This window comes from Hippoglossus hippoglossus, chromosome 13 (genome assembly GCF_009819705.1).
Source record: "Hippoglossus hippoglossus isolate fHipHip1 chromosome 13, fHipHip1.pri, whole genome shotgun sequence".
In the NCBI taxonomy this organism is placed as follows: Eukaryota; Metazoa; Chordata; class Actinopteri; order Pleuronectiformes; family Pleuronectidae; genus Hippoglossus; species Hippoglossus hippoglossus.
This window is the reverse complement of record NC_047163.1, coordinates 17,852,698-18,141,055: the sequence shown is the minus strand read 5'-3', so window position 1 is coordinate 18,141,055 and position 288,358 is coordinate 17,852,698. Positions and strand designations below refer to the sequence as shown.

Here is a 288,358-nt window from a genome sequence, read left to right as displayed (position 1 = left end):
GTTTTTTCCACTGTTCTATCTTATGAAGTGTGTGTGCACGCGTGTGTCTGTGATTTCAAGTGTGTGTGGTCCAGCCAGAAAAGGCAGTCATGTATACAGATAGTTTGGCTGGTCTTTAGAAGCGAGGGGATTTGGCTGGAGAACAGAGACCCCTCTGTATCGTGCTGTGCCCGCCTGTCTGTCTCTCTTTGTTTCCATGTCCTTTCCTCTATCACAGACCCTCTTTTTGCTGATGGGAAGGAAAAAAAAACTCCCTCCTTTTGTTGACTGATCTCTTCATCTCAAAAAACATATGCTTTCTCTGAACTACTCCAACCTCTGCTGTCCATTGTGTGTCATAGATAGTTCAAGTTTATGCATATCAAGCACATAAATACAAAAGGTACCTCGCTTTATAGCTTGTGCTAGTGTTGAAAAATTTAAATTCTACATCAAAGTATCTCTAGGTTTTTCAAACACGTTTGACATTCATCAAGAAAAGAAAACGCTGTCTTAAAAACAGCAGTGAGAAGTCGGCTGTTCTTCAGTCACGTTGAAGCGCACATGTATACATAGCTTTTAGCATATGTGTGTATGTATATATGCATGTTTCAGGGCACTGAAGTGCTTCATTAGGAGACACCTCAGATCTATATCATCTTCTCCATCGTTTTTTTTCTACTTTCATCTATCTTCACCTCTATATTTAGACTTCACTGGTAAGTTGGAATGCAAAAACCCAGTGGTGTTTGCATGCAGCTGTGAAGTAGAATTGACTGCCATACATAATGTTACATTCATTGTCCCATAATGATGATCTTGCATAAGGGACATTATCACAATTTCCGCAGACATGAAGCAACATAATCATTCTACTGACTTTAAATCACATTGCTGCTTCTGTAGTTCAACATTTAACCTCTTTTATTACCTCTGTATCAGCTTTATTATAGTAGCTGGGTTATTCACTTGTTGAATCTATGATTCACCACCTATTTGCTGCCTTTGGTGAGGAGTAGATAGAATTATTAGAGCTTAACTTGTTTAAGAAAAAGATTTCTGCTGCTGCTGGATAGTACAGGGATCATGAAACAGAGACCTTGTGAGGGACCACGCTGGAAGGCATGAGGAGTCATAGATGGAATAAAACAATTAGGGCTTTATTTGCCCAAAACAATCAAATAAATCATTTATAAGGAATCAAGCGATAAGGTTTGGGCACATAAAAAGGAACAGAAGTGAACTCAGGCTATGAAAACAAAAGTGAGCTGACTGGTAAAACAGAACAGAAGAGCAGAACAACTTAATACAAACTAACTTAAATGGGAACTCTGATATTTTTCAATCTGGGCCCTAAATCAATAAATGTTAAAATGTTTGGAATCAGTCCAGCAGATCTGCTCTGCTGACAGCCGCGACACAGCGACGGTAGCTGCAATGTAATTTTATGGAGCACATTTCGACTAAAAGTTTTTTTCACCAATAAAAGGATCAAATTGTTATTGCCAATACAAGCGATCTACCGGACAGTTCATTTAAAGAGGCACATTTACAAAAATTGGGCCTGGAATTTCTCCTTAATGTACGTAAATGTGTGCACTGTGCTGTATTTCCACAAACCAAATAAACCAAATGAGTGTGTTGAATGAGAGGAATGATAGCTCTTCATTTATGTGTGTGTGCAATGTGGGTGTAAAACATGCTAAAACTCGAAAATGAAAACGTGTCAGTGAACGGGGGTTAACAACTGTAATTGCTGCTGTGTGGCAGAACATGGGGACTGTAAAAATAAATCGGAAAGCTAAAGCAAGACTAAACGTATGGCACACTTGGGTGATAATTCTACATTTATTAACAAATTTAATCGAATTGATGCAATATAACACCTTCCACTTCCATCTTTAAGATCAGCTGTGAACGTACATCGTGTTTTTCCATTTTTCAGGACGCTCGGTACTCTACACCATTTAAACAGTGCATACTATGACACTTAAATTATGCAGGAGCCCAACTCTTGCATAATGTGCGTTCAGCCCCCACAGCCAATAACATCTGAAGTGCTGATATGAAGAGGAAATTATATTGACGTGAAATGAACAAATTACAAAGTCAGTGCAACTTCATGAAACAACGGGCAGGTTTGAAAAAGACCCGTTTCCCCCCCCCCCCCCCAGCGTGCGAAACACCTCATTCTTCAATCATCGTTAATTAGACTCCTCCGAAAATAAATACATTCAAGCTGTATAATGATCATTCCATAACCGTATCGCCTACTCCTAATTTACATCAAATAGCGGAGTCACTTAGTGCTTAGTTTGTTATAAATAAATGCAAATCATTCCTCATTTGTAAGTTGGGCTTCCTACTGTACTTCATTCACCTATTTATATTCACAAATGTGAAGGGACCTGGTTTTTGTGCTCAGGTTTTTTTTCACTTGTGTTGTTGCAAATTTAAAAGCTGCTATTTCTGAGAAAATCAATTATTTTATGTAAATTTGCACTGGGCATTTTTTTTCCAACTACACAAATGATCTCGAGGGGAATACAGACAAACAATAAAGCAAACCATTACTTCTTTCTTCTGCTGTCTAATCAAAATTGCCATTAAGTGTGATGTGACAAACATAATTTTGCCTTTGCATTATGTTATTGGCAGAACAAAATATTTCATGGTTGGCTGTGGATCCCTTTTTTTTTTAATGTCTTATTTTCACCATTTGTGTTCTCCAGTGAAGCAAGAAACAATTTTCAGCTGCTTCAATATAAATTCTATAAGTCACCTGACCTACAAGCGACCCCTATAGCTTGAGATTTGTCGACATGTCAGGTTCTCATGCTTTGAATCCTTGCAGCAAAACAATTCTGCAGATTAGAATGGATTCCTAATCTCGTGATAGCGGAATCCAGCTAATTATACTCACTCTCTCTTTTTCTGTCTGCTGATTTTGTCCCACTGTAGCCTCCTTTTCTCTCTCTTTTCCTCTCGGTTGCGGACGACATTACGTTTTTCTGATTGTTGTTAATGAGTTGTCCTGTTTCTGTTTGTCCTCTTTGCTTTTTGTCTCGATTTGTCCTTTACCGTCCCTGCTGCATTTATCGACTTTTCCCAATCTAATATCAGTGGAGGGTTGACATTTGTCTTCCCTTGTGGACGTCTGTTCTGCTGATTCTTCAACACATTATATTTGGTGGGTTCTCCATGAATGTCTCAAAGAGCAAAAGCCGTAAAACATCTACTATTGCAGCATCTGGAACATCATGCTGAGACCTCTTATCTCCTTAAGCGTTAGCTTTTCAGTAATTGAGCTGGTGAAATCTTAAAAAAATGTATAATGGATTTTAAATCAATGTCATGGCTGCCAGGCTCATTACACATATGGTGTGTTCACATTATTCTGATGTTTCCAAAATGTCAGAGCCTTTTCCATCTCCATATTGCGCGAGGAGTAGCTGCAAGGCTGACAAATAGGCAGCTGCTCAGGGAAAAGGTTGGCTTCAATCACGACCAGACGTCCGATAAAGCAGACAATTCTGAAAACCTGGTTACTGTAATCCTTGGTCACATGCAGCTGGTTCTCCTCTGTCATATTTATGAACTAAGACTAACATATATGTACATATATGATGCTGCAGCCTGAAGTGTTGTTCCTCTCATTGGTTAGAGAATTTACATTAAGTGAAAGGGACAGGACTTATAGTGAGTGACCCCGTGGTTTATGGCCTACTCTTCAGCAGTGGCGTGCCCTCAAGATGAGCAAAGCAGCACTGCTTGACCTGTTTAAGCTGAAAATAGACTTTAGTTAGATCATATGCACGTGAGTCTACAGTCTACATACATGTTGTTCCCCATGAAGTCACTGTGGCCTTTGACCACTGAAATCTGATCAATTTATCTTTAAGTGACAAGCGGTAAAAATTCCAAGAAATTCCCAAAAGGCTGACTTAACACTGCCTTGATCTTTGACCACCCAATTCTCAGTTAATCCTTGAGTCTATGTAAACATTCGTGCCAAATTCTTTAGATTTAATGCTCACAAGAATGGGATGGACGGTTGGACAAGCTGAAAACAAATAGCTCTGGCCACTAGATGTTACCGGCAGAGGCATGAAAACAGAGGGTGTTAAAGACAAAATACACTCAATCAATGAGATTAAGGATCTGATGTAACCTATTTGCATTCATTTTGAAATCTATTGGCAGCAGGCTTTGGTCTTAGGAAGCGAGCTTGACAACCAGCTGATGGTACTCATCGTTTTTGTCATTATTGTAGATGTGACCGTGTCCCATTGAAAAAGTCTGTGTTTCGTCAGGGAAAAAAAACCAGATAAAACCTGTGATCTCTGATCGGCGAGTAGCTATAGCAATAGACCAGTGCTGCCCTTGACTCAGCTGCCACAGTTCTGAGATCAGTTACGATATTGCTCACATTATTAAACACATGTGCAGATGCACGAGGAAACCTGCACATTAGAACATAACTTCAACAGTCTTTTCTTCCTAAATGTTAAGAGGTAGCAGGTAAACAAGCAAATTACACTGATTTATCCCCGTCAGGAATAAACTACTTAATACACAGGTAGTGCAGCTCCTTTAAGGGACAGATCAGTGCGTGAGTTGTGTGCGTAGCGACTGGGTGAGGGAAAGAGAGAGAAAGAGGGGGTGTGTGACGCTGAGGCTGTTGACTGGAGCAGAGCAGCTCTGCTTGACTATGTGTAAATGTCTAAAGGCGAGTGTTCACATCTTTGGTGTGAACACTCGCCTTTACATACCTCACAATCGGAAGAGGACAAAAAGCAACGTATGATTACAACAACCTCCCAGAAATCTCCTTTTTTTCTTTTGGTGCTTCAGGTTAATATGAAACTTGATGATGCATCTGTTTTATTTATGATGGGACTGAACCAAACAGCCTAATTTGTTATATATGTATTATACTGTGGTGACACACACAAAAAGTTACTTCTAATTTTTTTAACCTTAAATTAAGCAACATGACACTGAATTAACAAACTGATTCAGATCTGCCTCGATCAATGCACACAATATGTAAGAAAAGCAGGTAACCATGGCGACAATAGACCAAGACATGCGGGCACACCTTATTATTACCATATTCCATTCCACACTCTATATTATTATATATGCACCAAAGGCATGTGTTACGTAGAAGCACATGTGCAGTTCTGTGTGCGTGGGTGTGTGCAGACAGGCTTTTACAACAAGGAGTTATTTCAGTGTTGTTAGTGGTCCTATGAGTACATGTGAATGTGTGTAAATACGTGTGTGTGTGTGTGTGCATGAGAGAGGGGCAATCTGTGAACCTGCAGACCAAGACATGATGGAAAGGCGGGCGAGCTCACAGCTAATACTGTCCTGAGGCTGCAATCACACGGCTTACTGTACACAAGGTCAGCTACTACACACACACACCATCCACTGAAGTGGCAATAGCAGAACATGGAAGCTCCATATGTTACTGCGCAGTATAGATTCAGGGTGACAGGGTGGCCGGAACACAACGTCTGGATTATGGCCATATATATATATATATATATATACTGTATGAGTGTTCTTGGCTGTTCGGGCACTTGATGGGGAGCGACATCCAGCTACTAACCCTTCACTCTGACTGTGGGGCAAAATTGAATTTGACACAACACAAAAAGCTGTAGAGTGAGACTGTGTGGTGTGTTCTGCTCTTGCTGCTGTGACTTTAATATGTTGTCAGAGCTGTATGAGGTGATATAGATGTTATAGTGATCCACATGAATATGTTTTCCAATCTCTAGGTACTGTAGAACAGCACATTTCTGAAAAACTACACAATGATCGATCAACATCTTAATGCTGAATTCATAACGCTATCTAATTTGTTACAATTTCTGAAATAATGGTCACTCTGCTTACATAAAGACAGCCATGAACAGAATCATCACAGGCTAGTTAACCTATGGTCACGTATCTGTGTAGAGGCTTAGAATTAGTTTTAATATTTACAGCCAGAAGCGGCGCTATTGGGCACTGGGTAGCCGCCCAGCAAGAAGATTCCAGGTTCAAATCCCAACTTGGCCGAGGTCTTTCAGTGAGGAGTTAGCATGTTCTCCCCGTGTCTATGTTGTTTTCTTCTGGGTACTCTGGGTTCCTCCCACAGTCCAAAGACATGCATATTGGAGTAAGGCTAAATTCAGCATGTGTGAGTGTGAGTGTGAGTGTGAGTGTGAGTGTGAGCGCCCCTGCGATATACTGGCGATCTGTCTAGGGTGTTCCCTGCCTTTTGCCCAGTGTCAGTGGGATTGGCTCCAGGTCCCCAGCAACCCTCAAAGGATAAACGATTTAAATAATGAATGGATAGATAGATGGATTTATAGCCTGATGTACTGGAAGGTTTTTGTCTTGTTTAAATTGCTAAATGAGACATCAGTCTGAGCTCCTTGGTTCAGTCATGGGGAAATTTGAAAGAAATGTACCTTGACTCCCCGAACTGTATTATTAGTTTGTCTTTTCTGTAAAACATGACAGTTTTGTTTGCTGCTTCATCTTGGTCAACACTGAGGAGTTGGTTCAGATTTCACAGGGACTCCCCAGAACCACTGCTTGCATATTACTAATTATGCAGGTTTCTCTGTGTGTGTGTGTGTGTGTGTGTGTGTGTGTGTGTAGTGAATCAAAATAAAAACCACAGTTGAAATAGTCTAATCTGTATATGACATTATAAGCTAAAAATTAGGTTGAATAGATTTGAGACAGAAAAAAGTAGAGAAATAGAGAGTGAGAAAGTTTTTTGTGTATCTACTTTTAATAAGTGCAGTGGGAGATATTCACTCAAGCTCACCTCATTGTTCAGATCTCTGTAGTGCCCAAGTCTGCGCCTCCTCTCTCTCCTCTGCCACGTCTCCACTTTTCTTCTACATAATTGTCATGAATCTGCCATTCTGTTTTTTGTTTCTTCTCCTCTCTCGACCGGCTCATCCTACAGACTGTAGAGGAAGCACTTCCGTGATAAATCTTTCAGCTCTAAATGTCTCCTAGTAGCCCTTTGGAGGCAGACAGGCATGCATGCAAGGACACACTTATGTCACTTATACAGAAATTTACATATACAGGGAACAGTAAATTTGACTACATGCACAGCAAGCTTGTATTTTCACGAAAATTGCTGGTTTAGTGACATAATAAAATACTGTGAAAATGAACGGACAAAGCATTAAAAATTATTCACAAATATGGCTGAACATTAATGGAGCGAAGCTTGCGAGCTAGTCCAGGCAGCCAACTCGAGCTGCGCTGCTCCAATCATGTGACATACCTCACTCTCCACAATCATCTATAATACACACACACCCTACTAGGCGGTTTATTTAAGCAGAGAAACATTTCCCATCACTCCCTTTGCTTGACCTGCTGCTGTGTCAGTATTGCTGCCATGATTCAGCCCCTCCACCACCACCTGTAGGCTCCGGCGGGGGGTTATAAGTATCTGCTCATCACTCCCAGCATATCTATGTAATATCTGGGGGATGATCAAGTCGGAGCCTAGACGCCAAACACTAACGTGTTCTACTGTTGCAATGAACTACTGTAAAAGTACTGTAAAAGCAAACTGTAGGAGAGACATTTTCATTTAGTTAATTTTGCCTTTGGTAAAGTTGCCTATTGTAATGTCATTTCTAGGAATATTTTCCAATGTAAACTCTGTACAACCTGAGATAAACATTTATGTCAATATTCATAATAAACAATTAAAGTGCCTGAATTTCTTTAAATATGAAATTCTGACTTTATAGAAATGTTGCTAAATAAACAGATAAAACAAACTGATCCCAAATTTTTCTAAATACAGGAAAATAAATAAAATATTTTTAACACCCCAGAACTTATATGAACAATAGAACTATAACAATTGTTTGGCTTTGAGATATTCCGTTTACTCTGCTCCTCTCCTGCCGCTCTCTCGAACCATGTTTTTTCCTAAGCAAAGGAAACATGTTTACATCATCACAAGCATAGAACATTATGAGCTAGAGTTTAATTTAGATTTGAACACAATCAAGAAAAGAACAATCTTCTGATAAAGGAAATCCCCTGGCCACCACCCCTTGTTACGACATTTTGCAACCAACATAACAGAATGACATCATCACAATCGTACAATGTGATGAGGCAGAAGACAGATGCCTTGGCTTCCCGGTACAAAAAGACTGAATGTTCTTGCTGTAACAATTCTTATTTCAGATCGATTTTGAACAGGATCATCTCAACAACAAACTCCGGGGGAACAGTTAGCCAGCAGGATGTCACTTTTCAGAAGGTTAAATGGAGCAAAACGTTTTCTTATCTGTAGAAGAGACGATCTCACAATGACGACCTACAGCTACTTCCTAGTCACCACGTTTGTCACTAGCAGATGTGAGAGAAATCTGATGAAAATGAGTTCGGAGTGGAAAATGGAAATAATTGTGAAGGAAAGGAGAATGAAAACAGGATATAATAAGCAGACAGTGTTGTGGCTCAAGATACAACTGACAGACAGTGAGGTCAGTAATAAGGGGAAATTGTCGGCCTTACACAAACACATTTGACTGGGCCCAATGGCGTGCAAGTTAATGTGTTTATCATCCAATCAGCAGCAAGTCACTTTGTCTACTATCATGAGAAGGGTTGACAGCAAAAAAATATATATAATCTGTAGGCTTGATAAAAAGCAATTGTCACTTATGTGAGTAGGATGATATCTTAATATTTAGCTGCATCACCAGATATGGTATCATATAACTTCCACTGCAACAACCCTAAGAAGTAATTAATTACATATCAAATTAAATAACTATAGTTATTGACTTTTGAAGTTCACAAGAATATCCAAATTCATCCTGAAGAAAGGAACCTGTGTACATGAGAATGTGAATACTTGGGTTTGTTAGGGATACACTAGTTTTGTCATCCACATTAAAGACTGCATTAACACTGCATTTCTGACAGATCTGTTATTACACACATTATTTGACCAAACAAGATCATAAGTTACTTTTTACATTAGCTCACAACATGGCATTTATCTGGAACTCCTTCCATTTTAGTCAAACTAAATGTTTATTTAGCCAATGCACTTTTTCACGTTGTGGTCATTTCTTAATTTAAGTCATTCAGGATATCTAGATCTACAATCAAAAAGAATATATATATATTGTCGTGGGAAGACAGCCATGTGCACTGCCACATCACAGAATCTCCGGTCACATCTCCTCTCACGCTGCCCTGTTACCCGTCAACATAATGTGAAACAGTTAAACTGACTGAAAAGAATGAATGAAAAGATAGTATCCTCTTTTATAGCTTGTTTTTCCTTTCTGTTCCTTCTTGTGTCTCTAGGTGTTAGTGAAAAGTGTGAAATATTTGCCTGTATTATGCTTCATACTGATATATTTGATATAGGCTGGTACATAATGCATGTCAATAAGTTACCTGAATATTTTGGAAGCTTGAGAATTACAGGGTAGGTACCCCATGGAGGCTAATACAACAATTTATCAACTCAAGGCTGCAGTATTCCACAGCGTGCCATGTTTTTTTTACTTTGCCTTGAAACTGTTGGGGGCCACATAGAAACAAAGCTGCCAAAAACCTTCTCTCTGTATCCTTTTCCCAGGTGTTTGCACTAGCAGTCATTAGTAATGAGAACAGTTTTGAGGCAAAATAACATCAGCAAAGCTGCCTGCGCCGAGAGACATTGATTAATGGAGCACAAAGCATAAACAGCAGCACTGAAGGTGACCTATTTGGAACAAATAATGGAGACTGAATAACAGAGACATGTCCCTCATTCTAGAAATGCCATGCACATTTAGAATGATCAATGATGACATGAAATGCTGAGGTAACTTTATATTAAGCTGATTAAATACGTCATAAACTACAAACCATAGTTTTTTTTTTGTTTCATGGCCTTTTAAAATCCTTTAGATAAAGGCATATGTATGCTCTACTGCTTTTAAGGATTTACACTTATTCATCTTAATCTCAAAATCCTGTATCAGAATGACATTTTTATGGATTAAAAATGTATAAAAGTTATACCACAACCCAAATTCGTTGGCACCTTTGTCAGTATTAAACTCTTAAACCCTTCCTCTTCAAAAGTAGCTGCAGAAAGGTTACATTGAGAGTACTCGAGAAAACTGGATGGAAAAAGGCAACAAAAGTGTAGAAGATTAGATCAGATGGTTATGTTGCTATAAGTGGACACGCAGAAGTAACTTCTCATATTACCCCACTGATAGGGTGATGCTATCAGTCTTGAGTAGCATTAAGAGATGTGTGATGTTGTTCAAAAAAACTTTTAAAAGGTGCTTCGCAAAACAAAGAATTAAAAGTGTTTATCTGCGTCAATATAGAGGGCTACAACTGTTAGCGTGCCTGGCTATCTCTGTCATTGCTTTGATCTTATAACTAAACATTTTTCAGCTGCCACATTCAAATGTATATAAATAAAGTTAGCTTGATTAGCTGGGTCATTGAGCTAACTCATGGAGCTCACGTTATATTAACAAGCTGCTGGCTAGTCCGAAGCCGATAAAACGAGCCCGCAACTTTCATTTCAGTCTGCAAAATTGGCTTCTTTTTTGTATATTCTTTTCAATTATTACATCAAAAATGTACGTTTTCAAGAATTTAAAAAAACTTTACACCATTGTTGTTGTACATTTTGCTTGAAGAGAAAGCTCGACAGGAATAGAGTTGGTCGGGGAAATTGTTGAAGCAAGCACATCCTACATAACCGACTAATGGCGTGACAGAGCACACATCACACTAAAGGACAACCCTATTACACGGCCAACTTTTTCCAATGTATGACTAATCTTCACTGTGCACACCTAAAGTCTCATTATTTCAAGTTATTGTTTGTCGAATCTCAATTCAACAAACAATAATTAGGATTTCAAATTTAAAACTTGGGGATAGTCTGGCTTTCGTGTTCTGTGTGTCGTGTATATGTCACGGAAATGCCTGGCAGAAATAGTAGGAGCAGTCTGTGTGAGCACATTGTCCACATCACTGTAAGTGTATGTTCGTGTTAGTCATAGCAACGTATAGAATAATTACCATCACCCCTGTTCAGTCCTTGCAAGTGCATCAAGGTGTGGCTGTGTATGTGTGTGTGCACATTGCCTTTTGTGTTAGAAATCCAATGTCTATTCTCATATACGGGGTCATGAATGTGCAATTGGGATGACTAATTTGCCAGCTGGCTTCTCTCGTCCCCGAGCCAATTCACCAATGATGATTGACATTTAACACCAACGTGACTGCATGATTGGTCACTTCACAGCTTGGTGATTGGGTATGACGTCAACCATGATACACCATCTAATGCTGGAGTACGACTTGAAGATATAGTTTTGTATTTGAATAAGGTCACTATGTCATTCATGCAATTAAAGACTCATAAATCCTTTACCATGTGTATGTTGCTCCATGACCGATTACTCTTTGCCGTCTTTCACACAGTGTGTGACAGTATCGAAAGGAAGTGCTTGTATCTGTTTTTTTGTGGACAAGAATGTAAACAAACATTGAAAACAAATCTAGCTAATCTAAATGCTAACTTGTTAATAGGTCTGTGTGACGGTCTATTCAAGGGTTTTGTCATCTGAATGGAATTACAATTAATGATATGCTAGCTCAATGGTAATGTCCCTACTATTTAAGTTGCTGAAGTACCTTTGCTTTTTCTTGCTTGAATTTGTGATGTTGTTGTTGCTCATTTCTCTTTTGCTTCACCATGTTTGTATTTGTGTGCGACTTCATCTCTTCTGGCAGGGCGCTGCCAGCTGGGCTCCTATTGGCCAACGTCACAGAGAAGACGAGACCCATCATGGAAGGTTAAAAGATCGTACTGGTATTCTGTTAGGATTTTCTGACTCATCATAGATGTGGTCATCCATTATTACACACCACAAAATGATCAATTGGTGCGTCTGAAAATGTACACATTCAACACCCCATGTCTTCCAGGTTGAGTGATAATCGGGTTGATGTCGGCATAATGGATAACTTTAAACACTAAAAGATGTATTTAGTTGAATTTAGAGAGTGGAAAATGTGTCTCTGTATCATCACAGGCAATCTGGCAACGATCCAATCAATATACTGTATGATCAAATTGATCAAGCATAATACCAAACATTCAGAAAAAGTTCAGTTATTGGGTTTCAATGGCTGTATTTTTTCACACTCTTCATTTTTTTCCAATCTCATTTTCTGCTTACGGCATCATTGCCCCACTTTATTGCCTCATAAGGTTACCCATTTATCATTTCTTCTCAAAATAAAGGCAGGAAACTCATTCAATCAGCATCATGTCGGCAGACACTGTGGCTGTGCAGTCATAACTTCTTGTTTGTTGGAGCTCGCTGCAGATCAATTCTAACTTTTCAATCTGTCAACATAGTTTCATTAATTTAGGTCAAGACGCTTCAGGGAAGGAAGTGAAAAAAAAACATGTACATGTTGCATCACAGATAAACACCTAATTTTGATCCATCCATTAACTATACCACTATTCCTTTGAGGGTCGGAGGGACATGTCTTTGGACTGTGGGAGGAAGTCTGAGTACCTGGTAAAAACTCACAGACACAGGGAGAACATGCAGAACAAAATGACCCCGGCTGAACTGGGATTTGAACCTTTTTGCTCTGGGGAGACAGTGCTAACCGCCGCGTATTGATAAATTCAAAATGATTATTGTCAAATATATGTAATCTCATTGATCTTTAGAGTCTTCTGAATGTTTTTCACTCTCGAGCCACCATATATAGTCAACTGAGCAGTCAGATCAATATCATATGGTTTGAGACTACAAGTAACCTCCACATGTGACGGATGTTAAGTGACAAGCACGGCATTTATGATGTGTTTCATAATGCTGTGAGGCACGCTAGGCTACTGCCATTTATATCTGTGTGTTTACCATACGCTGTATTTTTACTGCATAAAAGTTAAATTTAATTATAAAGGCCCAGTGAGAGGTTGACTCACCTTAACTTTAATTGAAATGCCACAGTAGGCAGCAAAGAGAGAGAGAGAACTGGGGAGAGTTGTGGTAGGCCCTCCGCCTTCATCAAGGTAATGTTACTGTCACACTCCAGGTGTTGATTAGTAGAACTGTGTCATGTCAACTTCTCATAACCCCCAGTCTTGGCTGTCACCTCATGCTGTCACAGTATAGGATGGGATGGGGCTTATTAATGCAGCGTGAATTACTCCATAAAAGCCACAACTCTCAGCAACTATCTACTCAACCCTTCTCCCAATTTCCTTATGCTGCATTACTGTCACTGTATTTAATAGTGTCTAACATGTAACATGTCCATATATGGTAATTAGAGTGAAATTATTCTTCTGAAAGCTCCAATATCAGTCATTATTTGAGCTTTGCAACATTTATTATCCAGCTCTTACAAAACATATAATTGTATTCTATTGGTTTTTTCAAGAATGTCTACTTGGAATGAATAATTACTCTTACGGTAATTCAGGTATTATTACTGTGTTATATCACCCGGCTCTGAACTGAAAGACACTGGCTAATGATTGAAGTTTCTTCCAGCCTTCCTGACCTAGTGCTCTTTATATATGTCATGTGAAGTATTCTGCATCGAGTAGCTCACCATAACTTGAGAAGAATCTGCAGATTACGCATTTGAGTGCAAAAAACTCAAGTGTCGAGGTTGGAGTGCCTAATGAAAACTCATCTGTGTCAGCCATCCACCACCCTCATCTGCAGCAGGATCTTTTCTTAGAGCTTGCACAATGGATAATAAGATCTAGTCCTGGTCATGTCAATGGTTATATTTAGTAATGTCCGTACTAAGTCACATGATGATCTTGGGTAAAACCACCACTTGTCATTTCTACACTTTGGTTTTCCTTTTGATCACGACGAACATGATATAATCGTTACGAGACTTGAAGGTGCAGGTAGGTGGATTTTTCTGCTTTTGGATATAGCCAAGTAAGCTGTTTCCAGTTTTTGTGCTAAGCTAACTGGCTGCTGAATCTAGTTGGTAGAGTAGAGTGCCATTGATGCTGAACTATTCCTCAGGTTAGAAAAAAGTGAACAGACAGTAAATGCAAACCATGATCTTACTTTACCAAAAGCATTTTATTGCCTGAACAAATCATGCGGGAATCAAGATGTCATGTTCCTCTAATACGAACATCCTATAAAATCATTCACCCAAACCATCTTACTTCATATGCAGGACATAAACGTAGCAATTTGCTCAATGGGGGGGAAAAGGACCACCACTGAGTATATTCCAGGAAAAAATACATTTACCCCAATTATTACTATAATTATATTATTAACAATATGCGATGAGAGAATACTAACAGAAGTCAACGGTGCAATTTTAGCTCAGTGCACTAATTTACTGTACTGCTGTAACTGGACAGTGTATTAGGATTCATTCAACCACTCTTGTTTAACATAACACTGACAATTGACATCATAACAGGCTACTTTTCATCCCACAGGGTATTAACATTCTAATGATCAATTTAACAGTTAATTAAAAACACCCCATCCAGTGGGCTAAAAACGCCAATGCTCTTGGAGCTAATCACTAATCAGTACCACTTATTAACCCAATTAGCCTGACCTGCTGCTACTAGCAACTGATGCTTAAACTAACATCTGGCCACGACCCTCCACACACCAGTGGCATTATTATGACGGATTGCGATGCTAGAAGTTATGTCGCTCAGATTTACACTGACATTTGACTCGTAGCATCAGAATCCGTCCCTTTGGCTTGTTGTAGTGGGTGGTCAAGGTATATTAAACACCTGTAGAGCAATATCTGAGCACAATCAGGCCCATCTGAGGGGCTTCTCAATAGCTGCTCTCCCCCTAGCCCATAGAGAATCTAAATCTGGTAATGTTCATTCCTCCCTTTCCATCTAACATCTCCCCTCTGTGTCTGTCCCTCTACCATCTGTGCTTGCAGACCTAAATCTATTTACATCCACCAGTTCTTTTCCAGCCCTTCCCTCTGTCCCCGTCCCTCATCCAATCTGTCCAGGGCTCAGAATTTGTTTACGTCCCTGTCCGTTTGCTTCTACTTGGATGGGACTACATCTAATGTTTTTCTTTTACTAGAATTTATACCTATCACATCTGCTGCTGAAAGAATGAGAAAGACCTTAGAATGGTCATAGCTGGTTTATATCTTGGAGGACATGGTCACTTTCACCCTCACTTTGTCACTAGCGCAGACACTATATTCAAATACACATGCACATGCAGACACAGCAACATCAGATTGCTTATGGACACATGGCTGAATCTTCCTGACAGGCCTGTCTCCGAGGGAAATAGAAGAGAGGGTGGGAGCAGAGACGGGAGCGAGAGAGAAGGGGGGGGGGGGGGCAGACATGATAGAGTGAGCGATGGTGGAAAGGAGAGAGGCGGTCGGAATGACAAGGAGAGGCCGAGGGAAAGAGAGGAAGAGAGACAGTGACACATGACGGAAAGAGAGTTGCGGTTGGCAGACAGCAGCTGGAGGGAATGATCAACTCAGCTGACACATCAGTTCATATCACCATGGAGAGGCAGGGCGGACGGAGGGAGGGTGGGACGGAGAGCAAAATATAAGGACATAAGAAACGGATAGAGCTGGAGTGAGCGTGAGTGGGACATAAAGAGACGGCAAGATGGGGAGAGAAGAAAGGAGACAGGGGAAGACGAATGGCTGAGAGGAAAGGTGGGGACTAAAAGGGTGTCTTGACTGAGGCAGAGGAAGAAAGGGAGCTTGCCCTGAGAGGTGTGGATGGGTGAGAAGAAGAGGGTTGTGTAAGAATAAGAGAGCATGCGTCACGGGGCATAAAATAGCTAAATAGAATTTAAAAGACCATATCCGCTCTCCTCATCTTCTGCCTTGTCTTCCTTATTCCACACTCATTGTATATCCTTTCATTTAGGTCTGTACTCATTTCCTGCCCCTTACCTGAAACATTACAAATGAAGATCTGTGACTATTGTAGAGCTGCAAGGCAAGTTTATTTGTATTTCAAGTTGTTAGCGTTTTAAAGACGGCATTCTACATCAAATGTTTCTTGATGCAATAAGAGAGAAGAGAAAAAAGAAGAAAAATATTGTGTTCAAGTGCAATATCAAATCACAAAAAGTTTTACTGAAGTCCAAAAAGTGAAGGGGAGGAAATGTATTAAACATTAAAAAGGTTTTTTTTTTTTAAATTAACTAAAATCTGAATGCATTTAGGTTTATGAAAAGGCAAATAGCCTTTATTTAAGAAGTTGATACACATTTATTATAACTTACTTAATATCTTAAGTACTTCTAAATTCAAACAGTATTCTTTGTAATTGTCATTTTAAGTCTGGACCCAAATGCAGACAAGAACGAAAGCAGCTAAATGCAGAAGAATGAAAATAAACAGGCTTACAGGCTGATGAACAGGCAGATGTAACTGGCAGGAGGTAGCAGGCACAGAGGAAAACATGCAAGGGAACCAAACAGATGGACTGATGAGGATTGAGGGGAACACAGAGACCAAACATACAGGGAATACAATGGTGCAGGTCAAACTAATGTGGGTGTGGCAGTAAAACACAGGGGGGAAACACGAGAGCACGAAGTTCTGCTGAATGCCTTCAAACATGCACTGAACCCAAGACATTCTCCTGAAATGATCCAGAGGGGCTGTATGTGAGAATGCAAATGTCTGAGTCAGTTGCTCCCAACTTGCTCTGGAACGTTTCCTGCCAGCCCCCAGTAAAATGTCAGAGTGAGTCCATGTGAGAATACAGCAGGTCGATTCACAGCAAGCAAGTGGGTGTGTTGATGAGGTTCCTTACACGCAACGGGCTAGAAACTGGAGGACTACAAATATCTCAGGCTGACGAAGACGAGCCATACACGTAGAAAACGCTGACAAAGATATCAACTCGGAAAGACGAGATTCAAGATCTTGAATCCAATCTCGGTTCTAGAACTTTTGTTGATAAGGGCCGATGCAGCTGACGATGTGCCGTAAACCAAAACACATTATTTCTGCAGCGGAATGTACACATCCTGTCCTGCCTCCTGCATGGGCCATCTCTCACCTGAAGGTTCCGCACATGTTCCTGTTTTTGTGAACCTGCTGGGTTCCTCATATGTGAAATGCAAAGTATGGACCCAATTTTCAGGGACATTTTATACAGGTTAAGTATCTTCAAAGTAAAACTCAAGAGACTGTCCAGGACATTGGGTAAATAATGATTTTGTTTGTCAAATGCTCACAATAAACTGTAGCAGTGGCATTACTATTGTTCCTATTGGTTCTGTATATCACTCATTTTGATATACAATTCACTGTCGGTTTTAGGGGAAAAAAAGTTGTTGATGGAAGCATGTAGGTTGAAGTTGGTTTTCAGTTTAGTGCATGTCTGCGTTGTGATTGCTCGCAGGCCCTATAGTGTGGACTTGAAAAGTTTGTCGGAGCGTCTTCATCCTGTGGCTGTACGAAATCTGCAAGCTTCCACAGTAAAGAAGATAAATGTTACATTCCTCGTCCCGAGTGATCCATCCTCCTGCAAGTTAATATCCTTGTATCTGTTGCTGGCAGAAAATAACAACATGCAGTGAAATGCATACCCTTAGAAGTCATTAAAATGCAAAACTATAGATTAGATATTATACTGCAACCATACAGCACAAATGGGTAGCCACTTGAGTGCATGTATGTACGGGTCAATGCAAAGTATTCACAGTGGACAATGTCCTGCAGACGTGTGGAGCTCAGAGGACAGAGTTCACCACCCTGAGGGCCTGAGAGGAAAAGTAGCTGTGTGGTTTTTGTAGTTTTGACCATTATTTTTCTGACAGTTATGGACAGCAAGGGTTACTGCTGGTGTTACCAGATCTCAGAAACTGGCTTGAGCTGTGAAATTCAGTGAAATGATTCTTTAATAACCCCCAGTTTTCAATTACTTTGGAAACTCATGACTAAGCATCTTAAAATATGTCGAAGCTGATTGGCGGAATGTTAAAACAGCAGGCGAATGGTTTAAAGGGCATCACTACAGCAATGTCGATTGATAGACAGCGTTCTATGTACAGTAAATGAATTATATGGCCTCATGCTGAACCAGCCTGAGCAACCTGAGCGACTTAACACAATTTCCTCAGGTGTAGTCAATATTTTACTGTCAGAAAACACACACACACACACACACACTTTCGCCATATATAAATTTGCATGTTGCACTTCAAATTGCCTTGAGAGGAGATAACACATTCAGTTAATGTGTTGTTGTGGTTAATGTGTTGCTGTGAATGATTGCCCGCTGCACTAAACATTCACATGAGCCAAACAGAACTTCAGTTTGTGTGGCCACCTCCACAGTCACTGACAACACTGAGGCACTCCAGCAGCTCACTGTCAGATGACAGCTATCCATATGCCACAACCTCGATCGGATATTATTGCAGCGTTTTAAGATGAATGAGAGCCTCATAATTGGTGAGAGCTATTTTTACGAGAGAGACGTAAATTATGTAGAATTATTTAGTTTGGCATTAAAACTGAAACAATTTGCTTGCTTTCACTGTTGAACCTGACTAGACTGGGCCAAATTGGGATTTCCAAACGCAGCATTAAAAACGAAAATCATGGCATTGATTGATCCAACATTTTGCTTTATTTCATTCATCCAATCAGAATGCCTGGATTTCTGGACCCATTCATAAACTGGCCCCTTTCCTCATTCTCGTGTGTGGCTCATCTCTCAGGCTTCCCAGCTCCTGCACCGAATGAGTACAGCCTTCCCACTGGGACCTGCTCCTGCACCACTGCAGCGTTCAGCCTGGATCAGCTTCCACCGCCATGTGGATTTTTAAATCTGCACCTGAACTTCTCTCAGAGACATAATTTAGAATTGGTGTGTGATGAAATGCCTCCATGTCTGATTGGTGAAACACTCTCTCCGGGACACAACTATGATCGATTGTTGGATAATTTGAGGACGGAACTAACCCATCTGACTTTCCAGGAGTAAGCTCTCACCTCTCAGCTTTACGACCTGTTTAGATCAGCAAATCTCACCAGTAAACTTTAATGAAACTGTATTTCCAGTTATAGTTCATCTTTGCAAGGACCTGGAGAGACTTAAGTGCAGCATAATTACCAGCCCTTGCATTTTCTCGTAATCTTAATAGCAATTTGGTTCCTATTACAATGCAGGATGAACACAGGCTGGAAATGTATTTACCATAAGATGCCCTATGCCTTAATTTATTTAGAAATGCGACCAAGTTGTGTCCAGACAAGTCACAGATGGACACTTAGAAGGAAGTACTACTGCATATGAATAATTTTTTTTAGGCGAGAGACTGCCACTTTTGACAAAATGTGCTGTGCTTCTATACTGTATGCTGGGGAGCTGATGTGTATCCAAAAGGGAGGAAGTCAAGTTGTGCGGTGCAAAACAACAGTCCAAAACAAAAAAGACCCGTATTCGGCAGACAAGGCCCATTTGGCTCAGTGGCTTGTGCCTGTTAGATTGTAGCACGAGATGTTTGCTACATTCTACGCTGTTGGTGTCGTCGTCAGTGTCATGTAAAGTGTCTTTTCCAATCAGGGTTGATGTGTCATGACCGCACAACCTAAGAAAACATCTGGTCGATATGATGAGGCAGGCTGAGGGCATGAGAGTGTAATTGCATTTTTATGAGGCCCCTCAGTGTGAGAATGTGTGAGGAAAAGGATATTGTGTGTGCGTGTGTGTGTGTTTGTTAGTTTACGCGTGTGTGCGCCGCTCGTCTTCATTCTACTTTGTTCCAGTTGAGTTGTTACATAACTTTGTACTGCGACGGCGCTGTGAGCAAAAACTAGCACGCTTGCCCACACATGCACATGCATTGTCTCGCTCTCTCTTTTTGACCCTCTTTTTCCTTCCGTGTCCTCACTCTCACAAACACACAAACCACTTTACAAGTTGACACAGCATCGGTGCTTGTAAACATCCATGTTAATGGAAAAAGTAGCTACCTGGAGCGATGTTCACTACTATGAGTGTGTTTCACTTGCCTTGCTTGATTCACCTTGAGCCCTGAGAGCATTGTCTTATCTGTGTCAGGGCGCTGAGACCAGAGGTTGACTAACAAAGTCTGCTCAACAGCAAAACTATTACATAAATAAACAGAAGGTACAACTTCCTTTGCTGGTGTGATTTTGAATTTAAGAGGATTAGCTGCTAAATGAAAACAGAATGTCCAATGCAACTGTAAATTCACATAGTGGAATGTGTGTCTGGTTTTGTGATTGTCACGCTAACATGCAGAGGAAAATGAAAGGTAAAAGAAAAATTGTGTCTACCTCCTTTTTGCCAAACTAAACATGACCATCAGAGTGACTCCATCTAGTCTGCTATAGGTAGCAGTGTGGTATGAATGTCACATTCAGTGTTATGTGTAATAACAATGTTATGTTGAAGTAATCAAAAGTATTTCAAATAAATTAATGGAAAAGGGAAAAAAAATAGCTATCCTCCCTCAGGCACTCCAGGTACGAGGGAAGACGTGCTGTTGTTTGACCAACCTCACTCCTGGCAGTGTGGTTAGCAGAAAGACGTTTAATAGAAAATAAGTATTCCATGAATGGATCTATATTAGTGAGGGATGGGATGGAGCATGCAAGGCATTAATTGGCTATTTGCAGTCCATACGGTTGGGATACCTGAGCTGGGTGAGATTGAACCTCCTGCCTGACACACAGCACAATTATCTTTCCAGAAAACTAGAAAAACAGCCTCACTGAGCTTATTTTGTCCCCTTTACATGCTAAACAACAGCAGCGCTGGTGTTGATGATAAAGAGATTATGTGGCTCCCTCACAACAATAGCCACCTTTTGTTTTGTTAAAATGGAATATGCTTTCTATGTAATCAACCAGCAACAGGTACTGTTTGATTTGCTTTAGTGGTTACCACTGCAGCATTAATAGTTTCAATACGTTTGTAGTCAGAGTCAGACCCGTAATTAAACGGAAGTGACAGGATTTTCTACCACATGCTATGAGCTATTCAGTGTGTCAAGCCATTGACAGACATGAACTCCTGAAAATGTCTGACAAATTGAGAGAAGGGGGTGGCACCCTGGGCCTGCAGGAGGCAGGACATAATGTATGAACTCCACTGTGGAAATCATGTGTTTTTGTTACACATCAACAACAGCGTAAGTCCTTATCGCCTTGAGCTCTTGAATCTCATTTTCCCCCAAGTTGGCATCTTTGATGGCGGCTACTATGTTTATGACAGCTTTCTCATCTTGAGATATTTGTATTGTTTTCGTTTCGTTTTGTGTTTTATTTTAAATTTTTGCAACCGTTACATCTAAGAAATCTTCCGGACAGTTTCCTGACTTGCATTCTCACACAGAGCCCCTTTCGGAAACTTTCAGTTCAGTGCATGTCTGAAAGCAGAGCTATAGTAAGGAGGCACATCTGAGATTGCAGAGCTGCACTTGCTGTCTATAGGTGGTTTGGGTGTTCTGGTGGCAGGGTGTTGTGCTTTTGACGTCATGAGGAAGTGCCAGACTCAGTTGGGTTGGGGGAGAGCACACTGGCTGGATGCCGACTACCTTGTGCCTTGAGGTGCTGCTGCTTCACAGGGAGTGAGTGGCTGGGCTGAGGCTGCATTGAACAGTGTGTGGCAAAGGCTGTTTGGGTGTTAGAAGCTGATCGTGTGTTGTTTACACTGTGAAGATGCAGGGATTAGTTAAGGCTGACCTGGTGTCATGTATGTGTTGATAGCATGTGGATGTGCACGTATAGCATATGTGCAGCTGTATTTGTGTTACTGAATACCTTTTTAAGGGAAAGTGGATCATAAATGTATGACCGGTTTTATTAATGAGACCAGTGTAAAAAGCATATGCATTTTAAAGCAACTTCCTATAAAAGATGTTGTGTTAAATCCAAAATGGGCAGAGAGGGAGAATTATTTCATCACTTTCTGTTACAAATACAAATAAAAGAAAAACCAATGAGAAATAAATTGTGTGTGTTTGTGTTTGCGAAGGGAAAGAAGCTGCCACCGAATTACACAATTGAACTGGAAGAGCCACATGTTGATGGCTAGAGTTTTACTCTCTGTCAGCAGGATGGTAAATTGGACCAGAGTGTGAGCCAGTGGGCTCCAGGTGTTTTTTCCTAAAAAATAAATAAATAATCAGCTGGCAGAATGAAGGAGAGAATGATTCAGCAGATATGTAATCAAGGTTTAGCCCTGTGCACATCAAATTTATTTTCTGTTCTGATCACTAAATCAGAACAGAAACAGAGAACTTAAACTCCAGACAGCAGAGATCCAGACACAAGCGTCATAAGAACTGAAAGCTGCTAATCATATTAGTATTAATGATGATGGTTATGCATGTACATCCAAACTATTGGGGGTTTATTTTACATAAAACTTTGGACATTAACAAACATCTAAAACATATAACACACACAAAGGAAAATAAAACCCTGAAGGATATTGGAGATACATCTGTGCTTTGGCAAATTGCTGTGCCTGACAAGTGGTGGATTTCCACCAATCACAAATAACAAGTTTGGGATGGTTCAGCAGTTTTTGTTTTCTTGTTCTCTTGAAACCACAGTCAGACTCAATATATGGAAACAAAGTCAGAGGCACGCATTTGGAAAAACAAGGAGATTGAATGAACAGTATGAAAATGTGCTACAATAAATAGTGTGAGTCAGGGAAGCTAACTGATAACACAAATATAATATATAATATATAGTTTAACAACATAATAGAACTATTTGTAACTATCAAACCAGGTGACAAGGATGAAGGGGTCCCGATCGGAGAGCACAGGACTTGTGGCTGGGGAGCTGGCTGAGTGTGGCGGAGACTTTCCTAAAACAAACTGAGAACCAGCTGAGTTGGTGAATACCATAAGGTAAGACAACGTTCCTGCAGTGGTGATCAATCTGGTCCTTGAATGCTCAAGCAGGTGAGTGGGACGATTGGAGAAGGAGGAGAGGAACCAGAGGACACATCCAGCAGCACACAGTAGCTCTGCCTCTTTTCTGTGGCCACATTTTTCGGATTGCAGCATTTGAAGAATTATTGCGTCTCAGTGACTAGGCTGTCAAATGTTGGCAAACGAGGCTCCTTCAAATGCATCCTTCATCTTAGAGCAACAAAGGATCAAACAAGGATCCTTCTTGGGCCAACCTGTCCCAGGATTCATCATGTTCCAGAGACAAAGCTAATCTGCAAGTGCAGCCACTGAAAGTAGCTACCAATGCAATGCTAAGAACGGGACAAGCTGCTGTAAAAATAGGAAATCCTCTGTGAACCTGAGTGTCTATTGTGGTTATCCACAGGCTGCCCCTGGATCGGGACACAGCTACTGTCCTTGATGGAGTACCGATCAGGGACATGGCAAACACACACACACATAAATCATCCAAAGAACAAGGAGGTAGGTGTCCAGACAGCAGTTTTGTGTGTAACTTATAACAGTTGGTATTGCTCCTTGTCTTTTTCTATTTGCTGCATTTCTTTTTCCCAATTTAAGACATCCTCAGATCCAACCAAAAAGGGAAAAGTCCCTCAGCAACTTTCAATGACATCAGATAGTGATTTAATGACCACGTCTGAAAAGAGCCCCTGTGAGTGAGCACAACAGAAGCAGACAATTTGAAAGGGTGAGGCCATTAGTTAATTTAATGAAATGATTGCATCAGACTGAGTTCGTTTGACAACAAAAAAACTAACTAACGATGGAATAACAAGGGAAACCATGACAGTACATCCTAAATGTAGAGACAACCTGATTGCTGCAGGATTTTAATGTATAATGGAGAAGAGACAGAGGAAACAGTGTGAGGGGGATTAAAATGATTCATATGTAAGTGGCCTGGCCTCGGGATGCAACAGGGCTGGAACAGGTTTTTAAAAATTAAGTAAATTTTGTTTCATCGAAAAACAGATGATCCCTTTAACTAACATGCGGCCTGGCCACCCTGAGCATAATAACACTGCTCTCAACCAACTCCACTACACTGTGATGACCTGTAACTTTCTATTAAAATCTCCATATTTCAAAGCCATATTGAATTGAATCTATTATTAATTCATGGGAGAATTAAATGGCATTACTTTATTGGTCAAGGCCTGGTCTGAGCGGAATATTAAGTTGAGATTAAACACTGATGTGAAGTGGATTTTTTCGCTGAGAAGAAGATTCATATTGGAAGAAAAGAGCGCAGACTAGTCTGTGAAACATAACATTCATCGTACAGCGGCTCATTAGACGAAAGGACTGCAAATACCGTTTGATTTAACTTCTTGTGAAGGTCAGCACCGCAAATTACCACAAAAACAAGAAAAACATGTTCTGTGATTAAAGACATCAGCGTGTCTTTGGTGCAGCTGAAATTAGAGGCAGGTGCTTCAGCTGTGTGTGACCAGCGCTTCGATTCCAGAATGTATTTAATGTGAAATGTTTTCAAACACGCAGATGAAGACGTGGAAGGACAGGAGGTCGTATCTGAATGGAACACATTTCTGTCAGAGCTCTCTCAAAGCATATGGGACAATTTATCTTAACAAAGGCTCTGCATTTTTATTCAACAGACCAGGCTCTGCTGTTGAGTGCGATTTACCTTGAATCTAAGCAGCAGCAAGAGATTCAATGCAAAGCAGAACAAATCCCCCAACAGCACACAAGGCGACATGACGGACCTGTGGCTTTAAGCCCTGGATGCACAAATCAAGTGCTATAAAGCCTTGAACAACACTACAGCTATTTTCAGACTTGAACACAAAATGTCCGCACAACGACGTCCAGACTTTAACATAAAAAATGCAGCAGGAGATTCTGTGGTAAATATTCACGGCAACTGACGGAGACCTTCTGAGAGAATAAGCCATAAATATACAATTACAAGTCTTTGTCAGAAGATGTAAACAAAACATTTTTTTACTGTAGTTTTGTTGACCACAGGTGCTGATGCAAACCAGGTACAATCCTGCACCGCTGGGCATGTGAAGCAGAGGTTGAAAACATTATTAGTGGGAGGAATACTAAATAAGCACACAGAGTCGAGATGACCGTCAGTAATGGGGATCACATAGATTCCACTGATCCCCTTTCAAAGCAGCAACAGGTGAAACACAGAGAGGCTGAAAACCAAAAAAGTTCATCTCCATGAAGCAACTACAGCCTCACAATGTTGGAAAATGCATACGCTCGACTTAAAAGGCATCTCGTGTCCTGTATATTGTGTTGAAATGTGGACGTAGCTGGTTAAACTGTATGCAAAGATGGATGACACATTTCCACTTCCTCCCACTCTCCAGAAATAAAGATAAAATATCCCAGATATGAACCCCGAAATCTTGCAAATTTGGAGCCAGAGTCTGTGCAGGAGAGATCAGGGGAAGGAGCCGAGGTATCGCAGTCGCACCGAAGCGCACGCTCGACCCATCGAGAGCCAATCGTGATTTTTCACCCCCGTTTTTATAGCACCAAATAACTCATTAAAACAAAGCTTACCAGAAAATAAGCACTTCAAAAATTAACACACACATAAATCAGTGTGATAGGAACTACATTAAAAAAAAATCTCCTATTGAGAGTTTTAATTTTGGTCCATGTCCCATCCCACCATGTTTTTAGCCTTAATGTCCTGTGATCCTCCTCCAGAGCTGCGTTCATGTTTGCACGCACACACAAGCTCTCGCCCCAATGGTACGTGGTAGCAATGCTAATTCCAGCAGCATCGCGACTTCCGGCAGCTTCCTAAATTGCAAAGGGAAATCATAACTAACCATTACATGTCAAAAATGTAACATAGACATTAACCATGGTCTGGACTTTCTGATGTGAAAACCTCCTAAGAAGCCATAGACTAGATATCTGTCGATCGTGATGGTATCAGGGAAATATCTCTTGACCTGATCCAACGCTGCATTATGGCAACAACTCAACCTCAGCGCAGGTTTTTAAGTGTAAGTAAGGAGTGTGGGGCTGTAGAGGGAGGAGTAAACTCCGCTGGGATCTGGTGGTAATAGGGGCTTCATGCAGTGATAATCTACAAATAATTCAATAGACTGAGAAGCTGAGTTACCTTTGGTCCTCAGGTAACATGATTTTCTCAGTTGTGGTCAACGTTGTTAGGTCCTTGTTATTCTGCGTTGAGTAATGCTGACCCTTGGGGCTTTGCGGCACACGGGGGAGTTAGCGGCAAATTACCAACCACAGAATAAAAGGGAACTTAAGTTGTTTACTCCAATTGAGAGCCATCTGTGTGGCTGCAGGGGAGGGATTGTGATCTGATGTGGCTGTGTGAAGCGGCTGAAGGACAGGGACGAGCTCCAATGGAAACAGATGAGACTTCCTTAAATAACACCAAAATTATCCTTGAGCGTCACGCTCAGCCAACAGAGCTCTAAATAGACTATTACATTCTACAAATTGTAATGTCCTGAGATAATATGAGCGTTATTATTTTGTCTGTTTTATGCGCCTAGATGAAGTAGATAAATTTACATCATGCTGCAATTTGAATCCACATCCACGGTCATCACGGCCAACTGCGGTTCATTTCTGACCTTTCTGTTAAAAATGCCCTTTTTTCAAACGGAAATCAAAGCATTTTGTTCTCTCTCATGACGCCTGTTTTTATCCTGCAGCTGAAGACAGTTTGATCTGCTGTATATGGCACCACTTAGCCTAGGAGACAAGAGAAGACCCTTGAGACAGAGTTGAGTCATCTATACCCTTTCCCTCGATTACACATTAACCCTGGACCTTCTCTTACCCTCTCTACCTCAGGCGCCACGTCTCTGCCCCAGGTGGGTTAAAGTTCATACACTCTGAAATTTCCTGTTTTCCACTGCAGCTTGTCCCCTTATTATGATTCATGTTTAATAATGAATATCTATGTATGTTTCAATGCCATGCCCATGTTATTTTATGTCTACTGCTGCCGCCACGATGAATAAAATGCTCAAGTGTAGCAGTTTTGCTTCGTTTCTGGACAGTGCAATTTTTTTCCCTTAATAGTAAAAGGGAAGATGTTTGTCTCATTCATTCATTCAATGAGTCATCTTAGTATTTATGTTAAAAGCCAATTTTCTTCTTTTCCAAGGCTCAGGTCGGGGCTGGAAGTTCAGGTGCGGATCTTTCATAAAGTCAAACATGGTGTGTTCACATACTCTCATGGTCTTTGAGGGAGCTCTGATAAAAAGAGGGATATTTGGAAGACAAATAATTTTAAAGGACTAAGTCAAGTCAGATTTATGTATATAGTAAATCCATATCATAATTCCAGAAATCCATCTGCCTGCATAGCTCGAGAATATTCCATCCTATCAGCTTCACACTTGCCATGTATATTGTCCCATAAAAGGCCCAAAGAAGTGCAGAGTCAAAATGTTAATAAATCTTGAATAGACAGGCGACCAGCGCTCTGTCACAGCCGCGGCTGGGACTCATCAACGCAATTGATGTCATCGATCATGCTGACCGCACGTTCACTGATTCTCCAGCTCGGGATTCTACGTGCTGAGTCGAGCTTCACCAAACTTTGAATGGTGAACAGGTCCTTGTGCAGCAGTGGTGGCGCAGCTCCAGGGTTCTGTGGACTGGAGAGGCAGGTCACGTTTACATTTTCAAGCAATAAAGCATCACCTCAGGCCAAGAAAACAGCCCAGTCCAAACAGGACTGTTTAGAACAGCCACTGCACAGCAACAGAAGTTGAGCCAAAGTTCTTTAGAATCATGGCAAAGGAAAAACAACACATATATGAATAAAAAGTTGTGCAATGATAGAATCAAAACATTGCAAGAGACGATGCAGTAAAAGTCACATGAGCTAAAATAAAACTAAATTTGACGAAATAATGACAGCTATAACATCATCATAAAACAGAATTAGGCTGAATTAACAGTGAGATTAAAAAGGCAGGACTGTAATTTAGATTGAAAACGATCAATAGTATAGTATAGACTGGAGACTATAGGGTGCAGAAAAAGACCCTGAGGTCAGGAGGTCAGTGATCAACCAATCAATGTGACCGGATTATATTGATACTGAAAGTTATTGACGTGTCTGTGAATTTGTCAGTCGAATCATTATTTATAGAATTTAGGATACATGACCAACATGTCCCAAACTTAAAAAATGACCAACACAGAATTTCAGACAAGGCGAGTGGAGTCATGCACACATATGCCTGATGCAGCATCAACACCATTATGAGAAAGAAAACAATATGCATGATGTGCGTCTTGAGGGAAAAGCCTTAAAGAAAATAAATGCCTTTCTAACTCCTTCTCTTTGCTCTTAATGCATTTGTTCCAAAGGCCATTAATCATTGTTAGAAAATATGAAAAAGGTTACAGAAACACGACGGAGCTGCTTTACTGACCGTGAATCACAATAGTAAACTGGAGCCTGATACGAGCAATACAAAATTGCAGTGTAGCATGTCTGACAGAAGGAGTAAAGTGAATTTGTGTATTTTGGTATAAACCACCCCTCAAATTAAATATTTGTGTAATGAGGCTTCAAATGATTATCTCCCTTCACTATCCGTGTTTAGCTACACATCCATAATTAATTGCGTTATTATTTTGCTCCCATAATGTGTTGTCACCCAGACAAAGAATTGATGTTGTAAAATGAACCTAATTTCTTTGACAATGGCAATGTAATTTGATTATTGCATGAATAATCTTGTTTGTTAGCGTCAGATCAGAGTCTCAGTCATGCTGACTCACTGACTGGTTTGATAATTATCAGGCCGGCCAACTGATTCATGAATTGACTGTGGCTGTTTGTCTGTAAAGCTCAGTCATTTACATCGCTGCAAAACAATATGTTTGATTTAATGACTGAACGTGTATGATTAATAAACTAACTTCCTGGCTTTCATACCAGAGGCTGACTGATGCAGTTGCCGTCTGACTAAATCAGTCATTTATTACACAAAGAGGAATCTTTCATTTTGTTTGTTCTCACTCCTCTCCTGTGTCCTTGTGTTGCGGTGACCCATCCTCATTTATATTAACTTGTACAATTACCTCTCAGTTGCTAGGAGACATGTGGTAGACATTTTATGCTGGGTTGTTGTGGTCTTCAAGGTCTCAAGTGGGCAGACAGATCTCACCACCGGGGGTAAGTGTATGTGTGTGTGATTATTGTTCTGTGTGCAGTGGCGGTCCTGACTGCATTATGCCAGACAAAGGCAGAATTCAACATGAGCTTATTACTCTCAGAACACATCTTGACAGCTTCCTTTTCCATTTTCTTTTCTTTTAACAGCACAACCAGAACCAAGAACAGACGCCTATCTCTTTCAGGTCCCTTATTACTTACTACACTTTGTAAGTTTATTCACACATGTACCATGGGCCCAGCTGTGGCCCAGGAGATAGAGAGGGTCATCCACTAACCTAATTGTCCTCGAGCCTTTATTCTGAAATGTCCTTGAGCGAGATACTGAACCCCAAATTGCCCCTGAAGGCTGTGCTGACGATGTATGATGGGAAAATAGCAGTGTGTGAATGTGTGTGTGTGAATGGGTGAATTCCCTTGCACTATAAAGTGCTTTGAGTGCTCAACAAAACTGGAAGTAGAAAAACACCAGAAAAGAGATGCACGGTCCATATTAACTTAAATAATCACAACAAGCATCCATATACACAAACATAGATCCATATATAACTATAGCCTACTGATAATTGTAAACACAAAGAGTTATTTTGTCAGTAAATTATGACATTTTTAAACATTTAAGGAATTTTGGCATCGTTGATCATACAATGCGCAAAATAATCATACTAATACGATAATCATTATACTTCTGGCCACGCTGGCCCCACAACTACCATCCAATTTTCCCATTTTCCTTCCATCGTATTGCAGGTCACTTCGAACCAGACAACTGTCCTGCACATCTCTTACACAATCTCCACGTCAGCCTTACATGTTGTGATTCAATATAAAGACAGCAAAAATACTGCTGTACTCAGGGGCACACCATCGCTAAAGCACTACGCATTTCACGAACATTTGAGGAGCTGAATGTGTGCATGCCTTTATGAAGTCTTCAGATTGAAAATGAATGGTAGAAATGTGTCCTGAAAGCTCGAGAGTTCAGACGCTTTGTGCTTCGTTATATTTGTTACTTTGCAATTGTGCTTCTTCTCTGATCTCTAAACCCAAACTACTCCTGTTTTCTTCCTCAGTTATTCTATTTCTTCATGAGGAAACATCGAGCATCGCTGCACACGTGCATGGCATTCTGCTTAACTAACCGTCGTATCATTAAACTCGAGATACCCCGGTGCCTTGTTTGTGAACAATACAACAAAGATAACATAATAATGTGAGCTGTCATTTTCCAGCCAGTGACAGCTGAATCCTCCCCCACTGTGAGAAATCAGGCCTCACCCCCTGATACTTCTCAATTCAGTGCACACATTTAGCTTTGTATTACCCCTGTGTGTTTCATTTCTTCTGCAAATTTCCTCTACTATTCCGCCCTGTCTTACCCTCACCTACCCTCACCCTCATCTCTATCCTACCCTGAAAATACAGTTTTCACCTCTTCGCCTCTCCTCCCTCCTCTGGTGTATCCTTGTCATTGTATTGAGTGCTTGTTAATTAAGGTAGTTATGAGCTGTAATGTATTTTGTGGATAAAAACATGCTCATTGTACGTGCTTGAGAAATAGTTATGAGTTATGAGTGGTGTCAGCAGATATTAATACAAAAAAAAATGTTGTTGACACTTGAGTGGTCCACTCCTGTTTGCCATATCTGGGCCAGAAGTAAGCTGAATTTGTTTGGGGATATTTGGGCCACATTTGCTATTTTAACAGTGGACCACTCTAGGCTCCCATTCATTTTGTTTGGGCCACAAGTAGGCCAGAAGTGCCGCATCATTACCTGGAGTGACCGTTATATGTCTGCTATCTGTTTTACTTCTTTTTTGTTGCGTTCCAGTTTATTATTTTGGTGGGAATTCCTCCTTGACGTCACGTTAATGCTTGCGAGTGGATGCTGCAGGTTGTTAGAAGTATAGCCCAACATCTCATGAAATACAGAATTTCTAACTTGGGATTGTTCATCGTTTGATCTGCGTTGAAGGGGGGGGGGGAGCGATCCCGAATCAAGAGACTACGCTCTGCAGTTGTTATCATTAATCTGCTGCCCGACCCAGTGTCAGTACATCATTACTGCCATCCACTGCCAACGCGGCTCAGCTGATCAAGGCAGAGACTCCAAATGAAAACACATTCAAATATTATATCTGTAAATTTCAATATTCTAGTTCAACCTTCAGCATTAGATGCCCTGAGGGGATTTCCTCCCACTACTTGTAACCTTTCCTAAATTTTTAATTGTTAATAGTAAAGCTGCACTGTCACTTTTCAGAATCAGTTCCACATATTTTACACTTGATTTCCACCATGATAACAAATAAGTGGTTGTGTTCACTGTTGCGGCTGTCCATTGATGTAGCGCAGCAGTTACGTGTGTTGAAAAGCAGCAACAGAACAAAGCAAAGAGAAAATCAAAGGACAAACCTGTCACAGGTCTGCTTAAAAATCTGTTTTCATCTCTCCAAGTATTTTAGAAAAACAAAAGAATGCATGAATATACAGAACGTGACAGTAGGAAAAAGTGTTTGACTGAAATGCCAGGATTCAAAAGCAGTTTGAAAGAAAAAACCCTTGAATGGGTCTGAATGGAAAAGGTGCAGTGTTCAAATCAAATTACAAAGACAAGGGATAAAGATAAAAGCAAAAAAAGAAGAGGAATAGTATAGTTGAAAGGCAAACCATGATCAATAATCTCACAAATAACATCAGGACTTTAGACAGGTTTTCTCTACACAGATATTTGTCTGTCTGATTCCTGTTCTCTCTCTGCCTCTGTATTTCTTAATCTATTTCCATTTCTCTCTCATTTTGTTGTCTCCATCTTTTCTTCCCTCTCTTTATTGTCTCTCTGTGTTTCTTTCCGTCTGTCCCCCCTGTGGAGACACATCCTCTCTACTTGATTGAAGGCAATCAAGTAGAGAGGGTGAGGGGGGTCAACACACGCAAAACTATGTCTCTCAATGACTCTGACATACACCACGTCTGCTGATTGTGTTTGTGTGCGTGTCTGCCTGAAGATTTCCACATGCTGTTTCGTGAAGGTTTTCTGAGGCGAGTTTGCTACTTCTCAGTGTACTTAATATTCAAGTGTTGTTTTCCGAACACCCGGAGAACCACATAGAGACTGTATAAAGATGGACGAACTTTCTCCCACAATCCAGTGATGAATCCAAAATATACTGGATACGGATGCTGTCTGAACAGTAGTGACTGAGCAATGCAGCGGCGATAGTGAGGTCCAGTAGATGCATGTGCTCGGGTCAGTTGACGTTTCACCTCGTCTTTATAGCATAAAGCAACTAATTGAAAGCATCTTACTGGAAGAATGAACACTTGAAAATACATACGTTTATAAGAACGACCAAAAAGGACAGAAACAATTTATTTGATGTGTACTTTGACTTTTTATTTTGGTCTATGACCCATCCACTGACATGTAGGAGGTAGGATTTATAACCTATACTGCAGCCTGCCAGCGGGTGGCAATCAAGACGCTTAGGCTCCACCTTTGGAGGTTAGTCATTTTGCCCACCTTAATATACAGTCTATGGTGGAACAACGAGGTTACGGAAAAACTACCTTGGTTCTTCTCCTACGCTCTGTATATTTTAAACCCTTATTTGGCGACATTACGTTTTGTTGGGCTTCACTTTTTCCAGCCGTGTCGTCCATCTTTTCATACCGTCTGTGGCACACCAAGTTGCCCCATTCAGCTATCCCAACAGGCCTGTCCAACATTTGGAATAGTATAGGGAATTTAGGAATTTATTCTTGCCGAACTACCTTTGTCTAAATTAATCCCATCAGTCAAATTAATCTGTTTAGAATTGAAATAATTCTTTGAATAATTGTTGAGGTGTTCTGTTCTTATCTTTGTCCTGGATCTGTCTGTTGGTCAGTTTAGCATCAATGGTCCCATGATTCCACTTAACACATTAGAGTGGAACCTAAAGTCTTTAAGTGAAAGGATTAGCAAATGACACTACCTCCTGACATAAGAAAAAGACACACGGCTTCACCACTCTGTATCAACGGCTCCGTTAATCTGAGTAATTACATTATTGGGGTGGTTGCCATGGTAGCAGGAGGGACTAACTATTCATCATCGTCAAAACAATTACTAAAGAGTATGGTTGAACGGCCCATTTTGTTCATGCATGCAGACAAAACTGAAGTGAGTATTAAATTAATGTTCATTTAATATGACAGCCTTGCTGACTGTGTGTATAGTGTACTATACTTTAGCTATTTGGTTCCGTTAATATGTTGGGCCATCTTTGCAGACTTTCCCTTAATTTGATCAGTCATGTGCAGTAAAGGGACATGGAATTTGATATGAGCATAGTCAGAGACATCATGAAGAGAAATATATATCAAATGAGAGACAGTTTATGAATCTGTCTCCACGGATTGCAAAACCGTGCGCACAGTTCACAGTTTACACATCCGCGGGCACAGATTAATAATCCGAGGGCATAGTTAACTTTTTTTTCTCCCACCTGACCCTAGGGGGCTCCGTACTCTTTTATCAGTCGTCTACTTAATGCCAGTCTCTACTGTGATGTAGTCTGGAAAAAAGAGAAATGACACATGTACAGTCATGAAGAGGGACGTGGAAGGTGGTGGGCAGGAAGAAGGGAGCGAGAGAGAAGGAGGGAGTTGTGGTCTCATTATAAAGTAATCACCAAGAGGAAAGGTCAGGTGGCTGTTACAACAGCTATAAAAGACTTGAGAGGCTGAGGAAAACAGAGAGAGAGAGAGAGATCAACTATAAGAAACTGACGGGGAAGGAGACAGAGAGAGATGGACAGTGAGGCTCGCAGAGAGATGTAGGTGAGATTAACTTTCTAATATAGTCATTAAATACAGAAGGTGACTGTCAGGGAGGAAGAAGAGCAGTGGGAATTAAACAGCCTCGATGCTGTGCCATTATGTCGTGCTCCTTTGGGGGGGCTAATCAGGTAGAGCACCCCCTTTTGGCATCTAATAATTAATGTTTTGAAATTCCAGCACCCCGTGGGGATGATGAATTTCTCAGTGACCCATCAAGAGAACTCTTATAAATGTCCCACATGTGTAAAGTAACAAAAACACATGTAACTGGTGCCATTTTTGGCTGGACACTGTTGCAACAGTGTGCCGCATCAGCATGCATCAGTCTGCTTCTTTTAATCTGAGGGATGTGCTGTGCATGTTCGGAGCACTGTGCAATTACTGTGTGCACTCTTCAGTGTAGTTGCCTTAATTAAATCTTCCTACATGGCGGCAAAATGTTAAAGCAAAATCCCATTATTATAAAGGAATGCACAATGCAGATTCAGTGGGGGCGGAAAACGCTGCAAAGAAACACGTTGTTCGCTTCAGAGCCAAAGAACAAGAGCTGATAATCAGTTTGATGAAAATTAGGACCATATAACGAGCCACAAAGGCAATGATGTTGCATCTAATCAAAGCCGGGCAGCAGCCCGGAAGCCGATTGCCCGCATCAGCGCAGAAGTAAAGCCTGCAATCATTTCATCGCACTGAATTCACTGCGAGTGATTGGAAATGTATTGTGATTTAGCTCACAAGACATTTTGTATGAGACCATCCTTAACAGAGAGACAGAACTCATTGGTTACTGGTTTTGTCAAATGCATAAAGCAATGCTGACACACCACCTCATCATGCAAGTACTAATTAACTTCCCTCCCCATATAGCGAAGAGGTCGTATATACTAAATAGAATGAACATATTTTTTTCCATCCTGCCCCATCATGAAAACAGACTTGATGGAAGGATGGGACATAGGCCAAGAAAGAACCAATTAAATTTCAAAGGGGGAGGCACCTGATTCCTTTATGACCATGAACTTATTTAAACCTCAACTCTGTCATTTTCTAGTCTTGCAAGGTATCAAGCAGCGCATTTCATGATATGGAAAGGAATTGTCTAATGTTGTTGAATATTCTCGTTGCGATTAATAGAAAAACAAACTCAATTTGTAGTTATACTTTGTCAATATTCATTTTGGAAATAAATTATTTGGTGGAAAAATTTAAAAATCTAGACCCTGCTGACAAACCAACCAACAGTGGTTATAGAACCTTTAAAATAATGTACAACCACATGGATGCACATGATTGATGCACTCCAGGACTCCACCTCTGGTTGTATCGGCGGGTACAGACAACTCAACCTGTTAAAGGCCCCATATTTTACACCTTTCTGGGATTTAATTTGAGGTATTAGTGCCCCTAAGATGATATATCAGTGGTTAAAAGTTGAAAAAACTGCTGCAATGTGTATTTCCATGTCTTCTCCTCTGCGTCTCTCTGGAGCTGCAGACAGAACAGGCTTGGCAGCCTCTTGACCCCATCCTCTGATTGGCTGGCTGCACTTTGAGTGACACGCGACCAGGCCTATCAATGGTCTCATTCTGGCGCATTCAATCTGGTAAACACAGCTGAAAGTCACGTTATGTTTGGATACCCCTATAGAAGACCAGCCACATATTTACAGTCGGTTACAACAGGATGTTTCTGAACGGTAAGTTACACCGTCCCCATGTTTGTTCAAGTTTTAGCAGGACAGTCGGCCAATGTAGGAGTAACGTCCCGAGTTACAGTACGGAGTTTCACAACAGAGTTTCAATACGGAGTAACGTCTGCGTCACTACGTACTGAGCACAACGACACAGCACGTCAGAAGAAATAAAGCGTAACCGCTGGTCTCGAACACTAACATTCTTAGGAGGAATGTGCACGGACACATTTTCTTCCTTGCATCCCGCCACGCTGCAGTGTTTCTTCAGTGTTGTTTGTTGTGGTTAGCCTGTGGTAGCTAACAAGCTGCTAGCTCAGCAACATGTCTGCTTGGTGTCGCGTTCGGTGTGGAGGGGTGGGGAGCGGGGGAGGTGGGTTCGGAGGCTGGGTGGGACTGAGAGACGAGTGCGATCCCGAATGACTCATACGGGGGAGGAAGTATTAAACGAGATGTTTCAATAACATATTTCTTAGAATGGACGAAAAATGGAGTGAAAAAGTCCGCGGAGTGACTGTTTTCATACTTTGAGGGTCCCTACTGACCCCCTCAAGTAATTACGGATAGTAAAAGCCCAGAAAATGTATTTGACACAATATAGGCCCTTTAACAATGGTGTAACTGCACCTTATCTCATATTTCCTAAACATCACAAAATATGACAAAAAAGTTTGAATGGCTAGCTGTTAATATTCCTGCAAACAAATGTATTTGTCACGTATAACTCGTGTTTATTTTGTTGCACTGGTGAGCCACAAAGCAGCAGTTTAGCCCAACTTCCAGGTTTTAATGGCCCATTTTCAAGGGCATACGGGATGAATATATGATGATATGATGCTATAGAAAGGAATTTGGGGTTAGATATCACATTAATAATGAAAATACAGATGGAAACACTTGGGTTAACTAAACCTGAGAGGATAACTAGTGGAAAATAGATAAAACAAATTACACCACAGCCTCACTACAAATAACCGCTGTGAGAGTGCCCTCATTGCAAAGGTTTTATGTGGGTATTTCTAAATTATATATCACAGGGAAACACAACCACATAGAAAATATGGTTATTATTTCTGTCACTTTGCCTGTAGAGCTCTCATCTCATGTGTTGGGACTCAAAAGAACTGCAAGGCTCCTGCACCTAGCATGATCTGCTGCTCATGTACTATTTGTTGTGTTGGCACATTTGGGGTTTGACGCCATTTAGAGCAAGACTCTCTGCAGTAGTGATTGTAGTGCGGACCTGCAGTATCAAAGTCCCGCTTATACAAATGCAATTGACCAATCATGAGTCTGTTTTACAGCATCAAATAGAACATTTAAACCAAACTTACCAGAAAAATGAACACTTAGACATAATCAAGTATGATAAGAACTACCTAAAATGACAATAACCATTTTAGGAAAAATATTTGATGTGTGCTTTGACTTTTTACTTTGAACTGCAAACACAGAAGAAGCGAGATTCATGACTAAACTGCAACCAGCCACTAGGGGGCGATCCAGATGATTTGGCTCTGTTTTGTTTGTTGATAATCTGGTTGTTTTGTCATCCATGAATATGATTTGTGGGTCTATGTAGTTACCCCCATAATGCATCCCCAGTGTTTTTAACCATACTGTATATATCGCACTGCAATGTTTGAAATAATTACTCTGTCATGATCTACTATAATTATCTAATTCCCCCATTAATTAAAGAGCTGGAGCAGAACAGGCACTTGTTTAATTATAAAGCCGGACAAGTGTTAATAATGCTAAACCTGAATACATAAATAATCCATAAATTGTCTGCAAGAGGTATTTTCTAAGCCTGAGGGGTAGCCCGCAACGGATACTTCACTGAATATACCTGCCTATGAACCATGCAATTTAGTTTAATTAAAATCATCTGTGACCAGAAAGTGAAAAAACTAAACAAAAACACAATTTAACACTCAGAACTACTCAGAACAGACAAAAACAAAATTCATATTATTGAAGTCACAAATGGGAGCTGACCTATACCAGGGAAGCCATTATGACTCATTTCATTTAGAAGAGACCCAGACTTCACAGTATTAAAAACACATACATGAAATACATGAAATGAAACTATACCTGTTATTGACTACAAAATACTACGGTATATGCAGCACACACACACACATGTTTGTACTTCTATCTTAGTGAGGACACTCATTGGGATAATACATCCCCTAAGGCCCCTTACCCTAACCTAAACCATCCAAACTAAATGCCTAACCTTAACCTAATTCTAACCCTAAATCTAAAACTAAGTCTTAACCTTCAAACAACCCATTAAACAAAATGAAGACTGGTCAAAATGTCCTCACCTTCCAAAAATGTCCTCACTCTGTAGGGCCTATGCTTTAATGGTCCTCAAAAAGATAAAGGAACACACACACACACACACACACACACACACACAGTCTTAATGTCATTACATTATATTCAATTTTATTAATGTCTTCATATCTCACATTTTCTTCATCATCTCAACAAAACAAAAGCCTTCTTCTCTTCCCGTCTTTGTTTTCCTCTTTTGTCTCTCCCCTTCTGTTTCTCCTTCCTTTTGGTCTGTCCGTCTCCTCTCCACTCTGTTTCCCTCTCACCGTCTATTTATCTGTCACTCTCACCCCGCTCCTCTCTCATTCCGTCTGCGGCCCCCTCTCAGGGTAATGAGATATAAATGTTTCAGGACTGTGATCGCCCACGGCACTAGACCTGTCTGTCTCTTACACAAAAACACAAACAAGTACACACAGCACTGCAGAGAAACATGCCGACTGAAAACACAAACATGGATGCTAATGTACACGTGTGATGTATTTCAGCTGTAGTGATCCTTCTAAATCTAGTGTAACTAATTAGCAATTAAAGGAGTGTAAGCTGTAGGCAAAATGGCTGGCAATTGTGTATTTGTGTGGGCTGCTGCGGACTCAAAATAAGAATGAAGAAATACGACTCTGTCCGTGTGTGTGTGTGCGTGTGTGGGTGCAGGGCAAGATTGAGGTAACATAGGGGTTGCTTTAAAAAAACAAGCTAAGGTTAGCAGTATCAGCTGCCCCCCCCCCCCCCCCCCCCCCCACACACACACACACACAGATTCCCTCTCGCATTAGACAATAGCAAATGGTGAGAGTTAATATGAACAAGAAAAAAGCTAAGGAAACCCTACATCAGATTCATGATGTGTTTTTCCACGTCTGTGTTCTTATATTGATGAATGCCATTTGTTCTATGGACTCATTACATGGACTTTGCCTCTTTTACTAACCGTACTTTGGATTTGTTGTTTCCTGTACCTGTGTTTTCCTTGTGTTTGGATTGGTGTTCTCCCTGAGTTTTCAGTTTCCTGTTTTATTTTGTAGTTTTTTGCTCCTTGTGTGTTTCCTACTTCCTCTCTTTGTCCCGTTTCCCGCCCTTGTGTTTGTCTGCACCTGTTCCTCATGTGTTTCACCTGTATCCACCTGTTGTTTGTGGATTTTCCCTGAATTAAATGACACTTTTTTGTTCTGCATTTTTTGGTCCTCCTGCTTCTTAAATACCTGACAATGAAAATGCCATGTAGCTATATCAATATGGATCTGCCTCATACACACAGGATTCATGGCCCCTATCAGTCACTACAGTATTACAGCATTGGTTTTGTGTCTTTCTATATTTGAATATGTCGCTTGATTCCGACTTTGAGTCGACAATGGGAGTTAACATATCATCATGATTAATTTAGTGTGAAAGTCCTTTTGGTGATGAGGAGCCCTGGGCCAGCAAGGTTCACTCTGACAGCTGAGAGGAACAAAAATCAACCGTGGTAGCCAGTAGAGTTCATACACCTGCCAACGCCCAACAGTCCCATTATAAAACCACATTTAATTTCAATAGATCCACGTTTTTATTTGGATCCGCATCAAATTGCACACATTTATAAATATCAGTTCTCATCCTTGATTTTTTTTTTCATCCAGATCCACAAAGTACTCTCTGAGACATCAATGACAATGTGGAAAAATGCTTCTTACTCATGTATTCACCATCAGAGGAGACTGGACCTTGGAGATTCTACCTCACACATCACTTGTCACATTGTGAGAATGAGAGACATAATTGACTGAGTAATTCCTGATAGAAAACAAGTTGAAGCATTGAAGATTTTTTAAGAGAACATTATCAACTAGAATTACCACACTGCAGTTGTATGCCTCCACCCAACCAGTGCAATTTCTGTGTATATACTTCTACATACTTTCTTTGCAGATTCATATAAAGGTCACTGTGACCTTTGACCTTCGACCACTGAAACATGACGCTCTGTCATGCAGTTTGTGGGAGACTGAAGCTGCTTGATTCTCCTAAGAACCTGATGAGCAGAACAAATAAGAAACGTTGATACTACAACGTAAAGACTTTGGCTACAGTGAAGATTATTTGATAATCTACCGTGTGTGTCTCCCTGCAGCACATTCTCTCTTTCTGTTGGCATCATATTTGCTGATGCTGCTAATTTAGTTGTTTTCACATTATGTTTCTAGATATTGTTCTACACCTGTATTTAGTAATTTCTTGGAGAGAGAAGCCTCTTACAATTTCATTGTACCTGAGTATGGTGACAATTAACAATTTAATTGAATCCTTGAAACGAGAATCGAATGGGTTCCAAGATAATTAACATGCTGCTCAGCACCAAAGCGGTTGGACTGGAATAGAATTTGATGCAGAAGAGTAAAACTAGGTTGAGTATTCAGAAACAGGTTGTGTACTTGTTTATCAAAGGCAGCATATCAGAAATTCATAAAAATATACAGTATTGCATATTGTAGATCAGTGGATTATCAGTGTTTGTGATTAATATTTTTCACAGGAGTTAATGATTTAACCAAAGTTATTAGAATATGCTGATATATCAAAGAAGGTTTCTATTTGATTCTGCCCCCGGCTCCGTCGTGGTTTACACTCGGAACATGCCTTCAGTTGAGTATTCAGGGTTGCAATCCTACTGGGCGCAGCGTGTTTAACAATGTGTTCACGATTAATTCATTCAGATAGAATATGAATCATGTTAAGCACAAATTATAAACAGCTTGACTTCAGGGGAGGGGACGAGCGGTTAGTGCTAGAAATTGAACAAAGGCATGCAGCATGAAATCAAACGCATTTAAATAGTTGACATGCAAACGCCACATCCCTGGTTGTGTTTGCCTCCTCTCTTCTTCCCCATTGACTCTTTCCCCCTGATCTTCTCTTATAGAAACTGATTAAAACTGAAAGTTAAGTCCGTCCTTACTTAATTTGCCATTGTGTGGAGTACAATAGTAAGCAAGTGTAATCTGATAACATTTAATTGGTGTAATCAAATAATTACCTCCTGGATTAAAATGGTAAGCAGACAAACAATTACTTACAAACCAGTTAAGCCCAGGCTTTTTTGCCTTTCCGGTTTCATCACCCTGCTCCTCTCCTTTTCCATCCATCACTCTCTTTACCCTCTCTCGCCACAATCTGCACAACGTGTTCAAACCCTCCCCTCTTGGAGTTTTCTGTCTCTCCTGCTTCAGCTGAAGGCCACAGCGGCAGAATAGGGACAAAGACACGTCTCTGCAGTGTGGCTGATCCCTGAACACATCCATTTAGATTTTATGTAACTGCATTTTTTTGCAAGCGCTCCTTTCACACGAGCCATTTACCTCTTTCATGTCACTTTTCATCTACTTGGTCTTAACGATGTTCAGCGTGTTTACGGGATCCCGTTAGCGAGGTTTTCCACTGCGTCACACTCTCATTAAGAGGCTCTGCTCTGCCTTGTTGCCTGGAAAACTCCTGGCGAGGATGCTGCCTAGCTGTTCCGACATTGGAGTCGGCTGTTTTGACTTGGCTTCGTTCACTGTCCGATGCTCCGTTCTCCGAGAAATGAGGCAACGTGCTGCAGCCGGGGCGGGCAAATTGTCTCTGATACGATGATGCGTTTTATCTCAGCCATGGCTTTGCATAATGTGTGACATCCACTTAGCATTGGGCTGCCCTGTTGTTTATGTGCAACGTCCTGTAATAATGTGTGATGAAGAGGAGCATGAAGAAAGTTCAGCTCCTTGTTTTGGCCCATGCCCACCCAAAAGTGCATTTACATGTGGGCTTTGTAATATGTTCTGACTTGTTTGTTACCCCAAGGCTTTGTTATGCAGTTTCCATATTAGGCTATTCTACTATGCTACATTCTTCTTGTGTGATAGACACTGTTATTATTGCTTATGTGACATTACATCCGAGACTTTTCATGTGTTTTTCACACGTGAAGTTTGAGCCGTAGTCCTTCATTTATTCATAATGCTACTCATTCGTATTCAGCTCATTGTGTCTAATACTGTATGTGATTGCATGTACTCCCCTAAACGACATGAAATTCTGTTACTTTTCAGTAGCGTGCTGTTCTGTATGCAGAACGCTCAGTTAATGTTTGTCTAATCTCCTTTGAACTTCTCGTGTCAGCCCTGTTCATTTTCATGTTTTGTTCGTTCTTGGCACCATTCGTCGTGACTCATATGACATTTATCTTTGGCCCATACTTTCTAATGAGAGAGGTTTTGTTAGTGTTTGGTATGTTCTGCATGCATAATATTTCTCCCGTCATTTGCCTCAGTTCTTTTATAATGAGTGACAGTCCATTAGCAGCCGTCCATGTTGCTCCTAATGGGCAGTGGTGTGTTGCGAGACGAGGCATCAAATGCTGTTTATTATTTACCGTGGAGGCTAATGTGTAAGGTGACAATGGCTACCACAATAATCTGGACTGCAGCACTGAAAGACTGTTAGAGAATGTACACACATCTTCATAATCCCTTTAATGGACTTTGTGGGCTGAGTGTCTCTCTCTCTTTCTCTCACACACACACACACACACACACACACACACACACACACACACACACACCCACACACAGTGGCAAGCGGATACTCTGCACAAAACCCTTTTGAATTTACTTTCTCTTTCTAGTCTAGGGTCCTTGCCTTGAGGCATAAAATCATCTACCATCCCCATTCAACCTATTTGTTAGAGCTTCCACAAAATGAGTTTTAAGGAGTAGGACCACACATCCACAATATGTGAAGGTGCAGGAAACAGAGAAGGTAGATGTTGAAGAGAACACTAGGTATGCAGGTCTAATTTAATTACATTTTTATCCGATGCATTATCCACATAAGTTAATACATGTTCATGCAAGGGTGTAAATGATGAGAATTGCATCGGTCATGTCACCTTCGGAGGTGGTCAGGCTCGCTTGCTAATTGCTTCTCAGGGTGTAAATGCAGACAATACAGAGAGAGTACATTCTTAAAGAAAGTACATTCTTAAAGAAAATACATTCCACGTGTTAACATGTTAAAGGTCAGATACATTTCCTCTAAAGCAAGCTAGAAGGAAAAGCTACAAATAACGGTGTGAACTGTGAGCTATCTCTCTCACAAAAGTTATTTAGCAAAGAATGATATGTTCATGGCATTGCTTCCCTAGACTGGGGGCACGCCAGTCTTTTTAAAACATCAAAACTGTGGGAATATACATTTCTATTGTTTCAGTTACTTATTTTAACTACAGATGCATCAATCCATATTTTCCACCTATATTTCGATTACATTACCTGAATTTGGGAATGTGCCGATATTGGAAGTGATACCAGAGATCTTTTTTCCCCTCACTTATACTGTGTTGCTGATACTGTGTGTTAAAAGCTCCTTAACACATTCATTAATATGAATTCATTCCGAAACCGTTTGAGCTGTAGGTTAAGTAGGCTTCACAAACGGGTGTGTAGGAGTGCAAATTGCCGATCAGTCTTACTGTTTGATATCCAATTATTTATTTACATCAGTATCTCCACCAGACAAGGATAATGGATCGACCCCAACTTTAGTTCTGAATGTGACTGCTGCCATTTGAATAGTTTTTATATAATGATTTTGTTCACACACTTTATGCACTGTGATTTTTGGATTAAATGTAATATTCAGTTTGGCGAGTAACTGGATCGATGAACTTAAAGTAGAACAGTACAATAAATCAATAACATAATTTTAATCAACTGGTTTGAATATGTGGGAAGAGTTTCCAATGATGAGTGAATGTATTTAATAGAAGAAGAATTATATAACAAGAAAAGAGAGAAAAGAAAAACCCTGATGCTTTAACGAGAAACATGGCAGATTTCAGGATGAATAGAATACTTAAAATCAAAATAATTATTTTATGCTTGTGCTTCATAGCTTTACAAAGATCCCCTTATTTAATGAGTGGTTTAAAAAGCTGCTGAAATTTGAAAGACTGACACCTCTTCTTTAATTCTTGAACGCCATTTCATTCCTTTATAATTTGCTCGATATTTTTTTTCCCTATTTAAACATCATCAGAAAAACTGACAGTGTGTTCCTTTGACCTGACGCAGACTGTGCTTCACTATGTGAGTTACAGAAACAAAGGATATACTTGATAGAAAGAGCAGACACATATTTAAACACCCACTCATCTATCTGGAATGAATTTAACTTGCTGAGTATTTCAAATACTGCAACTTGTAATGAGAGAAATATTGATTTGGACTATGTTACATTCAAGTTAATTTAAGGCAAAAGCCTGAGAGCAGACCAGTTTTGAAAGTTCTGTACGTGTGTGTTGGTTTTATTTAAAATGTAAATAGGTGAAACAAAAGACTAACTACTATAAAATAATATCTAAGTGTTGTATTGGCTGTATTTCCTGCTTGACAGTATCACATTCACCCAAAACCAGGGTTCAGCATCTTGCCCCAAGGACATTTCAGAACAGAATGGAGGAGGCGGGGATCAAACCACAGACCTTCAGCTTAGTGGACAACCCTCTCTACCTCCAGTGCCACAGCCATGCCAAAATCAAGATAATTGGTACGTTCAATCCACCCAATACATTTGCCCTCCTCTGAAATTAGGTGAGTTCAATTCATTTGGAACTATTCAAACCATTATTTAATTTTCCATTTCAGTGTGCACAAATAACCACATTGTGTTGTATTGATGTTTTCATCTACATGGTCATAAATCAACTCTTACTTGTTCTAAAAGCGACAATAATGAAGAAGAGAAAATACTGCAATATTGATGTCTAGGGCAGCACCTGTATCAGGCCATTCTTCATATCTTTATGTGTGGATGACAGAAAAGAGCTGTTTCTATAATTAAATCTTAGGTATGAGTTAATCTTTCTCACCGGAGCAGAACTTGATTAGGTAGCTGTGAATTCCCTCAGGACTGTTCAGGTGAGTGAAGATATGAGATGCAGGAAAGAATTGAGAAAATCTCTAAATCCAGATTTGCTCGGTTGCCAGACGTTTATAAAATTAGATTTATTGCCGTTGCAAAGCGGCTTCTTGGTATTTACACTGTGGTGTTTATATTTTCTGTTTTTGATGCTCATAGTTGTGTATGTGATCTGCGATGTGCAGACACACAATATGTTCCTCTGGTTCAAATAAATACAAATAATATTAGAGCCTGAGTTTATGAGATAAATTGTCAAAGACAGTTTTCCAGTCAGATAGATGACTGATAGATTTAATTCTAGTAGCAGTAGGGCACATTTACATGAGACACATCTTAGAAACTCCTGTGATGTAAATATTGAAAACTGTTTATTCTATTGGCACATTTATTAGTATATACTGTAGTATGCAAACATATATATGTTTCCTGGCTTGCCAAATTGGCCAATCCCTTCTTGGGATTACAAGACATGTATAATTTACCAAAACATACATCTTCTACCATTTAATTTATAAAATATGGAAAACCAAAAGAAAGAAGAGACATACACAAAAAAATAAAAATATAAATAAATTCCAAATGAACTTACACTTACAGATCTATTACATATATATAAATGAACTTGATAAAGAGCCTTTATCTCGTTTCCTAGGTTCTCCAGATAGATAATTTATACATTTCATGTGTAAACAACTAACAATCTTTGCACATGATCCATATTTACAAAATCCATATTTTACAAAACTGAGCATTAAGCACTTAAAAATAAAAAACTGAAAAAGACACACGATTTCTTCCTTTAAATTATTGTATCATCCAGTTTCACCACTTCTCAGTTGTGAAATCAGTTGTGTTGTAGTTCATACATCATCAGCCCAGTATTTATTCCACTCAGAAATCTCTAAACCTTGTATTTGAAATTGTATTATTTGTTCTAATGAAATGTAATGTTATTTAAAACAAATACCTGCTCAAACTTGATCTTCAGTGGGCTGTCTCCAAAGGATTTTCTCTCTGTATACGAGAAAAGTTAAGTGTCTCCAAGATACTAAAGGGCCCTGAAGTCTTAGTTAGTTCACACTCTTGTGCGGGACCTGTTGTTTCACAGGCTCTGGTACAACCCGACATGACACAAATCAAAACAACACCTGAGGCAGGTAGCCATACAAACACCTCACTCTAAATTCACTGCCCAGAAGCTATTAGCAGAACCTGTTTTCAATCTGTGATTCCCACAGACACCTCTTCCTTAGGACCATACAGGTGTTGTATCATAAAACATCACACATGTCTGATTTAATTATGACAGCAGAGCTCAGACTGAGTTACATCAGGGCGGCTGGGATTTGAGCTGTAAAGGCCATTGAGGGTCGTTCTTGCACCTCTCTTGAAAATTACTTTCGATCAGGCATCTTATTTTCTCAGCTGGTTCTGGTGTGCACACATGAATGCAAAGGGATGCAAGTACCTTTCTTCCTCATGGTATTAGTATGGTCAAGTTTAACACCAGTACATGTATGTTGCCCCGTTTGGGGCATGTTCTGCAGATAGACCAAGAAAGTGCAGGTGCTGTCAGCAAGTCTGAAACACAGAGTCATGTGCTGTACAGGCATCACCATTACAACATAAAGTTCGCTGTTAAATTTTGATGATAAGATATGATGAAACTTTAAGCCATATCTTTATTTGTATATTTGACATTTTTACTGCATATTTTTTTGGTAACTTAAAGGTAAGTAAAATATTGAATTCGATGAGAAGTATAATAGCGGAATACTACTTAAATCACAGCGACACACATGAATTTGAAAAACACCTGTGGCCAAGATGTTCACTTTTAGTTTACATGTCATTGTAGTAGCTTTCAAAGTAACTAGACAACCTCTATTCAATTGGCTGGTGTGCATAGCAACAGGCATCACAGATACCCTGACGAAGTTGGTGGCTGTCAGCACATTGGAACAATTACAAACGGACTATCTGCGATATATTGTTTTAAATCTCCCTCAACCTCCCTGTTCTGTTCTGCTTTGTCCTGTTTAGATTTTTGCTCTTTTACTGACTTGTCCAGTCACTCAGTGCATTTTGAAGGTCAGAGGGTTTTTACATAAAAGAGCAGAATAACATTGTTACATTCCCCTGAGGAATATAAATGTTTTTTCTGATGCTGTTGTGTTTGTGCTGCTCCAGATCCTCAGCTCCGCCTCTGCGGTGGGTGGAGCTTCTGTACACCTGGAGCCCGAATCAAGCTGGAGAGTATAAAAGTGAGGAGCTTCTCTTCAGTCCCCCTCTGCCTCCTGTTCTGCTCGCTGCTAGCTCTGCTGTTGTCGGCTGCCTTGCTAAATCCACTGCCTGTGTGGATGTACTTGTTGAGCTGTTTGCCCGCTCGTAAAAGTTAACTTTTTGTTATTCCTTAACTGCTATTGTTAGTTTTGGGATTCTTTATTAGACATTTGGCCAGGAAGCTGTAGGGGAGAGTAGCCATTTTGTTTCAACACAGTTTTCTCCTGTTTAAGTGCTGCCAGGGAGGTTCAGTTTTTGTACCTTTCTTTTTGTTAGACAGAAGTATGTTTAGTTCTAGTTAGGGATGAGTTTTGTTTGTTAGTTTGGTTAGGCTCTCTCTGAAGTTGTTTTGCTTCTGTTGCTGGCAATAAACAACCTTAAAATGAACTACTTGACTCCTTTGTCCCTATTCTGCCACTGTGAAACGATGCTAGCTAATATATTCATGATGCCATAGCATCATATTTCCATTCTGCAAGTTTTAGACCACAGGGTAAAGTCCGTTTAATGTTGTGTGTGTTCTCACATACGTCTCCTCGTTTACGGTTGCAGTTCATGTCGCAGAGCAGTTTTTGTTCTGTGCACAGCCTCTGTCTGAGTAACAAACTGCTGCTCCGCCTATCTGCCACTTTCTGAACTGAGTAGAGACCAAGAGAGCTGAGTTCTCACTCGCAGAGCAGTGCTGGCGAAAATAACAACGGTTTGTCAAGAAAGCCACTAGATTTATCACTATTTTCAAATCAAATCGATAATAGAAATTGTTGGTTCCTATTCGGTTAAAAAAAGAGCAACCGCCAATGGGGAAACTCCCGATAGTGCCAAAAATGACTTCATCATAAATGTCACTCACTGACTCACTCACATACATTCGGGGATGTATGGTCTATCCATAAATCCGTCCTTGCCACGTTTTGTCAGTGAGCCAGCGATGGATGGTATTCAACTCAGCTGCGTGTAAACAGTCATTCTCAGCCCTCACTCCTTCCTCCTCCTTCTAGCATCTGTCTTCCCTTCTTTCTCACACACACTTTCTACTTTGGTTGCATGATAGGAGTGTGTTACTCAGCGCCTGCTGGGACTTTCTCAGCCAATGAGTGTGGGTTGGCTGACAGGGAAGTTGAAGGTTGTGATATTGATAATTCTGCCTCTGGAACAGATGGCTCAATTGTGCTTTACTCAATGTGAAGACATTGGTAAAAAGAAGGATACTAATGATGGGTCCACTCGACAATCCAGCCAAGGCTACCTTTGAGAGTGAAAGATGTCAAGAATAATAATGTTCCAGGTGATACTTGAAACATTCAGTCTTTTTTATGAGAAAATAATACTGGCAAAAAAAAAGAGACATATTTTATGGTGTATGTGGTGGGTTACTTCTTTGTTGTTACAACAAATAATAAAACATTTTAATAGCCTTCCTTGACTTTCAGTTCAGTATATTATTTTCCTCAACATTTCATTACCGTGTTTGATTTAATCAAAACATTGCTAACCCCTATTTCCATCACCTTAATAAAAAACTTAATTACCTGATTGTGCAGCAATCCCAGAATCCTTTGTGGCAGCCTATGAGACTTGCTGGGCAATTACGTCCCTCTGTTGTAATTTGCTGGGTGTTTGGATTGGTTGACCTTCATGGTTTGTTTTGCTTCATTACAGAACTGAGTTTTGACTGGGTTTAACACCAGGATTTATGGGGGACTTTTAGGACTTTTGGCTTCGGCCCATGTTACCTCACCAAGAGACATGAAAGTCTGTAGAGGTACAATAAAGCTGGAAGGTCACTTGCAGGTTAAAAGCAGTTAAACGACACTGATCTCTCTCCGTGGAGCCACACACAGTCACCCATTCAGCCATCACGCTGTTTGAACAGATCAGACTGAATATTAGTCTACAGCATTATCATTTTATTATATTGATCTTATTAAGATATTGATGCTTGTATTGATCCCCAGAATTTTATGTACATTTTATTTTATGTGACTGTTTCCATCCAGCACCTCTGCAGAGGCAGCTGGGAAAACCACTGCCAACAGGGCTACAGCTGGAAGTTAACTGCTAGGTCCAGCATCAAAACCTTGGGAGGGCTGGTGGAGGTGGAAGCACTGAAATTATACTGGCACTCAGTATAACGTATACTTCCACTGAGGCAACCGTCTTCATCAAGATCCATGAATTATTCTGGGACATCAAGGAAAATGTTGAAAAACATCTGACCTCAAAATTATACAGGAATTGATCTGGATCCAAGTTTTTCCCTGACCCATACCACAGCCTTTTGTTAAGTTGTGTAGTAAGCCGTTTCTTAGGTTTTGTGTAATCCTCCTTACTAATAAACGTACCAATAAACAAATTAAAAAACAAATTATAACCCCCCCCCCTTTGTGGAGGTTATTACAGGATAAGAATCCGTGCCTGTACTTCCACTGAACAAGACATTTTGGGCAGTGTGAGGAGAAGCACTTCCAGTTGTTAGCGGGTTGATTGGTGGCAGCTCAGGGACCATCAGGAGCTATAACCTACAGACTGTTTCCCAGTGCTTTAATGGACCACTAATGACCCTACAGGGAGACGTGGGAGGGGGTGAGGGCATGGGTCAGATGGGACAACTGATAGTGGTGGACTCTGTTAAGGAAATTAGCCTTTGTGACAGAGATGTTCACAGGTAAAGGGCTAGAGGTAGCACAGGAGGTAGCACAGGCCCCTCGCAGAATCTGATTGGCCCCCTCTATTGGACTTTCAGCATGCAGCAGTGTGTCGTTAATCATAGTTAGTTTATATCATCACTTTGCCTTGTCTCCTACTTCTCAAATTCTTATTAAAAACATCTAAAGTCTGTGAACACACACAGAAACATCCCTCTAGCCCATCAGTCACCACTCTGCCAGGCATGATCCCAGCATGTAATAGGCGAGAGGAACAAATACTTTGATTGGATGATTACCACCAAATGAGAACCTGATTGGTTTATTAGCATGCTGATCCGGACTGAAGAGCCTCTCCTACTGGGGGAACGGGGCTCCAGATGAGAATTTCAGCCCGGCTTCATTAAGATTTCATGACTGAATAAATATGTGGTAAATCTTTTCATCTTGGTTTAATGACTCAGTGATTAATCTTAGATTACTAAGATATTTCCATTAAAGCACCATTCTGTAGCAAACAAGAGGAATAAATGAGGGAACACTTTGAACTGTGAGTATTAATGACCTTGACAAAATTGATACAAAACTGATCAGACCATCAGTATATTGTGGATTCGAACGCCTTTGTGTTTTAGAAGTAATTAAAGGTTCAGTGTGTAAGATTTAGGTGAAAGGGATCTATTGACAGAAATTTAATATAAAATAATCCTAGTGATGTTTTCACGAGTGTGTTTCATCTAAATTATACAAATTTTTGTTTTCTTTACCCTAGAATGGGCCTCTCTACGGAGGCTGCCATGTTTTTTTTTTACAGTAGTTCAAACTGGACAAACTAAACACCCTTTGAGTTTTTTGAAAACTGAAGGTTACCACAGGTTCTCTTTTGTGTTTGGAAGGGGAGGATGAGGTGAGGGGTATTCAGCTGCAACATGCAACTTCACCACTAGATGTCACTAAATTATACACACTGCAATTTTAAATTATAGTTTGTGATTGCAAAAGAAACTGAACCCAACCTTTCTTTTTTCAATTGTGAGACTACAAAATAGTCTGCAGCATGTGTGACACGCTGTGAATTGTCATTGATCCTCATCAGATTGTCTTCAGCCACTAGCATGATACTGTGAGACTGCAGACACAGCCGTGCTACGTCAATGGCGGGACAGGAACAGTGATGGAGGTGCATCGGATACCCTCCAGCGATAAAGCACTGATGTGTTAGTCTTAGGGCCAACTCCACCTGCTTCTATGTTAACACTTGTTTTTACGCTAATGCTAAATTCAGGTGAGGTGACTTTAAAAGTCAGAAAACTGTGTAGTTCACACGACACATCTTCCTGTTTTGTGATCAGGAGTCTTGCATTTGCTGTGAGCTCATAATACACTGTCAACAGGGCATCACACACTAACCAGTCTTCACAAGAAGAGACCCCCGACTGTTTCACAAACTATGTTTGATCACTGAAACACATGCGAGAAGAGACAGGGTGAGTCTGACTGATCTCCCTGCTCTTCTGTGTCATCATGCTCACAGAATGACACGTCAGGCTGGAGCAGCTGAAATGGTTCAGTGGATGTAACATCAAAGCTGTGTAGAAATATCAAATTATAGTTATTATTCTCAGCTTTGCCACTAACAAGTTAATAACTTTTTTTGTAACTCTGGAAGAGCAACTAATACACTTATTTGTTTTACTTTATGTGGTTCATACTCAAACTTAGCCTGTGACTAAATTTATTTCTATACTTAACATAGAAAAGTCAGGGGGGGGCACCTCACCACGACATGTACCTTCACCACATCCTGCATTCTGATTGGTTGGAGTTGTTACAGATTCATCAAGATATTGAGCCTGCCAGAAATCTAATCTGTGTCTGCAACGTGTCGTTGAGCCCGTCAAATCTAAATTCGAGTCCAAACGTAGCGGTTGGCGACTGCAGATTGAACAGCGATTTGGCTCCAACGCAGGGCTTTTGTCTGCCACTTCCAAACCTTATCTGGGACCAGAAAATTGGGCTGCAAATCGTGGGATGTGAACGAGGCTCAGGGAGAAGAGACAGCTCCTCCACTCTTCCTGCTGGGTGAAGAGCAAACACTAGACAACAGGTGAGAGAAAGTCCCAAACGTGGTGCAGTGTACTGTAATCTAATAAAAACTTTATAAACACCCTGAATAATTACCATGAGGCTGAGCAAACATCTCTCCGCTAGTGTCAACAGTCATTTCACATAATATGCTTCTCAAAGTATTGGTTTCAGGGCGGTCGTACTGGACCACATTACATTAGATTAGACAGCTGTTCATGTCATTGTGTATAACCCCTGTAGAAAAATGTTGAGCTCCTTAATTAATCAATAATGGCTGTTTAAATTACAGTAATCAGAATGTGAGGGGAACATGTTTGAATTAATTAGGGACTTCACCACAGAGGGTGCCTTTCTATCCTCCCCGATACTACAGTGTCAGGTATGCCACTGCTGTCTGTAAGAGGGGCTGTGACCGCAGTCTGGATAATGACAGTGTAATGTCATCTGCAGGGCGGCCTCCACTCCAATCTCTCCTGTAAGATCTAACAGCTCCCATGTTACTGGCATAATTATCTCTGCCTGCATCACTGGGCATCATCTTGGCTTCTAGTTCTTTACTGCGCCAAGTTGTGGTTGGGCTTATCTCTGCAGATATTCTTCTTTTAAAGCAGACAGTGCAGCGACCATTTTAAAATTGCCTTTTTGTAACGGGCAATCTGTTTGGCCTGTGGTAACGCTGGTTGCAGCTTTCTTTAACTGTAGAAGTGACCTGTGGTGATTGAGCTGTGGCAAGTAAAAAACAGCTTCGGGACTCAATCCACACAACCCTTTGTTCCCTTGTTTTTTTCTAAAGTTCAATGAAGCTTGACTCAGAACTGGAGAATCAGTTGTCATGAAAAAGTTGTTGTCATGGCCGTCACTGCTGCAGAACGCTGGTCGCCTGCTTATTCAATTTGTATTAATATTGAACTTATCACATGTCCAAATTGCATGGTTCTCATGATATGCGAGCCACAGATAGACAGTTGCTGGAATTGTTAGATTGATGGTAAAACAGGACAGTGTACAATCCTGTACATTTATATATTTCAGATTATTTACTCTTAAAGGTTCAGTGTGTAGAATTTAGTGACATCTAGTGGTGAAATTCCATACTACAGCTGAATACCCCTCAATTCACCCTCCTCTTCAAACATAAAAGAGAACCTGTTGTAGCCTTCAGTTTCCATAAAAAGTCAAAAGGTGTTTAGTTTTTCCAGTTTGGACTAAAGTAAAAAACATGGCGGCCTCCATAGAGAGGACCTGCTCCGGATGTAAATATAAAGTATTTAAATATAAAGGGCCCATTCTAGGGTAAAGAAAACAACAATTTCTACAATTTAGAAGATCACACACTAGTGAAAACATCACTAGGGTTATTTTATATTTAATTTCTGCCAATAGATCCCTTTCACCTAAAACTGACACACTGAACCTTTTAATATGTCAAAAACTACACTACTTCCTGTCTTGAGACAATGCTTTTATTTTTGAAAGGAGAAGCACATTTTAAACATGACAACCTCATCCACAGGCCATTTAGTTCGGACAGCCTCAGTCTTGCTCATTTCCATTCACAGAGTGTGTATTTCTGAGCAACCCAATGTCCTACTTTTTCTTTCTACATAAGGAAGCCTGGGACTCAACTCTACTGAATTCTCTATTGAGACTATATTAAATAAATGGGACCTGTGGTGCTTCTCACCTCTGTAGACTGATCAGCACAGAGTCTCTCAGAGATTCAAAGCCACATTTCTCCACAGCCCAAAGCATAGCTATCTATTTGAAACACTACCCTACATCCCTGTGACAGCTAGCCTTACACATAAGAAGCCATAATCCATCATTAGTAATTGAGGCTTTTCATTTTAAATGGGTTCCTTATCTCAGCAAGTTCTGTGGAGAGTGTCACTTGAGTGAAAGTACCTGGGAGGGTTGCAAAGCTGGAGTTCATAGTTATGTGTTTGAAATCACAGGCTGGCACATGCTGTTTTCCTATTCTTATAATCTGTTATACAATGGGTATTATAATTACAAGGACTTTCATTATGGTTATTGCAGTTTTCAATCATTTCTGCGTGATTACATTTTTGGGCATTTCTACTTAATTTAGATCACATTGCACTGTCTGCTGGTGTTTATAACTTGTGTGTTAAGCAAGATTATAGGGCGACTCAACAGGTACGACGGGTCCTCCACTTGACAAACTGTTGGTGGTTCGATCCCCTGTTCCTCCATTCCATTGAACTCCAAAATGTAAGTAATGTGTGATAGATGCACGTAGATGCACTGCATGATGTGTATGGGTGAATGTCAAAACTGTACTGTGCTTAGAGTGGTCATCAAGACTATAGAAAAGTAACATCTATACTCAACCATGAGCACTAACATGCTCACGATTGCCTAAAGGTTCAGTGTGTTTCATCTAAATTGTACAAATAGTTTTTTTAACCCTAGAATGGGCCCTTTATATTTAAATACTTTATATTTATATATGGAGCAGGTCCTCTCTACGGAGGTCGCCCTGTTTTTTTTACTTTAGTCCAAACTGGAAAAACTAAAGACCTTTAGAGTTTTATCACAACTGAAGGCTGCCACAGGTTCTCTTTCTTGTTTGGAAGGGGACTGTGAGGTGAGGGGTATTCAGCTGCAACACAACACTTCACCACTAGATGTCACTAGATTCTACACACTGAACCTTTAAACAATGTAGCTAGACAGGAACATGATGACTGCAGGGGTCTGAAACTAGCACTAGGTGTAAGACAGGCCCTGTAATGTTCACCATGTTGACTTTTTCAGTTTTGCCTGTTAGCGATGAAATTGTTGTCAACACTGAACACAACGTACAGTTGAGGCAGATGGGAATCTATTTTGTTGTGTCTATTTGATCATATAAAGATTTTAAATACATAAAATCCAGGGGGAAATATTCTAACCCGATGATGGTGCTAGATTAAAAGTTATGGGATCGCCTGTTGTAGTGGCATTGGTTAGGTTGCTGTGTCAGTAGCCTGTGGTTGTGAGAAGGGATTTGTTGAAACAGAAACCTCTCCCAGGGGAACTGAGAGTAGATTAAAATGTGCCAGGCCCCATGCTACGTTCCTGAAAACACACAGAGCCCAGGTGTGCCTCATGGCACTAATGGTGCTGTATAAAGCAGAAACTCTATTACTTTCATGAACCTCATTTCTCCAAAAGCATGAAAACATTTCCATGCCAGCTACTTACAGAGTAGCGGCCATAAGACTAATCAAGAAGAGGATTGGAAACGGCAGTATCCTTCTACCCATTCACATTCTGTTTGGCTTTAACTACACATATAGTCGTGGCTTATGTGCAGCAGGCAGACGAAGATGGAGATGGATGAGTCTTACAGGAAGATAGATGACTCTCACTGCTGTGGGATCAGATTGTTCCTGAGATGTTGATGAGGAAAATATCTATCAGATGGAGGAAGATTGATTAGCTGTGTCTAATGAGAACAAACATGTTGAACAACTTATCTTTTAATTAGCCGACTATTGTTTTCTTTCTCTCTTCCTTCCTCTAATTTCCTGTCATCTCTGCCTCTGTCATGTTAATTTCATATTGGAAGCCCTTCATGCAATTTAAGAACATAGTCTTCATGGATTTTATAAAAAAAAAAAGGCTGACAGATGTGTTCTCCTGTGACTCGAGGAATGAATAGTCTGTGCATAAACATGTTTACGTGTTACTTTATATAATGCATCAGGGTGGTCACATCCAGTCACAATCATATCTCTATGAATCTATACAAGCATAATATGTGAGCCCAATTCTAGGTTTCAACAGGAATACCACTGTGTTTATTAATAGCACTTGCCAATGTAGATGCAAATAAGTAATATTTTTACATTCTTCAACCTCCAGCGAGTCTCTGTGGGAGACTGAGAGTGAGTGTTGGACCGCCCACATTGCACCCAGGCTGCCAACAGCGGTGCATAAAGGTGCAACGATTTGAAGATTTGTCATATTTGAGTACTCTGACTACTGAACACTAGTCCTGATATTGATCATTTGATATTTACACTTGTTTTTCCTGGCTAAAATAAGGCGGGACACGTCATTATTATTGAAGAACTTGCTTTTGAAAAAGGAAGGTGTTGCTACAGTATGGTAGTGGTGTTAGAACATTTAAGAGATACTTTTTTTTTATGTACACCAAATTATATGACTGTTGTTTGATTAAACATATTAATGTTGGTTTGTCACATTTGTTATCAAATTCATTTTAAAAATCTACATTTATGGGTTGAACATGGCTCATAACACAACACTGTGATTCAAACTGTCTTGGACATTTTAGGGCCAATAATAGCGTCAAAATGTAGAAGCAACCTTTTGGGACATTTGTACGCCATGACATTTATGTATATTTCATCAAATGTGGGCAGGCAACCGCCACCTGATTATACATGAGTGCATTTCTGGAAAGCTGTGCTAATTTTTAAAACTATGTTGAAGCTCAACTCCTAAAATACCATTCAGAGATATCCCAGGTCCTCTCCCGCCCCTCGGCTCAGGCTATCTCTCTCACACACACACACACACTGTTTGAATAGTTAGCTGAGGTAACCACCTGTGCCAGCGCTTCAAATGACTCAGGACCACTGAGACGGTTTAGTCCCGGCTGTCTCAGCACCGGCCACCTGTGCCAGTGGTTTAAACAGGTGTACGACCGCCTCGGAAAGCAAAGCCCTCTATTTTCTACAATTTGTCTGTCGCTGAAAGTGAGTCGTGCTACAGGAGTCCAAGACAACCTAGATAACTTAGCTTTGGCAAAGCGGAACAGAAGAAACACTATCATATTATATGCAATATATCGTAATATATATGTTCAATAGGGACTATGTTCTCTCCAACCTTTTCTATAGCCCCTTGTTATCCGGAGGAGACAGACAACTGCAACACATGTATCTGCAAATGTGTATTTTCATTCATATTTTTATACTTACTATATTATATATTTTATTCTTACTATATCTTTAACTTATCTTAACTTATCTTATCTACTTTGAAGAGCCAGTTTAGTGGCCAATGAAAATGTTCCACCACAAGAAAGCCAAAGCTGCTAGCTAAAACTGCAGCCTGCTTCTTATCAGTTCACAAATCAGGTCATGAACGCAGCCTCACCGTGCAGCTTCGGTTGCATGACGAGGTTGGTCGGTGATGCGTTCAGCTGCATTTGTGATGTGTAGGGACTGATGATGCAGAGTCGAGTCTGGGCTTCTGCTGCTGCTCTTAGTGAGAATGTCATCTTGGGAGAACGATGACTATGGGAGACATTTGAACACTTACCACATTTTTAACCACAAAGGTGACATGGGCCAATTTTCTGTGTCTGATGAGTCAGAGTCAATGTTACAAATGTTACTGTGTCCTTGTGTGGGCCAATCAATTTAAATCCGTTTTCATTTTTATTCTATCATGTCTTAATGTGCATCAACCTCCGAAAAAAATTACCCATTTCGTTACCTTGTGTTGTTGATTCTTGACCTTTCATGCTACAAGCCCATTTTTTGATTGAAAGATTATTTTGTCCAGTGTGCAGCTCAAACTCAGTGACCTTGGACTGGTAAAGAGGTAGTTTTCTGAGGACAAGCAGATTTTGTTTTGTCATTTCCATGGCTCTCAGTGACATCGCTTGCAGTGAAACCAGAAGAGTGCACTCGGGGGGGAGAGTCAAAACAAATTTGGTTGCACATTTCATTTTTCAGTCTCGAGTACTAAACACGGTTTGGCATCGAGACACTTGGATCATGTTTTGATGCAGAGTTTGATTTCCTGGTCATCCTTTTGGAAGTGAATCTGTTCATTGCCAGTACTTCTTTCAAGGTCGGCTACATTCTACATACCTTTGAGATTTGTCGACCTGGTATGTGTCCGCCCGACCACTGACATCTGCAGATGGAGCCCTACTCTTTATTCCAAGGTCGCAGTTTGTGATAAATGGAGATCGTGCGTTTGCTATTAGAGCCCCTACACTTTGGAGCTCTCTGCCCACTGAACACCTCTCTAGCTTCCTTTGAATCTCGTCCTAAAACCTCTCTTTCTGAAAGCTTTCGGCAATGTTGGCTTGGCATCTATTTATACTGTTCTGCTTTATCTCCTATGTGGCCAACATCTTTTCAGTCAACTGCCTTGTCTGGTTTCACTTTTTGGGTTTTACTTCTTCTTGTTAAGCACTTTGTAACATTGTTAAGAAAAGTTCTATGTAAATGAAGTTAATATCATAACTCATAGCTGCTTTGTTGAATATAGTATTAGTTTGTCACTGCTTGAGAAGCAGCTATTAATGCAATCAGTTTTGACTTACTTAAGTAGTCTGCTGCTTATTAAGATACAATGGGCTGTTCCACTTTGGCAGCTTCCTCTTTCGATTCAGTGTAATTCATGCAGTACTTATCTTTGTGTGCCAACTCTCTGTTATTGATTTTTATATTCCTTTAAGCTCTGGCTTTGTCATACAGTCATTCCTAATGAAAAAGACATATTCCTGCTCGGAGAATATCATTTACACTAATATGTCTCTTTTAATACACTCCTATTACCAGTGATTGACAGTTTACCAGGGACTATTACTCTCTGGCTAATGCATCTTTTTAGTGATTAATAACTTCTACCAAGACTACTGTCTCCTGCTGCGACTGTTATCTACTGCCACTCTACTTGTTTTTCCTCTAGCAGGTGCTTGTGCAGTGAGTCAAACATTTTTCTTCAGACCTCCTGGGGGGGCGCCCCCAGCCTCAACAGAGGGGTGGGAGCCCTTGTGCTTCATAAAGACACCGGAGCCCAGGCAGCAGCAGCAGCATGTCAGCAGATATCTTCCAGCAGAACCTGGAGCACAGGGTTAGGAGGACGGGCCAGAGTCCTGCAGAGTTTTGGCCTTCGTTAAACTTTAGAGTTTGTTTAAGTTTTCATAGTTCTAGGTCATACTATTACACTGTTGCTGAATAGACACCTACTCAGCAAACCCTATCATCTCCTCTCCATCCCTCTCCTTGTCTTCCTCTCTCCTCTGGCTGTGTGTGCTCTCATTACTCGTGTGGTCTCGTGGGGTTGGCCTGGTTAGAGCTGCTGCACCTACAACATAATCCCCCTCCTCCTGTTTGACTGACCCCTTATTTTCCCACCCGTATACCTGCTGCTGCACCATGACGAGCCACATAAAGCATAATAATTTAGTTATTTAGACTATGTTGGTTTATGGTTAAGATGCTTTGACCGATTCTGCCCAATGGAAAATAAAGTTATTTCATGGATAATGGAGAAAAAAGTATTTTTTTCAAACTGCTTGGTCTGTTTTGTTTCAGACAGACAGGACCAGGTTCCAGTGAAAGATAATTCATCAACTGTTGTTCTCGGCAGCCCCTCTCTGACATGCACAGCTGAGTGGAGAAGATTTTTACTGTTTTACTTTTGCCAAACAGTTTTGTTTTCATCCCTCTCCATTTGTTTGTTTGTCAGCAGGAATAAGCAAAACATATTGAGTGGGTTTCTATAAAAGTTGGTAGAATGATAAGACACTTTTGGTCCAGATCAGGACAATAACTTTTTAGTTTTTATCACTTTATATAAACATTCTGAGATTCCTCATTGTTTTGTTGACTAAGCTGTGAGGCTTGATTGAATTTAAGGGAAATTGTTGGGCCTTTGCAGAAGTGTGTGCTCTACTGAGTGCCATTTTAGTTTTTAATCTGCATTCTTGAAAACATTAAGGTGCATGGTGACTCCTTTACACCAAAATTAGTGGGTGTGCTAGTTTTCTTAGCATACGTAAACATGCTAAAAGGACAAATGACTCCTTTCTTATTGCCAGCAGAGGAGTTTGCCTTTCTGTTTATTTCCCCCCCGTGAGTCATGTTTGACGTCACAAACGAGCCTGAAACTGAGAAAATCTCTCATCTCACTGTCATTTACCACAATATGAAGAAGAAAAATTACAGTTGCACATTATTGCAAGATGTAAAAAAACAGTAAGTAGACAAACGTTCATAGCTATTTACACACAGACGCCCGGAAGTTCAATGCACATCTTAACATCAGGCAGAAGAAGTAAAATACCAGCGTCTATTGGCTGCCAACATAAAGAAAAAGAAGGAGAAGTTAGCACATTCACCAGGGTGTCATGTTTCCAACACTCCTGATTGAAGCCGAAGCCGTTAGAAACTCCAGTCATTTAACCCGGGAGTATATACAAAATGTATCTTCAGACAAAAGCCAGATATTAGTGGGTGTCATTGGTTTGTTTGGCCGGTGGAAATGGGGTTTTAAACAAAAGAACAAATTTGATACAAGGCAGAAGAGAATTCATAGGTTTCTAAATTTTAAATTCAATAAATATGAAACATGACGGCCATGTAATGAAGCCCACCAGGTCATATCATTGTGGCATCACAGAGCAGTGTTATAGAAGTGAGGCAGGCCAATGGGAAGCAGTAGTGCACAAACATTGCAAGTCTAGCTCACAGCTCCACTGCTAACTTACTTTCTGCTTCAGTCGCCGCTCTCACCATCAGACACCCACTCTCTCTCACCCACTCGCCACACACACAACCTACTCAGTGAAGTATCCCTTCAAGCAGCCACACTGCTTGAGAAACAATATGCTTTCTCACACATCTCAAACTTACTGCAGATCCTTTGCAAGAGAGGATCTCACGCTGTTCTCAGATCAGATCAGTGAGGAGGGATATCGCTTCCACTTCGCTAATGCCTAATTGATGTCACTGCCTGGCTTGCTCGCCCCGGAAGGCACGCCGCGGGTACAACAATATTATCCCTTTTTGGTGTGAACCTATCCCTCGCTTGTGGCTGCCTCACAACGAGTCAAATTCGTAACTTTATTTCATTCATCATCAGGACGGTCTGTAAACAGTCCAAAACGGGAAAAGACGCGGAGGAAATTCAAATTCATGGTGGAACTCAGATGTGGGGGGGGCACTGTCAGCAAAATCCCGAAGAATAAATCATGCCACTGCTGTTGTTGACTGATTTTGTTGGAGGATACCTGAGTGCATTCTTCTTCTATTCTGTGTTTATTTGGACTTCATATCACACGCTGAGTCTCTCGTTAGCATGAAAAATGAGCTGCGTAAAAAGCCAGTGCGTGATTAGTCATTTTGTTTTTGAGGCTGGGACAGAGCAGTCTGTGTACAGCACAGCTATTTGCCATGATGATTAATATTACTGTTTGGCTGTTGCGTACATTTGTTGTTTGTTTTGTTTTTTTTGGTCATTTGAGTCTCTATCTATCCATCTATCCATCTATCTATCTATCTATCTATCTATCCGTCTGTCTATTATCCATCAGACCGTCCATCTGTCTATTATCTATCCATCCATCTATCTATCTATCTGTCTGTCTGTCCATCTATCTATCTGTAATACTTAATACAGGAAGTACAAACCACCTCTGTAGGTGGTCAGGGGCCCATTGTGACCCAGTTGAACACAAATGTAAATAAGATTTTGTTGTCAATCCACGTGCAACCACTACTGATTCTTCCAAACCTGAAACTGCTGGACAGCAAGCAGCCATTATCCAGTAACCACACAGAGGTAGAGGAGGCAGGCAGGAAGTAGAGTGGGTCACCCACTAACCAGAAGGTCAGTGGTTCAATCACCTGATTCCTCCTTCCTCCTTCCTTAAAGGTGAATTGTCTTCTCCCAAGACGCTGAACCCTGGATTGGCCCTGCCAGCTGTGCTGACAGTGTTAGAATGGAGTGTGACAGAAGAAGCACTGTGTATAGATGGGTTCTGTGAATACGTGTGTGAATCTGTGAATATAACTTTAACTGTAAATAGCTTTGATAGGACTATAATAGAGCTATATAAATACAGTCCATTTACCAACTGACCAGTCGTCAGGTATTAAAAAACAAGAAGGTTGCATCTTCTTGTATTCTTCCATCTTTTTTGTTGTTATTTTGGTTCTGCACAAACGAGAGGAGGATAAGGTGCTTAACAATTCAGTTTAAATGCCACAATACAGCGATACAACCGAAAATCCTCTGTAGAGACAGTATGAATGGGAACATGTTTTAGTAGCAGGTGTATGAAGCCTTGGGCGGAACCCTCTCCTTCACATAAGAAACCACATGCAACCCTGAGTCCTGAAGCTTTCAGAGCACAAGGACAAACTGCTGTTCATTAATTGTACTATTTGCATGAATCTGAATATTTCCACATGCAAATATTACCACATACTGTGAACGCGCAGGGTTCTTGATTTCCTTTCAACATTTCTCCCTCAGCATTTTGTGTGGACGTGTCTGCATGATGTGTTGATGCACAGTGGGAAATCTTGTGCCCTCAGGTCTTTCATTTATAAATACACGTTGATAAATTCACCAAACACTGAAGTGTGCCTGAGGGTGAAAATAATACAACACACACACAAGAGTCAGCAATGAATTTGATTGAGAGACACACATTCAAATTAAAGTTGTCAAAAGAATTTTTTACCAAGACAGTAAATAAAAATGATTAACAATATACATGATAACATTGTAACAGAGCAGAATGACTAAATATTGAATATGCATAGCTTTGGGATCTTTATTAACTATTATCTCAGACAAATTGTTTAATTTGTTTGACTTTTTTTATTCTGCAGTGAGTGTGTCAAAATAAGAAAAAGTGGAATCCCCAAAATAAAAGCAAAGCCTGCAGCACACAGTGTTATGCATAATATCACTTTTTGTGACATTTCTGAACAATCAATATAAGGGATTTTATGCCTTTGCCTAAATGTGGTCTGGAAATGAAGCTTGTGTTTGCAGGGTAGAATCGCCTCTAGCTTGCATTACATAGACATGATAAACTGTGTGGTCGGTCTGTACAGATGTTTTTCTGTCACTAACTGTCTGTTGAGATATAAAAATACCTTTATGGTTTAAAAAGCTGGTTAGACATGTTTCAAAGTGTGTATTTATTCACAGCTATGCTACGTGCTGTTTTCATCTCCTTTTGTTAACACACTGGTACAGTGATCTAAGTCTGAATGCATCTGTAATATTAATGTGTTTTACAAATCCTGATCATGGAGAGGATACAAATAAATCATATAGAATAAAATACATGTGCATCTATCTATCTATCTATCTATCTATCTATCTGATCTGTCATAGGTATAAAGTTTCTATGATCACTATCCAAAACCCTGTGATTCTGCAGTTCTTCTTAAATCTACAGGGATTTATCTCTGTACTTTTCTGACCCAGGGCTTTCATGGCTTAAATGATTCCAAGAACAACCTGCACGATCTATGTCCAGAGGAATTCTGACAGACAGCGATACATGCATAACAACTTTATGGACAATTGTGCAAGCTTGGGAAAGGGAGGGACCTAGCGAGTGCTACAGCTGTAAGATAAGTGCATTTTGTTTTTGTTGCATTAGGAAACCACCACAGTCCAAATAATTACTGGGAAACATCCCCTCCCCAAGGTCCATTAAAGGTATCGTTCATCCAAAAATGAAATTTCCCTCATCATCTACTCACCCCTGTGCCGATGGAGGGGTGGGGGAAGTGTTTGAGTCCACAAAACACTTCTGGAGTCTCAGGGGTAAACTTTGTCAGAGCAGAATCCAATACAATTGAAGTCAATGGTGAGTCCTTCTTCAGACGTAATAAAACAACAGAAAAAGCATAACATGCCTCCATATTGCTCGTGTGGTGTCATCCAAGTGTCCACCAGCCACGGCCTTCATATTCGACTCTAAACGAGGTCATTTACACCGTGTTTTAAGCCTAAATGTCGGCTGATATCTTCCTACGAGGTGCATTCAGGGGCCGTCGGAAATGCCCTATCCGCTAGCTTAGCCACTTCTGGTGGAATTTTAGACTTAAAACACGATGTAAATGACCTTGTTTCGAGTTGAATATGAATGTCGGGGCTTGCAGAAACTTGGATGACACCACACGAGCAGTATGGAGGCATGCTATGCTTTTTCCGTTGTTTTATTACGTCTGAAGATAGGTCACTAATCAGCTACAATGTTTACCCCTGAAACTCCAAAAGTGTTATATGGACTCAAACGCTTCACCCAACCCCCCATCGGCATTGGGGATAGGAGATAATGCTAATGATGATAGGTATAAATAATGAACTATCCCTTTAAGTAGCTTTCAGACGTTTAAACTCTGCAGTAGTTGTTCAAACTTTCCATGATTAAAAGTCTGTCTCGGACCATTTTATCCATGCTGATTTGAAAGCTGAGGTTTAAAGCTCATGGATGTTTGCAACAGCAGGTGACTGAACCATCTAACTGTTCAGTAGCTGTCCTGGTGCTTTCAACAATATCCCATCATTTAGCCTTTACCATTCTCCTGGTGCACATATATGTGGTTTTTCAGCCCCCATTTTACTCAATTAACACTAAAGGAATTTGATTGGTAATTCATGAATAATAATAGGTTTATACTGTAACACAAGTGTTTTCAAAGACCAAATTTACAGTATGTACAATGTAAAAAAAATGGAAACGTTTCCTCAATGTTCATCTGCCGCTTTCTGTTTTTTTATATTCTAACCAGGCCTTTGAACTCCCTTTATCTCCACAGTTTTGGGGGATTATTTAACTCGGGATGAAAAAGGAACTCATTTTTGTCCTTTCTCCCCTCCCTTTTGGCTCTCCCACTCCTCCTCTCCTCACAAGCCTCCTCTAATCCCATCGTCTCTCTCTCTCGCTCCTCTCTATTTCCCCCTTTTCCCTTTCTTCTCTTCTACAGAACGGCCCCATCTCACCCTCTATGTCCTCCTCACCTCACCTCCCCCTTATCCCCTTTTCTCCTTGACTCCCCTCCCCAGTATCCTCCTTCCTCATCTCATCCTCTCTGCTTCCCTCTCTCATTTCTGCTTTGATCCCTCTAACAGTCCCCTATTTCCTCCCCAGCCTTCACTCATCTCCCCAACCCATCCTTCACTTCCTCTTGCTAAGATTTTCTCTCTTGCCTCTTCTTCTTCCCTCCATCTCCTCCGCTTCCTCCTCTCTCAACCTTTTACTTCTCAACTCCTCTCATCTGACTCAGTCTGCTGTCCCAAAGCGACGGATCTCCAAACAGAGGAGTGGAGAAAGAAATCTCGACAAAGCCTTGAGATCGACCCCGCCAGTCCCCTCCGTCTGCTCATCTATTCATTTGTTTGTGTTCCTCCCTCCCTCCGACTCTGGTGTGTGTCTAACTGCCCCCCCCCTCCCCGGCCTGCTCGCCAGCACATATACGCACACGCCATGCACACACACACATGCATGCACACGCAGGCTCTGATTGCGACCCGACGGAGCGTTAAATTACCGCCTCGCCAACACTGCTGTGAGGGAATCGCTGTGTGCTCTGCTCGCTGTCTCTCCTCCTCCCTCCTCTTCCTCTTCTCCATCTTCACTGACCTTCCTCTCCAATCAAAGGGCTGATCTCCTCGCACCTGTTGTTTTCTACTTCACTATCAGATTCTATCACTTCACTATCAGCACTTCACTTTTCTCCTCCTGTTCTTATCATTGCATGTCTCGCCTCCTCCGTGTTCTCCACTCACCTGTTGTCACTTGGACCAACCAAAGTATTATCTTTTTTTCCCTCTGGTCTCCTTTGGTCATTTTTGTTTGTTTCCCTTTTCTGTTCTCCTTTACGGACTTCCTCCTGTGTTGATTTTTTACCACATGTTCTGTCGCTGGTTCCTTTCTCCCTTTATTTCCCTGATCCTGCTATCGCTATGTCACCGTCCTCCTCTCCATCTCCTTTCCGTCACTTCTCCCTCCCAGCCCTCATTACCATGTGTGCGTCTGTGTCAGGTTCCATCCTGTCAAGTGAAAGGTCAGCAGCAGGGATTTCCCAGGGCATCACAGCTAGCAGCTTTAGCACTCTACATCACCAGCCTTATGCTGCATATTAATAATAGCTCCAGAAGCTGTACCCCTTAATGCCACCAGGCTGCATATTAAACAGCTAACACCTAGCCTCGAGCTCAACTCACAGAAGACTTGCACAGTGTACGTTATTTAAAAAGCTGGCGGCTTTAGTGCTTATTGTCATCAGCTAATGGCCATAGGATAGCTTAACAGCAACAGCCTTTTGCTGCATATTTAAAAGGCCAGCAGCTGTGGCAAGGGGGGTTAAGCACTGAGCTACCAACGTTTTGCTTCGAAGGCAGGGCTCGGGAAGGTCACACAGCATTTGGCTTAGCAGCCGCTACGCAGTGATTTACCAGCTATGAGATCTAATGTCTCATCCATATGTTCAATATACAGTATTTGCAATTTTCCATGAAACAGGTTATATCCCTGCACTATACATGTCAGTAAAATCAATAATAAGCATCTAAAAGTGAAGTTTGGTCTGCGGAGGCTGATTTGCTCAGACTGATAAGTTTGGAAGAATTTGTCAGAATCATAGTTGACTAACAGCGTCTCTCAGACTGCAGACAGACAGCTTCACCTTCTCTGGAACGGTGTCCTGTGGTTGTGTGAAACAACACAGACCGGAGACTGAGGACAAAACAGTTGAAATATTGTCCTTTAAATGTTATTTTGTTGAACAGGTGCTTTGATAAAGTGCTTTATGGCCTTTTACTTTTATTGCGTCTTTATTATGCACTAAAATTCACTATTTATACACCAGCATAAGTGTGTTTTAATGGCAGCTATTTGCATAATGAAGCAAAAAGCAAAGAGACACATAAAATATATATATATATATATATATATATGAGAAAAAAAGAGGGAATTTGCAATTGGAAATAATGATATGAAATATTGTACGGAAATAAGTCAATGCGTTAAAAATTAAACGAGGAAGAAAATAGGTGAAATTAAACAAAGGTAGATAAATACAGAAGCAAATTAAAACAGACATAACAAGTTGCATGTTCATGAATTAATTTACGACTATTTATTTTAGATGTAATTTTTCATACATTTAATGTAAAGCTCATTTATTTATTGAGATCTTTATTTATTCCTTAAATTTTCATTTGTTTCAGTCCACCATATTTTTTAATGTCTGGAAATAAATGTTTATTCATATAGTTTATGTTTATTCAAGAAAGAAATATTAACCTTTACTGAATCACTATTCCCCCAGGACATTTGTGTCATTAAAAACAAACAAACAAGGCAGATGTCTTGCCATCACCACTTAGGCAAATTAAACTGTTTGTTTGGACTGGTTAGACTGTGTTTATCTTTGTCTGCTTCTGTTTCACACTCTGGAGATTCCTCTTTGACTTCACTACAAAAGTACATGTATATATATAATATATCATAAGTAAACCATTGCAGACATTTCACCGTCAATTTTTGTTCACAGAAGATATATTCACAAAGAGAACATGGGGTTTTCAGACAGTTCACATGTGAAATTTGAAACAGGGTTTTATAAGGGACAGTAAATCTTAGGTAAAATAAATCAGTAATTTGTGTGTGTGTGTGTTATTTTACTTTTACCTTTCCATGTCATATGTTCCTCTGCTGGTCTGTTCTTTCTCTTCCTGGAATTAAACTGCAGACATAAAGTGAAAAGGGGAAAAAAAGGATCATAATAAAGAGAGAACTGGAACAGAGACCACCTCAGAAGTTAAATGTCCTTCAAGGTGAGAGAACCACAGTGGTTTGAGTTGAAGAGGTGGTGTTCAGTAAATGTCAGCGTGCACTAGTGGCAGTAAGTGAGAGAACCAAACTTGCAAATTGGAGTTTGCAGGCTCATGCTCCCTGCACTGATTGGAGACATTCAGGTGTAACAGTGATGGAGAAATTCTCTCCCCTGCTATGAGCAACATGGTAGAAGTAACTTTGACAAATCCTTGAATTCTGAGTGACCATTGCAAAGAAAACTTGCTGGAAACGAACCAGACCACATGTGCAGAGAGAAGTCAGGAGAAAGGGAAAATGGCTTTTCAATTGAAATGTTACAAAAGAATGGTCCTATGGTCTATTAGATTATATAAAAGACCCATTAGGACCAACAACGCAAATATAAAACTGAATACCATCATGACTTCAATGTTCTCTTGCACAGAAGCAGACCAATTTAAGTTTATTTAATTTGATTAAGGCTATTTTTGTATTCGGCCAAAACCTTGCATAACCCAACCTTGATGATGGATCTCTAAAGATTCATCAGTTTCCTAAGAGAGCAGAGGCGTTAAGAGCGAGACAGACAAGTTCTGGTCACCAAAGGAACATCCATTACCTCTGGGATTAGACGTTGATGTGTCCCTGAATGTCCCCTGTCCTGTCAGTGAACATTTCACTTAGTGGTCCATTTGCAGAGAGCCTCGCACATAGGCCAGGCACGGCAGAGATGCATTACTGGACATATCAGAGGAGGATTACTCCATGCACAGCACAGGCTAAATCTTAAGAAATGATGCATAAGTATTTGTAATTTGTAACAGCAGCTTTATTACAAGCTTGTAATGGAGGAGTGGCGCGGATACAGCTGGCAGCAAATTGATTCAAAGTAAGATTCCACCAAAGCAGTAACTTTTATATTGCTGTCCTTTTTATGATATTGTCATATAAATGCAAATTATTTCTCCCACTTGACTAAATTTGTAACATCTGGCTGACTTGTTTCAGTTTGGAAGGTGAAGCTTTTTTTCGCCTGAAGGCATTTTGATTCAGTAAAATTCACAGAATGAGGTCTTAAGGTGTCTCATACTTCAAGATTTATTGAGAGCTACTCCACATTTTGACGTATTACTGCGCTTATTCCCATATCTTAATATATTTTATATATGTGAGGTCAGGGAGAGTTGCAAACATCCCTCATTGAAATTAGGAGGCTGTTGTGGTTTGAGAGCGTGTCGCATATTCCTCTGCTAAAAGCGGTTGTCAGCCTCGACTAACTCTGTGCCCGTCATCACACTATTCATACGTTGTTGTGTCTGGGGCTGCACATTTGCATGTTTTACCCCAGCGACACGCCCTAATGTATTAAAAGATGATGGGCTGTGTGGATACGTCGCTATTGCTAAGAGAGAAGAGAAAATAAGGCTATCCCTATAAGATAACCACAGGAACACATTAGCATCACTCAATGACACTCCAATGCCCATTAGCAATTCAAAAAGAGATACATAAGCATGAGGGCTGTTGTGTAAACCTTCATTATTTTACTCTCTCATATTAGGGATAAGGAATACACACAGTAATGTCCTGGAAAGAGCCTGCATGCTGAAAAACTGCCTGTTCCAACATTTAGAATATATTGGAAATCAGGCTCTTGGCATGTTCACCTCATTCAGCCTGGGCTTTAAATAAACAAAGACGGTGGCAGCTTTAAACAAAGGGGGGGGAGTGTGTGAAGGAGAATGAAAACCCTTTATTAGGTTAGTTATGTAATGGCTGTGCTGTCCCCTGAAGAAACTATGTGTGCCCCATTAATTTGAACAAATCAACCCAGTGGCACAAGGTGCAACACTCTGTCTGCTGTGTGACTGCTATCGCAAAATTACCCTTTAAATATACTGTTCACTGTTTTGGGAGATTTTTGGCCGAATTAAATAAGAATTATCCCCCTATAGCTCCTTATTGAAAGCTACATAGGTTACTGCCAACAAGTCAAACTAAATAGTTCTTTATGCATGCTGTTGTTTTTTAATTAAGGAAACATTTTTCAATAGCTGTAAATCAAAGCATATATTCATATCTTCAGGGCTAAAGTTAAATGTGATACCCAGTGACATCAGGCAGGAATTTTAGCTCTAGGGAGTGTATGTTTACACCATAGATAAAGATGGACGACACGACAGTTCACCAAAAGTGAAGCCAAAACATCCCAATCGCCACTTAGTGGCTGGCTACAGGAAAGGTCATAAACCCCGGCTGGGGTCAAGATGGCAGTATTTTGGATTCATTTCTGGATATTGGGAGGAAGTAGACATGCACCATCCCTCTTTACAGTCTATGGTTTACACATTGATCTAGATTAAAGTGATATTTAACAGAAGAAGAGCATATGTATATATATCTCTAAGCTTTCCCTTTAATATGTTTGATTGTTTTGCCAGTAGCTGTACTGCAGTGACTGTGTGTCATAGCTGATTATTATATCTTCTGTTTGTCATCAGCTTATTAATTACCTCTTTAATTTTGTTGTTCCAACAAGGCAAACACTATTGTACTACAGGAGTCCACACTCAAACGCAAACACACAAACACACTAGAAGCCCATGTACATGCAGCAGTACAAATTTAGAGACGCCTATTATAGGTGCACGTGTCATGCACACTCACACTGCAGAAGAAACACACACACCTCCGAAGAATTCTCCTGCTTTGTATTGTTAATCATTTGATCTGGAGATGAGCGCGGCTCGTGTAAGAATCATTAATTATTTACTTATAATCATTTACTTATAATCACTTGATTAACCCATTTAATTATGATGTGTTTGTGCTCAAGTGCGGTTGTTAGTTTAAGACTGTGTGGGCAGTGTGGAGGTGTGTGTGAGAGGATTGGATGTCTGAACATACCAAAACAGTAAATACCTGCATGCACCAATGTGTGTGTGTGTCTGTATGTGTGTATCTGCTCCACTAGTGTGTCCTTGAAGCTGTGGCTCAGGAGCTGAGGAGCTGCTATTCACTAGTTACCAGGCAGACAATAAAAGCATCTATTTATTGAGTGGAGAAAAAAAAAATCTGATTTATTTTTCTTCACCAAAAAACCTGACAAATAGAGAGACCCATCTGTGTTTTAAAATGAAATATGAGCTCACATAATTGATTTCAGATGGTCTCCGTGTGCTCATGTATTTTAGGTCGAGTGTGTGTCTGTGTGTGTACGTGTGTTCCTGTCCCAAGTTTCACCTTGCCACCTCTTCCCAGTGGAAAGCTGTTCCAGGTGGGGAGAGGCCAGCTGTGTCTGTTATGGATGGTTGGCGATGCATGGGGTATTTATGTAATGTGGATCAGGTCAGAGGGGATGCTCGGTGTGTGAGGCTGCTCTGACGCCTTGTTGGTGCCCTGGGAAGGTCAAATCTTGGGCCAGAGAAATTTGTTGAATCCGATTTTGGCTGTATTCAACAGAAATGTTCAAGGAATTCTTTCTACAATATCGGCTTTTGAGCATTGCTGTATTGAACTTCTAGATTTGTGAACAGAGTTCATCTGGGGCATAAGGCTGACAGCAACATTCACATAATACAGTAAAAAAGCCAAGAGCCAGAGGCTGACAGGTGAACTTTCACCATCTCATTCACACTCCCTGGGTCCTCGCGGACTTTTTCACTAAACAGTCAGGAGTAGTTGATGTAGTGGAATTATTAGATTGTAATTCTTCTCTCCCGGCTCTCGCACATGTAGATGAACCTTTAAAATTAGTTTTCCTTTGTCCAAATCAGAGAATGGTTTTGTTTTTATTTCTCAAGGCATGCTTCCTAAATATATATCACATTAAGAGATGTCCACTCCCGATGCTGATTCTGATACCAGTCCATTTAAAATAAATAACGTATATTACGTATTCAGCATTTGAAGTGATGATTGTTTTGTGGCCTTGCTCAGGTTAAACCCTTTGAAAAATAAATACATACGAGAATTAGTTTCATAGATATTCTTTTATTATGTAGTTTGAGAGAGATAACCGAAAAAAAAAGTCACTGACAACAATTTTCTGCGATATCGGAGTCATTTCTGATTCTGGTATCATATCCGAACATCTTGACTTTCTAGAACCTCATGCTAATGCTTGGTTCATGTTTTATTGATGTCTGATGTCTCTGTCTCTCTCATTTAAATATATTTAGGTACCAGTGGCTAAGATGGGATATGAGGCCACAAGATGGACGTAAGTATAACGACATGAGCAAGCACTACAGGGATATTGTACCTTGCTAACTGACACGCAGGGAAGTGGAAGCATCTGGCCACTGTCTCCCAATAGGTAACAAAGGACCTGCTCCATCCTGGCATCCAGGACTCTTCTTTGATATTTGTATAATTATGGAGATTTGATTTTATATTTTCTTTGTTTGTCTGGTGATAGTTAATTCTGCCAGTCTTATCTGTTAAAACAGACCTTTTTGTGATCTTAGTTAAATGAAATGAATTACTTAATATCTCCCATGTGTTTCCCTAATTTGTCCCAGTGATAATAAATATAATTATGATTATCTGCTTGCAAAATAACTGATATGTAAATGCTCAGTTTAAAGGTGAATGGTTTCATAAATTGGTACTGGAATTACTGTTATGATTCTTCCTAGGAACACATAAAGTTTCATTTTCACTTGATTTGATATTAGTGCCAGTGCATGCCCACATGTGCTCTATTCATTCAGCAGAGACAGAGTCATTAATAATGGTTTGGCTTTACTGAAGCTGAAGGACAGAGAAGCATGGGTGGAAAATGTGCCACTTGCACGGATCAAATCAGACTTTCTTTCACTGACTTTATGGGACTCGAAGAAATGCAACATCTGTCAAGGATAAAGGTTGAAACTGTTCAGCTCTGCCCTGTTACCATAGTCACGTCTCAGTTTGAATGTGACAGAGTGGTTTTGCACGCCATTCCTTTTTTTATACCTGTTTCACATATTAGATGCTTCATGCAGGCAGTTCACTGTGTGCTAAATAAATTAAGTAAATTAATAAGAGACTAACACACTGATGCAATGTCTACTCTGATAGATTGATGATATTTTGACAGTACATTTGGTGTATGTACATTTGGATGTCTCCCAGAATGCAATGGAGCAGCAGGGAAGGACAACGAGACAGAAGGACGGCTGGGTCTTTGTAAGAGGGAGCCAGTGTGTGTGTGTTTGTGTGTAGGGACCTGAGACTGAGAGCTAAGTGCCTGTTGACTTCATATGTGGGATGGCTCTCAAATATCTCACTTATTGAAAGTGTAGAACAGAATCTCACAGCTGCCTCCAAATAATTATATACGAGCATTTGAATGAATACACCCACAGGTGCTCCTGCAAAACAAAGTTGTAGCTCAGACTAGTACAGTACAGTACAACAACCTACATGCAAGCGAGGCCAATTTCTTGCAATTCATAGAATCCCAGTAAGTAAAGCTGCTTTTTGATTTACACTGAACTCCGAACATTTTTCTTTTTTTAAGTATATTTCATACAGCCCTTTTTTACAAGTACAGAGAGAGTTTCAGTGGTGAAAGGGAGGGCAGAGAGAACGGTGGATACCATGCAGCAAAGGGACGCCGGTACAAACATTTAAAAATGCTTTTCAGGCTTGGTCACACTGACTGGGTTATTTATTTGATCATTTACACTGAAAAAGCTTGTAATTAGGGAAGACGTCAGTTGGGGCGTGCTCGGCTAATTTTCTCTCAGACTCAGTCTTGTTGAGACCAGTAAATCAAACCATTAGCTGAGAGATGATGGACGTCAGATGATAGCTCTCTCTGAGACTGTTTCCATGAGCTATGGTTTTCACATTTAACACAATCACTTGACCCATTGTTAATTGTGAATTATTGCAGTTTTAACAGAGTTTTCTTATTTGTTTGCCTAAATGTTGTACTATCTCTCACATATTATCTTTTTCTGTCTTTCGTCACTCAGTTGCCGTGTTGTTCGGAAATGTATCAGGAAGAAACCTGCACAGGTCTCCATAAATATCCTGTCAGAAAGGTTCGAATAGCTTTTTGGAAAGCCCATAAAAACAGACCCAGGGGCAGGAGTCAACAGACCCTCATATGGTGGGGACTGCACCGCTGCTCCCCTGCTTGGGGAAGAACATTAATAATACAAGATGCCTGTTGTTTGAAGTGCACTTTTTTCTGTGGCGACACAGCCATCTGTTCCTCTCTTCTCAGAAGTGATGAATTTTCAGAATAAGACAAAAGTAGCTCTTATTACATGGGATTTTGTTTGTTTTTCTCTATGAGATGAGACGACAAGGATTACTCTCACTCTATGCATGTCTCTTCACAGATAGCTGTAATGTAAAGAGGGGGCGAAACCCCTCAGGATCATCGCTGCAGTCTGTCATCAAGCTCATGCGACAGACACGAGACACGAGAGCATCAGTGGATCAGGAGACGGTGTGGGAGCAGTAGGAACCTGAGGAGGGGAACTCGATTTGAGCTAAAATGTACAAATAAACCAAATCAGTTGTATAGACATGGAGAGAGAATAAAAATTTTAAAAAAAGCTTTCCAAAACACACAGTTACTGTTTTATCCAGCAAAGAAAACTGGATGGAGATTGGAGCGGATCCTCTGAGAAGTCAACCGTTTGATAACTTTCTCAATCAGATTTTTATATTGAAATGTTTTCACAAAATGTTCTTCTTTCTTTCTCACTTTTGTTGTTCTCCCCTCTCATATTTATTTTGGTCACTCTCTTATTTGGACCTCATCCTTATTCATCCCCTCACAAAGACAGACAGGGCAGTGTAGCAGATGCAGTTGAAGTTCTGCACCAGCGAAGCATAACAGTGTAGTTAGCCTGCTTGGCATGAAACAGAAGACCTCAGCACGAAACAGAGCAGAGCACGGCGGGGCTGAGGGCTCAGTGCAGCAGCAGGGGCATCTCACATACTTGTCACATTGAGAGTTCAAGTCCTGAGCCATAGCTGGACAATGTTAGCACGCTCTCTGTCTCTCTCTCTCACACACACACACACACACACACACACACACAAACACATACACATACACACACACACTCTTCAAGAGAACGACAAAGTTTTTGGCCACACTAGTGATATGGGACTGATGTCAGCTGGTTGGTCAGTACTACACCTTCTTCCAGATTTAAATACCTTTACAGGTATTAGATGGATTGCCAGACAATTTTGCGCAGACATTCTTGGTGCAAAGAGACATTAGTCTCATAAAGCCAGGCCATGTCTGCACAGTGCTGTATCAGTGGTTGAAGGTTTTGCTGTACCCATAATCACAATGATATAGGGCAACACTAAGCCCAAGTTGCTGTGACTGGGCCTAGCAAAACAGTGTCAGAGGAAACATGTTTTTTATCAAATACATGGACATGGGAAGGCACTGTCGTTAAATGGCAAAAGCAAAAGATGTTTGTCAACCGTATGTGTGCATCATCAAAATGTAACATTTTCAGGTTGAGAATTTGGAGTCTGTATCAAAGAGGCTTTTGAAAATCATAACAGGAAGTGTAAGGGTTGGGGAAAGCCGCCTGAAATGGGAACTCAATCATAGACTTATACCCACAGTCTACATTTGGTGAATCATAGTATATCAACACTGAACTGATGGTTTGGCACACATGTTTGGACCAGTTTCCAGATGATGAGCCGTACTGATCTGACCTGCAAGTCACTAAAATGTCCCAAAAACTATTGGATGGATTAGCAGTTAGCCAACGTTAGCATGTTCACATGCTAAACTAAGTTGGCGAACAGGGTAAACAACAAAACTGTTCTACAGCAGCATGTTGGCCAGCGTTTAGCTCGATGCAAACCTTAACTACAGCCTTGCAGGGCAGGAGTGCAGTTCCAGACTTGTCGTCTGTTTTCACTGTTAATTGGCCTTAAAAATAATTTAAATATATGATCCTAATTCAGACTTTTTCTGCTAATCTTGCTCAGGGTTGTTGGGAGACAAGCGACTATGTTAACATGCACTGGACAAAAGGCAATGGTACATTCTGAACAGTCTGGATGTCCATCACAATCCCACCTACATGCAAGTGAGAGACTGCACCTTTATTCATTTTTCTGTGTTGTGCTGATGCGCTTCAGTGATTTGATTTGCTGTGTGACATTTCTAACTAAAGCAGAATGGGCCAAGGACATGTGCTACAGAACTACACCAGTTTTTTTTGTCTTTGCTGTTTAAACTGAAATCAAGCGGACCAACAGCCTATGCGACGCCTAGCTGCGTTTCACTGTGCTATGGTCTGTCATGCTGTGCTGTACAGTACCACGTCATGCTGAGATGAAATGGATTTTTCCATGTGGTGCAGCGCCATACCTTTGCCGCGCTGTGCCGTCCCATTCCGCTCTCCTTCAGAGGACAGAGGGCGGTGGCACTGCTGCAGTGCTCAGCACCACACGCTTCAGCGATTGTAAAATAAAAGTCTTTAATGAGCCGTTTGGAGCCACGCCACAACCATCTGAGAGTCCTGAGAACTGTTTAACACTGATCCTGACTCAGTGAACCGTCTATATGTATTACAGTGTATATATTGTCGGTGGCAAAGCTTTGAGAACGTTGTATAACTACATTTCTCGTGGAAGATATGACAACGATGTCATATTTTTTGCAACTGTGTGTCAAAAGCAATAATTAGTGTTTATAACCCAGATCCGCCTCTCCACAACGATTCAATGGGAAACAGGTGGCTGCAGGTGCAAACATCATTATTATACTAATGATGTTTGACTGCTTGTTTGTTTTCCATCTTTTCTTTGCAGGCTGGATAAGTAGCTGTATATATATGTAGTGCAATGAACAGCAGCTTTCAGTGAGAGCTGCTGGCTTGATCTCCTTTCCTGGAAAATACGAGTACGGCCAAATTATTCCTGGACAACGTAAGGTATGTTAGAGGGATGTACTTTGTGAAATTCTAATATACTAAATTATTACTGTCTCCGAGCCCACGTCCTTAATACAGTTATCATTATAAACTATCTATATATATCTTATTTTTGTGGATCTCTCTAAATGATATAGTCCGGACATGTTTCAGTGACTGAAAGGATTTTCTTTGCCTTTTTTGTGCCCCTAATGGATTTGAGGTAGACAGCAGAGTGCTGGTGCGCTTTCACTGAATCATCACTTTCTAATTTGGGAAACAACACATCTGCTACTAATTAACAAGACTGATTGAATCTGTGCTTTTACAGGCACACACACACACACGCACACGCACACACGCACACACACACACACACGCACACAGTCATGCGCAGACAGATGCACAAACACATCCCCCCTCACACATGATAATTTCATAAAGCAAATAGACACTTGTTTGAAACACACACATCATCCATCGGTGTCTGTGCTCCTCAGGTACAGTGTTCCTCAAAATGTGGACAATATTACGAAGCAGCAGAAGCAGCAGTTATGAGTGCGACTGGGAATCACATCAATTCATCCATTATCTATTCCTTGATACTTTGAAATGTCACGGGCGATTTGGAGCCAGCTGACAAGAGGTGGGGCGCATCCCGCCCATCACATGACCCGCCCATCACATGACCCGCCCATCACAAGTCCCCCAGCGATCACACAGACATGTAAGAACCTGCAAACTCCAGGCCCAAAAACAAAGGATTCAAACCAAGAACCTTTCTTTCTGTGAAGTGAAGTGCTTTTCTTTTGGAGGAAAAGTGAAAAAGAAAAAAATGCTTGTTCATTTATATATATTTGTGCTCATCATAATAGCAATACGGCTCATTTGAAACACCTCAAAGTCTTGTAAAGCCAAATGGGGATTGCAGGGACGTCAAGATCTGTGTGGTATAACAGAACAGAATTAAATCATCATATTAATTGCCAATTACAGCCGACCTTCAGTCTTCAGGCCTCAGTATTTTACTACGTCTCATCTAGAAAATCTTCAATCAATAATATCCTTCCATGTGTTTTGCCACTGTGTTAAGACTATGGATTGTGTTCTTGGCCCTCTCAGTTCCTTAAACTCACTATTCACTTCATTAGCGGTGTTTAATGAGAACAAACTTTCTATGTCGAGCAAAGGGACTCAGTGTTGCTGCTGTCTTTCTCTTTGTCTGGTGGTTGTAGATGTTCACTCTGATGCACACATACACACAGTTTGTTTTCCAGCTGAGTACATAATCTGGTTAAACACACAAACAAACAAACACACAAACAAACACACAAACACACGCACGCACGCACGCACGCACGCACGCACGCACGCACACACACACACACACACACACACACACACACACACACACACACACACACAGACACACACACACACACACACACACACACACACACAATGGAACGTACTTGGAAAGAGTGCTTTTACAGCTCTTTACCTGATGCACTCTCACATTATAAATGTATGCCTATTACCTTCACACACACACTCACATACATAACATGGAGACTGTAACCTGCACTGGATTTAGAGCCCAGTGACCTGTGCTGAACATCCTTCAGTGTTCAGAATACAGAATGAAAAGAAATACACCTCTCTCTCTCTCTCTCTCTCTCTCTCTCCACCCATCACTCAGTCATACTCTCTCTCTATTGACTTTTCCTCTCCCCCTTATCGTCTTCCCATCACTCTTTCCCAGGCTGAGCCCCAAGAGACAGAGAAAGACATTCACTGACTCTTTATCTCCTTCCTCCATCTCTCCTGTCCTTCATTTACTGATCTCCTTAAGACATAAGATATAACACTTTATCATCCGATGTGTACATAAAAAAATGCCATCTATCTATCTATCTATCTATCTATCTATCTATCTATCTATCTATCTATCTATTTCCCCTACCTAGTGCTCCAGTGTTATGCTGACATACCCTACCTCCCCTCGCACTTAGAAATGTTGGACTTTTTTTTTCTCCAATGTTTCTAAATACGTGTCTCATAAACTCTAGAGCAAACAAACACAAAGTAAACTCCAGCCCTGTTCAGATCCTTATAACTTCTGATTAGAGTTGGTTGAGCGCAGGTCAGTGGGGGAGTGAGGAGGGAGGACATGCGATACAAGGAAATAAGGACCTATAATGTGTGTCTGCCCCAATCCTGAAGCAGCGACGGGCCACTGCTGCAAAATAAATGTAGCTGAAATGCTGCCCACTGGACATAGCACGCTTTTAAAAGACATTTTAACGACAATTATAAGTGACAAATGATTTTGCTGTTGAGGCTTTCAGGGGCTCTCAAGCGGCGATGAGTGGATGCAGCTGCAGTCAAGGGTGAACCGATAGAGGGTTGAGGATGTAGGGTTGACCATTCTGACATTTTATAGTCGATAATAGTGAGGAAGTCCATAATCCATAAAGAGACTGAAGTGGCTAAACCCAGGTTGTTGAGTTTGTCTACCAGTTTATGGAGGATTATAGTATTTAAAGCAGGGCTAAAGTCAACTTACATCATCCCTACATATGTTATTGGGTGCTCCAGGGCTGGATAAAGAGCTGCTCATCCTGCATCCTCTGCAGATCTCTTCAGTCAATCTCTGTGTCCACCTCACTCCACATCACCTCTCCCTCCTCCTGTATCCCAAATTTAGCATTGCTTAAGAACAACATATGTATCATCATTTCTTTCCACATCATACATATACATCACCCTCTCTCGACCTGTCTCTGTCTCTGTACCTTTAGCAGTAATGGATAACAATGTTGTGTTAGTGTCAGGGTCTCTACCTCTCTCTCCGTCGCTGCACTCCCCGTTCACCTCCATCTCTGCATCAGTGTGGTGATGGAGGGCAATGATTTGGGGGACTCTCTCTTTTTCGCTTTCAGTCCATGCTGCTCTATCTGGCCCTGTCCTCTATTTCTCTCTCGCTCTCCTTCCCTCTACTAATAGACGGCCATGGTGGGGTGGATATGTCAGGAGAGGCATTCGTGTCGGCTCCATTAAACTGTAACCTTGCTACGCTGAAGGACAATGCTATAAAATCTCCGTCGTACTTTGCCTCATTCTGATTCTCTCCTGGAAATAAACAGACCCTTAGAGTTTGTTTTACCTTGTTTTTACAATTATAAAAAACATATTTAAACTTCCCTGATAACTTACAAACTTATGCACTTAAATTGCAAATTACACCTAACAACACACAGACACACAGACACACACACACACACACACACACACACAGCAAAGCACTAGGGTCAAACGCCTTCAGAGTCTGAAGAAAACTCAGCTAATTTCTGAATGTGGGCTCCCCCAGGGGCTAACTAGCCAACATATAAATAATATAACCTTTGAGTTAATTGATGGTGTATCCCTTCTCCTTGGAGGATTTGCCAGCTACCTGCAGCTACCTGAGGGCAGGCAGCTAGCTGCATCCATCCAGTGTCTGCACAAACTACATATTCAAAGCAGCACAGTGCAGAAGCATCAGTTCTCAGTCGGTCTCTACACAGGATGTTTTCAGTCATAGCAATGAGTTGTGGCTCTTGTCTTTTAGAAATGGCTGTAACATGTAACTCATTTAAAACAGCTACTACAATGGCACTCAGAGAGCATTACACATCCACACCAACGTTTAATGTAGAAATCAAGTTTTGTAGAAATCCATTCAGTTGTTTTCATGTAATCTTTCAGTGGCCCTGAGAGCTCAACGCACTGCAACTTGAGAAAACACATGCAAGTAGACAAAACACAAGCAAAGTGGGGAAACATCTTCATCAATTTGAAAACACAACAAAACACATTACGTACAACACAACACATCACACAAACATGCTGCAATTACAGAAGTGCGCTGCAATTACAGAAAACGACAACGGAAGTGTTTCCAGGGGACACCTAAATGTGATGGACACGTCCGGTTGTTGTTGCTGCCTCAGTTTGGAGTTGTTAAATGGTTTATTTTAACATTGTGATCGCATGATTCAGATATTACTGCAGATGTCTAATGTTAACCGAGCATTGACGTTTTGCTTACTATTAGCCTGCCAATTCAAAAATACGAAATACACACAATTAAACAACCGTACGCGTCCATCACTTTTAGTTGTCCCCTAGAAACACTTCCGTTGTCGTTTTCTGTAATTGCAGCGTGTTTCTGTAATGTGTTGTGTTGTGCGTAATGTGTCGTGTTATGTAGTCAAATTGATGAAGATGTTTTCTTCCTTTGCTTGCGTTTTGTCTACTTGCATGTGTTTTCTCAAGGTGCAGTGCGTTGAGCTCTCAGGGCCACCGTAAATCTTACTTACAAAACAAACAAACAATTGTACAGGGATGAAAACATAACCTCCTTGGTGGAGGAAATTAAATGTGGCTATGCTGGATTACAATTTTTGTTAAAGATATATTGTTGAGGATATGTTGTTGTTGGGACATGGTATTTGTGAAACAAAGTTCGGCCTACATGTGCAGTCAAAAGCCTAAAAGCCGCATGTCCCTTTGTTCTGGAGAAAACCAGAGCCTCCAGAACTCAGTCTCCCAGGGGGCCTCAATGTCACACAGAGGTGTGAAAACCGACAGGAGACACAAGTTTCAACTCCTATTGGTCACTCTGGGCCCCATGACCTGTGAGGTCACCGGGCCAATATAAGGCCTGTTCCCCCTCTTGTCACTCTCTTTCCATTGCGACCCATCGAGGGGAGAAGTTTGGCTTCTCCAGCTCACATCTCCATTCACCTCTTCGAGAGGAGCACACCGCTCCTTCCACTAATCCTCTCAGAGGAGAAGGGCGACGGTGAAATCCAAGCTCTACCAACCTCTAAGCCGCGACGCGATGTCCTGCAGGAGAACTTCAAACAGCAACTGAGCTGCACAGCCCAACAGAACCACGAAGGCAGGAGCCACACAACCAGCAAGACGATTTCACAGAACTTCGAACAGCACAGCAACTTCTTTTTTCCCCTTTCCACGGACGGGTAACACAACTGGGCTTAATAATTATACTAGGCTAAGCAAAGACTGTTTATTCGATTCTGTGTGATGTTTATAAGATTGATTTGTGTTGCTCTGATATTGTGGTTACAAGTTATTTGAAAGTTAATGTTAGTTATGCTCTTCAGTCTTTCCTTGCATGCATCTAGTAACTTTCTCTAATTTGGCACACACACAGACACACGCATATCGCAGCACCTAATCTCTCTGACCCCCGCCACATGTCGTAAACATTCCAATAGGGGGGAGGGTGTTATCTTCGAAGTGGCCAGCCGCCATTTTGGAAGCACGCTGACACACACACACGCATACTCACATACCTATCTTTGTTTAGTAAGTACACCGTTAGTAATTTGTGTTTTTTATACTTTATTATATTCATAATAAATGTTTTTCTTTCACAAATGTTTTTTCATTAATGTTGCATAAGTGAATTTTGCCAACCTCTACACTGTCAAGAACTCTATATCCTTCAACTTAGCTAACTATCTATATGGTAATTTTGGTTATAGTTATTAATTTAATTGTTAATCAGAGTTCCAAATTTGTAGTTAGTACTTTTATGAGACTTAATCAATAAATTGGCTATGTTTTCCCTTCCTTTGAAGGGTGGTGCCCCGAGGTAACTTTAATGAATTAAAGTTATTATTTAATATAAATATGTTTTATATTAATATTCAATATTTTATTTTGATAACCAAATTTATTGAACCATTTTATGGTATCACGTTTAATGCATTATTGCACAACATTGTTTATGTATTTTTGGGGTAATTTCCCAGTGACATCAGAAACAACACAATTAGTTACATTTAACCAAAGTCACAATTAAACCTTCAACAAATCACTTTGGTTGCTTTTACCGTGTTTTCAGGTTTTAGAACTCTCCTCCAACAGCTCAGTAAACCACTGACCTCAAACCTCTTTAAAAACATGTGAAACCACATATCTTTCCCTAATTTGCAGGTTTGAAGCATGAGGGTTCTCCTTTGGATGCCTGGTGGACTTTTTCTTGGCCAGAGCTCTCACCCCATTTCATCTTGCCTTAATTCAACACTGTGACACTGCTGCAGCGAGGACTGGGTCAGGTGGGGGGGGGGGGGTCAATCCAATATATTTCTATTCCTTTATAAAAAAAGTGTGGTGCTTCAAACGTGATGGCTGATGGATTATGGCTGTTGGTTTACCTGTCTTTATTTTTCTGTTTCACTGATATGAGAAAAGGACAATTTTATCGAGCAAGAACAAACTTTGATTAGCTGAAGAGTTGATAAAAAAAACAAAAAAACAACAACAACAACTATACCAAAGTCAGCACTGTTTCAAAACTGTGAAAGTGGAATGATTGGTTTCCGTCATTGTGTTTGTTCAGATTTTTTTGTGCTCAGAGATCAAAGAAAGATAGAGAAGCTGAATTTCATAGGAGACAAAATAACTTCCCCAAAACTAGGTTGAGCGCTGCCAGGTCTGCCTGGTTGTATCTCGACTGTCCCATATGCATTTCTGATCTTTATCTACTTTTCTATTCTACATCCTCTGGTTGATTTGTCTTCATTAACAAGAGTGATCTCTGTATCAACTCCATTCTGCATTTATAAGTGGGAGTGTGTCGTTTTATGAATGGACGTCATATATCTCCATGGTAGATAATAAAGACAAGTGTGTACTCCACCAGGGAAGTCGATGAACAGGCTTCTCCTCCAATATTCCCCCTAATCCTCTCTGAGAAACAGGCTTTTAATCTTCACTTGCCTGAAGCATTACCTAATCAATACCAATCAATCACTTGATTGGACGATCGATCGTCTGTCAGCTTAAGGCACTGATCTCATGATCTGATTGAGCTGATTGATTAATTATTTGACTGGTTGGCCAACGTTGACTGACAAGAGCAGACAAGAAGAAGGAACTTGCCAGGGTACTGATGTCTTGTTGTGGTGAAAACTTATGAGTTGTTCCTAGAAGATACCTTTTGTTTGTTTTGTAACTATTCACATCAACTCTCATTCTGTTTTCAAAAGCTGGATATAGAGGAACTCTCGAGCACCGACAACATGTGCTACCAAAAGGGCCAAATCAATTGTATTTTTTGGAGGTGAAAGAATAAACGTAGGGCTCATTCATGCCCAACAATCGATACTGAAACGGACAGAGTGCTCTGTCTGTACTCTGTGTTAATTTCGTTCATATTTGTGCACGTCTTCTGAAAGCTAATATATATGGACGGAACAGAACAGTACCACCGGAGATTGTGGAGGGGCAGAGTAGCCAATAGATCAAGTGAGTAGATCATACGATACGAGAAGGAAAACTCAACAATGGTGGAACCATTTGAGGACACCCTCTGCGAGTTGCTAAGAAACTGCAGGGGTCTAAATGATGTTACTTCACACAGACACAGGAACAGAAAGTTGCTTTTGCCTCTTTCTTAAGAGCTACATTATCACAGCCTCCTCCACCGTCACCATGTTTGTTGTTGTCAGAAACTCTCACCTCTGCACTGCCCTCTAACAGATCTATTGCTTAATAACCATTCCACTGTAAAGGACACATGGAAGTATGTAGGCAGTGACGGTTACATCGTTTGAAATGGGCGAATATCTTCTCGTACGTGAAGGCCGCATAACTGAGTCTAAAGTGTTACCATCTTCAAAGACCTGGCGGTGCACAATATAAAACGTTTTGGTGGCATTAATAATGTACAGGAAGAGTCACCATATAATTTTCTCTAATATGGGAAGTGATTTGAAGGAAAACTTTGACCTTTAGAGTTCAGTAACTTTTTTTAGTAACTGTTTTCTTTATAACAGGACAATTCGACCAGTAAGAATTAGGTCTTATTGCACCATTTTGCCCAAATTGTCAATAGAATCCATTAGAGCAGCTGCATTACTCAGTGACTCGATTAGTCAGACATGGCAATTCCAGATGAATGTGATTTTCTTTTTTAACAAACTCTAACTGTAACTATGCTCTTACTGTGTAATGATTTGAAAGTACTGGTTCAGCCACGTGTTCTCACAGACTTTTCTCTTCTCTGTCAGGACACAATCCATCCAAGCAATAAAGTATTTTCCTTCTTTCTCTCTTTTTCTGCCAATTTCTGTCTTTTATCTCTATAACTGTCACTGTATCATTGTATCTCAGTGTCTTTATTACCACAATTCATTTTGTCTTCCTCCCTCTCCTCACTGTCCATCCCCTGCACACCTCTCTCTGAGGACCACACACACTTCCTGCTTATAAATCACTCGGTCGGCTTAGTGCATCAGGTCATTTTGAACTTTTTCTGGACTCATGACTCCTTTGTCTTTGTTACACACACACACACACACACACACACGGTAAACTTATTGTCAACTATTTCCTAATGTTGATCCACAACGAGAGCAGACACGGAGACAAAGCAAACTGTATGACTGTACTGGAGGGTGGCAGACAGGCAAAAGACAGTCTGAGAGAGGCGATGTCGAGTGTGTGTGTGTGTGTGTGTGTGTGTGTGTGTGTGTGTGTGTGTGTGTGTGTGTGTGAGAAAGAGAGTTAGAGTAAGAGAGATCAGAGCATGTTGAGATGAGCTTTTGGCTTTTCTCTCTGAGGATAAAGCTTGTTCCAGCCTTGTGCTGCTGAGTCCCGCTGCAGCGCTGTCCATGGTGCTGAATCGGATGGAGGGTCTCCCGTCTCGCTCTATCTGCCTCCCTCCCTCCCTCCCTCCCTCCCTCCCTCTCTCCCTGATGCTTTCTCTCTGTCCTTCTCTCTTGAGCCTTCTTATTGTATTCTTCCTCTTAACTTCAGGGACACTTCATTGTTGCCACAGTGCTGTCAACACATGTTCAAATGACAAATGGCAGCAGCAAAACTCCACAACAACAAAGTTACACATTTGAATACACAATAGAAAAAGGAGTTGTGAGTAAATCTTATGGAATAACTATATTTGAAAAATAAATTCTGGTACAGTAAGTTTTGTCCAGTTTTCTAGGTTACAACTAGTGGTGCACCGATGTATCGGCCGTATATCGGTGGCGGCCGATATTCGCCTCGTTTACTGCCATCGGCGTATCGGTAATAAACTTGACTTTCACCGATAACATTGGACGATGTTCATTGGTATGTTTTCTGCAACCTGCCAATCTGGCATCCAGATTATGGTACACTGACGCCGGGTTTACACCGGGCGCTGCACCAAGGAAAGCCAGGCGCCTCCCATCCACCCCCCTGTTAAACCTTTGTGCGGTTCACATGGGCTGCGATGCGCCGCGCCGCGCCAGCGCCCTTCACCGATGGTTTCGGCGTGCGAGCGAGCGTATCGCGCCAGGAAACAGACTGAAAAATGATTTAAAACGACATATTTTATATGATATAAATGATCAAATATGCATCCCATACTTTGTATTCCCCTTCTGTTGTCCTGGAGTTTTAATTTTCCCAATTTTCCCAATCACATAATTAAATGTCCCCCTCTGCCCATCCAATACAGCCACACAAGCAGTCATATAGATAAAAAGAGAGAGAGGGGGGGGGGGGGCTAAAGGCTTGCTTGGAGAATACGTCATTTACCCCCGACACCCGACATTGAACGGGTTACATACAACAACAAGCGGAGAATCGTGGGCTGACCGGCGCGGAGAAATGCGGGTCCGGTGTGCACATGCGCAACAGGTACTACATACAAACAGCAGAGACAATGTCGGCAGCGTCGGCTGTGTGGGATTTCTTCACTGTCTAAGAGAAAGAGCCGTTTAGCAATTTGCAAGACATGTTCAGCCGACATTTCAAGAGGGGGTAATACCACCAAGGATTTCAACACCACAAATCTGAAGGCTCATTTGAAAAGCAGACAAATTGATGAATACAATGATTTCCTGAAAGCTGATAAGAAGCGGCAAGATGCACTGGCTATAATAAACAAATATCGGTATCGGTATCGGCTATCGGCTAGATTGTTGTTTTAAGTATCGGTATCGGCCAAGAATTTCCATATCGGTGCATCCCTAGTTGCAACATATACTGACACTAAAGAAGATAACAGAACAATGACAGCATAGGTCATTTACATGGGATGTTTTGAAAGGCAACAAAATAAACTTTGTTTCATTCATACCATTAACCTACCATTCATTTTTCTTGGTTAGGTTAACTGGAGACTCTAAATTGACAGTAGGTGTGAATGTGGGTGTGATTCTTTGTCTCTGTATGTTGGCCCTGATATATGGCCGCCCTATGTCAGCTGGGATTGGCTCCAGTGCTACTACGACCCTTTAAGGAGCAGCCTTATAGAAAATGTGTGGATGATATAGAACATAGGAAATAAGCAAACTTCACAATATTGATTTTTTAAATCGACAAATATATTTAGATTCCTTACATATCAAAACTGATAGTAATTTATTATCGGTCAATTGACTAATAGCTTAATTGATTTATGATTTCTGTGCTAAAGATATATTTAGCTGCGGTGGCAACACACTCTGTTTGACTCCTGCATGTATTTTTCATGTTTTTTTTAGAAAAAAAGGTTGACAATGTGTTGAATTTGTACAGTAAACCTGTTCTGACTCTGTTACAGAGAACCTTATAAAAGGAAGACAGTGCCCCCTCACCATTCTTCAGCCGCAGTGTGATCGCTGTGTGCTCAGTGACTCTTTGTTGTGTTCAAGCTTTTCCTTCAGGCTTTATTAGTCACACTGGTCGTGTAGACCTGTATTGTCTATTTAGGGATCAATGTGTTTCCAGTATGCGTCACAGTCGTGTTATTCTCTCCATATATTGCCTTTTCTTTGTTCGAATTTGGTTTGGACACATACTATTGTGAAGTAATGGGCTGACTGAGTGAAGCTCCATGACCAACTGGCTGATGAAACCGCTGCTTTGTCGTGAGAAGTAAAAGTGCTGTTTTCTTTAGGATTCAATAATTTGATAAATGACGTATGATTAGTAATCGTGTTTGCACAATCTTCTTCTGTTTGCTCTTGCTCATCAACTCAACACCATAACTTAATTTGTATGTGTTCGTTTGGTTCATGCAGGTACAAACAACAGTTTTACAGCTCTGGTAACTCAACTCGGTAGGATTCTATAGGTCAGTGATTATTTTAAATTTGAGGATCCCGAAATGAACAAATTTAGTTTCACCCTGGGGACTCTCGGTCTAATTCAAATACTGCTAATGTGGATAGGCAACTCAGAAATCACACTTTTTTCTTGTTCTGTTAAAGAAGTGCTGCCTGCAGCCTTGTTAAAGTCTCATCATCACATGATGCCTTCAAATACCACCGGACGTGACTCTTATACACGCATCCAAGAATAAACTTTCCAAAAAATCTCCTCATCTCACACTCATCTCTCACTCCCTGCTCTGTCCATCTCGCACACACATGCACACATATGTGTGTTTTTTATAACACTAACCTTTAGCCTACATGGCCCGAGGTGTTTCTATTTTGATGGAGGTTATGGAACATGAGGCAATTCATCAAAGTTTTCATTTTCCTGGCCCCTGTCTGATCTCTGCCCAACTCTCTTAATCTGCTTGTCTGGTTATTTCTGCTTTGCTCTCTTTATCTCTCTATCATCCCCTGCTCTCCTGGCCCCGCCACCAATAACCACAATCCTGAACCATGCGAGCAGTGCACCATATAATTTAGCACATCTCTTGCTTATCAAATAATTGTAGTCCACTCACACTTAATAAGCCATGCAAGCATTCAGAATCTACAAAATAAACACACCAATCTGCCTCCTATGTCGGCTCTAAACTAACTCACAAATTTTTGCTTGTGTCGTTCATCACTGCAGCTGCTGACTGACCATCACACACTGAATGTTATGTTGTTAAAGGGCCTCGTCCAGAACAGACAACAATGACACCAATTCTCTGAGAAGGGGTATTTAAAGCTTAATGTCAAAAAAGAAATATAAATATTATTTATGTTGTTTTTTTTAAGACTGAGGGATTACATGTGCAAAATCAGTACAAATAACTTTTGTGTTATTACTACCTATAAAACTTGAAATAAAATATACAGGCTACATTTTACCCAAGGACGCACTTGGCATCCCACGACCCTCTTGAGGTCCCCGTCCCTCACTTTGAGAACCCCTGGCCGCTTGTGTGTGTGTGTGTCTGTTGTGTCTCCTGGCAGAGCCCTGAACTCCACCAGCTTCTCCAGAGTAAAACGCCCCGGTGATGGTATCACGCACATTCGTCATAACGCATCTATCCTTTATAGCGGCTTGTAAACGCGGAGCAGCGACATGTCAGGACTGAGCAGGACGCACGGGGACGGAGACGCGCGCAGGAGGAGCTGGTAGGCGGATCGTCTCCCGGGACAAACCACCGCACGGTGTGAAAGTGTGACCGCAGGAGGGGAAGGATAACATCACCATGGCGGATCGGAGCGCTTTTTAACGAGGGGGGATAAAAAAAGAAAAGGACATGGATGATTTGAGGCTGTTTCCCTAGCGAGATAGATCTTCCTCTCTTCTCCGCCTGAAGCTTGTCTTTTCTTTTCTCTCTCTCTCTCTCTCATAATAACGCCTCTATCAATAGACAGCCATCCGCCGGGCGGTGCGCGCTCCTGTCCGGTGTCTCTCCTTGGAGAGCACGACGCGGAGAGAAGAGAGAGGTCATGACAAAGTCACTTCTGTGGCTAAAAGAGGGGAACCAACATGTTTTAACAAAGCTCCTCTGGATCTGCAGCTTCTTCTTTACGTGTTTCTACTCTAATCGTTCCATTTAGTGGAAGGACCTTGAGGCGGAACATCCTCCAGCGAACAACAACCACAGAGGATCGTTATTCTGTGACCAAGTGCAGATGAAGATGATGAGAGCTGAGCAGGAGTGACATGTGGTGTTTGGGCAGTAATGACAGCAGCTGAATGGGGGGGAGGGCAAAGAGCATCTATAGAGGAGCTTACGTGGAGACCGGCTGAGGAGCCCCAAAACGACAGGACCGTGCCTGGTTGCACTTGAGTCTCCTCACTCCTTGCTCGTCCTCCACTCTTCTGACCACATATAGGATTTCAGCTGGGCGTTTTTCCTCTAAACGACCGATTAACGGAGTCTTAACGGGGGAAAGCTCATCTGGAGACTGAATGAGTGCGCAACGCGGCGTTGCGCCGGTTTGACGGCGTCTTCCTCCACTCCCGCAGCCCCGCCGTCCTGCAGAGGATCACCGGCGGTCAGTGGATCGCTGTAGGTTACAGACTGCTTCGTCTGCGGACCGGGCTTCCCATGCAAACTCAACGGGAACTCATTTGAGACGCCTCGCTTGCCCCAGCACTGCTCCTCCGGCCAGGAGCCCCGCAGCGCGGACAGCCTTGCGCGGTGCAAGACCGAACCAAACCCCCAAAAAAGTGGATATGATTTTCATATTCGGTCTGAATGATTTTTGATCTGATCAGGGAGGAGGATTATTGATCGTGTTGTTTGAGGAGTGGAGACCTTCCACCTGGCTTGACGCGGGAGGGCGGGGAGGGAGGGATAACCCGGAGAACCACGAGCAGCCTCCACCTGAACAGAGGAGGAGGAGGAGGAGGAGGAGAGGCGCGCAGGTATGGCTCAGTCTCTTTATGTCACTTTTCTTATCCATCCAATCATGACACAGTCTCCTCCCTATACATCAACATCCCGATACTGCTTTCTACTTCACAACATTTGAGAGGTTGATTTGTAATTTTAAATGACCTGAGTTGACTACACACACACACACACACACACACACACACACACACACACACACACACACACACACACACACACACAGACACACACGCATGGGGATGGAGAGAGGGATGAGGCAGATGGGGAGATAATGGCGCTGGTGTTTTCTCTCCTATATGATTTAGAGACGGTGATATCCTCTGTGTAGATTAAAGACAGCAAGGAGATGAGGGAGGGAGGGAGGGAGCTGGAGAGATGCTGAGGGGGTGTAAACGCACAGGAAGTGTGAAGAAATGGCTCTGAAACCGAGGGGAAGACGAGATAGGGCAAAGGCATGAGCAGAGTTGGGATAAAAACAGCGGATGGATAGAACTGCACGGGAGAGAGGGAAGGGCCAAACAGCGGGGTCTGAAAGTTCAGATGAGAGGAGAGGAATGGATGGATATGTGAGGGAGAGTGAACTGCATTGAATCAGCGAGCAGACCGCTGAGGAGACGCTTGAGGGGGGTGGAGAAAGTGCTGAGATGGAATACAGAAATGGAGCCGAGAGGAGATGGGTGACAGTAGCCAGGTGTTCAGGGGAAAGGGGAGAGGAGAGGACCATAATGGCAAGAGAGATGGAACACTGAGGAGAGGACAGGAGATTGTGAGGGAGCAGTAGAGCAGTTTGGGGGAAAAAGACCAAGAGGATATTAGAGAGAATGAGAAAAGGCAGTGAGCGAGCAGGTGTTGCAGCTGGCATGGAAATGATCCCTACAGAAAGCTCTAACAAAAGCATGCTGAGGGCCAAGTGCAGAATACTCTGCCACTGCCGTGCATTATCCAAAGGATTGCTGCGTAATGGTGGTTGCTGCACCATGGAGACAGAAAGAGAGAGTCGTAGGAGAGGAAACCACAAGAGGCTGAAGTGGTGGGATCCACACAGCCAACATTTTAGTTTGCTGTGTCAGCTCATCAGCTCGTCCCTGTAACTGGTCAATCTTCTCGTCCTTAACTGGCCCATTTGCATTTTAATGAGTTCTGCGATGGCTCTGAGCTACATTAAAACATGTGTAAATACAGATGCAAGATTAAATGAGGTTTGGAGGAAGTCATCCCCCCGCTTTTCCTTGTTTCTGTCTCCAAACCAAGTACATCCGAGGCTTAGCTGAAGCCTGGCTTGAGTCTTTCATGCCAACATTGTGTCACTCTTTCTTCCCTATATTGACGCATCATGTTTGACTGTGGCTTGAAACACAGTAGGAATAATTAATAGAATTGATCAGTATCTTGCTTTATATCAATGGGAGAGGCTGGAACTCAAAGGAGTCATGAAGAGCACTCGCTGACAGCTTGTTACCTTGATCATGATCCTGTTTTGCACTCTAATGGTACAATCAAACTCAAATACTGTCTCAAGATCTAATCAACGTTGAGCTTGCAGACTCAAACAAGGCAAATACACGCAAAGAAGATTGCAGGCTGACATTTTCTCCAAACAAACACGAAAACACATTTCAATCATGCTGGTGTATAATAAGTAGTTGAGGCCCTGGATTCTGTATTCATCGTTGTTACTGACAACTCTGTTGACACAGTGAGCGTGTCAACGTGTACACAATATTGCTTTTGTTGAAGATTCACCGCTCCTGCATCTTCATGTCCCACTCATGAGGATCACTATACCATAATAATAATTATATTCTCACACTGCCATGGAAACTGAGTTCACACAGTCAGTTAAAAAGAATATATCATTTTATTTTAGCTCTCTCAGGGCATGAACCACTAATTAAGTTTGAATAACATCTGTGACATATCATAAAGAAACTTAAAATACCAGGATACATCTTGATGTGCAAACACAGTAATTAACAACAGGAATGTTTTTTTCAAACACAATGACTGATTGGTGATGATGCAGTATGGTGAGACATAACATTGTAAATCATCTCTTCCATGATATTACATTGTCCGATTCAAGTCCATCCATCCATCCATCCTTTACGGGTCACTGAGGGGGGGGGGGGGGGGGGGGGGTGGAGCCAATCCACCTGACACTGGGCGAGGGTTCGGGTAGACCAGAGACACATGGCCAGGCAACAGGCAAAAATAAACTATGACGCAGCCACCCGCATTTGCTTTCTGATTGGGTCTCATCAGTCATGACTTGACTATAAGGAGTGAATGCAAAGGGTAGTGCTCCACCTCATTGTTGGTCCATATACACATACAACCAGTTCTAAGGTGAGATCAGCAAAGGAGTGGATGGGCAGAGACTCATCTGACCCTAATTCAAAGAAGGAAAACTGGAAACCCAAGTGGCGCTTTATGTTCCCTCTGGCATATTGGTGTGTATCGTGAAGGCATTAGAAAACTTAGCAGAGATAATCGGGGCCAGAAAGTGTGAGTAAGCTGCTGTCATATGTATACTGCTGTGCTATCATTCAGGTGAGTCGTGACTCAGGTTTCAAACTCAGAGTTATTTTCTCCATCCAAAAAGAGTGCAGCAGAGGCCAGAGATTGATGAGATGTGGCCATTAAGAGCTGAAAATATACCTTAACACTGTCTCTGCTTTTGCAACAGCTGACAGTGCAGGGTTCTATATCATGTTTACAGTGTATTGAACCACACTGATTCGAGATGCCACAAGTAAAGCTTGATTTGGAATACAAAGGAAGGCATTTCAATTATTTAGAAGATGGATTGAAAGGTGCACAATTTCCCTGTGGATCCTAATAGTAACAACAGTTAGGACTTTATCTACTAAGACATTTAATGACATATAATGGATTGGACACCTAAATGCCCCGAGGTCTAACTCTTCAATGGCCATGATTCTTCATTATGTCTGATCAGCTCGGAAGTAGATCCAAGCACTTTTTGCACTAACCTTAAACAATAAAGCCTCCCATACAAAATACCTATCATTCTGTCAACGTCGGATTAAATAATGACGCTGAGGAGAAGTGTACATTTTGGAGAAGTCTAATTGATGTGTCTGTCAGAAAACAGGTGGGGTAAGGGTGTAGAACCGCCTCGCATCTCATCTCTTCACATTGAGCAGCCATTTTTGTTTTTCAGCCCAAGCACAGTTGGTACCAGTGTCCAGTGACACAACAAATGAATGGGTACACAGATGTCCACACTGAACCTCGCCAACACCCTCTGATGATGAAATTTACGTCACATTGACCTTATACTTGAGAGTAATCCACTGGGTTAATGCTGTATTCGCATATGCACAGACGGGCGTGTGGGTATTTCGACTTTTTTTTTAATCAAAATTGAAAAGTGTAAAATTATGGGTTATGTGTCTCATGTTCACAATAAGAGGGAAGGGTGTGATTTTGCAGTGATGAAAGACAGGCAAGGAGAAGTGCGGAGGTAGAAAGAACAATGACAAAATGCAGAAAAGGAGCCGGTTCGAGGGGAATTGACCTTTCTACAACAAGGCAGGTTCAATTAAGAGCAAATTCTGGTGGGGTGAAGGAGACAGAAAAGGAGTAAGGACAGAAGGTAATGCATAGAAGAGTGTGGAGAAGGTCATGGTGAGGATGAGAATGAGGTTAAAAAGAAAAAAATAGAAGGATGGGAAAAAGAAGAAGAAGAGGGAATAAGAACAGAGAGAAAAAAAGAGAAACATAAGGTGAGAATATTTCGCCCTGAAGCTCTGGGTGTTAAGATTCTTATTTTTTTTGTTTTAATGTCTGAAATGTGTCTTCGTGATGTTTTCAACACAGCGACATGCTGTCCACTACAGAGGGGGTATAAATGTCTACACGGCTCGTGTATGAGTGTGTGTGTGTCTGTGTATGTGTGTGCACATGCGTGGTAACAGATGCTGGTTCAGTGGCGCAATCCCACCTCACCAGGGAAGAGCGGGTGAGAGAGAGAGAGAGAGAGAGAAAAATGGTGCCAGGAGAAAGAGAGAGAGTGCAGGAGGGAGCAAGCAGCGTGCTGAATGCCAAGCAGCACAGTATTAGAATGGTGCTGTGTTGAGCAGGCAGGCTCAACACAGGCTCATAGGCTTTATCTTTGGCATACTGTGCGATAGCCAAACTTCAGCTCTGAAGACAACACTTTACTACCATATTTGTTTTCAACAAATAATGTCAGGGAATTTGTGACAAACACGTCTTTTTAAACCTTTAATATCGTGTAAAACCAGTGGGCCATTTGTGCGGGAATGATGGGGATGAAAGACAAAAAATCTTTCCCCTTGATATCCCCCCCTGGAAATACTGCCATCCCCCATCCCTATGTGAGAGAGAGAGTGCTATGTGTGCGGATAATTTGTGTGTGTAGGTGCTGGAGTCTATTTTTAAAAGTTGAAAGTGAATGGCATTGAAAAGAACAAAAGGACAGCAATCTTTGCTTCGTTCTCTGTCTCTCTTCTGCAAAAACACACTGATCGTCTGTCACAGTTAGATTGACATTGAATCAGCAGTACTGGGAGAAATCCTAGCCGCGCTGGTGGCCGTTAAAACATCCATACATATTTTACAGTTTTTGGTAGGCAAGAAAGATTCAGCATTAAATCGGTAGATACTGGTTTTGTTGTGCATGTTCATGCAACAAGAATATATTCTGCAGAGGTGCCATCTCCCACACCTTTACCCCCTTCCCTGACTGTATCTGGAGATACCTGACCAAGTAGTATTCCTAACAAGTTTGATTGAAACCTGTCCATGCTTTGTGGTTATTACACACTATGTCTAATGTGTATAACCTGTATAAAGCCAGACAAAATCAAGAGCTTTGGAGGCCTTCGCAGGAATGCATTAGATAGGAGGTTAATGTTTTGTGCTAGGAGTTGCCATCCTGTCTCTCATTGGGATAAGATACAGTACACCTGCAGCGTGGACAGCTCCTGACCTAATTGGGATTGAGTCATCACTTATCTTCACTAACCTTCACTAGCTAACCTGCATGTGTTTTAACTGTAGGAGCAAGGCGGAGCCCCTGGAGAACACCCACGCAGACACATATTGGCTCCACCCAAACGGTTCTGCACGGTTTTAAAATCGGCCACTGAAATGCTTAAGTCTGGTTTCTTATTGCACATTTACTGTGGGTTTAAGTCTCTGTTGGCCTCCTTCATGTCAGTTGTAACATTCAGTTAGTGTTGAAACGATTTCAGAGAGGCAAGGATTCAACTTTATGGTCATTTCGGAGGTTGCCGATTGTCAACTTTGAACTTTAATGCATTACAGGTGTTTCACATATTCCGTCCATCCCATTTATATCAGTGAGGGTCAGCTAACAGAAGCACATCTGTACATATTGCTATACAGAGTGCTGTTAGGGCCAAAAGGCGGCAGAGGCAAAAAAACAAACAAAAACGAATCACTTTGAAATCCCAGCTACCAACTGAGCACATTATCAAACCCTTCTTCGGATTCAATGCAGCGTGAGCCATAAGCAAAGAAATCAATGAATCTCCTCCATCGTGGAGGCCTTATTTTCATCTGTATAGTCAGGTCAGGCACCTCCCATTGTCACCCCCTTGCACACCTGTGAGGACTAAAGTTCAGGTTCAGTCCTCCTCCTCGTTCTTCTCCTCCACCCAGTAGCTGCATTCTTTGTGTGTGGACGTTTCCTCTGAGATCAGCCTGGTGCCTGGTTTCTGTCAAATGAATTATGTGTTGCTATAATCATAGTCAAATTGAGGTTGTCAATGTTTTCTTCCGTTTTCTCCACCTGCATCTCGATTTTTACATTTTCGTTATGGTGTTGCATCTCTTGGAGCAGGATGATATTTGTCTTTCTCAGCCTCCAGGGGTCTATTCACCGTCTTTTGGTTTAGCTGAAGTTCTGACAGTGAGCTGAATCGGTGGCACACGATCACTGTCCTGTTACAGCAGCAATCTGAACTCACCATTTTTTCAGTATCTCCCTCTGCTCCCTGTCATCCTCCAGCTGCGAGGCAAACTGTTTTTTCATCTTCACCAGTTCCACACTGAGCTTCCCCTCATCCTCACTCACCCCCAGGTTATCTCCGGCTCCCCGCACGACAAATGTTCTGCGGAGCGGACACCGTTTGATTTCCTTCTGCAGCGCGTCTTCTGTTTCATTGTCCTCTGTTTGGCCCCTACAACATATTATACATCTTGTGTGTCATCATGTTTGTTTTTCTTCAGTGGACATTTAAAGTAGAGCAATTACACTGTAAACTGCTGTTTGCGTTTTAGCTTACTGAATCCAATTAAGTCTACATATTATGCAAAAATAACTTTTTCATGTATTTTTTCGACATAAATGTGTCTCCAGTGTGTCGGCAGCATTTTCTGAGAAGACCACAGTCTCTCTTTTTCTCTCACTCCATCATTGAAGTGTCTGCAAATGAGCTAATCAGATCTTGTTCCCCTCTTGATCTGTAAAAGCCCTTTGCCAGACAAGAAAGAAGGTCAGCAGAAGTTTGGTATTTAAAGTTAATGTTATTAGTCTGTATTTTGGTGTTTTACTTCAGGAAAAAGATTAGCTCCAAGCAATGTATATAGTGTCTAAAATAAGATACAAATATGAAAGTACATACTAGTATCCAAGTTGCTTGGTGAAACATGGACACAGTACATTATTACTACACTGGGAAAAGGTATGGCTCAGAGAACGCACCCCTCTGCTGAGGCTAACACCCTATTTACCATGTTAACAAAAATGGGAAAAAAAGTCATGCATCTGGATTCCTCAGGTCATGCTCCACCCCCTTCTGTAATTCTGCTAACTAATAAACAGACATGAAAAACCAAATGCTAATGAAAGCATAACCTCCTTGGCAGAGATAATTATTTAAGTGTTACAGCTCCTGTGTAGTGACGGTGCGCACTCAGGACCAGACTTGGGAACAGTGGTCACTTTAATATCACTGTTATTACTGTTGTATGTTTATAAGTTGTCTTTTTATAAGACATGATTACTTGACCAATACTTCAAATCATCGGGTGTTTCATACCCACCACTACATCCTGGTAATTACTGTGTTTACCATACACTACATTACATTGTGTGCTGCAGGATGCAAAGAGTCATAGTAATATGTTACCTCTCTAGGTCCTCATAAAGACAATATGTTGACAGTTTATAGTTTTGGCATTAATACTGAAAGAAGACTGTATGTGACAGATGGATATCGATAACATCACCAGAGGAAAACGTCATGTTTAAGGAACAGATTCCTACCCCAACCTGTTTGCTGGTGAACCTTTTGGTGTGGAAGTGTTAAGTGTGATGATATTCACAGAGTGCAGCTCTTTGTTGATTATAGTGGTGATCTCCCTCCAAACCCTGGCAGAGCTGACTGGAAACGCGGCAGGAGGTGCTGACCAATCAGACTGGGCAACAGTAAAAAGGATTAAATTGGTGGTAGCAGCTACAGCTGGTAACTATGGATATCTCAGATGTGTCAGGAGTAATCTATTTTGATCAACCCTTTACCCACCTTGGTGCAGCAGCGATTCTCTGCTTTCATATCTTACCACCAAGAGGAACGATTAGTTTTGGTTGTAGTTGGCGAAGTTGGGGGTATAGTGACCTCTGTGAAATTACATATATATTGTCAAAAATATTTTAAAAAATCATTTAATTTGTTTTATGTCCGTCCAAACTGCTATAATGTAAAGTCTGCAGCAGGTAACATAGTGTATAATATGGTAGCTAAAGAGCATCCTCCCTTAACATTGATGATTGATCACAGGTCTTCTCTTCTCTTCTCTCTCCGACTGTCTCAATCTCTCTCTTTGTGTGTGAGTGCAGCCACCTCTCCCTCTGTAATTGTCTTGGTCCGGGTTGACGGAGCAGACCTGACAAGCGAACCCAGATAGTGAGAGGAGATAGATTGAAGAGGAGTGTCTGCTCTCTCCTCTATCTCTCCTCATCTAGTACTTGTGTCTGACAGGAGCAGCGCCACATGATGGATGGATGCTCCACTAGATCTCTGTATGGGTTTTTTTCTCACTGTTTTGCTTTCACTCACTCATTTCTCCCCTCTTGGTTTCTCTTCATCCTTCCGTCACTTGCTTTGCCCATTATTTGGTAATTTCTCTTTGTATTATCTCTGTTTAACAATGTTTTATTCTTTTTCTGTCCTTCATTCTTCTTCAATAAATTCCTTTCTCTACTTTCCCTGGTCACTTGCGCATGGTAAAAGGTCATGTGCCATCTTGTATGACAGAACATCTAAATTATAGTGTAGGGATCACTAGGGCAGTGATCTATCATTGTGTGTTTGTCCGTCAGTCTGCTGTGTCGAACAGGTGTGTGCATGTGTCTACTCTCTCCATGATGCAAGTATAATAGCTTGAATTTTCAATTGTAAATGAAAAAAAGAAGAAATTGCAGGACACAAATAACCCCAAAAGAACTCTAAATTAAAATTTAGAAAAGCTGACACAATCTGTTCTAGTTCTCAACATGTTTTCTCTGGGTTAAGAAAACAGAGCCTGCAATACGTCTTTCTTTACTGGGTAACTATATTTTGTATGGTGCCCTATATTGTAGTTATGCTGTTTGTTTAAAGAGACACTGCACACTGATCAGCAGAAACCAAACAGTCCAGACGTACCCACAGGGCTCTTTTTCCATGTGGAGTTCCTGGCCAGATGCAATTATGTTTAATATCCAAGGACAGAGGAGTGCCAGTCTGTAATTGTTGCTGCAGGAGCCAACAGAGCATGGTTGGGATTAGGACAGCCTCACTACATTCCCAGATTTAGTCAAATACCAAAGTTCATATGCTGTCTTCAGCCAATAGCATTACTGTCTACCTTTAAATGTTACCCAAGACAACAATCTCAAGGTACTGTTGCCATGGACACTTCATTCAGTATGGATGGGTTTCATTATTTGTTCATTCTATGCTGTGAATCACACTGGCAGATTCCAGTGTCCTTTACAGTCCTGCATATTTTTTGTATCAACATTTTCGAAACCTGCCATCCTCAAGAGCAATCGGTAATAATGAAAAAACGATCAGGATGTTAAACTTGTTGATACTGATCCATTGGTGAATCCCTTCATCAGTCTCAGCAGCAATCATGCAGATTGGCCAGGGACATCCCCAGTTGTCACATTACAACATTACTTGCTTGCAATCACATTTGCAAATTTTCCGATGGTTGAATTTTGCAACACGAGTGCACGATGAAGCCCCCAGATGTACTGGCATTCCAGAACAAACTGCACAACTGTGCTGCAGAGTGAACGGAAAAGAAAATGTGCCCTTGATTAAAACTGGCACATTTCATTGCTGAAATTGAATTTGCCGGCTTCTCACGCATGCTGTTGGAAAAAGGAGAGTATGAAAGAAATGCATTGGCCTCCCAAGTTTGAAGGTTGAAGACTTCAGTTATACACAATGCCAAGGTGTCCCTTGGTAAGATGCTGAATCCCCAAATTGCCCCTGATGGCTGTTCTAGCTGTGTATGAATGGTGTGTGATAGAAAAAGTGCTGTGTATAAATGTATGAATAGGTGAATGTCATTTGCACTGTAAAGCCCATTGAATGGTTGATAAGACTAGAAAAGCATGATATAAATACAGTCCGTTTACATAAATACCGACCATCTTCATCAGGCCGAGGACTGATCCAGCTGCTGAAGGAGCTAAAGCTCTAAAGCTTGAGAAATGTCAGTAAATAGACCTTGAGTTGAGCTTGTTTTGTCAAACAACTATTTTCAAGATCAAGAATCATCTTCTACACCTTGTGGATTCTAGATTTCTGCAATATGTGGATGAATTCAAACAAAGATGATCCCTAACATGTGCTGGGGAACCCTTACGTCCCCGGTGATGATCCCTAACATGAGCAGGGAGTCCCTAACGTCCCTGGTCGTGATCTTTAACAGCCCTGCTGGTGATCCCTAACATGAGCTGGTGAACCCCTAACGTCCCTGGTCCTGATCCCTAACATCCCTGATGGTGATCCCTAACATGTGCTGGGGAACCCTTACGTCCCCGGTGATGATCCCTAACATGAGCAGGGAGTCCCTAACGTCCCTGGTCATGATCCCTAACATCCCTGATGGTGATCCCTAACATGTGCTGGTGATCCCTAACATCCCTGCTGATGAATCCCTAACCTGTGCTGTTGGTTTGCAAATTACTATCAATCTACGGTGATACCCATACCTTGTCCCATGTGATAAAATATAAAAACCCAAACAACTGTTACACAACCACTAAGGGAAATGTGTAACATACACTAAGGTTTAATATCTTGGGGCTCTCAGCTTCTTTAACAGTGTTGACTTAGTGTATTTACCCTCACTAGTGCAAACTGCTCATGGTTATACAAATGACCACACACACACACACACACACACACACACACACACACACACACACACACACACACACACACACACACACACACACACACACACACAAATACTTAAAACGTAGAGACAGGGAACATTTATCATCATGATGATTTGTGCTTCTTACAACACTGTTGCATTACATGATGACATGTTGCCTTGAACTAATGTGAAGTGTTACCTAGTTCACAAAATGACAAGCCTTATTTTGTTAACCTTATCATCAGTTTTGCAAATAGAAGCCAAAGGAACAACCCCTCAGCCTTGATGCAGCCCGTGCTGCGGTTCAGAAAATGAGTGTTTATTAGCACCGACCCTGCTGGGTTCAAATTATCCACTTGATGTCTGATAGTCTGAGAAATAATTGGGCTTGAGAGGGCAATCTCCTGCAGATAATGGCGCTCTTAAGGACTTAGTAGGTAGTTTATTAAGCTCAGCGATAGTCAGAGTTTGTGCAAAGGACGGCAATGAAGCGTGAAACTGAAGAGTCATTGTTCATCAGAGATTGTTGCTTTGCTCTGATCCTAATTCGGACCTCGATATTACAGGGCTCGGATCTATTTATCAGATCAACATTGCTTCGCTTTGTATTCTGCACTACCGGAGCTCCGTAACTGAACATTGTAGTATTGATTGTGCTGTCACTGCATCGTGTGTTCAGCTAATTACATTTGCCTCATGAGAAACTAGGGAAATTATCTCAATGTAGCTCTGCTTAAAGCGAGCCAGTGCTTTAATGTGAGAGTTTAGCATCATAAATTGTATTTCTAACTCCCTTTTAAAAGCGCGGCACTCTGCAAGTACTTCTTGTGAACATTATTTACAGAGGGTTAGAAAACCCACAGCTAAATTTCTTTCAGCCAATTAAACATTTATTAACTGTCTCAAGAAATTTTAAGATGATGCCACACACACAAAAAAACAGCAAGGAAAAGAGAAAACAACTTGCTTCACTGCTCATGTCCTGTGTGTTGGACCATATTTAGTTCCAACATTAAACATTCGTGTTAGTAGTAAAAAAAACACGAGTACAGAAATCCTCCGGTCATTATAATATAATGGGAGCTTTTACAAAAGTAGAATGTGGGTTACATTTCCTTTGAACATGGATGTGAGACTGACAGAGATGAGGCTCAGTCTGCTGCCGATGCTGCTGTTTATCACATAGATCATAGGACACACAAACACACACACACACACACTCTCTATCACACTTGCACTCTCTCTCACATAAACACACACACACACACACAAATTTGGTATTCTACTTTACAAGCACCTGTGAGGCTACTAATGCATGTTTGATGATATTGATTGACAGTGGCTGTGTGTGTGTGTGTGTGTGTGTGTGTGTGTGTGTGTGTGTGTGTGTGTGTGTGTGTGTGTGAGACCAACCAGACTGATGATTATGCATTGTGCCTTAAAGTAAAGTACTGATGGTACTAAGATGCTGACACCAAGTAACCTATGGCTCCATAAGAAGCCCATTCAAAAATATGGTCTTTATCTTTTGACTCCCATGTGTCACTATGATCTTTCAGGTCTCTCATCTCTCACAGTTTCATGTTGTAAATAGGTCACTGGGTTGCTACCTGCTCACTGCTGGACAGACAGAGTCGGGCTTTGTTCCACTACAGTTTGTAAGTTAATCTGTTTTTCCTCAAGAAACATGTTCCAGGGGATTTCTCCTCAAATATACGTTGGATGCGTATCTGCTGCTTTACTAGATAATAAAATGTGAGCACCACACAATCAGAACAAAGATAAAACAATCATTTCCTGTTGGCATTTAACAACTGCATGCAGCTTTGATAGTGTACCAGTGGCGAGCACTCTAGGGATGTGTTGTTGAATGTTGAAATTATGTTGAGGTTATGCATGAAAGAAGAGTTAAATTTGGCTTTAAATTGAATCATCCCACTTGGATGGATAGGATTGCACTAACAGTTAAACTAAATAGCTATTATCATTGCGCTCAGAGATGTAATTTATTTTTATGCGAGCCCAAACCGGCCACTGGAGAGTTGAGTAGATTTTCTTTTCCAAAATATAAATCACGGCTCTGATAAATGACACAGAGGATCATCAACTGGCTCAATGGACCAGTCGAGGCTATATGAGGTCAGACATGTGGACGGGGCCTCCCACTCAGCCTGCTCTGTTTCACATAGAGCCATGAGGATGCCTATTCTCCAGAGCTGGGAGCTGTTTACCCCTGATGTGCCATACACTCCATAAATCAGGTTAAAGTGACGCAGAAATTACTCAGAAACAGCTATAGAGAAGGATTGGAAGCCACAATGGCTGCCATTAGAAGCTGCATTAATGAGGGAAAAACCTGATCGGACCCATTTGTGTGGATTTCACATTTTGTGTGTGTGTGTGTAAACGTGTTAGTCAGTATTACTGGTGCTCATAAGACTTTTATAGCTGAAGTATAATGGGGTCTGGCGTTTACAGGCCTGACGCAGTGTGTGTGTGTGTGTGGGTGTGTGTTTGTCTGTGTATGTGTGTGTGTGGCAGCTGTAGAAGTCTTTATTCCAGCTGTTGTGCTTTGCTGCCAATTCACTGAGCTGGCAGCTGCTGGAATGAAGTTGTACTGTGGTGGTCTCCATGCCATCCTAGAATAATCCTTTGAAAATCCAAAGCCAGTTGGATCACTCATACTCCAGATTCATCGCTGACATATATTATTGCTGCTGGGTGCACACCTTGCCAGTCCATTCTGCTGGTTGTCATGCAGGACTGTGGCGATGATGAGACTTTGTAATGATAATTGTTGCCTCATAAATAATGATTTAATGAGTTTTCCCCCCCTGAGGAGAATGAGTAATGGACTGAGCACATTATATAACAAATAAATAGGTCGCAATGTTAGAGAACAAAGTGCTGTTCGGAGAAGTTGTATCAGGCTTTGCAGTGAGACTCGTGCTGCTCACTGGGCTACATTTAGTAATGTTGGACAAACACAAGCACAGACATTAAGAGGTTGGCACAACATTTTGTTTGCATGAGAAGTATGAACAATTTGAACTTCTACACAATCATGTTGCCTTTTCTCTTACAATTTTGACTCTGATCTCTTTAAAAATGTTTGTTACATGAGTAAAATGATAACAATGGGTCAAATCTTGGGAGCATGCTAGGTGGCGTCGTTTTGTCCTTCAAGCCCACACACAGGTAGCCGGTGTAATAATAATGTCGTGGAGGTTGGGACTGCATGAACCCGATTGAAGTACCCTCCCGTACGGGTAAAGCTGACACACCCACATTGAGGTTGGGACAATTTAATTTGTCAGCACTACACTTTCTATTGGTTGGGAAATTGTGACAGACTTGTTGCACATAGAAATCCAAGCGCAGAAGAAAAAATCCAGGAGTAGAGGAGAACTCTGAGAACAGACGTTTCAGGCACTGGCAGAAGCCGCTTGACATAAAGAGCTGAAGTTGGAGCGCAGACAATCTGTCGAAGCAACAAACTATCTGAGTGCAAGGGCACACGTTGAGCACAAGCAGAGCAAATGTATGCAATAGCAGGGCCTGCTTGGGTGCAAATGCAGAGTTTTTAGTAATTTAAAGTTATTTAGACCGTGCAGTTCTAACCAAACGCAGAGAGACCGGTATATAGCAGCCTTATTATTTGGTTATTGTTGGCTGTGGTGCATGCCTATCACACAGAGCAACAGTGGGCATGTGCAAACCAAGCTGTTATGTCAGGGTTTCTCAAACGCCCCGTTTTACATGAACACTAAGATACAGAACCTGTGTACAAAACTGAACTCTGTTTGAGTGACTTCAAATGATGTTTGTAGGTGGAGGAAAAACGTTTGTTTTTGGAAAATATCTGCATTAGTGCGGACAGGGCGGCAGTTACACAACTCTCCGCACACACACGCACACACGCACACACGCACACACACACACACACACACACACATTATTCCTGCAATATTGGCCCCATCACTTACGTTTCACAAATGAGGTCATGCATGGATAACGTGTGCTTCTGATACCACAGTGACTCATCAAACAAACTGATGTAAAGATATGAGAGGAATTATAATGTGTGAAATTATTCTCTGGGGAATTTTACTTAACACCCAGTTACATCAGCCTGTGTCCTTTGTAGAGATGAAACGTCACCTGACCTTATCTGACATTCGCTGCATAGAGATCCAGGCGTCGTGATCAGAATCAATAAGTGATGAACCAGTCGATGAGACGAATCATAATGCAAATTATGACCAATTTATATATAGAAATCTGGCATCCGTGATGCAACACATTAAAAGTATCCGCTAACAGTGTGACGATGCAGATACTGCTTACAACGGAGCTTTGGACCCATCCTGCCAGGTGACTGAATTTAACTGTAGCTGCCAAAGAGCTGTCACGCTTCTGTCTCTATTTGTTAACAGCTGCTAACTGTTAGGTCTGCGGCTCAGAGAAATCAGGGTTTAGAGCAAGGTTGTAATGCTTTTTTATCTTTTACTGAGTCAGTCATATACGGTACTTCAGAAGTTGCCCAATGTCTCTGAGGCTTCATCAAGTCATGAAAAGATGAAGTAATTAAAACTTAATCACATACTTTGCCAATGAGACTGCATTGACCCCGGTGTTAACAGTTCCAAAACATCTTGAAACATTATTCGGTGCTGCAAAATCAAGCCATTTTTCTTTTTAATTAATGCTACAGAGAGTAAGCACTGTAATGAGAAGACGTATTTATTCATGTCATGGTGAGACTGTGACTTGTGAACTGTAATCCGGGTCACTGCACCAGCTAAGAACACTACTTAAATATTTATCCCTACTTACCTCTATGTCTGGTATTTTATTTATGGCGGAGGTACCTTGACCTTGAGATTCAGGTTTAGTCTTATTGCAAGTATAGTACATTGACTAATGGATAAATGCTTCTGCTATAAGTTCAAATCCGTACGATTTCAGTTCTGCTTATTTGGGAATAATACAGGTTGTTTGTTGAGGTTAGAAATAACACATGTCAGCCGCATGCCAGACCCAACAAATATAAAGATGGACGACACATCTCCACTTCCTTCCATTGTTTAAAAGTGGTGAATGGACTGTGTTTGTACAGAGCTCTACGAGTCTTATTGGCCAGCACAGCTTTTAGTACAAGACACATTCATCCTTTCACGCTCACATTCATTCAGCGCTAGTAAATGCTGCTCTTTTATTCAATCCCACATTCACAGGGCCAATTCGGGGTTCAGTCTACTTGCCAAAGGACAAGGATCAAGATGTTCTGGCTTCACTGTTAGCGGATGTCATCCATCTTTATAAACAGTCATTGGTCAGACCAGTGCACTTCATGTGTGGCTATGTGCCAAGATTCTGTGTTTACACATTAACAACACAGCACAGAAATATGAATCCAACCATACTGGGCTGGCAAACTAAGTGTGAGCTGTGAGAGCTGATTAAGCCACATTACTAAAGGTTCCTGGCAAACATAATAGATCGGTCTGATTGGATAATACTGGAGTCATGATTAGATGCTTTTCTTCCATCATGTGCATTTAAGTTTCTTTTGAATCCCTGGTGATGCAATTTGAATTAAAAGCACAGCGCAGGGAGGCAATTAGAATGCAAATCCACTCTAGAGCCATTGTGGAGAAAATGTCAGCCGTAAATAACAATTCAAAATGGTGTTTGATATAATGAAAATAAGGATTAGTAGTAACAGGCTCAATTTTGAATTACTATGGTGATCATTGAATAATTCAGCGGTTGCTGAGAAGTTTGATGAGTTGACTGATGATGAGCTCGCACTTTTAATAAATGGTTAAAGACAAACTTCACAGACTGCAGAGGGAATTCTGCTGAGCTTCACACACTGTCACCTGTAAAGACTTATAGTGATTGTTCCTAAACGCTGTCATGTTTCAGTTAGGATTTACATTTTTATTAAATAGTAAATCCTCCCGACAGTCCGCACCGGCTAGTGTGTGTGTGTGTGTGTGTGTGTGTGTGTGTGTGTGTGTGTGTGTGTGTGTGTGTGTGTGTGTGTGTGTGTGTGTGCGTGTGTTTGTGTGTGTGTGTGTGTGTGTGTGTGTGTAGGTGCTTTAAGGAATAATGGTCATAGAAACTGCACTTCTCATGATCAGAGAAATTGTGTGAATAAAATCTCCTTCATAGTTGCTTTTCTGTGATGCTGGTCTCCAGGGTGTTAAAGTATCACAAGAACTTATTGTCACATCGAACCAGAGTTAACATCTTTTATTCTCACTTTCTTTTCATATACATGGAAACTTTGAGTTGGGTCATCAATACACATGAGAATCCTTTTTTCACCCCTCATTTTTGTGTCCCTTTTTGTTAACAGTTAATTCAACAGGGGATAGATTATGGATTTAATACAATATAATGTTTTTTCAGCTGAAAGTCGGTGTCAAAGAGACTTTGTTTTCCTTTTTATTCACAAACTGTTATTTTCGTTTTAAAGAAGGAACATATATATATATATATATATATATATATTATTGCGCATCTGTTCTCTGAAAGACTTTTTTTTGCGTTCACATCTATTCAAGTTGTGTTTGAACTGGTAGCTGTGTTGCAAATGTTCCCAGCATTAAAAACACTCAGAAGTTGGATCAGTTGAAAGTATCAGTAAAGCAAAGTTGACTGATTCTCAGTCTAATCTCTAAATGTATCATGTTTGTTTAGTTTCAAGGACTGAATCGGCAAAGTTTACATATCAGGGGAGTTGTATTTATACAAACAATTATCAGCCTGTCACATATTTTCTGTCTAGTTTCAAGGCCTTTCCACATCAACTGTGAAACGAATAAATGATACAAAACAGAACATTATTTGAAAGTGAATTTTGACACACCTGGCTTTAGATACAGCGAGATTTAGCAAATCAATTAAAAGGATACAAAAATCACGCCTCGGGAAAAGAAAGATGGAATCACAATCAAGCGAAGATGATCTGGTCATTTTATTAAGTAAAAAGGGGAAAAAAAGAGAATCAGTTCGTCCAGGCTTCAAGTCGGTTCATCAGAAACACAACTGTGAGCAATGGCTAAAAAGTAAATTGAGAAATAAACTTTACATCAGACTGGAGAGAGGAGGAAGTTGTTCTTCTTCAACTCATACTGCTTCAAAATGTCACGTTGTCAACGAGACACATTCTGATTGGTTAGATGTTATATCGTCAACGAAATCAAAACAACCTTGGTCTGAAAAAAAAATCGCAATATCACTCAGTGAAATTCTGTTGCTGATGTGAAAGCTTGCGTAGACTGAAGAGGGGTTTGAAAAATTATAATAACGTGTGAATTAATCGCACAAACAAAAAAACACATCTAGAGTGCAAAGTGTTTCACTCTTAAACATGATTTTTGATTCTTTTACTTTCTCTTCACTGTGGTTTTATTCTGTTTTGTTTTTTTATGTTGACGTAGGCTCCAAAGCTTTGCTCCAGGTGAGACACAGGAAGGATAAACAGAGCCATGTGGAGTTGAGGAGCAGGAGCACTTTCTCTTCAGCCAGATGATTATTTCGTTGTGTATGAAAGATGAAAAGATATTCAGCACACTCTCACTGACGTGACGAGGGTATGTGTGTGTTTTTGTGTCCACACAAACACACATTTACACACATCAGTGAATCTTATGTATGCACCGCTGCCAGAATAGATTTCTGATCCCGGCTGTTATCATCAAAAATATCATTAATTCTATTTATCAAAGATGTCAGCTGCCAAGTTCAGCCTTCAGGTGTCGTCTTGCTCGGAAAGATACCGACGATCAATAGATGATGCAGCACTTTACATTCACTTCTATTTGTCCTATTGATGTCCAATAAATAAGGAAATAAAATTTTTCCTTATATTCATCTTCTTTTAAAACTATACAACCATGCAAACTTCCTGTGAACCTCACGCAATGCATTCATGAAGATATAAAATACATGACACATAATCAAGGCTCATGGATTGTGTTAATGTGCAGATTTATCATGTGAGCTGTGCCATGGCTGCAGTGACATCTTAATGAAAAGCCTTAAAGGTTTACACTGCAGTGGCAAAAGACAAATCTCCCTCCTCGTCTTCTATTCGCCTCGTCTCACAACATGAGTCATGAGTCGTCATGAAATACAATAAATTAAGAGAAAAGCGTCACTTCAAAAAACTTGTTTGAGGGCCTCTGCAATGGACGAGGAACTCTTCGATAGATTAAATCAAGGACACACTAAATAAGTGTGTTGATGAATAACAGGGGACATGTAGAAAACCTATTTCCATTATTTCAGGTATTGCATTTCATCCTGAAAAGGTCTGGTTGTCGTCTAATTTAGTTTTGCTGACAGTGCAATATGCTGGGACTAGTTCGTCCCTGCACCTGTGCATGTGTGTGTGTGTGTGTGTGTGTGTGTGTGTGTGTGTGTGTGTGTGTGTGTGTGTGTGTGTGTGTGTGAGAGCTAATGCAAGCCACTGTAAATGATTGTTCACCAAGTATCTGTGTGAGTGTGTGTGGATTATATCAGATCTCTTGCACACACACAAACACACACACGCACACACGCACGCACGCACGCACGCACGCACGCACGCACACACACACACACACACACACACACACACACACACACAGAGAGAGAGAGAGATGCAGTTCCCTTCTTCCTTTGAGCTGTGTATAAGAGCTTTCACTGTACAGATTGGTAATCAGTGCCGCACATTGTTTACCAATTGATCCACATCAATTCTCATTATTCCACTGCAACAGTTTAGTCACAATACCGTCAGTCTTTCTTTCTTTAGCTCTTTCACTCTCACACACACACACTTGCTATCTCTGTATCTGTCTCTTGAACACATGCACATTCACACACGTCTTGTTAGATAGAGGTTACATCAATACTTGGGTTTGAAACCTTTTTGAAACCTTAAAGAAAAATCAATTATAGCCAGGGACTGGCGTGTCAATGTCTGCAGTGGTGTCCAGATGATGTGAGTGTGTCTGCCTCCTTGTCTGTTTGTCTTAAATGTCTGTCACATATGAGGGAGAAGAGAAGAAAAGGCAGTTTTCAAGTTCAGGTCAGCAGACACTTTTGATATAAACACTGTGTGATCACAGATGTATGAATGTCTAAATCTCTTTTCAATTTTGTCCGGAGGCATGTTGTGTAATGTCCAACCGTCCGTCCCATTTTTGTGAAGACTTATTTGTCAAGATCGCTTTGAGGGAATTTCTTCAAATTTGGTAAAAAACATTCAGTCGGACTCAAGCATGAACTAATGATTGTAGTCAAAGGTCAAAGGTCGAGGTTGATGTGATCTCATTACACACATTTTTGCTTTGTGAATGTGGAACAACTCCTGGGATTCCTTTCAAATGTGGTACAAACTTTGACTTTAGCTCAAAAATGAACTGATTAGTGTTGGTTGGTTGGTATTCGAAGGTCAAAGGTAAAAATGTTTTTAGTATCTTGAACATCTCAAGTCTGGCTGGCTGAGGCTTACAACTGTAGGGCTAGGTAGCTACTCCTTGCTGCATTTCAATGGAAAATGGCTGAACTTATGATTGATATTCACAAGTGGTGAATAAAATGATTAACTGGATGATATAAGTTTTCCTTACTTGAATATATATGTATGAGTGTATTGTAACTCAGATGATTTGACTGAGAAGATTCTTGGTACAGCCCACATGCAAACAGCCACACCTAAAAGCTGGAAGTACTTTTCACTATTATATCTTATGAGAAGGAGCAGATAACAGGTTTAGGTCACTATAAGTCATATCAGGTTTGTTATTATCTTCTTGAAAGTGGAGACTGTCTCAAGGCACATCTTATCCCAATGCCAGGGACAAGAAGGCAACTCATAAAACAAAACATAAAACCCCCTAATTTAAAACCGAATTCCTGAAGGCCTTTTGGTCAAACACTAAAACTTTGGCATATTGTACATAAAACAGAATTTTATTAACATCCGTTATGTCACACATTACCTGACAGGGGCTTATGGTCATAAACTAAATTGGATAATTTGAAATTTAGACCTTATGATGGCGCTAGATGAAGAGATACGATGACCAAATGTATTACCGTTCATTCTCTGGCAGGGGATGAATGTATAAACTACATTTCATGGCAATCCAATCAATAGTTGTGTCGATATTTCACCCAAAACCACAAACTGTAACCAAACATCATTTGGTCACATTGTTTTTGGCAGCAGTCAGTGTCAATCTATCTAAGAGATGTTGAGATACTGGATACGTGACTTGCTAATGGGGCTAAATATAAAGGTTAGATGTTAACCAGTCATTAGGATTCATGGTCTGGACTCCACAATGTGTGTTCCACATGTAATGAATTCATTAGAGGAAAAATCACCAAGGTCTGAGGGCGTTATTCTCTGGGGACTACAAATGTCTGTACTCAGTTTCATGGCAAAGCATCTAATAGTTGGTGACATTTTTCAGTCTGCAACAAAGTGGCACACACACTGCATGCTATGCTGCTTGCTCGGCTATAAAGTATGAACAGGATATAAAAAATCAATACTGTTGACATCCCATTGAATTCCAGGGGTCCTGCTGGAGCACATTGGCAGGGGAGTGCTTCTACATATACTGTGTTGTCAGGATCAGGTTGGCATTAGAAAAATCACAGAAATCCTCGACACAGGAGAAATCTACATATTGTTGCTACATCATCATCTGAACATATTCACACTACATGCTGCAGCCATTTCAGGCTCAACGTGTAAAATCATTGGAAGTCACCCTCTGTGCTGTGCTATGAAATGAGTGTGGCTATTGTTCTTAATATTGGCATCATCGAACCACAAGGGTTTTTATCTGTGACGGTTGCCAATAAGACTCAAATCCTGCATTATTTTTAGTCTCGCTCAGAATCATTTTGAATGTCCTCACTCAACAGAAGCTTTTGTGTTGGCCCAAAAGCCCTGAGCTAATTTTCTTAAAAGGGAACAATTTATTTGGTGCAAATCTCTTCTTGTCACAAAGAAACTTTTGGTCTGTTTTTACTCTTGCGACGAACTGTGTCTCAAATTGCAAGAATCAGAGCAGTGTTTTATAACTATATGTCTCTGCTTTTCAGTGAAATCACGTCTAAAAGAACATAATAAAGCAGATATAAAGTGCAGATAGAACACCGCTCGCATTCAAGATGCAAATTCAAATGCAAAACACGTCTATTATTGTTATCACCATTTTTTCATTTGCTCATTTCTTTTTTTATATAAGCAAAGCTGCCTACCATTCGCCCTTCCTGTGTTAAATACAGGGGGAAGAAGAAGTGATTTAAAGAAACAGAGATGGATGAAAAAGACTTGGTCCAAAAGACGAATGCAGCTCAAAAAGAGGCTGCCAAATAGAGGGTGAGTTAAATATACTCGTCCTTATTATGAGCCGTCTTTTCTCTCTTATCTGCCTTTTTGTAACAAGCTCACAGAGCAGGCGAACGCCACACAATGGCCTTAACACCGAGGGAGCAACTATTTGATTACTCCCTGCACTCCTCTCGTGTCCTGCCCTATTTCGCCTCTACTGTCCCTCTATCCCTCTCCTCATGCCGCTGTCTCTCCTTCTCCCTAAGCTCTCGCTCCCCTCTGCTCTCCTCCTTGGTTCCGGGTCGCCATGGTGACTCAGCTTCTCCCAAGCCAGCGACCAGAATCCCAATCAGACTCGCTGCCCTCGCTAACACACACACGCACGCACGCACAGCACCAGTGTGGCAGTGCCAGAGGCCTGATGAGAGTAATGAGAGATTAACGAGTGTCTACCGGCCACGGCTGACCTGTCCTTGGGCAGCTCATAAACAACTCATCTCTCTCCCCCTCCTTCTGTCCCCTTCTTTCTTTCTTGTCCTTTGCTTTTCCCTCGTGTTTTGTCTTTCTGGCTTCCCTTGTCTCCACTTCTTTCGCCCCCTCTTGCCAGTTGTAATTGGATCCGTACGATAGGTTTGAGTGCAGCTGCTAGAAGTGGTATTTCATTGTTCTGGGTCTCGCTCACCTGAGGCTACCCGTCCACGCTCTTACGATGCTATGAGGCACTTAAGATAAAAAATGGCCAGCGGATGACTTTCCCCGGGAGCTGGATAGTGACAGATTATGCTACATTACAAATTGGTGAGGATTTTTGTACGCCGCTGTTGCACTGAAATCACACGGCACCGTTTAGCTGTCGGTGCTGATACATTGATACTTTTTCTACTGGACCCTTAAAGAAGGAGGATAGGCCCGATTTATTTAAAGTGCCCATACTTCTGTTTCAAATCAAATCTATACTAATTGTTCTTTTCAATAAGAGGCACAGCTATGACCTCACATGGGGAAGCACCGCCACAACAGTGCAGCAGACTGGAGAGCAACCTGTGGCTCTGCTGCTGCGGCTGAATGAAAGACCAGGAAATACAAGTTTGACAGTTTGTGACACCTCGTTGACAATAGTTCAGTTAAACAACAAAAGACAAACTTTATGATTAATATTAATTATCACTTTTAAAATATTTGTTATTTTTATTTCAAGGTATGAGTGTCTCAGAAAATATCAGTTTCACTCTAGATGGTACTTCCCAATAATAACAATAATACGAGTATGAACATGCATGTTTTTTGTCAGGGATTAAAGATAAAAACAAGACACTTACTTTGATCTGTCTGGAGAGATCAAGGGATTGGCGAACATATTTCAAGTGTTTTTCTCCTTTGAGTGCATGTTCATTTTCGGGATATCCAAACTGATCCCACGCTACTGGTTTCTGTTGCTTTTAGCGGATGGTAATCATCAGTCTCGCTTTGCTGCCATTTTCTGAGATAATGAGTTTGTGTTTTATACCAGTTATAACCAATGTCTATGGTATGAAAACCATCACTTTTCTCACCATGATACACTGTGTCACTGAGATACTCCTGCAACCCCTTCATACGACCTCTGGGAGCAGGCTAGTGTGGATTGTTGACTTTGCATTTAGGTTCACTAACATGTGTTTGAATCATGAGCAACTTCAAACATTTGTCAAATCAGCCACTAAAGCGCAGGATAATCTGAATTAGAAAAACAAAATAACCCTCTTTATAGCTGTGGAAATCCATTTTTCATCATAAAAATCAATTGACTTTAAATAACATTTTATAAGTTGATTAGAATCAGTGTGCTGACTTTAAAGGTAGCTGTTGTGTGTTCATGCTAAATACAAGCAGGTAAATCCTGTTACATGAATGTGCAGCTCAGCAGTCTTGAATTTGTTTATGCCTGTAACCATTTTACTGCTTTTAGAATACTTTTATATATTTAATGCAGTTAAACATAGGACGTGCTTAAGTTGAATTGCCTGAGGCAACATTCCAAAGTTTCACATTAAGAACATTGTCTGAGTGAGAGTAAAAATAACCCATGAACAGCGGCGCAGCTGCATTCATGTTTTCACCTTGGGAAAACGTGACGTCTACCCTCGCCCTTAAATTCATGTCCTAACAATTAACTAATTATTCCCCTACTGTGCAGTGTGTAGTTATAATGTATGCAGCATATATTTAAACTAAATATAGCGTGTGGTCAGTGCAGACAGTAGAGAAGGTGCTGGTGACGTTTCTGAGCAGGGCTCGTCGGTCGCAGACTACACCTCACTGTTCTTTCTCTTGACACCACCTCACCATTGTTAGGTCCCTGTGACTCAGCCGTGGCTCACCACTGGCTGCACCTGGGGCAGCTTCTGTCTTCCCAAAATATCCTGAACATCACTGCAAAGCCATTCTGCAGATACAAGCGGGAACTTCAGACTCAGACGGACTGATGACATGGTTGTGTATCATTTATTCATCGTTATAATAATGTAAAAGTTGGATATTGCAGCTTTGAATAATACAATGTTGCCTCTAGCCAAGTTTCCTGCATTGGATTACTGTTTCTAAGAAGTTGTTTTTAGAAAATAGATATCCTTTGCCATCTGTTTATCTGCAGGGGAAGGGGATATTTTCCTTGATTAATGTTTTCCAATGTGGCAATAGCTTGCTTTTGACGGCTCGTTGGGCACCATCTACAAAAGAAATCAATGGTACAAAAGGAATAATGTGAGAAGACATTGTCGTTTTGTAATGGAGCGGCTTTAATAGCAACGTTGTGAATTGGGTAGCGCACACATGATCAGTTTAAGCAAAAAGATTCTCAAGTCATTTCATTTTTTTAAAAGACCTAATCTTTTATAATACGTAGCAATGCAAATATAATGGTGCAAAACTGACATGAAGCACAGTATGAGTGTTCTTAATGTCTCCTGTTAGTGGGATTCAGATTTAGTCATTGCACGACTAGAATATCTGGAGAGAATAAAAAAAATATGCTTCATTGAATATTATCTTAATCCTCTTTGGCACCCTGATATGGGGGACTATGAAAAAAAAATGGTCCATTGAATTTCAGATCATTATCTGACGCTGAGAGTCGTAATTTGAATGAATCAAAAAAAAAAAAAAATTGGTTATTGGCTAAAAACGACCTGGATGAATCTTCAGACATTGTGTATTTGGCTCACAGAGGAAACATGACTTCTCATTCTGACACATTAGGGTGACAGAACATGTCCCAGTACAGCTGATTCAGTTTTAACTCTCGCGACCGTAAAGCAACTGAGGTTCAGTTGGTCTGTCCATTAACTTAAAAGCCTTTGTCAGTCCTCCCACAGTTTTTTTCCTACGGTGCATTTTAAACCAGCGGATCAATACTGCAGACAGGCACATGTCATAGATGCAGACATCAATGCCACTGACTGTGAGACACTGTTATGATTGCTCCTTTCTTCTTCCCTTCACTGTCTTTTCCTCTTGCACTTTCTACTCCTCTGTCGGAGCAGCTAGAAATAGCTTCTCTGTGTCACCATCTGGCTCCACAAAGGCTGCTCACCTCTGTGTGTGTTAGTCAGTGTGACTGCTGTGAACTATGTCCGGCTGTTGGCTCAGACACTGCATTATAGTGGCCTCTGCAAAATAGCAATAGTGTGAAGCCAGCTGGCTGGTGGCACCAAGCTTAGGATCAGGGTAACCTGCCTCCGCTGAAAACTGCTACCAGTACAAAAAACAACCACAGCTGTTCTGTCCAAGAATCGCCTCGACGCCCTGCAGATACCTTGGAAATGTTCATGTTCATTGTTTAAACCAGTTGAGAATGGTGGTTGTTGATTAAAAAAAACGTGTTTCTGCTACATTTACAGAAAAAGGTCAGCCTGGAGCTAGAGGACGCTGCCACTGGTAATGTCTGCAATGGCAAATCAAGTCCACAACAAAAAACAAACACCAGAGGAGATCATTTCAACCCAAAACATCGCACAACATATTTGGATATTGAAATGTTGCCAAATGACGGACAGGAGAGGAAAATCTATAATATGAACACATTTACTGCCTCAGGCTACATCCATAAAAATGATGCGTATGTTTGTATGTCGGTGTACACAGGAACTGCTCGAAAAAATAGCTCATCTTCTACGCATGTGAGCGGTTGTTAAATAGTAAATGGTTTGTATTTATATTGTGCTTCTCTAGTCTTGATGACCGCTCAAAGCGCTGTACAGTACAGTTCTTACATTCACCCATACTCACACACACATTCATACAGTGCATCTATTTGCAGCTCTATGAGAAGGGGCAAATTCAGGGTTCAGTATCTTGCCCAAGGACACTTCGGTATTGTCAAATGCGGAATAGAACGGCGCAACAGAGGTCAGCAGCGCTTGTAGTTGATTATCCATTTTGCGTTCTACACTGGTATTCGAGGCTAATGCCGGTTGACGAATTAGCAAAGGCCACGTCGTGACCGAAAAAGAGTCAATCAGCAACCGGTTGTGAGTGTCTCAATTCCTGCCGGTCCAGAAGTTTGCCCTGGAGGTTTCGAACTAAAATGGCTCCAGCACTTTTTCCAGACTTTTATGGGCTCTGAAACACAGTAGGAGTGTGGACGCCTGGCGTATCCGGGGCAGGGCTGATGTGTTTTCTAATGAAAATGTATTAGTGTGGCTGTAGCCTTAAATTCTCCTTATGCAAAACAACACTTGTGGCACGAAGCTATAAGAAATTATATGATTCACTGTGTTGGGAGAATTAACATGGACTAAAAAGATCATGTCTGCATTAATAAAGTATATTTCATAAGCAAAAGTGATATAATCTGTTCTAGAATAAGAGAGAGGCTCTATTGGGATTAGCCCTGGCTACACTGGGACTAAGGTTAGTGTGTCAGAGAATGTGGTGAACACAGGATTAGTACACACACACACACACACACACACACACACACACACACACACACACACACACACACACACACACACACACACACACACACACACACACACACACACACACACACACACAATAGGCATAACAGGTGGAGCAGTGAACAGGGTGTGTGGGTAGAAATGGAGAGATAGAGCATGGTGGGATTGTGAATCGGGATAAAAAAAAGTCTGGACCTTTCATTTTTCATTATTCAACCATCCATCCATTAATTCAGCAGCTCATCCGACCATGCAGCCCCCTTTCCCCAGCAATTTTTTTTTTAAATGCAAAATTTATCAGGGGGCACCGAGCAATTTCCATGACACTAGACTCAATGAAACTGACTAAGGATTCATTAATAGTCATTTTTTAAACCCAGGTCTTAGTCCCCCCCCCCCACCACCCTTTTGATCGCAGTGGCATAGAAATGATCTGCATCGTAAGTATGCGTTTAAGGTGGCGAATACCAGATGAAAAGCACAAAGGAGGGTTATAGATTTCTCTGTGCCCTCCTTCACACCACCGACTGTTTTAAAGAAAAGAGGAAGGCTGTGGGCAGGAGGACGTGAAGAGAGCCAGACAGTGAGACAGCTTGAGAGAAAGGAAAAGGAAGGCAGGGAGACCTAGAGTGAGAGGCGGCGGCGAGAAGGGAGGCGAGACAGGAAAAGAAGGTGGTTGGTAGCCAGCTGTTACTCCGTGATGATCTCCTGTCTCGCCATGCTGTCACGGATGCTCACAAATGGCATTTACCACTGCTGGATTACATGTCCGGTCACAATATAAGGACAGTTGCACAGGCATCTTTGGGATGACCAGGAAATGCCAGTCGAGCTGACATTTTGTAGTGTGTGTGTAAAAGAGACACTCTGTCGGTGTGAGTCTTGGCCGCTCCTCACTCTCCCAGCCTCCCTGCATGTTTTGTTATGTCTGTCTGTCTGTCTGGTTTTTTTCCCCGTCTGCCACCCTTTCATTTACTTTGCATTATTCTTTGCACTCTCCTCGGTGTGTGTGCTCTCAAGGAAGGAGACGGTTATGGTGAAGCCTGGAGAAAGATCTAATTTTTTGCCTGTTCTGCTCTATTTCTCTGTATCTCTGTGGTGCTTCATGCTGCTGCTCCTGCGGGCCCCACAGGAAAGAGTAGCAGCCCTAAATTTCCACCGCAACACACACACACACACACACACACACAAACACAACATTTTTTACCACTTAAGGTCGAGATCTAAAATGGGTCATGGACCTCTCCCTTGTGGTTCCCCACATGACAAGAGGAGCAACATGCTTTAATGAACCTTGTTTTCAAGGCAAAGGGACCAAACCTCCTAATTGGATTCTTTGACTATATTGTATGGAATAGAATTTATTTTGTTTTGGAAAGAAATATGAGAAATGTCAGAGAAATACAGACGCTTCAGTTTCCTCTATGATCACAGTAGAGTTTCCTCAAAACCTCAAACCCACCAAAAGCAGCAGGGGGAGAGTGTGTGTTGCACTATACTGTAGTCACTATCTGACTCTGTAGCTTCAAGTGTGTCTAGTACCAAGTACGACCCCGATGTATCTGCTAAACAACCTGAGCCATGGATCCAACAAGGTGGCGCTTTCAAAGGACCTTTTGTACCCTTAGACTCGATAGTGTCAGGCTGTTCCTTAAGAACCTCTGACAGCACAATGACACTGCTGATATGCCACTTGTCGTCATCCCAGTGTGGTTCTGTTGCCCTGAGACACAGTGAATCAGGGGTGTCACAACACCGCAAATCATATCTACCAGTGCTAGTCTCTAAATCCATGCACGTGGTGAATTGAGCTACACGCTAACCACGTTTTAGTCACGATCCGGTGAACAATGTAATGCTGTGCTCGCCCGGGTCCGCTGCTGGTGTCACAGTCTGTTTAGTGTTATACAGTTAAAATAAAGGGCAACATTTAGGAAACCACATTTAAATAAATGTTTTTGGGCGGATCTGCTCTTAATTGCACACACTCATAAATATCAGTCCCGTAAACACGCACGCAACAAAAACAATTTTAAATAAAGTGAAAAAAAAATCCTTTATCCACCTGATCTGGATCTGCACCAAAACCTTGAGCCCTCCTTGCACCTAAATTTAATCGATTCTTCTTTCGGTCATTAAACACAACTCAGCTGAATGTCATGGAAATCATTCTTGCATAATCCTGCCGACAAACAAACACAGAGGAAAACATATATACCCTCCTCGGTGGAGGAAATTAATGAATGGAGAAACATAATGAAAGCAGGTGCTCCCACACAGAGCACCACGGGTCACTGGTTGGTTGTTGGGAATCATATGCCATGGACTTCACTTCAACCCTTATGGAAGATAATGAACCAAGTGCACTCACCTCCACCACCATCGTCACAACACCAACAGAGGAATGTCTTTTCAGGAATGCTGCTTAAGGCATAATGGAGCTGTTGGCTCATGCTGACAATATACGACTTATAAATATCCGGTTTGACAAATTGTGCTTTTTGATAAGGCCATTGTGTATTGAGCTTATATTCACACGCTGGTGGTCAGCCTGTGCTCTTGGACTGCAGATGAACTTGCTCACTTAAATAAGAATATACCATTATCATGAAACTCTGCACACTGCAGTGGATGCAAATCCCAGAAGAGCTGATTGTTGTTCTGGCACCAGCAACCACTCAGAGAGGTTTAAGATGCCCACTGTAATATTCCGTTGAACAGTGACTGAACCTTGTGACCTTGTCTGCGTGCTTTACTTATGTTTTATTTATATATGTGCTAGTCATTGTCTGGAGCAGCCTGATGCTTGCATTAATAAAGAGTTGTTCTTGATAAGGTACATACAGTGCTGAGTGCTGAGTGCAGGGAGAGACGCCTCTGGACTGAAGTTCGTCACTTTAAACCTTAGCTAAACGTTTCAGCTGACGGTACAAACTCTAAAATCCAAAGGCGGATAATTTGTAGAAACACTGTGAATTCAACATGTAGGGAGCAGCAATGTACCACAGGTGCTGCATAATTCATGAGTATTTTGTCTGGAATGGTCCTGACCGTTCTACTTGAGGTAAATCTCTAGAGCCTCTACTATCCAGTGACTCAAAAACTGTCTGAATTTGTGTGGCAAGATAGATGTGCGTTTCTTTTTTTGTTCGGGTATTAAACTTTGGTATTTTACACAAAATGTGTCTGTGCATGAAACAAGCAGACCTATTCTTATGAAACTGGGTTTATGCACAAGCACAATTGTACGTGACAAGTTTTTGCACAACCCTGGCACAGTCTGGTGCAACGTAGTAGACAGGCTGAATGCATTCTTTGTATAAAGACAGATTCACACTTCAATCTGTGAAGCCATACAATCCAGACGCTATCGTTAACATTTGTCTTGGCATAAACACACTAACACTAACACACTTTGGCTTGTGTCCATCCAATCCTATTGGTTTGGCGATCCATTTGATTCAAGGGAAAGTGTGAAATTCGGGGGGGAAAAAATGTAATCTTGCCATAGCCCCCCAGGAGACCATGTGGTTGCTAGGCAGCCATGGCATTTCCTGCTCCTCAGAGAGAGAGAGAGAGAGAGAGAGAGAGAGAGAGAGAGAGAGAGAGAGAGAGATGTCACATGTCTCTTTACTCAATATGAAGGCTGGCAGTGCATAATCAAATACACATACACGCATGTGCAGGCATGCACACACACACAATCCAAAATCCCCTGGTGTGCGATGACAGGCTGCAACTGTCAGCTCGTCCCGCAGCAACTGTTTCTCACTCACAATGCCTCACCCCCTCTCCTCATACGGTCTTTCTCTTTTCACTTGCACTCTTCTTCTTCTTCGTCTCCTATACGTTCCTATGTGAGGAGGATGACTCCTCTCATCCCCTCTATCCCGTCCCATCCTCTCACTCTGAAAACCTCTCCAGAGTGATGGCTGTTGTGAAAGGCTCTGGAACGACTGTTGTTGCAATGAGACTGTTATGAATATGACTTTACGTCTGTGGGGAAACGGGTCATTTTATTACCAGCCCTGGCTGTGTTAACAGCTGTACTGTACAAGTCCTCGTAGGGGCTGCTCATTTCTATCACAAACCTAAGCAGGCAGAGAATGTGTGAGACAGCAAGCCTGCATATACTTGTAGTCATTATGAATGAGCCTGAAGCTGCTTGTCTGCATGTTGTTTTGAGAATCCAGAGATGTTGAGCATCAGATGAATGTGTGGCCTGGACGTCACTGTCACTGTTCAGTGTCAAGTTAAAAAGCACAATAAACCCCCATGGGGAGCCTGCAATAGTCTCTTTGGATGAAGATCAATACAAATCACTTTGTGTTGAGTTTTGTCCTCAGAGAGTGCCACGTATTAGTGTGACAACAGGCATGTTGCTGCAGCAGAAGTGATTAGAGCTACAATACTTCAATAGAAAAGCAAATTAAACTTTCATCCGTCCACTAGCCATCGTGCTTATCCATTCACAGTCATGAGGGAGCTGCAGTCAAGTCCCGCACTTGTGTGAGAGGCGGGGGAACAACCTGGACATGTCAACAACCTGTCACAGGTCTGACACATAAGCTGTTATTAGACATGAACTTTTACAGTCAGACACATTCACAGCAACAGGAAAATGTGTGGTGCATTCAGGCGAGGGCTAACACCTGCAGGAGGCTCTTGAATCTGGTTTTCTTCCTCATACTGAGATATTTGTATTATTTTAGTTTTTTTTTCCATTTTGCATCCATTGCATGTTACAAATGTCATCGACATGCCCACCTATTCAAACCTATGGGCAATTTGGACTAAAGGAGGAAGAAAACCCAAGCAGGCACAGAGACTCCGCACAAAACGGCCCTTTTTCTCTGAAGTGACAGTCCATGCACCATATGCCATTAAATATTCAGCACCTAACAATTTATGTCAACTTATGGAGGCAAACTGTACTCTGTGTGATTTTTAAATATGGCTAACGGCAAAAACAAGCCACTTTTTAACGGAATGACTTTTAAGGCGCATTAATAATGCAAAAAAGAAGCAAATCAAGTTTTCAATATTTTGGAATTGATGTCTTAATTCAAAATGATGGATTATTCTGCGGTCCTTGTAAGCAGTATCGAGGCTCAGAGTGAGAGTGTTTCATCAGCATGTGATGAGTCAAAATGACAGGCTGGCATCATACTGGGGTCAAACTTCCACCTTTTAAGTTTCCGGGGAGCAGCGTCTCCGTAACCGAGTCTGAAGGCTCTACAGGAGAATCACAATCACGAAGAGTGTAAGATGGAGGGGGGACAGCCGAGATCTCAGCATGTGTTACACACTTCTGGTCAAACTTCTGTCTGTCAGGTGAAAAGAAGCAGCTCGTGATGTGTATCCGAGTTGACAGATGTCTGTCAACATCATCCTCAGGCCAGCAGAGGGGGGTGGCAGAGTCATGGGCCGCAGCGCATTAGGAAACGGACGATACAGATCGGGGAGTAAAATGATTAAATGGGAAAACGAGTATACTGCTGTGTCACAACTGCCAAGTGTTGTTTCTGGACATTTTATTGTTGAAAGAGACATTCATAACCTCTGATGTTTTAATAAAAGTGTTGCAGCTTGACATAATGAAGTTTGTAAGTAATTAACATATGATAAGTGCAATTATGTAAGTGTAGTCCAGACTGTATATTTCATTCTACAAAGTGAAGAACAAAAGCATTACATCATAAACATTCAACTATTTTCTAGACTAAACATCTTTTGTACTGAAAGAATAAAACAGTTTCTTGTTTGACACAGACACAGTGACAGATTATAAAACAATACATCAATTACCTCCACAGTCAAAGTAGTTAAATACAATTGTCTTTTAGCAGATTGATGAATATACAATGACATCATTTGTGACATAAAGATTTGCTTCTAGTTTGGTGTTTCAAAACGTTTCAGCACTGAGCGCCTCGAGCCCAGTAGGCCCTTCAGAAATAAGGTTACTTTTATTCACCCAGTCCGAGCGTCACTAGCTGATGTGATCTGACACCCGACGTTCGCACAGTCATTACGCACAGGTGCAGAGCTGAAACGATCCAGGACAATAAAAAGAAAATACCCCACAGGCCAACATATAAAGACACATCTCACCACGGGCATAAATCAATTAATGCATCATTGTCAGGAGATAATTGAAGACTCCACACAGACTGCAGTGCCCCCCCCCCCACACACACACTGCTTGTGGCACATTTCAATTCAACTGCAACACTTAAGCCTAACACAGACCAAATTTAAGTGAGGAGTGGTACACATCAAACAGACCTCTTTCTGCCAGACTCATCATTCCCTGGACTGCGATATTTTGGGCTAGTTTTTTTAGACACGCCTTCTTAATAGCGGATTTTCAAAACCAATTTACAAAAAAAAACTGTTTGTGTGTATCCATGTGTACGTGTGAAAAGGAGCGTTTGGATAACGATGAGGTCACAGCTCGGGCATGCCCGCTGTTGCTTTGCGTAAAAAAACACATCTGCAGTAATGTAAATAAGGTCTTGAAGGCTTCAGGATTTGGCCCGAATCTGCAATTCTGAGCCGCGTAATTGAAGTGACAACCAAAACCTGTTTAACTTTTAAAAGTTGTGATTTATGCACATCAGATGACACCTCTATGTTTTCATTTTACACAATGTGTCTATGAAGGAGAAGGATGCAGTCAAGCAGAGCCTCTGAGGTTTGACTGCAGCAGGTTTACCATATGGATTATAGCAGTTTATACAGTTACAGGCTGTAAACTGTCCTCATCACACTGTAATTTAATGTTTGGTAATGGGCTCTCTTAAATATTTAATATCACACAATGCATGTTTTTCCACAAAGGCCTAAACATGATAATATCATCCAATATGACCTTTCCTATTCCTCTCATTTCGCCTCTTTCTCTGGAAGCATTTACAATGTGACTAAGAGGGATTTAACCAAACGTGTTATCTTTCAACACTCAGGCTTAGCATTGCTACACACACACATATATATGCACGGGAACGCACACAAAACACATTTGCAACATCCAGTTTTATGCTGCTGTATAAATGTAAGTGGTTTTATACCGTAAGTGATCGAGACATACACAAAACATGGGCGCTGATAGGTGGTGTAGTAAAGTGGCCTTTTAGGCTATCATCTCCCTCTTTTCTCGCTACACGCTCCATTAGTGTAATGCTGTTGAATGTTTTATAACAACATAATCAAAGCTGAGGTGAACGCAGATATCTTTGTAGCAATTGTCGTATATAATATGGTTGGGTGATGCCAACCTAAACGACGATGTGGACAGTGGAACATCGCGGACGATGTGTCCACTTCAGCCTGATTATGTTGCAGCTCCTCTCTTTTTCAACGGTTGCGTGCGCTGGTGAAAATTGGTGCGGTGGAAGTGGAGTATTAATTGGGCGCAGCAGAGAGTGACTCTGAGTTCAGACACTGAGATTGGAAAGATACACGGAATCTGATGCTAATAATCATCACTCGCTCGTGGTGGTTAAAACGACGCTGCCAGCAGAACGTCACAGCAGCTGTCAGTAATTAATGTTAATTCTGTCAGCAACTTGATGACCTTGAGGCCCAAATTAAATTTGCCTGTTGTCGGTCTGTGTGCTCGCTGTCACTATCTGTTAAATGTAGTTTGTGAGGGAAGAACCTTCACTCTGTGACACCACCGTAAACCATAGACTGCTCCAGTTCCCTCTGCGAACATGGAAAAGTAGAGTTTACGACCTATGCGGCAGCCAGTCACCAGTCACCAGGGGACAATGGACACACGTTGGCTTCACTTTTGAGACCTGTCACATCTCCCATCCTTATACACAGGCTATCCTGACTGTACATCACCAGCAAATCTAAACTCGCGTGCTTCTTGAGTTCCAACAAATCATATGGGGTGAGACACCTTCTCTCTAATGGATCGCGTCATGTCACGTTGTTCCACTCCGAAGCTCTATCACGAACCCTGACCGATGTGCAAGTGGAAGTGGGAGTTTCTAAACTGGGGTGGAAAAAAATTACAAGTGTCAGGGATGACATTTTCCCAACTGAACTTTAATTCAAATCACATGAATAATTCACGCTTTGCCTGTAAACTTGATATTCTTGACCTTTAGTTATTTTTGACCTTTCGTTCTCAGATTAAGAAGCCCATAAAAACGAGCTGCGTGAGATCAACTAGTCTGCTGTGTTATTCCAATGTGTGGGATACACAGGCAATTAAATTAACATTTGAGTCATGCAAATTAAGTACCGGAATCGAACTCGCAGCGGGCTCGCCGTTAGCGACCCCGTCATCCATTGGCCCAGCACTATTATGTAGCGTACGTCGTGGCAATAGACACAGACACACACATAATAAAGTTTATTCCATTAGATAAATGAATCACAGAGCTGCTGTGATTGTTACGCTCCACTGAACTTTCACCCCTCCCTGACGAGCCTCCATCCGTCTCATTAATCACATTAAGTCAAAATGTGGACCATGCAATTAATTGTGACCTCACACAAATGATTGTAATATCATTCAGGTTGCGTTATCGGGCTTTTCGGTTTAGACGTAAGTAGCCATAGCCCCCCCCCGGCTAAAGGGTCGATCTCTGCACTTTTTCATTAGTGGCCATACCGTCTTCCAATTCCACAACCGAATGTTATGGCTGTGGCTCTCCACACTAGTTTAAACTTTTCAATTATCTTTGGGAGTAGATTGGATTTTTAAACAGCAGCAATATTTGTGAGTTTTAACCATCTACACTGTCCCCTGCATTTTAAACAGTTGAAAACATGTATGGGGTGAAAAGGATTGTAGCATTAGTTACAGGTTGAGAATTATTTTGGAAACTTATAGTTTAAAGTGACAATACTTGTTTTTATGGGAGGTTATGTGCAAGGGCTATTTATTGGCTGGAATACCTTTGGCCTGAGCCACACTAGAGGCTTTTCTCTCCTTCTCTGTACTTGTGGACCTGTGGAACGTCGCAGCCCAAAGTACTTCTCCAATTCAAAATCCACATCTTGCAAAGTACAGATCAAATACATGGACGAGGTCTTGAGGCTGCTAGAGATGTCATGACATGTGACTGCCCCAGAATGATCTGCAGAAACACTGGAGGTTTTGAGCCAGGGTCAGTACCAACGTTTGTCCTTTGACTACGATGGCAGAGTCGTCTCACATAAGGGCAGAAACACAGAACTACAGAAACACCCCCCCAACGGAAGTGCTGTTGTGTTGCGGCTTTTGCATTCATGTCCATATTTTGTTATTTCTCTTGACAAAGTAAGTATAACTAACAAGATAGTTCATGTGGTCAGTGCATATATGGTAACTTATCCTGAGTATTTTCAGAGATGTAGTGATCCAGCTCCTGAAATAACCTGTCGGTCAATGTGCTTCATTGTCCACAGCAATTCAATGTTAGCTGTGTTGTCTGTGGCATGTTGGTGTATGATTAAGTTCATTTAGTGAGATGACATTCGGTCTCAGTGTTGAACTATAATATTTGTAGCTACCGTATTTATTTGAGAAGATGAAGCTGAATACGTGGTTTGTAGGACAGTTTAATAACATCGCAGCCTCTGTGGAGTCAAAGGGACTTTTTTCTGAACAGACACACTTCATTATAAATAATTAAAAACTAAACTAAATGTAAATAAATGACAATGAACACAGTGCAGTAAACATGACATTTCCTTAGATTTGATCTAACGTTTCAACACACAAAGTCAGTTTGTGGAGATTTGAGTTATTATTGTAGCACAAAAGTCAACAGTCACATACAAGTTGTGCTGTGATCAAGGTGAGCCGCTGATATTAGCAACATCCAAAATGTTTTACACTACAAATAATCCTCTTGACCTCAGGAGTCTGGATTTCTCAGTCTCAATTTAACATCTCTCTGAATTGACAAAGGCATCATCTGTTCGCACTCTCTATGGTAATCTGCCCTAACCCACCCAGACAATGGTCCAACATACTGCACAGTCAGTTCATTGTTTAAGAAAACATTTAGCCTCTAACAACGTGTCTGCATCCGTGTTCAAGTGGCTGACTGATAGCAGCAAACAGCTCTGAGCTCAGCAGCAGTGTCCGGCCTTTTTCAGCTTCCTTCTGCAGGAGAACATTTTGCCATGTTAAGTTAGGATTAAGTATGTACTTGACAGATTATGGACAGAAGGGTAAAACGGTCTGCATGATTGAGTGGCCCATCAGCTGGAGTGTGACCTTGTGCAGTAGGCGCTTAGACGTGCAGAGAGGGAGATACAGCTCTCAGCTTATGTAAGTGGTGTCACATTCAGACTTTCCTCTAAAGCTAATGGGACTGGCATGGTCTGGTCCCCTCTGATGGGGCTGTAGCCTGCAGCCCCATCTGTGTGTGTGTGTGTGTGTGTGTGTGTGTGTGTGTGTGTGTGTGTCCCTGTTCACGGGTCAGTGTGTGGCAGGAAAGCAGCAACTTGTTAAACCACAGAGGTTTGAATGAGCAGTTTTGTGTGCAGGAAACAGAGCCGGGGTGAAAGCAAGGTCTGCGTGTTTATCTGTCTCATTAATAGTTTGGTCCGAGACACATTTGTGTCAGAGCTGCCTGCAGACATCAAGCGATAGACAAAGACGGTGACAGTGGTTGGACAATGCGATTTATGTGCCGTTATGAAATCTGTCCCACATACCAATACTTTTCATCTGTATGTCTCTACAAAGTTGGGGGTCTAGAACAGCGTTTGGCTGCCACAAATAGTTCACAGTAGTGGTTGTGTGGACAGTATCTATGTGTGTCAGTGCTGTTTACAGCGCATGATGAATGGAAGGTAGTATTTCAACTTTTTGTGTTATTACTTGTTTTTCTGGAATTGTAGAGTGTGAATTTAAGGTGATCATTGCTCCAAAGTTGCCAACTAAAAAAAAAAATCTCCAAAAAAACTTACACTTCAGCTCCAATGCCATAAAACTTAATTCCAACAAGAAATTTGAAAATAGTCATAGAATCCTGTGAGTCAGGAAACTTTCTCACATTCTTGACTCTAACAAGCCAAACTTTGACAGAGATAATTTTTACAGAAAATAAAAAGTTATATCTTGGGTGTCCAGCCATTATCTACACTGCTCATCATTTAAAGGTGGAAGGTGCTGAAGCCCAGCTGACATTGGGTGAGAGGCGGCGTACGATCCTGTTCTAAAGTGTGGGTTCTTAAATGTCTCTCTTTTAATCACAGTGTTCTGATTACAGGACTTTCAGAAAGTGATACCCTCACAGTGTTGTTGCTTCACATCTTTATTTTATGGGAGACATGAGTCAACAGGAGTGCTTGTTGATTCAGTGACTTCTTTTAATTCACTTCTTAAAACCCAATGTTTACAGATTATATTTTGTGTAATGTCATCTTCTTATTGTTCCTATCCTTTTTATTTGTATTTACTGCTTTTAAGTTATGCTGTCTTTCTATCACTTTCATTTATTAATAGTTTTATCGGTGTAAGAGCACTTCATAAACCCTGTTTTTAAAGAAGCTATATATTGATTATTATTATTACTATTATTATTAATTAGTATATTATATATGAGCATAATGTATAACTTAGAATGTATGGTGTTCTCGAGGTACTGTATGCAAATGCAACTTGTCTTAGAAAATACCATTCTGCCTGTAGAAACACTGTATGTGGGGCTGTAAATAAGAAAAAAACACTAAATCTAATGAAGTAGCAGCTTTATCAAATAGCTTGTTTAGGATTCAATACAAAATCATATATTCATTTAACTATAAATACTTCATTGGGTTTTTTTCACACAGACCCATTTCTTCTCCAAAGTGAACTCTCCATCAAACAACTCGTCTTTCTTCGCTGGTATTTTACATGTAACAACCTGACAGTTGCACCGGTTTGATCATCTCTGATGGTGATGATCAAACATCAAACAGGTAACATCCAAATGGTCAGAAAGATGCACCTGTCAAAATATATCAGAGAGACGTGATCTTGATCAATGGAGTTACGATCAAACGCAAAAAATCCTAAGGAAAAACAAGGATCCCTTTTCTTTCTAACTAAATGATTGGCTGCCCAAACTGGTAATACTAAAACTATAAAACAAATGACAGAACCAACAGGATTGTTCTCTAAGAGACTTAATCAAACAAAGTATTCTCTGTATTTTGTTTGACCTCAGTGAAAGTAAGACAGGCTGACATCAGAAAGGAGAAGCTCACTGTAACAAGATTACTGACGTTTTATTCGCAGTCATGGCGATGGAAAACAAAACTATCCCCGTATCATCCTAACTTATTAAGTTAGTCTTATCTTCCAATCAGAAGATGGCATTGCTGCGTCAAGGACACAAGACCTGCGACAACAGCAATTCAAGACCAACCTGCAGACAAGACAGGCCTGGTGAAATTGTGTTTACAATACTACAATCTAATGTATGTTAAGGTCAGTGAAAGCATGATGCAGCAGAAAGCAAAAACCAATTTAAATGACTACATCTGCTGTGAGCTCCCGAAGGCCACTGGGGAGACAGGCAGGGTGGATCAGAAGACTTAATATGTCTCAAAATCCACTGTTGACTACCGCATTAGCTTCTGCACACATTTGAAATAAGCTCACTGTGAGATTGTGTATATATGTGATATGATATCTGTGAATGTTAGTATTTTTGATCTGTGTCTCTATTTAAGTGACCGTGTAATTTAATGAGGAAGCAGCGATGCCAGGGTTTGCCATCAGGAGGCAGTGTGCTGGGGATTTGTGTGTGGAAGAGGTCTTAATAAATACATTCCCCATATTCCCCACAGTAAACGTGTTTATAGCGACCACAGCTATTCATTATTTTTATGTGAAGAAAAGGATGCAATTTCCTAATTAGACAGGAGCACATGAATATTTTGCGTAACGAAAAAAAAAAAAAAATCAAGTGGTTAATTCAATTACATCTCTTTCTTCCTAACAACATGTTTTTTTTGCTTTTTTTTTGCTTTTCTCGGAAGCATGAAACTCGCTGGGATCTCATCGCAATTATCTGCTTGATTTTAAGTGATGTGACTCAGTATTGCAGGAGACATCCCCGGTTTCCCTTGGCAACTTTGTCGCTCTGATTAATTTAATAAAATAAGTCATTCATTTTCACTCCTTTGCCACCCTGACTACAAAAGTGGTATTTTCTGTCTCAGCTCAGTCTTTCACCAACATGGACGTGGTAAATTGCATTTTAATGATTTAATGGATTGTAGAATAGAAAGCGGCTCGTGTCCCCAGAGATATCTCCACATGTGTTTAAAAATGCATGTGGCATAGACAGTTATTTCCAATTATCTCTGTTCCACTGACTGTGTTTCAGACACACACACACGCGCACACGCTACATATATCTTAACAACGTAATTAGCAAATTGCTATTATGGCATGGGTGATGTGTTATGCTAATTTGATTTAGGCCTCAAATTTAAGTTGAGCTAATGGATGTGAGAATGTTATTGTTTATGGTCTCACTGAGTATTGCCATACTAACAACAGCCACAGTTTATAACATAATATTCTAGAGAGCCAACACTTAAACACCACTTCCCCACATGCGCTTAAATACACAAATGTAATGGCAATTTTCCACAGTGGGAAATGGAGTCGGTCACATGCTCATGAGACTGAAATGATGGAATCACAAGAGGTAACAAAGTAACTTCCCTTTGTGGGGTGCCTGGTAGCGTATGTCTTGGATAACTGGGATGAACAAATTTTTTACATATTGGGAGGTGACAGCTGAGGTGGTCTAATCAGTATGCATCCTGGACTGAACCTGGACTGATTGATACAATTGGGATCTAAACTAAAACAGAGCCAGCATGCATTTACAAATTTCTCAGTTGTAGGCTTGAAGGCTCCAGCATCGGGTGGAAGGCTCACGTTAACGTAGCAACAGTGAGGGATTTTAGATCTGAAACATAGTAGTGTGGATGTAGCTAAAACGGACAATCATATCTCCTGTGCAAACCAAAGGAGATTCCTAGGGCTGATATTGCTTAAGAGCAAGTCACAACAGTTACATATGTGTAGCAGAGAATCATAGCCTCATGTATGTAGGTAACAGAGTCATTTATAGAGCTCTTCTATTGGTTGCAACAAGCCTGATTTTGGACCAGTGTCAAGCTCTTGCTTATCCCGTTTATCATTCAGGGGACGAACTGATCCTTTTCCAGCAGTCTGTGGGGCTCGGTGCCAGCTTCAGGCAAAGCTAGGCCGCAGCAGACCCAGGTGCAAGGATGGTTTGTGTTCCCATCGCCTTCCCCCATCCCCCACCCAGCTCCCCCTGCCCACTTCACACAGGGAGACGACTGCGTTTTCTGTTGGATGAGGCTCCCTGTCGGGGTCCCGTAGGACCATGTTAACAGGGACAGCTTAACTTCCCCACCAGATATCCATAATATCTCAATGGCTGGTGAAAGCCAAGGAGGGAATAAGGTGCAAATCACACACTGATAGTAAAGCAAAGAGTGAATCAGAGATTACAAGGACAGACTTGTGAACTTGAGGTGAGCGCTTATGATCCCAGAGCAGCTGGGAAATTCATTACGAAGAAGCTGCACCAATCATCCGGGCTGTGTGACTGCATTGAGCAGCTTGTTCCTGTAGTGGATCTTCATGTGAAATGAATAGATCCATAGAGGTTGTGTTATTGTACCTGTCCTGTACATGTGTCTTCTGCTCTACACTTTAGTTGATAGACCTCAGAAGTAAGTTATACCTGAATGCTGTGCTCTGCACTCTCCCTCCACACACAAAATTAGGAAACATGTATAAATACAAACAAGTGTTTTTTCCACTGTGCTATATAACAACTGTCATGCACACAGATTCATAGCTTGACAATCACACTCACGTACACACGCACTTACACGCATGTGCGCAAACGCGCGCACACACACACACACACACACACACACACACACACACACACACACACACACACACACACACACACACACACACACACACACACACACACACACACACACACACACACACACACACACACACACACACACTTGATGCTTTTAATTGTCACATCCATGCAAACACAACCCTGGAAGAGCATGCAGGTTTCATCAACCTGACAGCGATTGATTCTGTTTGACCAGCAGGGGTCCTTGTACACTACCCCGCCCCCCATCCCCCTTCTGCTCTCCTCCTCTGTTCATCACTCTCTCCCTTCAACCTCCTTTTCCCCGCTATTTCATCTTCCTCTTTTTTTTTTCTTCCCGTCTCCTCTATCCTCACACGCTTAACTTCTCTTCCCTTGATCTTCCTCCTCTCTCCTCACCTGACAACTGATTTTCTTCTTCTCACATCCTCTCCAAGCTCCCTCGTCTCCCTCTCTTCTCCGCTCCTAAATCTATCAAGTGTTATTTTCTCAAGTATGGCAGTTGTTATGTTGCCATACTGTATATCCTGCAATGCAGTGCAATGCAAGTTGGTAATGCAAGCAACAAAGTGTTAGCCTGCACAAAAAGTCAGTACCAGCAAACTTGTGTGCTCCATACTTACATATTTTCATAGTATAGCACCAAGTAAGCACGTATGATAATGTTAGTCACTGATCAAGGCTTTCAACTGAGAACATCCGTGTACATGAATTCTTGTGAGTGGTAATGACAGTTTGAAAGACCAAAACAAAGTTAAGGTGTGAGCCAATGTGGTCAGAATGAAGAATTATCAGAGGTCTGTGACAGACAACCATGTGAAGGCAAAAGTGAGAGGTTAGAGAGAACATAGATGGGACAGACGGATAAAAGCAGCGCCTTGGGGATGAAGCTCCTTGTGACGGGAAAAGTCAACTCACTATAAGATGAGAGATGGAAAACAGAAACATGGAGAGAAATGGAAATCAGAGCAAGGGAAGGGAGAGAAAAATCCCTTTAAGAGAGAGGAACAGGAAACCTGGAGCAGGAGGGAAAATACAGGAAGAGAAAAAAATGCTTATAAATATGCAAAGGCCTGGATAAGAATCAGCATTTAGAGTGAAACACTACTGATGAAAAACTCTTTCTGTAAACACCTTATGGTGCAGAAGCATATTGTTATACTTTAGGCCTATGTAAGATGCAGCATTGATTTTACTGGCATTGTTGTGATCAATAGATTTGCTCACAAGGGTGATGTACCAAACCTTTCATGTAATTTTAACTTTGGTAACACACAAGAAACTATTTACTCTTGAGGGACTGCAAACTGGCACTGACGTCTGAGCAAATGGAGAACTGAGGAGACTCAAGAAATATATATATTTTTTAACTGCCTTCAGCTGCCAAGAGTTTGAACTCCGTGCCACAAAAGGGGCATAGTGTTTTGTGAGACAGCTTGATGGTACGAATTATAGACTGTACATAAAGATGGACAACGTGTCTCCAAGCCCAAATATCCCAGATACCAACACTGACATCTTGTATCGAGTCTCCAAAGTAGCCATTGGGGGATGGCGCTGCAGTATCGAGGTCCTGCTGACACAAGCACTCGGCCAATTGCGAGTCAGTCTCGCTTGTCAATCATGATATTTCATCCCCATTTAGCATCACATAACCAATTAAAACCAATTTTACTGGGAAAAATTTACACTTGGACATACATCAGTGTGATAAGAACAACCTAAGATGACAGAAACCGTATTTGAGAAAAACTTGACGGGCTAGTTTGGTCCATGCCCAAACAATAACATGGAGCTAGTACACGTTCCGTCCACATTATCATCTTTTCATAATTACTTTCAGACCTGTATCAATAGTTGGAAAGCACAATATTTAACTGATGTAGCTTGTTTGGAAGTCATACTATCCTGCAGGGTACGGTGCACCACTCTCTGAGACTCTTTTGTTTCTATTGTAAAACAGTTCTGTCTTTCCCTTTCACTGAGCTCATGATCTCAGATTAGCCTTAACAGTTCAGACCATAAATCCCTAAACAGTCACAGTGCAAAAAGCATTAAACATAAGTGCACAAACAAATGAGTAAACAGAGACTGGCTCTTAGTGCTCATCCTGAGCACCTAATAATGATAGTACTGATTAGAAGGTAATAAAAGATATACAGCACAAGGCCTTTACTGGATTTATGTCCCCAAGGATCACACAGGGGTAAGAAGTCTAGTTGCAGACAACCGCATAGCGATTATAGTCCATGATATGATTTTTTTTTCCCCACAAGAGAAATGGCAAGAAATCTAAACCAGCTGAGGAGGAAATAAACATAGAAAGTGGAGGGCAGAGAAGCTAGAAACAGAGAGGAAAGTGGTTCCAGAGGGCAAGTGATGAGTATTGTTCAGTTATAGCAGTAATCGATATCCAGCGGAAACTGATCAGCAAGACCAGGAGATGAGGAATATAAATGAGGAGGTGGAGGGATGGCGAGCGGGAGGAGGAGAGTGATGCTGAGGTGGATGCCTGAGAGCAGAATTCTCTGATCTTCTTCGTCATTGTTTTTCAGTTTAATTCAGGACTAGTGCACTTCATTTTATCCCCTCTCTCCTTTCCTTACCTTCCATTTTGATTCTCCCAGCACCCGGTGTTCTGTTTCACTCTTTTCACAGAGTGGTGTGATAGCATTACATTTGTAAACAGTGAGATGCTTTATTACAATGGTGGCTAAATGTGTGCCCTCCAGCACCGACTAGTACAAAAGAGTGGTTGCAAATGGTAGACACCGAAGCTCAGTGTGTTTTTGTCCCGAGGCGGCTCTCACACACTACAACACTACTCCCTAACTACTGCCAGTAATACTGTGAGGGATATAAGATACTGCAGTGTAGCACATACTAACACATGAAAGCAGATACAAAACTGTGCAGGAACATGAACTGCATCATAAACCTTTGCATACAAAGGGAGCATTTATGTGTTCATATATATTAGAAAGGTGCAAAAAAATTGCTTGGAGAGACACTAGTGTCCTATGGCCAAAGTCACTTACGTGTTTTAATGTTGTGGCTGAACTGTATATGCTATTGTTCCTAATGCCCTCAGTCTATGCCTATATTCACATTGCAGGCAGAAGTGGCCGGAATGTGATGTTTGCATAGCAAGCGACTTCACAGGCTATACAGTGATCTGAGTCACATATTATACAATACAAATCACATAGACCCTGACTTTTTTCATTAACTATTTTGTGTTTACGTTTTTGTAGAGATCATAGCTCAAAAGACGAAATTGGAAAATACAAAACGTACCATTGTAATGAGGCATTTCATGTATACAGTCTGTATAATAAAATAGCAGCACTGTAGAGACAGAATATACGATAATGTGTTATAACACTCAATGTCTTTTATTCTGAAAATTAACCCTGGTGGTGACGTTTCATTAATTAATAATTATTAAATGAATACATGTATAAATTTGGATTAATAATTCAGGGGCACCACCCTGGCATCTGGGGCTAATAACTGTTCAGCAATCCTGAAATGCGGGTTTTGCATACATAAACCACCAGAGATAAACACAAATGCTTATCCACACAGTCTACCCCTGACCACACACACAAATAGGATTTAAAATTAAAGCCCTGTCTCCCCATAAATCCAAGGAAGTTACTCACGTTGCATACTGAGTAGGGTCATGAAAGGGTGTGAGTGCAAGTGTGGGAAATCTTGGAGAGATAATGGTTATGTGCTCTGTTCATGGGTGCGTGTGTGTATGTGTTGAAGCCGCTGCCAATGGCGCTAAGTCATGAGTTATTTCTAGGTCTGACAACCAATAGATTGCTTTGGTACTTGCGCTGGTCCCAGATGAAACAACTCACTGAACATCTGAACATGACGAAAACCCTCTGATGATAATTTTGAAGCCTTTTTTATTCATGTCATTCCCCCTCTTCTCTTTGTTCCTCCGGCTTCCATTGTGGAAACCAAGATTACAACAGGGCTTCTAATAACCTATTAAACTCCCATTCACTGCAATGTAATAGCCTCTGCCGCACTGTGTTAATTAGCAGCTGTTTGTTTACACATTCAAGTCTTTATTTCAATCAGGAGAGACTTCGAATCAACGATCTAACAAACCTTTATTGACATGTGCCCAGAGAAAGTGGTGTGAATGTAAGTCTTTTGGTGTTTTAGACCCCTACAGTATGTGATGTCATCCGGATTAGAAGGGGATGGCCTGACTGCTTAGAAAAGTAAAATCTTTATGGTTGGTTTAACGGAACACCGATGTGGGCAGGATTACTCCAGATGCTGCCGATGATCAGTTTGACTGTGACAGACGGTCAATGTGATCGTGTAAGACAGAGAGGAGGAGGGAGAGGGAGGACGAGAGCAAGCAGTGTGACAGGAGGGCAAGGAGCTGCACACAGCTCTCCAATGTAGAAACTGTTCAAAACACTAAGTTAGATACTTTTTATGTTGTGTAAATAATTTGGTATCATTAAAGCATTTAAATTGGAGTGGACAAAAAATGTAATAAGTTGTTATTGCATAGTTCTTCCTTTATTCTTCATTAGCTTACACCCTCAGTGTCTATAACAATGTCCCATCTGTTTCTGCATGCCCTTGTATTTAATGTATATTCTCATAACCCTGAAGACTTTGTAATATTCCACACTTTAAATGATGCATTTCACTGTGGAAACTTTTGATTTCTTTCTCTTACTTTTGCTGCATTCTCATTTCCTTGTCATTATTAGAGACCCTGCGTCTGAATTAGCTCTGGCCTTCACTATGGAAGCAAGAGCTGGTGGTTTAAGGCAATCTTAGTTATTAATATTGTTAATCACAGCTGAAAGACAAAAATGAATATATAATACTCACAAGGGTTTTGGGGCAATAGGATGATAGACACTATGAAATTAAAAAATGTCCCTTTGGTATTTCTCAATATATTAGACAATTGTGGATCATTGTGGGAATCTCAGGCAACAATGGACGTTGATATAATTTGTGATTCATTGTGATCAATGTGTTAATGAACTCCATTTATAATTTGGTCAGTCTTTTCGTCTTCATCATTATTGTGCTCTTTTTTTTAATTATCCCCTTGCCTTGTGGTATTAGCATCAGTCAGCACATCAGCACACTCACCTTTGTTTTTGCTGCCTCTGCAATTTGCCATTAGCTTCACTACCTCGGGGGGGAGTGCAAACATTGCTCGCAGCGAACACTTGCAGCAGCACATCCTCTGAAGAGAAACCCTGTCAATTGTGTTTACTTCCTGGCCTTTTAAAAGTGTGCGTCTTCAGTGCTCAGATAGCTTTGCTTGCATATCTTTACTCCTCTCGCAGCGGGTGCCATGGCAGGGAAAAGGAGCTTAGTCAGGTGGCAGACTGGCATTACTGCAGTAGAAGTTGAGAGGGAAAACACACCGACTGAGTGGTGGGGGTGGCCATGACTCAAGATTGAAATAATGTTATTGTAACAAGATAAGGGGTGTTTGTCAATAAGTAATTTTCTTTTCAATTGCTAAAGATTAAACTCATACGACTTGATAGGCGTCTTATTGAATGGATGGGCTGGTCTGTGTGTGTAAGGGATGGAGATGAAGAGAGGAGAGAGGAAAGAGGAGGGCAGGCAGGAGGGAACAACCAGGATGAGAGGGGGGAGGACAAGGAGGAGAGAGACATTTTAGTATTTACATGTTTACTCTGCGATTCACTATAAACTAGACATATTTAGCATGTTGACATAATCCCACTAGAAATGTCAAAGGACAACGGCAACCAGATTTTGGCAACGAATCAAAAGCTTATGTCTTATCGCCCACTAAGTGGAGGCAGATGGAGTCCAAGATAAAAAATGTTCTCATAATTCCAATGGGTACACAAAGAGCATTAACCACAACAAGCAGTATTTTTTGACTCGTATTCACTGAATGAATCCTTGGAATATATAAGAGTGGCTGAGCGTAGACGTATTTAACGTATTACATGCATGGCAGGCTGTGTGCATTAACCATGTCAGTGTGTGTGTGGGGGCTGTATCTCCAAAATATCATGTAATGCCCATCTATTATTTAAGAAGTGCGGTGATGGTGTGTGTTCTCTGAGAAGAGAGGAAGATGAAGCTGGTCGTGCAGGGCTGCTTCACATGCAGCTGTGTACACCCACTAAAACACACGAACGCACACTCGAACACATACACACTTAGGAGTAGCTGTAGAGGCTCAGCTGGAGTTCTGACAGCTCGACTGTCGAACTAATGATTTTTCTCCCGCTTCCTAACCTATCCTGTGTCCTCTCTCCCTCTCTCCCTCTCCCAGTTGTGGACTGGCGACACAATGATGCTCGGGGATAAATCAGCTGTTTGCCATGCTCAGGTTAAAGCTGATCTTGTTAAGCTGTTTACATGCACCTGTAAAACCTGACAATGGGTATTGCGGCGACCGAACCCGTGAACATCTGTGAATGTCTGTTAACCCGGCTAAACAGTCCACTAGAATGAAATGATGACCGTTTAATTTGGATTGTTTTTTTACCTCAAATTATCCAAATAATACTAGACTTTCACGTTATATGTGCATGTATGGTAAGCCTGTTGGCAGAAAACTACCACTAATGTCTAGTGTACTCACAGGAATACTTACAGGAGGGGTCCTAAGCCTCTGACACATGCCAGGTTTCTTGTGTTTGCAAGGATCTTGTAATTTAAGCCAATACCGCTGTTTCTGAGTTAGTTAGTCTGTAAAAGAGCAGATTCAAGCTAAATCCCTTACATGTGACTCTCCTGTGATAATGTATACTGCACTCTATAGTTCAACCATGATATGACAATTCAAAAGCCATTTAAGTTCTTCATCATGTAGGAACATTTCACAAGGCTTATGCAAAACAATGTAAGTTATTCTACATTACATATTCATCTATCTAACAACCCCAGAAGTCACTGTCAGTCTGTCTGATCGGATCGTTCATCTTAGTGGCTGCACACAAATAATTGCAGTTTCGAACTTGGTGCAATTTTGGACCAACAATACGGTCAATGTTTGAAGTTTAAAATAATAGGTGACCGTAGCTGTTTAGCAGCGATGGCTGGGACTATTCAACATAAGTGACGTTGATCACGACAACGCCATTCTCCAGTTCAGGGTTCTGCGAACTGAGTCAAGCTTCACCCGACTCTGAATAAACAGTCAAAAAGCTCTTGCTCAATTACTACAGGCCAGTTTTACAATTTCAGAGGAAGCTGCAACCAGCATTACCACAGGCCAAACAGCCAATTCCAAACAAGAAGGTTTAGAATAGGCACTGAAGCCCATTAGACAGCCATGGTATGCACCAATTGGCTGACTGATGTTTCTGTACCATGCTAACTCTGTTAGTTTAGATATGATAATAATATTGGACCAAACATTTTGAAGTAACAGAGGTGCTACAGAGGATAAATTAAGAAAGCACCAAAGCTGTTACAATTAATCCCAAAGGAAACATGGAAGTGTGTACCAAGTTTCTACTGCACGAGTTGCTGAGACTTCTACCTTGAAACTGCAAGTGCTAATCTCGTGGTGACACTAGAGGAAAAGTCCAGGGTACACCAGAGTCATCAGGATTCATCATTCATCCACCATGGATATCCAATCCATCCAACAGTTGATGAGATCTTTCAGTCAATCCTTCAGTGAAAGTGTTATATTGACCAACTGAGCCGCGTCTCTAGCATGTTTAAAAACAGGTAGCAAAACATGTATAATTGCATGCGGTTGGATAAATTGACATGTGTGCCCAGTAATGAAATTCACTGATCATTTCATTCTGCGGAGACGTATTGATCCTGGGATTGGTCAGTCTTAGGTCACTTGATTAGGCTAAGGATTAGATTAAGTATTTGCAGATCTGATTAGTGTATTGATGCTGAACACATCTTATTAGTGTTGCTCGTTTAATTACTCATGATAAGGATGTGAAATAATCTCTCGTCTCCAAAAAGTAATTTGGTCAAAGTCGATGGGAGACATGTATCATTGTGTCGTGGCACTTGTTCTTGAAGTAAGATTAAGAACAAACTAATTGCAGAGAGCATAACAAGTGGTGTGATAGTGCTTATTCTAAATAGACCTTGTGGGTAATTTTTGAACAGATTTAGTCTGAATCAAGTCTCAAATTCTTAATGAGGAGATAAAATGCTTCCAAAAATACTGTGGAGCATGTTTTCAAAGTCTCACCGTGTATCGCTGTAGTCTGGTATTTTAGTATAAAAATAAGGTTGTGTTTGTGGAAAGAAGCTCTGAATCCTCTGAAGAAGTCACCTGAACTGGTTTTGGTTCCTGTTTTGTTGTTGGGATGTTAGGAAAATGACTTATCATCACGCAAAGGATTTCCCCCATTATGGCTTCAAATAATTATTGTTGGTCCCTGTGTGCTTGCTGTTTTTAAAAATGAATCAGACTCTTTGGAGGGGCTCATAGGATCACTTCATTAGGACAGCTTGCCGCACCACAGGCCAACTGGCATCCAGTCAACACACACGCACAGCAACACACACAACCTCTCTATCTGTGTGCCTTCCTGTCTCCAGCATACTGACTTTTAAAGCTGCCAACACTGTAGCCACTGGTTGCAGGATTAAATTGTCACAGTAATGATAGAGTAGGAAAGGGAGGGGGGAAAATGAAGAAGAAAAAAAAAAAAGACAAAATGAGATGAATAGAGAGGATTGATGAAATGAAAGCAGTGAACAGCAAGAGAACGAGGTTATGATGAAGAAGCTGGAGACGTAACAGCAAAATGAGAACGAGGCAAAGTGGGAGAAATACAGAAAGGACATATAGTGTGTGTGTATGTGTGTGTGTGTGTGTGTGTCCCCTCAGGGTTGCCCGAGGATGACATTAGCGTGCCTCATGAGGAGCAACCCTGCTCTCCTCCAACTTTTTTTTATCTGTGCCCTCATTTATGTCTCTTCCCCCTTGCTCGCCTCCTCTGACTTCTCTCTCCCTCAGTCTTCACCACAAACCTGCTGCAGTCTATATTTGCCTTGTATCAACCATGGCCCCACCTCGCAACAAAGTTTAAAGGTTGCAGGTTTAACTACGCCTGTTACCCACCACTGCAACTTAACAGACTAGTTAAATCACCATCCACCAACCACTCTCCGCTCAATCACTCATACTTCAACTATTACTGCTGAAAGTGATCACTTAGCTGTCTGTGGCTGGCGGCTTATAGAGTTGACTCAGTGCGCACTCCTATTTCCATGGAGATGTATTGTTGGTGTAAAACAGGCGGCAGGGATCATTGAGTGAAAAGGCAGGGGTTTAACAAAGTAATAATGCAGTGGGAAGTGAAAGGGTGCAAATGGCAGTCGGAGGCCATTGATTCTTTTCCATTTAACCTGGGTTCAAACCAGCTTTATGTTTTCTTTTTTATCTTTGGAAAGTAAAGTAAATTTTCTTATCAACGCTAATGCAAATGTGACCAAAATGTTGGCAGGGAACAAAACCCAAACCTTAACCAACGAGATCTGATTTGATGAAAAAGACGTCAAAACCAACTCGCTCCATGTTTCACTGACTTTGCTCAAATCTGAAATACATAATGTACCGTTGGTGCTGAGTGAATCCGTGTGTACTAAACAAATTACAACAAAGAGAGAAGAGCAGCAACAGTTCAAATCATTGTATCTACACCGCTCATACTTTTACAGGTGATGGAGGGGTTGGAGCCAATACCCACTCACATTGGCCGAGAGGCAGGGTACACCCTGGACAGGTCAACAGTCACGTCTATCACACATCTCAATTCAGAGTCTCCATTATACCTCACCCCAGTCTGAATGTCTTGAACACAGAAATGGAGAGAACATGCAACCTCCACACAGCCAAAACAAGGATTCAAACTATAAGGCCTTCACTTTTTGATGAAAACAATTCCAGACTCATTTATTTGTTTTCAGGTGTCACAGTTTTCATTTAAACAGACTTTATTCACATTGTCAGCCAGAGAGGCAGTGAGCTGTAACAAATACACACACACACACAAGTGTTTTCTGTGGGGGTGAGGACAAATCTGGAGTGAGCTCCTGTTCAAAGTGATTTTTTACTGTATAATTATCCTGCAATCATCCTCATAATTAACCTGTTCTGTGAGACGTGTGCTCAGAGAGCGGCAGCTAGAAATCTGAATGAAAGACAGAAACAAACAGAGCTGCAGAGGAGAACGACAGATTGACAGAAAGTTTAAGTGATGTGCAGAGTCAACAGGGAAGCACACACTGTGAAACGTGATTAGTTTAGTGCACTGCTGTTATATGAAATCTGAGGAAGAATGTATGAATAAATTATGGGTAATGTTACTGTGAGGTTTTCTGCTGGATCCTCTGCACACCCAAGACACAATGGCTGAGTTGATGTTCATTCACTAAAGGTTGGGCCTCAGGTTATAAAACGAGCAACACCCTGTGAGCCTTTGGGATGTAGACAAAATAAAAATAATGGAAGACTGCTTCGTCAGAAAGATTCTTGTCACTTCTGCTTATCCCGAAACTGCATGGAATAAAAAGTGATATGACATTTTCTGAAAAAGAAAAACTCCAGACAAGACCAACCAAAATTAAACAAAGAAAAAAATGCTTTTTAAGAGAATTAACTTTTCAGCAGGTCATAATGAAGTAAAGCAGTCGCTTAAAGCCATGTCGGAAAAGCTGCACCAAGGACGATCGCCCATAAATCCTGAAGGGTATGAAGCAGTGATCACATTTTACAATCGTAATTAATTCAATGACACTCTTTTGTCCCTGCAGTGTCAAAACTTCCATAACTGGCTCACACCCTCACATTTTTGTGAGAGCCGACTGCGTTTTTTGGACTCACCAAACAAAATTAAATTTACGATCTAAATCTGGACACGGAAACACATCTTCACACACAGCCGTGGCTATTATGGAATCCAGCTCGAGTTGGTTTCATCAAATGGGACGCTGAGCTGCAAACTAATTTCAGCGAGAGGGATATCTGAAAATATACATCCATGATATTAGCTTCCGACAACTGCAAATTAAAGAAACACTTGTCTTCATGAATCATTTCTCACTTATGCTCAGTGCAGGAGGATTTCTGTCCGCTCAGTGTCTGTCTCAGAGGCGGACTGTGGTTAGATTTTAAAGTAATTCAAACGTCTCTTCCTGGATTCTCAGCTTTGCCTCCAGGGGCCGTGAACAGAGCACAGTGGGTGGCAGTCCATCATCGAACAGGAAGAGCTCTTATACAGTTATTTTCAAACTCTTTCATTTAACCTTTGGGAAATTTAAAGGTAAAATAAGGGCTGAGGCTGAAATGCTGTTATGGATGGATGATATAATATATGGGATGTAACCAGAGTAAATTAAGAAGTGCTCTTTGCGATTCTATTATTATTTGGTTTGATTTTCTTTCCCATTTCCAAAAGAAGCTTGTGCTAAATATAGGGACTTAAATGCAGGATTTATATGCTAAAGTTCCTTCTGCTCCCTAGTGAACATGGTGATGGCTGAATGTTATGACATGCAAGATAATTGTTACATACAGTACAAGTACATCCAATATGCCGATATGTTGTACAATTTAGATTATTATAAGATGACACTGGAGTGCACCGATGCCCTGCGAACACTGCTATCAAACTATCAAATTCTCATTTTCCCTTTCCCTCTCATTCTCTCTGACCATTTCAGGTATACAAGTCCCCCTCCAGTGAATAATTTTTTTTTAAAAAACATGTTAACACATCGCCCTTGTGCCTTTTTTACATCATAGAAGTCATATTTTTAGTGAAATAAGAAGACAATGCCATGGCGGAGTAGTATTAACTTGAAGCTAGGGTTGGTAATCCTTGAAAAACTAGCAAGACCAGGCTACAAAATGTAAATAAAATACATTCCACCCCCTCTTGTCAAAGCTATGCCCCCAAAACACATAAACGTGTGTGCCCACCGGCTGGCAGGTTGGTAAGTGACTGCTTATTTCACCCAAAATATGTTTGTTTTCATATTAAAGGCTCAAGGGTGATATGTAGTAGTCAGTCAATGAGCAGTAGTTCCACCTTAACACTGCAGTAAAAAAAATGCCATTTTGAAAAGAAACAGATTCAGACAACCAGAGTTGTTAATGTCAAAAAGCTATGAAACCATTCCTGTCAACTTGTGGGTGGAGCCCAGTAGCGGGAAAACAAGTTATATTTAGAGCCATAAGTGATTTTTTTTATGACAAACTTTTTTGAATATGTATTTTTAAGGAATAAAGAAGAGTTTTAGGCGATGTAATCAGCTGTACATGCTCCCACGTCCTTTCTGTTCTTAAAAACAAACATCTCGACCCTAGAATTCGAGATGGTACCTGATTTTGATGAGAAAAATTAAGCTGTAAGCCAATTAAGACATAATTGTCACCCTCTGCATATTGCCAATACGCATGTTGCCTTCATCAACACAGATGAAGGGTATGATTATTTGGCTTCAGTTTAGAGTTTTTGCTTTGACATAAAGAGCCTGTGTTCTTTAGCCAAGATGAAACGGCTACGACAGGAGGTGTTACCCGTCTGAACTGTAGCTCTGAGTTGTTCTGGTGCATCTGATAGGATTTAAATTACATCTCTAACATACCTGTCTACTTGCCACACCTCTGATATAAGTCACTTAATAATTACTTGCACTTGCTCAGCAGGGCAGTCACTTCCCCTCTCAGATGCATGGCTTGTTTGAAGAAACTGGAAGCTCTGTACGCCTAAAGAAATACATCAAATGAGACTGAAAAGCTGTGCATTACGTCCATGTATATATTGGCATCACCAATGCTGCGCTGTTAATTCATTATCTCCACTGTTATTTTCTTCTTTTCTTAAGTGGATGACATTAGCCACTGCTCTAATTTGATAATGGCTTGAGGCCTGAGACATTGCCTGGGCAGAGCACGGTATCAGTTAGGACAAATTAAATGAAACAATTGTCTTTACTTTGGGTATTATGTAGAAATCTAATCAAAAATGCACAATGGTTGTTGCTCTTGGGCTATTTTTGGCTCCAAAGTAGATATCATGTAGCACATACTGGAGATTTGCTGGTAAATGGAACTCATTTTACAAACTTCTCCCAGAAAATGAAGCAGCTTCAGAGGTGTCTCACAAGCACTTATGTCTGAATGCAAACTCCCAAAATTTTGCAGATAAACCCCCATTATGTGCGCTTATCACAAACCTGAATGTGAGCCTCAGTGAATGTGCTTGGCAAAAAGGGGATCTACATGTCATGCCAGAAAAGCATTCAACGAATTAATTAAAAGTTGAAAGGGCCCACAGAAGAAGATAGCGGTAGAGAAATAAATAGAGATAAAGACAGGCTGTTACAAAAGTAGAGACATGGAAGAGGGTTTGACAGTGGATTAGATTTGTCTGAGTAAAAAGGACGATGACGGGCAGGTAGATAGAATTTGCCAGACACAAATTGTTGGCATCCGAAAGATACTGTTAACAAGTGTGAGTTAACACAATTATGTTGGATAATCACTATTGCAAATAATCTATCAGGAGATGTATAATAAAACTGGCAATCCCCTTTTTAAATCACTGAGTATTTATTCCCATCTGTCGCAGTGTTGGCTGTATTTTGGGAAACTCTGATCATCAGTGACAACAGCTCTTTTTAGTGTCATTAAATGGAAAAATACAGATGGGATGGTTGAGGCAAAAAACATAATAAAGCAGAGACAAACTAGCCGAGTTGACCAGGATGAAATAGAAAGGAGGGTGTGAAGAAGGGAGGGTGAGAAACGAACCGGAGGCATAGGATCAAACAGTTAAAGACCAAATTCGCCTGTTAAATCACACAGTAATGAGGTCCAGGGTAAATCAAGTGTTGAGGATGGGACCACAAGATATATGATGTGTCACAGTGACCATGGCTCACTGCCGCTGCGTGTGTTCGTGTGTGTGGGTGTGTGCGTGCGTAAATTGAAGTTTTTTTTAACTACTGAGGGTTGAGTGGGTCATATTGCAAGGTTAGATTGGCCATTATCACTGCACAGTTACACATACACAGGCATGGGGTAGATAAACAGATAAATGAATGAACACTGACCAATGCTCAGTGGATGAAGGCGATGAGGGGGCAGGTGGGAGGGAGGAAGTGAGGAAACAGAAGGGAGGCAGGCTGATAGAGGGGTGGGAGGAAGGAGAAATCACAGTTGTGACACAGAGGGAGGGAGGGAGGACAGAAAAACTGGAAAAAGTACAAGAGAAGGCAATGAAGAAACGAGGAGGGGGAATGAAGCATATTAAAATTACGTTTAAATTTAGACAGTAATTGCAGGATGAATTCAGATGGATAAGAGAGTGTGGAATACACAAATGAGGAGGTAATGGAAAGAGAAGAGAGCGGAGGAATGAAGGGCAGAGAATTTGAGGGGGCAGCGTTCAAATGAGAGAAACAGTGTGGAGAGTGACTAATGTAGAGGAGGAGAAACAGATGGAAGGAGAGCGGATCAAATGGATCGAGTGTTAAGATATTGAATGGAGGGGCTGACAGGATGGAGGAGAGTGGGATGATGGTGAGGGCGGTGGGAGGCACAGTGAGGCGAGAGCACACTTAGCATCTCAAGGTCAAACTGCTGCTGATTGAAACTGAGGCATAATCGACCCCCGCGCTTTGGTAATTATGGGAGACCCTGGACAAAGTTGACAGATGTGGAATTGGTTGTCAAATCATTAGTTGTCGATCAAATCAAATCCTTGATTTCACTGGGAGGAGTCTCCACCACCCTGTTTTGAAGCCAAAACCCCACATTGTGACTTTTTGTCAACACAATTAGCTACAGACTTTGTTCTGGACTAAAATAACTCAACATCTATCATAAGTATTACATTAAAAGTTTGTACAGATATATGCATGGTCCCCAGAGGAGGAATTGTAATGGTTGTGGTGATGAATTTTGCCTCTTGAGCAAACACTAAGTCCAAATTCGTGGTTTTGAGTGAAATTTCCACAACTAATGGACGAGTTGCCTCACTGTCATCTGCACTCAGGATGAACTGTCAACACTTAACCGATTGCCTGACCTTCATCTAGTTCCATCATCAAGTCAAAAATTCATCTCATGCAGTTTAAATTAGGATTAAATTTGCAGAACTAGCCATATTCCCACCAGACTATAGTACGAAGCAATTAGCATGCAGTGCGCTCAACTAAGACACGGAACTTGGAAAAATGTCATGAATGCCAAACTTCAGCATGTTAGCATCGTCTTTGTAGGCACTTTATCAAGCTGATGTTAGCATTCATCTCAAGCACAATTCTGCCTAATTAGAGCCTTGCAGAGCTGCTAACGTGGCTGTCGACACGTTGTCTTGTTAAATAAGGATGAAGTATAACTTTCATAGCATCTGAAAATATAGTTTCAGCCAGAAGTTTGCACAACATGCATTGTTATATATATTTACAATGTACTGCAACAATTGACCAGGTATTCATGACACTGTCTGACATGCCTCGAAACCGATATAACACAGTCACACTAGCAAAGATTGTAGTGAAGATTTTATTCGACCCATCTTGCACACTGTGACATGCAATGAACCTGCTAGAGCCCTGATATTGCACAGTGCGTAGGAGCCTTAAGGTGAAAGAGAGGAGTTGGAAGAGAGGGAGGACCGGGATAATAGGGAGAGTGAAAGAGTGCGGAGCAGAGAGTGGAATAAACTTGCTGTTATCTGGCAAGCAACAAAAAAAATTGAGAATAACAGAAGGACAAATGACGGTGGCAAAAATAAAGATAGGGTGGTAGAGTGTGAAGGAGAATGAGGAAATTGAGAAGGGAGGAGAGGCAGCAGAGGAAGAAGGGATAGATGAGAGAGAGAGAGAGAGAGAGAGAGAGAGAGAGAGAGAGAGAGAGAGAGAGAGACAGACAGGTGGTGGTGTTGTGTGGGAGGTGGAGAGAAACCGATGGAGAGGTCAGTGTTAACTGCTGTGGTCTGGCTTTCTCCCTGAGACCTATCACAACCTATCAACTCACTCTGTTGGAACACACAGACAGACACACACACACACACACACACACACACACACACACACACAAAACAGTGCCTCCCCGGTGATGTGGACAGGCTAAATAGAGAGAAATAGTGGTGCTGTAAGTGGTTGGGAAATTGAGAGAGCTAGGAGAGGTAGGGAATGAAGAAATTGTTTCAGATGAGAGGAAGTGTGTGAGTGTGTTAGACAGGAGATGGGATCCATTTGACCAGTGAGAGAAAGTGCAGCACAACACTACAACAACCTGCCTGAGATTTGGTCAAGGTCATGGAACTTGCCACTACAAAGACACTCAACACACAAACTTCATTGTGGTGTTTTTAAGGTTGACACGCAGTCTAAGGTGACCGAGAGAGGGACCTCGAATGATGCCCTGGTGTTGATTCTTTTTTGTTTGAACTACTTTTTTCCAATGCCGATCCTTAGAAGTGTTGTCAAGGGCCTTGTGCCATTGTCTAGACCAATGGACCGAAATTGTGTCCAACCAAAAGTGGTGGTCTTGGTCTGGATCAACCTGAACCATGGCTTGGTTCATTTGCAGTGTGAACATGTTTTAAATGTAGTTCAAACTCTGACCATTTGCAGGAAGTTCTGACAGCAATAAACAATAGAAAAAGGAAAAGAAGCCAAAGCCTATTATGGTTGAACGGCGAGGAGGTTAATTTGGTGCATTCGAAACAATGTAGAGTGCTGTGCCTGAGGTTGTTGATGCTGGTAGGAAAACCACGTTGATATTACAGTGGCAACAGAAGTAACGAAATGAACCAAGTGATTCATGTTCTCCATTGAAGCAGAACGACTACGAAATGACATCATGCCGACATCTACCCATGCCCGTCTATAAACCAATCAACGTCTAGTATAGGTAGATGCAGCCCATATAGGTGATGACTACAAGTCATATGTCATACCTATATGTCATACAAAATGTTTTAGTGCGCTCCTTAGATTGCTCCTTACACTACAGTTTTGTGTAAAATTACCAGTTGTTAGTTTACCATGGCCAGAAGGTTTTTAGCTATAAAATTGGGGGACTCCCCTTTAAGGAAGAAAGTTTTCTATTTTCTATTTATGTTCATTTAAACATGCACACCCCTGACTTTAGAGGCGCTGAGAGGAGAGAAGATAAGCGGAGGGAAGAGGCAGAGAAGAGCAGACTCGGAGGGCGGTTGTCAATCATCATCAGCCATGTGGGAAAGTTGGCCTGGAGGCGGGACAGAGCAATAATACTAACCTCACACATCACCAACCACCTGAACACACATGTACTTCTATCGTTGTGAGGACACTGGCAAAATGAATTTCCTGGCACCTTTACTTAACCACATCCGTTACAACTAAATGCCGAATCCCAGTTCTTACCCTTATCCTGACATTATCCTAATAATAACAATTTTAAATTATACACACATAGTACAGTACAATGTCAGTGTGCTTTCATGCAGAACATAGTTTGAGGACTCTTGGTGTTTTGAGATCCATGTGGCTGGTCTTCACTTCTGTCCTGTGCCTATTCAGTTGCTGCTGTTTGCATTTACTGTTTACTTGTGATGGCTTTGAATCAAAGGGTGTTTTTCGGCATTATTTTCTTTGGAGTAAAAGTAGGTTCTCTCCATTAGACTTACTTACAGGCAGTCATCTTGATTGACAGTGAACCCACGAGAGGACCTGGGCAGACAGAAATGTGGGATACCCTTTATGTGCTGTAAAGTCTTTCTCTGGTCTTCATCAAGTCTGTTTATCAGCTCCCTCCTTCCTCCCTCGTGTCGACCTTCTCCTTATCACTTCTCCTATTTTTCTATATTCCTCTCTCCCGCTCATCTCTTCAAAATAAATTTTAACTTTTCTCCTCCACGTTCCAAAATTCAACCAGTTTTTTTTTTCTTCAGTGGAAGCCGCATGATGGCTGACGGCCAGGTTTCATTACATGAATTAGTCATTGCCCTTTATTCATTATTAAAACAACATTACTTATTGGGATTTTAGCACAGCTATCCCACCCTGACACAAAATCCTCCAGCAGTTAAAACATATCTAGATTAAATCTAATATCTTCCCCAGAGCTGGGGCTGTCCTTCAGAAATAATTTGTCATCTTTGTTGTTGTTCATTATACATTTCATTTTCCTTCAACAGACTATAGTCTCCGGAATGACACAGTATCTTGCTGCGCCAGATTGGGAAATGGTAGAGTAAATTACAACATCAAACAGATCAGCTAACCCTGCTGCTTCGCGGAGTGGCTCTGTTTAAACAATAGCACAAAAGCAAAGCGGGATGACAAACAAACAACAAATGATAAATAATAGAAGTGGCCAAGGAAGTGATCTGATTAGAGGCAGTGTATCAGCGAAAATGGAGGTGACTTTATCAGCAGGCTCATATATTCTTTGGAGCAGCAATTGTTTATCAACGATGTACAGTAAGAAACCTGTTTGTCGGCAGATTCTTCATGTGAGCCAAAAATATACACTGTGAACTTATCTGTGCTGGTATCTAGGATAACTGTTAGGAGATATGTTCGTGTGCGACTGTTATGGACTGTTGTGTGTAGACACATTCATCATCTCTCCTAATCTTTAATCCGTGTTACAGCTGGAGCATTGCATGTGCGTGTCTGTGAGTTTCCATTTTCATATTGTCTGTCTGTGACCCTCTCTGCGTATGTGTGAGCAACAGAGAACATGTACTTAAAGGTTCATTTCAGGTTAATTTGGAGTTTGTTTGGATTATATTTAGTGTTTTTTTTAAGTAAATAGTGCCCGTTCTAAACCTGCCTGTTTGCAATGGGCTGCAGTAACTGAGCAATGAAGCAAGGAAGGACTGGCTGCAGGACTCAGTCCACAGAACCCTGAAGCCTGACTGCTGATGCTGCTCAGTTTAATCAAAGCTTGGTGAAGCTCGACTCAGTACACAGAACCCCGAACTGGAGAATCAGTTGTTGTTTCAGTGTTGTTAAACATGCTGTTGTTTCGTGATCAATAATGTTGCTTATGTCAATGTGAACAAGCCGTCACTGCTACAGAGCGCTGGTTGACTGTTTAGCCAAAGTTGATGAATACTGAACGTATCAATGTTCAAATCGCACCAAATTCAACACTGCACTTTCTTGGGCCCTTACACATGGTGTGAAGCCTATAAGGTGAACAGTTGACAACATACACACATATTAGATTATTAGAATTACAGAGATTAGATTAACATACACACTTCGGCTTTAGCTTAGGTTATTGAGAAAAATGGCCCAGGACAAGCAAAAGTTACATGTCAATCCTCCAGAGTAACGACACCACAGCAGAGAAACATCTCTTTTGGTGATGTGCTTTTAATTTGAAACGATGGATACAGGTAGTTGAGATAGGATGCAGGATGTCCTACATGCTAACATCCTGCAGAGGCAAGAGGTAGGGAGAGGGAAAAGAAGAGCAAGAAAGATACAGTTCACTAGCTAACCTTAAGTCATTTTCTTTTACCAGTTATTCCTTATAATTTTCTGACTCCCTGAAACCCCAGTAGATCACTGTATCAAAGCACTGCTGAAAAAAAAGGAAATGGTTTGCTGATACATTTTAAGCCTCACGCTGCAGCCTCCTTTAACCACTCAGTGGGCCTTCATTGCATATGTGCGAGTGCCAGAGACAGCTTCTATATTTACGATAGTGTGGGATATGTGCATGTGTGTATGCTTGTAACTACAAGTCTGAGCATCCTTAAGTGCATTTGGCACGTATGTGTGAGCACGGCCAGTGACACAACATCAGAACTGTTACACAGTCCAGATCAATGTGTGCCCTGGCGTACACGCTTACACACACACATGCACACAACCGCGTACGCGTCCACAAACACGGGCACTTCACTTTCTGCCACTATGAGCTTGTTTGTGTTGTGCTAAAAGGCTCGGTTGTCAGAACAGAGCTTTTAGAGGTCACCACGGCAACATCTAACTACATGATGTGCTCTTTGATGGACAGTTTTGTGATTCTCTAATCTAGCAGGCAATTTCTCGATTATTAGGTCAATTAATGTTTTTATATTTGACAGAATCCCTGCTCACTCTGCTTGTGCGTATGTATCTCTGAATGGACTCCAAATTAAATGATTTTCCAGAGTTATTTTTTGCTGCTTTCATGTAGTAGCAATGTTTTATGTGACTCTAAGTCCTGTGTATGTTGAATAAAAAAGACTTTCCTCTATGGTTTTGGCATCATGGTCCAAATCAGTGGCTGTTGTTTACAGAGGTCATCTGCCTTTTGTCCCCGTCTGTCCCAGGATTCAACTCCTCAAGTGTCTTACCTACAGTTTTTTTCATTCCTCTATCAATCTCAGTACATTAGTCCAACATCTTTACCTCAATCTCAACATAATTACTTTGGACCAGTAACACTGATGTGTCCTGTCACTCAAGTGGCTCCAGAGATGAGATGGTGAAGAGAGAGAGAGAGAGAGGGTGAGAGGGAGAGAGAGAGAGAGAGAGAGAGAGAGAGAGAGAGAGAGAGAGAGAGAGGATACTGCATGTGCTTTAGTGTCAGTATTGCTGTGTGTTTATGTGGCGGACTGCAGAGCAGAGCGGAGCAGATGGGTTTATAATGAGAAAACAGAATGATTCTGATAATGATGACCAGATAATTATACTGCATCTGAAGGAGGGAGGAAGTCGCAGGGATGGTGGAATAAAAAAAAGGGGAGTGAAAGGAATGAGAGAAAGAGGAGAGAGGGATGAAGAAGGGGTGGATTCAGTGTATCATGAGAAATGGGAAAGAGAAGAGGAGCAGAGAAGACGGCATGAGAGCTCAGAGGCCATTCAAAAAAATCTTTAAATATCTTTTACTGAAACATCTTGACTGTAGGTCTTGGAGTTATGTAACCATAAATATATTTCTCTTTTTCGTGCTGGCCGCTCCTGTTAGGTGCTGGACTGAAAGAACATCTACAGTGGGAATATTTTGGGCACATTTTGGACTCATACAAACTTGTCTCAGAATGGATACACTCTCATTTATTAATGCGGCTTCGCACAGTCTTACGCTTGAGCTGCTTATACGCACCAGTCAGACCTGCTTTATCTACTTTAATGCAAGCGCAAGTTGCCCACTGGGCCGATTGGGCTGGTGCGAGGGGGCCTCCGACCTTTAGGGGGCCTTCAACCCTGCAAGACTTGTGACCTCACAAACACTTGACGTTTATCCCAGCGTCCAGAGCTTGTTTCTGTCCATACACTAAGACTTTGTGCCCTGGGGCCAGCCGCAGTCTTAATCCGGGCCTGACTTTATGTCTGCAGTTAAGCAGTAACAGTCGGGTGCAAGGCTACAGTATCCACCTCATTTATATTGACTTTAATTCAATTCTAAATACCCTGCTTGGCTCTAAATGGGACAAGTTTGCAAGCATAAATGCAGGAAAATTCAATCACGCACAAAAGTTGATCTCAACAAATACAAAATGATAACAAAATAAAAGAGCTGAAACAAGCAGGGGTTAATAGCAGCGGATCGTCTGCAGCTGTAGTCATTATGTGACAGTGAAGCTGAGGTTGAATAGAAATGGGGAAAATTCAGTAATGGCCAGCTCCTCACAGCAGGAAGATGGCACTAATGGCACATTATTGTGTGGAGGCAGACTACACTTCTAGCTTTTGTGTGTTTTGGGTCGTGCAGGATGTGTTGCTTAACTGAGGGTGTTTCTGCCTTGTTTATTTTACACCTCTGAGGTTACTTTTTCACATTTATACGCCGTGTTTCTTTCTTGCTTTTATGTTCAAAGAGTGTTAGGGAGGCGCTCGCAGTCACACACACACACATGCACACACACAGCTCACTGACAGGTCATTTCACCACAATCTAGCATAGCTGGGTGGAGAGAACAGAGGCTAAATATAGAGGCAAACTGAGCAGAATACCAATGACTTTCAAAATCATACAATTCAGACGAGCAGGGAGATGGTTCAAATGAGGAAATGATAGAATGTTTTACGATTTTAAGAACAGCTTTTTGAAGAAAACAACTTTAATTTGACTTTTGTTTTAACAAAGACTTAATCTATGATTGCCTACACTTGAAGAGGGTCTTTGTGTTACACAAACCTTAAAGAGAGTATTCAACAAGTGCATTACATATGTCAAGATGTCAATTATCAGTGCTACTAATGAAGGTTGTGTACAAAGTCAATGAAGAGACATTTAACTATAGGAGGTAGAGTTGGCCACAACAGTGCCACTTACATACAATAATGAACTTTGGCAGGAATCTGTGTTTATCTTCTGTATTAGTTTGTTCCACATGATCATTTGGAGCTTTTTAAAGTCAGCTCAGAGTAACAGCTCAGGTTAATTCCTCTATTGCTTTAATAATGTTATGACCTTTATGTTATTTCTCTGTTTGCACACATGCTGCTAAGTGTGAAAAATAAACCTTGTAGTGGGACAGGTTATAGAACATTAAGTGGCATGATTGCGTGTGTTTTATCAAAATCCTTTCAGCTGAAAACAATTGAAAACAGGTATTCAGGAGTTTTGTTGATTCATATCTTGAAATTTTAGTGCAACACTTTTTGTGGCACATTTGCATAGTGAACACCCTCTACTAGTTGGAACCTTGCTATTGGAATAGAATGTTTCTGCAGGCTGATCTGGAGGCTTGTGATGTAACCAACTACCCCCCCCCCAGTATATCAACCAACCAATCGACTGTGCAGACTGTGGGAGAGGAGTTTGATGGGGTCTTATTACATTAGCGTAGCATTACCTTTGGTACCTACTGACAACACACGCTCTCTTAGGGAGACGGTTCCACTGCAGTACCAACACACACTCCTGTTTTTTACTATTTTACATTCATGGTAATATCATAGCTTTACAACTTATTCAAACTAAATTTAGCCTTCTAATTAACATGTCAGTTGCCCTTTCTTGCACTGCCTAGGCTACAAGAGCTCTGGCTTCAGGCCTAGCTGGGGCTGGAGCAAACTGATCGAAGTGATAAGGCTCGGGACCACCATGGTCCTCCACCACACTCATCCCCACTCTAGGGGATCCTGGAGGGGAAAAGTCTAAAAACCACTTTCTCGCATGTCAGCCATTTGATTCTCTGTCACCCTCCATGTTTTATGGCCAAACATCATTGACAGTGACAGTGACATCCAGCCCCACCTCCCTCAGCCCTCAGTCCCCGCCCAGTTTTTAGCATTTTTCAAAATCATGCAGTGGGTGGAGTTGGGCTCTGATCTGGGGGTGAAGTTACACTTTATGTTGGACTTGCGCGAACAAAGCATTGTGCATATTAAGACACGACAGGTTGTTTCATTATAAGATCTTGGCATCAGATGTCAATCAGGAGATAATAGTTCACCATGAAGATTTTCTAGGGAGCAGTATCAGTGGTTAATGCATGGTAAAAGGAAATGAACTCGGTCGGTGGGTGAAGAGGGAAGATGTGCTTCGGATCAAAAGAGAAAGGCGGAGGCAAATGAAACAGCTTCAAGAGCGTAATTTAGAAATTCAATGGGCACTAATTTTTCATTTAATTAATTAAGATGAGTAGATGAATGAGGGAATTGTAGGTTAGAAAATTAAAAAATGTTTTATATTGTTACTTTGAGATAAGGTTTTTTTTCTGTCATAAGAGTTGCCAGATTAAATGAATTGTTGAATTACTACTACTTTTTTATTGCGTCTGTACAGATGACATGCTAAGATGGAACCCTGAGGTTTATTTTTCTCCCACTTTGCAAAACTTAATAATATCAGTTCCTCAATGAAGCCAGCAGCAGCTGCCACAAGGGACTCAAACATATCTGCAGCATCAGCATGCTCCAGCACAGTATCCTCCTGTGTATTATTGTTTTGATAGTACGCAGCACAACAAAGCATTGAGCTAAAAAGCCGTCAAAAATAGAAGGAATGACAAAGAACAATATATATATATAATTAACATGGTGCTGTCACTGCTAGAATGTGTGTTTGTGTGTGTGTGTGTGTGTGTGTTTTACTCTTAGCTTTACTTTTCGAAGTGGGCGGTGCCACTAACGAAGATAATTAATACCTTTAATGTCAAAATCAGCCTGTGTGTGTCTGTTTGTGTGCAAATCAGGCAAACCGCAGCTCCGACATTTCCACATCGCGGCTGTTACCTTGAGCAAGCGTGCAGACAGATCTTCCTGCTGTTCCCGCTCGTCGAGACAAGTCGTCCGAATGTGCGTCAGGGAAAAAAAGTGGCATCGTCTTCATTAATGCCAATAACGGTCATTGGTAATCTGCGAGGATTCACCTGTGATATGTGCAGGATGCCATGTTGCGTGTCTGCGAAATGATCTGCTGTCCCACTGTTGTGTCACATTGCTGTTTCCTGTCTTTGTGATGAGACGCCTGAGGGCCTCTGATGTGGGTAATGAATTTCTAATAACCTGCAGCTTGTTAGCTCAGCTGGCTGGAAAACTGACTGCCAAAGCGTCTGCATCCTGTTTGATGTGTGTGTGTGTGTGTGTGTGTGTGTGTGTGTGTGTGTGTGTGTGTACTCTACTGAAACACAAAGTGTCAGTTTCAATTTGATAGTAGTTTGATCCATATTGAATGGATTGTTTTTAAAAAAGTGACACAATTTTTGCATCAGCACCCACATTTTGAGGTGCCAAAATTATTTGCAGTCGAGGCATCAGAAATTTATATTATGTTCTTACTTCCAGGCTTCTGCTTGTCACAAATGCAACTAGAGCCTTGATATCTTACTTCAGAAAGCGCTTACTATAGCTCTTACGATTCCTTTTTTGAGATAACTCGAAAGAGATAAAGACAGAGCATGATCACAGTACTCTTGATGTATCATATTAGGTTTTCACACTGCATGGAGGATTGTGGGAGGGTTGAAAGCTGCACATTCCCACATTAGAAGAGAGACATGGTGCATTTGCCTTGGTTTTCCCTCAATTGTACAGATGAGAGACAAAGGTAATCTAGGTTTTGTATTTGATATACCTGGAGAGAGGCAAGTCAGTCTGTAACTATTGTGGCAGGGTGGTAGCAAGTTTTTTTTTTTGTGGAAAGCTTCTTTTTTTATCGCAGGAACAAGCAGAAGTTCATCAGATGTGTGCTGCACCTAAAACAATGTTCTACCCATGCAGGTGACATCTGTTAGACATCCATGGCAGGTCCAAGGCTAGACTGAGCTATCTCGATAGCTATTGGACGGATTGCCATTAACTTTTGTACAGACATTCATGGTCTCCGGGAGACGAACCTAAAGCCATTTCTGGACATGAAGTCAGGAAAATGTGCGGTAAACTGGGTCCAGACATCCAGCGGGTCAGATGTGATCGCAACGTAAAAAAGTCTATGGGACATAGATTGCATGCTGCAGAACATGACGCATACATTCCACCGCAGTGTTTTTAACAACAGCACATCAGATATCGTCAAAAGCCTTGGAATCTCACCTTTTAAAGTTAACAGATTTGTCGGCACCTACTACATGTATGGCACTTTTTTTGTTACCCTAGATATTATGCATTCTTTTCACTCACTGTGAATTATCTTGACATTTTCTGGACATTTACAAATAGGCTGGCATTTCAGAAACTGAATTGTACATTTGAGTTCTAATATACTGCCCCCTGCAGAAGATTTTAGAAAAAATGTGCGTAGTTCAGCGAGTGTCTGAAAGCAGCTCTATTGACTTTCCCCTCACAGAACTACTGTGGTTGACATATGTGGTTTTGTGTGAAACGTCTTAACTACGTGTTGAATCAACATGCAGTCTTGTATATACACAGTATCCATGTGTCCCCCTCTGGCTCATCGTAATCAAAACCTTTTCACACTTCTCTGTTATTTGTGCTATGTTAAAGCTTAGCGCCTCATATAAGGAAAATGTTTTATTTGTGTTAATGGATCAGAGTGGGCCATCTGGGTGCTGTGGGTGGTTACAGCAGAGCACTGGATGTAAAAGGCTTTATATAGTCAATACCACTGAATGCAGGGATATCCCTAAAACATCATGGACTAACCCCTTGTACTAATTCTTTGTTCTCTTCCACAGGTCTTTGGATCCATCTCCTGAGGCCATCTCTCGTTTCAGTCAATCTCCAGTCATCACAGCTTACCTTCATGTTGATGAATAAATCACAGCGTACCAGATAAAGGTAGGCGAGGACTCACATCCAGCTTTTACTCCACTACTGTATTGTTTTTGTGCCCAATGAATTCAAAACAGATTTTGCTGTGAACTCTGACACTGCTCTTTCTTTTTAATTACATCTCAAACATATACAAACAGTAATTGGCATTTAAGTGTAATAGAAATTTAATGATCCCCTTTGGGAAATCAGAGGGTAGGATATTACATTAGGAATTACATTTGAGTCATTGAAAAGTAAACTCACGCACACTCAATATATGTTTCTTGGAGCCGACTCGCGTGTGTGTGACGGCTTCCTCGCTGAACTGATGCAGCTCACACGCCAGCATCTGCGCTGTGATGCTGCTACCACCAGCCCCATCTTTTTACGTTTCCTTTTTATAACGGAGAGAGAGAGAGAGAGAGAGACAAAAATACCTCTTTACCGGCAAAATTATTCATATAAGCTGCTTTCAGACATGCAATGAACTCCGCAGATCCTCCGTATTTTTTTCCCGGAGTAGGTGCATGTGTGATAGGGTGGTGGGGGTTTTAATGATGCTTCTAACCGTGACAGACACAAAAATGAAAAAAAAAAAGAAAACAAATATCTCCAGGGTTAAAAAAGCGGGTCCATACACACAGAAGACACAGACGAAGATGTCAAGAGAGTGTATGGTGATAACAGCCGACACCGGTGTCTGTGTGAAAATCAAATGATCTCCACAGAGGAATTAATATGTTACTTCCTGCCTCAGCCTGCTGCACCCGGCTGCACCACCTCTCGCCTAAATCATTGCTGATGTGAACGCGTCTGTGCATGTGTGAAAGGCACACTGCGGGTCAAGTCTGTCTCCGCACTTTCTCTACTAATAACATTAAATGTAAACATATTCAGAATAAATTTGATATGTATGTTTTCTTATCATAATTGTGACATATTCAGATATAGCCGAAACATTGAAACTATGGTGGAAGATGAAAGTTGTATGTGATGCTGCTGGTTTGGTGTCACCATCAACAGATCGTTCCCCTGTCTATTTTTGCTGGTAACCATGTGCATCACACTTGAGAAATTGGCAAGACTCAGAAGCTCTAGCCGACGTGCTGCTACATCGTAGCGTCTCACACAGTCTGTGCTTCCTCTTGGAACTTCAGTAAAAACATCCTGTGGCCATCAAACACAAACGTGGCCCAAACATTACACTAACTACAAAGACCACATGTGTTCAACAACTAAATATATTTCTTTCACCTGTGGCATTTAGTTGTGCATGAATGTTAATGCATATTATTTAGCTTAAGTAATTAGATTGTCCATATTTTGGCTGTTTACAGGTTCATAATAGGTTTACATGGTGTAATAATGAAAATGTGCATTATTTCTCACATACCATTGCTGCAGTGTCTCTTTTTACCCTCTGTGAAATGCTGCTTTAGCTCTTGGCCTGTCTCCCAACAGCCCAGCATGCTCTGCTGTGCCAGCTAACTCATTATTTTGTGATTGGTCAGTTGCCTAGAGTGCATGTCAGAAATGTCACGTCCCCTCCCCACAGGCTGACCAGCTCCTGGTGTGGTGTTGTACCAATTTGAGCAAGTTGCTAGGTGCATGTTACTTAGTGACATTGACGCTATACAGAAAAGAAAAGCGAGGAATGCCAGACTGACAACATTTTCGGCTCATGTGACCGAGACAGACTCTCTTTGCTGCAGACTTTGGTCTCTGTAACTTAATAGACCTTCAACATGAACACAAAAACACTGACACAGTTAAGTTAAGGGAAGAAACCTGGAAAGCACAGTGTGTTCACTTAAAGTGTGCAAGTAAAAGCTGTGTACCTGTGTGTGCATGTATGTGAATGAGCGGGTTCTACGTACCTAATGCACTGTAAAAGTATGAGGTTGAGTGCACTAAATCACATGCAGATACAAATGTGTTCCTGCGTGTGTGTGTGTGTGTGTGTGTGTGTGTGTGTGTGTGTGTGTGTGTGATGAAAGCAGCACATAGAGGTCTGCAGCTAAGCAGAGTAGAGACACTGCTATTAATACTAGATGGATGGATTTAAATCAAGGGATAAGCTGCTATTGCACAAAACACTCAGTTGTCACACTTGCCTGCTTTTGTCTGAACTGAAATTACATTTTAAAATGTTATAACAGTCGTGGTCGGGGACTCACAGTAGAAGTGAAACCTCAGTGCAACCAATTCCAATGTGTTAAGCTTTGCTTTTTTTGGTGGATATAGGAATGTAGAGAGAGATTCAGTTGGAATCCTCAGCTCACTATTCATTCGGTTTGATCCGTCAGACTCAGACTTGTCATTTGAAATGCACAAATGACCCAGAAAGCTGTTGTGTGAAACGATACCTTTTAAAGACAGCACATTTCTTTTCTTTACACACACACCTCTGTGTATACAGGGGTTTTCAAAGGCAGACATTTTGTTCCTGAGCTGTCATCGGGTATGAGGACTGTTGAGTTGTCAGCCTGTTGGGAGCAGTGCAGCATTTTGATGTCAGAAGTATTTGACCAGGGTTAGGCCACATTTAAACTTTAATAAAGCAGCTGGGTTTGAAACCAGGGCAGCAGTGCAGAGACTGTGGACATCGGAGATTTTGGCCATAAGCCTGTCAGAGCACAGCGTAGTTTAACTTTGTGGGAACAAAGGTCAGGAGAAACAGAATACTCCAAAACTGAGACCAACATGAGCTTTCAATCAATAAAAAAAAAAAGATCAACTAATCTGTCTGTCAAATCTCGAGAACCTTTCATCGGAACGGCTTCACACTTGGTGATGTGTATTATTAAGAGCCCAAAAGTTGCAGTGTATAATTGTGGTGCAATTTGGACATGGGGTGTGTTCAATATTAACTTAATTCTTATGGGACTCATCAACGTAAGCATTGTCAATAACAACAACAGCGCATCCAAAACCATGTGTTCAACAACCCATTCTCCAGTTCGGAGTTCTAGCTCCTGAGTTGAGCTTCAGTGAACTGTGAATAAACAGGTGAACAGCTCTTTGTCGGAGCTTCAGGGTTCTGTGGACTGAGTCCTGCAGCCGGTCTTTACTCACCGTGGCTCAACTGCCGCAGGTCACTTTCAGAAAGAAAGACACAACCAGCATCACCACAGGCCAAAACAAACAGATCATTCCACACAGGCAGGTTTAGAACAGCCACTGCTAGTGCAGTGCAAATAGAAGAAGAAGAACTGAAGACCTGAAATAATCCGCTTTGCATTTATTAATCAAAATGAGCATCGACTGGACGTGTCTTCTGTCCTTTGTGTCAGGCGCACTGCCTTCTCGCTCACCTAATCACTTCGGGGTATGCGCGTAATTGCTTCTACTAAATATGGAAAATCTCAACCCCAAGTGCTCTGCCCACTTCTTCAGGAGCACAAAAAGTGAGGAGCTTCTTTATTGGGCTTTATCTCTGGTGGATGTGTCATCAAAACGTGGCCACTGGCTGCTGCCCAGAGAGCGCTCATAAAGCCAGGTCAAAAAATCAGTTAATGCCACAACACCTCTCCCAACATTTTATGACAGTGTAGGTGAACAGTTTTCCCCAGCACTTTTGGCCAGCAGTATTTTCTGTTATTGCTTTATATCCCAGGTCTGAATAGTTTTATGTATTATATTACCACCGTGTGAGGTCCTTGCCTTTAGAGCTTATGTAAGTGCAGAAAGTAGTTTTATATTTTTCTTTGCTGTTTGGTAACCAAAATAAAGAAATGCTCTACATTATGAGTGAGTTGTTTCAAATTTAAGTTCAAACCTTTACAGTTAACACATCCTCCAAATATTCAGAAATACACCATGTGCCTATATTGGTATTTTTGGTGTCTGAGATTTTCTCGGAGGAAAAAAAAAACATAATAAATGTACAAAAGTGCAAAATTACCTAATTTAGTTTGATACATAAAAATGCTGATCCCAAAATATGTATACATGGAAACAACACATCACTTATTAGAAATATGTACTTAAAAAAAAAGCTTTTCAGATGTGTCCATTTTTCTTTGCTCCTCTCTACCCATGATCAACACGTGACAACAAGAAATGACATCATCATGACAACACAACATGATGATGTAGAAGACAGAGGTGAAAAAAAATCAAAAAAAAGAACCACCATAAAAAATCACCACAATTTACACTGCACATGACAAAACGTACTGATGTCATCACAGGCGTAATAACTTGAGACAGACACTTTGGTTTCTGCTGCAATGACGATAAACGTTCGAGCTGTTAGTGGCCTCCTGGAGGACATTCATTTTTCAGAGGGTCAAAGAAAATTAATAAATTTATCCTTAGACCATCAGTTGTTTGATTTCTTATTTAAACAAAGTGCTACTTCACATTATTCTCAGTTTTACATTTTGTAACTTGGATAAGAACTGTTTATTCACCAGAGGAGTCAGCAGTTTCCATGCTAATAGATTTTTGTGTGAATGCAGCACTCTCATCCTGGTCTTCTGGGTCATTACTGTAACACTGTTCCACATGAAAGCCAGTGAGGACACAAAGTTTTATGAATAAAGTCGGATTCTTTTGCATATTGCTCACTAGTACAGACAAAAAAGAAACCCTCTGTCCCAGAGTGAGAGGCTGTTTGCTGCTGCACTGAGTACGAGATGTGCGTGAACTACAGCAAGAGTCAGAAGAGTCTCAGTGTAATTCCACTACAGAAGCTCTTTACAACCAGAATATTACTGCATATTAACTCTGGCTTACACACCATTTCAGCAGTGGTTTGAAAAACACTTTGATTTCAGAGGTTACGGAACAAGTGGTACCACTATTCTTTATTTTTTTTATTCTTGCTTGCAGCCCTTCTTTCCTTAAGCTGTTATATTCCCCACCAGCACTCAGGAGAAACGTCTGCCATGAGCAGTTCATTCAAGAGAACTAAGCGGCCAAAAGCGTTAGAGATATTTCGTGTTTTAGTATCTTTAGCTTTTTAAAGAGCAGCAAAATAGCGACTGCAACAGCTAAAAATGAGATGTAGAGGTGCAGTATCGCTCCAGCGCTGACGGATGGAACTTAAATGAGGGGTTTCTGACATTAAAATAACTTTGTTAAAATAAGAGTTCAGAATGAGACGTCAAGTCAGACAACTAACTTCTTATCAGCCTAATAATTTCAGAGATTCCTCAAGATTGTTCCTTTGAACTAAGTGATATCTGTAACAATACAGTCTATTTTTATGTCTTTATCCCCCTGTGAAATCTTCATAGAGAACACATTTGGGTTGAATAAAGTGCGCAGTGTGGTATCAGAGAACATTCAGCTCATCTAAGATTAGTTATCTCGGAAATTGAGGGGGATTGATGCGAGGGAATTGGATATCTGACGTGTACATTCCTAGAGTTTAAGATGCTCTAGTTTACAAAGCCTGGAAAGATCTGAGTAGGTCACAATGTTTCCTGTGTGTGCGTATGTATATGGGGCGGATGGTTGTGTCGTGTGTTCCCGTTGGGGAGTCCTTTTACACAGCGTTTTGAGAAGGAGGCAAATGTCAACCAGGTCCCCAGAAACATTTCTGTTGTGCGGAAGTTGTTCAGCTCTGTCGGCGTTTGTGCACATTGTAGCATTTCTGCATTTGCAAGTTGTTTTCTGGGTTGTCATATTGATGAATATGTTTCCACTGTGGGTTTGCAGTTCTTCAATGTGTTTGTGTGTTGTCAGGCTGCAGTGGTTTCATATTATATTGCCTGCACAGGAGCATCCCTGCTTTCACATGGAAATCGGCTGGAGCCTTTATTTGGAATACATGTCATGCTGACCACTAAAGTTGGCTCTGCCACTGATACATACATTGACACAGGAGAATGTCATGTTCTTCCATCATAATAATGTATTGCACCTTTTCTTAACTCAGCATCAGAAGCGCACATATTGCATCAGGTCCGGCTTATTCAACATAATGAGTTGACATCTTGCTGAATGTGCCTTTGCTTGTTCTGAATCATTTCATCTAATTTAGGTGATTTACACCTACTTGTATGTGACAAGATGGGCTAAATATGGGTATAGCAGTCTGGCGTATCTTTGGAGCCATCCAGGTAATTGGTCTGATGTTCTTTTTCAAGAGCAGAGTTTTTTTTAACAAACAGCCGCCACTAACCTGCTCCTCTCCAACACCGAAACACAGTTGGAGCAGCACACTGCACTTAGTCCTTTACAACAAGAGAGCAAATGAGCACTTTTCATTGGAAATCGTGTCTGTTTATCTAAGGTCCTCTCCACTTTGGTGGTCGTGATCGGAGGAGACCACTCCAGTCTCTAAACTCAAGAAGCACAACCTGACATGTCCAACCTCTTTGGATCTAAACTGGAAATATTAAGTTTACAATCATGCAAGCTTTTCATTTGGCTATAAGCAGCTTTGTAATTGAAGAGCATGGTGCTAGCACTGTTGCTTCTGGGTTAGAAGCCATCAGCCAGCTGGGGCCTTTCTGTGTGGGGTCTGCATGTTCTCCCTGTGTCCTGTGGGCTTTCTCTGGATTTGTCTGCTTCCTCACACAGTCAGGAACATGCAGCTTCGGCAAATTCACAACTTTAAATTGGCCTTACTTGTGTATGTGAGTGTGAATGGTTATTTGTCGCTGGTGACCTATCCAGGGTGCACCTGCCTCTCGCCTAATGTCAGCTGGGACTAGCTCCAGCTCAGCGGTATAAATAATAGTAATAATGATTACAATGGATGTGTTGAAGTGCAGTTAACAAGCCAGTTGAACTTGTCTGCAGGTCTGCCTGTGGACATCATGGTAGCATGCCAAATTGTGGAGCTTCTGTCGTTCCACAAACCTTTATCTGTGCTTTTTAATACATCCCAGAGTCATAGACTATGGAGCTGGTCCTTCATTTTTGACCATCCATGACTCACGTGGGCCAAATCTAATGAAAACGGCACCAGTCAGTATAAAAGTGATGACGCGGCTTGTATCTGTGTGCATCTTAAAGATTAGAGATTTCCAATGCTCTGTAAGGTCTTATTGTCGAGCTGGTTCTCACAAAGATAGAAGAACACGCACGCACGCACAAAGGCACGCACACACGCACACACACACACAGAGTAACTTATTTATGATCCTTGTTTCACATGCTTCTCTTTGCCTACAGACAGAAACGCTATTTACCGACCAGCTGCACAGTCTGGAAGAACAGTTTGCCTGTCAGCTGAATCATGCCTCAGGTTCCACACCTGAACAGCTCTCACTTAACATGTGTTTGTGGCCATTCCTACTGCTGACTCTGTCATGCATTTTATATTAATGCAGACTGCTTTTGCAAATTGCAAAGAATTACAACATTTCCTTTCATTTGTAAGGAGTTATGATGCTTTTTTTTTCACAGATACACAGCAGTAATCATATTTGTTATACACATCATACAACCTTGTTGACATTAACTCTCTGTTCGATTCGCTGCTCGTCCAGTGCTTTAGATGAAACCATGATGCTCCCAAAGCATTATATTGATGTGTGATGTGAAAATTGAATCAGTCCTTCACTCAAGATGTGTCTGTTTGTGAGCTGTGATCTCACACTGATGACTTCTTTCTTTGAACATCTCAATCTGACAAGTGTAACTGACAATGCAAAACATTCTGCTGTATACCTCAAAAGTCAGATTTTTAAGAGTAGATATTTTACCTTTTCACAATGAAATACTGCAACAGAAAGACCAAAACCATATACACATAGCTTATATAATTTGTATTAATTGTGTTAACTAAATGCAATTATTGGAGTTGAAATATTGATTTGTACAGGAAGAAACAGAAAATGCTTCCCCAGTTATTGTTTAGTCATTTCAAGGACACATCAGGTCTACTTGATGTGTCCGCCTCCTTTCCGCCTCCTTCCGAATTGGGCTGTTCACATCGGCTGCGAAGCATCGCGCCAGAAAACACACTGAAAATCGATTTAAAACGATATAAATGACATATTATATATGATATAAATGATCAAATATGTATCCCATACTTTGGATTTTCCTGCTGTTCTCCTGGAGTTTCAATTTCCCTGAATTTTCCCCCCACATGCTGAAATGTTCCCATCTGCCCCTCCACTACAAACACACAAGCAGACAGACAGAGAGAGAAAGAGAGGGGTAAATGATGAAGACCATCATCATTTACCCCCGAACCCCTTCATTGAACGGAGCATACAACAACCAGCGGAGTCAGCAGAATCGCGGGCTGACCGGCGCGGAGAAATGCGCGTCCGGTGTGAACAGCCAGGCGGCTGCGCGGCGCTGCGCGGCGCTTCCACGTCCGGTGTGAACCCGGCGTAACCTTGTTATTCACTCCCATCTTATCTTGTTATCCACCACTATTCCAGCTCAGACCCAATCTGAGTCAATTATTTAAACTCCTGATCTAGGATTTGTCAAAGACAAACATTCTTTCACCTGAAGCTATTTTTTACTGTCACTCTGCAACTCAGACGGCGCATTAAACTTCCCTACCATATACGGTCAGTCGTAAATGCATCATCTCTGTCTCGCCCTGTTTCAGATGGTTGAATCTAATTGATCTGTCAGGAAACTTGCATAATTGATTCACATGTGGGTGTACACGCAAAATACATTTGCAGCTGTGGCTGTGTGTTTCTGTGCAATCTATGCATACACAAATAGACTAATGCTTTGTTGTTATATTCACAGAAACACTGCCGGTGTTTTGCATCTAAATCTGTCAAAACAATCCTTGTTTGTTGTGGAAAATTCATTGTCTGCTACCTGAGACCAGGCCACTTAACCAGGTATTCAATGTATATGTTTGAATGGATGAATGAAGTGTTAATAGGGGATTGGAGGGTCAAAGGTTCAGTGGACAAAGGGGTGAGTCAGAGGCTGAATGGAGGTGCGGAAAATATATGAAAGTCAATGTGCTAATGAAAAATGATAATAAATATGCAGCTGAAGGAGAAAAGGACCAAAACATAACAAATAGAATCCTCCTGAATGGCATTAAAGGTGTAGTGTGAAGGATTTAGAGGAAACTAAAAGTGGAAATTGATTTAGGTTTAGATTTGGGGTATTTTCAGCACTTTTGAATAACCCTTTCAGATCAGGAGCAAGTCCTTCTCCACAGAAAGTGTCATGTTACACTGCCATGTTTCTAAAGTAGCTAAGAGCAGACAAACAGAAAGACACCAGGAAGGGCCTTTACACATTTTCTGATATGCTAATGTTGTTTACGCTCGACATTTTCAATTGTAGTGTTGTCAGTATTTTTCTAAGAATGACCAGCGGGTAATTTCCCTTAAGCCGACTGCAATCTTGACGTGGGATCATCTTCAAGAAGGGATATCATTCCTGAGATGCTGATGAAGTCTTCTTATGTGAGGAAGAAGCAAAGGGGACATTTCTGTGGTGTCATGTTGCTTTACTGGAACCAAGTGCAGCGAGTGTTATATTTCTCCTCTTTGTTCAGGTCAAATAAACTGACCACAGACAAAGGCACTCACTGAGCAAACTGAAATAAAGAACTTAGTTTAGACACAGCTAAACAGGCTGTGTGAATGAGACGGACGTTTGGTTATTACCTCCGCCAAGGACGTTAGGTTTTCACTCCTTTCTGTTGGAATATGGTTTGGTTCTCGGCAGCATGACACAAAAGCTACCGAACAAATTTCCACAAAGCTTGGTGGAGGCTTGTCACATTGGCCAAGAAAGATCCCATTGAATTGGGGCGTGGATCCAGTTTTTTTTCCCACTTTATTGAACATAATCCAGTGAGTTGTTTAGTTTTAAATCAGGTATGGATCTCATATCTATAAGTGTGTGCTTGTTGGTGCAACATGATTGAATTGAGGGGGACTCTTGGGCCTCGGAGGAGGAACGTGCTTTACTCAGTTCCATTCTAGAAATTATGTTAGCTGTACCTTGCACTAAACTCCCCTGCCGAGTGTTTATTCTGCCGCATCATGCCACGGCCTGTCTCACACAATCCTCTCTATCCAGATGTAGGTCAGTCTACCCCGCTGCGCTGTGACCTTCATTCAAAGGCATCTCAAGGCGTGTCTCGCGTTTTCGCCTTTGTGTGCCCAATCATTGGTATGAATATATAACGTGCCAGCGCATATCATGGTAAAGGTAAATACTTTAATAGATTTCCCACCCATAGACCCTGGATAAATAGAAAATCTGAATATTCTATTGAAGTTGAGAACCATGGCAGCCATGTAATTCCCTAAGCTTCCTCTGAAAGCCATAATATTCATATTTCTTTATAGCAATAAAACCATATTACCATATGAAGGCCATAGGATAATATTAGCTCTCTGTGTGTGCCTCTCCGGTGGCAGGGATCAGTTCAAAGCACAGCCCAAAGCATGGGTGCATGTGTGTGTGTGAGAGACAGATAGTGTGTGTATACATATGTGAGTGTGTATCTGTAACTGAGTGTGTGTGATCAGTTCCCTGAAGCGACAGCTGCACGCTAAGTTCCTGAATGGAGGAAGCTTCTCTGTGATGACTACCAAGTGGCACACGTCTCTCTAACATCTTTTCTCTCCTGCTTTCTCCTCCTTTCCTCTTCATCCCTCTCTTTAGCGATTTTACGCTCATGCCATGTTGCCACTGTCCTCTGCTCTTCCATCCCCTCTCTCTACGTATTTCCACTCTCTTAGTTATCTACCACTTCTCCCGTCGTCTACCTCTTTTCTTCTGTAATGTCATTACTCCACAATCACCATGATCACGAATCCCGACTGCTTGCTGCAGCGCTCTGCAAAATGACACACATTTGTCACAGATAAACCAGTACAAAACCCTAAATAAGAGCGGAAGAAAGTGGGGAAGGGGTGCAGGAGGGGATGGAAGGAAGCATCAAAGGAATAAAGGAAGGGAAGCTGGGAAAAATGAGAGAGATGGAGAAATGCAAGATGTCAGGGTGTATGAAAAGTGATTATCTATGAGATCATTAATGACGGGCAAAGTGAGTAGGAACATGGGGAAACCTGATGAAAACTAAGGGTCTATATTTACCTGTGTTTCAGATTGGAAAGTGTTTGATGTCAGAACACCATTATAGTGAGTATTTGGTGGGATCTTGCTGCTTTGACAAAGTGTAAGAGTATGTGTATGGGAAGATAAGAGTGGAAACCATGAACAGTGTTATTCACGGCTTCTGATTTTCAAAGGACACATATATATACAAATATAAAAAAAGAACAGGTATAAAGTTGGTAGCAAAACACCACCACTGGCCAGTATTTGTTTTCCTCTCCACTTCACTGGCTTTATGAAAACCTACATGCTAACATCCTCTTTGAAGTTGATCATTTCTCAAGGTCGACTCGGCCTTGCTTCCAGCATATCGAACAGCTCGTGATCAAACGCCTCCTAGATCTTCATATTCACCCTCAGATTCCCTTTGTTGCGCTTACAGTGCATTTCATGTTGCAGTCTTTGTCAACCTTCCTCTGTGCTATGACTACCTCTTAACTCCTCGTCTTAGCATTAACATCACTGGAATATGAATAGAAAAGAGTGCAACCTTTGTTTGAGAGTGAAACAGAGCAGGGAGGCACATGGGAGAGGAAAATGCTAAACGAGGAGGTTTCATGTTTTTAGCTTGGGCTTTAACGACAGAAGTTTTAGGGGGAAAACGCTTTTATGCTTGAATGTGTTTTAAAAAAGAGAATGCTGGTAAAAAAAAATCTAAATACACTTCAAGGTTATACTCCCGGTTTCTGCTGTTTCTGCTGTTTCTACTGCAAACAAAGCAACCCTGTCTGACTGCTGCTCACTGGTACTTGCCTCGAAACAACCAGCAATGAAATGAAGAAGAAAATAGAGGAAAAAAATTGTGGAGGGAGCGATATGGCCAAAAAGTATATCAAGGTAAAAATGTCACGATAAATCTCACATTAATATTTCATTTAAGTGTTAATACTTATTTTTGCTCCTCAGTGAAGTTTGTGGTGTCAAACTCAAAAACAGAAATTGACAAACATTTGATAAACAGCTAAACATTTCGCAAATCTGAGGTTCGATCAATACTGTGCTTACACAACCTATAAGCAATAATCCATATATATATAGACTTTTATTATATTACCATTGCTCAAAATTATATTGCAATAATTATTGTAATGGGTCATTACTTGACCATAGTAATGAAAACTAATCCCAAAATTTGGGGTGGGAAGCAGAACAGAAATGCAATGACCTAGCAGTAACATGGTTATAGAAAGGTGAACTGATTCGTTAAGATTTTAAGTTGCAAAAATTGAAAATATGGACAAAAACATTTAGAGGGAAAAATATCAACTTTCGTATCGACAAACACAAGGTTGGAAGGAGACATAGCAACAGGCAGAACTTCATGTTACACAGGTATATAAATAGAATCGTTGATGTTCGGAGCTGATAATAATGTCATATAGATGCTGTCAGTTGTTTAGAAGGGGGGTGACGTGACACACATTCACTTAAATACAGACACGTACACTGATGCTGTCATTCAGTGATCTGACAAGGGGAGTGAAACGGATATTTGCTAATGGCTCTCTTGTTACATGACTCCTTCCTTTTCCCCTCTCTTCTTTTATGTCTCTCTCTCGCCATCTCCTTTTCTGTTTCTTTTTCGTCTGCTTATCTTGTTCTCCTGGAGAAAACAAAAGGCAATGACGAGAGAGGTGTATAGTATGTAATGCGGCCTGAGTGATATGATGTTCATTCATTATTTTTAAAGAGGAAGGGAAGACACACAAAGAGGAGACAGAGGATGTGTGTGTGTCAGTGTGTGGTTAGTATTACAGTAAACCAGAGGCTGCGGTTAGAGCTACGATAGAGTGCAGAGCGGCAAGCATTGATGCACCATGCAAGTAGCCACAATCACCTCATTATCTACTGACAGCGAGGGGACAGAGTGTTAGGAAGAAGTCACAGCGAGGGGGACAGAGAGGAAGAACACAGACAGGGAAAAAACAGAGGATGACAACGACTGAAAAGGAGAACGAGATTAATAGAAGGGAAGAAACAGAAATGGAGACAGAGTGTGAAACGGCAAGAAAGAGACGCAAATAGAGAGAGAAGAGAGGAAAGCGAAAAGAGTCATGTAACAAGAGAGCCATTAGCAAATGTCTGTATCCCTCCCCGGCTCAGATCTCTGAAAGACAGCATTACTGTGTGTGTGTGTGTGTGTGTCTCTGATCCCAGCGGTGTATCAGTTCCACATTGAAGGTGAAAGTTTGTCTGGGCAACTGTGTGTGTCAGTACTGGTGTATCTATGTGGATGTGTGTATTTGCTGGTTAGCCAACTGTGGTCTTTGAGCTGCTGAGTGTTTTTGACATGAGAGATACACAGAGACAGACTGAAAATTTGACCCCCTAATCAAGAATGTAATAATATTGTCATTGATCTCAATGTTTCAGTATAAATAAGCAAAATTGCCAACGATTGCAATAGTCACAATATATAACACACCTCTGCTCATCTTCCCACACTTTTGAATGGAACATAAAACCAATAAACGTCCATTTAGCTATGAAATGATCAACGTTTTTAAATATTTCCATTTTTTTGTAACATGTTGAAGGGATAGTTCACTTAAAAATGAAAATGCATTCATTATCTACTCACCACTATGCCGATTGAGGGGTGGGTGAAGTCTTTGAGTCCACCAAATTATTTTGGAATATCAAGGGGTAAACAGCATTGCAGCCAAATCCAATACAATTGAAGTAAATAGCGACTACTTCTTCAAACGTAAAAAACAACATAAAAAAAACTGCCTCCATACTGCCTCTTGTGGTGTTATCCAAGTGTCCGTTAACCCCGGCATTCAACTTCGACTCGAAACATTATGTCCTGAACAAACATTATGTCCTGAACAAACATTATGTCAAACAATTGGTGAAAATATCAGCATGAAAATATATATATATATTTTGAAACATTCCTGGATCTTTACCAAAACCCATTCAGTTGTTTGGGGGTAATGCTGCTGGATAACAAACCAACCGACGGACCAACCGACCAACACACATGGGTTAAAGCACAACATCCTTGGCGGAGTTTGTCAGAGAGAGTAAAGCTGAATGTCCTGTAGGCTGGAGGTTACTGCCTATTCAAATTCTGCCAAACAAATTATATAGTAAGTGCAGGGTCATTATATTTATTACACTATAGAAATCCATATACATCATTTGAGACAGAGGCCAAGCTGTGTGAGACCTGTACACAATCCATAATTAAAATCAAGATTGCAGTTGCAGGTTGAAAGTTGCCCAATGACCCATTCATACCAGCCATACCAGTTTATTCATGGGTCAGTGTGTTGGCTTCTATGGGTAATAATGGTCTAATCGCAGGGAATATAATGAAGGCAGAGTCTGAAGGGTAAAGGCAGAGGACAAGAAAAGGTTGAAGGAAATAGTCAGGAAGAGGGGGGATTACTTTTCTAACCTCCCTTTGAAATTAAAAGCCGTGTTACAGTGTATTCTTCCAGATGGTTACCTCTTTAATTCTCAAAATGTTAAGTGAGTCGAGAAAAGGCTTAATTTTCCCCAATATTTCTTATCTTGCACAACACATTTCACATAAATGTAACTTTGTAGAAAATCTAAATAACTAAATTTGAAGGTCTTTGCGTTCTCTTAAGGATACAACATTTTAATGGGGTTACTGTCGAAGGCAGCTGCATATGCAAGTGTGAGAACTAGCACTCATTGCCTCATTGATTGTAGAGAGAGTGAGCAGCACAGCTCACTGGCCATAATCATACTGATCCCCACAGAGAAAGCGTCTCCTCTCACGTCCTCCTCTGGGAGGTCGGGGTCTGGGTCTGACTCCCACGAATATTCTAAGCAAAGGACATAAGAACATGGATCAGGCCCAAAAGACGGTTATCAAAGCTTTATGTCTGGATTTGTTCAACATGCCACATGTTCACACTATACCACACATAAGTCACTTAAAACACTATAAAGTTGAAGGTTATCTCATTTTACACATACTTGTAGTGATTGATTATACACAGTACAATACAATACCACTTTATTAATCCCGAAGGCAATTTGGTTTGGGCAATTAAAAAAAGCGCAACAAACTGCATGTGTTGTATATGTGTGTGTGTGTGTATTGCACTGTGCACTGACAAACATCCACTAAATCAATAACACAATAAAACACCATAAAAGAGCTGCTCAGTTATGGTGAGCTAGAAGTGCAGTTTATTTACTTGATTATATACAGTGGACACTAGGCCATGGATGCTCAGTTAACAACTTGAATTCTGCTACTTGGTTTATGTGCAAGCAACAAATAACTAAGCAAAGTGGAACGCAGCAAATAAGGATTTGTCCAACATTTTAAACCTGAATCAGAAGACTGATGTGAGAGGGTTGTGCAAAGCGCAGAAACCACATGGAAATGACGCTCAGACCTGCAGCTCTAGTTAAGCAGATGTTTGTGATGTGGTCCTCAGTGAGAGGACCTCAAATTTGTGTTTTGTCAAAACACAAATTTTCCAAATCAACTTCAATGCTCAGTTATTATGTTGTGATGTCTGGTCGATTAACGTTTTTGCATTTAGAAATCCAAGACTGTGTTTAAAACTGTGCTAACAGAACAGTTTTAACAGACTTTGCGCAGAGTTAAAGTGAGACTTGGCTGCTGCAATCCTGTCAGCTACCTCACTACTGCACTGCAACAGTCTCTGTGGTCTGGAGGTTCCTGAAGTCTTTACTCACCATGTGTTGTTAAAACACACATTTCACTGTAATCACATTAGATGCTTAATGAGTTCCTCACTACACTGGGTTTCATTAGGGCTTTAAATGGGCTCATTCCCACAGATATGAATTGATGGGGATGATGAGGAAGCAAAAACGCTTCCACACTTGTGATGAGGGACTCATGAAGTCTTTGCAGGGTTCCCCCCAACAAATGAAGAAAAATACAATACAATTAGACAAATATTTCATTAAAATGTAGTTTAATGGACTCTCTGTGATATTGTGAATAAAAGCCTTAGTAGGTTTGTTTTCATGATGATTCATTTTGATGCAACACTCTTTATACAACACATGTGCAATCTCTCTCTCTCTCTCTCTTTCTCCGAATGTGTGTCTCTCTCCCCATTCGCTCTCTCTTGCAGCCACACTCCAGATTCATTACTTGTGAGATCTCCAGACCAATCTTGTACTTTCTCACAGCCCCCATACACACACTCTCACAACACCCCCACAACACACAGACACACACACTCTGCCCACCTCCTCACTGTTACCATCCATGTGTCATTCCTCGTTGCTAAGTTACAGGCCCCTACCAAGTTTCTTTTTTTTTCAGCCAATAAAAGCATCGCTTTCACCACTGGTTTTCCCAGATACCCCATTCTATAGGAAGCCTTGGTTTGTGCTTTAGCTTTGTCTCTGTTCATTGTCTTCCCATGGTCTCCACCTGCCTTTCATTCATTTCATGGCCTCTATGCTTTGAAATCAGTGTTTTGTTCCCGATCTTGATCTATTCAACGGAATAGAACATAACGATGTATAATAATTGAGAAGGCAAATGAAAGACAGACGGTAGACGAGGTGCTGTTTTGTTTCATTTACAGTTGACATAGTGTTGATGCAAGAGCAGAAAATTGCACGGATTTGTTTTACTGTTAATAACTAAAGCGTTATAGGGAGATTAAGCTGCAGCAGAGAGCTGCACAACTGTTGCCCTGTGCATGGGTACATATGGACTCAAACACACAAGAGTGCATCCGCTTAGACTTAAACACACACTCCATCTAATTCAAGTGAACTATGAGCGTGTGTGTTTGCGTGTGAGTGTGCGCACAGTATGGCTTTGTGTGTATGCAGCAGATGGATGATGCTGCTTTCCAGGTCGTTAATATCCCAGTGTTCTTACTATGATGTACTCTGCAGAAATAGATAGTGCATACATGCACACGCACACACACACTTGCGTACAATACATGTGGTTACACTTGTGTTCAGACAAGAACATAAGCAAGCGCATAAGGGCCACAGCAAGCAAGTGCTCATAGACTCTCATACAGTAAAGCAAGGAGCACATGTTCATACATCCATACATGTTAAGTCCTGAGAGTACTCTTTTAAAATGGCAAGGTTTTTTAATTTGAAATGGAGGAAAGAAAAGTAATCACACCTCTCCTACTATTTTCTTTTACCATTTCTTGCACACTGCCGTTACCCTCCAAACTCCATATTTACAAAATGAACCAGGACAACTCAACACCAGGTTATGAAGAGGAGGTGGATGGAAAACTAATAACCAAAGACATTGCCTTAAAACAACTTTGGGTTGTGTTTTTTCAAGGGAAATACTCGACAGAATCTAGCAGCCGAGCCGGTGTTTGCAGGAGCTTGTTGTAGGGTAGAGATTAGGAATAGGAAGGTGTAGAGAAGTTTTACAAAACAGCTTCATGGCCATTCACAGGCGCGGCCAGCAGATTAATATGCTCAGGGAGGAAACCGGATGAGAGTACCAAGTCTGAGCTATGACCTTTAGAATGTGTGGCCATGCTAAAAGATTGAATCAGATTGAAAGGGTTGATAAGATCTAAACAATGAGTGGTTTGGGAGAGAGAAGGGCAACATACATGAGCATTAAAATCACCAAGGAAAAGCACCCTGCAATGTACACAAACAGGCCTATATACGAAATGGAACATAGACTGTAACTGTTTATACCTTTAGATATGCCGTGTGGGTGGGACATTCTGTGCTCAATAATGGGACTGTATGGGGAAATTAGAGGGTTAGTGAGGCCGGTAGGCGGAGCTAATGGAGGGAATCGTGTTCTGGTGCCACAGGAGTAGAAGACGTGCCCAGGGAGGGGGTGTGGGGAGTGAACAATCAATCATGTGGAGTAAATTGAACACAAAGCTGCAAGTTAGCCTCAGAATTCGGCTACATCGCAGAATGGGGTGGAGTCCATCTGTCCTGAAGAAGGACAACATCCCCAAAACAGATTAAAATTGTAAATAAGGCCTATATTGTGGAATGTGCAGGCAGACCGGAGCAAGCTGTTGAAACTGAGGATTCTGCTTAAAAAGTCGAGCCCTGTGATCCAGTGTGTGGATAGGAGCGGTAATAAAAACAGACTTTCCACAAGTACTTAAAGATTTTAAAAGGTTGTAAAAAATCCTCTTTGGTCAGCTCAGACTGCTGACGAGCTGCATGGTGAGTGAGCGCAACTACCAAGGGAGCGAATCCAGAATGTCAGGGACTGTGGCTGCGGGGGAAACAATGAGTGACTGCATTGAAGAAACAGATCTTTATGATTACGGAGTCCCCAACTATTAATGTGTTTGGGGAGAAAGTGGATGAGGAGATGACAGCTGTGGGTTCTCATGGCAAGAGAGTACAGTCTGTTTCCATACTGCCTTTGACTGAGGATGAGGTGTCTGAGCAAGTGGGTAAGTGACATGGGAGCGACTTCAGACCTGAATGAAACCGGCCACAACATTGACCGACGAGCGCTTTTCTGGGACCAGCTTTTCATCTGCCATACTGCTTACTAACGTTGAATCAATTTTCAAATACATGAAACAAGTATGATACACTATAATTGAGATGCAATACCATTTGTCCAGTCGGCACAACCATCTAGAAGGCAATCATTGTGTTGGTTTGTGGACGTAGGGTAGACCGAATATAAAGAGTAGATTATAGACATCTTTGCGATTGATCACAGGATAAAATCTTGAAGTTGCCAACCCCTAATTCAAAGAGACAAACCTGATGAGGACTGAGTGAGCTCATGTGCACGTATACACACGGACACACTCGTGCTTCCGCACACATACAGTAAATTACACGTACAAGACACTCTGCAGTGGCCCTGCTAGAGCACTGACAGGGTAATCCATCTCCATTGCGGGGTGCAGTACACGGTGCGAAGAGAGGAGCCACACACACACACACACACACACACACACACACACACACACACACACACACACACACACACACACACACACACACACACACACACACACACACACACCTATTAGGACATGCATACAGATGCGCGGATGTGTATAAACATGGATAATAGGCTGGTACCGAGTGCAAAGATTACATTAAGGGATTATTTACAATCATAATCGAACCCAGTTAATGGCAATAGACCAACAATATATTAACTGCCCCTGAGTCAACGCTGAATTCCATCTAGTTGACGCAACATCTTGTTTAGGGTTTGTGAAACGCTCCTCACACCCACACAAACGTCAAATGTCAGTTCTACATGCTCAGTATGTGTCTTGCATATCTTAACAATTGCAAATTTTTTCAGCCTCACCTGTGGCATTTGTATTGCTCAGGGCCCAAGGAAGTGCAACGTTGAATGTGTGATTTGGACGAAATGTTCAATGTTAATAAACTTTGAATAAACAGGCAACCACTGCTTAATAGCCATGGAAGCTGGGACTCATCACCATCTTGGCACATGCACATTACTCTTGAAGGAGAAGGAGCTCAACTCCAGCCCACCTGAAGCCCTGTATGTGACTGTGTGAGCCTAAATGAGCCTCTCTGATTGTGAGATCAAAGGTTTCCAGAAAATGTTCAGTAAATAGTTGCTTTTGAAATTCATTAACACATAACAGCACATAACCAGGACTTGGATGGTGGCACTATGGGCGGCCGTTTTAAAAGTATCTTTCAATGGGCAATTAAGGGAGGGAATGAAATGACATCTGCTTTCTCAGAGGTCACAAGCATGGCTTGACTCATTAAACCAGAGAGAGGAAACTCAAGGGGTTCGGATCTGTACTCCTTTCTGGAAGTTAAGTTATCGTTTGAAAAATGAATCCCGTAATAGCATTGATCTGGGGTATTAGCAGAGGATGTGTGTCAAGTCACCGGGCGACTGGGAGTGTCTTCCACATGATTAATTTATTTCTAGAGATTATTTACTGGGCTGATCTCTCTGGAGGAACATCAATTAGATACATTTGACCCTACATCTTGAGTATTTCCTTGTGTGTCTTGAATCAATTACACATTTAAGTCAATTGTACACCTTGTCACCTCATTGTTTTTTTTTTTACCTCTCCTAATCATTCCCTTTCCCTTCATCCCTTTCCACCGACTTACTGACTGTCTTCTGACTTGTTGTGTTTTCTTTGATCATTTCTCTGCTGCAGTCTATCTGCCTCAGTCTCCATCCCTTTCATAAGCTTATTTATGTGTTTTGGGATTTGCGTTGCTAATTGCTTCAGATGGAGGCTGCAATAATATTGCTTTTCAAGTTCTTTTAGCTTGAGTCCCTACAACTGCTAATCTATTTGACTGTGACCACTGCTAAATTCTGTTTTGATCTCGCATTCTTTACTGTGACTGCAACAAACAATGTTGTTGTCTTGTTTTCCACTATAATGTAACTGCATTATGAATGCAATTAAATACAAGGGCTTGAGATGACTTCAGGGTACTTTGATCCCTTTTTGACTGAAGAGCACACGTTTAATCAAATGAAGGTCGACTCTTATTGAGACTAAGCTCCTTCACAGCTTCTTCAAACAAGGTAAACACAGCATTGGGGCCTGCTATGTTTACAATAAACACATAAGTGAAGACACCTTGTTGTTTTCATTGATTGTGTGTGAAATGGTGAAGAAAAACTGAGACAGGAGCACAGAGGGCTGTCTTTGAAGTTCACAGGTGAGGTCGATATGAGCTGGGAAGGAGATTTGTTTTTTAGAAAATGGACATTGGCTGTTTTTGCAGTACGTGTTGCTAATTACCACTTTCTTCAGAATTCTCCACCATTACTGAAGGGAAAACTTTAAACTGTGCTTTTTTCAGTTCCTCTAAAGCAATGATACCTTTAACTTTGTTTGATCTGCTTTAAGTATCTCTTGTGTTTCTGTCCTCATAGCTAATGCCCATTCTGCTGCAAATAGTACATCCACAACCCTGCATTTGCAGTGAACATGGCAAAGTGGAATTCCAGTCAGTTACAATATCTGCCCTGAACACATTGAAAAATTATACAGGGGAGCAGCTGATTGATTCACAAATGCAAAGCAGAGATCATACTGTCAAGCAAAACAAAGAAACCGCCAGGATAAGTCTGCGTCATACTTTCCATTAAAAAAAAAAACCTTGAAAACATAAACATTTGTCACTGCTGGAGACAGCCCGAGCTCTGTTCTGGCAGCTTTTACAGCCCCTTCAAAATGAATATCAATGCAGTGTTCTCAGTGTAATTACTGCAAAATGATGCTGGATGCATTTTGTCCATTAACTCTGACTTTTAGACGTAAAGAAGCATTATTCCAACTTTGAATAATTGACGGTATATGGACCGGAAGAAAGATGCATCTGACAGTGTGTTTAAAAATAACTATAACACTTTGCAGTTAGTGGATGGTGTCAGGCATGTGTGGGTGAGAGGAATATGTGGCCTGATTTACCAACTAAATTTGATAGATCTACAGTTTTTGTCCAAATGTTGAGAACTTTTTCTGGAATGTGTCACAATTATTCTTGATTAGTTGATTGATACAAATTGAGATTCTCAAAAGCTGTGCGCTAAATGGACTTGTTTTCAGATGACAACCCCTCGAGGTACTTAAGTATACGATTTGATTTATGTGGTCTGTCAACCATCAGGTTTAATTTAATTTAGTGAACTGCAACTTTACATTATTAAAGCTAAAAGCAAGGATGCAACACTGCCTGTTTACCCCCATTCTCATTAGTGTCACTCTATTCTGCTCTGCCTTGTCACGTTTTTTTTTACATTGGCTGCAAATGTATTAACTTTGTCAAGCCTTTTTTCAGACATGACCTCGGAGTTAAACATGAGTTTGCCTTTCACACATGCACAACATAGCGGAAGGTTCTCTGCAGAGACGCATTCACAACACAATCAAATCCTCCGCATTGTTCAGGCAAGAGGTGAAGCAGCAGTCAGAGGCAGGAAGTGACATATTAACCCTGCTGCGTAGATCCCGTGATGTTGTTTACAGCACCTCGACACCGGCGTCAGCTTTTATCACCACAAACTCTCTTGACATCTTCGTCTTCTACATGTACTGAATGACGCTGCTTTTTCACCGGTAGATATTTGTTTTCTTTTTTTCATTTTTGGGCCTGTCCCAAAAATTACTCGTGGCAACACTGGTATTTTGTGTTACCAAACCTTTTTCCAAAAGTAACTTTTTTGAGTAGGCCTGAGAGAAAGTTAGATGCAGGAGGATTTTGCAACATGATTAATCATTTTAGTTCTATTTTTCAGCAGTATTAAGACTCATGCAGTATAAGTATGCAGGTTTGCCAAGGGGAGTTTTAATTGAGTTGGCTCAATGCTGTCAGGCTCTACACTGCATCAAAGATGTCTGAACAGTCATTGTTTACAGTCAATGCAAAGAACTGTTTAGGCCCAAACTGAGTTATACAGCAAAACTCATGCATCCATAATTGAATAACATAAAAAAATAAATAAATACACTTGATGTGTGGTAGAACCAATTGAGGTATGACTAAATACTCAAAAGAGCACGGGTAATACACTGTGGACTCATGCACATGCAAACGGAGTGAGAAGGACTGTGGATTTAAAATCACAGTTGGCAACAAATTCTGCAATGTAAACACATTAAATATGCATTACAATGAAAGCATTGTAAGACAGTGAGACGCAGTGAGAAATGGATGATGGGGCAAAAATATGGAGCAAGCGTGGAGAGCCTGAGAAAAGAGAAAGATTGCGGAAGGGGGCTTGTGAGATAGATGATCATGAGAAAAACTAGAAAATGAAAAGCAAGCAGGAGGGCGTGATTAGAAACGAGAATCCCATCTTCTGTGGGAAAGTTATAAATAAGGATTTAGGAGATGGAAGAGTGGCAGAAGAGCTGAAAGGCAGCCAGAGCAATGACAAAAAGAGGGGTGTATGATAGACATGGAGAAGCGAAATGAGGTGCAGTGTAAGCAATGCATCAGTTAAAGAGAACAAGAGTGCAAGAGAGTCGGAAACAGAAATAACGAGAAGACTGACAATGCATGTGTTCATGAAGCAGGCATGAAAATGTACTCACAAGTTTGGAAAGAGGGATTATGGAGTGAGTGAAGTGTGAGACGAGAACAACGGCACGAGGATATCTGTAAAAACAACAGGTGAACAGATTGCCATATGTGGGGAAATGACACAGGGAGGTATAGCTGATGGAATAATCAAGAGTAACGGGGAGAGATATATCGAATGACATAGAAAAACACTGACAGGGAGGAAAATGGAAAGGCTGATAAAAGAAATTCAGTGTCTCTTTATATCTGAATTATAGCTAATCATCATTCCTGCTTTGCGTCTTATTGTGAGAGGATGGAGAACATCAAGTATCAAATTACGGCCTTTCTATTTTTAGCAGGCTCATGAGACTGCATGCAATTTCATTTGTTTGTATATATTTGGCAGACTCGCTTTGCGGGACGATACACAGGGAAATTCAAGAAATTCATGTGGCAGCACTGAGTATTTTTAATCCAGAGATATATCATCCCTTGATACAAATGTTTGGTTGAGGGTATTGGGAGTATCAAGTAAGAAGCGAGATGAAGGGGTTGCACACTTATCTTCAGCTGTAAAGAAGCTCAGTGCTATTGATTCGTCAGGCAGTCAAACTGGGCAGGCTAATACACTGCTGCCCACTGGCAAACATGAAAATCCCACCATGAGTTTAGAACAGTGTCCGCAGTGTTTAAAAGTAATTATTGTACCACGTTTAGCTGCCTGTGACAGAATTTGATCCTAAATGACTGTTGATATTTTGAGTTTTATTATTTGATACAAAAAAGGGTATAAAACAACTTCCTCCGAAGTACATATATATTTAAATAAATTCAAAGTTCGGACTAAGTTTATGTATCAGTTGATTTAACCCAGTCTGATTTTACAAATGTTTGTGTGTGTGTGTGTGTCAGCGTGCGAGAGAGAGAGGAGAGCAGGCGCAGTCAGGATGAGCTGAGTCTCTCTGTGTGTGTGTATGTGTGTGTGTGTGAAAGAGAGAGAGTGAAGTGAGTGTGTGTGCGCGAGTCCCCAATGTGAATCTCCCATATTTTAAAAGCCGCTGTTCCTTCTATCAACAGTTCTGGGACTATCGTACAGAAGCTACGTAATTTGGTTATAGTAATCAACTAGCTTATAGTGATCAATTTGGCTCGGACAAGCTTGATCACTATAAGCGGTTTCCACTGTATAAATATAGCACACTGTTGCTATTAGGTGGATGACGTAGACATTATGCAACCTTGACCTCAAAAATGCAGTTTACCATTGTATAACAGTGTCACTCGACATCAATAATACAATATACACAATATAACCTGTCACAATCACAACGTTAAAAAGGTAGTGGTGAGGAAAGAGTCCCCAATGTGTCTGTGGAAAATGCCAGCTCACTATACACCCACACAATGACAGAGTCTATTACGAGCTGACAGCCTTGAGCAATTGAGTCCAACTGCTGAGCGCTGCCATGATCAACTGCTCAGACGCCACTCGCTGTCTTGTAAAGTTGTTATTTGTTTCGTTTTTTTGAAGGAGTTGTTGGGGTCTACTTAGTTTTTTTTGTCTGGAAAAAAGAAACACAGGCATTAAACTCCTAGATTAAGTGTCTCTGGGAGTGATAAAGTCATCCTGGTTTCCCACTTCTTGACATTTAACTTTTCTTCAGTGACACCATCATTGTATTCACTTGAATTCATTGCTGTCTTAACTCTGTCTTCCAGGTGACCTGTTTCCATTGGAGGATAATGGAACGGCTGTGGTTGTCTTTGCTGTTGCTGGCAGCAGCATGCAGGGGACAGCCGTGTCCGAAACGCTGTATGTGCCAGAGCCTTTCTCCGTCGCTCGCTATCCTCTGCTCCAAGACAGGCCTGCTGTTCGTTCCTGCAGCCATTGACCGACGCACCGTGGAGCTACGGCTTCAAGAGAACTTCATCACAGGTATAATGTACCAACCGGCCTGTCCAGTATTACATTCACTTTAACATAAACCTGAAATTCAAACAATGCATCAGAGTTCAGTGTGTAGAGTGTTGATCCATGCATTCATGAACTGCTCCATTTATTTCACCCTCTTTTGTCCTAATCAATCATTTAATGAGAATGCTTGGATTTGTTGCTTATATGGGGAAAAAAACACTGGTTGCAACAATGGGAGCATATTTACCTTATCTCAGAACAATTGCGCGCAACGGAACACTTTGTTCACAGTGAATACAAATGTTGGTTGAAGTCACAACTCTTTTTCTGTTGGTTTCCACGTGACTGATATTTCTCACGAGTCTGGGTATTTCAACTTTCACACCTCAGACAAGCAAGTCTCATTAATGATTCATCTTCTCCCTATATCAAAGAATTCGATTTTTTTTTTACTTCGAGACATACTTATTTTTAAGAACTGAAGTGCTGCTTTATCCTTTTATTTTAATCTGAAGTTCCATTTGCTCCCACCACGGCAGCCACCTAATCTTCCCAGGCTTGATTTAAAATAAATTATATTCTGTGTTTCAACAAAACAAAAGACACAAGTTAAAAAGAAAAGAACACTTTCATATGGCCCAGAAAGATATTGTGATGCACCTTTAACAACATCACACAGCCATAGTTATTTAAGTCACATTGTTCATGTCCAATTTCAAAGATTCTGCAACCGTTTGGGCGATACCGGAATCTCTAAGCTGTATACTGACGTTTCCTAGAGTTTGTTGGCAAAACATTTTTTTTACAAGACTAAAAGAAAACACAATGGTTTCCACAAATGGTTAACTTGACAAATGTGATAATAATGTGTTCAGCAATATCAAGTAAAGGAAGATCTCTTACTCATCTGATTGTACCTATTCTTTTCCTTTTCATGACAAAACTATATATAAATAAAAAATATATGGAAAAGCACCAGAACCATACAAATATGTGTCGTCATTAATGTGAAAGCATATCTATCTGACTTGTCTTTCCACCTCAATACTTTACCTTTCTAATATATCTACTCAATTAAGACATTGCTGATGGAATCTTTCTTTGTGTTTATCCTGCATACTCCCAGCTGTCCGAAGAAAGGATTTTGCCAACATGACCAGCCTGCTACACCTAACCCTGTCCAGAAACACCATCAGTCAGATCCTCCCTTCAGCATTCAGTGACCTGCGGAGACTCAGAGCACTCCACCTAGACTCGAATAGAATAACTGTGATCAAGGTAAGATTAATGGCTGAATGGCCAACTGGATTGATGATGCTGAATGGGAATGACGAATACTGTGGATCAATGGGCTGTTAAACAGAAACTGAGCCATATAAAAAAGTTTACAGTCAAATGGATGGATACACACAACTGAATGATAGAGCTACAATGCAGAAAGATAGAGTGGATAGATAAATAGAAATACAGTACATGTGCATATCTGCAATACCTTCACAGCTCACTGAATGTTCACTGCATATTCACTTTTTGTATCAACCAGGATGAGCATTTCAAAGGCCTGACCAACCTTCGTCACCTAATCCTGGCCAACAACCAGCTCCACTCCATATCTCCCCATGCCTTTGATGACTTCCTGTCCACATTGGAGGATCTAGACCTCAGCTACAACAACCTTGCCCAGGTGCCATGGGACACGATTGGGCGCCTCACCAATGTCAATACCCTAAATATGGATCATAACCTCATAGAAAACGTTCCCCAAGGGGTATTCACCAACCTACACAAACTGGCCAGGTAAATGGATATATATGCATTTGTCTGTAGAGTTACACAATCTGAAGGGATCTTAATAATTAAATACTGTATATTATATTTAATTGATCATTCAAATATCCTTAATTGGCCAATGTATCATCTAATAATATGATCTAATAATTATCTCTTTCCCACTCTCTCCTGATGTTCTCCCAAAACCCTGTCCATCCACAGGCTAGACATGACATCCAATAAATTGAAGAAAATTCCCCCTGATCCATTATTCCTGAGAATCCCAGTTTATGCCAAGTCCAGAGGCTCCCCTCTCACCTCCCTGGTGTTGAGTTTTGGTGGTAACCCCCTTCACTGTAACTGTGAACTCCTGTGGCTGAGGAGACTAACCAGAGAAGATGACCTCGAGACATGCGCCTCTCCCTCTGACCTCAGTGCCAAATATTTCTGGACAATACCTGAAGAGGTGAGGTTTGACACTAATATGCCTTATAACCTTGGATATGAGACAGACCTTTAATTTATAATACAGCTCAGATAAGTATGCAGATTTGAAAAAAATTACCTGATCTGTTTTGTCCTTTAGGAGTTTATTTGTGACCCACCAGTTCTAACACGCAAGTCACCTCATACTGTGGCAATGGAGGGCCAGCATGCCAGTCTGAAGTGCAAAGCGAATGGTGACCCAGAGCCTGAAGTCCACTGGATCAGCCCTGAAGGGCGACTTATATCTAATGGCTCAAGGTATCACCCTTATTCCAGTGTTTTTGAATTTAAGGTACAGTGTTAATTTAGCAAATATGACATATCCAGTGAGAACACTAGTCCACATTCAATGATGTCAGAAACCTGGGAAACCAGTTAGCAGGTGAGAAAGGGGGTGGTTTAAATATTCTGATGTATTTCTCAAGCTCATTGCCATCAGCCAATGTTAAACCCAAGTCAGAAACACAGTGTGCCTCACATCATTTCTGGCTTGGCTGTAGGAACAGGACGTAGGCACATGACTTGCGTGGGCCAACTCTGAAACAGGATTAGAAGGTAGCAGTTGAGGTCGGAATTAAAATCTCCACCATTAGACCTTCTTCACATTTTTATCAGGTAACCTAGTTGGCACACTTGTCAGACGTGGGTTTAGAGTTATGGTTTACATAACAGTGGTTTCAAATCATTGATAACATTGCCCTCCACTCAGTGCACTGCAATCCGATAGTGCTTGACTACATGAAAGTACATGCATAAATGAACCAAAGATGCATTGGGGACATTGTGTTTTGATCAGCCAAACTTCAGAGGTGGGCGGGGATGAACTGTAACCACATCCGACACAAGAATAAATGCATTTACGTTGTCTGTTCACATATGACTATCACAAGAAATACATAACCGTGCACTACAAATGTACATTGGCTAATAAACACTCAAATCTGCCCTATCCTCGGTCCTCAACTATGGACTGAAATATAAGACACTTGTGGATGGAGTGAGGACGAGAACAACCAAAAATAAAGTACACACAATAACACAGCTTCACAGAAGTCTACCATCTATTTCTATTCTTCTTTTGTTGTTTTTGGACCTGAGTAAATGAGAGGAGGATGTGACATAAGCTGCATATTCACACAAGAAACCTTATGGCCTTATGGGTTAATATATGGCTCCAAAGCAATGTTGGATTCTTTGGCAAGTACCATTTTTCTGGTAAAGCCTAAAGTTGTGGGGATAAAGCTGCAAAACAGTCAGCAACATACATCATCAGACTGGCAGCCATTTTATTGATTCTAGAAAAGAGTCATAATGAAGGATGGTGGTAGATGTAAATGAGTTGAATGGGAGAACACTGATTTGCAACTGTATGGATGACAAACGAGGACATCTTCTGTGACTGGATGGTTAGGACTAGAGGGGGGTTGCCTCTTAAATTACACATGTAAATGTGTTTTGCTTTTTTATTTGCTTAAATTAATGGGGATTGCACTATAGTAGTGGAAAGTTTGGCCTGTTTATCCAAGCTGGAGTCACCTCAGTTATTTTTGTTAAAGTTATTGAATTAATTGACTTAGATATATCTCATTTTCCATTCGTTTCAGGACGTTAGTTTTCCCAAATGGAAGCCTGGATATCAATGTGACAACCCTAAAGGATTCAGGAAACTTTACCTGCATCGCCTCAAACGCAGCAGGCGAGTCCACAGGAAGGGTGGAACTAGTTGTCACAGCCATGCCTCATCTCGCCAACAGCACAAGCCGCAGCCGGGACCCATCCTCTGAACCCGCCCCCTCTGATATTCTAACCTCCTCTAAGGTTGCACTGCCTAACAACGAGACAAGGGCGGCAGACCGGAGGGTCTCATTGGTGGAGCTGACAGGAAACTCTGCCCTCATTAGATGGAGCAGTCAGACGCCTACATCTGGAGTCAGGATGTTCCAGGTCCAGTACAACAGCTCTGGGGATGACGCACTGGTGTATAGGTATGTCCATCTCCACCGCAATTCATTATTCTGTGTATTAATTATCTTGAATTCAATACAAATGTTTAAGCCATATTATTAAAAAGCAGAGGATGCATTTGTGTGTGTAATCAGCAGACATCAGCCTTGGCTATGAGGATGAGAGCAGATGATAGATGATACAAGAGGAGATTAGCCAGTCATCGTAAAAGTCTAATCAACTGAAATGATAAAGACATCTGTACTGGAGCAGAGCCATTGTTGGGTTCCCTGAATGCAGGGGAGGCCTGGGCCAAATGTGAGGAGTGTAGCTCTGTAACACGTTTTAATGCTTGTCTGTCAGTTGGCTTCTTTGCTGCATTGCTGTGCCGGTTTGTTGTGTGAGTTTGTTGCTGGTCATTACACTTTGGTTCTAGTGTGGTATTTTTATTTGTGGTAAGGATTTAATTATCTTGGCAACGTCATTATTTTGTCAGATTCGACTCTGATTGACATTTGGTCTCAAAATGTTTGAATGTTTAATGGTAAAAATCATATTTTACCATCTTTCTGAAACAAACAGGTAAGTTTCTGATTTGTATGCACAACATCCTACTGCACACTCATACTGTTATCCTTAATCCAGATAAAGTGTGAATGGACGCCCAAAGAATTTCAATGGATAGAAAGAGCAGTTCAAGGTATTATGGTAATTCTTTTTGATACTTCTGTGATTGCAGCCATTGAATTTTAATGTTAGCATTGGAACGAGCCTCATCTGATATGCAGAAGTTGAATAGGAGGAAAGGTCACTATAAGTTGAATTATGTTAATCATAAAACTTTGTTCAAGTTGTCATTTGCAGTTAAGGAATGTGGACCTGTGCATAGGAATTAAGATCGGTCACCAAATTAGTGCTTTCAACAGATATTGACGAATCAGTTTCCTTCATGTGTCAGCACAACGTTAATTTTCCATAATAAAAGCAGCAAAGTATGTAATGGCAGACTTTTGCAGGTTTATCTTTCCATCAATCATTATCTTCCGAGTATACAGTATATGAACATGAGAGGGCGACTCGGGTCACATTTTTCTTTCTGAACCTATTTTAACCTGAGAAAAAACTTACAGAGCCCGTCAGCCTGTCTCTGACATTCATGGTTGCTTGTTTTACACAATTACAGACAAGTGCAGTGTAAAAAAATCAGCTCAGCCAACATGAGCGACCTGACAAGAACCGTAATATCTTTTGAAAATGACCCATTGGGTGCCAAAGGGCTCGGGCTTGGAATCTACACAAATAAAATGTGATTTAAAGCTAAAGTATTAGCTTGAGTGTTATGGCTACCTTCCTCCGACCTGTTCCATTATATTGAAATTAGATTTTGAATACAATTAATCCCTATTTCTATTATTTACTTGTTGGGTTAGAATATGACATATCTGTCATGCCTTCACTATTTTAAGCTATGATTGGGTGTGTAAAGCAAACTTTTATTGAATATTATTTGAAGCCATTTTGTTTGATGACTAGGTTTCTCTTCATGTCAGTGTGGGAGATTACTCTCTGTATTCTTTCTCACCCCCCCTATTGCCTCTTCTTATGACTGTTACAGCTAATGTAACAGGAGCTGTGCTGGCGTTGTGAGAGAAAGAAACGCGGTTAAACTACCACAGCGCACTTTAAGTTCTCTTCTAAATCTGTGTGCTCTTGGGGAATCATCCACATTCTCACTCTCTTTGCAAAAACCAAAGCACTGGCAACATCATTGCCCAAATCCCTCGGCAAGCCTGGCAAAACTCTGTTTATTTGCAGGTGTGTGAGGAGTTTCATACGTTGTGGAGTTGTCATGGCAACAGGTTGGGGAAAATCTCCCAGATCTAGTTATGAGTGACAGGTAACTTAAATACTATCAAAGATGAGTACTGCTGACTATTCCTTGGTTTCACCTTTTTTAAACCATTGATTAACAGTTGACATTCTCTCTTTGGGGAAAACTGAAATCGTCGAGGAGAAAAACCCATTGATAGAATATGTCAAATAAATTCAGCTGACAGGAGAATCAGACAACTGATCTTAATTTGTGCAAATCTAGTGAGAGGTGATGCTATTTCTAAGCTAAAGACAGAACAGAACACTTTGTATTTAGACAGTTCAGATAACGATGGGGGATAAGTGGCTTCTTGCAATTCTGAGCATGGCAACTGTTGCTCTGCATAGCAACCTCCCATCTGCCCCTGCCTGTTCAAGGTTGGGTGTAGTTATAGTGGGCACAGTGGCTATGCAGGTCCAAACACTTGCTAAGTGTAGGGGTGTAAGTTTGTGTCTAAAAAATGGTCATAATCAACTAGGACTGAGATCCTAGTTATTCCATCTTTAGGTTTTAAGACCAAATAGACGATAAAAGCTATAATTAATTAGTTATAATAGAAGGATTGATTATTTCACTGCAGTCACTGGCAAACATAAAGAAAGGCGTCATTTAAGATAAGATGTCCTGTGGTACAATGTTGAATAAGATAAATCTACACAGACATGTCTCTTCTCATGTGGATTCCTCTTTGTCTCTTCCCACCTCGCATGTCCATCCTTGATTATTTAATTTCCTCCACTTTCTTGTATCTTTTACCCACACCATATGTGGGTAATAAAAGATGTGTCATTGCTTTTTAAAGCATGTGTTTCAGGAGAGAGACAACCAGTGATTTTTAGTGTCAATGTTCTGACAGATTTATTGAAGGAAGGCAATAATTACTGGATTGCAATGGATTTGCTTTTCTTTTTCTGGGGGTTTAAAATTTCCCCTTAAGCTACATCACATTGTGTAAAGAGAAGCTGTCAAACTGGGAGCCAAGAGTGACTGACAAATAAGGAGGACCTAATATTTAATTTCTTTAAGTGGTATTTGATTTTTGATTTTTTTTTGTTGAGTAGGTTGTTTAACTATTAAAAAGTGTGTTTATATATCTGACATCTTAGCTCTGAGTCAGACTTACCATCACAATCTAAACCCAACAACCCAAAGGATGTGGCCAGCTCAACATTTCTGCACAGTCAGCAGAATCTGACTCAGACACTTAACTGTGTCTCAGTTTCCCTCTGTGGTCACTTGTGCTGTTTTATTTAGTTCCTTTCATGTACAGTAAGTAGGTAATTGTTAGTAACCAACATGGGTCATATGCAGAGCGCATTGATGAGCAAAATATTCTGTCTCATTTTGACTGCTATTTAAATGCAATGAGGTATTTTCTGAATTTGTTCAGATAAACACTCACAGGCTACCACCTCCAGAGAGGAATTATTTGTAAAGTAAATCCAATCAGTCTAATTTCCGAAGCCTTGACTTCCTGAGTTAACTGATTCCCATCCTCTACTCAAAAAGTCTGTGTTTGTGTGCATGTGTGTGTTTTATATTCATTCTGTGGAAATTACTTGGTTTGCCTTGTCAACACTTATTTTAATTTTAAGCTTTTTAATCCACCAAATGTCTATCATAAATCTCTCTCTAGTGCTAAAAGCTTTCCAGGGACTGGGACATGTTTGTCTCATGTTCCATATCAGTGTGATGGTTTATGGGAGAGAGGAGAGGGGAGTCATTGGGTTAATAAAGAAGTCTTTAATGGCTCTCAGAATTCGTTCAGACCTGGTATTAATATCCATCCTGAGTGATCCAATCACAAGTGGTGTGCACTAAATTCAGGTTAGAATGCATTTAAATGAGTCATCGATGTGTCCTGTGATCTGATCACTCAGACCACATTCGGAGGTGGTCAGGTTCGCATGTGTCTACATTCTTTTCGCTGTCGCATCCTAATCAGCTGACGTCCTCTGACCCACTGCAGATTATTATAAATCAAACATATTTTTAGCTTCTTAGAGCCCATACGTTGATTTGTTTGTGGCCACAATAGCAACATTACCACATAATGATTGATCCTTTTCTTAAATTAGTCAAATCTTTCTTCATGGCTGCACGCATTCATTCATTCAGTCCCTGCTGATTCTGCTCGCCCTATTCTCTCTCGCTCTCTCACTTGTGCCGACACACATACGTAAACAATCGTCATCGGACACATCTGTAAACTTAGACCGGGTAAAAAAAACATCATTCGGTTTTCGCAAACACAAAAGACGTACATGTATATTTGTGTGAATAGCAGGGAAGTGAGATCTGATCAAAAATGGTCCAAGGAGACACATTCGGGACACATTTATATACCAGGTGTGAACAGGTGAACTTAGCGCTGACCACTTGATGATTGGATCTCCCTGGTCTGAACTGGGCCTGAAGCCAAGCATGTCGACTAGAGCAACTTGCCACTCGTGTGACTGCTGCTTCATAGTGTATAGTTACACAGAAACAAAATAAATGAGTAGCAACATGCTTACTTACTTCTTCCATTAAGATATATTTACACAGTGTCTGCCTCCGGACGTAGGTGCTCTCTCTATAAAGCATGTACTTTGATCCTGGTGTGGGAGCATGACTGTCTTTGAAGATGCAGTTAGAGCACATTAAACTTCTATCATCGATGCAAAGCATCACGATACATGCATTAGAAAAACATATGAAAGGCTCCTGCAAAGAAGCTTCTAGCTTCTATTCCAAATTCAAACCACTTCGTCTGGTTTTCTGCCTGTATGTGTGCGTGGGATAAGATTTTTGAGTTGTGTGTATGCGTGCTTAATTTGACAAATAATAATTTAAAGATTTTTATATTCCTCACAATATGCCCACCACGCAAGGGCAGAGTTTTCCACTCAGAAACACACATGCACACACACACAAAATACAGACAACAACCCAGACATGAGCCCAAGCGCCGGTGTCCGAATGCCTGCCACACACTCAAGGATTGTCAAATCCTAAGTGATTTAACCGATTTTCAACCTTTGAATTCAAGCTTTTAATCAAGCTTTGAATTGTGAGAACGTACACGCTAGACAATCCAGTCGTTACGCAGAAACACACACTTGGTTTTTAAACAAACGATTTCTGAGTGACTTTCTGGGAGCTTGAGGAATCACAAATACTAGCATGATCAAACGTGACGTGATTCAACGCTGTACGCAGTTTCATTTCTCAAGACAAATATGCAACATCAAATATGACACATCCTGGTCAGCTCGCTTTAATTGGCTTTTGCAGGTTTTAGCTTTATCCGATGCCTGTTCCTTTCATACTACACAAGACCTCCCGATTCAAAATGGCGAAAGGTTTCGATTCAGTTGGCAACGCCCCTGCTTGCTTGGAAGGGTGAGTCACAAGCAAAACTGGCTTGAATATCCTTTAATGTGGAGCGGACATTACTCTTTGTCTCTCTGAAGAGGTGGAGCAACCTTTTCTGTATTGTCCATGTCAGTAGTTCTTTTGATAATGGACTTACAGACACATAAAAACTGCACAAAATAGCAGACTCAGGATACAGTGACTGGAAACGTGCATTAATAACTGTAAACTCCACTCTCATTCCTGTTAAGCAAGCCCTTACTTAGATGATGGTGTGCACATTAGGCGACATTAGCAAGGGTAAATGCACTCTCTATACCTCATCATTACATGGATGATGACAAGCTTTCACACTTTTGTCTTATAATTTCTTAATCACACCTGCTGTGGTTCTGATAGTCACTTGTTTTTCCACAAAGATTAGTAAAACGATAAGTATCTTGTATTTTTTTAATCCTGTGCAATGTCATCCATTTTCTTTTGAAGGATTTTAGCAAGCGTGGTACATTCTTTATGGAATTCTAAAAGCCATTAGAGTACTTGGTGTGACATTAATAGTGGATTGTCAAGCATCATTAAACTGAAATATGAATGAACTCAAGTCAGTGCACAAGGCGTGTGTGTGTGTGTGTGTGTGTTAAATGGGAGTTAGGGGTTAATAGCTTTGTAGCAGGTGGTGGAAGCATCTGGAACAAAGCTGGGTGGGCTGAGGTGTGCCTCCATGTGGATGACTATGTGTACAGTGGGATGGAGAGAGAGAGAGAGAGAGAGAGAGAGAGAGAGAGGTGTGTGTGTAGGTGGGTGTATAAAACTCACATATATTGGTAATGTGCATCCGTTTTTTTCATGACTCAATTTGCCCTCCTTTCTTCAGTTGGACAAGTCAAGTGTTTGGAGTTGAGTAATACTGAAATAACAAGAAATAAGCTTCGACTTCACCTGAAAATGTTTCCTCATGATCAATAGAGGCTCCATCCTATAAAACTGCTTATTGCTGGTGCACAGTTCAGCAAGTAACAACTCTACTAATATCAAATGCAATCCCTTTTTTCTAATGTAGCGTTTTAATTATTTTTCTTGGTTAATTAGGCATTATAGCCAAATTAACTTACTATCAAGTTCCGAGGCACCATTTGTCAATTTAAAATTACTCCAACTGGTAAATCAGTGCATTCAAAGCAGAAAAAGAGGAGAGAAAATCAAGGGAAGAGTCTGTGGTAAATTGAGTGATATGGATAATGAGTTACTCTTAAGCAGCCCTGTTGCGCCCTAAATTAAAATTGAATGAGTGAGCCATAGAAAATCTGACCTTGGAATGGAAAATAATGCATTTAAGGGCTGTAAAAAACAGACACATATACAAATATGGCAAATATGGCTCATATCAGCCAACCCATAAATCAGGTTGAGTTTCATAATATGCATTTTAACCTGAAACTGTTAATACCATTGTTCAGGTCAGGCTTGTGGAGTCCTCCAATGGAATCAAAATGAAAAAAGTAAAAAGTAAATAAAAAATGTCTCTATTAATCACGGGGTGATCCGACAGTCGCACCTTTATTTATATTTCCTACACTTTATTTCAAATATTATTACTGCTACTGCCACTATAAACAGTGGACTTACAGCGGGATATTACACCTGTGGTCAATTCCATGAACAATAATGAAATTCACATTTAATGTGGTAAAAAACCAAACAGGCTTTATGTGATATTCCTAATCCACTTTTTGGTCTCATATACAATATCACCAAACCAATATTTCTGTCCAATCACAATCTACTCACATTCATGATCATGAACACGTCTCCATATCCAATCCAATATCCAATGAGCAATCAGTTTGCTATCGGCCATTGTCATTTAATTGAGTGATTCAGTGTATATGTACTAATGAGCTTAGAGAGCCTAATGACAAATGACTGTCCGTCCCCGCACGCACGCGCGCACGCACACGCACACGCACGCACGCACACACACACACACACCCTTCCATCACTGGTACCAGCTGCATGAGTGTCAATTAGATGGAGAACTAATGAGTTAGATCAGAGAGGTAAAGTTCAAAGACACTGAAGACATCTATTTAGTCGTCGTCGTTCTTTCTCTTTCACGTCACAGCCTCACTCTCTCAGCAGTTTTCCTCCCTCTAACTCTGTATCACTTTCCTTTACCCAATTTCTTCCGTCTTTCTATCCCAATGTTCATTGAGCCTCTTTGGCTCATTCCTCATCTTGATTTCCTCTTATTTTGTTGTCTTTTTACATCATTTTGCTTTTCTGCACTTTTTTCCTTGTCTCCATTCTTCCTCCTTTTTGTATTCGTTACATGGAGGTTTACCCTTCCCGTTTTCCCCTCCCTCTGTCCTTCCTTCCCTCTCCTCTCCCAGTTATTTGCAGAGCTCAGCAGAATGCCGTCGGCTGTCCGACCCATAATCCCCTTGTTTGGCGCCTTGTTGCCGTTTTCATCATCGTTCCAAATCGATGTTTAATTATCCCGTGACACGCCCCCAACCCTACTACCCCAACCCCAACCCCCCCCATTCCCCGCTCTTCCCCTCGTCATGCGTTCGCTTTCCCCTTCCCGTTCCAACAGCCCCCCCCGCCACCACCACCCAGCCTTTAGATCTTCATGGCTGGAGGGTACAGTAATTAAAAAGACACATGACACGCCGTGAGAGATAGATACAGTGAAGGGACGGGAGGGGGAGAAAAAGTAGTAAATAAGACGACGGCAAAAAAGGAAGAGGGGAGAGGGTGGAAAGAAAGAGGGAGTGGGATAGATGAGGAGACAGGAGGGGGAGAGCAGAAGAGAAACTGGAGAGGATGAGGGAAAGGGAGAAGAGGGGATTTGGATGGTAAGTAGGGATAAGAGAGCTGCTAGATGGATTGCATCCTGCAACGCTCAATGAAATACGACTGAACAAACTCTTTATTAATGACCGAGCTCCCATAAGCTCAATATTCAAGCCTGGTTTATCTTTGTTTTAAGCTGCCTGGTAGGAATGAATAACACTGGTTTGAAAACTCTTGCATTAGCAGTCACTGGTGTTTTGTAGGTGCTCAGACGGAGATGTGCATAATGTTGTTGACGTGTAAAAGCAACTGTTCGACAACAAAGTGCACATGGTTGCCGAGAGTAAGAAAACAGCTCCATAAAATATTTAATTTGCACATTACGCCTGTGTGGAGTTGCCCACTTTTCACTTGCGTTTAGTCCAAACATGCAGGTCAGCTAAGTCAGAAATGCTAAATTGTTAATTTACAGTGGGGATTTGTTAATACAGCACTTTGATGGGAAAAGGGTGCATCTGTTTTTTATGTCCTGAACAGTGCTGGCTACAGACATCAGGAAACCTTTAATTTGGAAAATAATGGATGCAGCTTAATGAATCACAAAACATGTATAGGTAGGGAAAACATATATAGATAGTAAAAGCATTTTACAATACTCAACGAGCTCACTATTTTCTGAACTGTGTTATGCTGCTGAGATGAGAAAAAAACAGCCCGAGAGCATCAAAGCAAGGATCAATAGTAAACAAGACAAGTCTAAGTAATTCCAATCAGTGAGATGGAATCCAATGTATTGAATGTATTGTAGTACAATTTAGCTCAGCAGTAAGCCAGGATGAGATTAAACAAAGTATTACGCTTTTTGTCCTTGTCCTATTTGTAAGTGCTTTGCAACCAACTTGGGGAAAAGCTTGTGCATATGAAACGTATATAGATAGTTACGTTTATTTATTGTTTTATATGTCTTGCTTTTGAGCATTATGTTATTGACATTACTTTAAACTCCCCAGTTTGATGGAAATCTTATCCTGTTATCCTTCATCCACTGGGGCCTGGGTAAGGGGTTAAGGCTTAGGGTTATGTTTAGGATTAGAGGCAGGATCCAGGGAATTAGTGGCATTAACACATAAAAACTGAGTAAAAATGGCAAATAAACTTTCAAGCAACCAAATAAATAAAAAAATTACTTAACATAGAATTCTATCAAAAAAGAAAAAAGGCAAAAAAAAAGAAGGAAAGAATATAAAGGGGAACTCCAAGCAGTACTGCACATTTAATCGTCCTTAATTGAGCTTCCATCCTAAACGACCAGCTTCGCCCCACAGATTGACATTGAAAATTTGGAGGTCTTTATTTTATTCTAGTTTCTTTTTTTGAGTATAGTTGATGGGCTTTTATGGCCTTTATTTGATGGGTCAGAGAGAATGGGGGATGACGTGCAGCAAAGAGCTGCGAGAAATCGAACCTGGGCTGCTGCAGAGGTGTATAGCCTCTTTCTTAAAAGAAAGGAAAGTTAGAAATGATTCCAACCTTGAGCCTTTACCTCTTCTGCATAATAAAACTGACTCACTACTGTTTTACAAAAACCTTAGCAAGCTCTTGTTTTTAAGATCCATCAACTTGTTTCTACTAGAAACAACTCTCCTTTGGTGTGTGTGTGTGTGTGTGTGTGTGTGTGTGTGTGTGTGTGTGTGTGTGTGTGTGTGTGTGTGTGTGTGTGTGTGCATGCATGATTATACAGAACGTATGAACCCATGATTAACATGTCTGTCTGCAGGTCATGTGAAACATGAGGTATTGATGTGGAAGTGTCAGATACCACAGAATGATCTATTCCTTTCCTCAGCCCTTCTTTTTATCCCTCTCCTTGTCAGTCACTGATCACTGCATTATTCAGAACCTCATCTTATTACCCCCTTTTTTTCCGGTCTCTTCTTTTGTTTCCCTTTGAATATTATAATCCAAGATTTGATCTATAAATGAAGACACACATGTTTTCACACAGCATGCATATACATTGATCCTGTAATTATCTGGTGCTACAGGATACCCTTGTTATAAAGCTTGGAACACTGTTCCATCGATGTGCAGCAATGCCAGTTTGCAGCTATAGTCCACATTAAGCCTTTCCTCCTTTAATTTTCTCTCTTTCACTCTGATTCACTCTTTGTCCACGTCTGTCTATCACAGTTAATCCATTTGACCTCATTCAATTTCCATTGGTGTATGATTTTGATAATTGTTGTTTATTTTACTTCACAGGTTTAGAGCACATTAGAATTAGCTCTGAATAATAGACAGAGATAGTAGGAGACAAATCTGTTTATTTCAGACTTCAGATGTTAACACCAGGTCTAACCAGTGCTTTGAAAGGGTCAGTACATTTACATTTGGCAGTTATGTTTGTCAGAAATCACCTAGAAATACAGTCCACAGTCACAGCACAAGGTTTGCAGATGGCTGACAATCATGAATGTGTTTCATTTTTATTTATTTATTATAATGACTACAAATAGTGGTTCAGACATCATCAGTCCCGCGCTTTAGTCCACTGTTTGTAATGTATTTATGTAAAGTATACATGTGTTTGTAAGAGAGAGAGAGCAGAAATGTGATAATAACAAACTAAAGTGAGGGTAACTGCTATCCATGGTATGTGATAGATCATTTCCACAGGACTCCCTAAATACCCACAAGTAAAAGCCTCGAGGGCGGAATTGTCCTTTTAAATATTACAATCTAATCTCAGTAGCAATGATTGATTTGTGTGCGTGGCAGTGGGTGAACTGTTTTTAGCAGCTTCCTAATAAAAGAACAGCGAGCAATCTTGATATGAATATTTTATCAGTATTTCTACATAATTACAGCACAATATTACTGAGCACTAATCAGACATTTATAACAACTGCAGTACATAGTGATCAACGCTGCCATAGACAATAAATAGTTTCTACCAACAGCCGCATCTCAGACCAAAACAAATTCTCCATCGAAGGTTTCACAGGAAGGGAATCACCTGCACCAACATGAACATGCTCCCAGAGTGTGAACCAGAACAAAACAATACACTCAGACAACACTCAGTCATTGCTAAGGACGCCATTACTACACTTTATCTTTACATGGGAAATAGCTGTTGGCTGCTGCATTAATGAGTATTGTATATACAACCTTTAAAGTCTAATCAAAACAGCTACACCACGCAACTTTGTTGTGGTACTTCATGTTTAATTATCAACGCCTCCCGACAAAAGATTTATTCTGACCTTCTCATACCCACACACACATGCATGTCTCTCTATAGAACCTTCGCCCTGAACGTAACCATCATAACTAAATGCCTATCCCTAACCTTAACCTAATTCTAACCCTAACCCTAAAACCAAGTCTTAACCCCTCAATCAGCCCATTGAATTTGTGAGGACCAGCCAAAATGCCCTCACGTCAAAATGTCCTCACAATGATGGTATTGAACTAACATTGACCCTCATACCTGCTCTGATAATGAACGATATTTGTAAACTTACAGGATTTTTGAGATTTTTGAGCTGAATTACCTGAAATTCAATTGAAACAACTTCTGGCAGACAGATATGGCGTTCAGTGTAGTATTCTTTGATCCTCGTCTACATAAACATTATTTTTTAAGCATTTAGCTAATGCTCTTAGCCGGAGTCACTTACAGTAACTTCAAAGCGGTGCATAGATTAATTTTCATTTCACTTGTATTCATTTTTTTTCATACTAGTGAAGATGCAAAGGCAGAGAGGGGGAGAATAGGGCAGAGGGAAGAGAAGATGCAAGAAACAGGAGTTACAGGTTAGAGCTGAGGACACGTGAAAGAGAGGAGGTGGGTAGAAAGAGGGGAAGGAGGCAAGACTGACGGGGGAGTGAGGAAGGGGCAAGGAGCAAGATGAAAAGAGGAGGAGAGAGAGAGGATGGGGGAGAGAGGTAATAGAATAGATGGAAGGAGAATGAAAGATAAAAGAGAGTGGGAGGTTGGAAGGAGGAAACAGTGCCTCATTATAGGAAAGAAAGGACCCTGGCTCAGCTCCGAACAGACGACCTGCCGTCAGGGGTCCCACTGAACGCACCACACAGTCACTGAGCTGCTGAACACACAACCACCATCTCTTATTCATTCAGACTGGGAGAAGAAAGCGCTGCCCATAGACACACACACACACACACACGCCAAGAGTTATATTGAAATTTAGGAGACATATATCTGGACAGAGCGCTGCCAATGAGAAACAATCAAAAGTGAAACTATGACAGGTTGTGGAGTTTTCACTTTTCCCCCCCAGCACATGGGTTTAAATGCATCTCAGTGGTATCTGACTGTCTTGTCTTTCTGCAGGATGTGTGGTGATCTATGACTTATTCTCAGTTTAGTGTCAGTAAAATGAAAGAAAAAAAAGAGGACGTGTCTGAATATAAGTAAACAAAGTGGCTGTGATGCTCAGTGACCGAATCACAGAACTGGCTTGTTGGGTTTGGACAGATGCCCAGACAACGGGCTGTCTGGGGCTGTAACAACTTCATTGTGCCTGAAATGTGTTGTGTTGGTTTTATTTTCTTTGGAGATAACAGAATGAAAACATTTTTTGGAGGGGATCAGAATAAGGAACTTGAGGGGTTGATACTACATCGGGGTCTGAGGTAGATCCCAAAGACGTAAATGTGACCACGAGGGCCGCTTTTTTTTCATTTCTTCAAGATAATAATTTATTGTTCTTGATGAAAACAACCAGGAGAGGTATTATAGGTTGTTGCTTCCTGCAGCTGGCAGACTTCACCACCAGCACTGCCCCCAGTTGACCACATGCACCTTATAGACCTCGCTCAGGTTTTTCAACTAATTTAATTGTGCGATAATAGTTTTTCTATCCATGTAATTTCTACTTCATATATGTGCAAGTTATATAAAATGTATGTTCTGTTTAGATTGTACATTTCCCTGTGTTTATATTAAATCTTTACTTATTTATTAGTTATACTGAGTGTCTGTTTTCACTATCCCCTGCTGTGAATCAGCACATTTCCCCATAATGGGACTGTAAAGGGTGATCTTGTCTAATCTCTTAGAAGTATTTAGTCCGACTGGAATATACATAGTGACAAAACTGAAAAAAGATAGGGGTTAAATTCTTTTTTTTTTCTTTTTCCAATAGCTTGAATTTTTCTAATAAAAGTATGAAACTGCATTTTAATGCTGAGGTGGGGAAATACAAGTCATTCCTTCCTGCCCTCTATTTCAAAAATGAATTATTTATGAAGTCTACTCAGAGCTTGTAACATACAATGTTGCGAGATGTCGTCAGTCTCGTTAGAAACATCCCCAGCACCTCTAATAATACCCAAGCAGTTGAGATCTTTTACCTGTTGTGACATTCTGCCACTTTTTCGCACAAACTGTTGCACTTGTTTATAAGCAATTAACTCATTAGAACAGGGAAAAACATATAATTTGCAAGCAACAGCTTTTGGAAGTAGAAGTTTGAACTTGCTTGTTTAAAGGCAGTCACCATATACTGTGTTTAGTACAATAGTAAGATCATCATTTGTAACGGCGAGTTTATTTCGATTGTGTTGTTTCAAAGTTAAGGTTTTATGTGTCTCTCTTGTCCTGAGCTAACGGCCTCACACAGGTACTGAGCAATCACTGCTAACTGTGGAAATCAGCATCCTGTCGCTGCTAATAGGCCGATAACTCACTAGTAGTCTCGTCTAAGTGGCCAATTTGACTTTGGTATACTCTTGTGTGCTGTATATGCCTGTGTGTGTGTGTGTACATATGAAATATTGCATGTTCATGAGTGGGATCTATCATTTATTTTTGTGGTCAGTAATGCTTCTCCCTCTCCGTCACGCTCCAGCCTCGTCTCTCCGACTGCGTCTATTTGTTCTTCCTTCCTTCCTTCCTTTTCTCTCTTTGTCCTCTTCGCCTTCACTCATCAGGAAGCTGCAGTAATGACTAGCTTCAATAATCACCACACACACAGCTCTTGCGAGGTCTCACATCACACACGCTGTCATAGACACACATGCGGAAAGGTGCGAGGGCTTATTATGGGCTTCATAAACAAGGAGATGGAGAGAGCAAGAACAGAGAAGACGAGACGGTGCGCTAGACGGAAAAATACTTTGAAGTCTGCAGACTTTGCATCTGACTGTGCTCATAATTTCTTTGTGTGTGTGTGTGTGTGTGTGTTTAGGTGCATTTCTGTCAGTGTGTGCTTTGCCTATAGAGCAGCATGCCAAATAGTGCATGCTCAGGTGCCTGTTTATGTGTGAGATATGTGTTATCACATTTGCTGAAACCGCATTTGCATAAACCAAGTTAGCAGAGATTGTATGTGTGAGGGTGTAAACATGTAACCAAGCAGATCCTGTCAGTACAGAACATCATGTTTTTTTTTTTTACCGCTTGAAATGTTCAGTCAGCCGGAGCCTTCCCGTCTCCTTCGTTTTTACATCACACTCTCCGTGCACTCCAACTGTATGTCTGTGAGCTTAATCTCTCTGTGCAGCTCACCTCCTCTACGTTTTTTGTCTTTGCTGTTCTACTTAAGCATCTCTCTCTCTCTTTCCCTCTCTCTGTGTGTCTCTATCTGCCTTGTGCATACTTAGAGAAAGTTAATGCCTTTGAATTCATTATGTTTTAATACATACATAACAAATCAGGGCAAGAGTGGATTATCCTTAAAAACTCAAGTGAGAACTTCCCTCGACTTTGAGGATGGTGTTCGACTGAAACATTTTTTTGTGTTGGGTAACGGCAAAGCAGATAATTCGCGTCAATGTCAGTCACTGTGTCCCAGAATATTCAAAAGACATGTGTGTGTGTCCAGGTATTACTCATGTTTTGGGGACCTAAATATATATTTACACAGCACATTATTGGGACTTGTCCAATGGGGACAAAAAGCAATTCCCCATAACGTAAATCATTACATTTTAAGGTGAAGACATGTTTTAGGTTAGGTTAAGGTTGAGTTATGTTTAAGTTAAGGTTAGTACTAGGTTAAGGTTGAGTTAGGTTTAGGTTAACGGGTTAGGGTTAGTGGTAACTATGGTCAAGGTTAGAGTAAGTCTCAATGAAATCAATGTAAGTCAATAGAATGGCGTGCGTGCGTGCGTGCGTGCGTGCTTTTGCAGGCCACAGCTACACAGACTGCAGGATAATTGTGGCTTTAGGTTTTGCAGACTAATCTTGAGAGTGAGGACATTTAGTTTCTCAGTTTATCACAACTCGGAGTGTGTGTGCATGTATAAATAGATAGTGTGTTGTATTTTGAGTGGGTTTTCCAGGGCATCAGGTCGGGGACCTTACTCAGCACATGAGGGTGAGTGCATTCAATTAAAGTATTTGGGGAAAAAAGCTAAAGTTATGGAGTTATGCACTTTTCATTTAGCGGCAGAACTACATTAAAATGGAGGGATTTAGCGGGGCGGGATCTTCTGCTTGACAGTATTGAACTAGAAACATGTTTTTCCTGAGCCCCTAAAACCTTCAGCGTGTCTCAAGTACAACTTGTCATTGAACTCAAAGTCTATCCCAGCCCTTACAAGACTCTTAAGCCATTTACAAGCATCAGCCTCAGCCCCACTCTCTCCCCCTATGGCCCACTTAGATGGATGTAAAATTAGGCTTTAATCTGCCAGCTGAACTAAATACATGCTCCCCAGTGTCAACACTGCTCATTCCACAATATTTCATCTTCCTCTCTCTCACTCTCTTCTCCATTTGTTCCCTCTCCCCCCCCCCCTAAAGTTCAAACGCTCGCCTCTTTTCTTTCGGTCATTCAGTCTCTTCTTCTCTGTATTTCATCTATGATAGATTTTGCTAAATCTAGCCCATGTCCCCCACTGTCAACACTGCAGTTAAAATGAATTTAATCTGCTCGCTCTCGTTCTCGCGGCCTTTGTATCTGTTGCCCCCTTTCTCTCCCTTTCTCTCACTCTCTCCCTCAGCGGTTGATGGGCTGTGAGCGGTTTGCAGATCGATGGTTTTGATAAATGGGAGGAAATCTGGCTGTGGCCTCTGAAAATCTAAACTATAACAGCTGGTTAAGGAGCTGACTGGTTAAGTGTCTGTCTTTGTGTGCATGTGTCAAATTGACACAGGCAGACAGACAGGACAGGAAGCAGATAGACAGGCAGTTTAATTTGGTTCTTTAGATGTCAGCTTACAGACATTCAGTACTTATTCCCAGTGGCTACCAAAACTCCAGCAGTACAGAGTACTCTTTATTCAAATTACTGTTATTACTGTGGTTTATTGTTATATTGTGTCACAGTTGCACATTTCTACTATCCATTCCTTTCACGCTAGGAGGTGAAAACACCAAATTACAAGAGATGAGAGACGTGGTCCGAGCAATTACCTCAGAAAAAAATACCACCACCTTGCCACATTCTACCTTATTTGCATGCAACTCCCATTTTGTTGTTCTATCGTGTGCATTTCAAGGTCACAACACCAGCAACGTGCAGCACCACTGCCTCAGGGCCAGTTCCAATCATGGCATTCAATGTGGTTGCAATATATCTGTTACATTGTAGTGGGTTCATGTTTTATCTGGTTATACGATTCCAAATTTATGCAATTTGGGAGGGAGTCAGTTGCATAGTTTTAAATACAATAAGAACACAGTGAAATCTTCTCACTTCATTGCATTTCAGTGTATCTGAACAGGCACAAGCTTGCAGGGGAAAATAAATGCAGCCGACATCGAATGGTAATAAAGACAGAGACTTTTCTCTCTTTATGATCTGCGATGGAATTAGAGAGGACCATTCAAAACAAATATAATGAGCTTCTGGCGAACTGGTTTCATTACTTGGATCAAAAAATAAATAGATAAAATAGCCTGAGTTATAGAAGCAGGCTTCTGGCCAAAGAGACAAGCATGTTAACTCTGTCTGGCTTAAGCTGCATGGAAATTGGGTCAGAATATCCACTGCTCAAACTGAGGCAGCACCTGTTACACAAGTATGTTTATATAGTACCTGTCTGGACGTCAGCGCTCTGCAGCTGTCCGACACTTATTACATATTTAATACATATTTCTCATGGTCATTTTTCAATAAATATTACATTTTTAAGATTTGATATGTTTGGATTGAGTAAAAGCTCCAAGCTGAGAAGCTAATGCCCATGCATGCATAAATGTGTAGGATGTATTCATTGAATATATTTTAAACCCTCATGATGATTTAAAACTCACATCTATAAATCATTAGTGTATACAAATTTACAATGACTATTTTTCCTAAATATATATAAATATACACATATACTTAAGTCCACCACTGGAGTCAATGTGACATAAATGTAAGTAATGACTCACTAAGCCAAAGGGGAGCAAAGCAGGGCAGTTTTCAAAGTCAGCTTCTATACGTCAATCTCAATCAATCCTTGGCAGAGAATGTTCCTGGTGAGACTGTATATGACTGCAGTATACAACACAAGGGGTCTTGGTTATGCAACTACGGAAAACATAAACTCTTTTCTTTCTTTTGTGGTAAAAGTAGAGCATTATACCAAATGTGAACTGTATGACTGCCAAACCATGTTTCATATACTGTCTCATTTTCCATTAGATCTTCTTAAAGCCTGCAGCCTGTACTTTGCATAGTAAAAAAAGGGCCGTGAGACCAAGTCAACCTGTCTCTTTCAGCATTTGTCAGCACAAAATAATGCAATTTAAAAGTTGAGGGGAAACGTGTTCCTGGACAACTTGCATCATTCAAAAAAACTCTGCCTCTGCAACAGTGTTTTCTTGGAACAAAAAGAGGCATTTCCAGGAATGTTGTATATTTAATAAATTAAGATGTCTCTTTTGTTTATTAGGGGTGTTGCAATCCAAAAAAAAGATGGGTCAAATGCATTGGCATGACATGGACATAAAACATATATATGTAGGTTTGTCAAGAAGTACCACTGTATGAATAATGAAGAGAGGAATGTCAGAAGTGAAAGACCACAGACATGTGAAGCCGCAGCCTCTATAAAGTAGCTGTGACCACATGACACACTCTGATTACAGAATAGACAGATGCAGGATAAATACGAACTGGAACTTCTCATCAGGAGTCTTAGAACTGCAGTCATCTTAAAACTTGGGGTTCTGTCTGGATTCAGCAAAGTGCATACTTTCCAAACACTGAAATAATGTGTGTGTATTAAAGCAAAACATTGTTTTTGTTATGATACAATACTTTTCCTACTTTGCCACAGTCAACACTACAGTGATGTATTGCAAAACTAAATACCTCGTCAGGATCATTGTCCCATTTAGTTCTAATTGTTTGTCCTGCTGAACATTATGTTTTATGAACTCAGTCCTAATCGTCTCTCGCTGTTTGGGTACGAGCTGAGCTGAATAACCCATGAGACGAGAGTGGAGGTTCTGTTCATAATTCAGTACAGGCAGAAGGACGGGGACTGGACCCGAGTGCACAATATAATTCAGCGCAGATCTGCTCAGAAGGTTGGTTGTTTACTTTAGCGACTTTTCAGAAGTGTAGTATGTGCTGATGGGGAATCTCCATACACACACACAGACTTACACACAAACACACACACAAACAGAAAAAAAGCAATCAAGACAAAATTTACTTGAAAGATAAATGACGGTAAATAGCCAACAACACTAAGAGGCTCCAAATTGCAGACGGCTCAATGCTCAGTGTACAATAATAATTACACTAACAATCAAGTGCAACCTCCACACACCCGCCCCACTCAGCTACTTTGCTGCTTCATTTATAAACCAGGCTTTCCCCTATCATTATAACACTTCTACCATTATAAGCATTCTGCGGAGAAAGGAAACCTTATTGGCCTGGATCTAAGTCTCTGCCCCTGAGAGGTTTCGAGAAATGGGGGTTGTCTTATATTTCAGCACTAAAAAGAAAGTCACACGTGAATGCATTACAATAGATATTCTTTGAAAGGAGAGAATACCAGTATAATTATTGTCCTTTCCAGTGTTGTATTGCGGAATATTTGCCGTCTTGTTATGTTGCTAGGGTCAGAGGTGCTTTAGCATGGATATAAAATGAGTCTTTCAGAGTTAGGCAGCCTAAAAGTGTTTGAAGAGGGAAAATCTGTGATCTCAGCATCTCCCGACGTCTTTAATGCAGAAATTAACCAGAGAGAAAATCCGTCAACAACAAAGAATGACGTCTTGTCACAGATAATGAGCTCAGAAAAGACTGAAGTGTAAAAAATGTTAGCTGTCGGTCAAATTGATGATGCAAGAGGAATGACAGCGAACGGAGGAATGGACTCGCTCGGGGAACTCAGGCAGCTGACTGAGTGACACTGGGACAGGGAGCAGAAAGTCCACGCTAAACATAAAATGTGGGTTTCACATTTGTAAAAACAACAATGCCCCCCTCACCTTAACCCAACCCCAGAATCCCTGGGGACACTATACATTAATGTTATTGATTTTGAAAGGGTATATTTTTCTTCTATTGGTGAATGTCCCTGGACTCTATAACAGCCTCTGGGTTAACTCATGAAAACTCTTAAACCCCCCAAACAGCGATAATCTGCTCTTGCTGGAGAGTTCTTCACAGTCAGTTTGAGAAAGACATTCTCCTACAAATGGTAAAGTAGCCATCAAATCAAGTGCATTGATACCAAATCTGCTCTTTGAGACATGGCCTAAGTGTGTGTTTTTGTACTTGTACAGATGTCTTTGTGAGGACCAGTTTGAGTCTATGACCTATGGAGTGAGGACATTTTGGCCGGTCCTCACTTTCTGGCCTACTTTTCATGGGCTGTTTCAGGCTTAATACTTGGTTTTAGGGTTAGGTATTTAGTTTTGTTGGTTAAGGTTATGGTAAGGGGCTAGGTATTGCATTATGACAATGAATGTCCTCACTAAGATAGATGTACAAATGTGTGAGTGTGTGCGCTTGTGCGTATGGCTTTGTGGTGACGGCTGAAGGACAGATTAGGTTTTGACTTTGTGTGTTTGTGTGGGTCCAAATCCCTAACAGAGCTAGCTGACCTCTGGGCGGATGGAGAAAAATGAGTTCATCCTCAAGATAAATACACACAGACACTCTGTGCAACATGCACAGATGGAAGTACACGCACACACACGTACACACACGTACACACAGAGAGGTTTGGTTGAATAATGGCCCAGTGAGTGGTGTGCCTATGGGGAAAGCTGTCAGTTTAATTGAATCCAGTATTCTCCATTCTCCCTGCCTGCTAATTGATTCTGTCAGGCTCTTCTGCTTGACAAAGAGACTGACATTTTCCCCTGCATGGTTATGACTGTCACAGTGTGAGTGACTGCGTGCGTGCATGTGTGTGTGTGTGTCTGCCCTTGCACATTATTTACTTAGAGCTACAGGAGTCTATGTGTGTGCCGACTGGTGTATTAAGCACATTATTAATGTAGGAGGACAGGGCAGTCCTGTTGGCTGAATATGTGTGTGTATGCGTGTACCCATAGGTATTCATGCTTAGATGAGTTATATCAATATACAGTGTAGTAACAATGACCACTCGCTGCACCAGACTGACTCCGCAGGCTGCAGGTTGTTTTTAGTAATCTGTAATTTTGTGAAATCTCTCATTAATTTTCAACCGAAAGGGCTTTTCAATCACTCAGTATTTAAAGATATATGAACATAGTATGCTGGAATGTTAATAAATAATATTGTTGGAAAACTTTGAGTCAACAGCACAGCGCTAGATGATTTAGCAGCCTACAAACAGACACAATGACCAGCTATGATTGGTGCATTCAGGGAAATGGTTAGCAGTTACGTAGCATCTAAGCTCTTCTCAAGTTTTTATACGATTTTTGGGAAGAAAAAGAACCGGAAAGTGTCGGGTGCAACAAACTGGGACATTTGTGTTTTTACAATCAGCCAAGCTATTTCGTTTCACGTCTAATAGCTTGGAAATGGTCAAAGCTATCAATGAAATAGTTTTCTGACAGTCACTTCAGATTCTTCACTTGTTCTTAAAAAATATGACTTTTATTATGCATGTCTAACTTTGTCTGGCTGTCGATCATTAATGCGAGGGGGAACATTTTACCGAAGTGTCGGCTCCCACATCATTTTTATTTCATTACACGTCAACTGTTGATGTATTGCATTCACTTCAGTCAGGCCACTCCAGGCCTTCTGCTGCCCTTTTCAAACGGTATGAGATCGGCAGTGGATAAAACACACATACCTGCCTGCGCCCGCAAACAGTAAACACAAGGTTTTGACCAACATGCAACCTAGAAATGTCAGTTTGACAGGTAGGGAGTTTAAGAATTGCCGAAAGTGTTCTCGCAAAACAAAAGTGTTTCTTGCTCACACGGGACAAAAACTATGGATTTCATCTGTACTGATGTGTTCTCAACAAGGAGTCGAGGCATTAAGTTTAAAACAAACAAGCTCTCTTCAGCCAAAGAGCAGAATTATTTCTCGTTGGGTCAAGCCAATCTGCCCCGGCGCATTAAAGGTGCAGTGAAGTCAGAATGAACAACACCTGTGAACGAGGAATTCACACTGAAATAAAAAAACGAGGGTTGCCATATTAGTCTGTGTTACAGATGTTACAGGGTGTTCAGGCACGTGCAGATTACTTACCTTGCCCACCCGCCACATCGTCGCTGTATTTATTTATTTTTTGTAGGTATTTTGGTTCCTTTGCAGTAGTAGTGCCCATATTCATTGCATTCAAAATTTGTAAAAATACAAGTTGTAGTGACTTCTCCATGCAGCAGTGGAGTCACATAATCATAGTAACAGAGTGTTATCAGCGGATGAGAGGAGAGTTGACCGTGTTGTGTTAAAAGGCGGTAAAAACTTTATGGACGTTTTGAGGTACCACCGGATCACTAACAGACGGGTCAACCATATTAGAGAGAAAGAGAGACAGCAAGTGAGTGAGCAAGAGACAGTGGTGCAAAGCGCTGTTCATTCTACAACGAAGCAACTACGCAAAACCTCTCAATGATCTTATATGTTATTATGAGAAGTGGACTCTCCCAGTTTAGGTAAGCAAAGGGAAAAGGCTGCACACAACAGCAAGTGCAGCTGGAAACTGAAGCTGCCGGCAGTGAAATCCATCACACTCTTTCCTTTTAAAATGTCCGGTGTAATCGATTACATCTGTGATGTCATGAGTTTATAGCCAAGTGGGAAAATTACAACACTGTGGCATCTCTATTGCAAACCTCACGTTGTAGAATTTCATTGCTATGGCTGCAAGTCTGCATGAACCTAACCGATAAAGATGATAAACAACCAGGTACGTAATGTGGATCATCCTATCATGGCCGACACCCATTTAGCTCAATTAGGTCAAAATTTGGCATTGATCGAATTTTGCAGCATATCTCCTATTGTAGCTGTTTGACCTTTACTGTACTTTCTACAGGCAACGTTGTGCAGCTGGTGCTATTTCAGGACACTGGAGTAACGCTGTTCACTGATGTATGCAACAACAAAACATAAGCTTTATGAATTATGCAGCATACTGTATTTACTGTACGGTGTGCGAAGATAAATATACCAGAACTAGCTATTTGAAAGGTCAGGGCACTTCATGCTTCGCCACCTGAAGGTTAGTGACAGACTTTTAAAGCATGACAAGGTAACTTCATAGGTCAGAGCGCACATTAAAAATAACCAGCTATGGTGCTGCAGCCAACTTGAAAACCTCTTCAGCTCACCCAAGCAATGCCACATGTCAATGTCTGTCTTGTGCCTCCACTGTTTATTCTCTCTCTCTTTCTGACAGGCTATCTGTCTTTCTATGTTCGACTGAAAATCTATTCACCTGTCTCTTTATCTCCCTTCAGCCTGTCCCTCTATCACTCCATTCATCATCTGACTATGTGTCGACTGTGAGTCTGGCTCTTCCACCAGAGTGCATACACACAACATGGAGTAGACACAACTAATCTCAGAATAATCTCTGCCCAGATTATCTCTTTCTGTTTGCCCGGGGTGATGGGATGGGAGGAAATACAGAGGAGGAGAGAGAGATTAGAGTTACGGGGTCAGTAACTTCCCCAGTTTGTTCAGTCGCATCTCATCAAAACAACAGCAGCAGCTTTAAGACGTTTACAGGTATTTAACTGTGATGAAGCCGTCCTCAGAATGGTTTATTGTGCTGCGTCATTTTTCTAAAGAGCCGTTATCGGAGAAAGTGTTATCACTTCTACGCTGCATTTACTGAGTCATTATATTTAACAGCAGTATGAGTGCATCGGAGAGTGTGGAGATGTTGCTTGTACAAGTATTTTTTGATAATAAACACTGTTAAAATGTAGTGTTATAAATATTACATCAGCGACTTGCTCAGAGAAAATTTAAGCGCAGCCACAAAGAGGTAGTTTGTGTTGTTAAACTTGTACCTCAGTGTTTTCACTGAGCATTTGGACATTATATCTTTTAATAAACATATAGTACACTTAGTGTTTAATTTTGTATTATTTTTATTACTGTAAACACAGAATATTAACTGGGCATAATTAAAGTTTAAATAAGTTAAATGGTCACATAAACTCATCATTAATCACATGATCATAATTCATGAAGCCCAGAAATGCATTTATTAAGAGTAAGGGGATTACATATATGTACCTTCCCTGTGTCAGGATTTTCCTTTGGGCAATGGCCTCATTTATTTTACCTTTAATATGCAAACCATGGGATTGCAATTAAAACACCTATGGTTCTTCCAGGATTTGTGATCAGTGAGATAATTCTCCAACCAATGTCCAATTAATCTCAATTTGCATATTGAGTGTAAAATAACTTAGGTCCCACCTGATGAAAGTGCTGCTTTAGCCTTCATGTATAAATCCTCCTGGAGGGAAAAATAAATCCTCTCCAATCCATTTTCATTGATTAATATAAAAGGTATGACCATGTGTGTTATTTTGATGTATTTATGAATTTGTTAAAACATTTTATTCATCTTAATGTTTTGCTTTCATTGAGGAACATGTTGCATTGGCGTTAGGTCATTACCAAAAGTCCACATCTGTTAGAAATACCATCGTTTCAAAACACCTACTACCACTGTAGTTTTACTACATCATTCTTAGGGATCACGATTGATCCAGGCTTAGGGTCTTAGTTTTTTTTCTTTTCTTTTATCTATACATTCAACCTTTATTTAACCAGGAAGTCCATTGAGATGAAATTCTAGTTTTCGAGGGAGACCAAAATAGCGCATCATTTCAAAGTTATAGTGTGATGTTACAACACAGGCCATTACTGAAATACAATATTAATATAAAAGATGACATGATGTCATGTATTTATCCCATAAAGGTCAGCCACTGTCCTCAGACTTGGGGATAAGGTCAGAGTATTAAGTCAAAGATCATTACTGCAGAGCAGCCGCAGCAGCAGAAGAGATTACTCTGGTGGTCGTCACATGGGACGTCATATTCTATATTTAAACAAAAGGGTTGGGTAATGTTCCACTCTTTTCACAGCCCTTAAACAAATACTGCCCCTACGGAAATTGCCCTTTTTTATTTCAGAGCAGCAGCATGGATAAAGAGGCCACAGCATGAGCTCGGTATTTACAGTCATCCCTGCTGAGGTTTCCTTTGGTAAGACAAATCCAACCAGGCCTGTAGCTGACATAACCTCTGATCTCTGTTTGGTGGGAAGACTGTTTGTGGAGAAGATATTTCCCTACAGAAATCAATACAATTACTGTTTTAAAGAGTTGCATGAGCAGAAATTAGATGTCAAACTGTTATATAGAATGTGTAAGAATGTGGGATTATAGAATCCCTACAGTGAAAAATCTGAATAAACTGAAAGCACAGAAAACAAAAGAGGAAATATCTTAAAAGAGGAGTCTATAGAAATTCAATCAGTCCAAAGGTCATTCCTAAGTATTAACTCAGACATTCACTTCTGTATTTTCACATAAAGGACATTGTCTCTCCTCTCTAAGCTTTAAACTAGTAAATCCTATGTATCCGCATTATTACATCAGACTGCCTCTATATTTATCTTGCATAGGATGTCTGCTATAACAAATGGCCACGGTTAGCCGACTGCAATATATAAAGTATTTAAGCTGAATGTTAAGTCTCGGCCTGTTGTTATTTAGACAATAGCAATCCAGGGATTAGCGCTGTGGTTCTGATATTAGTTATCCTGCGCCCTCTGACTCAATGAGAATGAAGGTCATGCATCTCTTAACACTGAATCATACGTCTACCGGAGAGTAATATTGATTGATTTTATCTTTGAGGGCACAGAGTTAACAGTGGAGATCAGCTTCATTCAGGCAGAAAACACAGTGACGGGGGACACAGTGGCGGTCGTATATTACAGCGCGTCGCGGGCAGCTTTTGGAGATTTAATGTACAATAACTTCAGGTGCAGAGTGCCGTTAAATCAACTGACCCACTTATAAAAGCATGCGCGAGTGCAAGTCGTAGAGGCCGCCCCTACACCCGTGCTTCCACTGGCCATGTGAAGTGTACATCAGCCACAAGAGAGATAGTTCCAGTTCACTCTTACGCAACCACTTACCTTCCATCCCTCATTCACTTTGCATCGTGCATCCCACTAAAAACCTGCCCCCCTAAGGTCTGTTCCATATTGAGCAGCAAGATGTCATGTTCAACTTCTGTCTACCACAGAGCGATGTTGTTTCCTTGCAGCGTTCTGAGCATATTCCAGGAATACTGTACCTGTAGTAATATCCGACCAGTGAGGAGGGAATTACGAAGCCACAAGTCTGCCATTAAAAGTGTAAGATGATGAGGTTTACTGTCATTATCAAAATGGTGCTAATATGCTTACCCCCCCTCCCCAAGCAATCACTGTTTGTGTATCACCCTGGTCTGGTGGGGCTCAGTGCAATTCTTTGTGCAGTGTGCTCAGCGGTAAAATAAGTCCACTGTGATCTTTCAGGTGAAAACTGTGCAGAGAAAAGGTGCATTCACATTCACGACTCCAGTTTGAACAGAATCCAGGTACTGTAGGGTGACTTATTATTACTCACCAAAGAAAATGCTTATTTTAGCAGAACTTAACACATAAAAAAATCAGCACCTCCGCTGCTCATGATCCAAAAACAGCCTGATGCCTACTGCTGTGACAGTGTTAATCTTTTCTGCCAGTCATCTAGTTGTTGCGAGGGAGTTACTTGGAAGCAAAAAAGGAAATGATCAGAATTTCTTGGCTCTGCCTTAATGACCAAGAAACATCACCACTCATGTTGAATGTTGGTGTCATGCCTGAGATGGTTTACTACTGATTATGTTTAAAGCCTGACATAACGATAACGGACACTTACTATTTCATGGCTGGAGAGTAGTGTCTATGGCAGGGAAACTCAATATTATTACCTCAGCCAAGGAGTTTTTGTCGTTGTCTATTTTTTTGTCTGTCAGCAGGATTACACAAAAACTGCTGGATGGGCTACGCAGAAACTTGGTGGAAAAATGCGGTATGGGTCAGGGAAGAACCCATTAAAATGTTGTTGTGGATCCGGATCAAAGGGCTGATCCAGGAATGGTTTTCTTTTGTCTTTCAACATTTTCATTAATATTTAAGAGAATAATTACTGGATGTTGGTAAAAAAAAATGCAGTTTCTTAAGGGGACTGTTGGGCCTTGGCGGAGGTATGAGCTCCATGAGTGCCATTCTAGTAAGATTCAATGTTCAAATAATAATGAATTCCTCAGTGGTCAGGCTGTGTGTTGTTGAAACACCATGGAAACTATGTGGTCACATTTTAATTGCAGGAGGCAGTAGATTATTATATTTCTCTTCTGCCGTCATGTTGGAGGTGACAACAGGACAAGCAGAGCAGTGTATAAATCGTTTTTCTGCAGCAGCTGCTCCTTTTGGGGGATCCTGAGTAGCTGTCCTGCCAGCTGGAACCCCCTCCAGCATGCCTCTCCAGCCTGCGCCTACCCCCCAGGCTGCCCTCTCAGTCAGCCGTGACAGGTATACATTCAAAGCGATGCACATGAGGGGATGGCGTCCCAACCAGGTGCCTGACAACCTCAGCTGGCTGCCCTGAATGCAGAGGAGTGGGAGCTTAACTCTGAAGCCCTGTGGATTGCCTGGCTCGTCACTGTGTCACAGATACCGTGCTCGGCCAGCATGTGAATGAATCTCATTCTGGCTGCTTGAATTCCTCTGGTCACCAAAACACTCTTGGCTGTAGGTGAAGGTCAAAAAAATAAAAGATGATTTTTTTTTTTGTTGCATCTAAGCGTTGTGATTGGACCCCGAATTTATGCAACCGCTCGATATCGTCTGAAACTTGGCAGCACAACGCTCGACTGCTCAGAGCAAATCTGTCAAGCAAAAGGAGAACATCATTTGTGAATGGAAATGCCATCATAATGTCACAGATCTGGATACTCTCAGACTTCAGCTTTGAGCATCATGTGCACCCGGGGTAAGACCAAATGTCTGACCCCCCCAAAAAAAGTATGCACTTCCACATACTTCAATGCATCTTAGATAATATATATATATAATCGCCTCAACTCTTTCGGCATCCGGAGAGATAACAAATAGCTGATGTAAATTCGTATTGTTAAGTCACACAAGTAAAGTGACCATACTGTACTTATAAATCCCATTTCTAATGGGTTTAAAGCTTATTAAGATGAGTATCAGTGTGCATTTTGTAGCTCATTTTATGAAATCAAGGATGAAGTCTTTTTCTTTTGCTTTTATGTGACTCCTAGTTACATATGATAAATTGTCACTGTGGCTTGTGAGTACTGGACAAAACATCTACGACTCTTACACAGAATCAGTGACATTTTAATCACAAGTAATAACGGGGATTAGCTTTACATTTTTAGAAGCAAAACTACATTTGCAGTTGTATCTCAGATATGATAGGGCTGTGGGAGGGTCCTGTTTGTGCCTTAGCCGTCATACAGATCACACTTAATGCCTTCAGTCCAACATAATAGTTACCTGCAGTAACATAGAACAGTGGTTCTCAACCTTTTTTCAGTGATGTACCCCCTGTGAAATATTTTTTCAGCCGAGTACCCCTAACCAGCGCAAAGTATTTTTGGTTGAAAATATATGTAATACACAGCGCTGTGCCATCAGGGTCTGATTTATTAAACACTTATATTTTATTGAATATTTATTAAATTGTGGAAATTGAGATAAAGCACATCACAACTTCCATCCAGTCTGGAACACGAGTGGGGCTCCGTTTATTTAGCATCAGTTAGCATCCAAATCAAAACAAACAAGATGGCGTTAAATACCCCAGCATGCCCCGGGGTCCCGGACGTCATTACGTTCCCGTCGCGCCGGGCCCCTGACGTCATCACGCCACCCAGCATGCACTGGGGTCGACGTCATCACCCACGCAGGAGCCTGACGCCGAACGCATTACGTAAACAATGGTGCGAACACATACTGAGCGCGGAGGTTGAATTATGTAAGTCCCCCACTCACTACACACGTCCCCCCAGAATTCACCATAGCAGACAAAAAATATCACCAAACAGGTGGTTGTATTAACCGGCCAAAACGACTGCGTTTTGGAGGGGGTGGAGGAGACACTACTGTGGCAGGTATCCCGCCTTGACAGGAGTGTGGGGCATGGAGTGTGGGAGGTTTGATAAGAAGGGGAACAGGGGGTGGATGCATAACTGGAGGCCGCCCGCGTCGTGGGGGCTGGGCTACTTCAACGGGCTTAGCCACGTCCAGATGAGCTGGTTTGAGGCGGTCAATGGAGAGTCGCTCCGGTTTGCCTCCCATGTCCACCACAAAATGTTTGTCCCCCTTCTCCAACACGCGAAATGGGCCCTCGTAGGGCGGCCGTAGTGGTCCCCTGTGAGCGTCGTGGCGAACAAAAACGTACTCCGCCTTCTGAAGCCCAGCGGGGATGTGCGACTGAGGGAGGCCGTGCCGGGAAGTAGGGACAGGTGCGAAAAGCCTTGCGTTGTCCAGTAGCGTGGCCCGCTGGGGAGCCGCAGACCAAGGGACGTTGGAGGTAGGAACAAAATCCCCTGGGACCCGCAGAGGCTGGCCATAGACAAGCTCCGCGGATGAGGATTGCAGGTCTTCCTTTGGTGCAGTTCTGATGCCCAGCATCACCCACGGGAGCTTGTCGACCCAGTTGCAGTCTTTGAGGCCAGCCCGAAGTGAAGCCTTCATCGACCTATGGAACCGCTCACAGAGACCGTTAGCCTGCGGGTGATATGCAGTCGTGCGGTGGAGTTTCACTCCGAGGCTCTGGGCCACCGTGTTCCACAGCTCAGACGTGAACTGCGCACCCCGGTCAGAGGATATGTCCGAAGGGGTGCCAAAGCGGGCAACCCAGGTGCCGATAAATGCCCGTGTCATCTCCACGGATGTCAGCGATGTCAGTGGCACAGCCTCAGGCCAACGGGTGGTCCTGTCAACCATGGTGAACAGGTAGGTGAAACCATGAGAGGAGGGTAGAGGGCCGACCAGATCCACGTTGACATGATCAAACCGCCTCTCTGGCACCGGGAACAACTCTAACGGGGCTTTAGTGTGTCGGTGCACTTTGGCCCGTTGGCACTCCAGACAAGTGGCAGCCCAGTCTCTAACGTCCTTTTTGAGGCCGTGCCAAACAAACTTCGCCGCCACCAGTCTCTGCGACGCTTTTGACCCAGGATGGGAGAGGCCATGGATGGCATCAAAAACGCGGCGTCTCCATCCCGTGGGCACGATCGGCCGAGGCCTGCCTGTGGAGACGTCACACAGGAGCGTGGTGTCAGCCTCCCCAAACACGACGTCCTCTATCTTCAAACCTGTAGTCGAGGTCCTCAGGGTGTGTAAGTCTGGATCTGTGGTCTGGTCCGCTGCCATGCGGCCGTAATCCAGGCCAAGATGGACTGCTCCTGCCACAGCCCGTGACAGGCAGTCCGCCACCTGGTTGTCCTTACCGGCCACGTGCTGTAAATCCGTGGTGAACTCGGAGATGTAGGACAGATGACGTTGCTGGCGGGCGGACCACGGCTCAGCCACCTTGGCCATGGCGAAAACCAGTGGTTTGTGGTCGACGAAAGCGGTGAAGTGTCGACCTTCCAGCAGGAAACGGAAGTGTCTGATGGCGAGGTAGAGACCCAACAGCTCCCGATCGAACGTGCTGTATTTCCGCTCGTTGGTGCGCAGTTGTCGACTGAAGAAAGCAAGCGGCTGCCAGGCCCCGCCTACCCACTGCTCGTAGACAGCCCCGACAGCGTAATCCGAGGCGTCTGAGGTGATGGCGATGGAGGCTGTGGCAGAAGGATGTGCCAGCATAGCGGCGTGCGCAAGGGCTGCCTTAGTGTCAGCAAAAGCCTTATCCCTGCCCTCAGTCCAGTCCACGGCGTGCATGGGCTTGCCTTTCAAGGCCTCGTGCAGGGGCTGCATGAGCTGAGCGGCTCGAGGGATGAACCGATGATAAAAGTTCACCCTGCCGAGGAATTCCTGCAGGGCTTTCACGGTGAGCGGGCGTGGAAAACGTGTGACCGCCTCCACCTTTGATGGGAGAGGGACTGCGCCATCCTTAGTGACTCTGTGTCCCAGGAAATCAATGGTGGAGCGACCAAACTGGCACTTAGCAGGGTTAACAATCAGGCCATGTTGGTTGAGCCGCTCAAAAAGCACTCGGAGGTGCGACCGGTGCTGAGATTCGGACGTGCTTGCAACCAGAATGTCGTCCAAATACACAAAAAGAAAAGGCAGGTCACGTAAAACAGAGTCCATGAGGCGTTGAAAAGCTTGGGCTGCGTTTTTAAGTCCGAACGGCATCCTTAGGAACTCAAAAAGCCCGAACGGCGTAATCACCGCTGTTTTTGGAATGTCCAGTGAGTGCATAGGCACCTGATGATAGCCCCGGACGAGGTCTACCTTAGAAAAAATCACCATCCCGGCCAGGTGTGCTGAAAAATCCTGTATGTGCGGGACTGGGTATCGGTCAGGTGTTGTTGCCTCATTAAGCCGCCTGTAGTCGCCACATGGGCGCCAGCCACCACCAGGCTTGGGGACGATGTGAAGAGGTGACGCCCACGGGCTGTCGGATCGGCGGACTATTCCCAGGCGTTCCATGTTGGAAAACTCGGCCTTAGCCACGGCAAGCTTGGTCGGGTCGAGGCGGCGAGCACGGGCGTAGACGGGTGGACCAGTAGTGGCGATGTGGTGCTCCACACCATGCTTCACGGCAGACGCGGAGAAAGTGGGCTGAGTGAGTGATGGAAAGCTAGCCAGTAAGTCATCCGGAAGTCATCCGGTGTGGACAGCATGCTAGACAGTCCCATGGAGCCAGCCCCGCCGAGTGTGCACGTATAAGAACAGAACGTGGCGGCGTCGATCAAACGGCGGTTCTTTACATCCACCAACAGTCCATGGGCACACAAAAAATCAGCGCCAAGGAGGGGAACGGCGACCTTTGCCGTGACAAAATCCCAGCCAAACCGATGCCCCCCGAAACACAACTCAACGTACCTCAGTCCATACGTGCGGATGGGGGTCCCATTAGCCGCTTCCATCGGGGGCCCGTGGCTGTCAGTCACCATATCCAAACGGGATGCAGGCAGGACGCTCCTCTGTGCTCCCGTATCGCACAGGAAACGTCGTCCGGAGATGTTGTCCCGGATAAACAGCAGCCTGCCGACGTGGCCGACACTCATGGCCACTACTGAGCGCCGGCCCTGGCGTTTCCCGACCCGCCGAACCTGCAGGGCGGCCGACATCTATAAGCCTTCGGTCCAAACTTCTCGTGGTAGAAGCACAAGCCTGAAGAAGACTGTTGGGGGCCTGAAGGTTGCTGCCGACCTGAAGACTGCTGGGGGCCTGAAGGTAGCTGCCGACCTGAAGACTGCTGGGGGCCTGAAGGTAGCTGCCGACCTGAAGACTGCTGCCGACGAGAAGAGGTTGCTGCGATGAGTGTGGAATCCTCCATGGTCACTGGATCGCCGTGCGGTGCCAGAAACGCGGCCATTACATAGCGCTCTTGACTCGCCACAAAAGATTTATCAGCCTCTTCAGCCAGTTGTCTACAGTCGGTGATTGTGGTGTTGGCCAACGCAGCTCTGACTTGGGAAGGCAGCTGACGCAGGAAAAGCTGGGTGAAAAGAAAATGGGGGCTGTGCTCCCCCAGGAGATCCAGCATATGGTCCATGAGCTCAGATGGTTTGCTATCACCCAGTCCTTGGAGGGAGAAAAGCCTGCTGGCTCTCTCAGCGTCTGACAGTTCAAAAGTCTTTAACAGGTGAGCTTTGAGTGCCTCATACTTGTCCATAGCTGGAGGGTGTTTCAGCAGACTCACCACCCGGGATGCTGTTGAACTTCCAAGAGCTGACACAACGTAGTAGAAACGTGTTGTGTCAGCTGTTATGTCCCGCAGGGCAAACTGCGCCTCCGTCTGGGCAAACCATGCTGAAGCTGATGCCTCCCAGAATTCGGGGAGTTTGAGGGCCACAGCGTGCACAGCCATGGTCAGGTCCCGTTTGTGAAAAACGTCAATCAAACGAACGTCAAGGTCACCAGTGTGGAAATTGAGATAAAGCACATCACAACTTCCATCCAGTCTGGAACACGAGTGGGGCTCCGTTTATTTAGCATCAGTTAGCATCCAAATCAAAACAAACAAGATGGCGTTAAATACCCCAGCATGCCCCGGGGTCCCGGACGTCATTACGTTCCCGTCGCGCCGGGCCCCTGACGTCATCACGCCACCCAGCATGCACTGGGGTCGACGTCATCACCCACGCAGGAGCCTGACGCCGAACGCATTACGTAAACAATGGTGCGAACACATACTGAGCGCGGAGGTTGAATTATGTAAGTCCCCCACTCACTACAAAATAACCATTTTTAAAGGATTTTTGAATGGATGCTAATTTTAAATATATTTAAAAAAAATCTCACATACCCCCTGGAGTACCTTCACGTACCCCCAGGGGTACTAGTACCCCCATTTGAGAACCACTGGCATAGAATATAATGGCAAAAAGGTTATGAATCTGTGTGTTGGCTGAAGTGGAAGCGTGCATGATACTGAACATGATACGATAAGTTAGAGCATTATTTTCTCCTCATAATGATTCATTAAAACAGTCCATCGAAGTGCAGCTCCCATAATGAAATCATATCAGCTGTAACACATTCTGTGATGGGAAATCAGCACTGGACATAAAGTAATTTGTAAAAAAACGACTTGTGTTTATAATGTTGCATTACTTTCCATCATCTGTGACTTAATCGATAATACTCTCTTCTAAAAACATTAAGAAAATACTAAATTGATTTGAAAAGGGCATGCAGGGAGCAAAACAAATAGGCGAGCCGCTTCCGCGGTAAGGATCTATAACATAGATTTTGTTTTCATCATTCTCTGCTCTTCATAATTGATCCAGCTCTTATTGCTGTATAGGGTCTGACCAGGGGACAGCTGGAGCTCACACTCATTGATGCAGCCTCTTCACTTATGGCTGCAATGTTCTCATCTGCTTCTTTTGTTTGCTCCTTTCCTCTCTTGATGCTCTTCACCAAGCATCATCTGATCTCGGTTTCATTCAATGAGAAATATTTTCTTTTCAAGTAGAGTACAATACATGTTTTTTCCAACATCATCCATCTGCACTCTACATTATATTTATGTAGAGATGCAATGCCTCTAGTCACACTAAAATTATATTCTGTCCATGGTTCTGGGTACATAGTGTGACTGGTTTTGTTTTCTTGCCGACATACATAATCCCCACAGTAAGGTGATGATGCTGGTTACATTTGAAACTCGTAAAACTACTGGGATGTTTTGCAAAATAACAGAATATCTTTGGGTCAAGTTTCTGATTTTGACTCTGGATATTCCAACTCCCTGACAAAAAAATAAAAAAAGAAGAGAAAAATACTTCATCCTTGAGGCCAACTCGCTCTCTGTTTGTATATGTCCTTGTGAAAGTGAAAGTTTCCTCAATAGAAATCCAGGAGGGAACATTTATATAATTCATTGACAGATAACTCTGTGAAATCGTGCTGAAATATTAACTTGCTGTTTTGTCCGTGTAGGACCATGGACAGAGGCAGAGTAGAAGTAGTGGGCGGCAAAGAAGAATGGTTAGAAGGCGTTAAAGAGAAAATTAAAAAAGGAGGAAGGAAAGGGTTGTGTGAGTATGGAGGAGGAAGGCGATAGATAAAGAGCTACAAAGCTGAAGAGCAAGAACAATAATCCTGCTGGGTGACGCTATTAAATTTTCACCCTCCATTAATCACTATTCAGAATAATGTATGAGCTACACACTCACAATGTCTAAAGACACTTCAGACGAGTGACACTGTCCCTCACTCATAAGGATCAGGTCACATGTAGAGAAATCTGCTTTAGAAGAAGGCACTGCTGCAAATAAATTAGATTCATAAACGTTATAGCACTACTATTGCCAGCCAGTGGACTGCAAGCAAATCGCTTGCATCTGCATCTGTCAGGTAATGGAAATATTCAGGACTTGTCCATGAACTGAACATAAAGATGAACAGCATGTCTCCACTTCCAGCTGTCAATCATGACGTTTCACCCTTTTTTTTAAAAAACCTACTTACCCAGAAAACACTTGAACCTACCTGGGTGTTATAAGAACGACCTAAAATGACAGAGGGCATCTTCGCAAAAATGTATTTGACATTTTCACATTGACTTGCCTATTTCCCATCCACTAATATGGAGAGGGTGAGGTTTTCTGATCTATACTGGTATCGATGGAATTCTCGCTGTCTTTCTTATGTCAAAAAAATGTGACTATGACAAAATATTAAAAACACATTACACACTACTGTAAAAAGACAAAGCTCTGACACATCAAGGCTGCGTGGCAGTTTTTATGTTTTACAATGTTTGCTTTTCTGAAAAAATCTGCATGATAATCATTAGGATTCATGATGTTTTACATTGTCTTTTTTAATTCCTGCCACAAGATGGAAACCCATGTCCCACATTCCAAAATAACTAACAGCTTAAAGGTAATTAAACATATGGTGTAGCCATGATAACAGTTGGCATGAAAACAAACTTGTTTCCCTCTCAGTTTAAAGAATGTTGATTAGTATTTATTTGCTGAATGAAGTAATAACTCTAAGTATATCAGCTTTGCAATTGCCAGCCAATAATCATTTCTAATAGGACTAATGTTGGAATAAATAGACATGGTGACACTTTCTGGCTAAATATAAATCAAGTAGAGTCACAAAGTATAAATGATATCCTGTATAGACAGAATTAAATCACATCTCTAAAGTGGTCACACTGCCAAGCTAACAGGTTGTTTAATGACCCCGGGCTGATCACCTACTTACAGGACAATTTGGTGTGTTTAGTGAATATCAGCCAACTGTATGGAGAGCTGGTTGTGTAAGACCATTATAAAACACACTGTAGAGCAATTTCTGTGATGAACATGAGACACAACAGGCAAAAACATTTCCTTTTCAGTCAATGTTAATAGTACATGTGGATAAAGAATGTTTAGGTGTTTATTTCTATACACTTTGTCTATTTTTGTGTAGATTTCTCCTTAGTTCACCGAAAGTTATCTTCCTAACACAACGCGCAGCACAGAGATGGTTGTCTGCCCCATATAATCACAGGCAGCTTTCTCTCTCCTGCACAATGTTATCGGATCCAAACATGGTCATTTTGTTTGTATCAGTCTGCTCATCGGTCAAAATAATGTATGGAATTGTGCAAAACACATCTTTAAAGACCGTTTTCTGAAAATGAAAATGATTTTTTTCTCATAATTTTCTCATAGTCTTCAATCCAGTAACACAACAAACTTTTCCAGTTCGTTTATCAGTTTTCTCAAAGTTTTTGCAGAGACGTTTGTTTGCATTTCACCCACAGACCAAGTTAGTGTTATTATTTGATTTGGGGTGATAAAAAGAGATATCCCAAATCCCTTCTTTAAAAAAAAAACCATGACTCTACTATGATGTTAAATAATTTTGACCTGGTTTCATCCAGTGATAATATTTATGTTCTGAATCGTTTACAAACCAGTGTGTGTTAAACTAGTAAATGCAACATTTGCATAATCAAACATACATTTTAAGTAAATGTGTAACACAAACACCAATGGTCTTAATGTAAGTAATCAATGAAAGTAAGAATATGATCACTGTGTCCTATCAGATCCTCCAGTCAGTAAACACACACTGTGTACAGGATTTACTCCTCCTTGAATTCCAATAGTGCCAAATCAAACATGGCCATTATGCATTCATCAGAAATAAAGATAGTTTTACTTTCTTGTGTACGCCCCCATTACACGAGTAACACCACCATCTGCGCAAACAATGCATCCTTCCTTCTCAGCCGCCATTTTCACAAATGTAAAAACACATCCTTGGTCATTCCTCTGCTGCTACGTAGCCAACATGGCGACCATTGACGGTTAAGCGTGTTCATCGTTTGACCCAAATTTCTGAACGTTATGCACCATCCAGGTTCTTATGGTGCACCGCGTGTTGCCATACTTGTCAGTGAAGACACATTCATGCACTCAACATATCAAGTGTGAGTATGGAAGTTCATACATTTAGACACAGCACACCTCTGCCACTAAATATTTCTCGTGATATATATTTTTTTTAATTCTTCTGTGCTTCATTTATTTATACTGTTACTAATCAAGTCCAATTTATATTTTATCACTGTCAGCGTAAATCACTTCAACAAGGGACGTCACTGCTGCTCTAGATAAATACATTAACTACATAAATAATTCCAAGTTATCTTACTGAGGTGTAAGCTGTGTAAGTCACTGTCAAATTATATTACTGAAGTATTTGCATCTCAAACTAATTGCGACACACTGACCTACAAAAGAAAAGTTGAACTAATGAGCAAAGTTTAGAGGAGTTTGGATATTTGTCAAAATAAGATAAAAGATTCTAGAATTAAAACATAAACATTTTGAGGAGAAAATCAAATGTAACGCAGATTGTATTGTATCATATATACAGCACTGTACTGACTCCTTCTGCGGTAATTAGATAAAACGAAATACTTCTTGGTTTTAGGAAAAATAATAATAGAAGACAGGTTTTGAGAATTACAGCACACAAATATAAGTAGTTTTGTGATCGTGTTCCAGAAAGCCAATGGTACAGCAGTATGTATCACTGTGGCTGGTGTTATTATTGGCTTTTATGCCTGTCAGTGTTGGTGTTATACCTCAAACCCTGATTTCTGCATCTGGCTACTAGATTTCTTTTAAAACCGGTAATGGAAAAATGATTTGAATCTTCTCACGTGGTCGTCTCACACCGCTGAAATCGGATCTGTCTGAATATTGGTGTGAGAGAGTAAATGAAAAAAAAAAAACACAGACAGAGAGGCAGAGAAATTGGAGATGATGGAAGAAATTAGGAGGAGAGCAAGCTGAGAGAGATGGAAAGACATCGAGACAGGGAGGATTTAAAAGGGGAAACAGGGAGTGAAGTGGAACTATGGAGGGAGGAGAATTATAAGCAGGGTGCTGGGAGAGAGACAGAAAGGCTATGATGATGAAAAAAAAGGGAGAAAAAAGAAAGAGATGGGCTGTGTCAAAACACTGCTGGACTGAAAAGCTAATAGATCCAGCCACTCAGTGGAATCTGGAAAAATACTGACTCAGTTCCCCGGGGGAGGATGAAGGAGGACAGCTCGCATGCTAAGAGGGGGCAACAGGGCACAGTCCCGAAGGCAAAGTCGCACAGAATGATTAATTATGTGGCACTTATTTTCATAATTAAAGCTTGTAACGTCAAAGTTTTTCGCCGGGTCCTGAGAATACCTGATGGCTACTGTTTTCTGTAAAAAATGTGAAAGGGATTTAGGGAAGCCCTGGATGGCTTTTTTCAATATTTGAAGACAGGAGAATTGTTCCCTGAGAGGCAAGTGATATTTCATTCCTTAGTAAACCCAGGTGAAAGAATCCTCTGCTACTGCACCAGATTTTGTTTTGTCCACTGACCCATCCCCTCAATGTTGCAGCTCAAATAACTGACAAGTATAAAGTATAAATTAAATACACATTATTTCTCCTTAGTTAAATCCTGTGATTTACTTCCTGCTCGACAACACCCAGGCGTCCACTAACAGTGGTGACGCTCTGGACAGCAGACGACGGAAGCTCAGTCTTGTCAAGTGAGATTCTCCCACTGATAACTTCTCTATAACATCTACTTAGCGGCTCAGTAGTTTCTTCCCTCTGGCAACATTGTCTGCTCCAGTCACTTTCACTTCCAAATCTTTGAAATCGTAAAGTGCGAGTTTTGTCTCTTTTCTGAGCTTTTGTCACGCACCTGTCTGGGCTGCGTTCCCCTCAGAAGCCAATGGGTGGTTTGGAGAAAAAAGCTTTAGAGCCCGACAATAGCTCGCAGGTAATTCATTCAAGGAACGTCTGCAAACAGAAAAACAACCAGAGTTACAGTCCATTTTTTGAAAACATGAAATATTTCAATGTATAATTTTGCTTTTTTGGGGGGGCAGATGAGCATATTTGGTTTGAAGTTTAAAGTCTGTCTGCACGTCCTTCCTCCATGTTCTGTTCAGTGACGCATTCTTTGTCATTTTTTGCTGTGTGTGCGACGGGACGGACAGGATGTGTGTGCTGCAGGGACTTTGCTGTCAAACCTTTGCCCTCCTCTGTTCAGCGCAGCCTGCACTGGAGGAATAATTGGCACATTAAATTATTTAAAAACAGCCGGGGCACATTATCATAAATATTCACTTGACGTTTTGCTTAGATCAACAGTCAGAACCCAGGGCTCTGGATGTGACTTCATGACATCTCATGTGTGTGTGTGTTTGTGTGTGCACACACAAATCGAAGCGCATGTATGCATTTTGAGTGCCCAAGGGCTGATTGATGGACAGTATTTGCAAACAAAGCGTCCTCCAGTCAGTCAACATAACTGAGCGCAGACAGCTGAAAATGTCAGGCTCATGCACGGAAACAGATGTGCACGTGAGCATACATATGGAAATGTCAGCCACACTTGCACTCGCGCACACTCATCCGCGAACATGCAGACGCAGGCCTCAGCAGCGTGGCAGCCCCTCGTTACTCTGCTGTTGTAACAAGAGCCTCTTACCGACCTGTCACTGTTCCCTTCAGAGAATAGACAATAATGACATGCTAACGAAGTAGAGCTGCTAATGACAGCTCTATTAGCATCTATTAATGCCAGTTGTGACCACAGACACTGAGGCCTCCGTCAGCCTCTGACTGCTGCTTATTACTGATCCCCACATTCTGCCCTTTGTGTATGTGTGTGTGATACAACAGCAAGACTGGGCTAAACTGTCTTATATTTAGTTATTTATTCATAAGTTGTCAAAATCGGATAAATAACATCTAAGAGGTTTGAGACAGGAGACAACGTTTTTGGATGGTGTCTTATCTCCCTTGCTTTTGTTTGTTTTTGTGGATGTAGCACAGACTGGAGAATAAAGAGAAAGAACTAAAGACAAACAGAACATCTGCCACAAGTTACTAAAAGCTTTTAAAGCTGCGTATCAATAGTGTTATTAGATTTACTGCTCTCCTATGTTTCTGATGGTTACTGACGGTTGAAAACACAAACTTGGCAATGGTTCATTGTTATGGTTTGGGTGTATTTAAAAACACTTCATCTGCATTGACTTATTTTAGGCCTCTCTAACCCAGGATGACAGAGCATAGAGTAAAGTCAGGGGAAGATTCATATTTGTGCTATAATACAGAGTCCTCTTTCCTCTATTGCAGTATTCAATGGATCCAAGGTTGAATTAGGAAGCCAGACGGAGGAAGGTTCATAATATCTCTGAGAGACAGATAGAAAAGACAAAACAATGGTTCGGCAAGATGAGCCGAGGTTTAGATGCATCTGTCCAAGATAGCTCCACATTCAGACTAGTGGTATGTGGCCATTTTGACTTGGCGAGATTTAGGACTGTAACGATTACTCAAATAATTTGAACGAGTACAAAACCTTGATTTAAATTATTTGCATCAAAGTTTCATTTAATCCGTACAATGGACAACTGCTTAATGGTCACTATGTTTCCCACAGAGCACAACATAGTTACGCCACGTTCAAACACTGAGGAGTTAACTTGTTGACTTTCCCATCAGCCTGATCTCCCTGATGCCTTTGGTATTGAGAATAAATAATTATGTCTGCAGAAAAAAAACTGTATTCCTTCTCCCTGCAAGAATTCCCTCACAGTAAGTGCTGCTTTTTGAGCTGTCAGTCTAGCAAACAACACAAGTATACACACTCCTTCACAAGCCTCAATATTTTAACTAAACAACAGTTTATTAAATTTTTTTTAAACAATGATCTGGTAGCATCACAACCCAGTGTCACTTGTTCTAACAAGTGACACTGGGTTGTGATGCTAAGATCTGTCCATCTTTATATCTATCTGTACCTAACTTTGGGAAATAAATGCATTTTTGACTGTTCTAAATTAAAAAAAGCTATGCAAATTATTTGTGGGATTTTCCATTGCAGTTATCAAGCAGTCCGATGTTGATATCGTTGGTGCTGCTGTGTGCCGCACATGTGATAAATAACCTGGGGACATGACAGCGATCCACAGTAATTACTGGTCTTCGATTGCTGGGCTGCTGAAAGCAATTAGAGATGAAAAAGCAAGAAAGGAACGCTGATGAAGGGGGGAGGGGGACGTGTCAATATGAATTCTCTGATAAAACAGTCGCGGTACGTGAGAAAACAGGCCTGACAGACGTAAAACACACCAACAGGAGGAGGGCGGCTCCGAATGTTTCTTCTTTCTCTGAACCAGTTCACACCTTTAAAGAAGCGTGCAGAGATGGCATCTTTACCGTCGCTATTCAGCTTTCAAGATGATACATGCGCTGTGGCAGATTGTGCTTTGTCGCAGCACAGGCGGAGGACGTCCTGCTCCCCAGTTCCCACCGGTCACTGTGAAATCTCATTGGTCTCTCAGTGGAGGTTAAAAATAGTCTGTCGAGATGATGATGTGCGGGAGTATACAAGGAGAGGAAGTTATATTAGTAGTATATTTAAATCAAGGCTTTGAAAAATATTTTTTAAATAAATGTAAGTGGAGGCAAAAGAATAATGCCAAAAACAGGGCAGAATTTCAAGCTTTTAGATTTAGAAAGAGCAGCTGTAACACATGAAGAAGACAGCTTACTAGCATGTCTTTAAGCTGTGTTTCCCATTCATCATCTGGACCAGGGCTGGGGGACCTTTTTTTATATCAAGAGCCATTTTAATTTATATTACTGCCTTCGAGGGCCATACTAAATCATTTGTGTTATTTTGTTTTCTCACTTATCACACCAGGGCTCCAGACTCACTTTTGTATTGGTTGTCCTGGACTCTCTGGCTCTGTTAACAAAAATTGCTCTTGAATAAATGTTTGTTACAGGATGTGTGTTACCAGCTAAGTAAACAGGATGGAAGGGTTATGATTTAGATTATCTTTTAACTTTGTATTGCATTAGGTTAGTAGTCCAGCGTTAGACTGTGGTGGGCCACCATATTCTAATTTGTCCTGCCACAGTGACATAAAGAACCAAATATGTTTTTACACATCTCACTATAACATAAGAGATATTGTTTGCTGCATGCTTGCTCATTCTGTTATGCTACCGCATGCTTGCACTACTGCAAGATATTGTGTGCTTGCACTATGGTCAATATCGTTACCATCCACGCAGATGGTCAGACCTCTTAGTTTCAGCTGCAGCTGTGGCATGCAATGCAGTTCTTTCCCTCATGCAAGAAATTATCCTTCTCTCCTTAGTCTGTGTACCTGTCACTCGGAATCTTTTGCACGTTAGAGTGACCTCCGTCCATGTGCTCCCTGTTACGGCTGTAGATTGAATTAATTCTGAGGGAAACGCCGCTTTGAGGCAATTCCTAACAGTCATTTACGAATTGTGATGTGATTATTATGGTAGAGCCAATGAAAAACAACCTGATATTACGTGTTTTTACCATTAAACGTAGTTAAAGCTGTCAGGTTTTATTAGAAATTCTAACATTCACTCAAACATGGGAGGACCCAAAATTCATATTTGAATACATTTGATCGTATTATGTGTCAAGTAAAATTTGTTCCAACTTGATTTCTGGCATTAATGACAGAAAGAAACTGGGTGAGAGAGTTCCTCTCTTATTTGTATGAGGTGCTGTACTTGAACATTTACAAGGACACACATTCCTACTCAATGAATATATACTGTATGAGTAACATGTAGTGTTCAGCTGTCATGACATTTATAGACTTATTGTGTGAAGTAACGTTAATGAGAAGATACAAAAGAACTGCAGAGTATTGCACTAGTCTAAGCTGTAACTCTTGGTGGATTCATTTTCTTTAACATTGTGAGATGTTTTTGTTGATTTCTCAGAGAATAATTCATGGATCTTGAGGAGACTGATATTTGAGCATGTGCAATTTGGTGTGGAACCAAAACTCTACATTTAGTGAATTTACCTGTGTTTTCATAAGGGGACGGTTGGTGAAGTTATTTCCATTCTAGTTCCATCTTCAGCCTCCGGTCACATAATAGCAGTGCCTATTTGTGTAATTTTGCATATTTTGCTTTATTCAATGCAGTTTAACATATAGTTTACCCTCGTGGAATGCATATTTCATAAAGTAGTGCCATGCTATTATAACTTATAACTTTGGTTTCTATCTACCTCATGTATCTCCAACAGTAATGCACATCTTAAATTCTGTGCATTACTGTTAATCTTGTGTGCAAATCATTTGCACTTTGCACAGCAACACCAAGTTGTAAATCTGTGGACTATGCAACACCCCTCTAGATTCAGTGTTAAGCTTATACCAAAACAAAGCCTCCAGTTCACAGCGTTCACAGCCTCAGTCGTGTTAAAGCAAAAGAGAAAGATTGAAAATCAAATGGATTACTATGAGGCGTTGTCACATCCTGCATTCATTTAAACACAATCTGACCATTGTCATGATGATGATGATGAGGATGATGGTCATGCTCGCAGTATTTTTATACATGTGTACACAGAGCGCGGTCACAGTGCGAGTGCTAATCTGTTCAATTCACACACTGAGATAGTTTATCTTGTTTGTGTTTTTAATTGGGTCTTTCGGTCTTTCAGCTGTGTGGGCACAAAACCGCATGTGTGGGCACAAAACCGTGTGTGTGAGCGCGTGTGTGTTTGCACATGTGCGTGTGGGCCTGTGGTTGTGAGGATAAACCAAAAAGTGACAAAACATGACTGACTGTTCTTGATCTGTTTGTGCGGCATGTGTGAGAGCAGCAGAGTCTTGCAAACCATTAGTTTTGCTCCGTAACTTTGTGTGTATATGGGTATGTGGATAGTGGAGGAAAGGAATCCATTAAGCTGTTTAACTCAGAGAGAGAGGGGTAGGGGGGGGGGGGGGGGGAGAGAGAGAATGAGAGAGAGAGAGAGAGAGAGAGAGAGAGAGAGAGAGAGAGAGAGAGAGAGAATGAGAGAGAGAGAGAGAGAGAGAGAGAGTGTCCGTGGTTGAACCCATTAACTGAATAAACCATCCACTATGATTGTGGTGTCAAATGGATTTGCTGAAGCATTTCTGCTTGGCCCAGCAGTCCTTGTCCTTTTTAAATTCATGACACACTTACACAAGACCGAAAACTCCCCGCCACAGTTAATTATTGATCGCTCGAAAATGTTGCATCAGTCCTCACACATCTGTAAAACTGTGGGTGTACTAAACACCGGGCAGATGCTGGCCAACGAGCTAATCACAGGCCATATGCCGATTTCATTTGATATAATTGACGTTGCTGCGATCGTTTTTTTTTGTACATGTGCTGAAAAAGAGAGCTGCCCTCCAAGTGGGAGGCCCAGATTCAGTTTCTTGCATCAGCGACACTCCTAGGCTGAGATATTGAATCTTTCATTTCTTCAAGGTTGTTCTGTGTACGACCCTTTTCGAGGTCGTTCTGGAGGGAACAACACAGAAAAACTTTCCTGGAAAACATAAAATTGAAAGGTACACAAATGAGTTGGTGAAAAACCCTGATTCAGAGTAATTAAGAAATCTTCTACTCAACTAATCTCCATCTCATCTCATCCCTCACACTCACTCTTCAGTTCATGTGCAGCTGCCTTTCAGCAAAGCCTCAGGGCAGAGGAAGTTTCCCAGTTTAATTCCTATTAGGAATAGAGCACTTCCAGGCAGGGGGACACGCCTCACGAGTGTGCGTCCGTGTGTCTGCTTGGATCAGATTGATCTGAGCCGCTTCAGTGAGAACATAATTGATATTTATGGCCTGACATCTGCACTGGTCCTGATCAAGTCCAGCGGAGTGTGGGCGTTTCAGATTTATGCCAGACAGACACTCAAACTAAAGGTGAGGAGGAGAGGTGCATGTCTCTACATGATGATGATACTCATACAATAAAAAGTGAAAAATAAAAAAGCCTGGGTTACATTTCATGGAAATTCAATATTGCTCAGTGTGTAGGTTTTAGTGGCATACAGTATATTGCAAAAAACTGAATACCCCTCCCCTCACACTTCTCTTCAAGGCATTTACCTACAATGACCTTCAGCTAATGTAAAAACATGAGAGACCCTCTCTTGAGCCAGTGTTTAGTTTGACTCTATACTGGGCTACTGTAGCAACATGGCTGTGCAACAGGCAGAACAGGTGTTAATGCACGAATGACAACACAACTATGAATGTGATATCAATTTCTCCGTTATTAGAATTCCCTGAATATTACATACTGGACCTTTAACCCTCATCCTGTGCTTAGTTCTCCCTAATCTCTATAAATAGATTTTGCATATGCAGGCAAGAGATGAGATTTCGGGTCCAGAAGCCTCTGGTTTCCATTTCTAATTTGACCAGTCAAGTTTACGCAGGCTTTGGTTGCTCGCAGGTAAACAGTCTGTGCCGAGAGCAAAAGAGGCGGAACACATTGAACGAAATGCATTGGCTATTATTGACTTTTTAAGTCAGAAGCCCCAACATATTGGCAATGGGAGGCGAATTCATCGTCAGACTATAGCGATGGGCTCGGTGATTGAGTCCTCACTAACATCTAGGCTTTTCTCAGATTCTCTTTATGTGATTTGTAACTGCCCTTTGGATTGATTTAAATTAAGAGATGCACATACAATCAAGCTGCCTTGGATCAGTTTTCATTGAAACATCTACACACTTGTGTCATGTTTTACTGCCTCCTCATTATGAAATAAAACAATACATCAACATAGAGCTTACTAAACCAAAACCAAACAACAGTAAATCACAACAAAGTCAACAAATATAAAGGGCTGTAAACAAATGTCGTACATTAGAGCTCCTTCTTTAGTTTCTCTTGATTATTTTACACTGCCTTAATAACACCTCATGCTGTTGGACACTTACTTTTTAAATTGAGCTGCTTACAGATGTACATTTACTCTTCATTTTCCTAATGAAGTATTAACATTTACATAAAAATTATAAACTTCTTTATTTGTCTTTCATTACTGAAACTCTTTTCATACTGTGAAAAGTGATGCACGTTTAGCAGTGGAGGCATCATATTCAAATATTGAAACCTCCACCCTCCGTCTCCATGACGATTTAATTATAATTAGTCACGACTTTTATTTCTACATAATGTGTTTTGAGTCAGATTATTTAGTTCTTAAGGACACTTTAAAACACTTCACTTTCAATTACAGCTCATGTTTTCACAAACAGGAAAAAAATCAAGTCTAAGCAGTTACTTGTGGAAATCAGTGTGAGACTGCACATCCTGGATTAGAAAGCTCACATGAGACTGGAAGTTTTGGACTCCAATGATTTCCCCCAAGTTTCTTACAAATACACTATGATTTAATTTGTTACACTGAGAAGATGAGAGGGGAGACAAACCGGCACGCCATCCTTTTGTCCAGTCACATTTAGGAGAGCTTCCACTCTGTGCTTTCCTGAAGTTTATTATGGTGGACTGGGGTGCTGTTTTCAGTGACTTTTTTTTAGCAGGCCTTTTTATTAAAATTGCTCACAGGAACGGGAGCTCTGCTCACAAATCCTGCTGTTAAGGTCACTCACACACAAACACACGCAGTCATGTCAACATGACGTCCGAGGACATTACATAGACTTGGAGACTTACTCCAACTCATACCATAACTACTACTTGCCTTAAAACTTGTCTTCACCTAAAAATGTAATGATTGACGTTGTGGAGACTTGCTTTTGTTGTCCCCATAAGGAAGACATGTCCTCATAATGTTGCTGTGCAAACAGATTTATGTCCCCACAACATGAGTAAAACCTAGACCACATACACACGCACCAAATCTATCTGCCAAGAAATGCTTCCTGGTGGAGATTTAATGGCATCAATGAGCTTGGCATTGACACTGGGCCTGCCAATACACTGCTGCCCACATACACACACACACCTACACACACCGGCTCCAATCAGTTATATTTAACTCTGACTATGATGCAAGGCCTGCCTGTCTCCACACACAGGTGGGAATATACATTTATGAGGGGAAATGGACAGAAACTCCCAGTACATTGGGGAAAATGTGAATGAAGCAGTAGGACAATATGATTTAGATCAAATGCTGCAATGACATATTGACAAGGCCACTAGTTTCACTGAGGACCCCTCGAGAAAGCAGTGCAACAAGGAGAGACAAAGCATGACTGAGGTAAACACAGAGAAGCATTGTGCCTGTTTACCAGGGTGATTCCCCACCCCCCCTGAATTTCCCTCAGGAAAGAAACACTGGCAGGGAAAAGGTAGAGCTGCCGTGTATCACCTTGGGGAAATACAGAGACAGAAGTCGACAATGGGAAGAATCAGGAGGATATGTGTTTAATCAGGGAATGAAGATTTCAGCAGCTGTGGGGGACGGATCTGTGTGAATGTTTGTCAGATCACAGGCTCATGAATTCCTGCTCTGTGGGGAAATAAGAACGATGAGGTGGCTGCCACAGGCTACACCGCAAGGAAATATATAACGACAGTGCATATGTGATCAATGCAGCCTTCACACAATAGAATACAAGGAACCAATACAAACAGGCGTAATGATAAGTCATTTTGGGATAAGGATTTTTTTTTTATGATTGGTACGTTGAAGATGTTGAACTGAGTGCAGGTTGTGTTGGTAGTTTGGCCTTTTGATTTGGCTCCATGGCAACATTAACCTGATGAGTGGGCGACCCACACTATCATTGAGGGAAATATTGGAGGATATTGTGCCATCATTGTCAGACAAACAATACGGAACATTTGTCTGCGTTTAATGCACATGGAGGCATCTCTGTTGTCTGGTTTTGTAAGTTGTAAGCACTTACGTCTTTTTGGTCAAGAAAATCAAACTCTAAGCTGAATGAGAAGGAGCTCAATCTGGAAACAATCCATTTCAATTGTGTAATCTGTTGAACTGTTTGCACGTATTTTAGAAGTTTCCAACCTCATGAAATGAGTTGTTCAAATCAACCACCCTGTGACCCTGTTGTATCTCAAACTGCTAATTATGTAAACACATGTATTGTTATTCATTTATCTTACTTATGGTAACTTGTGCTGTAATTCTCCTTGTATATGACTGATTAACTACAGATCTACATCTTTGCTCTTCCGTCATTTGACATGGGTATAATTTGCTAATAATTTCCATTCCACTCATTTATGATTGAAAACTTTCCTTTCACACAGATGTTGAATTGTGTAATTGCTTGCAATTTTCTGTTAGGGTTATTTATGTTCACGTGCTCTGTGAACATAAATAAATTGTTGCTCTTTGTTCAGTTTGAAATGTGTTTAATTTAGTATAATTTATGAATTTCTCTGATGTTGGTGTCTTATTTTTTATTGCTTTGGCAGGATGATCCCATCGAGCAGCAATGACTTCCTGGTACGGGACCTCGCCGCTGGACGCAGCTATGATCTTTGTGTCCTGGCTGTGTTTGATGATGTCATTACATCACTGACTGCAACACGTCCTTTGGGCTGTCTGTCGTTCACTACAGACACAGAGTTCAGCCAGTGTCAAGCACTGCACAGCCACCTCCTGGGTGGTACTATGATCATCATCATTGGGGGAATTATTGTTGCTTCTGTGCTGGTCTTCATCATCATCTTAATGATACGATACAAGGTTTACAGCCACCAAGGAGCAGGCCACGGAAAAGTTGCGACTGCAACAAGACCGCAGAGCAACGGACAAGGAGGAGGTGGACAAGTCCAAGTCCTTCCTCACTCTGCTTCCAAAATTACCGAGAGTCAGGACGACCAAGCACTTTCGCCGTCTAGAGCCATGTCGCCTAGCAACACCCTGAGAGACACCGTGGCACTGGTAGAGGAGGAGAGCAGTGGACGGAGCATCATGACAAGGACTGACTCCCTGGCCAATGAGGAGTTGCTCTCGCCCACAAAGGCCCGCTTCTCCTCCAGGGTCGCCATTGAGATGAAAAGTAGACCGCCATCTGTCGCCAAAGAGTCCACCTCCCCCAAGGAACCGGCAGGTAGTGGAGTGATAGATAGGGAGGAAGAGATTTATAAAGAGAAGGCAAGGGGCACAGCAAGGAGGAAACACTTCAGAGAGGTGGAAAGATAGACGAAAAGAAGGTGACCGCAATAGAGCGAGGGAGAACAGGGAAGTACAAAAAAAAAACAGTCTGACAGAAAGAGATGGAGGATGAGAAACAGACAATGTGCAATTGAGGGTATGAAATTGAGCGAGATAACAACGGAGAGTGGAACAATGAGAAACTGAGTGAGTGTGAACAAGAGGATGAATAAGAGAGATGCCATCCTTGTGGACTGGTTAGATAGTAAGAGAAGCAGAGAGGGACAAGTGTTCAGCTTCTTGTCTGCAGGGCTGATGTAGTGTCTGAAGTTGAAGTTAACAGACTTCTCTGTGAAAGTTGGCAAATCAGATCATTGCTTTCCTCACTCTGCATAAGGAAACTTTTTTTGTTGAAACAGAAACAATTTAAATACATCTTCCTACAGTTTATTGGAACCCGAAGATTGTTTTTAGATTTCTGCTTTTACCAGTTACCAGCATTAATCAAAGATGATTAATGCAAGTCAAAGGTTTCACAATCTTTATGGGTTGGTCTTTAAGGAGAGAGGGATTTGATAATGCAGGTGGGATCATCCATCACACAACAGCTAAGATTATACATTTTAGCATTCCTTGAGTGTCCTCTATTAGAGTGCTACACCCAGAACCCAGAGAAAGCTTGTTTGCCATTAAGTACGACAAAATGAGATTGCTTGAGTGAAAGAGGAAAGTTACTTCTATACAAAGATAAAGGATATTTAAGGTTGGTTGAAATTCAACACCAGGATGAAAGGTGTCTGGGGGAGGTTGAACATTTTGTGGTACAGCAAACATTGTACAGGCTTATAAAGCAACATGCAGTCACATTATTTGTAATGCTCTAACGTGGCTCTGTTAAAATACATACATCAAATAAGAAAAAGTGAAAATAATAAATTAAATACATTGTGAGCTGTTCAGGCACCCTGCTCATTGAGTTAAACATATGCAACAGTATATGTATGAATGTTTACACAGCTGTGTACACTCACAGTTCACATTGTGTGCCCCTAGGGTGCTGTATGTAAATCTGAGCCAATTCCCTTAGATTCAGTAGAAGAGTAATGGCACCCCTTCAGGGGTAACACGGCAGAATCACATAGATGTAAACAATTTACAGGGAATGTAGCAGGCAACTGATGCAATCACACCAATTCTTAAAGTATAGATTTATGTATAAGACACTGCAAGAAGATAAGGCTTGTGCGGGTGGAGAGACAAATCAGCACGACTGATGAAAGTGGCGCGTGGGGTTAAGATGCAATCCACTAATGGCAGTACGCTGAACACGCACTCAGCAACGGCCAGGGGCAGTAAAGTTTATACAGTGCTTCTATCAAAGTTCTTCCGCAGGATTATAAATGTTAAAATAAGAAAAAGAAAGCTGGGAAAACAACATTACACAGAGAGAAGGACTAATGAGAACTTAACTCTGACACACACAAAAAAAAATGACTAAAAACAGATTTTAGACGATGTTCCAATGAGTGTAAATGGCTGAAGTTGAGCATCATCCAAACCCACCTTAATAAAGTAATATTGGTTAATTCCTATCTGTAGAACCATTAGTCTGCCTTCTGCTTGGGCTTCCATTCAGTGTCTTGTTATCTCTTGCCACTCGTGTCCGTTCATGGATAGACCTCTTGTGCCAATATCAATAAAAGTATTCAAGTGTATAAGACGGATGAGCTGTTGGAAAACTGGTGAACTGCTGGCAAGAAATAGAGAAAGATAGAGAGAAACAGTGGTGCAAGAATCATGATGGTGAAAGCACAATGCTGCAGTTATAATAATATAGTATACATTACTTCCTCCTCAACATGCAAGATTCTTTTAATTGCTCTTATGTAACTCAGCCATTAAGGCATTAGATAGATAAAACCAACGTTTATGTAATAATGCTCCAGTTGTCTCACTCCAAATTTTATAATTGACTTGCACATGCTCACAGACACTCAAAATGTCCAATACTGCTATGATAATAGGGATCTATGACGGCATGTGAATTTTTTTCTTTTTGAGTAGATTTTCCCTGTACTAAACCCACACCAGCGCACTTCCTCTTTAAGACTTATCCACTCAGGAAATAGGGGTTTCATTAGAAGCGATAAATGGAAAGACCATTTTCACACTAGTGGCTTAAACAGCTGAGTTGAAATACTTTATCAGAGGCTGTTATATTATTTAATCGGTCTCTGTGAATGGGTTAAAATGAAGTGTCATCGAGCCTCGCGCTGATAGCAGGGAGGAGAAGAGAGTGCAGAGTACGGCAGTTTAGCCAGCAAGTTCAAAAAGTTTTCACCTCCATGAACTCTGCTGGATCCGTAGTTGCTCTGACATTTATAAGACAATTAAATGTGCTGGGCATTGCTCATATCACAGTCTTTAATTGTCAAATGAGGGGGGGGTTGCAACGATTTCTGATGGTGTCAAGTGCTGGACCGGCTAACAGCTTACCTTGGATATTAATTGGCTTGAGTCATATTAGAACTAGTTTTTCTAGTTGTTTTTCTCACCTCTGAAACTATACGAGGGGAAGCGTGTGCAGATGTGGTTTGGCAAGTGTTCTGAGAGGTTTAATGGGCAAATTGGAGTTCCACAAGCGAGGGGCTGGGGAGTGCTCATTAGGGCTGTAACAGGGCAGAATCTTTAAGAACTTGGTTGAGTTTTACTTTGTTGCAGCAATAAGGTGTCACCATATGCACAAACTCCAACAGTTCCCCAATAGGCCTAATTAACAGCTATAACCTCATCTCAGCCTCAGCCTCATATGACTGACGAGTATCAGTCGAAGGAGCTTCCGAGGAGCATCCCAGACTGCAACAAGACAGACGAACAAAGCAATTATTATAGTTTGTATTTTGACACTTTACCCCGGAAGAAAGAAGAAAAAAAAGTGACACATGGCCTTTGTGTTCTTCGCTTTGATTCTAGGATCATTGGCACTTTGAGGGCAAACTACAATGAGGGATAATACTCATGTGTTAGTACAGAGGCTGTTGGGCTTTCTCAGGGTGTAGCCATGTCTGTGATGTGTTTCACTGGTTGCTGCATTGCAGAGAAAGGCAACATTGATCTGATCTGAGAGAGAGCCGCAGTGAGTCAGAGTGCCAGAGGAACAGAGCAACTGACAGATACACAGAGAGACCCCATTAAAGGCTTACGGTTGTCAAAAATGTGATCCACCATGAAGGCACAGGCCCATTGTGGGTGATAGTTTTCCTTTTGTTAGCTTTCTACTGTTTGCTCTTACTGGACAACCCCAAAGTGATCTAGTCCGGTGTAACGAACAGGAGAAAGTCACAATCCTCACTTCAAGTTTGAAGTTAATGCAAATTTCTGGATATTAAGTGATGCATTACAGGGATGTTTTCCAAAGTTAATTTAGAATCTGGCTCATTTAGAATGCTAACCTTATATTTCTATATTCACAATAAGACTGAACGTTGTGCACTAAAGGGAATCACTTCAGGACCTATATTCCTGGGCCTTGAGAAAAGGCATGGATGTGATAATACTTCCTACTGTATCAGTGCACTATGTGTGTACTGTATTAATAATGATTGGGAAAACAACCAACCCTATCTGTAAGTAATTACAATTGAATCAAATGGTAGAAAACTTTGTTAGAATGGAGCTTAAAGTTCAGCTGATGACTCTAGACTGTATATAAAGATGGACAAATCTTTCTCATACTATCCAGAAATGAAGGCAAAATATTGTGGACATGCTGCCACCTTGCAACAAAGACAACATTTTGAGCCATTTTCTGCACGCTAGCGATCGAGGGATGGAGCTGTGGTAGCGAGATCCTGATCATGCGCATGTTCCACCAATCACAAGTCACAGTCTCAGCTGTCAATCACGATGTTTCACCCTGTTTTATCATATCAAATAGAAACAAAGCTTACCAGAACAATGAACACTTGCACAGACATCCGCCTGATAACAACTACCATAAATGATAGAAAAGAAAATGAAATTTGAGTTTTTAGTTTGGCCCATATCCCATCCACTAACAAGGAGGAGGTGGGGTTCATGACAAATACTGGGACCAGCCAATAGGCGGTGATGAGATATGTTGGCTTCACTCTTGGGGAGCAGTCATGTCGTCCATCTTTATATACAGTCTGTGCTTGTAACAGAAGTAGCTCTTCTGAATCGAAATAATAAGTGTGGACTTTTCCATCTTCATTAGCAGTAATTATATGCATGATGTAAACATTATGTTAATGCCAACAGCCAACCAACCACTGAATGTGTGATGTTTTAATCCATCTATGGGGACAACTCGCTCTTCACAGTCCTTATGTAAAATAAGAAATAAAAAAGGTCGGTAAAACATTATATTTTAGGGGTAAGGGGTAAGAGACCAAAACCCTTGTTGTGTGCGTCTGTAAGCCAAAGGTAAGCTAGCAAATCCCTTCAGGTAGCTGCATATTATTTTGGTGTTGTTGTGTACAAGGTTTAACCGCCTTGAGCCAATTCAAATATTCCCACGAGTTTAAGCCAAGGCAGGAAAACAGTTGAGGATAACCCAAAGATGTGTGTGACTCTGTGTGAAGTGCAAGTGTGTGTTCTCCCCATGGCCCACCCATGACCCGGCAGTCTGTCTGTCCTCCATGTGTTCGAATTTATCATCACTCCTCTAAGTTCCATCCCGTATACCCGACCTTATTCTTCACCAACACTTGTCTCTCTGAATTCATTTTTCCGAATCTCCCTCTCTCTTCCCCTCCTGCTGTGTTTCTCAAGCTCTCTCTGCCCCCCACCCCAAATTTTCCTTTTTTACCCACACTCTACTTGCCTTGATGTTTTTTTTTCTCCCTCCCCCCCCTTTTCCCGTTGTATCTGTGTCAGTGTTTTTCCTCTGTTTCTTACTGTTTCTCACCACGTCTCTCACTGTTTTTCCCGCTTTCGGCTCTGTTTCCTGTCTTTCTCTCTCCATGTCCCTCCTCTCTGTCTCTTTCTATTTCTTGGACGCCTCCAGCAGCAGACGACAGGCGACCTCGTACTGTCGAATGGAGAGACTTTATGATCTGAAGGTCTCTTGGCCTCACAAAGAGATTGCACCAACACTACACAGAAAGAGTAATGACTGGAACCAAAAACTTGAGCTCTCCCTGGATGTGTTTTTTTATCTTGTAGTCACAGTTCCCCCCCGTCTCTTGTCTTTGCCTACTTACGCCTCAATCCTTTGTAGCATGCTGCCATTTGACCCTTTCTTTTAAGGGTTTATTGTTTTCTAGTCAGTTCAGTTCACACAAACATTAAAAAAAACAATTAGTTACTTTCCTCTAGTGGCTTTTTTTGTGCAGAGGTTTTCAGATATGCATCCTTTACATTCCTGTCTCCGCCCTTTTACAATAAAGTAATGATCAAGTGAATCTAGTAATTTCCATCCATCCGTCTTCTGCTTATCCGGGCTTGGGTTGCGGAGGTAGTCTGCCAAGTAGGGGATTCCAGACATCCCTCTCCCTTGCCACGGTTCAATGCTCTTTCTGGAGGATCCAGGCGTTCCCAGGCTAAATGGGATATGTAGTCCCTCAAGCGAGTTCTGGGTCCACCCTGGGGTCGCCTCCTGTTTGGGCAAGCCTGGTAATCCTCCAAAAGGGAGGTGCCCAGAAGGCATTCTTACTAGATGCCCACCTCAACTGTTCAAGTAATTTCTGAAGTATAAATGTTGACAACTCCCTAGTTCAAGGAACTGTTGGTAAGATCCATCCATCTATTATCCATCCTGCTTATCCTTTAAGGGTCGCTGGGGGGCTGGAGCCAATCTTAGCCGACAATGTGCAAGAGGCGAGCTACATCCCTGACAGGTCGCCAGCCCATCACAGGACCAACACAGAGACAAACCACCTTTCACACTCACATTTACACCTATGGGCGATTTAAATAATACAATTAACCTAACTCCAATCTGTGTAACTGTGGGAAGAAGTACCTGGAGAAACCCCACACAGAGACAAGGAGAAAACGGAAATTACAGCCTGTATTGAAAGAAACCATTCATTTGGAAAACTGCCTCTGTCTTTTTCACAATCAAAAGTGATAAGAGACATGGATTTTGAAAAAAACCCGCAGATTTCTTTTTTGTAATTTGTGTTACAGCAACACAGACATTCTCCTTTATTGTATCAGGGTCAAGGCAGAGATTAAACCCACTGCATGACGAAACTAACTGCATGGTTAGATACCACTAGAGGAGGTGAGGTTTTTTAGTTTTTTTGATGCAGTCTCAGTTCTCCTTAAAATAACTTTTACCAGCTTTGTGTTTATTGATTACTGATTGACTGCATATTTCTGAGTCTTTCATGTGCCCTTTGAGGTCTTATTTCTATTATCCACTGGATCTCCCTTCCCTTATTAACAATACCTGTACTTTGTTTTTACTTCCATCTTTTCATTTATTTATTCTTTTTATCAGTTTTCATAATTTTATTTGTATAAATACCCTCCCTCTGACTCATGCTGTCACGTCTTTTTTCTCTTATTTACAAAACCTTTACCTGTCTAGTTATTTTGTTTTGTTGTTTGTTTTGTTGTATTTGTTTTCCTATGTCCTTTCTATCCATCTGTTCACCACTCACACTCCAAACGCTCCACCATCTCCTTCATCCATGTGCATGGTACAAAAGGATGATGGAGAAGAAGAGGGGAGAGGAGTAGAGGGTGATGGAGGAGAAGACAGTGGAGATGTGCAGTGGTTGTGATGGATGAATACATGCTGAGGCATTAAGAAGACTGTGCTTCATTCTTAAACTGACACAATGAGCACTGGCTGTACATAAACGCAGTTAAGAAATATTCCCTCTGACAAATGCAGTTAAAAAATACCCTCCTGACAAATATACACATTACAAATAACAGCTGTGGCAATGTACTGCCACATCAAGTACCGGCTTCATCATTCTTTAACCTGCCGTATGGCTCTGCTTTCCCATGTAAGCAGACGTTGCTTACGCAGGTATATGCAATGTATCCCGCCTCTACAGCCGTGACACTCAAACAGCTCTCACGAAGCAAAACAATCAGATTGTAAGATGTTAGAAAATTAAATAGAATTGATTTTTCTTCCTAAATGACATTTGAAAACCTTTCTGTTAAATAGAAAAGAGCCTTTATAAAATGTGACTGCATCCAAAAGTGTTTAAACATTCTGAACTGCGAACCGCGTCTTTTTTTCTCCGAGACAAGCCTGATGTCTGCCACAAAGTCACTTCCTACAATTACATTTTTGTCTAATTTTGTTCTGCTTGCCCTTGGGAGGTAATTTTGTCACAATAATATTAAAGTTTTATGTGAATATTAGCTTTTCTTAAACTTTTAAGTCAAGGCAAGGTTCTGAAAACAAACAAAACAGCCTCCTCAGAGAATCTTTATAAATATGGCCTGTGGATAGGATCAAGTTCAACTCGAGACACAAAACAACAGAAGTTAAAGCCCCTAAAAGGTTTATTATGTTCTCCCAACAAGCTTGAAGCATAAATATTCTTAATACTGTTCAAAATGTTGTAGACGGTGCTAAATTGTGTCTTCTAGACCTCTGCAGCTCAGTGTTTTTCAACAAAACTTTTTGTTTTTTATCCTTTTGTCAAGACCTGATGTACTGTTCCAGATCCCAGATTATTTCTTTAACCTTCCTGTCCTAAATATTTACTTTTAGAACACAATATCCTTACCCTTTTGTCATGTTTACCTTCTAGCCTAATGTGCTGTTTTTGTTGCTCCATTTTAAAGTGTATTTGTTCTTCTCTTGCTCTTTTCTAGAACCCTGATGATGTTTTTCTGGGTGGCAGATGTGAAGAATGAACGTCACCACTGGGGAAAAGCTGGTGAAAACTCTAAAGAAAAAAATGGCCCTATAGCTCCCCTTCCCTGTATCTCCCATTTACTCTACCCATTACTTTGTGCCCATGAATATCATGGGGTTATAGACCTGAACTGTCTGGTTTACTTTACGCTGCTTATCCTGGTTCTCGTGTCTGGATTGGACGACAGACTGTGTCAAGGCCCGGTTTCGGATGGCTGCTGATTGGCCAGCTGCTGCAGGATTAAGCCGTCTGTGTGGTCATCTTACTTACTTTAAATGGAGCGGCACTCGCTAGATGCAAAATTTTCCACTTTGAATCATGTGGATGAGCGTGGAAATGGATACAATGTGCACAGAAAACAAATAGAGGCATATGAGAATGTCTCAACCAATAAAAAAAGAAAACATGAATGAACTTCTCTCCACCTCGAGCAGCAGCCACATGCACGGACAGATACTGGGTGGACGGTACACACAGGAAATGTGTGATGAACCAGTAACAGTCGGACGCTCAGATAATCACAAGCAACCTGGATATACCTTACGGTCGACTGCATGGACAGGAAGGGAATACGTTCAAACGTTCAAATGTGTCTGGATGGGTTTGGTTATGGATATGAACAAATGTTAAATATCAGCTCACCGTTGAGGCCGACTCTCAGTTGCTCCACAATGCAACTCTGCTGAACTGAAGCGAGCTGAGCTGGATCTTAACCTTGACCGAACCCTGTTATCTCTCAGTCAGAAGCACACACACACACAGCATACACAACAAGGAAACCTGAACTGAACTGGTTTGACCTGGACAGAGCTGAATCACACTGGACCCAGTGGAGCCTGACCTCCAGTTACACACTGATAATGGACTATTACAATCTAAACTGGACTACACTAGACCAACTCATTACCTTTTGGTCTAGCCTGTGCTCTCTTCTGCTCTGGTCCCTTATCTATGTTTTTCCACTGGGTGGGACCAGTGAGGACCTTAAAGGACCTTTACCAGCCTCTGTCCCATCTCTCCAGGCACCCTTCCACAGGTGAGTAATCTGCTGATTAGCCCATTAACTCAACCAAACAAGCAGCCAAATGACAAGTTCTCTCACCCAAACACCCAGGCTCATTAATTACGGTGACATATGGTAACACACCGTCAGTCACCTTGGCCATCTACCAATTTTAGGGTCCTGCCCCGTAGTTTAAGACACACTTTCACTCTGCTGCAGCTCCTCCTGCCGCGAGTGGTGTGTAACCTAATGAGGGCAGTGCTTTTACGAGAGCCATCTAATTGCTGTCAGCTAGACAATTAGAAAGCCACCCTGGCTAAACCGTCTGCTTCGTTACTGCGCTCTACTGAAAATATCACGACAGGCGACAGCAAATGCATCCTCCCCTCCTGTTTGTTTCTGGCCTTTTAAGCATCTGAGTCACTCCTTATTTCATCCTCATCTCTCTTCTGTCTTCTGTCTCCATCTTTCCTTCTCAGTCCATTAGATATCTCGAGTTTCTTTGCTACCTGCCCGAAGCAGAGATCGAACACTGGCGGAGAATTTAATATGCTAGGAAAGGATATGTTTATGAGCTTACAACACAGCCTCAGGGATGGACTTTGTACAGCAGGAGGTCAGCAATAACTCTTTGGTCATGGACAGAGACTGATGTCTGATGTTGCAGAATTCAACACACCCTGTCCGCAGGCTGCACAGATTTTTAACATCAAAATACATTTGCTAATTTATTGGAGGTGAGCAAAAGCACATTTTATAATCAAATGAAACAGTTTCTTTCCCCAAATAATTCACCAAACACAGACGTGAGTTGTCCCTTCCTTATTATTCCCTGGATCCTGTAGTGTCGAACCTGTGTTAATCTAATAACAATGTCACTGCTCTCTACTCAGATGTGAGTCCTGAGGCTTGCCTCTTTAGCGAGGTGCTATCTCTGCAGCTAACAAAGTGTGTACAAAACTAAACTCACAGCATGTGGGTAGGTTTCTATTTCTGAATAAAAACCAGGACACAAGGTTTCCATTATGATGAGGACTAAGGTAGGACTAGGGTTGATTATTGAAAACATGCACACAGTTCACTCTCATGAGCACCGGACTGAAAGGAAAGGGCAGATGTTCTCAAGAATTTTGCCTGCCTGCTGAGTATGGATTAAACCTTATTGACGATTTGACAGCCCACTGACATGGTGGGATTTCTCCTTGTGCTGCCGATGGGCAGACTGACTATAACAGATGGGTTGATGTGTATAGATAAAAAATATGGACCGTTATGAAACTGCATGACAAACTATGGCTATAACTCTGTTATACTCAGTTCACCGCAGCACTGCAGGTGTGATGATATGTGAGTCCTCATGTTCTATTGTTCATGCTATTTGCACAAGTACAAACCAACCCCTTGAGATATAAATGTAATGTTTAATTTGTATTATATAAAGTGCCATAATGGACAGATAACAAGCATCAGTTATTGCTGTGGAACACAATTAAGAAAGAGCATACCTGCTCTCCTTGTCAACAACAATCATTTACACTGATGGCGGTTCTATGTAACATGATCTGATTGATGATTAATTTTCTGACAATGTTACAAAAGAAGTTGATTGACTTTTAGTTTCACTAAAGTAATCGACAGTAGAAAAATGCTGGCTTCCACAAACTCACACAGAGCAAGATCTTCTGCAGAATCTTTTTAGATATTTGCGTACAAAACACTAGGTTTTAAGATTGTACGACTGTGTCCTAGCAATTTGTTGAACAATATTCCAATAACCAACATTTTTTAAAGACTGTTTAGAATAGATGAGTATTCACAGCTTTCCTGGTGCTTTTCCTCAATGGGCGACTGACAGAAATGTCAACTTTTAGCATGACTGACACATAAACCCATCCACTGAATGGTGTTAGAACAGACACACACTCATTCATTCATGCCAAAGCATTCACACGTTCTCAATAAATTCATATTGTCCTCGCAAATATACACACGTCAATGGGAGGTCACAGGATGCTTCCAGGAAAATCTCTTTTGACTCGCGTTGACGTATTCGTTCAGCTGAGTACATCTTCTGGCTCGCTGACAAGATCTCGTCTTATAACAAATTCAATTGGAGCGGAGTCACACAAGAAATGTGCACAGAAATAAACATGCAATGTGTAGGTCTGTGTGTGTGTGTGTGTGTGTGTGTCATCTATTTTTCATAATACCATCTCTTCTGTCTGAGGGACCAAAGACACTTAATAGCACAATGCAGCTGGAGCTCAATACACATCCCACTCCTTCTGTTTCCCCCTCTTTTCATTTTGTCCTGCCTCTCCACCTCCTTCACTCTCGCTGGTCGTCCTGACATCTCTTCTTGTTCTCTTCCTCCACCTTCTCCTTTTAATCCTCGTCTTTTCCCCCTTTTCTACTCTCCCTCTTTTGTATTTATAAAGCTGCTTATCTTGTACAGTCTCCCTCCCTCGTTTCACTCTTCTCCCCAACAGTACAATTAAAAGAGCCATATAGGCAGGACAACATCATCACTGTGGCACCTGTATATACCAAGATCATGTGCTCAACCAGCGCATATATGATCATTTTGATTCATCTCACTGAGCCCTACAGTCGTCCTGTTTCCTTCTTACCCTTGTATGATCTATTTTTAACATTTCCCCCCCGTGTTTTCACTTTATTCCTCTCTCCAACTCGTAGTACATTTACACCTGAACCTCTTCCATCTTCCCCCCCTCTGTTCACTCTTATTCTCCCTGCTTCCTGCCTCCCCGCTCTGCACTTCCTTCCCACTTTAATCTTCTCCCCTCCCGCTTCCTTTGCTCAGGCAGTGTTCACCTTGTCATGCACTTGTAGGACACACATCACATATGACCACAGGACAGACAACACTAGGGTGCACACACTTATACATACGCGCCTTTATACAGAAGGGAGATGCACTCTCTCTTTCCATATAGGCGCCGCACGTGTCCTTTGCCTTTATCTTCTTGTGAATCCTCTCACTCACACAGCTGGAAAGTCCGGCGCTATAAGTGCAGCATCCAGCTGTGACGTGTCGGAGAGCTCAGGGTGTTTTTTATGACTGATATATTATTTATATGTGTAAGTGTGCATGTGTCAAACGCAGTAATGTATGCATGACCATGTCTATGTCACGACCACCAGAAGTGGCATGGGGCTTAAATTGGAGATAGCTCGGACCATCAGCTCCCACACACGGAGCAGCCTCAGCCTTATTCCCTACAGTGAGGTTGTTATAAAAGCCACAGTCTATTCTCACCAAGCTGTTGTAGCCACTGTAAATCAAATCAACTAAATGGTTGCTGGCAGGGGCTCATACATACTGCTGCAAAACGGCCACAGGTGGAAGATGTCAAATCAAGTGGAACAAGACCATGCAACAGTTCACATGTAGTATTTAACTGAGGAGTTCAATAGACATGTGAATATCAAATGATTCCCAGATCATTCTCTATGGGTTTGTGGGGCTCAAATAAAATAAAATGTCACTTCTTCCCAACAGATCTGTCTGTTGCAGAGCAATCAGACACAACAGATATTTGGTAAACATATTTGAGGGAAAAGACATTAAAGAAATATATAACTCTTTTGAGGGTAGTCACTATTTATTTGATAATGTTATGCTTATTTAAATGTGAAGAAAGATGATACAAATAACGGATTGTTTAGAGCAGTTTACCTTGTTTAGGTATCGCTCGTAAAAATTCTCTATCTATTAAGCTTGACTTAAGACTGTCCTATTGACCTATGAGTAAATTAAAGCTCATTCTTATTAGGACAATGACAGAACTGAATTGGGTGCAGGGGCAGTAGGTTGTACAGGGCTGCATGAATTACCTCCGAGTTCAATTTCATTTGAACCTTTTGAAAATGTGATAGACCGAGTTCTTATTTTCACTTTCATAAACGGAAAGAAATGAGAATATAAATTTAATATTTGTTATATCTATGACGCACAGGAAACAGAAAGAAGAACTTTGTCCTAAGATTAGATGACTATTGACATTAGTGCCTGACTGTCATTAGTTCCTCATCAATTGTGAGGGAAACAAAGATTTGTGCCATGTTGTTCAGGATAACACACACACACACACACACACACACACACACACACACACCGTCATAGTTGTATAAAAAGATAACTATAATGAACTAGCTCATAACCTGCCTGGGGGATTCATTGCTGTTATTACTGATGGAACAATAAAGGTTTTGTGTAATTTTGTGTTTTGAAATAAAGACAGAGACCATCACACAGGACTCAGATGCATGTGTTGCCAGTGGGCGTGCCTAATGCTTACTGCTGACGTGATCGTAACAACCACAACGATCACAGCTTAATGTTAAGGACACACAAGATAGCTTTGGTGCTAGCCATGCTAGCTATCAACACAATGCTATATTGCACAGGAATTCAAATCCCAAACCAGAAGGACATAGGTTAGCCACCTGCATCCGCCGGCTCTTTTGCATCAATATGATTTGATTATTGAAACACGACTTGATTTGCCGGTGCTTCTGTATGAAAATTTTACTCTGCACAACTTTTGTCTTACGCAGCACAGAGCAAATTAACCACAACGCAGTTCAGCAACGCATGATATCACCCCATTCAAAGTGAATGAGCAGCGTTTCAGCTGAACCCTCCAACATGTACGTGTGAGTCCTGTGTCACTGGTTGTCCCCACAACACTGGGTAGTTACCTATTAGAAAACACTATCCATGGTGCACTGTCTACGTTACTGATGCTTAAAGGATGAAACACCGCTGAATGTGGTGGTGTTCTTTTATAGTGCTCATCTGTGACACATGCACACCGCAGCACACATGATTTAAACTTGTGCTTCAGGCTTGGGAATAATCGTTAATACACACTGAAAGCATGTAATGCAAATAAGCAGCAGAGATTATATTTATATCCATGTACAAATTGAACACAATAGCAACCGATACTGGCTGACATTTAGTGATGCGAGGATGTGCAAAGGTCCATTGTGTTGCGAGCCAGAGGAGCATGAGTACGTGTGTTTGTGTGCACGGCGCACCCTCAGGATACAAATGCTAACAAATGAAGGGGAAAAGAACAAGGAGGAAAGGAACAAATGGGGATAGCACGAGTCAGCAGGTTACAAAATGATACAGCAAAACAGAAAATACCTTGAGCTATTTACATATAAATGGCGGCAGCTGTGTTTTTCCAATATCTGTAAACTCTATTTAAGGTGTGAACATTTGCATGGTTGTAACTGCACTGTGCGCAAGTGTACTTCCCAGCAGGAGCAGCGTAGTGTGTGGTGACAGTGGTGTGAGGAAAGTGAATATGAGTAGATTAAATTCCAGGCATTTCCACACATAATTTCAACAAGGTGTGTTGTGTTATTTATATATTTGTCACTTGTTAAAGTGTATTTTACGTCTCAAAATAATTTAAACTTATATTGAAATATTCACTAAATCATCGGCAGTGCAAGTCATTTGCACATCAACTGGAAGGACGTGGAGTTAGCACCTTTGGGTTTCTGTCTGCAGAAACCTATTTACTCCTGCAGGAAGGAGATAAAATAGATCTGTTCTTGGATTAAAATATTGTGCAGGTTTATGGATTTAGCTCCACTCTGGCTCTTGGGCTGTGATATTGGCAGCTTTATACTGAAAATGCTGATGCAGTATATCTGTATTGGGAGTGAATGAGATGGTGGCGACAGGCTAAGGTGCTGGATTCGGAGATTTTAGTATTTTCTTTAGGTGTTACAAACATAACATTTTCTGTAGTGCATATTGGCAGTTTGGCGGATTCAAAACAAATAATGGTGTCAGGGTAAAGTTTAGTATTGAGAAACAAGGGTTTGTTCTGAAATGTCAGATTGAACAAAACCCTGGAGTCAGAGGCTTTTGATGTTTTCCTTTGTTTTGTTGCAAATGTTGTATTTATTACAGTGTTGTGTTGCAGTGTTATGCTGCAGTGAAAGGTTAGGCTCGGCATCTTGTTTGTCTGGTTCTGATGGTAAAGATAGAGGAAGGACACATCTTTAGTTTGTTTTGTATCAATTATTAGTTTTGTAGGGGATTCCTGTTTGGTGTTTTGCCTCATCTCTAATTTATATCGTGTTCTTGAGACTCGCTGCTAAATGCAGAGACAACTTTGTGTTCATCCTACCTGTTTTATCTGCAGTGAAGATTTCATTGTCAATGGTTTTCCTAAAATGAAACTCAGTTTGCTTTATTTCTGTTCAAGTATGTGGTTTATATATAAGTTTGGATGATCAGCTGCTTTAAATAACAAAAGCAGGCACAAGAGGACTATATATATTTTAGCTATATATCTTGGATAAGCTGTCTGAAGTCTTTGCTAAACTTTATCTTGAAAACACATTAGTGTAATTTCATCCCTGTTCAGATGGGATTTGACGTCTTCTAAATAATCATCAGTGGAAGTTGAAGCATGATTAAAATATACGTCAGATAAAATTATGGTTCACATTAACAGGAACGCTTTTATCAGAGGGTGCTTTCACTTCTCGTTGTCAGTACAACTCACGCACATGTTGCAGTGCATTAGGAAGGGCTGGCAGTGGTTTAATCACTCTGACCAACATTTAATGAAATCTGCAGTGAAGAGTGCATATCTCAGGGAACGTCACTTTAAACCTCACTGAAGGGCAGAGACCGGTGCTGACGTGCTGCACCGTGCTACCCAGCACTCTGTGCCAATGTCATTCAGACAGGTGGATGAATGACATTAAAGGGAAGCAGTTAAAGGGAACTACGCCTAATTAATTGTTCTGTCATGAATCAGGTATTAAATGAGGTGGGTTACAACAGTGGATAACCTGTCTCATTGTAAAACAAAAAAATCTGCTCCCGGCCACTGGTGCCACTCATTACTCACAGAGGTTATTCAGTGTATCATAAAAATGTGAGTCTAGCTTAAAAAATGTATTTCATCTGCCTTTAGAGTCCCAAACCACAAATACGCCTCTGAGCTTGGACCACAGGTTCATTCAGAAACTGTTGACTGGGTTACATACATTGTAGAATAGTAACCTCTAATATTACCTGTACAACAGCTGACTTCTACAGGATTTAACAAAACATTTTACCTTTCTAGAAGCCTTAAAAGCTGTCTATTCTTAACAGTGGTTTACTGAGGTAAATATTACTGGCACCATATGGTATTGCCACAGAAGCAGCAATGAGTGTTTTTATTTCACTGCAATTATAACATTAAATGTTTGCTTTGGCCCAAACTGTTTATTTGTCAAGTAACTAATTAAATAGTTATAGTTTTATAATACCTTGGGTAGTCACTATCCGGATATTTACTATTCCTTGTTTCTTATTTGAAAAATCTGTATTTTGTCTGTCATTTCATGGTACAGTGGAGAACTGCTAGAAGCATTTGCTTTGACAATTTATTTATTTTTGACCAACAACATCCAACTGTGTCAGTGTTTCTGCCAACGACTCAATGCACACTTGGAGAATAGCAGCAGGTTTTCCCCAGGAGGACGATGTACAGTTTGACAGCTAATCATTTTAACATGCACGCATTACTCCAATAATGAGGCCAGCGGTGTTTGAGTTTGACAAGGGGGATGTTGGGCCGGCCAACTGCCTTCTGTCACATTTTACCCCATTAATCTATAGTCACTTAGCAGAATACATTTAATAATTTGTTTGAACAGGGAAATCGACAACTCCCTTCATGTGGTTTTCATAGCGTTTCAAAAAGGATTCTGTGTTTGCAGGGAAAACGGGGGGGGGGGGGGGGAAAACCCCTACGTTTCGCTGTTTAATGAAATCTGAGTCATGGAAATTGGACAAGCCATTCTTTGTTAGACATTTCTTGACCTTTTGGTATGTTGCAGGTTCATTAGTAGATTATACCAGTAGTTTCTAACCTTTTTTTGTATCAGACGTCTTCCAATGTGTAGTCTGAAATACAAATACCAAATGTCTGAGTGGTCAATAGCACCAGCAAATAATAATTATCCATCTAAACTCCTCACATGGTTTAATTTCAATAAATCAACAAATCTATTGAATCTATGAAATATAATGTCACATATAATGGTAATGTTAGTTTGTCAGTTAGATTTCAAAATTTCAAAAATATTTCAAAGATATCCAACAAATCAGACTAAATATGTGAGTCATACATGTTTTTGTCAAAGGTGTTTTCTAGAAAGAAGTTGTCTGTCATGGCCATCTCCTTAAAAATTAAGGTGAATAAGTGCTCTTCATAATTTTATGTTTTGCTGCTCATTTGGACTGGTCTGATCCAGGGAGATGCAACTGCCTGACAAAAAGGACCAGAATAAATAAGCTCTGTGGCCTTGTCTAGAAAAATGAATGAGACACAAACACAAACACAGTGTGACACACAACAAGCACAAATTTGATCCAGAAAAAACATCATATTTCTGCCAGCTAAACACATCTTTTTGCCAGAGGCTGAAAACATGTTTCACCTGAAGCCAACAGGTGTTGATGAATTCAATATTCATTTTTGCCTTAAAACCACATCATTGTTGAGACAAATTGGCATCACAGCGTTTTAACCTGTTTCTGACTGTAAACTAACGTCTTCTTTCTCTCTGTGTGTTTGTTTCTTTCAGACCATTGACCAGGAGGTAAGACACGTGTCTGAAGTCCAGAAAGACAAAAGAACTGATAAAGAGAGAAACAATAAAGTAGTGGGGTAACCAGTTAACCAAATCACTGATATCATCCAACATCTTTATTAGAAGCATCTCCACAGTTGTCATCATCATTACTCTCATCAAACAACAAGTTTACAGCTACAAAGTTCTACATTCAAAGTCAGAATAGTTTATTGTCAGGAAAGCTGCTGTATGACTGTGTTTGGCTGCACCACCTGCGTCGCTCACATCATAAGGTTGTATTCATAATCTTCATTTTCTCCGAGTCCGTTTCCACAGCTCATTTAACAGTGGTTTGAAGGGGACCTATTGTGCTTTTTCTTTGTTTTCTCTTATACAATATCAATATTAAATGTGGCCAAAGTTTCAGATAATGATGTAAAAATAAAAGTAATCGTTGTTAGACCAAAGTCAGACCATTTATACGGTCATCCACTCCAAGCACACCATACGGTCTACTCTAGCATACAAATAACCTACTGTGCAGGTTTACTATACAGTCATTAGGCAACAGCAGAACAACAGTTTACAAACAACGTTTCCTGACTGATGACATTTTCTACTTCAGTCAGCAATTTAGCACATTTCCCAAATGTACACCTATTAAAAGGGGCATATATACAGTTTGTGATTGTAAGACTAAATTCTGATGCTGCTGTGAATTTTCATTCTGTGCCCTCATATTCCAGATCAGATTTAAATTTAAACATGCAAAGACGGATTTGAGATGTTACCACTTCCAATCAATTATGTTAGTTACTTAGTTGTAGTGACTAGTTACTCAGTGTAACAGGTGAGAGGATGTGATGGTGCTCACAAGTGCCCCTCTGTGAGGTTCTGGTTGTTCAGCTAATCAAAAGCAAATAGAGATGAGCTATGATTTCCTGTTTTAGTCTGAAAACCACCATAGCAGCTGCATAATAGGCATCAATCCATTATCTATACTGCCTATCCTTTATGGGGAGACTTTCCCAGCTGACAGTGGGTGAGGTGGGTGAAGTGGGGTAGACCCTGCACAGGTAGCCAGTGTATTGCAGAGCAACCAGTCGGTCAATTTAAAGTCTCCCATTAATCGAACACCAGTCTGCATTTCTGTGGAGTGTGCAAATAAGCAGGAGTACCTGGAGAAAACTTGAATAACTCAAGAACTTTCATACTGTGACAGGAAAATACCAACCATTCATTAGAGTCCGTTTGAGACAAACACGGACATGTTTTGAGCTGTGAAACAAAGTGAGTTGAGTTCCAGACTTCAAAAATGCTGAGCTGGAAATGAGCATAATGGGTCCCCTTTAATGTTGTGTTTTCGAAAGAATTCCATCTCCATGTGCGTCAAACAGTCGTCCCTTTATATTAGTCATCAGAATATTTCAGGTGCACAATATTAGCATCTCTTCATTACTGTTATGCTTTCACTGAGAATTCAAGCTGGTTATTGTAAATGGGATATGCGGGCCACAGGTGTCATCTCAGATCTGTACTATCCATACGTGTTTGCACATAATTGCATTCACCGCCATTTCCCCTGTAACATCATCATCATTATAAATCAAGATGCAGTCCCCTGCAAAAATGTAAGTTGGTGGAAGAGAAAATAGACAGAGAGCCTCAAACCTTTTGACCCATCCCAGTAGAAACAACCCACCCCCTAAAAAAAAGAAAAGAAACCACAAACGCTTTGTCTTCACTTTTCCCCTCCTGTGTTTCCCTCACCTTTTCTTTGGGCTTTATCTTTTGTATTTGTACATAAAGCAATTTCAAATCTTATAGTTTTGTACATGTAATTTTTATGGTGTGTGGATATTTTCTAATAAAATAAAACAAAAATGGAAGCCTTTCTCCTAGATTGGCTGCTTTGTTTTTGTTTTAATCTCTGTTTAAATCTTCAGTCGTACCTTGTACTTGTCTGCCAGATTATGCATAATTAAGCTGTTTTAAAGCAGCATCTACAATTTCCAAGATGTAACCAGCACTGGCAACTTGCAGTGAAGGTAAACATTATACACAGTAATTTCAAAAGACAGAGGGATTGAATTTGAAAATGAATGTGGTGATTGTGGGATCAGGCTGCAGGAGGGCAAATGCTAGATTGGTAAATTACAGGTTGCTGACGACAGCCAATTGCCGTCAAATGTAAAGATGTTGTTCAAGCTTCTATAACCAATATTTTTGAGATTTTGAATGAATTATATAAGTAATGTGAAAAATGCCACTTATCGTCCTAGTTTCTCTCAGATAAACAGAAATCACACCTCACCGCTTTGGTTTTACACATAGACTGAATATAAAGATAGACATCATGGCAGCTCCCCAAAACTGAAGCCAAATCCTCCCGATTGCCCTCTAGTGGTTGGCTGCAGAAAAGCCTCCTTGTTCAATTAATCAATCAGATTTTATTTCTATTGCCCATATTCACAAATCTCAATTAGTGTCATAGGGCTTCACAAGGTGTGACATCCTCTGTCCTTAACCATCAACAAGAGTAAGGATAAACTACTACTACCTTTTAACAGAGGAAAAAGAACATGGGAATTTGTGAGGGATCTCTCTCCCAGGACGGACAGAAGTGCAATAGATGCCACGTGTAACGGAGAACATCAGAAGAATACGAGTATTTACAACATTGATTAGAAGAAACAGTTTGTAGCATAATGGGAAGTAAATGAATTGAGGAGTTATTGTCAGTAATGGCAGAGCATGTGAGTAGGTATATTGTATATCAAGCATTCTTGTTGTAATCATAGTCCACAATCAGCTGCCACCACGATCAGGATCCATCACCACAATCATTGTCAGTGGATGGGACCTGAGGCGAACTACACAATGTGCAGATACCATGTAGATATTTCTTCATATATGTTTTTCCAGATTCATAGAAGTTCAGTGTGATCTCTGACCATTGAATTAGAATCACATCATCTTTTAGTCCAACTGACCAAAAGTTAAGGAACTTCTCTTAGGCAGTCTTGAGATATCAAACATGTGTTGGACAGGTCAGAGTGACCTACTGACATTTGACCACCAAATTGTATTCAGGTCAATGTTTGTTCCACATGAAATTCTCTTTTGGTATTCAAAACAACACAAGGCCATGTGACGTTGACCACCAAAATGTAATCAGTTAATCTTTAATCAAAGTGAATGTTTGTACCACATTTGATGACATTTCCTCAAGCTGATCTTAAGCTATATGTCCTTTGGTTAATCCTTGACTCCTAGTGAATGTTTGTGCCAAATGTGAAGGGATTCCTTGATGGTGTTCCAGAGCTGTCACCTTCACAAGGCAAAATATTTGCTTTGTAAGGTCACCGTGACCTTGACCTTTGACCACGACAATATATCAGTTCATCCTTGAGTCCGAGTTAAATTTTTGTACCAAACTGGAGGACATTTCCTCAAGGCATTCTTTAGGTCACCAGAATCTGATGAATAGATGGAAAACCAGAAAACATAATATATTAGTTTACATGTATACAGGCCTTCAGATTATGCGCAGTGTTGCATTGCAGTGGTCATAGACTGAACCTACTTTGCAGGTTAATGAAATGATCAACCATTTGCTGACTTATCATTTTCTTTTTGCTTTGCTAAAACGTCAAAATAAAGTATTCCTGTTCACGGCTGATTGAATGCACAACTAACTAGAGCTTTACTGGTTTTTGATTGGAACTTTCAAACTGGAAAATTAGTATATCCATCCTGGACATACTGTATATGCTACTCAGTTAGAAATTGTAGTAGGTTTTCATACATTTTAGGGTACCCCATTATACGCATTCATGGATGAAGAATAATTTACAGTTATGAGCTGTGCGTAAAGAAATTCACATATGGCAGTAGCACTTTCTGATCGCCTGCAAAGTCTTGAGTATTCCTCTTGTTTGGTTCTCCCAGTTGATAATGCTTCCTGTGAACATAACCTAAATCTGTCTTCTTCCTCCCCTCCCTCCTCTCCTATTATCTCCTCCTATCACTTCTCCTCCCCTCATCTATTCCCATCAGCCCCCTCTGCTTTTCTCCCTCACTCTCTCCTCTCCTAACCTCCAATCCCCCTCATCTCTCCCACTCTCTCTCTTCCTCCTGTTCTGTTTTTCCCTCTCAACTTTAATACCTAACCGGCTCCACACAGCTCTATTCTGCTCCCCCAGATCCACTCCAGTCCTCAGTTCTCTGCTCCTTAGTTCTTGGCAGGCAGCTGCCACCAGATCAGCTCCCCACAATTTCTGTCTCTGCTTTCTCCTTTACTCTCATCACCACCTGTTAGCGCTATCTCCTCTCCCTCCCTATTTAAAGCAGGACGAATAAGAATGGATGGCTTGTAATGGCAGCAGGGAAAAGTGAAAATAAAATATATCTTTCTCAACAGAAGTAGAAAAGGGGAAGGACTACTCTAACATTACTGCAGCGCCATCAAAGACAGAAAATGAGATGGATAAAGGCCGAAGGAGGATGAATACACAGTCTTCCCATCAGCTATCGGCAGCTGTAGAAAATGTGGCACCTGGGGTCTCATTTTGAGATAGATACTAGTATTATATTTAAATTCATGTTCCACTTTTGGATCCCTAGCAGAAGGTGAATATGTTAACAGGAAATCAATGCTGCGGAGTAGAAACACATCAAAACAAAGTTGAACACATCCTGATGAGTCATTATCATTAGGAAATAATTACTTAAGATTCACCTTTGCATTTGTACACACTTAAAAGTTATTGTCACAGCTGTATGAATAAAACAAGAAGCATCTAATGCGACAACATCCCGTCACAATCTCAATAATGAAAAATAATCTGATTTGCTACTGAATTCATTAATTAAGCCAAATATTTATCACACACTTCGGAGGGTGGTAACATGAACTTACAGCATTGACATGTTTGAGGAAAATAGTTTTCTGCTCATTAATATGTAAATCCATGCACCAAGGTGCCGCAAATTTAATCAGACCATCTTCTCGACAGGGGCAAGGCTTTGTGTATCTATTGAATTTCTGTCATGTACTCTTCTCAAGTTTGTGTTCACCAAAAAAAAACGTCTGCACAACGACACACAGTTGTCAGCTCGATGGTCTTAAGAAAAAAAAGAAAAAGAAATTCAAAGAACACAAGATTTGTCACTCTCCTTGCCTATTCTAAGGGAATTTAAATTCCTCTGTGCCGCTTGTTAAATCCAAACTTTATAACAGAAAATGTATTTGTTTTTGAAGGAAAGATGGAAAGGCTCACTTTCTTTAAGACACATGTAGCCTTGAGTGACAACACATGCACTGACAAGCTGTTTAATAGGAAGCCCTGCTTACTCACTTATGTAGAATGATGGGACAAAAAAAAAAACATCCAGTGAGTGGAATGGTCGAACTCAGATAACCTCTCGTCATGGTCAAACAAAAAGCATTTCATAATGAAGGGCATGTCCAAACTGCATGTACAACAGCAACATCTATGTGGTTCCATTCTTGACAGCCAACAACAGACATCTGAGTCTGCAGTGGACACAGATTCACAAACACTGAACAGTTGAAGACTGAAAAAAATTGCAGTCTGGTCTGATGAATTCTGCTCAGGCTGCAGATGGTAGAGAATTTGGCAATGTGAGTAAATGGACCCAACATGCCTTGAGTCGACTCTCCAGACCTGCTGGTAGTGGTGATGTAATCTTGTTGGGATTGTTGTCCTGGTACAATTTGTGTCCTTTAATACCAATCAATTGTGGTCTGAATGCCACAGCCTGTCTGAGCATTGTTGACCATGTGCATCCTTTTATCGTTGCAATTTACGGTTGTCTACAGGATACTTCATGATAATGCAACATGTCACAAAGCAAAGTCAAATAAAAAGTCTTTCATAAACTTGACAATGAAATCAATGGAGTTCAATGGCCGTCCCAACATGATAATGAGTCCATTTAACTTCAGAGACCTCCCCAGTCATCAGATCATGAATCCAGTAGAATTTCTTAGAGGTGTAGTAGAACGAGAGCTTTGCATGATGCATGTGCAGCTGAAAAATCTGCAGATATGATTTGATCAAATCATGTCTACATGGAGCGGAAAAGAAAATATAGATTCATGGAATCAATGCCACAAAGGGCTGAGGCTGTTGTGCAGTATTAGTATGTGCTGCCATAGAAATGCTCGGTGGCTGTATGAGCACACAAAGGTGACATATAAAAATATATATCCTCGTTTTCACATTACTATGCATTAACACACAGAGAGCTATGCATTTTTATGCACACATCCACATAAAAGACATCCACAGAGGTACATTATCAAGGAAGCACAATGGTTCATGAGAGAAATTGTGTTTCAAGGCTGCCAAACTTGAGATGTGTTGATGTGACTGACTTCCTCTACGCCAGAGTGACTCCTGCACCATTTGCTCCGTGTGTCATTATTACTTGTCAGGCTGCTTCTTGGGCGACTGAATGATTTATTTCTCTGCTGTGACTAAGTGAAATAGCTGTTCCTCCACCAGCCTTCAATTTCCTTCCTGTGCCATACTCAGTGGCTGTTTCTGTTTCTTTTTGTGTAAAATTGTGTTTACAGATGGAAAATATTAATGAAGGTTAAACTAAATAAATGTGACCTTTTAAGTCAGATTTAGTCTAAAGTCCTATTATGTATTATATAATATTCAGTCCAAAGTGGGAGGACCTTAAGGCTCATTTTACACAACATTATTTGAAGTATGTCATATCTGGATAAAACATGTGTCTCCATTGACAAAGTTCACATATCTGATTGCAATCTGTCTTGGATTTCGAGGTCTACATGCCCATCAGGGTCAGCCCTGTGTGGTAGAAATGCACAAGTCCTGGCAAAAACCGAGGTGGTTGGAGGTGCTTCTTGGATTTATGGTGGGGTCCAAACGCAATTGGAAAATGGCCTCAAACTTTTGGGCCCAAATTTATAAACACTTTTTGAGATCTTACAGCTATTTGATGCACTCAGCGACTAAGTGGAAATTGGATCTAAATGAAAATGTGGTCAAATTTGTAGGTCATGTAGCGACTCCTGAATGGGTGCTGGTGCTTCTAAAACTAATTATCTATGTGACATGTACTTTAGTTTTTTCAATATAAGTTTGGTTCCAAATTCTGCACTGTGTAATGTATGTCCTAGTTTATTTGTGAAAAAAGGTCCTTTTGAGGTAGAGGAAAAAGCCACTGTTTATGTTTATATGGACAGTAATTGTCCTATATTAACCAGATTAACACAATAGTATGAATAAGACACTGCCATATATATAGTATTTTCATGTGGAGTATTTCTACATTAGTTGCATTATATTGTGCTATTGGAATTTTCACAGCATTTTTGGTGTTTATGTGAGTCATATTTAGACTATACTTTCACATCTAATGTGAATATGAAAGAAGTATTCTATTAACAACTCATTTAATACATTTTTTATCAACCAGGTAAATGTAGTCACTGTTTAGGAGCCTTGGTGGATCTCAGCCATCAGGCCTCTGCACTATCAAGGCTCCATTCTTTTGACCACATGTAAAGATGAACTTGAGTGGCAAGTAGTTGATAAATTCACACTGTTAACAGATCTGCAGTGTCCCCATGGTAACAGATGATGAGTCGGAAAGGGGTTGCAATTGCTCCATTTCTTTTTGTTCCACCACTTCACTCCCTCTCTTTGCCCCTCAGTGCCAGTGTCCCTCCACATGAAGTCGCTGAAATGAGATTCAACTAAAGTTGTCCACTGCACATGCCCAAGCTGACTGAACCACCAGGTGTTCTCGTGTTTAACATTGGCTCCAAATCACAAACAAGGAATAACTCACCAAAGTAACTTGCTTTTCAAACTACCTGCCTACATTTCACATGGCTCACTGTGGTGGTTTAGTCACTATGGATTAATTAATGGTTAATTTGCCGTTTTGTTCTTCAAATGATTGTGAACAATACAATGATAACCACTTCATTTTCTGCCTTTTGACTGTTCAACTTTACAATGACGAAAGGGGAATTTATTTGCCCACAGGAGGAAATGTTTGCAATATCCCTCAGAACTGGTGCAAGGCGGCTGAATGGACTTTTAGGAGTCAGCCTACTTGCAAAACAGAGAGAGAGAGAATGATGAAGGCAATTGTTTGTAATCAGCAGAGCTCAGTATTTATAATAAGGGTACCTCATGGTGTTTTCAGTTTAATCCTCTGCACACAACCATCAGATGTGTTTTAATGAGGACAGCTCACAGTGAGAGGGAGCTGAAAAAAACTCGGCTCTCCCCTGGTTTTATCTTAGCTTGGATGCACACCACAAGATCTCATCAAGCTTAGTTCAACTAATTAAACCCAAAGTTACCGTCCTCTCCAAGCCAAAATTTTCCAGATGAGGGAACCGCTGTGAGAGAGCCACAAAGGAAAAACATTATGATGATGGGATTCAGAAGAAAAATATTTTGTGAAATGAATCTGCAGGCATAAGATGGCTTAATTGGGACTAAATCTTGTCAAAGCATGTATTAGTGACCGTGTTTGACAGGGAGAAGCGAGGGGGGCAGTCGTGATCTGAATCTGAAACCTGCCTAACCAGTGCAACATGCTGATTCACGTCACATCATTATGTAGACCTCCCTCAAAGTATGAAAACTTTACATATTACTATTGTCTGCTACTGTGGGTAATTTATCTTGGTTGGTTCGTGTTGAGGATCATTTATGACATGATGGCTCTGTAGAGGTGCTGCTGTCCCCTGTCTCTGTCCAAACACATGCAGCTAAACCCAAAGTCACCCAAATGCATGTTGGCGTGTGTTCGAAACCAGCACTTCTCCATACACACGAGTAGCAAACAGAGAAAATAAAACCACCGAATACGACTTCTTACTTTCCTCAGGTTAAAATATTAAAATTGCCTCTGCAGCTTGTTTTTTTCCACTCTTTCTTTTTGACATGTTCATCTGTCTTTGAAAAATTAGACAAATGCTGAAAGGTATCTCCAGCCTCTGTGTAGAATCTATTTTCACATGTAGATTGCCTGCATGCTACAAGAGGAGATTGAAAGCTTTCAAAATTGTGTTGCGAGAGTCGGCTGGTGCACGTACACAGCACATAAACAGTATAATGTAGAGAGTTTCATAGAATTTAATCTTACATAAAGGGTTTCATACTCCAGCTTCATCTGATGCTGATGAACTCATGGGGAAAATATGGAACACCAAGCATATGAACAACACATTCAAACCTCCCCTCTCTCATCCAAGTTAGGTTTCTGCATTAGGCTGTACCTCACCAAAAGAAAGGACATGAAAGGCTGTCTGTTTAACGGTTACGGTATTTACTGGATACAAGTTTAGAGAAAGTAAAAAAAAGTCCATGACTCAGAGGCTGCCATTGTCCATTTTTGGGTTTTAAATGTGAAAAAAACGTAGTTCTTTGACATCTGTCAAGAGCGAGCCAAGTGAAAACAAACATAATGTTGTGAAGAGATGGGCAGGAGGTGAGAAAGGCAGAGGGGCTTTTGACCATTGTTGTTTTTGACAGTTAGAGGTCAGCTTCCGTTTGTTGTTAATGGAGAGTAGCACACGGGGCCAGAAAGAGGCCAGAGCTTTGAAATGATCTGCTGTCTGGTGCCATTCTTTCTTCAGAAGAGAATGAAAATGCAGAAACGAACAAAAGATCTTTCATGAATTTGGCAATTTGAAATATGAGCATTCCTTGAATTTTGCTTGAAAATTATTGATATTTGTGTGCAAAACAAAAAAAAAAGGACTAATTTTGATTCCCAGATTGTTATGTGCAATAGTTTGTACATGGTTGTCCTTGTTTGAAACTTCTTTAAACACAATAGTCGGCAGAGCCAACAATGAACTCATATGGAAGACATGAGGATCGCAGAGGAAAGAGAGGACGGTGGGAGCTTCACAATCCATCACAATCTAGATGGATGACACAGCTTCATCAAAACAATCCTATCACAGATGAACAATCTGGACACAGCAGAGATTACAACTGCTGGGCCTGTGCATATGTGCCTTAGTGTTTGTGTGTCGTGCAGGCCAGCGTTTCTAATCTGCAGACATGATCTTTTTATCTTTCTTTTTTCTGTTATTGAAAAGAACCATATCTGTGGTCTGCTGTCTGCATATCTATCTCAACACGTCACTGTGTTTCACACCATGACAAGGCTGTTTAATTTTCAGATCTTTGATTAGGAGTCTCATGTTTTAGGAACAAGATTTATTTTATTTAATCTGATTAGTTAAAATAAGCAGTTAAATTGAGTTTGAACTTTTATAAACTTTATGTTTCTTTTCTTTTTTTTATCCACGGCCTGATATTATAAAGCAGAGGCTTGAAAACTTGAAAAGAGATTTTGGAACAAATGGCCTCCGTTGATTCAGGGATATGCTGAGATGCTATTTGAATACAATAAACCTGCAGTATTTTACCTTTGCTGAGCTGTTGAGTGTGGAGGTGTTATTCCAACTGCATGCTGAGCCTTTCGATAAAACTTTACAAAGCTGAAAGGAAGGAGGTGCTGGCTTTAAACAACAATAACAAAAAATAAAGTTTTGCAGCATAAAAGTAAATAAAAATGTAATAATTCATTCATGCAGCAAAATTCAAGAGGTGTTGCCTTCAAAATACAACCCTGCAATATGAAATACTGCGTATCGCATCATATTGTATTTCACTAACAGTTCACAAATACAAACACCTTCCAACACCGACCATTCAATGAAATAAACAGCCCCTGTGTTTTGTGTTAGTGCAATTTAAGAGCCAGCCCACTGGGAGAGATACGGATTAGACCTGAACTTAAAAATGCTCAGGAAAATTAGTAATCAAAACCTAATAATCTGACTATTCCCAGAGCAAACAAGAAGCTCCTGAGTGCTGATCTCGCGCTCTGCACTGTGGAAGGTGCAGACTTAAAGAGGAGCATAAGCTAAACCTTACCCACCTCCTCTCCTCTGAGAAACATGCATTAAAAATGTGTACTTCTTTTCTTTTTAACTCCAATTACTCCGGGCACACAGTATGCTGCTGAAAATTACACTGTAGAAATCAATCTACTAGAAATAGCTTTGTGCACCAGCTTTATCTGATACTGAAGAGAAATAGGTTTTACAAGCAGTTAATATGGGAGCAAGTCGGGCAAAATCTGTTGATGCCAAGCTAAAATAACACATTCAAACCTTTTCTCTACTCGTGTCTATCGCTAATGATTCTACTCCTTTAAATGAACAATGGCCCAACTTATCCCAGGATCTATTGTGCTTCAGTGACGGACTGTTTCTTTAAAGTGGTAATGACGCTAGATGAGACTTCTGATGCATCATGCGGACAGCTCACGGTACACGTAAAAAAACAAAACAAGGGGCATTAAACTTTCTGGTCGTGTAACTGCAGCTCTGTTGCTAGATGACAGCAGTAAGGGCAGAACAAGCTGGTGATGCCGATCAAAGACATCCTCTGTCGACCAAAACCGTTTCATTTCAGTTCAGCCTTCACGATCTACGCGGCCCACGAAGACCCCTCCTATGTGGGCCGCATAGATCTTGTCCTCTGATGGATACGGGCCCTGAATTGAGAGATAGCGTGTGTCTTTCATCTTATATCTGATCTTTTATATCTTGCTCACGACATTACAGTGATGTTTTACAGTGCAAATGCTTAGACAAACGTAGCCCTTGAATCCGTACTATCTCACTAAAGGACACATTCTGTGATCATCAGCACTGCCTCATTAACTGCTGCCTTTATGTTCAAACCGAACATGGCTGGTTCAAAGCTGAAGTCTCGTACGGCAGAGAGAGTTCAGTAAAATTTAGTGAGGCCAGGAGAGCCCAGTCAAAATGAGAATCATTTCCCTGGATCACTGAACCCTTTCACCATCTCTGGCCCAAACTTACAGGCTTGCAGCTTTTGATATGCTGGAGTGTGAAAATGTGCAAATTGCACAGCCTCCGTTTAGTATGCACTGTACAGTAATGTGAGCCATTTAATGTGAGTGCTGTGTGTCACAGACAACTGCATTTACTGAGCTGCATGAATAATTCCTTTGATAAGCAGCACCTTCCCTTCATTATTTCCATCAGCAATGTCATTTACCAATTGTAGATTTTTGCCCACTTGCCTAGGCCTTGGTTTTCCAGTCAAATCCTCTGCGGCTCGAGTTGGCTCCTGCGGTAAAGTCAGGAAACCTGTCCGCAGTCTGCAGGTTTACTGTATGGTACTTGGTTTAACATGATGTGGAACCACCCATTCAAATTGATAACGTCCATGCATCAAGTACAATTCATCAGCAATTGTTCACATTGTATATGAAAACAATTGTAAGAGTATGATCTAATCGTTTGTTTGCTGATGTTGTCTAAACCCTGGTAACATTGGCCTGTGCTGATGTCTTGAAGATATTTGTAATTCAGCGCATCTCAAGAGTCAGCTTGTTCCTGTATCCAACTTGAACAATGAAAATCGAATGAGGAAATCGTGAGACAGAAGCAGAGACATCCCACCTTTAAGTTAAAAGTTTCAGGTTGTGAGCCGGATTGGTTACATCCCATCTTAAGGTTGAAGCTTTGGGTTGTGAGGCAGGCTGGCTACATCTTACCTTCAAAGTAAGAGTTCCTGGTGTGAGGCTGGTTGGCTACAGTGGTCCATTTAAGGAGAGGTAAACTAAATAAACAAACTAATATATACTATATAATGACTGAGTGATTTACAGTTATATTTCTGACTGTTTTCATACAACTCACTGTGAGTAAATTGCTGATGGGCACGAACACTGGAATATAGGGATTCAGATATGAATGTGAGGTATTTTATTGGGTGGCATGTTGCTGTAATGGCCTGGTTAAATTTAAGTTAATCTTGATTAGTTTTTAGCCACTGACCCATTCACCTGTGATGTGAAGTAACATTTACATATTTTATATCAGAAATCCATCTATGATCTTACAGAATGCTGTGTTTGACTCCACTAAAGCTCAGGTCAACTGACAACCAGTATCATTTCCATAATAATCTTTTTTCACTTATCTGTTGAGTTGTCTTGGTGCACTGAGTAAATAATGAGACATTTTATTCACCGTGTTCTATTCTTGTTGCAAACCAATTTCCTCACAATGCTCTTGGGAATACAATCAGCCATCCTTGTAATCATTATTCTTAACCTGTAACACTCAGTAGCAGGCATATTCTCACTCAACAGAGACGCATGACAACTGATCATATCACCAGAGAAAAGTAAAGTAGTTGAAGTACAATAATATGTGTTTTGACGACAACTTGTCACTTGTTAGACTTTCTACTTCCAAAATTCAACAAATTTGATATTGGGTTTACTGCTTATTGGGAATTTTTTTTTTTAAACCATACACTCTTTATAAAGATGGACATGACTGTTCCCCAAATGTGAAGCCAATGCATCTCAATCACCCCCTGGTGGCTGACTGCAGTCTATAGGTAATAAACCCTGCCTCCCCGATGTCAGTGGATGGGACATGAACCAAATTAAAAAGTCCAAGTACAAGTCAAATACATTTTTCTCAAATATGGTTTCTTTAATTTTGGGTAGTTTTTACCCCACCAATAGGTCCACATGCAACATTTTCTGGCAAGTTTGGTTTTAATGAACTTGATGCTATAAAAACTTGTGATTTCGTCAAGCACATGTATAAACGAGACCTCACTGCTGTGGCTCCATACTCCGGATCACTACTTCGCAGACTCTGGCTCCAAATGCGCAAGATGGTGGCATTCGTATCTGGGATATTTCAGCTTTATTTTTGGTTAGTAGGAGGAAGTACAGACTAGCAAAGCCTGTGGCATATTATATTTAGTCTTTTCTCTGTAAGGTTTTCTCTGCAAAGGCAATTTGAAATTTGAATAATTACCATTTCACTACACTAATAAGTCATAAAGATGAAAACAAGAGAACACAGGGTTTACGCAGAATTTGTTTGGAAACAAAAAGTGAGCAGTAACATCCATGATCTGAACTGCCTTAACATCAAACTGAGACGGAACAGAGTTATGGCTGTGAATTCAATAAACGTTATGTTGACTGAGCTGCGACAGCTCTGTGGTGACTGTCCTCTCCGATAACACTTTCACTGTGTGCATTTGGCTGCAGCTACATTTGGATCCAAAAGAGAAATCAGCCATATTAATTACATTTTCCACCTGCTCTGGTCTGAGCATCTGCTACAGTCTGGGTCAGCTCCCTCCCTGGTGGTAGAAGCGCCATTTTCTTTTATTCTCATTTCATTCAATCTATATTTCACACATACTGATCATCTAGTTATTGCTAGCTCTTTTGTCACCGTTGCCAAGATCTGTCTCTGATCAACTCCACTATATCACCATTATCTGTTAAAGTTTTTTTTAGATCAAGTAGTCCTATAACAAGAGCAAACTTACGAAATAAAGTTACTTTAATAAATATCTCTTTCTGCTGAATACAATTCCATGACCAAAATAGAAGCCTTTACATATTTTCTACTGTGTGAAGTCTATATTTGACCCTGAGTAAATGTGTGGCGTGCAGAATATTCACAGCAACCACTGAATGAGAAAGAGACAGAGAGTTCCTGCACCTCTGACTGCAAAAAAGACATATGAATCTTAAATAAGGATGGAAGTCACAACTCTGACAGACATCCACTGCTATCAGGTGAGCTTTAAACAAGTAGTAGCCTCTTAAAGATTGTAAAACCAAGATTCAACCATCTACAAAGATCTAAATGAATGCAATATTTTAATTTGTTTGCCTACCTGACTGTAAATGTGTAGCGCAATGTTACCAACTGGTAGAGAGGTTGGAGATGGGAGTGGTTGTAACACAGAAGCACAGACGATAACTTAAGAAGTTTGCCATATTTACCGAGAGAATCATGTTGTCTACAGAGAGACAATTTTTGTTTAATATTCTCCAGTACAATTTGCTGTTAACTCAACCAGCTGACTGGATGTGAAACACATGCCATGGGGCGACTGGAGATAAAACAGTTAAAAACATCACTGTTCTAAATGTTCATTTAATAAAGGGCTTATATGACCCTTTTTTTTTACTTTACATTTCATTGATACTACAGCAAGAAGGTTCCTGGTTCGAATCCCAGTTTGGCTTGGGTCTTCTTGTGAATGTTCTCCCCGTGTTTGCATGGGTTTTCTCTTGGCACTCTGGCTTCCTCCCACAGTCGCAACACAAGCAGATTGGGGTTAGGTGTCTCTAGGTGTGAATGAATGAGTGTTTGTCTCTGTATGAACATCACACTTGAACTCTAAAAGACTGAGTGTTGGTATGAAAATAATTACAAGTCGCATTTTAGAAATGCTTTCCTGTAAAAATACGTTTTGAGCAGTGATTTAAAGATCGGTAGTGAGTTGGTGAGCCTTATCTCATCAGGCAGGGAGTTCCAGAGCCTCGGGGCCCTGACAGAGAAAGCAAGGTCACCTTGAGTAGCGAGCCTTGACTTAGGGACAGCCAACAGGGACAGGCTGGCTGATCTCAGGTTACGAGGTTTGTTTTTGTTCAAATACGAGCAGCAGTTTTTTGAACGAGCTGCAAACGAGTTACTAGGGTAGAGTAGCTAGTTGGAAAGAAACTATTTTCAATTTCTTTGTTTCGAGAAAAACGGGAGCAGAGAGTAAAAGGGAGTTAAGTGGAGAGTTTGGCAAACCAGGGAAAGAGAGAGGAAAAATATAGGATGCGGGAAATCACAGAGAGAAACGTTAAAGTCATTGATTCTAACTTGACTTGAAGGACTCTTACTCAAACTGAGTAGGAGAAAAATTAATTTGATGTTTTCACTGGTGAAGAATATGTTACCATGGTGATTAACTCTTCACATACAGAAAGCCAAGGCTGTGAAAGATGTGTGAAAGTCGGACTACATGGAACAATGTAATATGCTCAAATTCCAACCTTAAAAATAAATTAAAGGAAGACAGAACCCTGCACTGCAAAAATATGTGGTCAAATATTTGTGCCACTGTGTGGAGAATGTGGAGGTAAACTAATAAAAAACAACTGAGAATAATGTGAAATATTTTTTTTCGGTCTTGAAAACCATTAAGGGTGATTGTAATTCAAGGAGAAGTTGGCCATGTTGAGCATTGCTTGAAGTATTGTGGTTCCACGGGAGGTTTCTACTGTTCTGGCAGAAAATACGTTTATAAGGATTGAAGCATACAGCATAATTAGTGCTGTATAATCCACACTCTTATATAAAATAAATGTACAATTTTTTTGTGACAACACGACACAAGGCATGTTGAATAATACGATATGCTGCTCTCAGGTCAGCAATGATTAAATTTCATGTGTTTCATAACTTTAAGTATACAAGTAGAAATAAAGCAGAGGTGTGGGAGACAATTATATGACATTTGGAATGAGGAGGCATAAGTAAAGTATTGCTATCATTATTAGCATTATTGTTTTTAATGTTACCAAACTGTGTTGTTATTAGGAAGAGTTATTTCCACGGTTGTTCAAGGGTATGTTTTACATTATGACATTTTTCCTAAAAATCTGCTTTGGGTTTTTGGCCACAAAGCCCAGTTTGTTCTTATTGTAAGTAAAGTGGCTCAAAGAAATATGCACTGTTTTTTGTCCACCCCATTTATTTCATAGACTATGTATAAAGGTGGACAATGCATCTCAACTCCCTCCTATCCAGAAATGAAGCCAAATTTGCCTGTGTACTTTCACTTTATAGTTTGATCCATGTCCCATCCACTACCATGACAGAGGAAGGATTTATGACCCGATTGGATTGAGGCGCTTTGCCTTCACTTTAGGGGAGCTGTCATTATGTGCACCTTTATTTACAGTCAATGATTTATATCAATAGGTGTAATCTAAGCATCATAACTAAAGATGCAACGATTGCGATTTTCTTGGCTGTTTCTGAATATACTAAATAAAAAGAACATAAATAGAATAAACCACACACAACCAAAACGATGAATAAAATGGACTCTCTGGTTGAGTTAACAAAAACTTATTTTGAAGAAATATTTAACTTTGGCACAGGCCTCTCTTCTTCACTGTGTGAGTGAGTGGCACTGGGGCCGGCCGGGGGCCTGTGTGTGTCAGTGTAAACTCAGCCTTGCTTCCACAGGTGAGGAGATGAGAGAGGCTAAATGTTTGGTGAATCAAATTTCGCAGTCCGGAGCCCTGGCACGTGTGCTGCACGAGTGTTAATATCGGTTAACTGAAACTTATCTGTCATCGGTCCTGGCCGATCAGGCTGAAAATCGTCCGATTCCGGTCACACAATAATCATTCAACAAAAGTGTTTCTCTCTATACTGTAGAGTCACATTTTTTCAACTTATAATATAAACGCGTCAAGTTCTGAATCTGTGTATAAAACACTGCTACCTTGAAACTAAAAGAGCCACAAAAACAAGAGAGAGAAAGAAATTTAAAAAAGAACAAAATCCCTTAGAGTAGAGATATTGTTATTCAAGGTTTGGTCACGATACACCTATCTATCCTTGGTTGGCATGGCAACACTTTTTCTGGTATATGCACTGCAAAAAACAAAAAAGAGATTAAGACAATGAATCACCCACATCAACTGCCTGAACTAAATCACACACACACACACAGAGACACACACACACAATCTTAATATGAGCTGTATTCAAAGCCTGTCTGTAAATGAACTACTGAAGATACAGTGGAATTCACATTAGGGCTGCAACTAAGATTACTTTCTGTACTGATAAATCTAAATAGTCCGAAACCAAATAATATTTCATGTTTGACAAATTGCAGCAAATTCTAATGCGCAAGAGAATTGCAAACTGTTGGAATTTTTTGTTGAAAAACAACTCAAACAATGTATGGATTATCATAGTTTGCCCTTGTGCATATCTAGAAACACTTCAGAAAGTAATTTTGTAAAAATCATTCAATAGGATTTGGGCATTTCTGAATTGGAATAACTTTAGCTTTTTACTTCCTGCATTTGAAGATAACTTTGTCTCACATGCAGCAGAAATAAAAGTTAGTGTGATCTTGGAGGGCAGGTCAAGTTTTATGAAAAGTAAATTTAAGTGGTTGTACAATACATCACGATATAGGAAGCAGCCTTGAAGTTGTTCTACACTTCAAGGCACACAAATATTTATATATTCTTGAGTTTCTATGTTGTGTTCTTTGTACTGTGCTTTGATAAATATGGATCATCTTATAAGGTTGTTACATTTCATGCAAGTAGTAAAAGGCTGCATTAGATCATACATTACAATTTTTTTATATTGACACCAATAGCTTGATTATGAATATTTGGAGGTAAAAACTGAACTCAACGTGAAAATTAGGAACAGCACAAACTCCACCAAAAACATACTGCTACATGAAGTCTTAGAACATTTTCAAACATATAGAAATGTATTTTCAAGGCGTTTCTATTATTTTGTACATCACATTTATCAATGAGGGTGGGAGAAATAAAAGAAACACCTCTCTGTATATTGCAATACAACTCAAAGGTACCACACACTATATCAATCAAAACGATCATATAGCTGAATGAATAACTCTCTAAAAAGATTTCAATAAAATCTGAACTTAGTCTTTGTACAAACCAGCTGCCTTACTTCTCAACGACAACAAATCTTGATTTTCAACTAAGTGAGCCAACGTTAAGTCTTCCACCTCATCTGACTGCGTGTGTATATGCATTTAATTCGAAGTGTGGACAATAACTAAACATACACTACCGTTCAAAAGTTTGGGGTCACCCAGACAATTTCGTGTTTTCCATGAAAACTCACACTTTTATTTATCAAATGAGTTGCAAAATGAATAGAAAATATAGTCAAGACATTGACAAGGTTAGAAATAATGATTTTTATTTGAAATATTAATTTTGTTCTTCAAACTTTGCTTTCGTCAAAGAATGCTCCATTTGCAGCAATTACAGCATTGCAGACCTTTGGCATTCTAGCTGTTAATTTGTTGAGGTAATCTGTAGAAAGTTCACCCCACGCTTCCTGAAGCACCTCCCACAAGTTGGATTGGCTTGATGGGCACTTCGTGCGCACCATACGGTCAAGCTGCTCCCACAACAGCTCAATGGGGTTGAGATCTGGTGGCTGTGCTGGCCACTCCATTACAGACAGCATACCAGCTGCCTGCTTCTTCCCTAAATAGTTCTTGCATAATGTGGAGGTGTGCTTTGGGTCATTGTCCTGTTGTAGGAGGAAATTGGCTCCAATCAAGCGCTGTCCACAGGGTATGGCATGGCGTTGCAAAATGGAGTGATAGCCTTCCTTATTTAAAATCCCTTTTACCTTGTACAAATCTCCCACTTTACCAGCACCAAAGCAGCCCCAGACCATCACATTACCTCCACCATGCTTGACAGATGGCGTCAGGCACTCTTCCAGCATCTTTTCACCTGTTCTGCGTCTCACAAATGTTCTTCTGTGTGATCCAAACACCTCAAACTTTGATTCGTCTGTCCATAACACTTTTTTCCAATCTTCCTCTGTCCAATGTCTGTGTTTTTTTGCCCATATCAATCTTTTCTTTTTATTGGCCAGTCTCAGATATGGCTTTTTCTTTGCCACTCTGCCTAGAAGGCCAGCATCCCGGAGTCGCCTCTTCACTGTAGACGTTGACACTGGCGTTTTGCGGGTACCATTTAAAGAAGCTGCCAGTTGAGGACCTGTGAGGCGTCTATTTCTCAAACTAGAGACTCTAATATACTTGTCTTCTTGCTGAGTTGTGCACCGGGGCCTCCCACTTCTCTTTCTACTCTGGTTAGAGCCCGTTTGTGCTGTTCTCTGAAGGGAGTAGTACACACCGTTGTAGGAAATTTTCAGTTTCTTCGCAATTTCTCGCATGGAATAGCCTTCATTTCTAACAACAAGAATAGACTGGCGAGTTTCACATGACAGTTCTCTTTTTCTGGCCATTTTGAGAGTATAATCGAACCCACAAATGTGATGCTCCAGATACTCAACTAGCTCAAAGGAAGGCCAGTTCTATAGCTTCTCTCACCAGCAAAACAGTTTTCAGCTGTGCTAACATAATTGCACAAGGGTTTTCAAGGGTTTTCTAATCATCCATTAGTCTTCTAAGGCGATTAGCAAACACAATGTACCATTAGAACACTGGAGTGATAGTTGCTGGAAATGGGCCTCTATACACCTATGTAGATATTTCATTAAAAACCAGACGTTTCCACCTAGAATAGTCATTTACCACATTAACAATGTATAGAGTGTATTTCTGATTAATTTAATGTTATCTTCATTGAAAAAAACAGTGCTTTTCTTTGAAAAATAAGGAAATTTCTAAGTGACCCCAAACTTTTGAACGGTAGTGTATATATAGATATATAAAACATATTGCATGGTATTTTTTACTGTAGATAGACTATGCTCCTTGACACACATTCTCTGTATGACTAGAGCTGTTGTGCATTAGCCTACTAATCACTTTGTTCTTCTCCCTACATTGGAAAACACGACAGACGGAGCGGAGTTCATGGTCGACCCATGCTGTGTAAATATAGTCCTGTCAGTTCATCATGCAGCTGCTGTCTTCTCAAAGGGCAAAGCTATCTCCTTTTTTTTCAACACAACAGATGAAATGCAGAGAAGACGGAAGAGCAAATGAAATGTTGGAGGAGGAGTGGAGGAAAGAAGAGGAGTACAGGTGAAGGAAGAGGGCATAGAGGATGTTAATCAGCTGTAAGTGCTGCCCTATCTGGCAGTAGAGCCATGTGCAACACGCAACACACACAGATGTATTGTAGTGATGGAGCACATGGCTCAGGATTTGTGCCCTTGTGTTCACCCTTACCCCTACATCTCTCCCTCTTACCATTCTGTCTTACTTTCGTCCATGTTTCTGTGAGTCTCCTCCCCAGATATGTTTGTTATCTTTCTATGTTTATCTTCATCTACATCTGTCCCTTGTAAATTTCTCTTTCACCTTCCATCTCTGAGTCTGTCCCAAAACATGCTTCCTATTAACTGTAAGTGGAGGACAGGCTGTAGTGGGATAGAAAGGAATCTCTTCTCCTCTCATCCTCTGTTTAAGTAACACGATGTAGTTTTTCTTTTTTTAACCTCAAAATAATGGCTTTAAAATCATATTGATGGTACACAAACCTATAATAGGGAGAATGACATCTCTGCTATTGCCAGGACGCTCCCAGAATGTGTGGAACTGCACTTAAGTCTGGTGTACTGTGCAGGAATATTTGCAACATGAATTACAGTAAAAGCAGGGTAACAGTTATGAGCCAGAGGTTGCAGCTAGCTGTAAGAAAAGGTTAACTCAGTATTCTCAGTATGTGCATCATGGCTGTGCCAGCAAGCAATGGAGAAGGAGTGGAAGAACAGAAAAACAGAAAGTGACCCTGTTTTTACGCATTGGTAAGCGCTGATGGTTAACAGATGTTGACCTGATTAGTTATCAGGAGGTTATCTCCGGATGAATAACCTTTGGAGCGCCTGCATAGGACAGTAAAAATATTTATGGGTGTTGTAATGAACCAGCATTATATGTACTGGTGCTGCCTGTGATCAGTATGTTTCAGAGTGTGCCCATAATGCCAATGGCCCGAAACACTAGATTGGAAACCCTGCTGTGGAAACCACTTCTGTGTCATTATGAAACACTTGCAGGATAAATATAGTATATACAGTGTATAGTAGCCTGTATACAAGGTGCATGCAGAGTATTCATCGCCAATGTTTTTCATTCATTTAATTTTAGTTTTCAACTCTGATGTCACGACAAATAAAACAACGGTTCATATTTGTATTATAACATTACCATTGAGAGTCGCCATGACAACAAATGAGTCAGCAAACATTGTCCTTGGGCTTCTGTGGTTGCTGGTTCTTTTGCTGTCCCTTTATAAACAAATGCACATGTGTACCACTTTGAAAGTTGAGGCTCAGTGTATTTATGCCTCACACCTGTGTAGGGAGCCTGAATATATCCAAGAGCAATCATCCCATTGTGTTGCTTTAACCCTCAATTTCCCTCCACTCCTTCTGACCTTAGAATCTTTCTTGCTGCATTTCTCTTCTTTTTCCTCAATCATTCCATCTCAGTGCAAGTTTCATCATTACCCCTCTCTGTCCTCTGACTCCCTCACTACTCACTCATCTCATCTTAAGTTTAACAACAAGCCAGTTGTTTCTGTGTGTGTGTGTTTAACTCTCTTACACTTTCAGAGTGTGGCGTGTTTGTTTTGATAGTCTTCTGGCTGGACTTCATCCCGGTTCTTTGCTCACATTGCTGAAGAAAAAAAACGATTTTCTCTGCTCTGGCTCACTATCTATCATCCTAATATTTGCTTTGTCTGTTTCTCTTCCCTGCCATCTGCAGGTTGCTTCAAAAAATAAGGAACAATTCCAACAAGTTTGATTGAGAACCAGAAGAGGAACCAACAGTAAGGCTAAGACGGACAAAATAGTGATGGCAATGTTCAAGTTGGGGGCAGGAAGAAATAACAATGAAAAATAGACTTGTGTTTACTTGCTATATAATATCATTTTTAGAAGATATGTTGCACAGCTTGCCCCAATATACAGGGGGATCCAAAAGTCTGAGACCATAAAACCATGTTGTTATACACTGTTTTCATCAGTCCTCACCCCCCAATTACTACAACAGAGATGGTAAGTGCATAGTTAGCACAAGCAAAAAGCATCAACAGTCATAGCTATGGGAAAAAACATTAAATTGAACGGGATTCGCCTTTTGATATCTGGTTCGGATGTGCTGATTGTGTGCGTATGCAGTGGATAATTTCCATATCCATATTAGCAATTGAGGGAGTTCACGTCATTTTTGTTACTGTTAGAACAACCACGAGATTACAAACACAACACAACAACCAAATGCTTTCATGGTAATCTCTTTTTTTTTTGCCACACATCAAACTTTTTATAAATCAACTGCTCCACCAGAGAAAATAAAATCAAGAGTCCTCTTTTTGTTATATTTGTTTTTCATATTTGAACTAGCACCCTTGTGCTTTATTTTCTGTTAAGCGTATGTTCCTTGTATTGTCCCACAATCTCAAAACCAAGTTTAAACTAAATTAAACAACTGGGAATTTACCAAAAACACCTGGTTTTATGCTGCCACCTCATTTCTATCGAGCCGGGTCGTAACAATGTCCACAAGATACAAGAGACACATGAACAGTGGGGGCAGTGTCGGGGCAGAACATGACCTCCTGTGTTTCCTTTTATTTGATTTACAGAATGCGAATCTGTGTGTTCTATATTGTCTGAATTCAGTGGAGTGCCCTCTAGTGGAATAGTCCAGCAACATGCTCGGTAAACGATTACGCTTATGACACATATGGTTGCCTTTGAGGTTAGTCCGCCCATCCACCAATCCAATTTCTTAGTACAGCTGGCGGTTTTCCACCTCCAATAAGACTCAACTTTGCATATTATCGTCACATCATTGAACTAGGATCATCTGAGACCTGAAGGAGCTGCTGAACAGGAAGAAGCGAGCCTTAAGGGAAAAGGTTGGAGCTCTACTGACGAGTGTGAAGTGAAGAACTGAACGTGAGGCTGAGGGAGAGCAAAGATGTTTGTAGGAGGAGGCTGGAAAACAGGCAACAGCAAAACAACACAAGGTCGGCTGTGAAAAAGATCACAGGTTTCAAGACTCAAAGGGGAATCAGGGAAACCTGAACAGAGCCAACAAGTTGAATGTGTTCAGAAACTGATTCTGTACAGCACCTCCAGCTGCCTCAGTCTCCTCCTCCAGCCACACAGACCCCACAACCTCCTCATCCTCACAGCTGATCCCCTCTCACATCTCTCCAGTGATTACTACCAACGGTTTGCACTACCTCCACCTGCCTTCTTTGCTGCAGTCTGCTGGGTCAGCAGCATCAGGGCAAACTGTAAAGGTCGATGAGGGTTGATTATTGCGATTGCTCAGCGAAAACGCTCACAGTAAGTTCTTGTGTGCAGTCAAGTCACAGGGTCACAGAGACAGCAGGTAGAATGCAAAACTTCCTTTGACTACCCATATGGATCTTAGCCACCTTGTGTATCCTGTGTCCATTTGATGCAGCGGTGGTGCACGTCCTCAAATGTTGACAAAACATGTCCACAAGATAAAAGATGCACATGAACAGTGTACAGAATGCGAATGTAATGTTCTATATTGTCTAAAGTCTGTGGCATGTCCTCTAGTGGAATACTCCAGTAACATGCATAGTGCACAGCAAAAAAATTATGCTTACAACGCATCTTTTTGTCTGCAGCCTTTGAGGCTCGTCCGTTCAGCCACCCATCCAATTTCCTAATACAGCTGGCAGTTTTCCACCTCCAATAAGACTCAGCTTTAGCACATTATCACCACATCATTGAACTCAGAATATATGAAAGGCTTTCATTAGAGAAGCTTCTTAATTTCAGCTGCAGTCTAATAGGGTTCTGGCTGCCGGCCATTTTGAATAGATTCCTACAGTCAGGATTAAAAAGGCACAAATGACTTTTGTTTCCGTCATCATTAGGCCACATATCTGATCTATTCAGGTCTATTTAAACAGAGAGTAACCATAATCAGATTTTTAAATGCTAAGAGCAAAGTATGAATAGATGACTTCCGTTCCAAGAAAGGTACAATAGACTCAACAAAAACCTCTCATAGTGGATAAGTCATAAAAAACATTTTATTTTGTGTCATGTTGTCCATCAGATCTGTTCAAGGATGAAGGTTATCACATGTTTTGTTCTAAAGACAATTTAGAAAATGATTTACATGTTCTTTCTTAGCTAGATTACATCTTCACTAAACATATCAGTTGCACAGATCCCTCGTGGATCTCTGAATTCCTGGAGCATACTCATTCCAAATTGAAGAGATAACTTATCTTCTATTGATTACTTTTATTATATTGTGCCTCCTAAATGCATTGATTCGAGTGCAGGTGTAATTACTGTAGCTGTGGGGAAACAGAGTTTGAAACATGTATCTTGTGAGTTAGGAAATTAGTGTTGAAAGTTATTATTACTATATTTTACAGCAACTATAATCACACCTATCTAACCTAATACACAGAATTGCATATTAAAAAGGAAATATTGTTTAATACCACCCTGGCAGGCTGACATGGAGTCTTTTTCAAATATAAACGAAATCCATGGACTCAAGATATGTATTTGTCTAACCAGAAACTCAAAGAAATATGGATCAAGCATAATTTAATGACCAATTTTACAGATATCTAAATGATAACTTTGTTAATCTAGGCAATAGATAAGAGATGAAAGATAGCAGGTAGTGTTCAAAATTATAGAGAAGACTGATGAAACTCTCAATGTACATCTCATTAACCAGTATTATTTATAATGGCTAATAAGTAGAAAGAAATTAAAGTATGTCATGATTTGGGAATTTTAAGTCTTGGATAAAGAGTTTTAGTTTTTTGTGGAGTATTCTTATTATGGACACTTTTGGTTATTTGACCTTCAACTCTGTGTTACGTTTAGATTTGTGTTCCACTCTGTGTTACCTGTTTAATTTAAAAAGTCTGATCTGTTTCGGGTTTCTGTTCAATTTACCTTCTGCCTTGATTTGTTTCATCTGTTTGTCCTGTGCCCCCCCCGTCTCTAGTTTGTCATCAGCTCAGTTTGTATTTAAGTCAAGTCCTCAGTTCGGTCTTTGTTGAGTCGTCTGTTTAGCCATGGTCTTAATCTCTGTCAGTTTTGTCTCCAGTGTCTCCTGCCTTGTTTTCCCTCTTTGGACAGTTTGAGTTTTGACTTTTGTTTCTTCCTGGGTCTGCTCCTTGTTTTGAGCTATTTGGAATTTTTATTGGATCTGCCTCCTGCCTCGCTCTTACATTTTGGGTCCACCTACTCTCTCTTCACAAACCATGACAAATTAGGCCTAATGGTAAGTCAAAAATGGGACATTGTTGCCTGAAAAATGTTAAACTACCTTTTAACAAACCCATACCTCTGACTCTGCTGTTGACTTACCTACAAGAAACTGCACTAGCACCAGTCTGATTTCAGGCACTGCAATTATCAGCTGTCAGAGCAGGTAACTCCCTTTAGGCAACCGTCCCTTGGACCCAAACTGGGACTGCTTCACTTATTTGTTAAATACAACCTCAGTTTAGATATGACTGATATGATTATGACAAGAGTCAGGCAGCGACTTAAGTGCTGCTAAGATCGACTGTTTCTTGATGATGTAGAATCAACAAATCCAAACCCTCAGCTCCCACGTTTCACATTACTGTGAAACATGCACTGAGACAAATACACCAGCGATGGAACAGAGACGAAATGTGAGTCCCAGTTGCAGCTGATGAAAGAGCTGGAGAGTCGGACCAGACTGAGCAGAATACTGAAGAGAACTGAGGAGGGTTTGATTGACAGCTAGCTTGTTACCACTCCAATTAGAGTGTGTTTACCGACTCCTGCTGCGTGCACGTGTGTATGTGTGCAACATTGCACCGGCATAGGGGTATAAGACAGCGTGTGTGTGTGCGTGTGTGCACGTGCATCGAGAGTGTAACGTCAATCTGACTATATGAGTGTGTTTACAATTCCTGCAGCAGCTCTGGCCTTCTCGCCTTTAATTGGCGTCTGCTGTAATGACAGCCTGGTCCCACAGTCAGATTGACACATTGACAGAGGGACGGAGTAGGTCTCCAGAGAAATATCAATGATTAGTTCAGCTTTTGGCAGTTAAGATGCACTGTCTGACTCTTGTGGCAGATTTGCCCTGCTGTGTTTTTCAAATTAAAACAAGGAAAAATTATTGTATTTTTTATATTTTGCATAGGTTAAAAGTCAGTTCCCTCTTGTCATATTTTAAACATAAAAAATATGAGATTTTGTTTGCAGAACATTTAAATGTGTGTTATGAAACAAAATTGGACCTTTTGGTCTTGTGGCTATTTATGGAGATGCATAACTTTTAATATAATCTAGTGAGCTCAATAGGACACATTTATGTGCTCCGAGTACATATAGATATTTCATGTTTTTAGTTTAATAAGACTGAGTTTTATAATATGTAGTCTACTCATTTCATATCAAGAGGTAAATACATTCCTCTGAATTCACAGGCTACACCTCAAAAAGTCACACACACCCTCTCCCTGTGGAAGCATACTGATTTCTTCCTAAGTTTCCACAGGTACTCACTCAGAACTTTTCCCCACTGATACAGAAACAGAGACAGAACATGTCAGTTGTCTGCTCAGTTTTAAATGTTTCATGGTTCTACACAAATCGGTCCTAACTCCAAGCAAACAGATACATGTAGACACTTGAGAAAAAGAGACAGAGAGAAAGCACCATGAGCCACAAACAGTTGTTTCTGCATAGCGCCTCTGACGCTCTCGCAGAGAGAACAAGAGAGCTAAGTTTTGCTCAGCACACAAGAGTAGATATACTAATTATAGCTGATAAGTAATACTTACCACGGTACTGCATCACAACGGAAAGAAAGTGAAACGATATATGAGGTGCCGGATTGAATTATACAATATTATGTGCATATTATTTACACATGAGCAGGTCCTATGTTAATATGGATGAAAAACAAAACTTTATCAGAGACAGGCAGGTGAAGTGTTTTCATTTTTCAACCACTTCAGAGAAGCTTAGCTCTCAAGTTTATTTTTTTATTTCTGACAGCTGGATTCCGAATGTTGCAAAAAAAAAAAATCCATTCATTTCGAGGTTATTTTTCCAGGCTTCGTTTAACAGTGATATCCTTGACATGACCCCCCCCCCCCCCAAGGTGTTGCAATGCACTGTGGTACAATCAAAGCTCCACAGCACACCATATGGTCAGTCTTCACAGGAGAACTAAAGAAAGCATCACTTCTCTTTTCTCTCATGACTAAAGTGCTGTGTGATTTGACCTGTACCTAATGTGAAATGTTCCTTTTGCGGATGGAGAGAATCACTGAGGTGAATGACAGACTGTGTCCTCCTTTCTTCTCTGCGTGGAGAGACATTAACTTTCAGATCAGACAAAAAAGTGCAAGTGTTTTGTTTAATGTAAAACATTCTGTAATTACATATACAGCTTGATCTGAAGGTCTGTGGTTGTGTGTGAGTGTGTGTGAGAGTGATTGTGTGTGAGTGAGAGTGTGTGTGTGCCAAGATAGTGAGTTCTATGTTGCGTTGTGTGCCTCGAGTCTCTCCTCTTCTTTGAAGTGTGAGAGATGTGTGCTTTTGATATTATGACATTGAATACACCTGACTCACTCTGTCTGTGTTTGTGTGTATGTGGGTGTATGAGTGCATATGTGCGCGTGTGTGTAACAGCAAGAAATTCAATCTGGCTTGCTCTCTCAATGTGCACTCGCACTTGTCTGTACATGTGTGTGTTAATTTGAAGACAATCCACCGTCACGCTCTTGGCACAGCATATCGTCACGGCTTGTTTCCCCACATCATAATGTAGTCATTTGCATGCTCTCACTGTATAAAACACACGCAAACATGAATAGATCCACCTGACCTCATGCTTTCTATGGTCTTTTTTCTTTTGCAGTGAAGCAGAGAGAAACGTTTATAAATGGACGTGCACACAGAAAGAGAGACAGAGCATGTTAAAGACTGAACGACCAAAAGACAGCCAGACAGTGAGGTGGACGTGAGCAACGTGAGAAGTGAAAAATCAGGTCATCTTTAAAATTAGTGGAAAACAAACAGATATAATAATGGTTGTCTTCTTTGTTTTTATTCTCTTCAGTTGATGTTTAAATAGACTTTTAAACATCGCCTGTCTAAAAAAAAAGAAGCAGTGCTGCTTCTTTCCGCTATTCGAACACTAAATATTTGATTTGTTTTTTTTAGGAGCAGCTTTAAGGATTGCAGTGCCGTCAGCAGGTCGATCCACCACTTTGGTCCCGACTGAAATGTTTCTACAACTGCCGCGAAAGTTTATACACTCATTATTATAAATAAGTAAGTGGAAACTTCATGACAAATGTTGGAGGGTTGGCCTCAAATATTGGTAGCATCATAATTTCCAGGTGAACAAGGATTTTTTTATGATTTAATACTTGTGGTATTCCCATGAGCCTCAGCTGTGCTTGGTACTTAGTGCTAATTGAAAATTACTAACATGCTAAGACGCTAAGCTAAGAGGTAAAGATAAAACCTGGTTGGCATCAGCTTGTTAGTATTGTAGCCTATTAGCATCATGGGTGTGATACTAGGCTGCTGTCTGCATTAAGCTCAAAGCTCTAAATGAGAAACCAGTGAGTTTCAACTTATATTAGTTACTGTAGCTGTAGTCAGAGATGAATCACATGAATAATGTCCAAACCGTTTACAGCAAATTGATACAGGAGTTGGCCTTGGTCGCCAAAAGCTCTTGAATCTCAGTCTTTCCAAGGTGACATATTAGTCAGTGTCATATATTTCATCTGAGATCATCTAATTCTTCCGGTTTCATGTGCCGTTAGAAACGTTATCAACAGGCCCACCTGAATTTTCTGGACATTTCCCGGCTGTACTCTCACTTGAGCTCACTCAAGTTCCAGAAAATATCCATGGCAACTGACTTGGACATTTCAGGAAAATGTCCGGACTTCAGTGCATGTCTGAAAGCAGCATATGTTATGCTCCTTTCATCCTCTCTTTATTGTCATCACAGCCAGCATATGAAAACTTAAATTTTCTTATATGTAACATGCTCACCATGAATAAACTTTCTGTCCTGTGTCTTGTATCGTAAATTGTAAACCGACTAAATTCAAATAGCACTTTTCTTGTATTTTTGACCACTTTACACATCAGCTCACATTCACCCAATCTCACACACACTCAGACAGCGCTTGTGCTACATACAGCACTTCATTAAACATGCACCCACACACCAGTGGTGCATCAGGGACAATTTGGGTCTTTGTATCTAGCCCAAGGATACTTTGATATGCAGACTGGAGGAGCTGGGGATCGCGCAACCGACCTTTCGATTAGTGATGAGCCAGATGAGCCACATCTGCCCACGTGTAAACTCAAGTTCTGGATTTTTAACCATGTAAATTTTACACATTACACTGAGCCGAATGTGGGTTGTTGCATGTTTTATAACAAACCTTTCCTCCACCTATCTACCTCACCAAGGTTTATTCTGATGAGTAAAATCTGTGAAACATCTGGTGCATCCTCTACCCCCTCTCTGAACTCTTTTATCTCCTGATTAGTGTTTCTTTTATTAGCGCACTTTAGCTTAGACTACTCTCTATCAACTACCCCTCCCTCTCTCTCGGTTTCCTCTTCTCTCTACTCAAGCCTCGTGTTCTCTCTCCATCACCCCCGTACCACTTCCAGCTTTTCTCCACTTGTCTTTCATCTGTTTTCTGTTAGCCTCCCGTCTCTTCTCCCCTCAGATCAGCACACACTCTCGCTGGAGCTTCTCTCTTTCCCTCTCTCGACCTCCCGCTGAGCCTCTGCTCAGCAATCTTGTCATTACACACTACAAACACCTTTTATCAGATGACACTTCAAAATAAAACATTACCCCATGCTATGCGTTAACACATTAACATCATCCATTTACAACACATGCCACACGCACATAACATGCATACTGAGACATACGGTCGACTTTGCGTGATCATGTTTTGACCAACATGCAAGTTAAGATAAGCTGCTTGAAGACACACACTGATTCTCCATATTTTCTTATGGAGGAGGTGCATTTGTGAAGGGGGGGGCAGACACAGGCAAAGATGTCTAGAGAGTTTGTGGCAATAAGAGCCGACACCGGTGTCTTGGTGTTGTAAAGAAAATCACGTCATCAACCCAGCGGAGTTAATACATCACTTCCTGCCTCTGTATGCTGCAGCCGGCTGCTCCATGTCTCACCTAAATAATGTGGAGGATTTGTTGATGTTGTAACCGCGTCTGTGCAGAGAACATCCCGCTGCGTTGTGCATGTGAGAAAGGCAAAATGCAGGTAAACTCCCTATCCAATTCTCTGGACTTTACACGCAGGTCTTGTGTGAAAACAGCTATACTGACACGATGCATTGAAATTACAAGAATTTCAGATTTTTGCTCAGGGACATTTGAGCAGGATGGATGTTTGCTGTCAAACAGGATCGAGCATAGTTCCTGCAGTTTAAAGGACGGTTTCCCAGCTCACTACATTTCCTCACCACGCTGTCCGTGTGTGTCCAAGCGTGTGTCAGTTTAGTGAACCATTGAGTGACAGCAGAGAGACAGACAGAGAGAGAGAGAGTATCTGACATGTGGAACAAAGGTTGAGAGATTGAACAACATAAAACTACACAATGCTGCAATGGATACAATTACTAGCATGAGCCGAGCATGTGCAATATACACAATGTATACTGTAAATGTACTTATTTCTATAAAATCCTGTTGATGCATTCAGATATTCTTTCTAGCACTGGAGACTTATTTGCATCTCTGTGTATAACCCTATTAACTTTTCCATTTGGATTTGTTTTTTTTACCAGGGCCAACACTTACAACACACTCACATGCCCCGTAGTAAGATATTTATTTCGGGCCACCAGCTGGGAAACAGCGTCTACAACGTGTCTGTATTTTGTGTTTGAGTTGCGTGTGTGTGTGTGTGTGTGTGTCCCATTGCTCATTTCTTTCTGTTCGTTAATCTCATTATTCTCTCCATCATCTTGGCTTTGTTGGCAGATTAACACTGGAATGGAATCAGGGTGGATTTAGTTTCCTTTTTAGGATTCGAAGAACAGGTTCCTCAGTCAATCTGTAATTTTGTTTCACTTACCTTACTTCACCCCACTTCTCTCTCCTCTCTACCGCTCTCCACCTCTCTCTGCCTGATGACTATCATCTGCTTCTATCATCCTTTCTATAGTTATCACACTTGCCTCTACTCCTGTTGTCCTGCTGTCACTCCACTTCCTTCTCCCCTCAACCAACTCCCAGCATCTCTGCTCGCACTGCAGTGTATCCTAACAATTAGAAAGAGGCGGCCCGCCATGGTCGACTTTGTCCCGCTGCAGTTTAATAATGAAGCAACATTTTTTTTACACTTCTCATAGAAACATAAAAGATTAACTTTTTGTGTGGTTGCTTCATTGCAGAGCTCTGGCCAGCGCTCTCTGCCCCTCTCACGCCTCACAGGAGGCCCGTCAAAACACCCGCAAAGTTTTTACCAGCTTTTGCACGTAGGCAGAATTTGGCATGTCAGTAGACACAGCTGGGGCTGTGCATGTTGCAGGGACAAGCATACAGTTCTCAGCAAGCTGGCACACCTGCCCTCGCTCTGTATTGAGTGCGCAATGACCCGTTTCTTTTCACCTGGATGTATCAGAGTACAGTTATCATGGAGCTGCATTAGCAAACCTCTGCATATGGATTGAACTACAAGGCTTTGTCAAATTACATACAAAGGGAGATTTTTTTTCATTCAACATTTCCTTCAAACAATGTTCATGTGAGGAAAGTGCATGCAAACTGGTTCACATTTGTTGCATTTACATTTTTTAGGTTTTGTCCAAAGCATCTCAAAAACACTGGAGTCAATGTTCCATGTCACTTTGGTATATGACCAAGAGGAACTGGGGAAAGAACAACAAAGCCTATTGGCTGACTCACTTTACCACCTTCAATCTAATTCCAAGTTACAATCCCCTGATGGGGACAGCTGTCATTAAGGTTTCTTCCTTGTTTCTATGATTCAGTCTCTGTCTCTCCCTCTATCCATCTCTCTCTCTTTTTGTTTTACACAATGTGTGCACGTGTGTGTAGAGCTACTGATGAGGTTAAGCACACAATTAATGGGTCTATCTAACAGTTTTTACACTGCACTCATCTCCACTTAACTAAACACAGGAAAACACACCCACATACACATTCAGCCACACAGACTCTCCTGCACTTCATAGCCCAGGGTAACAATATGTAAATGATATGCAGATGACAGGAAGTCAATTAGGAGACCAGAGAGCTATGACTCTGCAGAACCCCATTAGTGAAGCACAGATCAGCTCTCAGACTGTATAAGCTTTTCCCTCTCTCTCTTTCTAACCTTTGCTGTGTGTGTGTGTGTGTGTGTGTGTGTGTGTGTGTGTGTGTGTGTGTGTGTACATGCGCAGAAATCCATTCGTGGAGCACTAATCAGCTTGTCAGCAGAGCTTCGCTTTGCAGCTAAAAGAAGACTCCTTGCAAGTTTTATTTCAGGAAATTTCTCGAGGTTAGCATAACATCATGAGACTAAATTGAATATTTGCCATCTTTTCACGCAAAAAAAAATCAGTTTGGAGACATTGCAGTGTGGTACTGCAGTCTAAGCAATTTCCACAATAAAACTAGAATTACTGCACGAGGGTTTGCCCCCACCAACCAGTGCAGTTACCATGTACATATTTATACACATTTATTGTTTCTAGATTCATATAAGGTCACTGTGACATTTAACCATTCTAATCAGTTAATCAATGAGTCTAAGTGAACTTGTGTGGCAAATTTGAGAGAATCCCCTTGAGATGTTGCTGGGATATTACACTTACAAAGCAAAACAGGTGTTTGAGAGGTCACAGTGTAATGAAATTCCCTACAGGCACTCTGAATATATCTACAGGACTTTGTGAGGCCACTGTGACCTTGACCTTTGACCCCCAGGCACCAAAATCTAATCAGTACATCTTTGAGTCCAAGTGAACGTTTGCACCAATTTAAAGACATTTCCTCAAGCTGATCTTAAGATATCACTGTTCATAAAAACACAAACATAGGTTGTTAGGCCAACGTGACCTTAGCCCATCTAATCAGTGCCAGGGGTGCAACGATTAATGGACGTAGTCGACAAACATTTATGACAAAAATAGTTGCCGACGAATTTAATAGTTGATGTTTCGTTGGTTACGTCATAGCGCGTGTTTTTCGTGCCATGTTGCTGAGCAAAACGTCGTTTTACCAGAGGTGCTGATGGAAGTAGCTGAGGAGTGAGCCATCTCGCTCCCTTCCTATCTCTGAAAGTCGCGCATGTGCAATAGCGACAAAACATAGCACAATGGCGGTGTCCATTGCAACACCATCGCGTAACAGAAAGTCAAAAGTGTGGGAGAATTCACCCTTAACATAGCCCGAAAAAAAACTACCTGCAATATTTGTAAGGCGGACCTTGCTTTCCATGGGAGCACGTCCGTTATGCACGAGCATTTGAAGAGGAGGCACGTTGGACATCATAACGTAGATGATGCAGACTCGCCTCGGTAAGATAGCCTGTTATCTAGCTTGCTATATATAGAGAGTTGTCTTGGCAACTTCCTCAATACCTGTGTGCAGGATTCTAGAATCCATTACAAAAATATGGTTTGAATGTAGATTTTTTAAAACTTATTTTCAACGAGTTTAGAATCGTAATGTTATCCTTTCGCCTGACAAACTCTGTTTTAATCACAATTATGCGTCCGAAGAAGACTAAAGGTACCATGGATGGCTTTCTGCAAAAGAAGCAGACATGTACTCCGCATCAAGCGACTGCCCTCATGGAGTCAATACTTAACATGCTTGTCATTAACATAAGGCCACTCCATTTTTTATTTATTTTTCGGCACTTTGCTTGTTCTTGGTTCACAGGAAAAAGGGAAACTTGAATTTAAATAAAAAAATGTATACTAGCACTTTGCCTGTCCTTGGTTTTAAATGGACAAAAACTAGATTTTTCTTTATTTTTGTATCAATAGTTGCCTAATATGCAGGCAAATTTTCTTAAAAGACATTTTTGAATGAAGTATCGATCTTTATTGTCTTTATTGTCAGTCATCACATGCCACGAACAACCTCAAGCTAAATTTTAAAGCTGATGGCTAAATAAGAGTCATTGAGTATATATATATATTTGTGTGATTCACATCCAATTAGTCGATTAATCGTTTCAATAACCGATAGATTAATCGACTATCGGAATAGTCGTTAGTTGCAGCCCTAATCAGTTCATCCTTGTGTCCAAGTGAATATTTGTACCACTTTTGAAGTAATTCCCTCAAGGCATTCATGAGATATCGCATTCACAGGAATGGAACAGACAGACAACCTGGAAACATGATGATCCGGCCACTGACTGTCGCGGAGGCTTACAAAATTATTATCTCAAAATAATATGCAAGAGAATTCTTGTTTTACCTTTATATAAAAAAAAATTGTGGCTTTAATTGCTAATTTCGAAAAATATTCTTTGTCAAATACCTTGAAGAAAAATACTTTCACCTTTTACCTGATCCACTGAATGTAAAAGTACATTTTTCAGTGTGATCAAATAAAAACACATT

The 288,358-nt window shown here is 41.1% G+C and overlaps 2 protein-coding genes across 3 annotated transcripts; one reads left to right on the top strand and one right to left on the bottom strand.

Annotated features, from left to right (window-relative positions):
* Positions 1 to 88,647: 88,647 nt before the first annotated feature.
* zgc:172282 (leucine-rich repeat and fibronectin type III domain-containing protein 1-like protein) lies at positions 88,648 to 254,869 on the top strand. 2 transcript variants are annotated; one of them, XM_034604033.1, is made up of 11 exons: positions 88,650 to 90,079; positions 157,747 to 157,849; positions 182,573 to 182,789; positions 183,895 to 184,046; positions 184,312 to 184,565; positions 184,761 to 185,004; positions 185,125 to 185,282; positions 186,629 to 187,009; positions 234,874 to 235,514; positions 243,371 to 244,450; positions 253,058 to 254,869. In XM_034604033.1, the coding sequence occupies exons 3-10, from the start codon at positions 182,597 to 182,599 to the stop codon at positions 243,376 to 243,378; spliced, it is 2,031 nt and encodes a 676-aa protein (XP_034459924.1). In that variant the 5' UTR covers positions 88,650 to 90,079; positions 157,747 to 157,849; positions 182,573 to 182,596; the 3' UTR covers positions 243,379 to 244,450; positions 253,058 to 254,869. The 2 variants fall into 2 exon arrangements, with proteins under 2 accessions (XP_034459923.1, XP_034459924.1); XM_034604032.1 differs by lacking the exons at positions 243,371 to 244,450; positions 253,058 to 254,869 and adding an exon at positions 240,588 to 240,671 and having other exon boundaries at positions 88,648 to 90,079.
* Positions 218,626 to 219,536, bottom strand: LOC117772693. Its single transcript, XM_034604034.1, has 2 exons — positions 218,872 to 219,536; positions 218,626 to 218,799 (listed from the first exon to the last, which is right to left on the bottom strand). Exons 1-2 carry the CDS (start codon positions 219,458 to 219,460, stop codon positions 218,660 to 218,662), a joined length of 729 nt encoding a protein of 242 aa, XP_034459925.1. The 5' UTR covers positions 219,461 to 219,536; the 3' UTR covers positions 218,626 to 218,659.
* Positions 254,870 to 288,358: the final 33,489 nt, after the last annotated feature.

Coding starts and splice junctions, on each gene's coding strand:
- zgc:172282 (XM_034604032.1), top strand. CDS start 182,597: ATGGAACGGCTGTGGTTGTCTTTGCTGTTGCTGGCAGCAGCATGCAGG. Junction 184,047..184,311: donor ATAGAATAACTGTGATCAAG/GTAAGATTAATG, acceptor TGTATCAACCAG/GATGAGCATTTCAAAGGCCT. Junction 185,283..186,628: donor CTTATATCTAATGGCTCAAG/GTATCACCCTTA, acceptor CATTCGTTTCAG/GACGTTAGTTTTCCCAAATG.
- LOC117772693 (XM_034604034.1), bottom strand. CDS start 219,460: ATGGCTGTGCACGCTGTGGCCCTCAAACTCCCCGAATTCTGGGAGGCA. Junction 218,800..218,871: donor TCGTCGGCAGCAGTCTTCAG/GTCGGCAGCTAC, acceptor AGCAGTCTTCAG/GTCGGCAGCAACCTTCAGGC.